The sequence below is a fragment of the Giraffa tippelskirchi genome, chromosome 5, assembly GCF_054371585.1.
Source record: "Giraffa tippelskirchi isolate mGirTip1 chromosome 5, T2T-mGirTip1v1.2.pri, whole genome shotgun sequence".
Lineage (NCBI taxonomy): Eukaryota > Metazoa > Chordata > Mammalia > Artiodactyla > Giraffidae > Giraffa > Giraffa tippelskirchi.
The window spans coordinates 121,294,815-121,583,172 of NC_137279.1; the positions used below are offsets into that span (position 1 = coordinate 121,294,815).

Genomic DNA, 288,358 nt, shown 5'->3' on the forward strand with positions numbered 1-288,358 from the left:
ACCAGGAAGTAATCTAAATATGGAACAGGTTAGGTGTAAGATAACAGAGAGTAATGAAAAGCATTCTGTTCTAAAGGCACTCGATTATTTTTAATACTATTAGCCAAACAAAAAAACATACCTGGAATTGATATGATCAAATTTACAAGGGGTAGAATTTTGCAATTCTCATTGTTTAGCTTTTACAACATATTCAGCAGATTCAAAGTCAATATTTACCTAGTACCCACTGGAAAGAAAATACATATAATGAGACAATGCTTATGAAATGCTACTGTTGACACAGCAAGTACGTGTGTATAAGGTTGTCTCATTAAATTTTATGAGACCCCAGCAGTGATTAGAGTTATATACAAATTACAGATCAAACCTACATCCCTAACTTATTACATTATATCAAAAAGAAAAACACACTTTAGGTGAAAAGAATATTTTATTGCAATACTTTAATACCGAAATCAACTATTATACTTATCCACCAACTCTTATTCACCATTCCTATCTCAGAAGATAGTCAAAGTGAGATTAATTGAATGAAGCATTCTCAGCAAATCTAGAACATTTTGTACTTCAATTAAAGTTAGGTCCGTTAATAAATTACATCTTATTCCACTGTTCTATAATATTTGTGAAATGATTAGTGCAATAATATCATTGAAGTATCATTTAAAAGGCAAATACCCTATAGATTTGGATTTGTCATCCCGATTCCTCGGCATTCAATAATGTAAGTGTCTTTAGAGGCATCTTCTTCATCTTCTGATTTCTTCACAGTAAATTCAGCCTGAAACCAGAATAGCACTTAGTATAAAACTAATATGAAGAGGACACAGGGGAGAGCCCGTAACTCCTGCTTAAACAGGTAGGAAGTTAATACCAAACTCATTTTACTGAAGAAGCTAGAGAAATTCAATAGACTACATATAAAATACTTTATTCCAGAAGCATGGTCCTTATTCAGAGGTATATGGATCTGTGGAGTTTTGCCAGAATATATGTATCCTGGATCCCATTTCTTACCCACTGAATCAGAACTCCTCAGAAGTGCAGCTTTAAGTAAATATCAATTTTTAAATCTTAATACCTACTTTCTAAATTTCTTCTAAAACATGGCACTGAAGCATTTAACCTTCTTTTATCTTGTCAAATATCAAATTACCCTTTAATTTCTCTCAAATTTTCTTGCCAATTTAATTCCCTAAATACAGTATTTAAAATATCTAGTTCAGAGGAGACAGGTGACAATTAACATCTTCCCTCATCATTACTGGGTTTGACACTGTACTTTTCACTTGTTAACTAATCCAAGTTTAGCTTTGAAACATCTGATCTCTATCACTGTATTGTGGAAACATGATTTTTTTTTTAAAGGAAATATATTCATTCTAAGAAAATTGAGTTAAAATCAAAATAACTGAGGAGGCTGACTGAATCTGTGACAGAGGGATTTGAAGTATGCCTAAAACCTTAGGATTCTCTGAAATACAATTTGAAAACCACTTCTCCAAGGTCCTGTTGAACTGCAATATTTAAAAATTATTCCAGTTTTAGAATTAGATGGCCGTGTGTGAACACTGAAATTTATTGTTGTATGAATAAACAATGAATCTGAATTATGAGCTAGATAGACTAGTTATATGTATATACATTTTTTTCAAATTACAAGCACTATATAAATATGGAAAAAGGGTAACAATTATGGAAATAATTTCTAGCCTACATATAAAGTTACAAAAATTTAGAGCTGGAAGGAGCCATAAGGGACACAGTCTCTGACTTTCCTGATGAATTACCTGCACTGAGACACAGAATGATGAAGCAGCTTGCCCCAGGTCACTGAGTTAAAACACAAAAATGCTGAACGAGAAACCAGAACAAAAAATTTCAGTTCATGGCACTTTCCACTGTGCGTTCAGTTCAAATAACATATGAGTGTCTACTATGTGCAAAGTATTGTAGAAAAAATGAATAGACCCTTGTCTCTACTATCAAGAAGATCACTGTCTACACGGGGAGACAGACTAATAGTAGTTACAAAATAAAGCATAAGTAGAATATAAAAAAATACAGTTAACTATCTTTTGAATCAAATATAATTTGCTTTTGCCTCCTATTGAGCCTTTTCCCACAATTTAATCAAAATCTACCTATCCTGTCTAATAACAAAAAAGGTACATAGTAAGAATCATACAAATAAAATGTGAGGAGTAGGGTAACAGTGGTTTTGTGCTTGGTACACCTCTGTTATGCTTCATTTCTTATTACTACTGTACATTATTTTTGTAACCTTTTAAAATGCTTAAGGTTTAGTCTGTGAGAGCTAAGTACTTCTTGTTATATGGAGTGAGCGACACTCCCTGCATGGAAATAAGTTTACTCTCTTTACCTACTTAGAACTAAAATCTAGAAGGAAAAATAAAAGCTCCTGTTATGAATGCCAATAAAAAAAAAATGCTTAACGTCAACAAGTTCCTTCATAAAATTCTGAGTTATAAATTTTATATTACTTTATAAAATTATATTATAAAGACTATAGCAAAATAGAAATATGCCACACATCACTGAAAAAAGGAATGAAACGATGCTGTATGGGTTAGCTGTTAAAGAATGGAGAAGGGAAACAATTTTAAGAGGAGGAAAATACCTAAATGTCAAGAGTGGTCTTGCTGGCAAAGGGGAGTTAGGGACAGGATTTTTCCTCTATTTTCTAAATTTTCTATAAAGAAGTTAGTTTCAGATGAAATACACATGTCATTTGTTTCAAGAATCCTGTTAAACAAGGTATGAATATGAGATTATTCACGTTAAATTCTTTTTCACTAAAAATTATACATCTAGGGAATTCCCTGGCAGTCCAGTGGTTAGGACTTGGCGCTTTCACTGCTAAAGCCCAGGCTAGATGCCTGGTCAGGGAACTAAGATTCTGCAAACCACACTGTATGGCCAAACTTGAAAATACATTAACATGTATATACATCCACTCTTCCGAAGTTGAAAGGACTGGTAAAATGTTAGAATTTCAGCAAATATTCTCTTCTACCAAAATAAAATCACAAGGAAATAAAATATATAAAATTTTTATGTAATAATTTAAGTTTAGCCAACTACAAATCCCTTGTGATTTGATCTTATAGTTCCCATTAAAATGCCTTCCCTTACTGTAAAGCAGTACCTACCACACATGAGCTTTGATGGATGCTCTTCCAGATTTGCTCAAAGCTCAGTCCTGCCCCTAAGAAACTATCTGGTCTTCAGCAATTAATTTAATCCCTCTGCCTCACATGACTCATAAGTAAAATGAGATTAATAATAAATAGCCACCCACAATGGTCATGCAGAGTAAGATGATTCAGCTTCACTGCTGAGTGAGTTCAGTATCTGCCACACAGGAAGGGTTCACTGAATGACAGCAATTACAATTACTACTGAAGTTTTCTGTTTATTAAAATTTGACTCCAAATTGGCCATAATAAAGATCAATCACTCTTTCTGATGGAATACCCACCTTTGCTAGTTGCTCAGCAAAATGTATAGCTGTTTGGGTGTGGAGTGTAACTGGTCCTGTTTTTATTCTGGAAATTCCACTGGCTAACGCCATAAAAATGATCAGCTATTAAAAAAAAAAAACACAAAAAGAAGGAAACTCTCACACATTTACTTATACTTGGAGTTAAAAGTCTACTGTTTTCCATACGAAAATAATACTAGATATCAAAATAGCTAAAAAATAATTTATTTTTTAATTGTAGGGTAACTGCTTTACAATAGTGTTGTTTTCTGCCATGCATCAACATGAATCAGCCATAGGTATACACATATCCTCTCTCCTGGACCTCCCTCCCACCGAATCCCACCCCTCTAGGTTGTCACACAGCACAAGGTTTGAGCTCCCTGAGTCACACAGTAAACTCCCCCTGGCTATTCATTTTACATATGGTAAAGTATGTTTCAATGCTCCTTTCCCAATTTGTCCCACCATCTCCTTCCCAACTGTGTCTGTAAATCTGTTCTCTGTGTCTGCGTCTCCACTACTGCTCTGCAAATGGGTTCATCAGTACCAGCCTTCTAGATTCCACATATATGCATTAATATACAATATTTGTTTTTCTCTTTCTGACTTACTTCACTCTATAACAGGCTCCAGGTTCATCCTCCTGATTAGAACCGACTCAAATGCATTCCTTTTCCTGGCTGAGTAATATTCGTGTGTGTGTGTGTGTGTGTGTGTGTGTGTGTGTGTCTGTGTGTGTGTGTGTCTGTGTGTGTGTGTCTGTGTGTGTGTATACACACCACACTTTCTTTATCCATTCATCTGTCGATGGACATCTAAGTTGCTTCCATGTCCTAGCTATTGTAAATAGTGCTGCCATGAACTCTGGGGTATATGTGTCTTTTTCAATTATGGTTTTCTCAGGGTATGTGCCCAGTAGTGGGACTGCTGGGTCATACATGGCTCTAAGTGATAAAGAGCCTGCCTGATAATGCAGGAGACATAAGAGACGTAGGTTCAATCCCTGCATCGAGGAGATCCCCTGGAAGAAGACACAGCAATCCATTCCAGTATCTTTGCCTGGACAATCCCACAGACAGAGGAGCCAGAGGCGGCTCCAGTCCATAGGGCCACACAGAGTTGGACATGAGTGAAGTGACTTAGCACACATGCACGTTACCACTTCAAGCTATAACTCTTTATTCCTAGTTTAAAAAAGAATTTCCATTTCTTTAGGTTTAAAAAAATCCTAAGATGATAGAAAACCTGTGGAATAGCACAAAAATGCTTAGTAAGTTTATAAACTTAATGTTTCAGCATACAGAGTTGAAAATTAATAAATTTTATCAGACCACCTGTCCCTGCAAGCTAGTATATATAAACTGACAAGTTTCTCTAAATGTTCTAAAATTACAACATTTTAACAGGTAAACAAATACACTAATACAGAATTACTAGACTGGAGAATAGTAAGAAGGAAGAGACTAGAAATACGAAGACTGTCTTAAAACTGGTCAAAAAACCTTGAAGAATACTTTTCTAAGCAGAGACATCTGATTGTGATTAAGGGGAAAAATTGGTAGAAAGGAAAATCTATCAAGACAGTGGACCATATAAAGACTGCATTTGGAAATATTCATTAGCATTTCTCAATGTGAGTAGACGTGTTAAGTTTGAGAGGTGTATGACATATCCAAGTGGAGATGCTGACAGGCATAAGGGATATAATGGATATGGAGTTAAGGAGAAAGGTCTGGGCAAATGATATAAATTTAGAAGCTATCAGCATACGGATGGTACTTGAGCCATGAGACTGGAAAAAATAACTGAGAGACTAAATACAGATAAACAAAAGAGGTATGAGCTTAAGCACAAGGGCTCTCCAAAATTTATAAGTTGAGAAGAGGCAAACAACAATAATAATAAACTAGCAAAGGGACTAGAATGTATGGCTAGCGATACAGAAAGATAACAGTATTTCAGAAACCAAGTGAAGAAAGTATTTAAGAACAAAGGAGTGCTCAGTGTGCCCAATCTATAGCCAGGTTGAGTAAGATGAAAACTGAAATTTGTGGTATATAAATTCCAGAATAATACTTTAAAAATGGACTGAATTAGAACATACTAATCAGTGTCTGAAAGTCAATGACTAAAATTTATATTCAATCTAACTGCCCAATATTCAAATCTAACAGGCTTGAAGGTTTTTATCCTGAAGTGTCATTACCTGGTCTTGCAGATACTCATCCACAGCACCACCATGTCTAAGATTTGCTAACAGCATTTCAGCAGCTTCAATCCCAACCTTGTCTGCATTAACACCTACAATAGGCACAATGTAAAAAAAAATTAATTAATTACTAAGAGGTAAAAAGTTTAACATATCCCAGTTAGCACTGGCATAACATCTTTTAGGCCTCTGAACTCACCCATTGCAACTTTTAGGATAAGATCTTCATGTACTGAATTTTCTGAGAGCTAAGCTTATGCAAATACTTTATTAAATGGACCAGTGGCAGGTGGCAGGGTGGGGAAACAAGCTTTGGCCCTGTTTAAGAAGTACTAATTATAAAATCAATTCACATGAGACCCTATAATACTCTATAATACTATGCCTTGATATCAAAATTTTAAATTCACAATTCATATATGTTACAATTAGTCTGCAGACAATTCTATTAGAATTAAAGGATTTTTTAAAAGTTCAGATAATTTTCACCTAGGGAAGAACAGATAAAGAGTCTCAGATTAAATATACAAAGTTTTATTCTGGTAAAGAATAAATCAAATCTGTTTAAGATTTGAAGAAGTATTACCTTATTTGCTTCTTAGCAGCACTGCACAGCTTGTAGGACCCTAGTTCCTTGACCAGGGATGGAACCCAGGCTCTGGAAGTTCTAACCACTGGATTGTCAGGGAATTCCCTGGTATTACCTTATTTTAAAAATAAGAATATTTATTCCATTGTTCTACTTCCTGCTTCTTTACATATATCACAAACATTTGGTACAATGCTAAATACAAAATAAATCCATCAAATGTAGTGGAATGTCAGATGATTCTTTTTATTTCCTTTAAACTAAAAGAACCCTGTGGGCTTCCCTGGTGGCTCAGTGGTAAAGGATCCACCTGCCAGTGCAGGAGACGTGGGTTCAAACCCTGGGCTGGGAAGATCCCCTGGAGAAGGAAATGGCAACCCACTCCAGTATTCTTTCCTGGGAAATCTCATGAACAGAGGCGCTTGGTGGGCTATATATAGTCCATGGGGTCACAAAAGAGTCTGACACAACTTAGCGACTAAGCAACAAGAACAAAATTAACCCTTAGCTGCAAATGAAAATGGCTTTTGAAAAATGAGAATGTGGTTCATTTTTATTTTATATTTGGAAATTCACCTAAGTATATACATGTCTTGATAAATGTCCCAGAAAATGGAAATCAAATTTTAACCATTTTTTCCCTTACAGAAGTCATTATAATAATGTAATACATTAAACTATCTTTATAACATTAACCAATCATTTACATGACTGAATGAAATGGTTTGGAATATGTATGAATCTTGACTTTTTGGTAAACTACTCTGCCTCTTCCATTTCTTCTTCTAGATGGAAATAGAGATGATAATACCTTAGTTGCAAAGTTGTTAAAATCAGAGATAATATTTATAAAGCTTCTAATTTCAAGACTAGTTCATAATAGGCTGTTAATAAGAATAGTTACTATTGATAACACACATGATACTATGTATGTACCATACTAAGTGACAGAAACTGGTTCCTTAGCTAAGGAGGTACCAAAAAAATAGAGGGTAAGTGCTAAGCTTATGGTATAAACTATATATCCAATGAGAGTTCAGAAAAGGAAATTATAAGTTCCAGAATAATTTGAGAATGTTTTGTGAAGCATGAAAGGACTTCATGGACTTGAGTCCTTGAAGAACAGCTAAAATTTCCACGGAGTACGAAAAGAAGAAGCAAGCAGCTCCTGGCTTTGTAGTATTAGAGAACAGTAGTTGCACTAAGGTTTCTCAAGGTTTCTCTGCCAAGTGGCCCACTATTTCTCAGAGCTATTCACATTCCTTCCTACCCAGCTGCCTTGACAGTGAATAATGGTATGGACCTACAACATTACCAGCTATTAGTAGCAGTCTATGGTAACTGAACAAAACAAAGTAAATATTAGAATTTTTTTTTATTAGTACTGTGTTCTAAATAAAAGAGCAAAATCCCAATTTCTTTGGAAAACCTAAGGTTTTTCTGACAAATACTCTTCTGGCATTTTAGAGGTTTCTTAAAATGGCCTCAATTTTGATGTCTTATAACAAATTAAAAAAATATTCAATGATTTGAGGTTTCTTCTAGCTTATTAAAAGCACAAAACTGAACAGAGAAAGCCAAAGGACTGATTACAGCATCAGGGACATGCTCTGAATTACTACATATACTGAAGGAGGAAAAGAAAGTGCTTACTATAAGCTAGTAGTATCCATACATAGAGGTATAATTCATCTTAGGAGATTGATTTGTCCCATAGTAAAGTACAGAACTAACTGAAAGATGAGTGGTCAACAAATCACACAGATATTCAACAATGTGAAAACATATATTCTGTCCATATTGTAATCATATAAATGTGGGAACAATTCTTGTATGTAGATAATGGTCTGATCTCATTTTTCAGTTAGGGAAGCAGTCACCAATGTAACATAATTCCAGACATAGGAACAACTTAGGTTTTCTTGCTCTCAATTTAGTGCTCTGTTATAATACACTGCCTCTATCTAAAACTGCTAAGATTTAAAAAAAAAAAAAAAACCCTCAAATCTCACCTTTGCATCAGGATTAAAGAATGTTATAGCTGGAAGGATTTCAGAGATTCTTCAGACTAATTCTCTCACTCAATAAATAAAGAAACTAAGATCAAAATAGTTTTAGTAACTGAGACAAGGACAAAAATATGATTCGTTACAACTTATTGCTTGTAATATATACGGTGGTGTGGACAACCAGCCAGTGTTGCTTCTGATTATAATGCTTAAACATTAGGATTCAGAGTCGAGTAATTTTCTAGTCAATTTAAATCAGGAGTAAAAAGAGTATCTGGATATTGGGAGCCCTGACATTCTCTTGAGACCCTTAATATACAGACTACCTACCAGGTGGCTCTGGAGAAGGAAATGGCAACCCATTCCAGTATTCTCACCTAGAGAATCCCATGGACAGAGGAGCCTAGCGGTCTACAGACCATGGGATCGCCAAGAGTCAGACACGACTTAGCGACTAAACCACCATCACCAGGTGGCTCAGGGGGTGAAGAATCCTTCTGCAGTACAGGAGATGCAGGTTCGATCCCTGGGTTGGGAATATCCTCTGGAGGGGGCATGGAAACCCACTCCAGTATTCTTGCCTAGAGAATCCCACAGACACAGGAGCCTAGCGGGTTACAGTGCACAGGGTCACAAAGAGTCAACATGACTGAAGCTACTGAGCAGACACACTACGAGAGAAGACCCCAAGGTACCTCTGCATTTGCTAGTTACATCCCCTTTGACTTGAGTGCTTGATTGGGAACAAGGGCAGGCACCAGGAGGAGTTAGGCAACTTCAGCAAGTAAGCAACTCTCAGCAAGTAAGCAACTCTATCTTCTAATCCCTCCCACCACTGTAAGTCTAAAAATAAGAACTGTGCGTTCTATATGCGTGTTGTCCAAAAACACCTCATGTGACAAAGTTTAAAAATGTTGATGAAATATTAGGAAAGAAAACTTTTCTGGGCTGGTAGTAGAGTTAATTCCAAGTATCACTGATAACAGAGCAACAATCCCTTTATGATATCAATGCAACGTACCTAAAACTATCATCTACACTGGCAAACTAACTCTACCTCCCATATTCACAAAGTTGTAAATGTTTCCAGGTACGCAAGCTAAAAATCAAGGTCATTACACTGTCTCCCTCACCTTCCACATCCAGCTGATCACCAGTCTATTCACCCTCCTAAATACCCTTATATCAGCACTCATCTCTCTAGCCTCAGTCATTGCATTCCTTGGTGTAGGCCCTCATCATTTCTGATCTGAACTGATATAACAGACTTGTCTTCCTGTCTCCGCTATGTTTTTCCTCTAATCTGCTACACAGCTACTTACTTTCCAAACACCTGGTCTTATATCCCTCCTTAAAATATTTGTTTTCAGGATGAAACCCAAACTCCTTTATAAGGCCTATAAAGCTCTTCAAAATCTTGACCTCTCTAATCTCATCTCTGTTCCTCCTTGACCCAGATCCTCTACTTATCACTTATGTCTGTAGTTGCCCAAACAACATCAGCACTTTCCTTTGTCCTCTTCTTTAGCTCTCCCCAGCCTTTTTTTTGGCCACTCCACATAGCATGAGCGACCTTAGCTCCCAACCAGGGATCGAACTCATAATTGAACTCATGGCTCCCGCAGTGGAAGCACTGAGTCTTATCCACTGGACCACCAGGGAAGTCCCAGCTCCCACTTTTCTATCCGGCTAACTTCTACTTCTCTACAGAACCCACTGGAGGATCACTGAACAGCACAAGATAGATTAGTCCCCAAAGAATTAGCTGTTCTTCTCCTGTGTTCCTAGGTGCCCTGGAGATAGAAAAATCACAGCACTGGTCTGTCTCTCTGCCAGACTAAGCCAGGCAGCAGAAACAGTGGTTCTCACTTCTGAATCCTTCATTTATAGTACCTAGCAGGTCTTGGTACTCAAGGATAATACAAACTGAACTCACACTTCACTCAGTGCCTGCCAAGCACAGCACAACTTCTGACAAATGGGCTCCTAGTCTGTTTTATATTTTGCATTATCTTTGCCCTCTTAAGACTGTTAAAGATACTGCATATAATACCTCACCATCCATGTTGATTCCTCACTGCACCTAACAAGTAATGAATATACACTACATATATAGTTTTGATCACTATTTCTCAAATTTTATTATACCTTAGAGAGCTTATTCAAACAGATTTCTGGGCCCCAAAGATTCTGGTTTCATACAGATGAGGTGGGCCCCAGAACTAGGATTTCTAGCAAACTCCCAGATGATGCTGATATGCTACCTGTTCACCAACCACACACTGAATGGCACAGTTTTAAACAATTCGTTTATGTCTGATCAACCAAATATGTTGATTTTACCTATTCTATTACACTGGTTAAATGTGACACCCAACTACTGTCTACATCTACCAACTGAGCAGGCTAAAATTACCTGAATTTGTGTATTCAGCAGTAATAATGTAGTTAAATGGCATGAGTGTAAGCATCTTTTAAAGATGCTATCAAGTAGGAAGAAAGCAATCAAATACCACACAAATAATGAGGAGTTCAACTATTAATAGAAGGAAATGGCAACCCACTCCAGTATTCCTGCCTGAGAAATCTGATGCACAGATGAGCCTGGTGGGCTACAGTCCATGAGGTTGCAAAGAGTCGGACACAACTGAGCGACAGAACACACACACACACATAATAGCAAAATTAACTTTAAATACTAACAGATGCATACATGCATCTCTTCTCCCAAATATGCCAAATACTATAGAAATTTCCCTTTCACAAAAACATTCAGTACTTTGCAATCAACACTGTAATAACTGATGCAAGGAAGAACCATCAGATGTTAAAACCACTGGAAGAAAGTTGTATTGATATAGAATAATCAGATAGTCTCAATGTATTATCCCAGAGTATTTATGAATTATAATACAAAGGGAAAGGGGGAAATTCCCTGGTGGTCCAGGGGTTAGGACTCCACGATTTCACTGTAGTGGCGAGACAATGAAAAGAGGGGAGGAAGAAAGGGAAAAACCTTTATAGCAGACAGACCTGGAGGACACCACCATAACAAGTGACCACAGTCGGCTTTACTGATAAAGGACAGACTGACATTAGGTGCACCTTGATGTGATTTAATGGCTCAGGGGTAAAGAAACTGTCCACAATGCAGGAGACCCAAGAGACATGAGTTTGATCCCTGGGTTGGGAAGATCCCCAAGAGAAAGAAATGGCAACTCACTCCAGTATTCTTGCCTGGAAAATTCCACGGACAGAGGAGTCCATGGGGTCACAAAGAGTCTGACATGACTGAGCACTCACTCATTCACTGATGTGATAGAATAGAATATACACAAAATCACCTGTGCAACAGTCTTACTAAAAATGTTTAACTTGAATAAATCTAATTATGAAATAATCAGACAAATTTACATAATGGAAACTCCTGTAAGAAAATGGCTTGGAGTTTTCAAAATGTAAATATCATGAAAGGGAAAAAAAAAAACTGCAAAGAAACTATCCTGTAGTTAAAAAAGAAACTAAACAGACATGATAACCAATGCTGTGTGTACTCAAAAACAAAACAAAACATCTCAAATTACGCTAAAGAATATTTTGGAGGCAACTGCTGCTGCTGCTAAGTCACTTCAGTCGTGTCCGACTCTGTGCGACCCCACAGACAGGCTCCCCCGTCCCTGGGATTCTCCAGGCAAGAACACTGGAGTGGGTTGTCAGTTCCCTCTCCAGTGCAGGAAAGTGAAAAGTGAAAGTGAAGTCGCTCAGTCGTGTCCAACTCCTAGCGACCCCATGGACTGCAGACTACCAGGCTCCTCCGTCCATGGGATTTTCCAGGCAAGAGTACTAGAGTGGGCTGCCATTGCCTTCTCCGTTGGAGGCAATCAGTTGCGTCTCAATATAACAGACAAATTCTTTAAGTATAAAAATGGTAATGTGGGATTTCCCTGGAGGTCCAGTGGTTAAGACTTTGCACTTCCAAGGCAGGGGGCATGGGTTGAACCCCTGATTCAGGAAACTGAGATTCCCACACGCAGCACAGCGTGGTCAAAAAAAAGTTGCATGTGATGATGCAGTATCATCATCACAGTGGATGAACACACTGCAGTATTCAGTGGGGAGACTGGGTACCTGCAACCTTTCACAGACATGGTTCAGAAACACACAACATCTAGCTAAATGTTCATAACCAGTGTATCTAGGAAAGCAGTGTATGGACATTCACTAATCATTCAACTTTGCTGCAAGATTGAAAAATTTCAAAGAATAAAGTTGGAGGAAAGACCTAAAATTTAACTGACTCTAAGACAGAGCCAGTTAACCATATCCAGAGTGCCTGAAAAACTATGGATGGAGGTTCAAGACATTGTACAGGAGGCAGGGATCAAGACCATCCCCAAGGAAAAGAAATGCAAAAAGGCAAAATGGTTGTCTAAGAAGGCCTTACAAATAGCTGTGAATAGAATAGAAGTGAAAGGCAAAGGAGAAAAGGAAAGATATACCCATTTGAATGCAGAGTTCCAAAGAATAGCAAGGAGAGATAAGAAAGCCTTCCTCAGAGATTAGTGCAAAGAAATAGAGGAAAACAATAGAATGGGAAAGACTAGAGATCACTTTAAGAGAATTAGATACCAAGGGAACATTTCATGCAAAGATGGGCACATTAAAGGACAGAAATGTTATGGCCCTAACAGAAGCAGAAGATATTAAGAAGAGGTGGCAAGAATACACAGAAGAACTGTACAAAAAAGATCTTCACGGCCTAGATAATCACGATGGTGTGATCACTCACCTAGAGCCAGTGGGCCTTAGGAAGCATCACTACGAACAAAGCTAGTGAGGTGATGGAATTCCAGTTGAGCTATTTCAACCCTGAAAGATGATGCTGTGAAAGTGCTGCACTCAGTATGCCAGCAAATTTGGGAAAACTCAGCAGCGGCCACAGGACTGGAAAAGGTCAGTTTTCATTCCAATCCCAAAGAAAGGGAATGCCAAAGAATGCTCAAACTACCACACAATTGCACTCATCTCACATGTTAATTAAAGTAATGCTCAAAATTCTCCAAGCCAGGCTTCAACAATATGTGAACCGTGAACTTTCAGATGTTCAAGCTGGATTAAGAAAAGGCAGAGGAACCAGACATCAAATTGCCAACATCCGCTGCATCATCAAAAAAACAAGAGAGCTCCAGAAAGACATCTACTTCTGCTTTATTGACTACGCCAAAGCCTTTGACTGTGTGGACAACGAACTGTGGAAAATTCTTCTCAAGAGATGGGAATACCAGACCACCTGACCTGCCTCTTGAGAAATCTGTAGGCAAGAGTTAGAACTGGACATGGAACAACACACTGCTTCAAAAGTGGGAAAGGAGTACATCAAGGCTGTATATTGTCACCCTGCTTATTTAACTTAAATGCAGAGTACATCATGAGAGACGCTGGGCTGGAGGAAGCACAAGCTGGAATCAAGATTGCCGGGAGAAATATCAATAACCTCAGATATGCAGTGACACAACCCTTATGGCAGAAAGCGAAGAAGAAATAAAGAGCCTCTTGATGAAAGTGAAAGAGGGGAATGAAAAAGTTGGCTTAAAACTCAACACTCAGAAAACTAAGGTCATGACATCCGGTCCCATCACTTCATGGCAAATAGATGAGGAAACAATGGAAACATGACAGACTTTATTTTTCTGGGCTCCAAAATCACTGCAGATGGTGACTGTAGCCATGAAATTAAAAGACGCTTGCTCCTTGGAAGAAAAATTATGACCAACCTAGACAGCATATTAAAAAGCAGAGACATTACTTTGCCAACAAAGGTCCATCTAGTCAAAGTTATGGTTTTTCCAATAGTCATGTATGGATGTGAGAGTTGGACTATAAAGAAAGCTGAGCATCGAAGAATTGATGCTTTTGAACTTGGTGTTGGAGAAGACTCCTGAGAGTCCCTTGGACTGCAAGGAGATCAAACCAGTCCATCCTAAAGGAAATCAGTCCTGAATATTCATTGGAAGGACTGATGCTGAAGCTGAAACTCCAATACTTTGGCCACCTGATGTGAAGAACTGACTCATTTGAATCGGTTCTACTGAGATGGATGAAACTGGAGCCCATTATACAGAGTGAAGTAAGCCAGAAAGAAAAACAACAATACAGTATACTAATGCATATACATGGAATTTGAAAGATGGCAACGATAACCCTATATGCGAGACAGAATAAGAGACACAGATGCATAGAACAATTTTATGGACTCTGAGGGAGGGGGTGAGGGTGGGACGTTCTGGGAGAGTGGCATTGAAACATGTATATTATCGTATGTGAAACAGAACACCATTCCATGTTCGATGCATGAGACAAGGGCTCAGGGCCGGGGCAATGGGATGACCCAGAGGGATGGGATGGGGAGGGAGGTGGGTGGGGGGTCCAGGAAGGGGAACACATGTAAACCCATGGCTGATTCATGTCAATGTATGGCAAAAACTATTACAATATTGTAAAGTAATTAGCCCCCAACTAAAATAAATAAATTTATTAAAATAAATAAATAAATAAAAATAAAAACTTAAAAAAAAAAAAAAGAAAAACAACAATACAGTATACTAATGCATATATATGGAATTTGAAAGATGGCAACGATAACCCTATATGCGAGACAGAATAAGAGACACAGATGCATAGAACAATTTTATGGACTCTGAGGGAGGGGGTGAGGGTGGGACGTTCTGGGAGAGTGGCATTGAAACATGTATATTATCATATGTGAAACAGAACACCATTCCATGTTCGATGCATGAGACAAGGGCTCAGGGCCGGGGCAATGGGATGACCCAGAGGGATGGGATGGGGAGGGAGGTGGGTGGGAGGTCCAGGAAGGGGAACACATGTAAACCCATGGCTGATTCATGTCAATGTATGGCAAAAACTATTACAATATTGTAAAGTAATTAGCCCCCAACTAAAATAAATAAATTTATAAAAAAAAAAGAAACATAAAAAAAAAAAAGAAAAGACCCTGATGCTGGGAAAGATTGAAGGCAGGAGAAGGGGATGACAGAGGATGAGATGGCTGGATGGCATCACCAACTCAATGTTCATGAGTTTGAGTAAACTCCGGGAGTTGTTGATGGACAGGGAGGCCAGGCGTGCTGCGGTCCATGGGGTCGCAAAGAGTCAGACACAACTGAGCGACTGAATGGAACTGAACTGAACCATATCCTTTTAAACTTGTCATCCATCATTCTATAATATTCTAATCCTGACAGATAATTAAGAATGATTAAAGAATTGTTGTACACTAGAACTGGGAACAGTGTACCCTTCATTTATCTGTACCTCGTTTACCAAGCGATGATCCAGCAAACAGACAGCCCGTGGATGTCTCAGCAATAATGCTGCATAGGGGAAAAAACAGTATTACTATCTATGCTATAAATATTCCAATGTTACATGCAAATACAACACAGGAGAACAATGACTGTTAAGTACATAGAATTAGATCTGGCTAGGATATTGCAAAAGTGACATTCTTCATACAGAGAGCAACATGATTAGCGTTCTCCATCTTCATCAGGGTATTAGTATCTTTCAGCACTTCTGACAAGAAGTCACACCAGATTCTGATTCACACACAGGTAAGGAATGGTTTTCCCAGAAATCATGTCATCAGCACTGAGTGAGACCATTGCAGAGGCATGCTACACTGATGATCTTAAATGGAAATGTCTTTCTACAGAGTTGTTTGGTTTTCTTTTATATCAATAGTTTTCAGGATAGTACTATATGCAGAAAATACATTTACTTTAAATTCCTTAATAGAAACTATGAAAAAGAGTTTAAAAGTTAAATATTCACAAAAGATAGTTTTATTCTTCAAAAATATTAAAGCACACTTAAATCAATAACTTCTAATGGGAAAATATACAATACTTCTTTTCTAAGTAGACTTTTGCTATATCTAATATTTACTTGTAAACTGAATTCACACTTGAGATACAGAAAAGCAACTGGAAATATTTTTCATAGGATAATCTTCAAAGGCTAACTTCTGATTAGCTTAAACATTTAAGCTCACTATATAAACTGAAAGGCTCTTATACTGTAGTAAAAAGTAAACCATCTTCAGAAAAAAATTCAGAATAAAATTATCATAATTCATCATACTATTGTTTTAGGTAGGAATGCTCTTAAAAAACATGCCTTAAAACTACAAATTTTAAAATGACAAACATTTAATTAAAATAGGATAACTATTTCAGGGTGCTCTCAACCAATATCCAGGAAAAAGTATCTTGTCTCACATTATTCCATTTCCATTGCCAAAAGCTTGGTCTTTAGGTTCCTGAACAGGCTGGATGTTAACATACAGATCCCTAATCTCCTTCCTGATGCATCTTACAGCTGCTGCCGCCATATCTTTTGCTACCTATTTTGGTAAGACAAAAAAATAGAATAAATTAATAATTATTTTGACAGTTGCTTTCAAGCCTTCAAAGACACAGAATTAATAATTTTTCAATGCATCATGTAAAAACTCAATTTTAAAGAGTAAAGTAAGCACAGAGTTTTAAGAAAAACTTTTAATGAAAAGATTTATTTAAAAATTCTCTCAATAATTTCAAAATTTAGATGATATAATACTTATCAAGACAAACACATACTTCTAAGATCATCTAGACAACTTTATTTTTTGATACCTTATTTTATTTTTAAAATTTTTATTGGAGTATAGTTGATTTGCAATGTTGTGTTACTTTTTACAGTAAAGTGAATCAGACAACTTACTTTAAATGGCAAAACACCAGCAACAAAAGCTCTTCCATATATCTTAGTCACACAGCCACGGTCAGTTAAATTTATGGGGCTCAGCTGTTTAACTGGCGACATTCGGACAATCACTTCGCCACCTCCCTTCGGGTAGTAGCCCCTGTGAAAAGTATGATAAATACATAAACTGACTGCGTGACAAAAAATAAAGCTCAATATTTACAATAAAATAACATGTGAGTAATACCAACTATATAATTCATGTTTTACATTTCTAGATAATGTTTTAGATTTGTGTTTTCCCATATGGTAGACTCAGAGTTTGTTGTTGTTGAGTTGCTAAGTCATGTCCAACTCTTTGTGACCCCATGGACTGTAGCCCACCAGGCTCCTTAGTATATGGGATTTCCCAGGCAAGAAAGACTCAAGTTCATGTGACTATTTAACCCATTATTGACCAGAGATATGTTAATCCATCTTTTGTTATCTGAACAGTATTGACCAGAGGCGTATCACTTCATTTTAGAGAGTGACACAATTAACATCACTGTGTGAAGCTGTTAAGAGCTTAAAATTGATGAAGGGTTCATTATACAACTTATGATGGTTGTTATCATTCACATTTTGCTCCATTAAGCTTTTGTTCCTACCCTATGTATATTATAAATGTAAAATTTTCGAAAATGACATATCACGAAATTTTGAGTGAAGAATTTTTTGGTAAATTTTACGCAGATACTTTCTCTGATTGTGCATGTGACATATACACTAGTGTCTCAGAAAAGGATAGTTCCTCAGAATATACTTCTGATTCAGACAATGTGAATATCAGACAAAAGCCAATAAATAATCTTAGTGATTCATTCTGATACAGAAAATGAAACTCATGGTGCTGGAGAATGCTCCTTTGCTTCTACAGAAGAGTGGATTGAAGACAACATTTCACAAAAACTAGAAGACTTAACAGGTGTGTCAGGTGTAACTACTGAATGTAACAGCCCACGAAATGTTAGTGAAATAACAAAATCAATTTTTGTCCAGCCAAAATAAAAATTGCCAGCCACAGGTGTTAGGTTTCTACAAAAAAACCCTGGTCAATAATGAGCTAAAATTATTTATTTATTTTCTTTGCCACACATCAAGGCTTGAGGGGATCTTAGTTCCTCATCCAGGACTGAACCTGTGCCCTCAGCAGTTAAAGTGCAGAGTCCTAACCACTGGACTGCCAGAAAATTCCCTGTTTAAATTTAATAAAATTTAAAACTCAGGTCTCCAGTCCAACTAGCCACATTTCAAGTGCTCAACAGTCATATGTAGCAAATGATGATCATCCTGGACAGACAGGGAACAATTCCCTCAGTGCAGAGAATTCTATTCAGGGACTTCTCTGGTGGCCCAATGGCTAAGACTCCGTGCTCTCAATGCAGGGGGCTGGGGTTCAGTCCTTGGACGGGGAACTAGATCCCACATGCCACACCTAAAAGATCTCGCATCCCACAACTAGGACCTGGGACAGCTAAATGAAGAAGAAAAAGGTTCTATTCAATTAGTGCTGTTTTAGAATAAAAGCTACTTAATGATAGCAGCTCGGTCTATTTTCTTCTTGCTATATTTCAGTGCCCTAAAACAATGTCTGGCACATTATAGGTGCTCAATCAATATATGATGAATATTTAGTAGCTGAACCATTAATAAAATTTTGACACATTATTTACTGTCTTTGTCCAGAAGATGCTAAGAACACACAGGTAAGAATGACAATACTCCTATCCACAAAGAACTCCCCATCTGGTAAGATGGGGCTTCATGTGTAACTAGAACACAGGACAGGCTGTAAAGAGGACTACAATAGAGGTGCAACTATGAATTCCAACTGAGGCACAATCACTGACAATTCACACGAGAAATGACAAGTTTCATTTTCAGGAGATACACAATTTCTATGTTTTAGAAGGGGAAGAAAAACATGAACAAAGTACATTTAGGGAATGGCAGCAATCATGTAGTTAGAAGACACGGTATGCTGAAAGGAGGGGAGGGGGAATATAGCTAGCAAGGTAAGCTGGAATAAGACTGAAAAACACTTAAATGCCACACCAAGAAATGTGGCCTTGTTATTCTGTGGCAGAAGGCAAGCCTTACAGAGAAATAACCTGAATGCCCAATGCGTCCCCTAGGAAAAGAATTCAGGTTGCCCTGCGGAAGAGAATCCTTTTGAGGATCCTGCAGTGCCCCACTCTAGTTGCCTGCCCACAGTGAGCATCCAGTCTGTGCTGGACATAGATAACTCCACACACGAAGGTGCCTCAGTGCAGCCATTCCCTCAAAAATATTCTGCCAAAAAACACACAGCAAACATAGTATGCAGCTGCTTTAAAGTACCCACACCCCTGCTGTTTATTGTTTTAAGCCACAAAATACTATTATTTCCTACAAAAAATGTATTAAGTGGATTACAGATAGACAGTTCTCCGGGATCTAACTTTTCCACTATTTTCAGCACAAGTAGTGGGTCAAAGGGTTAAGAAATAAGCACCTTACCTCATTTTAATGTCACAATTAAATGTGAAACCAAATTTTTCAACAATTGGCTTGAAAACCTGAAAAATCAGTTTATTGTTACCTTAAAAATCAGTATTTGCTGATTCAACAAGTATATTTAGTAAACAAATGTGCTCTGTACTGAGGTGATAATGAGGCACAGTAGATAAACAGTGATATAAAAATGTGTAGGCTAATTCCATTTTTTAAATAAAATAACTGACATGCAGCTAAAATTAAAAGGTTAACATTTAACTAATAAGGGCTGTGCAAGCCTATCTAATGAGGGAAAAAAAAAAACAGAACTCAGGATTCTTGATCCTTGCAGTTTTACTCCAGAAGCCATTTCCTAATCTTAATATAACATACCATAAGAAATCTGGGGTGCTGAAAAGCATTCCATTCTGTTCTCTCATTTTTTTTATACAGTTGAAATTTCACTGCATATACAATGTTTTATCCTTTTTCCCTCATTTAACATTATAAATAAAAGCATTTCCCAACATCATAAAATATTTCTCCTAAAAAACATCTGAATGATTACATGGCAATCTAGCATAATTTATCTAACCATTCTCTAAGTTTTCATTATTGTATAACTATATATAACAATAATTATAGTATATAGCACCCTGCTCTAATACCTTTAACATTATCTTTTGCTGCATTTTATAATATTTAATTAGGGTCATTTCCTTGAAGTGGAATTACTAGGTGAATAGAGATTAATTTTCATTATATATCCCATCAAACTGAATTTTAAAAGACTATAACATCTATTAAAATGGAAAAAAAAAATTAACCAAAAGCTGAGAATATCAAGTGCTGGGAAGGATGAAGAGCTAAAACTCCCTTACAGTGTTGGTGAAAATGCAAAACAATGCAGCCACCTTGGATGCCAAAACAATTTGGCAGTTTCTGATAAAGTCAGAGAAAAACAAAAACTGATGTCCAGACAAGAAATCTGTATGTGTTTACAGTGACTTTACTCTTAACTGCAAAAAACTGGAAATAGTCCAAATGTCCTTCAACTGATGCATAGATAAACAAACATCCATATAATAGAACACTACTTAGCTTTTACTGCTGATACAAGCATCATGGGTAACTCTCAGATGTATTTTTTAATTTATTTTATTGAAGTAGAGCTGATTTATAATGCTGTGTTAATTCCTATTATACAGCAGTGATTCAGTTATATGTATATATACTTATGCATTCTTTTTCATATTCTTTTCCACTATGGTGTATCACAGGATATTAAATATAGTTTCCCGTGGTATACAGTAAAATCTTGTTGTTTATCCATTCTACATGTAACAATTAGCACCTGCTAATCCCAAGCTCCCAATCCATCCCTCATCCACTCTCCTCCCCCTAAACAGATGCTATTATAACTGAAAAAAAAAAAGACTCAAAAGACTATATATACAGTATTATTACTTTATATGACGCTGAAAAAAGGCAGAACTATGAGACAACAGATCACTGATTGCCAGGGCCAGAGGGGGTGGGATTGACTAGAAAGAGGGATAAGGGAATTTTTTTACAGTAATTCTCTATCATGATTGTGGTGGCAGGTTCACAACCATACATCAGAAATCAAAGAACCTCACACTAAGAATGGTGAGTTCTAGTATAAATAACTACACCTTGATAAACCTAGGGGAAAACGATGATACCACCTTTCCCTCCCACAAGTTATATAAGCATGCCAATATTGAATTTTACTTTCTAAAAACTCATAATAAAAATATGGTAGTTATTTTTTAAATTTTATTTTATTGTGGTAAGAACATTTAATCTGAGATCTTACCCTCTCAACACATTTTTAAGAGTACAACATAATACTGTTGACAAAACTTACAATGTGGACAACAGACCTCTAAAGCGTATTCATCTTAACTGAAAATTTATCCATGTTGATTATTAACTCCCCAGTCTCCCTCTTCCACTAGTAACCATTCCATCCTTTGACTCCATAACTAACTTCTTTTGATATCTTATATAAGTGGAATCATGTCAGTACTGTCTTTATCTGACTGGCTCATTTCACAGAGCACAACATCCTCAAGGGTCCACTGTGCTGTCACATAATCTAGAATTTCTTTTTTAATGCTAAATAGTCATCCATTGTACATATATAACACATTTTTTTTTTAGTTCTAATAATATTTTATTTACAAGGACAAGTAGTGGGCCAGATAGACAGATAAATAGGGATAAAGCTATATACATGGATATATGAAAATAGTAAATGTATAGATAGAAAATCTGTTGAAGAAAATTTAAAGAAATAAACTATTAACAGTGGCTACTACCTTCTGAGACTATCTTACAGTGTGCATAAACTACTTCTTTAAATAAATTTTTCTAATATATTTTCTGTATACCTCATTTTTTATATTCTTTCATCCATCAATGGACATTTAAGTTGTTTCCACATCTTGACTTTTATGAATAGTGTTGCAATGAACACGGGAATGCTACTATCTCTTGGAGATCCTGATTTCAACTCTTTTGGATAATACCTAGTGGGATTGGTGGATTATATGGTAGTTTTCTTTTTAATTTTTTGAGCAACCTCCATGCTATTTTCCATGATGGCTGCACCACTTTGTATTCCCATCAACAGTGTGCAAAGGTTCCAATTTCTTCATATCCTCACCAATCCTATCAAACATAGCATTTAATTCTTATTTTGAGTTTTTCTTCCAAATCATAATCCCTGTATTCAGAAAATAACTTATATGATAAGTAATATATGGTATATACATTATAAATAATCTAACATACATGAGGTTTTTAAAGAATTCACTATGAGCACTGTTCTAAGATACAACACACAATCTGAAATAATTATCCTCTCCCACAATAGAACCACATCCCATTAAGAAATAAAGAGGTATGTACACAAAACCACTCAGGATGTATTTAAACAGAGAACAGAGTTTGAGAAGACTGTATGAGATCCTCTTAGTTGGTCAGTAGCAACAAAAGCTCTTACCATGGCTGTGTAATCAATCTGTGGTGCCATTTCAGCATTAGTCCCACCTTTCAAACGGAGTTCTGATGGACAAGCAGCAAAGAGAACACAGGGCATTGAGACCTGCATCAAGAGGCATACACTCCTAAGGAGAAGGCAGAACAGGCTTAGCTGTGTTTTCATTTTAAAGACTCAAGAAAGAGACATTACTACGTATCACCATAAGGTGAAACACAGACAACTGACATGCCCTCAACTTTAAAGTTAAAAAACACTCCCACTGACTGAATGATAACATCCTAAATCTTACAGAAAGCTTGGTATTTCACAATAGAAGGAACTGGCCTTAAATAATAAGCAAATCTGGGTTTGACTCCAATACTAAATACATTAGCTATATGACCTTTGTTGTTGTTCAGTCACAAAGACATGCCCGACTCTTTTGTGACTCCATGGACTATTAGCCCACCAGGTTCTTCTGTCCATGGGATTTCCCAGGCAAGACTACTGAACGGGTTGCCAGTTCCTTCTCCCAGGGATCTTTCCCTCCCAGGGACTGATCCTGCGTCTCCTGCACTGCAGGTGGATTCTTTACCACTGAGCCACTAGGGAAGCCCACTGTGTGATCGTAGGTTAAGTTCTAATACTTTTGTTTATATTACAAAGAAGTTAAAAAGAATTCAAAATAAAAGCATCTTTACAATGTTTTTATAAAAGCATTCTTAAAAGTAACACTTCGTGAAATTGCATTCAAAACTGTCAAGGTCTGCAAATATTCTAATGAGTGTACCTGAGTCTCCACCATGCACAAGGCATCATTCCATATGTTGAGATAGAGTTCCTACCACCATGGCATTTGTGATAAGACAGAGTAATATTTTACAAGGACCGATAGCCAAATATTTCACATCGAACAAAGTTTTCGGGAGATAATCCTTGCTACAACTCAAATCTGTCTGGTTCTTAAAAGTGAAGTGAAAGTCACTCCGTCATGTCTGACTCTTTGGACTGTAGCCCACCAGGCTCTTCTGTCCATGAAATTCTCCAGGCAAGAATATTGGAGTGGTTTGCCATTTCCTCCTCCAGGGGATCTTCCCGACCCAAGGATCGAACCTGGGTCTCCCACATAGTAGGCAGACTCCTTACCTACTGAGCCACCAGGGTAGCTACTGTTTGGTCCTTAGAGTCAAATAATGTGAGAAATCACAAGAAATAATTACAGAATATGTAGCATTTTATGAAATAAAATGGTCATATTTCCTAAAAAAGCTGTCACCTCCCTTCTCCAAAGTCAGGAGAAAACAATCCTATTAATACACAGACTGCATAGTTTGAAAGGAATGCCAACACAGTCTCTACATACCAAAAGATAGCCTTTATTTAACTGCTCTATGGGAAATGATGCATGGGTACTGAATTATACAGTCTCTGTCACTGATACTGTATTTTATTAATTTAGTAAATACTTAACACTGTGTAATGTTAGGCACTGTAAGAGAAACTGCATACAATATAATCCCTCTTCTTAGGAGTTAAGCCTAGGGGCAAGTGGAAAAGACTTAGAAACATTTAGTTTACCATAAACCATAGGTTTACAACTGCTGAACTTCTGTTTATACCCTCTGAGAAATCCAATACAGTTAAAAGTGTTTCTCTTCCACCCAGTAAAATCAGAGTCTAAGAAGAGTAAAGAAAACCTTAATTTTAAAAAAGTATGGAATTGTAAGGGATTCCCAGGTGGCTCAGTGGTAAGGAATCTGCCTGCCAATGCAGCAAACACAGGTTTAATCTCTAGGTAGGGAAGATCCTCTGGAGGAGGAAATGGCAAACCACTCCAGTATTCTTGCCTGGAGCATCCCATGGACAGAGGAGCCTGGTGGGCTACAGTTCACAGGTTTGCAAAGAGTTGGACACGACTGAGTGACTAAGCACACATACATAAGGAAATGCAAAGACAAAGGTAGACATTTGAGAAAACACAGTACTATAACCACAATTAGGGATGAAAATGCTATAATTCACTTAAGTAAGATGTGTTTTGTTGCTAGGAATACGCTTATTTTAGTATATTGAATGGAACTGGATTATCAACTTTAAACTCATTTCTCATACATTCTAGTGGATTAGAGGCCAGAAAGTCTAGATTCTAATTCAAGTTCTGACCCTGACTCTATGACCTCTGGGTCTTCGTTTTCTCATTCGCAAAGTAAAGAAAGGGTTGGAACACATGGTTTCTATCTTCTTTCCTACAGCTTCAAAATTCTATGCTTCTCTGTTAGTAACTATAATTTTCCGCTCTTTTGGAATGCCCAAAATAAGAAAGATACTGCAGTTCAGTTCAGTTACTCAGTCGTGTCCAAATGGTTGCAACCCCATGGACTGCAGCTCGCCAGGCCTCCCTGTCCATCACCAACTCTTGGAATTTACCCAAACTCATGTCCATTAAGTCGATGATGCCATCCAAGCATCTCATCCTCTGTCATCCCCTTCTCCTCCTGCCTTCAATCTTTCCCAGCATCAGGGTCTTTTCAAATGAGTCAGTTCTTCACATCAGGTGGGCAAACTATTGGAGTTTCAGCTTCAGCATCAATTCTTCCAATGAACACTCAGGACTGATCTCCTTTAGGATGGACTGGTTGGATTTCTTTGCAGTCCAAGGGACTCTCAAGAGTCTTGTCCAACACCACAGTTCAAAACCATCAATTCTTTGGTGCTCAGCTTTCTTTATAGTCCAACGCTCACATCCATACATGCTGCTGCTGCTGCTGCTAAGTCGCTTCAGTCATGTCCGACTCCGTGCGACCCCACAGACGGCAGCCCACCAGGCTCCACCATCCCTGGGATTCTCCAGGCAAGAACACTGGAGTGGGTTGCCATTTCCTTCTCCAGTGCATGAAAAGGAAAAGTGAAAGCGAAGTCGCTCAGTCGCGTCCGACTCTCCGCGACCCCATGGACTGTAGCCTACCAGGCTCCTCCGTCCATGGGATTCTCCAGGCAAGAGCACTGGAGTGGGGCGGCACTGCCCTCTCCCATCCATACATGACTACTGGAAAAATCACAGCTTTGATTAGATGGACCTTTGTTGGCAAAGTAATGTCTCTGCTTTTTAATATGCTGTCTAGGTTGGTCACAACCTTCCTGCCAAGGAGTAAGTGTCTTTTAATTTCATGGCTGCAGTCACCATCTGCAGTGATTTTGGAGCCCCCCAAAATAAAGATACTTCAAAATGCTTTAATCCCCTTAAGAAAGTTATCATTTGGCAAACTTCACCTGAGGCCTACAAGAGGCCTTTTTTAACATAAATCTATTCACATCATAACTGAAATTTCAACTGTCACTAAATAGTTCCTTAAGCTAAAAAAATAATAATCTATCGAAACAGTCATTTCTGAAACAAACTGGCATCATGTTTACAATACTATTCCTTATTTTATCAAATTTCCTAGTAAATGTATAAGATTTTGGTAAAAAGATGCTGCTTACAATAGCCATCAGCCAATAACACAGAAAACACAAAAACTGCTCTCCATGTTTTATCAATAAAAGGAGAGATTCTTGGAAAAGGATAAAGGCTCAACTTAATTGTTCAATATCTATTTTTCAATGAGGATAAAAAGATCATATACAAAAATTTCTATATATAGTTGCATAAGTCTCTATTAAAAGAGGACAAAAATACCTAGACTAAAAGTAAAATATGGTTCATAATTAACTGCAAGCCAAGAACTAAATAGACTACATCACAAAGACTACTTATCACTACAAAGCACGAAATGACAGCTACTTTCAGATATTCATTTTTTAAATAGTAAAAACTAAACAAACAAATATGCTATACTATACATGAAAGAAGATGTATAGATGAGGAAACAGTGACAGACTTTTTTCTTGGGCTCCAAAATCACTGTGGATGGTTGATGGCAGCCATAAAATTGAAAGTTGCTTGCTCCTTGGAAGAAAAGCTATGCCCAACCTATACAGCACATTAAAAGGCAGAGACATCCCTTTCCCAACAATGGTCTGTATAGTCAAAGCTATCATTTTTCTAGTAGTCATGTATGGACATGAGAGTTGGACTATAAGGAAAGCTGAGCGCCAAAGAATTGATACTTTTGACCTGTGGTGTTGGAGAAGACTCTTGAGAGTCCCTTTCGACTGCAAGGAGATCAAACCAGTCAATCCTAAAGGAAATCAGTCCTGAATATTCATTGGAAGGACTAATGCTGAAGCTGAAGCTCCAATATTTTGGCCACATGATGTGAAGAACTGACTCACTGGAAAAGCCCTGATGCTGGGAAAGATTGAAGGCAGGAGAAGGGGATGACAGAGGATGAGATGGTTGGATGGCATCACCAACTCGATGGACATGAGTTTGAGTAAACTCCAGGAGTTGGTGATGGACAGGGAAGCCTGGAGTGCTGCAGTCTACAGGGTTGCAAAGAGTCGGACACGACTGAGCGACTGAACTGATACATGAGAGAAAATTCTGGATAGGTACAGATAGCTACAATAAATAAGCAATTACGTATTTGAAACTTTACACAGGATCTCTAACTCTGAAATGTATTTTATGTCCATTTTAAAAGTGAGGAAACCAAGCTTCAAAGAGGTTAAGCAACTTGTCCAGGAAGTGGTAGTACCTATATCTGCATCCAGGTCTAATTTGAAAACCCACAGTTAAATGGAATGTAAGTGACACATACCCTGCTGTCTTGGTATCTGCTGTGTGGACTCCACCTTTGATCTTCTCTGGTGTAAACGTTATTTCTGTTGAGCCGATTTCTGCCCCCTCCAGCTGCCCATCACACAAATCTCGAATCATTTCCAGTCCAGATAAATGTTGAGGCCTTCAGGTCATAATACTGCATCAAAACGTGTGCATTCAGACTGCCTATATCCCCACACTTTATGACACATTTATAAAACTGCAATGGCAAGAAAACAGCAAGGTCTACCCACAGTAAGTGCCAGAGTTTCCTTCTGGCTTTTTAGGCACCTGGACTACATGCTGGTAGGTATCTTTTTAAGGGTTCCTTCCACACGTCACTGTAACTATAAACACATATGCTGATAATATTGTTGCAAATTAGAAGCATGCAAAAGAGGAAAACTAATAAAACCACCCAAGTGCCATCAGTCTCACTTGCACTTCACTGAGTAATCTATGTACCTGTTATGGGTTGAACTGTGTTCCTCTAAATTTCATATGCTGAAGTACCTCACAATGTGACTGTATTTAGAAATAGGGCCTTTAAAGAGCTGATTAAAAGAGGCAGTCAGAGTGAGCCCCAGCCCATTCTCACTGGTGTCCTTACAAAAAGAGAAGATTAAGATACACCAGGGGGGCATATGTATGGAGGCTTGAGCACGGGGAAGAGGCGGCAAGAGGCTGATTATACTCAAGTCAAGGAGAGAGGCCTGGAACAGAATCTTCCCTTATGTCCCTCAGAGAAGACCAACCCTACCAGCACCGTCATCTTGGACTTCCAGCCTCCAAAATTGCAAAAATCAATTTTCGGTTGTTTAGGCCACATAGTCTGTGGTATTTTGTTATTGCAGCCCTAGCAAACTAATAAAGTACCTAACACAGCCTTAATGAATTAATTTCCCTATTGATGAAACGGGTTACTGCAAACTACTGCCATGACAGAGAACTACTGTTCACACATATCAGTAATCGCCTTTTAATAATTTCAACATGGAGTCTGGATAAAAAACTAAGAGACAGTTGATCCATTAGAATGAAATATATACAAAGTACAAGTAGAAAGGAATCAGTCTGGCTTCACCATGACTTGAACTAGTGGTATGCCTAGCTTCCAGACGACAGATGAAATACGGTCAACTGTCAACATTTTCCCCTCTTCACAACCAATAATCCTGGTCCTATCCACAGCTTCACAGAGGTCGGAATGACGGCATCTCAGGCTCTCTATGAGACTAAAACGTGTGAACGCAGAAAAAGGCCCGGTTTAAAATAGTGGATTTTTTGTTTGGCCCCAGAGGCTGTTCTGCCCTGATCTACCTTGCCCGCTGGTACGAGCTTTCCGAGTACTTGTAATGACCGATGAGGTGGTAAACAGTTTAAAATATAACTCATCAGGAAACGAGACAACTTTAGCTAAACAGAGAAAACAGGGACCTATTTCTTTGAGGCTTTCAAAAGCACCCAAGCCCTGTTACCGAGGCCACAGCACCATCCCCGGGCCGCAGAGTCGTCAATCCTAGGGCGGGGATCTTGGCATCACCATCAGCTCCACGTCCTGCCCGCCTGCCCCCCAACAATGGCCTGTTCCCCGCCCCCCACCCTCCACTCTCAGGGCCTATCTCTTCCTCTCCCCTAGTCCCCGGCCCGGCGCACCACTCCCTCAACCCTCCAGCCCCTCGGCCTAGTCCCTCCTCTCCCCTAGTCCCTAGCCTGGCGCCAGCCCCTCACCCTCCAGTCCCACGGACTGTCCCTTCCTCTCCCCCAGTCCCCAGCCCAGCGCACCCACCCACCCTCTAGTCCCACGACCAGACTCCCCGGCGCCCCGACTTACCTGAGGCCCGGCGTGCTGCGGCCGGCTCGGATCTTCTGCACCCGCAAAGGGAGGCCCAGCAGACAGCTCAGGGCCGTAGATACCCTCAGGATCTGCCCTCCCTGGTGCCGAGAGAGGAGAGAGATTAGACTCGCAAGCTCTCCGCCGCAGCCCGTGCGGCAGCCGCACCCGCCAGGCCTCATGCTCGGCACTCACCCCTTCCATGATGCCGCCGTCCACCTCCACCCGCGGCCCCGCCATGGGGAGCGTGCTGGGGCCCTGCCCCCTGCGACGTAGCCTCGGCCCGAACGGGAGAAAGAGGATACGCGGACTCCTGCCCCACAGCTTCGGAGCCTGAGTCCTCGCTTCCCGCTCGGGGCCGCCGGGCTCCGCGGAAAAGCAGAGGACTCGCCGGCTCGGGGAACGCCCAACTCCGCAGACACGAAGCCGGACGCACAGCGCCCAGAAGCCGTGTTCTTCGGGCCCACAGCCAGTGCGCGTGCGCGCCGCGCGCCGCTTAAAGAGGCGGCGCCCAGAAAATTGCGACAAATCGGGAGCTCTCTCGCAGAAGGGGTGGTGGCCGGGGAGGTGCCCTGGAGCATCTTAGAAAATCTGTCCCTAGACAGATTTGCACCTTGAACACAGCAAAACGCGAAGATTACAGAAAGCTTCCCTTTCATCTCTAGTCGTATCCTCCAGTTGTCTCGCAGGCTTGTGCAAATATCTGTGTGTATCACTGTTTTCTCGGGGATCCTGCCGTACCAAAACTGGAAACTCTTAAAACTGAAGAGTAGGAAAGGTCTCTGCGGTGCACTGACCACCTTCTCTCTGGTTGGGTTTGCCTTCTCTGCAGCCTGGCCCTTGAAATGTGTTTCCCTGGCGCACTGATGACACCCATGAGCCTCTTGTTCTTCACCGGTGTTTTGTTTCTGTGTGCGCGCGTGTGTAGAATATTATCATCTTTTTTCTCCTGTGAGACACCAATTCTTTGGGGATGAGTGGAAAAGGACAGAATCAGAATCAGCGGTATAATTCTCAAAAAGCCAAAGTTAACGCCACTTTGTCGGAGAAAGAGTCCAAGCTCATGGCGGCAATGAACAGTGCAACTAACGTAATTCACCTCCGACTAGGACAGAGAGGACAACCAGCTTCTTGATTCCGCTTGTGGTTCAATTCCTACATTAATTGAGTACCAAAGCATGTGCAGGACTTCCCTGGTGGCTCAGACGGTAAAGCATCTGCCTACAGTGTGGGAGACCTGGGTTCAATCCCTGGGTCGGGAAGATCGCCCGGGGAAGGCAACGGCAATCCACTCCAGTACTCTTGCCTGGAAAATCCCAAGGACGGAGGAGCCTGGTAGGCTACAGTCCATGGGGTCGCAAAGAGTCAGACACAACTGAGCGACTTCACTCACTCTCACGTGCAAGCCTTTGTATGTAAGCAAAGGAGAGTAAGGTATTCTCTGTCCGAAGATATTGGAAGTATATAGGAGAGACTGAGAAGTAAGCAATTATGATGTCAATCTTCCTAATGATAAAAATATACTGTACTTATCTTACAGTTAATGAAGGAGCAGCAATTAGAATATGATAAATCATACAGATAAACAGCCAACATATATTGAGCACTTGGCAGCTGCATGCATGCACAAAAGGAGCAAGTGTCTTTTAATTTCATGGCTGCAGTCACCATCTGCAGTGATTTTGGACCCCCCCAAAATAAAGTCGCTTGGTCCTTGGAAGACAAGCTATGATCAACCTAGACAGCATATTAAAAAGCAGAGACATTACTTTTCCAACAAAGGTCCATCTAGTCAAAGCTATGGTTTTTCCAGTAGTCATGTATGGATGTGAGAGTTAGACCGTAAAGAAAGCTAAGCACCGAAGAATTGATGCTTTTGAACTGCGGTGTTGGACAAGACTCTTGAGAGTCCCTTGGACTGCAAGGAGGTCCAACCAGTCCATCCTAAAGGAAATAAGTCCGGAATATTCATTGGAAGGACTGATGCTGAAGCTGAAACTCCAGTACTTTGGCCACCTTATAGGAAGTATGGTTGGATGGCATCACCGACAGGATGGACATGAGTTTGAGCAAGCTCCTGGAGTTGGTGATGGACAGGGAAGCCTGGCGTGCTGCAGTCCATGGGGTTGCAAAGAGTCGGACACGAGTGAGCTACTGAACTGAACTGAAGAATAAAGTTTCTCACTGTTTCCATTGTTTCCCCATCTATTTGCCATGAAGTAATGGGACCAGATGCCATGATCTTAGTTTTCTGAATATTGGGTTTTAAGCCAACTTTTTCACTCTCCTCTTTCACTTTCATCAAGAGGCTCTTTAGTTTTATTAGGGGAAAAGCTAAAACAAAAAAATCAAAGTTCTTTGACTATCCCAGATTTTCTAATAAAGGTAATGATTTCGATTTATTGCTTAAAGTTGTGTGTAAGAACCATACTGAAAGGCACATAAGGCAAAACTGAAAGTGTAAGTTTGAGTAATATAGACAGTGAATTTGTGAAGTACTTGAGATTTTGTTTTACAGCCACTAATCTTCAGTGTTGAGATTTATGATTTTGTCTTTGTTGTGGTTTTTTCTCTGTAATGCTGTAAACATCTGTACAGATTTTCTTTCCCATGTAAGAGGAAGAAAAGACAAATATCACCCTGTACATTTCTAGAAACTGATTTCCTAGTTGCTGTGAAGAGGATTGACCATTAAAGCTCTGACCTTGTCTTTACTGTTTCCACTGAGCTCAATTTGACATTTCTAACAGAGGCAAATAATTCAAGGTAGTATGCCTGTGACATATATTGCATATGCTGGGCAGCTATATCTGACAAATTCCCTAAGAAGGAAAGATAATGTCGATGATGTTTATCTTCGATATAGTAACCTTGTTCATCTTCCATTCAAAAAAAAAAAAAAAAAGCCACTTTCGGTAACCAAGAACACAATGCCAGTAAGAAAAATGCCAGTTATTAGGAAGTATTCTAGTATAGACTTGATTCGACTAGCTTCCCCGGTAGCTCAGTCGGTAGACTCTGACTGCAGTGCAGGAGACCTGTGTTCTATCCTGGGTCGGGAAGATCCCCTGGAAAAGGAAATGGCAAACCACTCCAGTGTCCTTGGCTGGAGAATCCCATAGATAGAGGAGCCTGGTGGGCTGCAGTCCATGGGATCGCAAAGAGTCGGGCACGACTGAGCGACTAACACTTCCTTCTACAGAGCCTTGCATGTATAGAAATGTCCCGTTTTGTGTAATCAAGCGGTTACAATACGAGCTGAAGGAAGGTTTGTTTCTTTCCTACTTAACTCTTCCTATCTTAGTTCAACCTAAGTTTCTCCAGGTAGCGCCCTTCCTTTATGTTTCCTTAACACACTCTATCTCCCCCATTACTTAGGCTGAAGAGATGATCGTTGTTGGCGCAGAAGTACTTGCACAGCAGTGCCCCACCCAACTTTGTCCCTGGAATTAAATTTGGGACGACTCGCTCCCCACTTCGCTCCCCTCCCCCTCCGCAGGGCCCTCCACCAACCCCTGGGGGTTAGCTCAGCCCCGCCCCGCTCCCTGGTTGGCTGTCAGGTGGGGGCGCGCCTCCCCGCCCCCAGTCTGTCTCCGGCCGAGGCAACTCCTCCAACCTCTGAGCAGTTGTCATTTCCGGAGTAAGATGGCTGCAGCGCGTTTGCTGAGGTCCTGGAGCCGGACTGCGGGGCAGCTGGTAAGCAGGTTGGGCCAATCTGAGGTCGGGACGGAGTGGTTTATTTGGAGTTGCCTGGGAGAGATGATTTGGTTTTTCCTCTGAGTGCGTCGAGTACAGGGCTCGCGTGATGGAGAGGTGGAGGGATGTATGCAAAACGAAGGGCAGCGACGGTGGCGAGCTAACCTGTCTGGAAACCCACTCTTTCGATCTATACCAGGGCGCCCATCTATCGTGACTCGTTCTCCCTCCCGCTTCATCTGCACCCCAAAGCCCAGCTGGTCTTTCGCCCAATTGCTTTTTGTTAAGCACCGTCTGGGTACCGGGCATTGTGTTTGGCACTGGGGATACTGGAATATACTATATCCGTCAAACATTTATTGAGCACCACTTTGTTTCAGAACTGATTATACGACCCCTCTCCTCGAGGAATTTACAATCTAGAGGAAGAGACTGGGCAAGAAAAGCATAACACCATAGGTCCTTGCCTCCGAGCATCTGGGAGGCTCGTTTCCTTCTTTGGACTTAGACTTGTCTCCCACATTTGTACCAGTATCTTTCCAACCTTTTAAATCACCAGAGCTACGACCCACCAACATTTCCCCTTCATTTCTCCCCTTTCATACAGCCTTTTAGCACCAAACAGTTAACATCCCAGTAATCGTAGTGTTTCATCCTATTTGCATAGCGTTGTTTTGTGTTTTTTTTTTCTTCCTGGGTCCCCTGTTCCGGCGTTTGATCCCTGATCTTACAAAAACCTTTCAAAAGCCTGCTCTATACCAGGTACCAGGAATTGAGGATGGAAATATGTATAAGAAAGACACTGATCTCTGCCTTCTCAGAGTTTAATTACAGCTTTGTGGTGGGGCATAGGGGAGAGAGAGATAGGCATCAGACAAACAATTACGGCACTGCGTGAAAAGATGGCGCAAGTACATAGAACTACAGGAACACATAGAAGGGGTCTTGGGGGTCAACGAGTTTCCCAATGGATAGTGTATAATTTAAGATTTGTGACAACTAATTAGGAGATAAGGCTTCCCAGGTGGCACTGTGTTTAAAAAAATCCTCCTGCCAATGCAGGAGACATTGAAGGTTCGATCCCTGGGTGGTGAAGATCCCCTGGAGGAGGAAATGGCAACCCAGTGCAGTATTCTTGCCTGGAGAATCCCATGGACAGAGGACCCTGGCAGGCTCCAGTCCATGTCGTTGCAAAGGGCTGGATGTGACTGAGCATAGACACAAGAAGGAGATAACCAGGAGAAATAAGTTCTCTGCAGCACCTCACTAGATATTCTTTTGAAAGTTCTTCATCCTTGGCTTCTGTGACACCAGCTTCCCAGTATTCTTCCTACATCTCTGAACACTTCATCCCAATCTTCTCTGCTTTCCCTGATCAACTTTTAATCACTGGTGTTTCTCAGGATTGTGACTTTGGGCATCTGTGTACTTCTTGCACTTCCTGAGTTACCTCATCCACTTTGAATTTTAGTTGCCGTTTATATGCTGATGATTCCCCAGTCTTCCAGCCAGCTCTACTGCAGACCCATATATCTTACTGCCCTGGAAATCTCCAAATTTCATGTATTTTGGGTATTTTTCAGCTGTAGGTAATAAACCCAACCAGTAAATGGGAAATTGTATACAAAGCATCTGAAAGTTAGATGGCAGCTGGGATTGATTAAGTGGGTCATCATTATCAGGGCTCTACAACTTTGTATTCAGGGCAGGAAGGAGGAAGGGTTGGTAACAGCCAGATTTATTGGTTAGTGATGTAACTTGGCCACTGCTAGCCCAAGAAAGTTTGAAATGCTAGCCTTTAGCTGTTTGACAGTGATTGCTATAATTCCTCCAAGATACATCAGACTCTGGGCTCCAGAACTAAACCCTCAAACCTGTTTCTTCTAGTCTAAAAGTCTCTCAAAAATCTAGTCATTCTTCTACACCTTGTCTCCAGCTGCAGATATCCTGGACCTTCCTCAATTGGACTTTCTGCCTCTAATCTTGTACTTCTCCAACCTATTCTCCATAGCGTGGCCAGAGTCATTTTATAAAGTAGTACATAAATCTGAGAGTGTCATTTCCTTGCTTAAAACTGCTCTCAGCAAAATGTTCAGAATTCAAATGACTATGAAGCTATTTATGATCTGAATCTTTCCAATCTCTCCAGGCTTCATTCCTTACTAAAACCCACTCTTGAAACGTCACCCTTAGCTCACACTAAGCTATGCTAGAAGAATATTGAACAATTTCAGTTAATTAAGCATACTGTTCTCCCTTCCTATCTGTCGTCCAGACCTTTGCACATGTATTTTCTCTGTTTTAAAGACTCTTGCCTTATTTCCCTTTAGCCTTCTTTGCAACACATTTTACCCCTTGGCTGACTCCTACTAATCCCTTAGGTCTTACTTCACTTTCTCCAGGTAAGTGTTCTCCTTTGTGTTTTCTTAACACTACGTCTCCCATTATGATTCTGTTGTAATCACCAGTAGTCCTGTTTTTATCTTTCACAGTATGGGCTACACATTCCACAAGGGAAGGAATCACAGCAATTTTGTTCTCTGATCCTAAGTGCTTGGCACATAGTAGGTACTCAATGAACCTTTGTTGAACTGCTTAGTAAAAAAGTCTGTTTTTTTCTAGGTGTTATTAAAAAAATCATAAGCAGCAAGAGGTCTTATCACCTACAGTAAATTATTAAGAAAGCCTTATTATATTATGTTTATACTTTCCTATGGCATCATGCATTTGACTCTTGATTACTCACCCTGTCATCCTGAATTTATCTATTTTGTCTGTCTTCCTACAGTAAAGTGTAAACAATTTGAATTCAGAGACTATTCTATTTCTTATTTAGCTTTGAATTCATGAGTGCAGAATAATCCTGTCTTTACAGTGTGCCCAACAACTGCCTGATGAATTATTACTAATTTATTTCTTTATTATGGGAGTCTGCTAAATCCTCTTATCATTACTGTTTATTTTTTGGTGTGTTGTTTGTAGAAAAAAAGTCTTGCCTACTTGAAAATTTTTTTTCTCCTTCTCCCTTCCTTTTTATCCTTTTAGTCAGCAGCTTCACTAATGTGTTTTAGCCTTCTCTTAATAGACATCCAATAGCTAGTAATCATTTTGCATTTATGTTGCTTTCTTTGTTTTTCCACTCATCATCTCAGCCAAGAGCCTGTGATTTCATGACTCAAATACAGTAATAGTTTCTTAACTTCGTCCTTTCTCTTCAGGCATTGTTGTTAGTATTGTTTAGTCACTAAGACTCTTTTACTACCCCATGGACTGTAGCTCACCAGGCTCCTCTGTCCATGGGATTTCCCAGACAAGAATACTGGAGTGGGTTGCCATTTCCTTCTCCAGAGGATCTTTCCAGCCCAGGGATCAAACCCACATTTCCTGCACTGGCAGGTGGATTCTGTACCACTAAGCCAACAGAGAAGCCCCTCCAGGCTTTACTGTTATGATCTAATAAACACATATACACATACATACTCACGATAACCCATAATGTTTGAGTTCAAACTCCTTGACCTGACATTTCCAGTCATCAGCAATTTGGTCCTTGAGCTCCTTCCACTGCTCCCTTTGATAAATTTGATCAAGCCATATCATACAACTCAGCATTAAAAAATGGACACAATTGAATAAACATATTTCCAAAGAAGAAATGCAGGTGGTCAACAGGCACATGAAAAGACGCTTAACATCTCTAATCATCAGGGAAATGCCAAGTAAAACCACACCGGGATATCATCACCTCACACCTGTCAAAATGGCTGCCATCGAAAAGAACACAAAAAACAAATGTCGGCAAGGATGTGGAGAAAAGGGAACCCTCATACACTGTTGGTGCAAATGTAAATTGGTGCAGCCACTGTGAAAAACAGTAGGGAGGTTTGTCAAAAAACTAAAAATAGAAGTACCATATTACCCAGCAGGGCCACTCCTGGGTACATATCTGAAAAAACAAAACACTAATTTGAAAAGGTACATATACTGTAATGTTCATAGCAACATTGTTTATAATTTCTAAGATATGGAAGCAACCTAAGTGTCTGTCCACAGATGAATGGTTCAAGAAGATATGAGACACTACTCAGCTATAGAAAAGAAAGAAAATTTTGCCATTTGCAACAACATGGATGGACTTGAAAAGCATTATGCTAAGTGAAATAAGTCAGAGAAAAAAAGGTACTATATAATATTGCTTATGTGTAGAATCTAAAAAATATAATAAACTAGTGAATAGGACAAAAAAGAAGCAGAGTTGAAGATACAGAGAACAAGCAAGTGGTTTCCAGTGGGAGGGAGGGTAGTACAGGGTAGGGGTATGGAAGATGTAAGATGGGTTCAAGGATGTATTGTACAAAATGGAGAATATAGCCAAAACTTTGTAATAATTTTAAACAGATTGTAATATTTTAAAATTGTATAAAATTTTTAAAAAGCGTGATGTAGTTAATCAGGGATTTCCTGGGCAAGAATACTGGAGCGCATTGCCGTAACATTTCATATCATTGAAATGTTAACTTTCAAAAAAAATGTTGTACCTTTTACACACTTAGATTATATATATCAAATATATATATGATTTATCAAATGAAATACATTCAGCCCTACCTTGATTTTTTTCTGTAACATTGTATTATACTAAGATTTTATATAAAATAGTTAAATTTAACCTATGAATTACAATAAGAAAACCTTTGGGTACAATACTACGTGTTTTTCAGTGTCTTTAGATGCTAGCAGTCAATTTTAGCTTTTTTATGTTGGAGTATAGTTGATTAACAATGTTGTGTTAGTTTCAGGTATACAGCAAAGTGAATCAGTTATACATATACATGTATATATTTTTCAAATTCTTTTCCCATTTAGGTTGTTACATAATATTGAGCAGAGTCTTCTGTGCTATACCATAGGTCCTTGTTGGTTATTGACTTTAAATTTAGCAATGTGTACATGTCAATCCCAGACCCCATCTGTCCCTATCCCCACACCAACCCCTCACCCTGTAACCATAAGTTCATTTTCTAAGTCTGGGAATCTGTTTCTGTTCTGTAAATAGGTACATTTGTATCTTTTTTTGTTTTTTTTAGATTCTGCAGATAAGTGGTATCATACAATATTTGTCTTTCTCTGCCTGACGGACTTCACTCATTATGACAGTCTCTAGGTCCACCCATGTTGCTGCAAATGGCATTCTTTCATTCTTTTTAATGGCTGAGTAATATTCCATTACATATATGTACCACATCTTTATCCGTTCATCTGTTGATAGACATTTAGGTTGCTTCCATGTCTTGGCTGTTGTAAACAGTAGCAGTCACTTTTTATTTCAAGAAGTCTTTAATGACTCAAATATACTTACATTGATGTGTTTATATAGAATACACTGTTAAATTTTTTTTACTTTCATAGGGAATTTTAGTCAAGGATAATAAGCATATGGGCAAATCAGACTCTAAGGATATAATTTTACTAGACAAACAAGCAACAACATATTCTGTGTGCTAGGGTTTGAATTCCTTTGGTTTCTTGACCAGAAATAACTTATAAACTCATCACTGATGCCAAGTATTCTGATTTCAACCTAGATTATTTCATATTGTTTGCAGTGATAATGATTGTTCTACTTTTAGAATAAACTTGAAATTCAGTTTATATTTAGAGACAAGCCATTAGGAGCATTTCTAAAAGTTCTTTTTTTTTTTTTAAGTTCTTACTTTTTTGTTTTTTCATCTCTAGATTTGTGTCCGCTACTTTCAAACATGTGGTAATGTTCATGTTTTGAAGCCAAAATATGTGTGTTTCTTTGGTTATCCTCCATTCAAGTACAGTCATCCACATCAGTGGCTGAAAACAACTGCTGGTAAGTATGATCTCAAAATAGCCTATACAAAACAATGTTTTGTATATTTATTCAGTAATTGAAGACTTATCACAGTAAAAGAGTTGACCTTTGACTTTTAGTCTGGCCCTCTTTCCTCTCCACACATCTATCCAATTCTCATTTTCTTTTCTTTTTTTTTTTTTTGCGCTCCCACCTCCTATTCCCCTTTCACATCCTTTCCCTTAATACTGTGTCTCTATAATGCTGTGAATGTGTTCTCCGTGTTTAACATCTAAGGGCTCTCTTGGGTCCTCTGTTTTTTATCATATGACTTACCTAAATGCAACAGTCAGCACTGATATGACTTAAATTAAGTTGTTGATTTAGTGCACTGTGTCCTTCTAGTCACTGTATTCTTATTTTTGTTCTATGAGGCACTCAATCTGTCATGTTAAGATACAGTGATGAAAACAATGTAAGGTGCTCCTCAAGAGAAAGTTCTCTGGTTTCCACCACTTAATTACCTTTCTCCAACTTTTTCTACTCTTGCAAAGAACTTGAGACTTTAAGTATTAGATATGGCAAAAGGAAAAAAGAAAACAACATTTTTTTTCTACTGTTCTATTCAGGGTTCTATTTAGAACCCTGGTGACCCTAGACTTTGTTGCATCATTAAACTTTTGACAGATACTTGGTGCCTTAGTCTGTGCTGGTGATGAGGGGAAAAAAGGGATTTCAGCTGAATCTAACTCCTGAGATAAATTAGTCCTTCTATTCCTTGTGTATGTCATCTTCCACAACACCCGAAAATATGTAAACCATATCTTCACCATTAAGAAAAAGATTTCTATTTTTAAAAGTTAATCTCTTCTCTTCTCAGAGAAAATAAAGGCAATTCAAGCAGAAACTCTAACTTCCTGCTCTAATCTCTAAACACTTACAAGCTTTGGGTTTATTTCTTTATTTTTAATTTGATTTATTTTTAACCCCAAAACAGTTTGTATTGGGGATATAGCCAATTAACAATGTTGTGATAGTTTTGGGTGAACAGTGAAGGGACCCAGGCTTTGGATTCGTTGGTCTACCAGGTGCTAGCTGTGTGACCATAGGCAAGTTACTTAATTTGTCTGTTTAATCATCTGGAAAAAGAGTAATCATAGTATTAATACAACTTTGTATTGTTGTGAGAGTACAGCCATTCAACACAGATAACTGATTGATCACCTACTATGTGCCAAGGGCATTGCTGTACATACTTAGGATATACCCTCTTCCTATTATTCCCTAACTCAGTAAATAATTAAGCTAGAAACCTGGAGCCATCCTGATTCTTGTCTCACATCGAGTTGATTACCAAGATCTAGTAATATTACATCTTATGCATTTTTTAAACCTGTCTTCTCCTTTTCAGACAGCTTTGAAAATATATAAATATGTTAAATTCTATACTTCAATTTCTTATCTACAATAACCTCCTATTTTCTCTGCACCCCTCCCCAACCTTTTCTATCACACCCCTGCCAGAGATATTTTTCTCTGAAATTATAGATACAAAGTTACAGATATGAAATTGTAGATGGGACTCCCTTATCAGCTAATTATTGCTAAATAATAACCTTCCCCACAACTTAGTGGCTTATGGGAACAATGATTTATTGTTCCTTAGCACTCTGGGGGTTGGTTGGGTGTGTGGTTCCTCTGCTGGTTTCAGCTGGACTCACTAGTGTGACTGGATTCAGCTATAAGGTCTTCTGGGTTAGAAGGTCCAAGATGGTCTTATTCACATGTCTGACAATTGGTGCTGTGTTTTGGCTGGGGCATCTCTTTTTCCTCCTCCACTTAGCATCTCTCATCCTCCAGTAACCTAGAACAGCTTCCTTAAATGGGGATTTCAAGACACATTCCAAGAGGAAGAAGTGAGAGTCTGAGATCATAGGGAGGCTTGCAACTTCAGAACTCACACAACTTTATTTCTGCTGTATTCTATTGGTCAGAACAAGTCATGGGCCAGCATAGATTTAAGTAGTGGTAAAGTAAACTTCACCGTTTTGGGAAACAGCTTCAAAAGAATTTAAGACCATATTTATTTACCACTGATTCCTGATTACCTGGGCTTTCCTGATAGCTCAGTTGGTAAAGAATCCGCCTGCATTGCAGGAGACCCTGGTTTGATTCCTGGATTGGGAAGATCCTTTGGAGAAGGGATAGGCTACCCACTCCAGTATTCTTGGGCTTCACTTGTGACTCAGCTGGTAAAGAATCCGCCTGCAATGCAGGAGACCTGGGTTCGATCCCTGGGTTGGGAAGATCCCCTGGAGAAGGGAAAGGCTACCTACTCCAGTATTGTGGCCTGGAGAATTTCATGGACTATATAGTCCATGGGATCGCAAGAGTTGGACATGACTGAGCAACTTGCATTTTCACTTTCCTGATTACCTCTAGGATAAATTCCAAACACCTCACCTCATCATGGCACACAAAGTCTTGAGCCTGGGCTGATTTCTTGCCACATATCCTATCATCAGCTGTATAGAAGTGTTTGTCATTCCCTGACCGTGCTATGCGTTAGCATATTTCCTTGCCCTTGCACAAGCTGTTCCTTGCATAATATTGCTTTTTGTAGCGGTGCCATGGTATAATTACGTGTCATTTTTTGGTTACTTCAGTTAGTTTCCACTTCTTTATTGTAACTCCATGATAACTATTCCTGAGCAGAAATCTTTGTGTTCCTCTCTATTTCTTTAGGGGAAAAAATCCTGAAAGTAAAACTACTTATGGAATCAAAGATAGAGAGTATTTTTTTTTTAAGGTTTTTGATACTTAATGCCAAAACTATTTTTCAAAAGGGTTCCCATTTGTACTATGAGCAGCAGGCTGTGAGAGAGCACAACTTACTGAAGTGGAAAGAAAAGGCCTTTCTTATCAAAATATATTTTGTATTCCTTAAGTACTTATCTCATATTTCTTAAAGAAAAGTTTCCTATCTTGTGTTTTATAAGCAATTTTGTTTAATAATATTCTAATCATTGGAAAGGACCCTGATGCTGGGAAAGATTGAGGGCAGGACGAGAAGAGGACAACAGAGGACGAGATGGTTGGATGGCATCACCGACTCAATGGACATGAGTTTGAGCAAATTCCAGAAGATAGTGAAGGATAGGGAAGCCTGGCATGCTGCAGTCCATGGGGTCCCAAAGAGTTGGACATGACTGAGCAACTGAACGAAGAAAAAGAGAGAGGAGCATTCTTCAGTCACTTCAGAGCTATTTGTTAATTTAGAAAAGTGAGAGGATCCATACATACTTTCTGTTGAACAGAAGTAATGTCTGTCTTGGGAATAATTACCATAAAGTATCATTGGCATCTATGTGTTATAAAAAGGACTTCAAAAAGGAGTTTAAAAAAAAAATGGAAAGACAACATAGAAAACTAAAATTTAATAAGCTGGCAGAACATTATTTGGGCAGATGAAGAATTTTCCAAGTCTTCTAATATGGCTCTGCCTGATCTTTAGGCGCTGGGAGTGAAAAGAGTTATATGAAGATAAGAGACTTTAAGAGCAGGTCATTAATGTTTATTATAGTTTCATAACATAAAACAAGGAGATCCAGCTGAATCTCCCTTTGTACAATATCCAGTTCTATTTTCTGTTCATTGCTATTAGTGCAAAATCTCATTTGTTGGAAGGGCCTTCTCTACCCTTGTAAAACAACATTACATTTTGGAAATTGGAAAAGGATAGTTCTGTGGCAGTATCAACAGGTCTGTGTCACTGAGTAATGTATATAAATCTTTGATGGTTATGAATGATGGTTATGCTTTTAAACATTATAAAATGCTGTTTTGAATGAATGAAATAGAATAGTTTCTGCCTCTGCTTGAGAATATTTTCTAATTTTAGTTGTCAAAGCGTCTGTCTATTAGCAATATATTATGTATTTAATGATCATCGTTTCTTATTTGTTTTTGAAGCTCTCTGGGGACAGATTGTTCAGTTCAAACTCTCAGACATTGGAGAAGGGATTAGAGAAGTAACTGTTAAAGAATGGTAAGTTATTCTGAAATTTTTTTTAAGTAAGTATAAAAGTAATTTGAGTACAAATAAATAGGAATCTATTTAAATTGAAACACCTTTCTTTATAACATAAAATATAAATTTTTTAAGCTTTATGGTAAATCTAGTTTGTGTTGCCAGTATACTGGTGGCACAGTTCCTCATACATCAGGGCATTTTATTCAGTGTAATTTATTAAGGTGTGTTTTTTCCTTTAAAAAAATTTTTTTTCACTACCCACTCTTCACTTCAGCTAAAAAAAGGTAAATTAGTCTCTAAAAGATGCTACGTTGATATGACCATGTGTTTTGAAAAGCTGTTAATGAATGAACTTAGAGCTTCTTTCCAAATTGTTTTAAAATTGTTATGTAGCCTAAGCTGTGTTTATTAAAAATGATTTGAGCAAGAATGCAAGTACGTTTGACTCACCATTACCTGAGAGTTTGCCTATATTTTTAGAACAGGTTAAAATATTAAAACAAAAGACATGAATCAAAGAGTAAGGTTTCAAAGGTTTAAAAAAAAAGTGAAAAAGAAAGAGGCTTGAAACAAAAATTAAAAAGACCCTTACTTAGGTATCCTTCTACCCCTTTTCTTTCTTTCCCTTTCTGGAAAAACAGAAACACCTCTGAGTACTGAACTAATTTTCAAAGGTTTCAAGAACTAGCAGTTAAGGTGAGTCAATAGATCCTCTCCCACAATTTTATACTGTTAAAGATCCTTTTAAGAATCTCGTTTAGGGGACTTCTCTCGTGGTCCAGTGGCTAAGACTCTGAGCTCCCGATACAGGGGACCCAAGGTCAATCCCTGGTCAGGGAACAAGATCTCACATGCTGCAACTAAGACCTGGTGCAGCCAAATAAATAAATATTAAAAAAAAAAAAAAAAAAAAGAATCTCGTTTAGACACCTAAACATTCTTTCCTTGTAGTTTTCATTATAATTGCTCTGTAGGTTAGGAGAGAACCATAATCACATAAATGTTCCTTGCAGTTGTGTCTCTGTGGCATTGTGGGATCAAGGAAAGAGCAATGGACCTCAGGTCAGAAGAGACTGACTCTGAAATTAATTAGCGATGTTAGAGACAAAGACAAAGAACTCAAACTACAGTTCATAAAAGTATAGCAGATGTGTATTGAGGACATCAGTTTTTAAAATTGAATTCCAGAAATAATAGGTATCCCTTAAAATGTAATGAAGGCTGAGACAATAAAAGAAAATAACACTTTTAAAATACACTTTTCGTATTTCATCTAAGGAATGGATGAGGCAGAAAAACCAGATGTATTAATTAAACTTTTAGATTATAAATCTATGACTATTTCATTGTTTTTTTAAAAATTTATACTTCTTGAAGAAGCATCAAAGAACCTCTGAAGGCCGTTGTAGTCTCTTCTGAAACATCCTTCGGTGTATCATTTGGGACTCAATACTGGGCTCCATGGATACTCATCTAATTCAGTGTGGCATTTTTATTGTTTCAGATGATCTGTACGATGGTTCATGTAAAAGTGTCTTATGACTTTTTCTTTTAGGTATGTAAAAGAAGGAGATACAGTGTCTCAGTTTGATAGCATCTGTGAAGTTCAAAGTGATAAAGCTTCTGTTACTATCACTAGTCGTTATGACGGAGTCATTAAAAAACTGTATTATAATCTAGATGATACTGCCTATGTGGGAAAGCCATTAGTAGACATAGAAACGGAAGCTTTAAAAGGTACTGTATATATATGTATGTGTTCATCTATCTTGCCAAATCGATTATTGGTGTTCTTTGGTCATTGGGTACCAGTTGAAAGTGGTGTTTACTTTGAATAACTTACAGGATTTGATTTGAGGGTTTAGAACTGAGATAGGGAAAATAGAAAGGTGTTCTATGATACATGATTATCTTTTGACCAGTTACCATGTTAAAAACATGTATTTGTTGTTGTTCAGTAGCTAGGTTGTGTCCAACTCTTTGCAACCCCATGGACTGCAGCACGCCTGGCTTCCTTGTCTTTCACCATCTCCTGGAGTTTACTCAGATTCATGTCCGTTGAGTCAGTGATGCTATCTAACCATCTTATCCTCTGCCACCTCCTTCTCCTTTTGCCTTCAATCTTTCCCAGCATCAGGGTCTTTTCAAATGAGTTGGCTCTTTGCATCAGGTGGCCAAAGTATTGGGAGCTTCAGGTTCAGCATCAGTCCTTCCAATGAGTATTCAGAGTTGATTTCCTTTAGGATTGACTGGTTTGATCTCCTTGCAGTGCAGAGGACTCTCAAGAGTCTTCTCCAGCACTACAATTCAAAAGCATCAATTCTTTGGCACTCAGCCTTCTTTATGGTCCAACTCACATCCATACATGACTACTGGAAAAACCATTGCTTTGACTATCCAGACCTTTGTTGGCAAAGTGATGTCTCTGCTTTTTAAGGTTTGTCATAGTTTTCCTTCTAAGGAGAAAACATCAGTATTACTATATATAAAACCGTGTATAGTAATACTTTATTTATCTGGAAGCCTGCCTTCTGGAAACCTTATGTTCAAAGAAGCAACAAACTCTCTTGGGAATGAAAGATTCAAGCTTTGAACACTGGTCACTAATAAAAATTGGAACGTGCAAAGATTAAATCTCACATGATGGGATTGCTCTGTTTGCCACTGATATGAAAACCAAAAGACATTCTCATTGGTGGTGGTTATGAAAGCCAAATTTTTGAAGAGAAGTAGAAAAGAGGGACAACCAGAGTGGGAAGCAAAGAAACTAGCATTCAGAAGCAGCAGCAGCCATGGAACTTATAACCATTAAGTGTTCTGACAAAAAGGAATTCCTTATGAGAATGTTATAGGAAAATTAAAGCCTTGCGCTGTCCCTATGGTGGCAAATAGCTGAACCTCTACATCAGAAGTTCCTTTTGGCATTGGTGTGCTATACCAAGGTTACGTCATCTAGGAAGCTTTGATGTGGAGGAGGGGCAGGAGGGACCATAATTCTGTGATGCAAACCTAAGCCAGCAATCTCTCCGGAAGTGCTGAGATGAAGACCTTTCAGTATAGTGAAGTGGGGAAGTTTAGAAGGAGTCTGAACTACAGTGGTTGGATGACTCTTAGTCCTGCAGTCTTGTACAATAATATAACTAATATCATAAGCACACTTCACAGTTTATAAAATGTTTCACGCTTAATATTTTATTTATTCTTATTCATGAGGTAATCCAGTTTAACAAGTTCATTGTTGGGTGATTTGCCCATGGCAGTCACAAAGCCAAATTTTGAACTCAGATGTCCTGAGTTTTTGTCCAGTATATTTTCCACTATAACATGTTACCTCCAAAACTTCGTGAAGCTTTCTTATTACTTATTTGATTTCTGATTATTAATAGTGGTGACCATTTCAAGGTGGTTGCTATGTGTTCTTTTAACACGACCCTGTTAATTTTCAAAAACTTCTTTGTTTTTGGCGTCATCTTGTACTTTTCCTGCCTAGACCCGGAATCATCTCTTCCTTCAGGAGCTCTTGTTCTTTTAATGTGCAATGAATAAGAGACCATAATCTGGATACTAGGGGTGCTTCCTATTTTCTTGATTTCAGATTTCTATTGAAAGGCATGATTTAGGAATATTAAAAGTAAGAAAGACTTTATCTTTAAAAATCACCTGAAATAGGGGCTTCCCTGTTGTCTCAGCGGTAAAGAATCCACCTGCCAATCCAGAAGACACGGGTTCAATCCCTGATCTGGGAAGATCCCACATGCTGCGGAGCAACTAGCCTCATGCACCACAACTGTTGAGCCTGTGGTCAGCGACAAGAGAAGCCACTGCAATGAGAAACCCACACAGTGCAACTAGAGAGTAGCTTGCATAGCAGTGAAGACCCAACACAGCCAGAAATAAGCAAAAAATTTTTTGAAAAATTACCTGAAATAAGTACAGAATTATTTTGATGCATCAACAAGATAATAGATATAGTTGTTTTGGGGGTTTTTTTTTTTGTTTTTTTTTATCATTCAGTGATGAAAAGACCTTGAAAGGAAAGAATTATATTCTTGACATAAACTGAAACAAGCAAAGATGCTAAACATTACTGTGGATGTCAGTAAATTAGAATAACCAGTCAGGTGCTGTAGACCAGGTTAGGTATCTATCTCGGCCATCCACAAAAGCAGATTGTAGTAGTCTCTTGGTATTTGCAAAGGATTGGTTCAGGACACATACACACACAAACAGATACCAAAATCTGCAGATGCCCATCTTCCTTGTATGAAATGGTGTATTATTTGCATATAGCCTATATTTTAAGTCATCTCTAGATTATTTGTAATACCTAAAACAGTGTAAATACTATGTAAATAGTTGCTGGCATTCAGCAAATTCAGATTTGCTGTTTGGAACTGTCTGGAGTTTTTTTTCTATATATTTTCAATCAACAGTTGGTTGAATCCATGAATCCAGAGCCTGTGGATTCCCAGGGCTGACTGTGAATGAACAAGTGAGCAATTGGGATTTGAGGACAGTTTTATTGTTTGCTTAGAAAGCATCACTACGAACAAAGCTAGTGGAGGTGATGGAATTCCAGTTGAGCTATTTCAAATCCTCAAAGGTGATGCTGTGAAAGTGCTGCACTCGATATGCCAGCAAATCTGGAAAACTCAGCAGTGGCCACAGGACTGGAAGAGGTCAGTCTTCGTTCCAATCCCAAAGAAAGGCAATGCCAAAGAATGCTCAAACTACCGCACAATTGCACTCATCTCACATGCTAGTAAAGTAATGCTCAAAATTCTCCAAGCCAGGCTTCAGCAATACGTGAACCACGAACTTCCAGATGTTCAAGCTGGTTTTAGAAAAGGCAGAGGAACCAGAGATCAAATTGCCAATATCCGCTGGATCATCGAAAAAGCAAGAGAGTTCCAGAAAAACATCTATTTCTGCTTTATTGACTAGGCCAAAGCCTTTGACTGTGTGGATCACAATAAACTGTGGAAAATTCTGAAAGAGATGGGAATACCAGACCATCTGACCTGTCTCTTGAGAAACCTGTATGCAGGTCAGGAAGCAACAGTTAGAACTGGACATGGAACAACAGACTGGTTCCAAATAGGAAAAGGAGTACGTCAAGGCTGTATATTGTCACCCTGCTTATTTAACTTATATGCAGAGTACATCATGAGAAACGCTGGGCTGGAAGAAACACAAGCTGGAATCAAGATTGCCGGGAGAAATATCAATAACCTCAGATATGCGGATGACACCACCCTTATGGCAGAAAGTGAAGAAGAACTAAAGAGCCTCTTGATGAAGGTGAAGGAGGAGAGTGAAAAAGTTGGCTTAAAGCTCAACGTTCAGAAAACTAAGATCATGGCATCTGGTCCCATCACTCCATGGGAAATAGATGGGGAAACAGTGGAAACAGTGTCAGACTTTACTTTTTTGGGCTCCAGAATCACTGCTGATGGTGACTGCAGCCATGAAATTAAAAGATGCTTACTCCTTGGAAGGAAGGTTATGGCCAACCTAGATAGCATGTTTAAAAGCAGAGACATTACTTTGCCCACAAAAGTCCGTCTAGTCAAGACTATGGTTTTTCCAGTGGTCATGTATGGATGTGAGAGTTGGACGGTGAAGAAAGCTGAGCGCCGTAGAATTGATGCTTTTGAACTGTGGTGTTGGAGAAGACTCGTGAGAGTTTCTTGGACTGCAAGGAGATCCAATCAATCCATCCTAAAAGAGATCAATCCTGGGTGTTCATTGGAAGGTCTGATGTTGAAGCTGAAGCTCCAATACTTTGGCCACCTCATGCGAAGGGTTGACTCATTGGAAAAGACCCTAATGCTGGGTAGGATTGGGGGCGGGAGGAGAAGGGGACGACAGAGGATGAGATGGTTGGATGGCATCACCGACTCGATGAACATGGGTTTGGGTACACTCCGGGAGCTGGTGATGGACAGAGAGGCCTGGCGTGCTGCAATTCATGGGGTCGCAGAGAGTCGGACACGACTGAGCGACTGAGCGACTGAACTGAACTTATTGTTTGCTTTTATTTTTAAGTTTCTTTTGGTATCTCCAGTGAAATCCAACTTAGTAAGTCTTGATATAGCAAATGATAAAATCAAAAACTTTTTCAGGTGAGGGGTATGTTTTTTGTAAATAACTTTTTTGCAGAAATTAATTTCCTGTATGACATGGATGAATCTTGAAAAATTATTCTGAGTCAAACAAACCAGAAATAAAGAGAACATGCTATATGATTCTATGTACATTAATTTAGTTTTTAATTAGAGTATAATTGCTTTACAATGTTGTGATAATTTCTGCTGTACCATGAAGTAAATTAGCTATATGTGGACACATATCCCCTCCCTCCCATCCCTCCACCCCCATCCTTCCCCTTTAGGTCATCATCACAGATTACCAAGTTGAGTTCCTTGTGCTACACAGTAGCTTCGCAGTAGCTAGCTATTTTACACAAGGTAGTGTATATATATATCAATGATAGCTTCTCGATTCGTCTGTCCTCCTTCTTCCTCCTCTGTGTCCACAAGTCTGTTCTCTACATGTGCATCTAGATTCCTGCCCTGCAAACAGGTTCATCAGTACCATTTTTCTAGATTCCATATATATGCATGAACATATGGTATTTATTTTTCTCTTTCTGACTTCTTAATTCACTCTGTATGACAAACTCTGGGTTCATCCACATCACTATGAATTTACCCAAGTTTGATCCTTTTTATGACTGAATAATATTATCCCATTGTATATATGTACCATATCTTGTTTATCCATCCATCTGTTGATAGACATTTAGGCTGCTTCCATGTTCTGGCTATTGTAAATAGTGTTGCAATGAATGCTGGGAGATGTGTGTCTTTTTGAATTATGGTATATGCCCAGTAGTGGGATTTCTGGGTCATATGGTAGTTTTAATTTTAGTTAATAAGAAACTTCCATATTGTTCTCCATAGTGGTTATATCAATTTGCATTCCCACCAACAACGCAAGAGGGTTCTCTTTTCTCCACATCCTCTCCAGCATTTATTGTTTGTAGATATTTTTGATGATGGCCATTCTAACCGGTATGAGGTGATGTCTCATTGTAGTTTTGATTTGCATTTCTCTAATAACGAGTGATGTTGAGCATCTTTACATGTGTTTGTTGGCCATCTATATATCTTTGGAGAAATATCTGTTTAGGTCTTCTGCCCATTTCTTGATTGGGTTGTTTTTTTATATTGAGCTGCATGAGTTGCTTGTATATTTTGGAGATTAATAAAATTTTAGAAAATCCAGACTAATCTATAATGACAGCAAACCAATTAGTGGTTGCCTGCTGATAGAGTAGGGAGGTGGGGAAGGTTTGGAAAGGAAGAATTACTAAGGAATACAAGGAAACTTTGGGGGGTGATACATACATCCATTGTCTTGATTGCAGTGATGGTTATGGATATATATGTATTTCAACACTCAACAAATTTTATATTTTATGTATGTGCAATGTGTTATTTGTAAAAACTTAATGGGATTGGATAGATTGTGAGAGTAAAAATTATCTGGTAATTTTCCTCATAGAAAAATGATCATTGCTAACTATTTCATTTGCTATTCATAGTGCATTCTGAATAATTGTCTTGCATGCTAGTTTTATTTTGTGTGTGTACCTTTTTGCTTTTATATTTTTTATAATTTGTATTAAATCTTTTATTGTAAGAGATTAATACAATCTCTTGTATTCATAGTTGAATACAAGAAGCATATGAAGCATATGAAGCTTAATCCTATCGATGAAGCATAGGATGAAGCATATGAAGCATAATCCTATATATCAAATAAGCAAGCCTATAGAATAGTGGATTGTTTTTTAAGAAATTTATATATGCCTCTTTTTAAATTCTGGAAATGGGAAAGGTTTCTAAATCTTTTGTGTACCTTGTCTTAAATAAGAATTTATAGTAAGGTATTCCTTGGTGGTCCAGTGGCTAAGACTTCATGCTCCCAATGCAGGGGGCCCAAGTTTACTCCCTGTTTGGGGAACTAGATCCCACATGCCACAGCTAGAACCTAGCACAGCCCAAAAAAAAATTATAGTAATACTGAGTTTGTTTATATTATTCCCTGTTTTAGTGCCGAGAAGACCAGGTATACTATTAGTAAGAAAATTACCTAATTTGAAAAGTTTTTTAGGAGTATAAGATATATTTTGTACATTTTACAAGCAGAAAATAATTACATCTAGAGTGCAAGGGATCAAGAGTAGAAATCTTAGTAGTAGTATTGGACACGAAATCCTGTCTTAATGCTTGTTTAAATAATATTCTATGGTACTGTCTTTTGTAACATGGTGTTTCAACCTGCTTTTTAAGATTGGGGTATCATGATAATTTTGATCAGGAAAAATGTATTTGTGACCTCCAAGTCCTATTTATGAGTGCTTTGGGTGTAGACAGACCTCTTCTTAAAGAGACCTCACCAGACTCATTTATGCCAACTTGTATCTGTGACATTTAAAAAGCATATGCTCTTTACAATTACAAATTGACGATTTAGTTACTTAATATTATCAAGATTATATCAAAGCTGATTTATGCCTCAGTGTGCTGTCTACTATAAATTGAACTTATAGACTATTGCTGTGAGTTTTCCTTATAGCTAACTTGGCTTTCTCTAACCTCTATTTTAAAAGGTAAGATTACACCTCACTTCTCTAAACAACTAAAACTTTTTGAACCCAAACTTTTCAAAACAATTCATTTAATGGGACTCATTAGTTTTATTTATTTTTTAAAATCCTACATATTTTACTCTTTCTTAAAATGAGTATATTGAATATAACCTAAAATCATTTTTTTTTTTTTGGTTATGCAAAGCTATATGTCAATAAACATTCATTGTTCTGGGAAAAACAGAAAACACAATTCTGCATCTGATTTTTGGTTTTCAGCATACCTCTTAGCATTGTCATTGTGACAGGCCATTATAATCCTTCCTAACTTTCTGGGAACACAGGTAACCAAGTTTGTTAAAAAGTGTGTGCTAATAAAAGAAAATAGGATTCAATTGAGAATTTAAATGCCTTTTCTCTGAAGCAAGTGCATGGTTTTTGTGTTGAGGCTACTTGGCAGCTTAGGTGTTCTGTTCCTGCAGCTCTATATACAAGATTAAGTTGCCAGAATGCTTGACTGTCCAGCAGTTGGCAAGTTTCTGTACCTAATAAGCTTTAACTGAGGCTTCTTGCCACCATGCAGAAGAGAGAGGGGGACAGAAGATGTAGCAGAATACTTTATTAAAGTGGTACTGTTCTGCCATTTGGAGAAGGAAATGGCAACCCACTCCAGTACTCTTGCCTGAAAAATTCCATGGACTGAGGAGCCAGTCCATGGGGTCACAAAGAGTTGGACACAACTGAGCAAATTCACTTCACTTCTTCACTTCTGCCATTATATTGCATTCACCCTTTAACATGAACATCTATCATTGATTGAATGCTTTCTCTGTGCTTATGTGCTATATATATATATATATATATAAACTCATTAAATCATACAGATCATTATCCACAGTTGACACATGCACCATTGAGATACATGGAGGTTTAAGTTGCCCATGGCCACATGGCTGGTAATTGGTAGAGCTATGATTTGACCCCACCTCAGTTTAATTCTAAAACCCATGTTCTAAACCACTTTCTTACACTGAAAATTGTTTTCAGAGATGGAATATCAGTTCCATTCTGCACCTAGAACACTGGCACTAAATTTCTATCAACGTGTCTGTTCGTACGTTCTGCGGTAACAACAAAAGTTAGGTGTCGTATAGAGTTGATAGTATTAAAGATGTTTGCCAGGACAATACAGTGTTTTAGAGTGAAAGTAAAAGAGTAGGAGGAAAGGAGGCCTCTTAAGGGAGAGTAAACCATTTTTAGCAAAGATAAACAGGCTCTTCATGGAATATGTGGGAGGTATGATAGTTTGATCATGGTTGGATATCATCACTGACTCGATGGACATGAGCTTGTGTAAACTCCGGGAGTTGGTGATGGACAGGGAAGCCCGGCGTGCTGCAGTCCATGGGATCTCAAAGAGCAGGACACAACTGAGTGACTGACTGAGGATAGTTTGTGACAAAAGTTTGTCTGTCTGTGTTACGAATTTCTAATCTCTTCTGTGATAAGAGTCAATCCTCTCTAGAAGTCAGACTCTCTCCTGGGGAGGGAGCTTATGACAGTTAGAGTTCCTTTTGGATGTCTTCAGGTAAGTGACAGTTTAGAGTTAACCTCTCCTTGCGTTTGATGTTTTCCAATTGCATACAGCTCAAAATAATCAGTACATCAGAGTGGCATATTTTGGGGCAGTATGTCCTGAACTCCAACAGTCACATTTTCTACTACCCTTCATGTTCAGTACAAAGCTTTTGTTTGTTTCTTTTTTCTCTTCCTTACCCATATGGGGAACTTTGAGAGCTCCACTGGGCCAGTTCATAGATTAGTGAAGGGGGATGAATGAATGGAATGTATTTCCACAGCTGCAGCAGTGGAAATTTATTTGCTTAGAATTGAATGTGAAAGATAACTCAGTTGCCTGCTGATGTTCACAGGCTGTCTCTAATTTACTTATTCCCACAGAGATTCTGCTGTACTGCAGCACTGACTTTCTAGCATCCAACCTTGACGATTAAATGCTCTCAAAACCTTTTTTGGTTGCAACAATGCATGCTAATAGCCCAAGATTATTTTTCTTATATCACTACTCTAGAGTTAGAGAATAAAACTACCAAATTAGTATTAGCAGAGACAAGCTACCAAATTAGTATTAGCCATGAAAATAAAACCTTCCACAGGATTCTTCGTTGCATTCAAAGCAGAGAAAAAAATTTAAATGCTAAATTATCTTAGGAAAGCATTTAAGATTCTCACAGATTTTACATGATTCATGTAATTTACCTCACATTTGATTCTTAATTCATGCCATATATACATATGTATGTATATATACAAATGTATATATAGTGTACATATATACGAATATGTGAAATTTATTAAGAAAATGTTTACAGTACATGTGTTTTAAAATTTATGAAAGAAACTCATTTTTTAACTTGTAGCTGCTACATAATTTTAACAGAAGTGATGTAAATAGAAAATAATCATAATCATTAAACAGTACCTGGTACTAGTACACACCCTCAGGCACTCTAGTACCCTTGTTTGTTTTTCTATTTTGAAGTTGTGTTTTTCCATTCTGAAGTAGCTCATCTATCATGCTTTTTGACTATATACTTTAAATGGAATTTATTTATATATTATAAGACACTAAGCTCCAAAATCACTGCAGATGGTGACTGCAGCCATGAAATTAAAAGACGCTTGCTCTTTAGAAGAAAAGCTATGACAAACCTAGACAGTGTATTAAAAAGCAGAGATGTTGCTTTGCCAACAAAGGTCTGTCTAATCAAAGCCATGGTTTTTCCAGTAGTCATGTATGGATGTGAGAGATGGACCATAAGGAAGGCTGAGTGCTCAAGAATTGATGCTTTTGAACTGTGGTGTTGGAGAAGACCCTTGAGAGTCCCTTGGACTGCAAGGAGATCCAACCAGTCAATCCTAAAGGAAATCAATCCTGAATATTCATTGGAAGGACTGATGCTGAACCTGAAGCTCTAATACTTTGGCTACCTGATGTGAAGAACTGACTCATTAGGAAAGACCCTGATGCTGGGAAAGATTGAGGGCAAGAGAAGAAGGGGCATCACTGATTTGATGGACATGAGTTTGAGCAAACTCAGGGAGATAGTGAAGGACATGCTGGCATGCTGCAGTCCATGGGATTGCAAAGGGTTGGACAGAACTTAAGGACTGAACAACAAGCTTGTTTTAATATTTTCTACTAAACAGTAATATTTTACCTTGTTTCCAGATTCAGAAGAAGATGTTGTTGAAACCCCTGCTGTGTCCCATGATGAACACACACACCAAGAGATAAAAGGCCAGAAAACACTGGCGACTCCTGCAGTTCGTCGCCTTGCAATGGAAAACAATGTAAGTTTTCTTAATATTTAAGTGTGAGATCACATAGAAGGTCTACATGTGTATCTATGAAGAATTGCCCAGCTATTCCATAATGAGTTGGCTCAAGTTGGGATTAAAGGAAACGTGGCTCAAGTTACTAAAAGGTTAGTCCTTATGAGAAATGAGAAATGAGAAGAAAATTGTGAACTTATTATTCATATTAAGTGAGAAGTGTGAGTTTTTTATTTTTTCTGAGAGCCTAGTAACAGTCAGGGCTACTGATTATTAAACACTCGTAAATACTAGAGTCTTAGATCAGGTACCCCAGAAGCATAGCTTGAGACAGGGGTTTGGGAACATGTGATTGATTAATTGAAAGAGTGATCATCTTTACTAGAAAGAAAGGAAGCAGTGTAGGGAAGGGATGGGAAATGGTCCAGGCACGAATATGGTCTCAAGAATCTGCTGGATCCCAGGGAGATAGAAAACACCATAGTATTGACTTCAGTCATGGAGGCTGGTCTTTTGTGTTCCCTCTTACTTGCCAATCATTGATGCTTAATCTTCAAAGCAAGATGGCTCCTGGGCATTGTGCTAATAATTTATATGTCATCTTGTTTTTAATCTTCACAACTCTATGAAATAAGAGACTTTTATAAGACTTGGAGAGGTCAAATAACTGGTCCAAGGTCACACAGCTAACACAATAGTAGAACTGGGATTCCCAAGTGAATCTCCATGACTCTAAAACCAGTGGTCTCAATTATTGATACTGCCTCAACAATTGTTGCCTCCATCGTTTGAGCACTTCTGAGCCAGATGCCATACATACGTTACAGCTAATCCTCACAGTAACCCTGCAAGCTGGTTTGGATTATCCTCTTTCTGATGAGATGAGAAAGGGAAGAGAAGTTGATTGGGTTGCCTACAGTCAAATAAGTAGCTCAACTGGGGGTGTGAGCACAGATCTTTCTGCTTCCAAAGCCTAAGTTCTTTCCACTATGCCCCATAGTGCAGGGTTTTTGTCTCTTTTTGAGAGAAGTAGTTTAGTTACAGTGGGAAAAAATGTTTACATTTTGGGAATATGTAGTAAGAGTCATTAAAATGTTCATATCTCTTCAGGTAGTTATCCTACCACTGGGGAAGGTCATCTAGGATATATTCTTGTAAGTGTTTTGCCAGAAACTAGAAGGCACATATGTGGTCAAAAGCAGGGAAATGCTTAGGAAAATTATGTTCTGTACCTTTAATGAAAATTTATTAGCCATTAAATGTGTTCAAATATGAAGACGATTTGTTGAAATAGAGAAATAGAAATGGTATTATGGAATACTAGATTGTTAAGGTATTAGATGAAATAATGATCTTCTATATTGCTTTGAAAGCTATAAACATTTTACCATTTAAAAAAATTATATAGAAGGACTACCCATAGAAATGTATGATGTAGCTTTCCTGTGTCTTTCTAAAGATATATATATAATTAGGACATTTGTATAATTACTAGAAATTAAATAGCAGATTTATTATAAAACAACTCTTCCCCCGCCCCCCCCTTTTTTTTTGCAGTTTACATGTTAATGAATAGAGTTTAAAACCAGTGGCACTCAGAGTTTGTAATTACCTAAAAGTTATTTGTTTAAATTCTTAGAGTTTACTTGTTACAAACTAAATGTTTGATGTGATAAAGTCCTTTATTCTTTTGAAATCATTCTTAAGAAACACTAATATAAATAAAGCAGGACTTAATCTTGAGAGATTAATATACACTAAGCAGGAGGGTATCATCCAAGCTTATATGTCTTTTTATGCAGAATTCAATTTAGTGAAAATATTTTATCTCTATAACCAAACATAGGAAGTGATTAAATAAAGCCAGCTCATAAATGTTTCCAAAAAGTATCATGAGTGACCAGTAGCAAGTGGAATTACATCCTCTATTGTTTATTCTGTGGAATAAATACCTTAATAAAACTTAGGTGTTGATCCTTAAACTTGAGCTGAGGAAGTCACATTCTAAACATGCCTCAATAAAGTTCATTTCAATGTTTTGTACTGATCTTTCTAAAACGACCATCAAGAAAAAACTAATTGACAGAATTTTTTGTTTTAAATTAAACTTTTTATTTTATATTGGAGTATGGCCAATTAATGATGTTATGGTAGATATAGGTGGACAGCAAAGGGAGTCAGCCATACATATACATGTATTCATTCTCCCCCAAATTCCCTCCCATCTAGGCTTCCACATATCATTGAGCAGAGTTCTCTGAGCTATGTATTAGGTCTTTGTTGATTATCCATTTTAAATATAGCAGAGTGTAGCTGTTACAGAGAGCTTTTGTTGGATGATTATTTTAGCCATTGTGTGTATACTGGTAGCCAGGGTCAGAAACATTGGTCTGCATTTGTTACAGTGTTTAACTTTTCTTTAAATGCTCAGTTCTTATGTAGTCTTCAGGAAAAGGAAAAAAAAAAAATCCAATAAGAATTATGCAAGAAATTGAGAAATGGTTGTTTAAAAATATATTTTCAAAAGTAGCTGTATGCAATGTAGATATTACATTGTTACTACACGGTAAATGAACAGTATGTAGAAAAGTAACAAATGACCAGTGTAGCTGTAGTTTATAGTATTCTATTAAGATGATGAAAATGTTATAGTTTATAGTGTTCTGTTAGGATAAAGAAAACGTTATTTCCTTATAATAATTTATTGGGCAGAGATACTTTACCTTCAGTTCATTGAATTCCACTTAGAGACCATAATGATGGATTTATTTATTTTTTAGGTAGTTTTATTTTTAGCATTAAAAAGGTGTCCTGTGTTTTAGATTAAGCTGAGTGAAGTTATTGGCTCAGGAAAAGATGGCAGAATACTTAAAGAAGATATTCTCAACTATCTGGAAAAGCAAACAGGAGCTATACTACCTCCTTCACCAAAAGCTGAAATTATGCCACCTCTACCAAAACCAAAAGACAGAACTATTCCTATTCCAATATCAAAGCCTCCAGTGTTCACAGGCAAAGACAGAACCGAACCTGTGAAAGGTAATAATAACAGTAATGTAAAGGAATAGTGCCATTTATTTGGGGGGAAGTTGCTTCAACATTATGAAATTATAACTTTTCTAGGAAAAGCTTTAATATATACTGATAATTTTTGAGGAGTAATATGTTAGCAGGTTCCTTAGCCTATAAACTTGTCTACAGATAATTTCTCTGTTTTAAGACTTGCTCAGTTCAGTTCAGTCGCACAGTTGTATCTGACTCTTTGCAACCCCATGGACTGCTGCATGTGCCAGGCTTCCCGGTCCATCACCAACTCCTGGAGCTTGCTGAAACTCATGTCCATTGAATCAGTGATGCCATCCAACCATCTCATCCTCTGTCATCCCCTTCTCCTCCTGCCTTCAATCTTTCCCAGCATCAGTGTCTTTTCCAGTGAGTCAGTTCTTCGCATCAGGTGCCCAAAGTATTGCGCTTCAGTATCAGTCCTTCCAATGAATATTCAGGACTGATTTCCTTTAGGAAGGACTGGTTTGATCTCCTTGTAGTCCAAGGGACTCTCAAGAGTCTTCTCCGACACCACAGTTCAAAAGCATCAATTCTTCAGCGCTCAGCTTTCTTTATAGTCCAACTCTCACATCCACACATGACTACTGGAAAAACCATGGCTTTGACCTTTGTTGGCAAAGTAATGTCTCTGCTTTTTATTATGCTGTCTAGGTTGGTCTTAGCTTTTCTTTCAAAGAGCAAGCATCTTAATTTCATGGCTGCAGTCACCATCTGCTATGATTTAGGAGATAATTTTTCTGTTTGAAGACTTGTTCAGGATATTTTAAATATTTATTATTTTTTGTTAGATTTCAAAACAAGTACTTCTGATTTATGTACAAACTCTTAGGATGATTAACTTCCAGAAGTGACTTTGCAAGAAAGCCATTGTGTAAATACGTGGCCTGAATCCTTTTGCGTTTTTTATACACTACAGCTTGGAAAGCAGTTACGTATTATATTGGGCTTTCCAGGTGGTGCTATTGGTAGAGAATCTGACAGTGCAGGAGACATAAGAGACACAGGTTCAATCCCTGGGTAAGGAAGATCCCCTGGAGGAGGGAATGGCAATGCACTCCAGCATTCTTGCCTGGAGAATCCCGTGAACAGAGGAGCCTGGCAGTGTACAGTCCGTAGAGTTGCAAAGAGTCAGACATGACTGAAATGACTTAGCAACACTCACCTGTTATATATTACACTTGACACTGGTGTTGTGCTACAGTCCATGCTTCAGCATTGAAATCAGTGGCTTTCAAGCTATGTAATGTATGTAATGAAGATGGTAGGTCCAAGAGAAAGAGTTTAATTGAGAGTAAGTGACATTAGAGAACCTTCTATTATAGTTGTCGAAGGGATCAAGGGTTTTAAGAATAAAAACAAATGTGTGTGTGTGTTTTCTAGGCTTTCAGAAAGCAATGGTCAAGACCATGTCTGCAGCCCTGAAGATACCTCATTTTGGGTATTGTGATGAGGTTGACCTTACTGAACTGGTTAAGCTACGAGAAGAATTAAAACCCATTGCTTTTGCTCGTGGAATTAAACTTTCCTTTATGCCCTTCTTCTTAAAAGTAAGATTTCATTCATTTCAAGCAAGGCTTGAGTAAGACATCTAAATTATGTTTTGCACATATGCAGTGTGTTAACTATGGGTTTGAATAAAAATAATATTTCTCATGATATCACATAGTTAGAAAAATGTATAGATATACTCTCTTTGTTTCACAGAAGTTTATAGAATTGAAATTTTTTTGTGTCAGATTTTTATCTACTTATCTCTTTGAACTAGGTTGGCATTGTCCTGCCAGGTAGGTAAAGGCTTTAATTCAGAAAGGATCATGCCAACAAAGTCCTGATTTGAACAAAAGTGAGACTCAGGATTGATTTTACACTTTTCAATGAACATATGAGGCTTCTGGGAATCATTTCTAGGACCTTGGGACCAGTATAAAAAGAATAAGACCATCAGCTGAGCTTGCACAGCTCACTAACCTCTATTTAGGAAGCAGCTGCCTTCTGCCCAACTCTGTATGAAGCATGCTGTATATCTCTTTTAACTATCAGAATAATGCTAATGTGTAAATATTGCTATTCTCTCTTTCCGTTTAAGAAAACTGGCACTCAGAGAAGTTGACAAACTTTTCAAGGATTTATATCTAACAAGTGGAGAAGCTAAGTTTTCATTCTAGTCCACTTTTCTAAAAAAGTGTGTACTGTTGTCTCTAACTCCAGTGCGGCTTCCCACAAGCGCTTTGCACACTGCACCAAGACTGTTCCCCCATAAATCAAATTACTGTATTATTCCCTGGTTCTTTTAAGTGGTTCCTTTTCAGGATTGCCTTCAGGATAGTTTGTAAATGCCTTATTGTGGCATAATAGAATATTTCTATGAGCCTTTGCTGCCCACTTTTCATGTCTTCTCTCTCAGTCACCCCCACTGCTATAGTCAGATTAAGCTTTGTGTAGCTCCTGGAATATACAACTCTACCTGAAGTACTGCCTCCTCCCTTGATCAAATGCATGTACATTCTAAACACCAAATTTTGTTCCACTGTAGACTCCTACAAAAGCTGGTGGTTATCATCAGTTCAGTTCAGTCGCTCAGTTGTGTCCAACTCTTTGTGACCCCATGAATCGCAGCACACCAGGCCTCCCTGTCCATCACCAACTCCCGGAGTTTACCCAAACTCATGTCCATCAAGTCGGTGATGCCATCCAGCCATCTCATCCTCTGTCGTCCCCTTCTCCTCCTGCCCCCAATCCTTCCCAGCATCAGGGTCTTTTCCAATGAGTCAACTCTTCGCATGAGGTGGCCAAAGTATTGGAGTTTCAGCTTCAACATCAATGAACACCCAGGACTGATCTCCTTTAGGATGGATTGGTTGGATCTTCTTGCAGTCCAAGGGACTCTCAAGAGTCTTCTCCAACACCACAGTTCAAAAGCATCAATTCTTCGGCGCTCAGCTTTCTTCACAGTCCAACCCTCACATCCATGCATGACTACTGGAAAAACCATAGCCTTGACTAGACAGACCTTTGTGGGCAAAGTAATGTCTCTGCTTTTTAATATGCTGTCCAAGTTGGTCATTTCTTTCCTTCCAAGGAGTAAGCGTCTTTTAATTTCATGGCTGCAGTCACCATCTGCAGTGATTTTGGAGCCCAAAACGATAAAGTCTGACACTGTTTCCCCATCTATTTCCCACGAAGTGATGGGACCAGATGCCACGATCTTAGTTTTCTGGTGGTTATCATAGTCTGAGTTAAATAAGCCTTTTGTTTCTCTTTGCAACTTATCTCAGTATATTGAAAGTATTTATACTCAGTTGTCTCTTCACTGATGCTGAGTTTTATGAGACAGAAACTGTTTTCCTGTATCTCCATCTTTTTAACAACTGCCCTAATGAGGAAAGAAATGCTCTATAAACATGAGATGTAGTAGGTGCCAATAATGAGGGATCTAGACTATATTACAGCTCTGAGGGTCATCTGTAGAGGCACAGCAGTTGAAACTCGTGGATGAGATCACTCAAATTTTGTGCAAAGGAGAAGAAAAGAAGGCTCTGGGTTTTCCATCAGTGTTTAAGAGGTAGATAGAAGTTGAGTTGGCAGGGTGGTGGCAGAGGGTGAGTGGGGTCAGTGGTTTGATGATAGCAGAACCAAGAAGTCACTTAAAGGCCAAGTGTGTCTATTGCTGAATGACAAACCACCCCCAGATTTGATGGTTTGAAATAGTTAGCCATTCATTATTTCTCATGGGTCTACAGTCTATTTCTCTGTAGTCTACAGTCTACATATTTCTCATAAGCACAGCCAGTCTGCTGATCTTTGCAGAGCCCACTTATATGTCTACAGACAGCTGGTAGGTTGGCTAAGGGGCCAGCTGCTGTAGGATGACCTCAGTGAGCTTGACTCATTTCTCTTCCTATGTCTCTCCCATCTGCCCAGTATACCAGCCTACACATGGGCTCAGTACTGGCAGATGAAGAGAGGAAGCAGAATGTAAGCACTTTCTCCAAGCTGCGCTGCACCAAGTTTGTTTTTAATTCACTGACTGAAGTGAGTCACATAAGTTAGCTCAGAATGAGCTTGCAAGAGCACTGCCAAAGGATATGTATATGGAGGCGTGCAAGATTGGGGCTTTTGATTCAGCCTCCCACACCAAGAGAGAAGAAAAGGTCAACCAGAACTTACTAAATAAAGTATTGCTGAGGTTGAAGCTTGGTTGCTGTTAGTGGGGTTTGGGGAATGAAAGAAATTGAGGAAGAAGAGAACCTGAAAAAATATGTTAAGGCAGACAGGGCATAGGTACAAATGACGGTTAAAGTATTGTACAGGGGAAAGAATGACCTCATATCTGTGGACACATACCTTGTTTTTCCTTTTACAAAATTTGGATTATACTCAAAATACTGTTTGTAATGTATAAGCAAAGAAGAACTAAAGAGCCTCTTGATGAAAGTGAAAGAGGAGAGTGAAAGGTTGGTTTTAAACTCAACATTAAGAAAACTAAGATCATGGCATCTGGTCCCATCACTTCATGGCAAATAGATGGGGAAACAAAGGAAACAGTGAGAGACTTTATTTTGGGGGGCTCCAAAATCACTGCAGATGGTGACTGCAGCCATGAAATTAAAAGGCGCTTGCCCCTTGGAAGAAAAGCTATGACCAACCTAGACAGCATATTAAAAAGCAGAGACATTACTTTACCGATAAAGGTCTGTCTATTCAAAGCTATGGTTTTTCCAGTAGTCATGTATGGATGTGAGAGTTGGACTATAAAGAAAGCTGAGCACCGAAGAACTGATGCTTTTGAACTGTGGTGTCAGAGAAGACTCTTGAGAGTCCTTTGGACTGCAAGGAGATCCAAACAGTCATTCCTAAAGGAAATCAGTCCGGAATATTTATTGAAAGGACTGATGTTGAAGCTGAAACTCCAGTACTTTGGCCACCTGATGCAAAGAACCAACTCATTGGAAAAGACCCTGATGCTGGGAAAGATTGAAGGCAGGAGGAGAGGGGACGGCAGAGGATAAGATGGTTGGATGGCATCACTAATGTGATGGACATGAGTTTGAGCAAGCTTCGGGAGTTGGTGATGGACAGGGAAGCCTGGCATGCTGCAGTCCATGGGGCCACAAAGAGTTGGACATGACCGAGTGACTGAACTGACTGAAGTGAACGGATTTTTTTAAATAAAGAAGATTAAAGTTATAGTTATCAAATCAAATGCTTTATAAAACTCCTTAACTTTCCAGTTCAGAGATAGGATTTCTTTTTTTCTGTCAAGACCACCCACCCACAGACAAAAATACACAACACAGTGCATATAGCGGACCGTTAATTGGACAAGATGCAGGTGGTGGGGGAAGGCATTCTTTTTACCGTCAATCTTAAGCATTTTTATTTTTTTAGTTTTTAAACTGATTTCAAGGCATGACAACCAAATGCGATGTCTGACTTTGATTATATCCTGAATGGGCAGAGAAACAGCTATAGAGAACATTTTGGACACAGAGAAATCTGAATATGGACCAAAGAGAAAAAAGGAGAGAGATTAAAGCAGAGAAAGACAGAGTGGGAAGACAGAAGTGCCACCAATTTGGGGAGACGAGCTCTAAACTCAGTGATTGCATCAGCTGTGCCTTCTCTTGGCCAGGGACACCAGCTACAACACTAGCTTCTCAAATCCCTGTCACTTGTTCTTTCTATACAGGGAAATAATTAACTGCTTTTTCGGATTTTAATTCAAAATGTTTCTTTGAACTGCAGGTTTTCTTCTCATGGAAATCTTAACACTCTACATGTAAATGAGGAAAACATGAGAATTTAGACTTTTTTTTTTTTTTTTAGTGTTTTGGTCAATCTTCATAGTTATTTTGAAAATCTCCTTAGTGTGTACAAGCTACCTTGACTACTTTATCTTTTATTCTTAATTGATAAGGGTAACCTAGTTCCACATTTCTGGACGACAAGTTAGGAGTAATATGCCCGGTACATGTCGACTTGAGATTAAACTCAATTTACAGAAGAATTCTCTCCCTCCAACCTTTCACCTCTTCACGCTCCAAATCTCCTCTCCTTTCAGAGTTAAAAGTGTTAATGTTGCCTTTTCTCCCTGATAAACAGGCTGCTTCCTTGGGATTACTACAGTTTCCTATTCTTAATGCTTCTGTGGATGAAAACTGCCAGAACATAACATACAAGGTTGGCTATGTGTTGTGAAAATATTTTGTTTAAATAAAAGTGCAAATGTGCTTGTAGGTTAATAATTAACAACACTCTTCAGATATGCAGATTTCCATTTTTAACCCCTTTTGGTTTTCTGGTTAGAATATTGGAAATACACAGCTGTGAGGCAGTGGGTTACATTTTTCACACTACACACACTCCCCTCAAACAGAAGAGGGCTTGAGGTGGAATTCCTGCAGTTTTATAAAACAAGACCTATTTAAATGAGCAAATTAATGAAAGTTTAAATTCCATTGAGTGAACTCTTCTGTTTGGAGTGAAAGTTTATGAAGAGTGAGAACTCCTTTGAGGAAGCTGGCTCTTACTTATTATTCTTGTTAGAAATATACAACCAAGAAGTGAGCTTTATATTCTGGGGGGCGTTGAATCTAAAATCTTTCCATATGATTAATACAGTTTTCTCATTAAGTATATACTTGTTGCAAATAATTCAAACCAGAAAATATTGATATTTACCTTCAGTCCCGTGACCCTAAGATAACTGTTTATGCTGAGATATACGTCTGTCTAGGATTTTATTTTTGTACAGTTAAAAAATATATGGAATTCTATATATAGTATATATGTAATACTATAGTTTTTTAATTAAAATTTTCTTTTGGCTATTTTCTTTTCCATATAATATATTTTAGACACCATTGTATGTCAATAAATACAGCTTTATCATCTGTTTAGCCAGTGACTTACTGACAAACATTTTGATCATGTGCAGTTTCTCCATCTTAGAAATAATCTGACTCAACATCTCTGTGCATCTCTACATACTTCTGCATTTATCCCCTTAGCACACATTTTTGTAAATGTTGGTACCTAATGTTAAATGTTCTCCAGGAAGTCTATGCCAGCTTACACTTCCACTAACAATGTATGAAAATAATCTGTTGCCCTATTTTATCTTTTTCAAAAAAACCTTTTAAAATCATTTCTTTTAAGTCATCACTGGACTTCCCTGGTGGTCCAATGGATAAGAATCCACCTACCAATGCAGGGGACATGGGTTCAATCCCTGATTCCACATGCCATGGGGCAACTTAAGCCCGTGTATCACAGTTATCGAGCTCGCACTCCAGAACCTGCTAGCAACAACTACTGAAGCCCACGTGCCCTAGAGCCTGTACTCTGCAACAAGAGAAGCCACGACAATGAGAAACCCATTCACCACTACTAGAGAGTAGCTGCCATGCTCAGTGCAACTAGAGGAAGCCTGCATGTACCAGTGAAGACCTAACACAGCCAAAAATGAATAAATAAAAATAAATGAAAAGTTTGTAAAAATTACCATCAATCTAGTGAAAATAGGTTTTGATAGTTAAGTTCATAAGGCAGTGAGGGTTGAACCTTTCTTTTCTGTTAGCCTGTGAAAGGGCTACTATATAATTGTTTGTTTGTTTTTAGGCTTCTCATAACATTGGAATAGCGATGGATACAGAGCAGGGCTTGATTGTACCTAATGTGAAAAATGTTCAGATCCGCTCCATATTTGAGATCGCCACTGAATTGAACCGCCTCCAGAAATTGGGCTGTGCGGGTCAGCTCAGCACCAATGACCTTACAGGAGGAACGTTCACTCTTTCCAACATTGGATCAGTGAGTAATAGCAGTGTTCAAGTACATAAACCATAACTTAAGAATTGTGATCATATGCTCAGCTGAAGCGACTTAGCAGCAGCAGCAGCTCAATTAAAAATAGAAACTTTTATTTGCCATTTGTTCCTCAAAAGCTTAATTTCTCTACTCTTACTTTTTTTCTTTTTTTTTAGATTGGTGGTACCTATGCCAAACCAGTGATACTTCCACCTGAAGTGGCAATTGGGGCCCTGGGAACAATTAACGTATGTTTGTTAAATAGTTGACAAAAGAATTTAAGCAAATTGATAGAGTGAAAACAAAGAGTAACTATTTCTGAGGTTTTCCCCCTCACTTTGTAGGTTCAAGTATGGTGTTGGGCTTAATAAGCCAATTATTTCTTCATAAGAACTAGGCATACACTACTCTGTAGAGTAAACACTCATGATCTGGATCATTTCTGTATGGATCAACCATTGTGGATTATGCCAGGCACAAATGTGTGTGTTCATGAGTAATCACAAATGTAGCCAGTCTGAGACTATCAAAATATCTTAATTTCAGAATGCCAAAGAATAACAGTAAGCCAATCCAAATTATTACTTATCATGGTGAGACACCACTGAGAGCAATTTTCTCAAACTTTGCTCTATTCAAGAATCACTGGGAATGCCAGTTAAGAATCCAGATTTATTGGCCTTGGGGAAAGAGCCTCCAGAACTTTCATATTAAACAAGAACACGGGTGGTTCCAGCATGAGTGAACGAGGGCCCTGTTATAGGAGGCTGACTTAGAATAAGAATTGCAATGATTCTTAACCCTGGTTACACATTAGAATCATCTGGACAGCGTGAAAAAAATGCCCAAGCTCACCCTGTACCAACTGCACCAGAATTTGGGGGCCTCGGGCTTGGGCATCCCCATTAATTCAGGGTTGAGAACCACCAGAGTTAAAGAAATAAGCTCATAGATACCATTTCAGTACCTCCATTATTAAATGTCATTGTCACTACATTAACCTTGATTTTGATCTTCATGTCTTCAGAAGAACCTTTCTTCTCTGTATTTGTAATGCTTCCACATGGAGCGTCTCTTAGACTTGTTTTTCATGAGTTTATTACTTTCATGTCGACATCCAAAACATTCACAGAAACTTGCACTCAGCCTTTGATTTGCTTTCTACCCAGTGGTACTTTGGCTGCTAAGTTGCTCCCTCTTCTAGCTCTGTTTTCCCTCTGGCACACAGAGGAAATGGGGAGAAAAAAATAAGAACACATACATAACACTGTTCGTCCAAATCAGGAGTTTCTCTAAGGGATAACTTCAGTCACTCATTCTCCCTCCAACAAGAATTCAGCATTTGATTCTCACTAATTTCTGACCTTTTTCCATTTATAAACAAGCCATCATACCTATTTGACAAAGTTTTGTTTTCCCATCTCCTCTGAAAGTGATTTGTTTTCTTCTGAACTATACATATAGATATATTCTTGTGGTAAACTATAGATAACAAAGTTTACCATTTTAATCATTTTTAAGTATATGGTTGCAACAATAGTTACATTCACATTGTTTGCAGTCATCACCACTGTTCATCTGTAGAACTAAGTTTTATCGTCCCAAACTTAAATTCTGTATGCATATACTACATTTTGTTAATCTATTCATCTCTAGTGAATATTTGGGCTGTTTCCATTTTTTCAGCAATTGTAAATAATGCTGCTATGAACATTGATGTACAGTGATCTGTGTGAGATGTATCTTTTTCAGAATCATCTTACCCAAGGTTTTCTCAGGCTATGAAGTATATCTCTTAGAGGATAAATCTTCATAGCGACTTAATAGAGCTACTAATCTTTGTTGGGTAGGGACAAATAATATTTCATTTTTTTCTCCCTTTGTGTCATCTCTCCTTTGCTATTTTCTGTTTTCATTGTAAATTTTAAACTGTCACTAAATAGTCTTAAAAGTAGGAACCCTCCGCATTTCTCAGTTCTCAGTCCTTATCTTTCTTGACGTATTAGCTACACTTAAGTCGATCAATACCACCTCCTTGGAAAACCTTTTTCATTGTGACATGAAGAAAACCTTGCTAGTCTGTTTTCTCCCTGTCTAGTGCCTATTCTCTCTGAGTCTCCTTTGCCCATACCTCCTCATCTCCCAATTTCTAAACACCGGAGTACCTCTAGGCTCAGTTCTGGCCCTTTTCTTTGTCTGATCCAGTCTCGGTGGCTTTAAATACCATTCAGATGCTGATGGCTTCCAAGTTTAGATCTCCAGACCAGATCTCTCCTTTGAACGCCAAACTCATCTTTCCTGCTTCAAAGTCTAGTAAAGCATCTCCAGTTTCCTGCTTCTTCCCTTACCACCCATCCTCACACATGCTCCTCCCGAAGTCGCCCCCTTTCAGTGACTGACCCTTGTGCTCAGAAACTTCCAGTGGCTTCTCACCTCACTCCAAAGCAAAGGGAAAGTAGCTGCAGTGGCCTGCGTGGCCCTAGGCTGGTGCCACTCAGTGTGAGGGGGACGCATGTCAGGCCATGACTGTCATATCTGGGCTATGAAGAGATAATTACGGAAAGAGGGTAGGTAAAGAATCTGTGTGCAATGCAGGAGACCCGGGTTCAATTCCTGGGTCAGGAATATCCCCTGGAGAAGGAAATGGCAACCCACTCCAGTATTCTTGCCTGGAGAATCCCATGGACAGAAGAGCCTGGCAGGCTACCGTCCATGGGGTGGCAAGAGTCACATACGACTTGGCGACTAAACCACCACTAATTACAGAAAGAGGGTAGGGCGTAGAAATTTTCATTGCCAGCTTTCCCCTTTTTCCCCGAATAAAACACAGTAAGAAGTTTATTAGCTTAGGTAGAAAAGGTAGAATGGTTATAAATTAACTTGATTCATTTTTAGTAAATTGAGACGATAGGCATGAAATATATAAATGGACAGTATTTCTGCCCACGAGATTCTTCTATTTTTCCCAGGAATGTTAGAATTACACTGACAAATCACAGTGGAAAGATAGACTTATTTTTGGAGAATTCTTCCAAGGTGGGTCTTTCTTTTTTTGGCTGAGGTGTGCAGCATATGAGATCTTAGTTCCCTGACCAGGGATCAAACCTGCACTCCCTGAATTGGAAGCTCAGAGTCTTAACCACTAGACCACCAAGGAAGTCACCAGTGTGGGTCTTAAATACTCAGGTCCATCAAATGTGACAGGGGCATCTTTTTAGGTTTATTTCTATGGAGCATGCCAGTTTCAACAATAAGGTGTGGAGACTTACATTATCAAGAATAACAAGCTACTTACAAAAACAGATCACTTCTTTAACTGTGATTTGGGAATGGGGCAAATTTCCAGGGATTAGTCATCACCACAGCCAAGAATAGCTGACCACGAAAGAATGATCTCCAATTTTTTTCAGAAAGTTGTCTGCTCATTAGGTAATGTTAAAATGGGACAAAGATGGAAAGCTTTTAAACATTCCAGCTTTAATATTTAATTTTAAATATTCTATGAGGAATGCAGCCATCATAGAAGTCTGTATTAGCTGGTAGATAGCCTAGCATTTAAAAAAAAAAATCACTGTCTTTCGACAGAGTGGTTTTATGTCTAATGAACCTATCAATAAAAAGTGGGTCTTGTATTTTTTGTACCTTTATATTTGTTTTAGTAATTCATTTTAATATATATTTTTTAAAATACTTACAATGAATTAGGGTTTTTTAAAATCTGTTTTTAAAAAAATCAAAGACAGACTGGGAACCATCACTTTTGTCTTTACAACATGCCCCACTTTCAGCCTGCTCCCTCTGTGACCTCACCTCCCTTCTCTCACCTGGCCCCTCCACTGCAGCTGCCTTGCTGATTCTGCTGGTCCTCCAGTGCTCCAGCCGAGCTTCCCCTCTGTCTTTCCAGGTGTCCAGATGGCTAGCTTCCTCACTGCCTACAGTGAGGACACCTTCTTGGTGAAGCTTTCCCTGCCTGCCTGTCAAAAAAAAAAAAAAACGCAACTTCTCCCCTATTCCCACCTCCTGCCTACAATCTCGGTCTCTGTTCCAAAGTGCTTTACTTCTTTCCTTTGCACTTTTCACTATTTAACACTATATAATAAAATGGTCGCTCCAAGAGGGTGAGGATGTTATTTGTTTTATTCATTGCTTTATCCCCAGAGTCTAGAAAGGATCTGGTACATAGTAGGTACTCGATAAATAGCTGTTAAATAATTGAGAAATCTGAAATGAAATTTACTGTACATGTAGAAATTATACAGGGGACAGAGAATACCTTGGAGAAACTCTGAAAACTTGAAGCACGCACTCACAAAGATGGGAATGGTAGGAGTCAGCATTTTCAGGTTACCTGGGATGCCCACTTCTTCTCTGTTACAGGGAGGGAGATTTGCCTAATCTTTCAGCATTGCTGTTGCTAGAGCTTACTTTGTGCAAGTGAAGGCTGACTCTTTGTTCTTTTCCTTATTTGTAGGCCCTTCCCCGATTTAACGAGAAAGGGGAAGTCTGTAAGGCCCAGATAATGAACGTGAGCTGGTCAGCTGATCACAGAATTATTGATGGCGCTACAATGTCACGCTTCTCTAATTTGTGGAAATCCTACTTAGAAAACCCAGCTTATATGCTACTAGATCTGAAATGAAGATTGATCAGACATCCTTGAACTTTCTGAGCTTCCAAAGAAAGCGTAGAGCCCAGCTGTGCACGTTCCTCATTGCAGTTTGTATTGTAAATGACTTGTAATGTATGATTACGGTTCTGAGGCACAAAGTGAATCAACTATTCTGTTAGGCTTTCACTGAAAAGGAATAATGGTGTACTACTTCTCCCAGGGCTGTCACATTTTATAGGTCATAGTATGACTTCTTAATATGGTGCTGAGGTCTTTGTGTCCATGGATTGAAACTGGCAGGAACAACACAATGAATATTACTCAGAGACAGACAGCCATGTACAGTGTTTGCCCTATTTTTTCTCTCTCTCTCTTTTTTTAAATTTTATTTTAAACTGACTCTTAATGAAACTTAGAGAGTTTCATTATACTTAGTTGGGAAAAGGAATTTATATGCAAATATATTTTCTATTTCCCCACAACAATGCAAATTATTTTATAAAATAAGTGCAATTATATTTACCTTTTAAAATATCCAGGAGTCTGTTGTTCTGTAGCTATTATCATCTGTAAATGTCTTATTTGTATAAAGTAATGTCTTTTAAAAGTGAAAATTATAAGCTAATCTTAAAATGTCCAATTATAGTTTTGTAACCTATAAGGCCATTGAAAGTATTTGTTCAAAGTGGATAAACTTTTAGAATTTTGGTAATGTTTTAGTGTTTTATTGGGAGGAACTTCAACTTTACAACCTTGCTTCAGTGTGAGGAAGGTACTTGAAATGTAGCAGTCACTGACATTGTCTTACATTCCGAAATCCATTACCTTTTAATTTTATTTTTTTACTTTCTTGGTCTTCAGCTAAAAAGGATAGACTAAGAAATTAGAGTCTATTCTGCTCTCAATATCCTGAGAAGGAATTTGAATCAGGGGAGAGAGAAGACTAATGGGTAATTATGGACATTAAATAAAATAATAAATTTTGCACAGGAATAAAGGTATCCTCATGATTGTTTTTTTTAGAGGCCCACTTGAATCAGAAAGTCAGGTTCTTTCTGATATTGTCTAAGTGAATACTGTATGTTCAAGTGAAGTTTTGTGACAGAAAATGTTGTTTTAATGTCTTTTTGATTTTCTTCAAAATGGAAATAATGTATAAGTCAGAAAGTAATGGATCTAATGAATGTTATTCTTTTTAAAATTCAGATAATATGAAGAGTTGCAAAGAAAATAAAATCATTCATAATCCTACCACTATTAAGAGTTAGATCAAGGTATCTGTATCCATAGCTGTTCTTTTTATGAAAATGAGATTGTGCTGTATCTATTATTTTATAATTTGATTTTTAATGTAACATACTATCAGTCAATAAACAATTCCATATTATGATCCTTTTGAGTGGCTGCATAGTATTCTATTATTTACATTTGTTATACATGTAAATATTAAACATCTACTGTATACTAAGTGTGGTGCTAAGCAGTGGGTATACAATGCCTATCCTCATGGTTCCTGCCTTCATTGGGCTTACAGTCTAGGGGGGAGACAGATACTTAATGATCATAAAAATAAGGATATAATTAACCTCTAAGGAAAAGAAAACAGGGTGCTATGAGAGCATCTAGTAGAAGTTATTCATCTCATCTGGGAGGATCAGGAGAGGGTGTACCATAAGTTAACCCATTCTCTGTTGATGGCATTTACAGAACTTTAAGTGAAGAAAGGCATGATCAGTAAAAATTTCTCCTTCACTCAAGAAATGTGAAAACTAGGAGAACAGGAGTTTTGAAGTGAATATGTAATATGTGCTCAATCACTTCAGTTGTGTCTGACTCTTTGTGACCCCATGGACTGCCAGGCTCCTCTGTCATGGAATTCTCTGGGCAAGAATACTGGAGTGGGTAGCCATTCCCTTATCCAGGGGACCTTCTCAACCCAGACATCAAACCCGCGTCTCCTACACTGCAAGTGGATTCTTTACCACTGAGCCATCAGGGAAACCTGAGTATATAATATGTTCCCCTAACAGTCCAGCATCATTGGCTCAGAATAAATACTTGAGCTATCTGTTCTATCACAAATCCCTGCCATTACCACCTTCTCTCTTGTCTCATCCCTTGAGAATTTGGTAAAGGATTGGCTTCCCATTGTGTGTGCGAAGACAAGAGGATCCCCTGGAAGGGAGGAGGGGGCCAGGGGCACAGTCCTAGCAGCAGTGCTGATCCACGGAGCTCCACACATCATAGGGTGGGAGTCAGGTAGAACAGGGCCTTGGCCATTTTCCTAAAGGTTGAAATTTAAGGGGAGAAGTCAGGAGATTCAAGTTCTTCACTAGCATGACGGGAGGTTGAGAGATACAAAATGTCCATGGGGGAGAAGCCAAAGTTATTGGCCCCAAATTATTGTTGGGAGTGCCCAACAAGGAAATCAAGGTTCCATTCATTATGTAGCACATTCCACTGATTCTGAAAAAGAAGCACAATAGGGAAGGAAGTTTGAAGGACAGAAGCCCAAGTGGTATTAATTTTCATTTTAGAAATCAAAATGTACCAAATCCTGAAACATTCCAAGAAGTGGTTATGTAGGAAGAAGAGAACCCAAAGGCCTGTTTTGGCATTTCCTGTGGCTTCCAGTCAAAGCAGGTCCCAAAGATCACCTGATGGATTTCTTTGGTGATTTGTAAGTAAACTACAGTCTGAGAAATATGATGGTACTCGCTTAGCACTATCCTGCAGCACTAAAAGTATAAAACCTTTCCTTGAAGTCTTCACAATTCTTTAACATTCACCCTGTAATTGATTAATTACTTTGCACACATTGACTACTGAATATGTATTCAGTTCCAGGCCCTGGGATAGACATTATGGATAAAGATGGAGAAGACAGATGATGTTTCTCCCCTCACAGGGAGAGCTCTGGCTGGCAATTAATGTCTTCACCAGAAGTGTGTCTGTGCCAGTAACACGGAGAAGAGCAATGTTTCCAGAGTTGTGTTGTATTTTTGGTCAGTTCTTAGTGGTGGTTTTGTTCCTTCCCTATAAACTGTTTTCTCACGAAGATTGGATCATTGTGTCTCCTTAACACAGTAGCCATGCCTCATCAATTCTGCCTCACAAACCATACACATAATTGTAAGATAGAGACTCTATCCTTATGCCACACAGGCCACTCACGATCTTCAGAAGGTTATAGTTTGTGGTACTTCCCTGGTGGTCCAGTGGCTAAGACTCTGATCTCCCCACTGCAGGGGACCAGGGTTCAATCCCTGGTCAGGGAATTAGATCTCACAGGCCACAACGAATAATTTGCATTCCACAACTAAAGATCCTGTGCAACTAAGAACCAGTGCAGCCAAATAAATAATTTTTTTTTTAAAGGTTGCTTTTCATGAGGCAAGCAGCATAGGGGACACCTACACGACCCTAGACATTCATTTAGGAGCAATATATGAGGGTTGTACCATCTGAGCATTGTATTTTCAGAGCATATAAAATAGCTTCTGATTAAAGTACCATCAGTGAGTCATCTAGCCTCTATGCTCACCTCATAGTGATAGGGGAAAATTGAGTAAAACTTGAGACAATAATTATGATAGTGTCAGGCATCATTAATGCTTTACATATACTAATTAATTTCATCCCTCCAGCAATACTATGTGCGTGCTAAGTCGCTTCAATCATGTCTGACTCTTTGTGACCCTACAGACCTTAGCCCCAGGCTCCTCTGTCAATAGGATTCTCCAGGCAAGAATACTGGAGTGGGTTGCCCATGCCCTCCTCCAGGGGATCCTCCTGATCTAAGGATCAAACCCAAGTTTCCTGTGGCCCCTGCACTGCAGGAGGATTCTTTACCACTGAGCCACCAGGGAAGCATCAGGTAAGTACATCAGGTGATCTCCCCTGTTTAATGAGGAAACAGAGTTCTTGTACTTAGATGTGCGTGGATTGACATACTCTAAAAGTGTAAGAAGCTAATGAGTATATGCCACTTCATGTTCCGAATGCCGGGACTGTCCATGATTTTACGCTGTTTGAGCAATTGGTATTATTGGGCTAAAAGGAAGAAAGTTTGTCTTAGGGGGTCTTAGCAGTTTGGAATGCTGCCCAAAGGCCTTATGTGCTCCTGGCCCTGAAAGGAAGGGGTTTTGGGCATTAGGAATTCTCTGTAGCAATAGTTTATTAGAGGAGCCCGGCAGGGCTACAGCCCATGGGGTTGCAAAGAGCTGGGTATGACTGAGCAACTGAGCACACACACTTTGGCCCTTTGTGTTCTTAAGCCCCCATCACAATGAACTAGTCCCATCCCCTGAAAACAACATACAGTTTATTTTCCATGCCTTGGCTGGGCTTATTTCTCCACAAAAAGAAAATCCAGAACAAAAGTGACTACCTCTTTTAGACCTCCTCTGACTGTGCCTCCCTAGGTCTGAATCAATATCTCTTTTTCTCCTCTTTCTCCTCACAACTCCAACAGGACACATTCAGTGATGTAGCTGGATGAGTTCGTCTCTCTTCATTGCTGGCCTGTCAACCCTCTCAGTGGCTCAGTTGGTCTGGTACTCAGTATGTGCTGGTTGACTTAAAAAGAAATCTGTGTCCTGGATGAGATTATGTTTCTTTATGAAGTTCTAATGTAGCATAAAGATCGCCAATGACCCAGAAAAGTATAATGTGAAGCAACCATGACTACAAAGTGACTCTTGCATCTATGGAATGACTCTGAATGGCTTGCTACAAAGAAAAGTATCTAGAGGAACATGAATCTATTCAAATCTTATAATTGGTAAAGAGGCATTTGTTTTAAATTTTTGTGTTGTATGTCCATTTCATAGTTCATTGTAATTCCTCATTTAATCAGGAAGTTTAGTGCTTTCAAGCTCATTTTAAATTTTATAAAACTTGTATCAGCATTTTGCTATTTAAAATGCTTTTTTACAAATAATTCATGTATGCCACTATACCATGTGATTAAACAAAGCAATGATTTATCTAATGTCAAGCAGGAAATAACACAGCCAAGTTTCCCAACATTATTTATATGGGAAAACATTACCTATACTACAGATGGATTTACTAAGTCAAAAAGAAGAAACTACCTAGTTTGTTGACTTACTTATTTACTGATTTATGCCCTGCCACTTTCAGAAAAAATTTAAGAAAATAACTGTGTCCATAGTCATAATCACCACGTTTGAGAATGTTATGATTATCATTGTTGTATTGTCATTTATAGCTACCTTTATGTAACATTTTAAATTAAGCATCTTAATACATTATTTTATTTAATCCTCACAACAACCTTACATAATGTCATCCTTTCACTTTAATGATGAGGAAGCAAAGTCTCAGAAAGGATAACTTGCCCATGTCCCCACAGTAAGTGGCAGAGAGGGGAAACATAAGCAGACCTGTCTTCAAAATCAACCTCTTTTTTTCCCCCCAGTTTTATTGAGATGATGACTGGACTTACATACATCATGAAATGATTACCACAGAAAGTTTAGTGAGCATCTGTCATTTCATAAAGCAAAGTCAGACTCTTAAGTACTTCATCATACTTCTGCCCAACCCAGTATGATTAATGCTGTGGAGTATATATACTCTCCCATTTCCCTAGATTTGTATTTAAGCAAAGTCATTCCATTAAATTGGCTGTTTCCTGAGCTGCTCAGGACAAGGGAAAGTGGAAGAAAATCTTCTATGGGGCTCAATTATCCTAGAAAAAAAATTTCCTGTAATTTTACTTTAACATTGATGGTTTAGGGCAAATCTGACACCAGAATAGGCTTCTGTCTCCAGAGTGTGTGTTAGTCACTCAGCCATGTTTCCTGTTTAGGTAGAAAAAGGGAGGGAGGGAACCCATGTTGCTGAGTGTTTACCATGCACCAGGAACCATGCTCAACTCTGTGTCTCAGTCTTCATAACAGCACTTCACAGTAAGTATATCAGAAGGAGGTTTGGAGATACTTAAGAGGGACCCCAAAATGATGGCTTAAGCAACAAGAAAATTCTTCTAACGTTCTTAGCTGGAATGGTGTCTCTTCCCTATTAAGTCCTTATAGATCCAGACTTCTTCCAGTTTTCTGTTCTGCCATTCCTTGTCATGCTTGTCTTCAACTGTCCAGAACAGTCTTTCAGCAATCACATCTACATTCCATACAGCAGGATGGAGGAAAAAGAGAGAAGTTATCTCTTAGGGAAGATTCCTAGAAGCAGCTCTGGACACCACCCTTACATCCCACTGACTATTAACTTTTAGTCATAGGGCCACACCTAGCTGCAAGGGAGGCTTGGAAATAAGTGGCTTTACGCTTAGCTAAGTATTATGTTACTACAGGTAAAGGAAATGGATATTAGGGGACAATTGCCAGATTGTGCCACAGAAGATATTTTCTTCATTTCAGGTTAGAGAAAACTACAAAACGTAAACTGATGTCATATAGCCACTAAAGTGCAAGCTGGTGCTCAACCCAGGTAAGTCTGCTTGCTGCTGCATTATATTATCTCTTAAACAACACAAGTGCTCTGGCTTAGGTTAATCAAAACAGAGATTAACAGATGGGTTGAAACATTGTCAAATGAAATGCCCTTTCTCCTGACCTTTGCTCCACATTTAATTCTATTTTGATGAATCAGTGTCTTCCTTGTATCCAGAACTAGTTAACATTCCCTTGGTACATTAGTTAAGATTAATTTCCAGTTCTTCATGGTGAAGTTATTGGAGACTCAGAACTCTCTAAATTTTAAAAATTGTATTGTTGATAAATGTGGAATTTCAGTGTTGAATGTCCATAGAACCATTTCCTTTTCCTTCTGGGCGCACAGTTATATATTTACAGCTTAGCCTGCAGACAGATAGGGTCATGTGATTATTTCTTGCCATTAGAATATAGGTAGGGATGATGTAGACCACTTCCAGATGTGGCCCATTAAACCTCCCAAGAGCTCCTCCATATTCCCTTTCCTTCCTCTCTACAGCCCTGAAGCCTGCATGTTGGAAATAACAGACATACAAGGTGGAAAGCACCAATATTTCCAAATGACTAGGTGGAGCAAGGGCTTCCCTGGTAGCTCAGCTGGTAAAGAATCTGCCTGCAATGCAGGAGACCCCAGCTCAATTCCTGGGTCGGGAAGATCCCCTGGAGAAAAGATAGGCTACCTACTCCAGTATTCTTGAGCTTCCCTGGTAGCTCAGATGGTAAAATATCTGCCTGCAATGCAGGAGACCTGGGTTCGATCCTGGGGTTGCTAAGATCCCCTGAAGGAGGGCATGGCAAACCACTCCAAGATTCTTGCCTGGAGAATCCCCATGGACAGAGGAGCCTGATAGCCTACAGTCCATGGGGTCACAAAGAGTCGGACACAACTAAGCACAGAACAGGTAGAGAAACCCCCCACCACCCCATATTCTGGCACTAATTGGTTTACATGTTCAGTTCAGTCGCTCAGTCGTGTCCAACTCTTTGCAACCCCGTAGACTACACACCAGGCTTCACTGTCCTTCACCAGTTTGAGCAAGCTCAAACTCATGTCCATTGAGCCCTTGATGCCATCCATCCATCTCATCCTCTGTCGTCCCCTTCTCCTCCCACCTTCAATCTTTGCCAGCATCAGGGTCTTTTCTAATGAGTCAGTTCTTTGCATCAGGTGGCTAAAGTATTGGAGCTTCAGCTCCAACATCAGTCCTTCCAATGAATATTCTGGACTGATTTCCTTTAGGATGGACTGGTTGGATCTCTGCAGGTGAAAAGTAAACTTGTATTGTTTGAATACCCTTATTTTGAGACTAATCTCAAAATAATACTCTAACTCTAAGCTGTCCAATACAATACCCACCAGCCAAATATGACTATTTAAATTTAAGTTTTTATTATTATGGCTATTGTGCAATTGAGATGTGACTAGTGTAACTGAGAAGCTGATTTTAATTTTATTTAACTTTTAATAAATTTAAAGAGTCACCTGTGATTAGTGGCTACCATATTGGACAGTGTAGATACAGAATATGTCCACCATCATAGAAAATTCTGTTGGATAGGGCTGCTCTAATTAATAAAGTAAACATATTGAGAAAACTTATTTTTAAAATAAACTCCCCTCTTGACCAAAACAAAAACAAACAGAAAACCTCTCTACCTCTTTAATAGCTAATTTCCCTCTGTAAAAGAAGACTCAGAGAATTTCCTAGTGGTCCATATGGTTAGGACTGTGAACTCTCATTGCCAAGGGCCTGGGTTCAATCCCTGGTTGGGGAACTAAAATCCCAGAAAAAGTAGACTTGAAACACTTCTTTCTTGCATTGTTACTTCTACCTGCCATTGCAGGGACAAGCTTCCTGTCCAGCTCCTTCCTGCCTTTGCCTCACTAGAGTTCAATTAATTAGAATGAACCAGTGGTCTTGAACTCCTTGCAGTCTGATTTTCTTTCCCATTACTTGCCTGTAATCATGGTGTGCTTGGCAAGAGGTCCGGCCACATCTCTCTCTCCCGTGTCTACTAAATAGTTCTCTCCGGATCCACCTTTCTCCTAAGCTCATTTTCACTCTTGAGCAACTCAAGGTCACCACACGTTTTAGGGACATCTCACCAGACAGAGCAGGTCACCTCTGAACTATTTATGCTGAGCCTGGGATCAGTCATGTTACCGTTGTTGTCCCATCAAAATAACCGCAGGCTTTTTCATGTGACAGAAGGCATTCCCATGTAGGCAAATATTGAAGGTAACATGAATCTTTGTGCTCAAGCTCAGAATTAAAGAAAAATAAATTCGTTCGGAGGCAGTCCCAGTACTGAGCAGAAGGGCTCTAACCACGAGCTAATTTATATGCAAGTCAGAGTCCTGTGAGAGAACTCTCTGCCAGCTTGCTAAAACTAAGCAGAAGAATTTGGAGACAGTCCAGAGGAGAGCCACAGAAACAGCCAAAGCATGACAAGAATAATTGCAGTCCTGTTAGAAAGAGGCCATCTATATCAGGCTTTTACTGAGTACCATGTGGAATGTTACAAGGCAAAGCACGGGGGACAGCTGCTGTGGATCCTAACAAGAGACTGCAGAAGAAACGAGAACAGGTGGGAGATCAAGAATTAGGTTTGAGTTAGGGGAAAGTCAGGCAGTTAAAGATAGGCTTACCTTCATCTCAGCTGAGGAGGGGGCAGCCTCCCCCCACAGGTAGCACAGGGCTCCCGCCTACCCGCATTCCTGGGGAGCCATGTGACAGGGTTAAACTTGCAGTAAACTATGTAACTTGAAGTTTGCTGCAAGAAGCTTCTAAATATGTGGTGCCAAGTGAAAGTTGCTCAGTCATGTACAACTCTTTCTGACCCCATGGACTATACAGTCCATGGAATTCTCTAGGCCAGAATACTGGAGTAGTTAACTTTTCCCTTCTCCAGGGGATCCTCCCAACCCAGGGATCAAACTGCATTGCAGGCAGATTCTTTACCAGCTGAGCCACAAGGGAAGCCCAAAATATGTAGATAGTTCTAAAAACATAGTAAGAATGGAAAGTAAAAAACAAAAGTTATAAGCCAGTACAGAAGTGTAATTATCTGGAACAACCTAGCAATTTAATTTCCTTGAAAAATGCAACCAGAGTTCAGACTGCAGTAACCAAGGCAGGTTAACTAGGTTGATGGCAGGTATAATTAAGTAATTGGAAACTGCAGGCATGAATATAAATCTGAACATGACTGACAGTTTGAAACATAATAAATGTTCAGATGTGACAGAGAGGAGTCCACAGGCTAAGCCATCACACCAACAACTCTGCAAACCAAGGGCCTCATAAATTGCACCAGAACCTGGCCTTAGTCCTATTTTGTTTCTGGCATAAGATTAGAAGGGCCTTGTTAGTTCAAGTGTTCCGTGGACAGAGCAGGACCAACTGTCAGAGAGCTGGTGTAATGTTTTATAACCACCACTGTCACTGACTGCACTACTTTTTCAAATAAGTTTGTGGATATTAAAAATATTGATATATAAATGCAATGCTTTCCAATTTCAATAAAATGCTGTTATTTCCATAAGATGTTTCTTTTCAGTTTGTAATACTTTCTAAATACAACAAAAATTCTCATAGCTTCCATCTTTACGAGCTCTTAAATGTTCTGCATAGTATTTGTGGACATATGAAAAAATCATTTTCGTGGTTGCCCATTGAAAGGTATACCGTGTTTCAAAAGTTGAATCAATATCCTAGAAACAAAGTATTATGTAATTCATATAAAATTATCCAGTGAAAGTTTAACATTTCTATAGAAATAAGAAGTAGTACATAAAAATAAAAGCAGAAAGAGCATATCTTTTCAGTATTATGAGGTTAAAAATACCTTAACATATAGGAAACTAGTGTAATTTGGGCATCAATATTTGGCAGATATGGAAGGAGTATTGTTTTTTCATTTTTTTTTCCTTTGAAAAAAGACTATAATGGTTTTTATTCTGTGTTCATCTGATATTAGGTTTAAATTGCCCAAGGAAGTTGAATAATATTGATTATTACTGCTTAGGTTCTATATTTCATATGAGAATTATCTTTGCATAATAAAGATAGTTTAAGGAAAAGACCATGCAAACCACTTCATCCATAAGAGAAATTATGTTTTGTTCACTTGTATTTTGTTTGCTGAATAACATATTGGTTACGGAGACTCGCAGCATACTTTTCACAAATGAGGATTAAATCATTTCCATGACTTTCTAATTTTTGACCCATTCCCAGTTCAGTTCAGTGACTCAGTCACATCTGATACTTTGCAACCCCATGGACTGCAGCAAGCCAGGCCTCCCTGTCCATCACCAACTCCCAGAGTTTACTGAAACTCATGTCCATCGAGTCGGTGATGCCATCCAACCATCTCATCCCCTGTCATCCCCTTCTCCTCCTGCCTTCAGTCTTTTCCAGCATCAGGGTTTTTTCTGATGAGTCAATTCTTCACATTAGATGGCCAAAATATTGGAGTTTGAGCTTCAGCATCAGTCTTCCAATGACTATTCAGGACGGGTTTCCTTTAGGAAACTGGTTGGATCTCCTTGCAGTCCAAGGGACTCTCAAGAGTCTTCTCCAACACCACAGTTCAAAAGCATCAGTTCTTTGGTGCTCAGCTTTCTTTATAGTCCAACTCTCATATCCATACATGACTACTGGAAAAACCATAGCTTTGAATAGATGGATCTTTGCTGGCAAAGTAATGTCTCTGCTTTTTAATATGCTGTCTAGGTTGGTCATAGCTTTTCTTCCAGGGAGCAAGCGTCTTTTAATTTCACGGCTGCAGTTACCATCTGCAATGATTTTGGAGCCCCCCAAGATAAAGTCTCTCACTGTTTCCATAATAAATTATTTTCACGTAATATTTTCTTGTGTCTCCACTATTGATTGATTTAGGGAAATGATGTATGTGTGTTTGTATGTGTATATCTATAAAAAAATGACAGCCAGCACAACAATCCAAGGTCACAAGTACATTTTAAGTATGTGCATGTGTGCTCAGTCACTAAGTCATGTCTGACTCTTCACAACCCCATGGACTCAGCCCTTGAGGCTCCTCTATCCGTGCAATTCTCCAGGCAAGAATACTGGAGTGCGTTGCCATTTCCTCCTCCAGGGGGTCTTCCCAACCCAGGGACTGAACCATATCACCTGTGTCTCCTGGATTGGCAGGCCAGTTCTTTACAACTAAGCCACCTACATTTTAAGTACATTCCTGGTTAAATACATTAACTTTTTATTATAAAACACATATTTAATAATAGGAGAAAAAGGGAATAATTAACATTTATAATGAAATGCTTTTCCCAGCCATTTTAATAACTTCAGTATTAAAGATTGCAACTCTGTGGAGTTATGTGGCAGAAGTCATGTGAGACTGACCAGAATCTAGGAGCTCAAGCTCCAGAGGAGAGACGTTTGGTGCCTAATAAATTTCCTACCATCTCCTCAGGAAATAGCTCTGTTTTGTTAAACAAAGTGAAATGAGTTAGTAGGTAGTTATAACTTTCTAATATAATTATCAAAATGTGGAGAAGAAATGACTCCTTAATATTTGGCAAGTATGTGATCTGTTATCTAGGAGTTTGGATACACATATACACACACATTCACCCAGCCTTTTTTAACATGGAACATTTCCATATTAAAGAATACCAGTGTTGGACTTCCTTGGTGGTCCAGAAGTTAAGACTTCATGCTTCCAATGTAGGAGGCATGGGTCTGATCCTTGGGCAGGGAAGTTCAATATTCCATGTGGTGCAGCCAAAAAAAAAAAAAAAAGAAATCAGTATTCTTGAAAGTTCTAGAGCTGAACAAAAGCTTTAAAAGTATTCTTGTTTGTCTTTCAAATATTTGAAGTGCAATTATAGAGCCTTCAAATTCTATCTTTGTAAGACAGAATTCTTAGCATTGCAGAATTATTGATCTGATCAATGAGAGCAAGTCTGATATATTTATTTTTCTCAGTCCTCTAGAGTTATATTGTGCTTCTTCTTCGAAGCCCTAAATTCTGACAAATTGCTAATTTACTTATTAAAGTCATAAAAAGAGTGATATAGTCCAAAATCCCAAGATGATATACTTATTTTTTCCATTTTTCCCTGTGTTCCATTATTTTCTCTTGTTCTTATTTGAAAGAATGGGTCATGCATGAAGTAGATGCTTGTATGCTGGTGGCTCAGATGGTAGAGGACCTGCCTGCAGTGCAGGAGACCTGGTTCAATCTGTGGGTTGAAGATCCAGAGGAGGGCATGGCAACCCACTCCTTTATTCTTGCCTTGAGAATCCTGGCAGGCTGCAGTCCGTGGGATTGCAGAGAGTTGGACACGACTGAGCGACTAAGGACAGCATAGCACATGCTTGATATGACTACTGTAGTCTTGTCAGAATTTGTGGGAAGAAATTTGACTAATGACTGTTAACCCTTTTGTTTTATTACAACTTTTTAAAGGAAAACACTCTAGGTTTTATAAAATCAATTTAAGAAAAACAAGGTAATAACTATTTTAGTGTTTTATGTTTAAAAACATTGCAGTCTTTCTCTAAATTTCTACCTGTTTATTAACACAGGTTATGATGGCATAGAGTGAAAAATAATGGAACTATGTATCATAAACTATTCTCAGGCCTCCTGTTGCTTTTACGTTTGTTCCCCCATCTTCATTTTCACTGCCTCTCAATAGACAAATTAAGCAGTAATTAAAACATTGTTTTGATGTTATTGGTATCTACCTACAAATACAATTCTGTGTAACTTCCATAAACTTGTCTTTAAAAGGAAGTAGAATAGCCCAATGGTCAAAGTTTAGGGGCCAGATCCATTTGAGTTGGAATTTAGCTGAGCTGTTTTCCAGCTTTGTCTTTGACAAGTCCTTTACTCTCTTTAAATCTTGGTTTCTTTGTGCATACAACAGGGATGCCTACTCTGATGGCTAATATATGTTTTAACTTGGCTCAGCCAACGGATGCCCAGACACTTGTCAAACGTTATTCTGGGTATGTCTGTGAGGGTGTTTCCGATAATGTTAACATTTGAATCTGTAGACAGAGTAAAGCAGATTGTAATTCCTAGTGTGGTGGACCTCATCTAATCAGGTGAAGACCTGAATTGAACAAAATGTCTGTAACTGTTTCTTTCTTGTAACTAATATCATGAACATTTCCTCATATTATTAACTACCTTTCTACTTTCTGTTTTGTTATTTTGACTACTTTAGATACTTCATGTGAGTAGAATGATAGATGATATGTTCTTTTGTGACTTTGTTTTTTCATTTAGCATCATCTTCTCAAGTTTCATCCATGTTGTAGTATGTGATATTCTGTTGTAGGCATATACCACAATTTCTTCATCCAGTCATCTGTCAATGGATAGTTGAGTTGCTTCTACCTCTGGATATTATGAATAATGCTATGATGAACATGGGGTGTATGAATATCTCTTCATGATCTTGCTTTGAGTTCTTTTGGATGATGCTATATTTTTCAGTTCAGTTCAGTCACTCAGTCGTGTCCAACTCTTTGTGACCCCATGGACTGCAGCACGCCAGGCCTCCCTGTCCATCACCAACTCCCGGAGCCTACCCAAACTCATATCCATTGAGTCAGTGATGCCATCCAACCATCTCATCCTCTGTCGTCCCCTTCTCCTCCTGCCTTCAATCTTTCCCAGCATCAGGGTCTTTTCAAATGAGTCAACTTTTCGCATGAGGAGGCCAAAGTATTGGAGTTTCAGCTTCAACATCAGTCCTTCCAATGAACACACAGGCCTGATCTCCTTTAGGATGGACTGGTTGGATCTCCTTGCAGTCCAAGGGACTCTCAAGAGTCTTCTCCAACACCACAGTTCAAAAGCATCAGTTCTTTGGTGCTCAGCTTTCTTTATAGTCCAACTCTCACATCCATACATGTCTACTGGAAAAACCATAGCCTTGATTAGATGGACCTTTGTTGGCAAAGTAATGTCTCTGCTTTTTAATATGCTGTCTAGGTTGGTCATAACTTTCCTTCCAAGGAGCTATATTTTTAATGTGTTTTTATTCTCTCTCTCACCTGGCCATCCCACTTGGCCCTTTTCTAGATTTGTTTTCTTTTGCTAAACACAAGCATCACAGTTGAATGCAGTCAGGGCCATGGATCCTGATGAAATATATCCCTAAGGGACCTCAGAATGCAAACCTCGGTAACAAGCAGCTGGAAACACACAATGCGAGGAGAGGATAGACCAATGTGTTTAACATTAAAATGAGATACTAACTTGGTGTGAAGAGTGGAGCCATTTAGCTGTGTGCTGTGCTTAGCAGCTCAGTCATGTCCGACTCTTTGTGATCCCATGGACTGTAACCCACCAGGCTCCTCTGTCCATGGGGATTCTCCAGGCAAGAATCCTGGAGTGGGTTGCCATGCCCTCCTCCAGGGGATCTTCCCAACCCAAGGATCAAACTCAGGTCTCCCACATTGCAGGTGGATTCTTTACCATCTGAGCCACCAAGAATACCAGAGTGGGTAGCCTATCTCTTCTCCAGGGATCTTCCTAACCCAGGAATTGAACTGGGGTCTCCTGCCTTGCAGGCATATTCTTTACCAGCTGCTAGATAAGCTCATTTATCTCCCCTCCACTGTGAAGCTGTCTTCTTAATTTTATCTCAGTTTAGGGTTTCCCTGGTGGTCCACTGGCTAAGACTTCACCTTCCAATGCAGGGGGTGCAGCTTCAGTTCCTGGTTGAGAAGCTAAGATCCCACATGCTGTGCTGCCAAAACCCAAGCAATGTTATAACAAATTCAACCAAGGCTTAAAAAAAAATTGTTTTTTCTCAGTCTCAGAAGAAAATTCTTTTAAACTTAGACAATCTTCAGCACGGACATCCACACCCAGCTCTTCCCTTGGCTCCACTGTTGGAGGGTGGAAAAAAGAACAAACCCTCATTGAAGACTTATTATCTGCAGGCACTGTCCAAGCTCTTTCATATCTTAACTCACTTAATCCTCCTGAAAACCCATGAGCAGCTCTTATTTTTATCTACATTTTACCAATAAGGAGCTGAGGTACAGGGAGATTAAGTAACTTGTCTGAGCTACGTACAGTGGGAATTGGGATATTCAAGTGTATAAAAATATAGTAAACATACACAGGAAATTAAAAAAGTTTAAAAAATACACTTAACTCCAGAAAACACAGAAAATACCAAAGCAATGTAATCATACCTACCATTTAGTTCATCTATGAATAATATTTTCATAATAATAATGATCACTACTGATTTAACAAAAATTATAGTAGAACTAGGAGAGGACAGGAGAAGGGGAACTGTAGGGAAATGAGTGAGTGGTTTAAGACAACAGAATACTCATCTTTCATGGTACGAAGTCAATAGGTGATTCTGAAATTGGTAGATGAATAAATAGCAGAATAAGAATATTTTTGGAAATCTAACAAGACACAGTTACACTACTTGTGTCAGTTTTTCAGATGCAGATGACAGAATTCTCCCAAGCGGGTTTAAGGAAGGATGTTAGTTTACAAAACAACTCCTGGAACTACATTACGGAACTGGCCTGGTGAGGGAGCTGTTGAGCCTGTCCCCAGAACCAGCTTCATCTACTGTGGTCTGGAAACTTTTGCCACCCAAACTAACTCCTGGATATATTTTCTCTGCTGTACCCACACCAGCAAAAATGGACTCTGGTCACTCAGCCTGTGTCCTCACCTACTTTGCTTCTAAATCAAAGTAGATGATTAGCCAAATCTTAGTCACATCCCTAATCCAGTAGCAAGGGAGATTGGGATATTTTCCCTTAAGTCTATCTTGGTACAGTAGATTCACAATGTGGGGGCGCTTATCATATGGAGAGGGTGTTTGGAAGATATGGGCAGCCATGAATGACAGATAGTCACTAAACATGCCTTATCTCTTCTTTCTAATCCCTTGGTATGTGTGCTTGGTTGCTCAGTCCTGTCTGACTCTGCGACTCCATGGACTGTAGTCCACCAAGCTCCTCTGTCCATGGGATTCTCCAGGCAAGAATATGGAGTGGGTTGCTATGCCACCTCCAGGGGATCTTTCGAACCCAGGTTTCCTTCATTGCAGGCAGATTCTTTACAGTCTGAGCCACCAGGGGAGCCGGAGCAGTTAGCCTTTCCCTTCACCAGGGGATCTTCCCAACCAGGGATTGAACTGGGGTCTCCTGCATTGCGGGCCGATTCTTTACCAGCTGAGCTACCAGGGAAACCCTTTCTAATCCCTATTGTCCTCAAATAAGCAAAATTGTCTAATCTCCTCAAAAATAGCTTATAAATCTGTTCACTTTTTTCCCCACTCTCCCTGCCGTTTCTCTAGTGTAGGTCACTTTAACCACTTCTCAACTTGCCTCACTCCCTGCAGTGTTGCCTCTTAGATCTGCATTATGGAAAATAAGAGGCTAGATAAGAGAAGAGAGAAACTTTGAAATTTGTGGATTTTCTATAAATATGGTCAAATTAAAATTTAATTGTAGACAGTGCCAAACGCAGAAATAAATCTAAATTGTTTCCAAGGAGACAATTTAGTCTTCTTTTTAATGGAAACAAAACTCCTGCCTGAACTTCAGTGTTGACTTACAAATGTATTCAAGGCAGCTGTGTGTGGAATGGTGCCAGCTCTCTGGACAGGGAGATTATAGAGTTTAGGTTCTGTGATCTTGAGAAACCCCACAACTCTCTGAACTTATTCACTATAGAGGCATTAGAGAATTTCTATGGAATAATTGGGGCTTCCCAGGTGTTGCTAGCGATAAAGAATCTGCCAACCAATGCAGGAGACGCAGGAGATGCATGTTCAATCCCTGGGTCAAGAAGATCCTCTGGAGTAGGAAATGGTAACTCACTCAAGTATTTTTGTCTGGAAAATTCCATGGACAGAGGAGCCTGGTGGGCTACAGTCCATAGGCTCGCAAAGAGTCAGACATGACTGAAGTAACTTAGCATGTATGCATGCAACCTGCAGCACAGCATTTTGCAGGACACGAAATGCACTTACATATGTTATCAGTTGGTCCTTTGCACAGAAGCTCCATGTGATTTTTGCTATTCTCAGCTTTGTCCATGAACTAAAATTAGAACTAGGCTGACATTACATTTCACCCGGCTACAGTCTGACTGAGGATTTTTATCATTGGGAGTCACTGAAAACAGTTCTGCCTTCAGTCCACTCCCAGTTGATACACTAACTTTGGACATGTCAGCTCTTGTATGCACTGACCGCGGTACGTATTTTTCAAAAACACTTTTTTTCCTACTCTTGACTTATAAATAGATAGCTGTTGATGTTTTTACTGTGTCTATGTTTTCTGGAAGGTACAACTAAAGTGGAAATTGAATTTAAAAGTCTCTTTGGAGGTTCATACTCATTCATATAGTTGTCCTCCTCTGGAAGACTGACTTCCCTAGAAATCATGAAGTGTTTCTTCAGAGATTATATTTCTTTTGTTTTCTTTTGACTTTGGGAAGTTGACTCCTCAGTCATGTTATAGCCATGCTTACTTTACTGCCATGGTTTGTGTTTTTCTGTTGTAATAACCTAGGTAGAGAACACAATCCCATGTGGGAAGCAGAAATACATATATCACCACTGACTTGTTTTCCTCAAAGAGTCATTGGTTACTATTATAGGAATATTGATGGTTGATCAAAGTTTAACGGGAAATGGGGAAATGAATTGGCACATGAAGTTATACGTGTCTAGTAAAATACACATTTACATGTAGGTACTTGAGATTTTAATTCTTTATTATCTGATAAACGCATGCTTCAAATCTGCTTACATCTGAAACAATAAATCACTGGACAGTGATATTAATACCCAGAGGGTTGGATTAGCAGCATAAATATCCATAGTTTCTTGATGGGAGAAAGATCTTGCAAATCTGTTCCCATTTAAATGCTGCATTTATTGCTTAAAGTAAGGACCTCCTCCTAATAATTTCCTGCATATCAGCAATTATATATTCATCCTCAAATGTTAAACTTCTCCCTTTTTAAATACATTTTTCTTCCTCTCTGTCTCTGCCTTTCTGTCTGTCACACACAAATTACATAGTTTTAAAGAAATCAGTAATTTAGAGATTAATAGTGAAAAGCAATATTGTGTACCCCATTTTTATCACCCTAAAAGTAACCATTTTAACTATTTCAGTATTTAGTTTTCAGCGGTTACAATACTTTTTTTTTCTTTTTCAAAGGCAGTATGCTGTGTCTTCTCAGCTTTAGACATTATCTGTTGTTTCATTATGAAAGAAGATGCTTAAATTCACCTGCACTCTCATAGAGTTGTATCTCTTTTAATTTCTTTTTTGTTGCCTTATAGCTTCAATACTTAAATCTCTCTCATTCCATAAAGTATAGACTATATCTCTTATCTTCCTCACTCTCTATTTTCCCATATCCTTCTCCTACACCCTATTAAAAGGACTTTTATTTTTATATTTTGAAGATGTATTACATTCTGGTTTTTTAGCCATAAATAATCTTTGCTTTTTCGTAGGTTAATTTATTTCAAAAGTTGATTTTCATCACTCAGAAAAGAAACTTTGTACCCTTAGCAATCACTCCTATTTCCCCCTCTATAAAGCCCCATGGTTATCATTAATGTACATTCTTTCTTCATGGATTTGTCTATTCTGGGCATTTTGTATAAATGGGATAATACAATTTTTGGTGTTTTGTGTCTGACTTCTATCAGCATCATTTTACTCAAAGTTTCCCCATGATGCAGCAGTGCTTTGTTCCTTTTCATGCCAGAATAACATTCCATTGTATGGATATGTCACATTTTGTTCATTAATAGCCATTTGTTAGTTAATGGCCATTTGTTTCCACTTGTCAGCTACTTGTTTTCCACTTTGGGGCCATTGTGAATAATCAACATTCATGTACAAGTTTTTGTGTGAACATATATTTTAATTTCTCTTGGGTATAAACCTAGACTGACCTTTTTCTATTTTGTACCTTCCATTTTTTCTATTTTCATGCTTTAGGTATGCATTTGTAAATAATACACAGGGTTTTGTCTTTTATTTAGTTGGGCAATCTTTATTAGCCTGGAGCAGTTAATAATCTGCAAAACATAAATTATGATCATGATGAGATATCATTTTACACAGTCATATGGGGTGAAGATATACATCAATGGGGAAACAATTTCCAATGGAAACTGTTCCTATAATTAAGATAGAGGCCACTTGTTTTCCATTGGAAATTACTTACTACAACTATACAAGGAAAACAATTTGTCTCTATCTTATCAATTTGAACATAGTGATCTAACAATTCTAATTCTGGGTATCAATAGAAATAATACCTCATGAGCAGCAAGAAGATAAGAACAGGAATTTCAGAAACAGTTTTGCTCATTAGAGCAAAAATTTGGGATCTAAATATCCACATTAATTAGAATGGATAAATAAATTGTGTCATAGTCATACATTTTGGATATCATGCTTTATCAGTATATAACATGCTTTTCCTTCTTTATGGAGCTATATAATTCCTCATAATATGCATCTACTGTAATTTACTGGTAGAAAGTTATTGTTGTTTCCAACTTTTTGCTGTCATGAAAAACCCTACAGTGAATAATTTTGTAATGTGTCATTTTAAAATTGAAAATATTTGCAGTGTAAATTCCCACAAGTGTTGGTGTGACTTTTAAGTTTGATAGATATTACCAAAATTCTCTCCATAGAGACAATAACAATATGCGCTGTCACATTTAGTGTATGAGAGTACCTTTTTTCCTGTGCTGTTGCAAATTTTACTTCTCCTTTTCCAAACTGTATACCTTCCTATTTTATTCACGTTATTACTTTATTGCATTTCAATATAATGTTGAATAGAAGTGGTAATTGTGGACATCTTTTACTTCTTGAATTTTGAAGAAATAAATAAATTGTGAATCAAATTATTTCATTATTGCTAATTTGGTGAAAAATCAATACCACTATGTGAAAGGCAAAGAACATCTCATCAAATAGATCTACCGTGACTTACATAACCATTCCCCTATTATTGTTTGCCTCTCTTTTCCGAGATTCAGGTCACAATCCTCAATGTTAGATGAGTCCATTGGCAATTTATTTCCCACAAGGGCAAACAATCCCACTATATTACCACTTAACTGAATTCCAGCTTGTGTATATAGCATCTAAATTAAGTAGCTCTGTCAAGATGCCTGCTCATTTTGTATATCCATTACTACATATTTCCCTATAATTGGACATGTAAAAGTAGTTGTAGTTTTTCATTACTGTGAATTAATAGTAACAAAAGAAGTAGACTTGGCATCAGTTCCACCCTCTGTCACTTATTAGAGATAGGATGTAAACCACTTAGCCACCTTTTCTAGGGCTTGATTCTCTCCTCTTTATACAAAGACAATAAAAGTACCCATGTCATAACATTTTTATGAGCATTACTAAGTGAAATATGGCATGTAAAGTACATTAAATAGTCTTGGGAATATAGAATGTGTTCAATAAATATAAGCTATTCTGTTCATTATGGCACTCAATAAACATTCTGAAACACATTTCCCCCCACTCTGGTTCAATCAGGTCCTTTCTGAGATGGCATCTGTGATTCAGTTATTCAAAATTTAATGAAGTTGGTGACCCTGTGACAATGTGGAGAAATCATGTCAGAAAATGTGGTTAGTACTGGGGCTGTCAATGCTGTAAAGGAAGTTTGGGAAAAAAGAATAAAGAAACTCAATGAAGACCTGAAGCGAGAGAAGGAATTCCAACAAAAGTATGCTAAAACATGTTTATTATTTTGAATTAACAAAAATTCATAACATTTTCATTAGTAAAATAGTATTTATTAATTGCCTTATTATTGAATTTTATAGAGGTTTTTATTTACAGAAAACTCAAAATATAACTAAAGGAAGCACCTGACAATGAAGTGTGGCCATATGATGTGGGCCACAAAAAATACAAATGAAAATAGTAATTATCCTAGGAGTCTGTTCAACATTCATCAAAGTTCGATTAGTATCATTTAGTCTACTTTTCAGAGATTGTTCAACATTATATTCTCTAGGAACTAAAACAATATCTTGGATTAGAAAGTTCAGTCGACTCTCACCCAACTCAATAGATGTGAGTTCCAGCCAGGGCCACTGTGGATCACCTGAGTCCTCTATTTGGGTTATAGTTTGACTCTCATTTCCTCTGCCTTATTGATATCTACCTACTTTCCTCATTGGATATTTCCAAAGTATCACATTACTTTTACAAGGACAGCCCCTGTCCTCATAGATTCCATATAGCTCCCTACAGTTATCACTCATTAGATCTCTTTCTAAACATTGAATGGCAATGTTTAGTGTTTTGCAATATGTACAAATATCAAGCCATTATGTTGTACACTTAGACTTAATATAATGTTATATGTCAATTACATCTCATTTTAAAAAATGGACTTGTGTCAGCTAATAAAAAAAAACACGACTAAAAATGGCTTAAACAATAGGGAAGTCCTGAGTTTAGGCAATTCCAAAGCTTCCACGATTTTTTGGACTCTGCTTCTTCCACCTTCCACAGCTAATCTTGGTATGCCAGTTTGGTCCTCAGGTTAGCCTCTCTCAGTGTTGCAGGGTGACTGGTATACTTGCAGGCACTGCAGCCAGACATCGTTATGTTATCAGAAGAGTGGGAGCTATTATATTTATTTGTTTCTTATTTAAGAATGAAAATACCTTTCTGAGGTCCCCTAGCTAGCCTCTCCTTCACCTCTCATGGGCCAGAATCAGGTCATTTTTACACCCCTAATCAAGTAACCTTTTAGGGGAATGAGATTGTATGACTGGTTTAGACAAATTAAGACCTATACTTGGGTAACCTGGAGGGAGTGTAAAAACTTGGAAATAACTGGTATTCTCCCAGCAAAGAAGAGGACCGGCACAGCACTCCACTGCGTCATATTCAGGCTTTTTATCTTGTTGCTCAACTGGGCATGGTTTCCATTCCTTTAGGAACAGACTTTAGTTACTTCATGGCCCGAAATACATAGATAGACCAACTGCGGCTAACATACTTGATTCCAGCTAGCCGGAAGTTGCACACATTACTATTTCTGCTAACATCTCACTAGCCAAAGCTTCATATGACCCATTCCTAACTGCAAGGGAGGATGGCTAAATGAAGTCTTGTGCCCAGTTATATTTAGAGGATCTATTATGAGGAAGAAGAAGAGTAACATATTGGATAAACAATCTCTGTGACACAAGGGTGATGTTATTTTCTCCATTTTAAAGATGGAAAACCTGAAGGATAGGCCTAGGTAACTTGTCAAAGATCATACTGCTAATAAATGTGGAACTGGTATTCACTAGTATTCATACCTAAGCAATCTGACTCAGTAAGCATTATATTAACCTCAGGTCTTAAATTTCCCTAGATTGACCCTTTACATGTAAAACTACTCTTACAAAACCTATTATGTTTATATTATACAATTATGACAAACTTGAGTACTCTTTTTTAAAAATTTTACTGAAATATAGTTGATTTACAATGTTGTGTTAATTTCTGCTGTATAGCAAAGTGACTCAGTTATACCCACACACACACACACACACACATATATATATATATATCCTTTTTCATATTCTTTTCCATTATGGTTTATCACAGGCTACTGAATATAGTTCCTTGTTGTTTATCCATCCTATATATACTACTTTACATCTGCTAATCCCAAACTCCCAATCCTCCTCCCTCCAACACTCCCATCCTTGGCAACCATAAGACTGTTTTCTGTTAACTCAAGTACTCTTAATAAATTGTATTCAATTTTTTAAAAAACAGTGGTCAGAAATCATGAGTTATTTCTTTACTCCTGAATTTCACCTATTAATATTAAATATGTCTGGCTAAGAATCATTTAATTTCAGCAGCTTCAATTTTCCCTGCACAAAACAGGCAAGGGACAAAAAAAAAGGTAAAAATGTAATCTAATGCTCTTTTCTCAGCTAAAAGTGGCTAAAGATTTAACTAAAAACCCTTAAGTTTACCTTTTTTTTTTTTTTTCGGTTGCACCACGGGATCTTAAGTTCCCCCACCAGGAATCCAACCCATGCTTCCTGTAGTGGAAGCATGAAGTCTTAACCACTGCACCACCAGGGAAGTCCCCCAAAGCCTTATGTGTAAAGAGAAATTGTTCTGTCTTTTGATGCAAGGTTGCCTGGAAAAAAATTAAGTACTTGGGTAAGAGTTGATATAACGACATTTGAGAAAGGATTTTGAGTATAATAGAAGGGTTTTAGAGGAGGTAGAAAATTTCTATTCAAAACTTGAAAGAGCCTCAAGCTTAAAATAAGCAGTGTAGGAATTACAGACTATTAGAGCTAGAAGAAACACTAGATATTATTTAATCCAAACCCCATATATTATTGGCAAAGTCCTTGGAATTGAGATGTCTTGTCCATGGTCTCTGAATTAAGTGATACATTCTGGATTTAGATCACACAGAGCCAGAAAGAATAAGTGAATCATTAAAGAAATGGAAATAAACTTATCTGGTAATAGTTACCCTCACTATAACTCATTAAGGACAGAGGTTTTTGTATCCACAATGTCTAACATAATATTTGGCATATAATAGGTGCTTGATGGAGATCTTTAATTGAAGTTAAAATGTAGGGAGTAAGACACCTCATTGCTCAACATTATATTTAACTCTGGAATATGTGTATCTCAGTGAGCAGTAACTAATTAATAATCATTATGTCTACCGTTTGAATAGTTCTATTTTTATAAAACATAGTATAATTGAATAGATGGCATTATATATTTTGTCTCACTTAATCACATTTATTGGAAGCTTCCCTACTAGGGCTCAGTAGGTAGCTCAGGCTACCTACTCAGGTAGGTAAAGCATCTGCCTGCAATGCAGGAGACCTGGGTTCAGTCCCTGGGAATATCCCCTGGAGAAGGAAATGCAACCCACTCCAGTATCCTTGCCTGGAAAATTCCATGGACAGAAGATCCTGGTGGGCTATTGCCCATGGGGTCACAAAGAGTTGGGCATGAGTGAGTGACTGCTCAGTCTGGAAGGCCACACACAGTCATTGCCACAGTGCGATTGTTAGCAAATTAATTTTCAGAAAAGTAGAAGATGAAAATATGCAGGCTCCATAGAAATATTTTGCAAACCAAACATATAGAGATAGCAAATATTACACTTTTAGAGATATTTGGTTTTCTGTTCATTAAAATAAAACCCTCCCTGAAGATCAGTTAATATGTAAAATTGCTAAGAAAATATATTAACTCTCAGATGTCAACAGAATTTTGGTAAATAACTATTTGAATTGATTAAACCTATGTTCTTTGATGATTGCTTATATTTTGTTTATTCTGTATCATTCTAATAGGCTAAAAGTATAAAACTTCCAATTCTAAACTCATTCTTTATTTTTCATATGTGAAAAATTTCTAGTATAGCAATAGGTAACCTTCTGCAACCTTTTGTTAGTCATTTTTTATAGCTTGACATTATGTATTTTTGCTATGAACCAAAATTCAATAGGATGTATTCCAGAATTTTGTGCATTTTTATATCTGGAAAACTAAATCTGGATAAAATGGAATATAGTAATATACAATTTAACTATGAGGTTGAACTATATCATTTGCAAGCCTTTTAAAAACTTTTAAACTAGATATCTATAGATTAGATATTTAATAAATGCAAATCAAAACAAGAATGAGGTACCACTTCACACCCACTAGGATAGCTATGATCAAGAAGATGGATACTAACAACGGATGGCAAAGCTATGGAGCAACTAGAGCCCTCATACGGTGCTGGTGGGAAGGGAAAATGATGCAAGCAATTTGGACACAATTTGGTTTAAAAAAGTTAAGTGTAGATTTACAAAATGATCCAGCAATTCCACTCCTAGGAATATACACACTCAAGAGAAATGAAAACATAGATCTACCTGAAAATTTTACATGAATATTCACAGCAGCATTATTTATAATAGTTAAAAATGTCCATCAACTGATGAATGGGTCAACAAATTTGGTATATCCATGCAGTAGAATTTAAGGGACTAGATCTGATAGACAGAGTGCCTGATGAACTATGGACGGAGGTTCACGACACTGTACAGGAGACAGGGATCAAGACCATCCCCAAGAAAAAGAAATGCAAAAAAGCAAAATGCTGTCTGAGGAGGCCTTACAAATAGCTGTGAAAAGACCAGAAGAGAAAACAAAGGAGAAAAAGAAAGATATACCCATTTGAATGCAGAATTCCAAAGAATAGCAAGGAGAGGTAAGAAAGCCTTCCTCAGCAATCAATGCAAAGAAATAGAGAAAACCAATAGAATGGGAAAGACTAGAGATCTCTTCAAGAAAATCAGAGATACCAAGGGAACATTTCATGCAAAGATGGGCTCAATAAAGGATAGAAATGGTATGGACCTAACAGAAGCAGAAGATATTAAGAAGAGGTGGCAAGAATACACAGAACTGTACAAAAAAGATCTTCACGACCCATATAATCATGATGGTGTGATCGCTCACCTAGAGCCAGATATCCTGGAATGTGAGGTCAAGTGGGCCTTAGGAAGCATCACTATGAATAAAGCTAGTGGAGGTGATGGAATTCCAGTTGAGGTATTTCAAATCCTAAAAGATGATGCTGTGAAAGTGCTGCACTCAACATGCCAGCAAATTTGGAAAATTCAGCAGTGGCCACAGGACTGGAAAAGGTCAGTTTTCATTCCAATTCCAAAGAAAGGCAATGCCAAAGAATGCTCAAACTACCGCACAACTGAACTCATCTCACACGCTAGTAAAGTAATGCTCAAAATTCCCCAATCTAGGCTTCAGCAATATGTGAACCGTGAACTTCCAGATGTTCAAGCTGAATTTAGAAAAGGCAGAGGAACGAGAGATCATATTGCCAACATCTGTTTGATTATCGAAGAAGCAAGAGAGTTCCAGCAAAACATCTATTTCTGCTTTGTTGACTATGCCAAAGCCTTTGACTGTGTGGATCACAATGAATTGTGGAAATTTCTGAAAGAGATGGGAATACCAGACCACCTGATCTGCCTCTTGAGAAACCTGTATGCAGGTCAGGAAGCAACAGTTAGAACTGGACATGGAACAGCAAACTGGTTCCAAACTGGGAAAGGAGTACGTCAAGGCTGTATATTGTGACCCTGCTTCTTTAACTTATATGCAGAGTACATCATGAGAAACGCTGGGCTGGATGAAGTACAAGCTGGAATCAAGATTGCTGGGAGAAATATCAATCACCTCAGATATGCAGATGACACCACCCTTATGGCAGAAAGTGAAGAAGAACTAAAGAGCCTCTTGATGAAAGTGAAAGAGGAGAGTGAAAAAGTTGGCTTAAAGCTCAACATTCAGAAAACTAAGATCATGGCATCTGGTCCCATCACTTCATGGCAGATAGATAGGGAAACAATGGAAACAGTGACAGACTTTATTTTGGGGGGCTCCAGAATCACTGCAGATGGTGACTGCAGCCATGAAATTAAAAGACGCTTATTCCTTAGAAGGAAAGTTATGACCAACCTAGACAGCATATTAAAAAGCAGAGACATTACTTTGCCAACAAAGGTCCATCTAATCAAGGCTATGGTTTTTCCAGTAGTCATGTATGGATGTGAGAGTTGGACGGTGAAGAAAGCTGAGCACTGAAGAATTGATGCTCTTGAACTGTGGTGTTGGAGAAGACTCTTGGACTGCAAGGAGATCTAACCAGTCCATCCTAAAGGAGATCAGTCCTGAGTGTTCATTGGAAGGACTGATCCTGAAGCTGAAACTCTAGTACTTGGCCACCTGATGTGAAGAGCTGACTCATTTGAAAAGACCCTGATGCTGGGAAAGATTGAAGGCAGGAGGAGAAGGGGACGGCAGAGGAAGAGATGGTTGGATGGCATCAGTGACTCAATGGACATGAGTTTGGGTAGGCTCCAGGAGTTACTGACAGACGGGGGGCCTGGCGTGCTGTAGTCCTTGGGGTCACAAAGAGTTGGACACAACTGAGTGACTGAACTGAACTGAACTGATGGGGTAGAACATTATTCTTCTATAAAAAGGAAATAAGTACTGATACACGCATAAATTTTGGATAAAACCCTGCTACACAAAAGACCACATATTATAGAATACCTTTTATATGAAATATCTAGAATAGGCAAATACATAGGAGGTTATTGGCTGCCAGGGACTGAGGGAGAGAGGAATGGGGAGTGACTGCTCAGGTATGGGATTTCTTTCTTGAGTGCTGAAAATGTCTTGGATCCGATAGTGGTAACGTTTGCACAGCTCTGTAGATGTATCAGAAAACACCAAACTGTGTCAGATTTATATGGTATGTGAATTATATCGTAACAAATCTGTTATAAAAAATCTAAGGAGAGGTATAATACTTTTCAAAAACTTAAAAAGAGGGCATTTATCATATTAATCAAATTAAATATCTTACCAAATAATTCTTATCTGATTTCCAGATACTGTCAATCAAAAGTTTGTTTTTGATGGGTTACTTTTTCATACAAAAGTGAATGCTACCTATGTTAACACCTGTGACCTAAAATGATTTCCTGGTCTCCTAGGCTAGTGCGAATCTGGGAAGAACGAGTAAGCTTAACCAAGCTAAGAGAAAAGGTCACCAAGGAAGATGGAAGAGTCATTTTGAAGATAGAAAAAGAGGAATGGAAGGTAAGCTTTATAGAAGCAATATTTTTTATATTTTGCATTGTGTTGGAAAGTTGAGAGAATGATTCTTAGACTATGTGCTTAAGTCTGAAATAGTTAGGAATTCTGATTTTAATAGCGTATAATATGAAATGAATTTGGGCAACAGGAACTGAAAATGAACGTAACTTCCCAACTTTGTTGTGCAAAAATTCAACCAATGTGCTTTAATGCTGCCTAAATTTAAGTCATTTGTAATATTTTCTCCACTAATCCTTCTAATAAGCATTTTCTCATTTTCCATAAAGACTGGTTAACAAAAATCTTATTACTTTCCAAAGCTAATGCTCAGTTAATAGTTCACAAAATGGAAATGTATATTAAGTTTTCTTAGGTCCACAATTGGATTCATATTACCTTCTCTTTCTCTCCTTCCCTCCCTCTTTCTCTTTCACACACACGTACACATATACAAACATACACATATCTGTTTAATTATTGTATTTTAGGCCTAGTCTAATTTTAACAAGGGCCACCTTTATCCCTTAATTCAGTGTTTGTCTTCATACACATTGGTATATTTAGCTAAGTGGTTACCACCTTTATTTTGTCTTTTGGCTACTTTAGGCTGATAGAGAAAAGGCATAGAATTCAGAATAGGTGAAACTTTAAAACTCTTAATTTAAAAGAAAATCGTCTTTAAAACACTATCCTATTTTGAAACAGAAAGGAAAGGGACTTTCCTGGTGGTCCAGTGGTTAAGAATCCACATGCCAATGTAGGGGACATGGGTTCTATCCCTGGTCCTGGAAGATCCCATATGCCATGGGGCACCTGAGTCTGTGTGCTGCGACTGTTGAAGCCTGCCTGCTTAGAGCCTGTGCTTCTCAACAAGAGAGGCCACAGCAGCTAGAGACTAGCCCCCACTCACCGCAACTAGAGAAAGCCTGCACACAGCAATAAAGACCCAGAGCAGCCAAAAATAAACAAATAATTTTAAAAAAAGAAAGGGAAGTTTGAATTATTGATTAAAATGATCTTTTTTTTCTATAATTTCAATTAACCACCATATTCTCATTTTCAATAACATATGTACTCTCATTAAGCCTAATAAAGAATCTTTAGAACACAGCTCTATGTGTGAGCAATATTGACTAAAATACCTTAGTTTTGTTTATGTTATTCTGACTGGGGTTTGAAGGTTTAGCATCCCCCCCACCCCCTGCCCCCAGCAAAGTAAAGCTCTTAAAACTTAGAAGTAGCACAAAGCATTTGGAAATGTAACTCATTAAACAAAAAAAATATTCCTAATTTCTTTTACAAATCAAGTAATATCTCTACAATAACATTTCAGTGTGGCATGATACTTAAATAATTTAAGTAATATAGTAACCCTGTCATTTCTTTTACTTGAGTTTAGACTCTCCCTTCTTCTCTACTAAAACTGAACCAGCTACAGGAATGGCAACTTCATAGAATTGGCTTGCTGAAAATTCCTGAATTCATTGGAAGGTTCCAGAACCTTATTGTGTTAGATTTATCTCGAAACACAATTTCAGAGATACCTCAAGGAATTGGTAAGGAAGATTGCTTCTATTCCTGTGTTTTTTATTGAGAATTTTTTTTGATACATGGAATAAAGATTTCATCTTTATATAGTCCTACATCTTGAGAAAACTCTAAACATCTGAATTGAGGCTTCCAGGGGATCCAAGCTTCTGGGTTTACTGAGGTGATTCAAGATGAGACTTTAATGCAAGAAAAATCTCTTTGGAAATAATATTGTATTGATTCTGGAAACAATATTGTTAGTTCACTTATTCCTTCTACAAGGGAACTGATTGAAGACAAGAAGGAAAAACCAGATAAAATTCTTTAAATGAGGGGGAAAAAAATCCCCCACTGGAAAACTGGTCAGGATATAGTACAGATAAACCAGAACAAAAAATTTTTTTGCCTTTTTTTTACTGGTAAATCATCTGCTGCTCTTCTGAAGAAGGGGCAGGACACATACCAGGAAAAGGGAAGAGCCTAAATGTGAATTTCCCAATTTGAACCTGGAAAGTAAGTTATGCTGTAATACTTAATAACTAGAAACAGTATTTTATATCCCTCTGCTATTTATTGTATATTATTTTTCCACAGGACTGCTCACTAGACTTCAGGAACTGATTCTTAGTTACAACAGAATCAAAACTGTCCCCATGGAACTAAGCTACTGTGCCAGTTTGGAGAAACTCGAACTTGCTGTTAACAGAGACATAAGTGATCTTCCACAAGAGGTCAGAATGATGTAAATGCTTATGATTATATTTTCTATCTACTAGTGATTTACTTTTCCCCTGTACGATCACTAAAAATAACACTAATGAAAAAATGCTATAATTTCAGAAAATATTTAGAGAAAACCATTTATTATTATAAAGCATGTTTTTAATTAGAGAAAGACCTATTTAGCATAAAAGATATTTCTATTATTGGCACAGTACCGACATTATTTGTTGACTAGACTGTGATCTCCTTGAAGGCCAGAGTGAGAATCTTGTTTCTATTCCCAGAATTGAAGGCTCAGCTTAGTATGAAGTCATTACTTAATACTTACTGAATGAATGTCCTTATCATAAAGCACAGGCAGTGTGGTGATAGAAAAACTCTTTTTATCTGTTGGTTTTTCTAGGTGATCAGCTTTTGAGATACAGGTGAAGTGAAAAGACATGAATTCTTCAGATTAGGAAGTGTATTTGCTAGCTTCCCAAGCTCTACCAAGGAAAAGCAAGGCAATGGGCTTGTGAAGCCTTCAAACTTTTACTGATCTTGTTATTGGTAAAACTGATCATAGAGATACAGACTTTTGTATTATTTTTCAAGCATATTTAAGGCTCTTATGAATCAGAAAAGGAAATTTCCATGGTGCTTTGCCTAGAAAACAATGATTTTGCAGGATAAGGGTTATGTAAAAGAATAAAACTCAAAAGACTATTCCCCTTTCCCACTTTGTCTTGGTTATCATACTTGATTATGATGAAAATCATGATCACAGGGACAATTTCTTTTTATCTAAGAGAGGGCCAATAAATATTTCATTTCTAATTCCTAATTATTGTGATTTTGTTTTTAGCTTTGGTTCTGTCAGTAAAAAGTGAATTGGGGCGTGTCTAATAACCTTTCTTAACCTTTATGTCTTTACTTAAAGATAAAGGTTTTATAGGAACAAATACTGAACTGAGATCATAAGCCTGGAATTATTTCCAAGTGTGGCCTTTAAGTAGCTGTGTGGCCTTGAACATACCACTTTACATAACTTAGGTCTTAGTTTTCACATATGCAAAATTAAGATTTAGATTACAATGGTTTTAATATCTTTCTTCATTCTTCTAGAACCAAAGGATCTTAGTACCATTGAGAAATCCTGTTATAGGAGACATACCTCTAAGCCATTAAGATGCATACACTGTAACACATAAACATAATTATGCTAATGCAAAAATAATCTTTTTATATACAATTCTGAACCATCCGAAAAATTTAAAATCTGATGACAAGTTTTGAAAAAGTATTTTTTTCATCACTTGAATTCTAAAGCTGGAGAAATATCACCTACTAAATGGAAAACTGCCTTTTTGCATTACCCATAATCACTGTATCTCTGCATTTTTTGAAGTTTTAGTTAGAGTTGTGGAATGAATCTGAATGTGCCCTGAGACAGAAAGAAAACATAGAATTGCCTAGCTAAATGGAGAATCTTTTGTAAAACTTAACTAAATTCTTACATTCTGAAATTTTCACTACAGAAGAAAGAGAAATTTAGAAATTTTGTGACTTTAGGTCCATGGAAACTTGAGTGCACATCATAGCTCCATAATTTCTAGTCACATGGTCTCTCTAAACCATTTTGTCCGTAAAAGGGAAAAAAAGGTACTAGCTTTGTAAAGTTGATGACTAAACTAGAGCTGTATGCATCAACATGAATTCATATAAAGACTGACACTGAGAGAAAAAAGCAAGTTAAAGAAAGATAAGTATAGTATCATCTTTAAAACATATAAAAAGATAATTTTGTTTCTGAAAAAATACACATAATAGTAATATATAGAGAAAAACATAGAAATCATATATTTATGTATAGTAATAAAAACAATTGAAAATGCATGGGAGTAATAGATACCAAATTCAGGATAGAGTTATCTTTCAAGAGGAAGAAGGGAGATGTATATAGACGGCAGTGATATCCATATATTTGCTTTCTTAAGCTGAGCACACTGGTACTGTTAGTCTTAATCAACTTTTTATTGATGTTTTCATTTAAAAAATAGAATTTACCAAACAGTAAATTCTATGACTGAGATAACATGTGTAAAGCATCAGGCACAAAAAAGAGGATTTAACAAATATATCTATTATTCTGAACTTTGGGTTTTCCCAAGAAAATCTCGACTACTAGATAAAAGGAAAACATGTTTACTCACAGAAAGAAAAAAAAAAGCTTCTGCCAGGTGGGTTCTCTAAACCCTGGAGCTTGGTAATTTTGGAAGATATGTTTTCTTTGAATAGATGAACTTTCTATGAGAGCTTTTCATTTATCTGGAGGTTATTTAGCTTTATTGTTCTCTCAAATTTGCTATGGACTTCTACGACTAAATAAAGCCCAAGCATAATGTAAACACTCCTTGATGTGAAATATCTCCTTTACCAATGTGAGTGTTGTAGTAGGTTACATTGTGGACATTTTGAAAAACTTTGCCTTCCTCTTCAGCTCAGCAATTTGTTAAAGCTTACTCACCTTGATTTGAGTATGAACCTCTTTACTACAATCCCTCCTGCTGTGTTGAACATGCCTGCCCTTGAGTGGCTTGATATGGGAAGCAACAGACTTGAACAACTTCCTGAAACTATAGAAAGGTAAAATAACTTTTTTTTTTTTTATTTACTACCAAGAGACGTGTTGAAGCCATCTATGACAAATAAGAAACAACAAACAAAACAAAGGAGACCCCAGAGATAATCATTCACAATAGATCTGTTTAGTGCTACTTCGGATTCCATCTCTGGTCTGGGGAACTAAAATCCCACAAGCCATGTGGTACAGACAAAAAAAAAAGGAGGGGGCATGAGGTTTGGGACAGAAAAACGGACTTTCTGACATCAACAAATTGACAAGAATATGCCACAATAACAACATTGCTCACTGCTTGCTCTGTGCAGTTTAAAAACTGATTGAGGAAACTGAGGTAGAGATGTTAGTGAATTGCTGAAGATCACAGTAAGTGTGACAGCTACGATTTGAACCCAGGCACCCACACCGTCCAGTGGCTCAGCTGTAAAGAATCCGCTTGCAAAACAAGTGATGTGGGGTTTGATCTCTGGGTATGGAAGATCCCCTGGAGAAGGAAATGGCAACCGACCCCAGTATTCTTGCCTGGGCAGTCCCATGGACAGAGGACCCTGGTGGGCTATAGTCCTCTGGGGTCTCAAAAGCATCAGATATGACTTAGTGACTAAACAACACCTGCACCCTGGCCTGAGTCCACGCTGTTAAACAATATGCATACTTGCCTTGCTCTAAATGGGCATATTAATAATTTCTGAGTTTGCTTTTAAGATTCTAATTCAGATTAGATAACATTTTAGCAGTTCTTCTGCAAGAAATCCTATGAAATAGTGAAGAATTGTAGAATACCTTGATTTCATTTCTACTACTACCTGAGAGTTGTACTGTAGATGGAGATTAGCTCCCTGATCCAGTTTGCCTAAAATCAGGTAATGTAAAGTCAGTTAACTCAGGTAGACTGGTAAAACGAGATATTATATAGTATGACATTAAAATTCTTTTAAGTTAATAAGAACCAGGGTTTTCATATTATATGTGATTAATCACATAAACCTCTTTTAATTCTTCAGAATGCAAAATCTACATACATTATGGCTGCAACGGAATGAAATAACATGTTTGCCAGAAACAATCAGCAGTATGAAAAATCTGAGTACTCTTGTTCTCAGCAACAATAAACTGCAAGATATTCCAGTGTGTATGGAAGAGATGACCAATCTAAGGTAAACTGTAGACACAGAACTCACATGTTCCTTTCTGGCTGCAGAACAAAGTAATATGAAGAAATTGTTATGAATAGATTTGAGTTCTCATTCACATAAATAAATACATTTAAAAATCTCTTCCAACTTTGAAGTGCTATAATTTATAAATAGGATTCATATAGTACTGGCCTACATTACTCAAGAATCCTTGAAACTAAAACAGTAGTGGGATTTATCAGCTTTAAGAAATGCCCTGTGTCGGTGACATCTTCCTGAAAATCATCTTTATAACTGCTAACAAAATTTATCCATGATATATACACCAAAACCGTAAGAACAGTGATTATTTTCCTTCTAAATAACTACAAATGGACACAGGCAATGTTAGAGTAAATATAACTTTTTACTAAGTTAATTACTAACAGATCTTCCTCAGGTATCTTCCAAAACTTAACTTCCTGACAGTGAGTATAAGACATTATAATTCATAACAAATCCCACAACTTTCAACAGAATCATTCATTTATTTAGCGACTATTGAGCCCTGTACTCGGTGGTGAAGATACAATGAAAGATAAGACATACTTTTAAAAATATGCAGAAAATTTAAGTTCATAGCATTAATTGTACTTTTGAGGTGAATTGGGATTGCTCTTTCAAGTTAAATTATACCACATTAAACATATGCTATGGACTAATAATTGCTTTTAAAAGCTTGAAAAATAAGTTGTCTACAGCTAATATTTTTTTCTTCTAGGAAAGAAACTTAAAAGATTCTTGGGATATATCACATCTCACCAAGATGTTCAGTTATTGAAACCAGTTAAAAAAGAGTAATTTAGTATATTATCATTTGATCTTTCCCCAGGAAAATAAATGTATACTTCTATGGCACCTATAAAAATACTGTTTTTTGATGAACTGCTAGGTTTGTCAACTTCCGAGACAACCCACTGAAACTGGAAGTAACACTTCCTCCCAGTGAAAACATAGATGAGGAAGAGGAAAGGGAATTATTCGGCCTTCAGTTTATGCACATATATATACAGGAGTCACGGAGAGCAGGTATGAGATTTGCATATAACACAGGTTAAAAATTCTTTTTAGTAATGTGTGTGTATATATATATATATGTGAATTCCTTTATAGACTTTTCATTCCATCTCACCTTTTCTGTCAAATCCTAGTCTTAGTCAATACTGTTGAAGGAAAAAAAAAGTGAAATTCAAATGTGTTCACAATTCTGATAAAGCCTTGGAGAGAAAGGTTGTAAAAATATTAGAAGTCTTCCAAGTAGAGTCAGGAAATAAATTTCTTTAGTCAACAACTTGAAGTACTGACCAAGAGAATGAAAATGTAATTATTAAAGGTTCACTGCCTCATCCTATCAGTTACTCATTAAACACTACCTTCAGTTACTCATTAAACACTACCTTCCCTACTGTTTCCTCTTTTTCTGCAATAATCCACAAATAGAAAAAGAAAAACGACTAGGAAAAAGAAAAAACATTTTGCTACTGTGCCTAGGAGTGAAACGTTATCAAGAGAACATAGGTTTTAGCCAATAGTTAAAATGTGAGTTTTTGATGTGTAGATTTCGATCACTGCTAATTTAGAATTAAAACCTTTTTGTTGCTTTTTTTAACTACAGAAGGAATGACTTAACCCAAGGGGAAGAGGACAAAGGGCGTAATTACCTGTTAATAAAAAATAAGCAATAGGATAGTAATAGAAAACATCATTTTGTAACTCACTAAAATGTGAAGAATTTTTGAGTTAAAAGACAGAATTTAGTTACATCTTCAGTTATTTTAAGAGCAGGTATAATCTGAGCAAATGGTAAAGAGTATTTTCAGCTGGAAAAAATATTTTTACCAACATCCAAGGGAGGTCATTAGCTCTGTTGTAGCAAGGTTGCAGAAACAGTAACATGGAGGACAGATTGGAGGAAGATATGCAAAAAAACTGTAATAGTTTGGGGCCTAGGTTTGGATAGCAGAGTATAATTATATAAAAGACAGGGAGGAGACAGAGAATTGATGACTGAATGGAGATGAGAAAAAGGAGGAGTCCAGGATGAATCTGGTTTTGGCTGGAACAACTAGATGACTGGTGATGCTGAGATGGGGAAATGAAGTATAGAAGCTGGTTTGGTGGTAGAAGTGGAACATGAACTTCGGTTTCAACACAGTATATGTGATGTACCTGTGGGACATGCAGGAAGAGGTAGTTGTGTAGGTCAATCTAAAGTTTAAGGAGTTTACTGAACCTGCAAATTTTGCCGGTCAAGAAATATCTATTTACATCCCACATATTCACTGTCTCATGTTATCTTAAGGGAAATAAACAAGGTTGGGGAAAACAATAATCTCTACCTACAGCTGGCATGTTGATCTACAGCAAGTACTCTATGGCTTATCTTCCCATGGAGTACCTGGTATTACTGTTAGAAACATTCATTAAGCTAAATGGTCCACAGGACTTCATCACTATAATTCTTTTGTGCGTATGTGTTTTATGAAATATAACAGAGATAATGTCTGTTGTAGAATATCTTTTTATTTCCAGGCATAAATTGTTGAATGAAGTAAAAAAGACTGTATGACACAAATTAGCATTGCCTAACTCAGCAAAATTGGGGTTAATTATTACAATGTATTATTATTTTCCTTTATGGTCTCAATTTGCAGGCATGAGTAGCTAATTTAAAAAATAATACAAGTACTTTCTTTTAATATTTGACATAGAACTTACAACAAGAGAAAAAAGATTACAACTTAAACAGAGATAATAAAACCAAGTCTGTTATTAAAAATATTTTTATGAATTAGTACTATTAAAAAGTAGTATTTATTAAGTACTTACTCTGTACTTAGAACTGTTGTAAGCATTTTAATATGTTATCTCACTTAATGCTCATATGACAACCCTGTGAAGTATTATTATCCGCATCATCCCCATTTCAAGAGGGGAATTGAGGCACAAAGAGATCAAGTAGTAGGGATTTGAACCTAGGCAGTCTCATGAGTTATATAAGAATTAAGTAGTAAGGTCAGAAACTAAAAATGTGCTAGACTTCTAATTTATAATTAATGTACTCACAGACCTACAAATACTATTTAAGAATATCATTATAGTATCTCAATTAGTAATTCTGGATCTTTATCTTGGCAAATGTACGATGATTAAGACAATTTTTACAAATAAAGCAGAAACAAACCAAGGATGAGATGAGGAAAAGACTAACAGTCCTACCATATGTTTGGTTTAATGTTTACTTGTGCATAGAAACTGCTTATGAGCTGAGGCTCAAAAGTGAGGTTTTTGGTATCACTAATTTCCACTTTATTCCAAATTATCTTCCCAAACAGGAGAGAATACACTTGTAATTGTCCTTATATATGTAAAAATGACCCATTAAAAGATACTGATGCCTAATTAACTTCAGAAGTTATTTACAAATTTCAATTTAATTTGTGAATTAGGCTTATAAGTATCCTTTTGGAAGTTTTAACTAGATAATTATCCAATTAAAAAAATGAAGTGAAATAGTTCTTTTCCTTGAAAACACCTCTTTAGTTTTAGTGTCTGTCATGGATAAATTTTGATAATATACAAATACAGGTACGGCTCTTGAAATCTGAAGATAAATTCATTAATTGACTGAGAACATTTCTGTATCTATTTGCAATAGAAACAAATAATCACAATTAATTATTCTTTCCAGATCTGCCTGGACAAAAAATCCACACATAAGCCAAATTCTCAGATTGGTCCTTGATATAAACTGATAATTGATCATTACATCTTGAACTTGAAAAATAAAAAGTACTAAATAAAACCAAAGGAAAATAAGTTTCTAAAATTAATGCAAATAGAAAGTGAATGTACTAGTCACATGTTGGCATGTTATGTGTTTCAGGTAACCAAGTCAACTGCTCGACTACTTCCCCGAACTCCATAGATGCTGATGGATAGTATAATTCAAGATGCCCTGATGAAGAGGACTGCTTTGGGAATTTGGTGAATTCTCTAATGTTTGGATTTCTAAAGTAAAAAACAAAGCCATTACCTAAGCTCAGTGAGGCCACAACATTTTTAAAATTCATATTATCTGCTATTTAAATGATATTCCCATGAATATAAAACTACAATTAAAAAAAATTTTTTTTGGTGGAAGACAGATGTTCAAAATTTCTTTCCTATTAAGCACTTGTTTCTGGTGATGAAGAATGATTTGGTAAAGCAGTTAACAATACATTTTCCAAAGACACCAGAGGGTCTATATAGTACTGTAAAGCAGGACTGAAGCCTTTCTGCTGTAAATACTTGATTCGGCCTTGGTCAATCAGCAATTTACAAAGATGCCCTATTTTCTTCTTTTCTTCAACAGTAAGAAACCTAAATTGAATAAACACACATAACACATTATTAAAATTCTGTAAAACCTTATAAAAACTATTTTCGCTATTCCTATGTATTGACAAACTGCTAAATAACCCACAGTAAGTTCTCGGTGCTATGTTCCATGCTTCAAAGGTATGTTTTATTAATGTCATAATAAAAGTGTGTGTACTTTAACTTATTCTAAAATTAGACGGTAAAATATATTTTCATGAATGAATTTTTGGCAATATTCATCTAAAAATGAAGTATAGCAATAATAAAGTATTTCTGCCTTAGTGTTGTGCTCTTAAAAGTAGTCACTCACCCAGGCAAACTCTCAGGGCTGTCATCAGTGATTCTGTATCCTCCATCATCATGCTCTTCACTGCCATCATTCTGTTTATCTTTTCCTTTCGTGGAAATATTTGAAGCTTCCAAAGACGTTTTTCGCATCCCACAAGTCGCCCAACTACTCATTCGCTGGAAATAGTGGAAATCCACTGCTCCAAGGCCCAGAGCCCTGAAATACTCTTTGCCCACATAATGTCTCCAATCACACCTGTGGTGACAACAGAGTGCAATAACAATGCCAGCCACAGGGGTCCACTTCTCTGGGATATTTTTTTCATTTCCTTCCTTGGCCAAAGTGTTAATTTCTTTTTCTGTTTTATCATTCTTTATGCGTTTGGCTAAAGGTTCTTCATTCCTTTCCTCACAACTGGCAGCATAGGTTTCAACCAAACATCGTAATGCAAGATCTGCAAACACAATTATGTGGCCCCCCAAACCACATCATCTTTAAAAATAAGTAATTTTTACATTTATTAGGCAGTATGGTTTTTAAAAGCCCAACAACAAAAACCTATTTAGCTTTATACTTGCGCTAACATCAACTTTGTTCATATTTGCTCTTTTCTCATTATTGAATAATCTTCTCTAATGATTTCTTCTGCATAAAGTCAATTCCCCCCACCCCCCAAAAACTATGTGAAGCTTAAGATTTAAAATTTGCAAAACTTTTATAGTCCAACTACTCAAACTGGCTCTCATTTTTCTTACCCTTGTTGAGGAAATGACTTGCAAAGAAAAAATCTGTTTTTTTCTACATATATATATTCCAGGGAAGTTTTGAGCTTAAAGAACCCAAAGAAAGAAAGAAGAAAGGCATCAGCTAAGCATCTGCTGAAGCTGACGTTCAGGGTCAGTCTTGAAATGTAAGATGTTCACATAAAATAGTGAAGAGTTAAGAAGAGGGTCAGAATGTGGAAAGAAGGCCTCACTGGAGGCTCAAAGTTTAACCTGCCAGAGTTACACAACAAAGCTGAACCCTGTACTACTTGATTTCAAAGTCCATGTTCTGTCTACTTTATCATGCTACATCTGATGGATCCAAGTTTAAGACAACACATCTTAACATTTCTTTTTTTGTTTCCCCTAGAATTTTGATAATCAATCATCTTCTAGTGGGAGAGGTTTCCAAGTCCTTCCTAAGCAATTCTTCTAAAAAAATGAGTAGCTTCACGAAAAGAACCATAATAGCTTCTGTAAATGACTGATTTCCTTTTTGGATGAAATGTAACCCAAAGAACTTTAAGGTCCCTTCCCCCCTTTTTTAAGGTCGCTCAGTGTGTCCGACTCTTTGTGACCCCATGGACTATAGCCTATCAGGCTCCTCCATCCATGGGATTTTCCAGGCAAAAGTACTGGAATGGGTTGCCATGTCCATCTCCAGGGATCTTCCCGACCCAGGAATTGAACCTGGGTCTCCTGCATTGCAGACAGACGCTTTACCATCTGAGCCACTAGGGAAGCCCTTATGATACAGCATTTACACATAAAACTCTTAATTCATCCTGCAAAGTGGCCAAAATGAGCAACTAAATAGGAAAGCTCTAAAACTAGATATAATACAGGGCGAGTGCTACTACGAAGATTAATGAGTTACAAACCAGGGATTAAAACTACTGAAAAGAGATTCTTTCATGCTAAAACTTAATGTGTTCATCTCAACATTATTAGTATGTTTACATACCTGTTGCCACACCACACAGATGCTTTCCAATTCCTACCACAGGTAGTTTTTCTTTGCTTAGCAAAGGAATCTTGTCTGAAATGAAATAAGAACTAAGTTAGTTCTCTTGTGAGATAAGGCGTTAAGTGGGCTTCCAAAGAGAACTAACTAGAATCTTTGAATTTTAGGGCTGAAAGAGGCACAAACAAAAAAATTCTCACTTTATAGCTTAGAAATAAGGGGCTCAAAGATGTAGTGACTTGGTAAGTAACACAGATGACTACTGATATGGAGAGAATTAGTTACAAAGTTTTTTGTTTTCTTTTTCTTCCCACCTCATCCCCAGCAGGTCCTTTACTTCTAATTTAAAGTTTCTTGATTTTTTAGGCCAGTGCTATTCCATACTGACTCAGGACTTTACCCTGTTGAAGCCTTATTTTGCTAAACATTATTACCCATTGATAAAAGGACTCAAAAATTTCCCTACTAGGTTTATTTTGCATAACTAATATGTATGACAAATACATATGAATAATACAACCAACATTTTACGTTACACAACATTATATACTCAATATTATCATCAAACTAAAATATAGCTTTTATTGTATCTTGAATAAGATATAATCTTATATAAGAATAAGACATTATTTTAGCTTTTCACACTGTTCTGAATAAAATAGTCATAAGAGTAGTATAAAAGTTAAAAAAAAAAAAGACATCTACAAGGTAATGTAGCAAAATGCAGAACATCAGTTATGGCTTCCGTTCCCAACACCCCCATTCCCCCACCATCCAATTCATTTTCCTTTTTCTAAGTTTCTGAAATGAAAAGTATGTTTCCCCCTACAAATTCAGCTATAGCACCCAGCACAGTTATTTGTCCAATGGAGGTCCTTAGTAAATATTTCAAATTTTCTGTTGCTTGCTTTCAGATGGTATCACATGCTAGAAGAAATTGGTAACAAGTGGAACAGTTTGCCCATGTAAAGTGATTCAAGAAACTTATCTATCAGAGTGAAGAGAAAGGTTGTCTAAGCAAGCTCTTATGGAAATGGGGGCATCAGGAATTTTGGAAGAAGAGCTGAGACAGTTATCTTATGAATAACAGTGCACTGGCAGAAAGTCTATCTAAGAAGTAGTCAGATCCACATCTCATAGCCACTTGATGATTACCTCTTTACCAACTGGTGGAAAACTAGATAATTCTCTGAAGCAATTAAGACAGGTCACTGTACTGAAGGACGGTAAGAAGTGGAAAGTTGTGTGTGTGTGTTAGTCACTCAGTCATGTCTGACTCTGTGACCCCGTGGATTGCAGGTTGACAGGCTCATCTGTCCACAAATTCTCCAGGCAAGAATACTAGAGTGGGTTGCCATTCCCTTCTCCAGGGGATCTTCCCAACCCAGGGATCGAACCTGGGCCTCCCGCATTGCAGGCAGATTCTCTACTGTCAGAGCCATGAGGGAAGCCTGCAGTGGAAAGCAGATGTGTGGTAAAATAGCAGGATTAAGTGAGTATGCATATGGATGAAGCTCTTACTCCTCCCTGGGTCCCACAACATTAGTAACTAGACTCTCACCCTCTAGACAGGTGATCAAAAAGTGTTATTTGGGGAACCCGACCAACCCAAGAGGAAAGATCATGTTTTAGACAAGTTACTTCAAACTGGAGCTTGACGTCAACAATTCCACTTGAAGACTCAAGAGTTCGTAGTCCCCCGATCCTCACTATGAACAAACCATCAAAAAGCACAGATGTTTGAGCAGAGCTTCTAAGTTGAAAAAGAGACCAAAACAAATGGAAAAGAGCAACTGAGTGAAAATAGAATATAAAGGGAGAATATTTCTTAAAAAAAAAGTATTGTTAATATCCTCACAAAGTTATTGCAATTATGGAAAAAAAACAGTTAAAATAACAAAGATAAATTCAGAGAAAAAGACCTTAGAAATTAAAACTATGACAGAAGAAATTAAGTTGAAGAAATTTGCGAAAGTGTTAAAAAAAAAAGACAAAAGGTACAGAACAGAGAAGTCAAGTCAAGAAAAGTAGAGAACTATTCCAGGAGGTCTAATAACTAAATCATAAAAGTTCTCCCATTAAAGGAGAAAAGAAAAAATGAAGCAGAGAAAATTAAGGAAGAAAGAACGCAAAGAAATTACCCAGAAGGCAAGGAAATTTCCCAGAAAGCTGAGAATACGGGAATCTCTAAATCAGGATTTCTCACCCTTGGCATTATTAACTTTTGGCTCCAATAATTCATTGTTGTGGAGAACTGTACTGTACCTTATAGGATATTTAGCAGGGTTCTGGTCTGTATCCATCTAGCCAGCAACATATCTACTCTTATGGCAACAAAAAAGTATCTCAGACATTGTCAATTCTCCCTGAGGGCCAAAACTGTCTTTAGTTGAGAACCACTGCTATAAACAGAAGTGCACACTAAGTGCTTAACACAATAGATAAAAATATGACTACAACAAGACACATCACTGTGAAAATTTAAAACTCTGAGGACAAAGAAAAGAGCCTATAAATTTCTAGAAAGAAAACAGTAGTTGACATACAAGGGATCAGGACTCAGAACAGCACTTAACTTCTGAACAACAATACTAATGGAGTAATAGTTTCAAAGTTCTTAGAAATAGAAAGTGAAAGTCAAAGTCACTCAGTCCTGTCCAACTCTTTGTGAACCCATGGACTATACAGTCCATGGAATTCTCCAGGCCAGAATACTGGAGTAGGTAACCTTTCCCTTCTCCAGGGGATGTTCCCAACCCAGGGATCAAACCCAGGTTTCTTGCATTGCAGGCAGATTCTTTATCAGATGAGCCACAAGGGAAGCCCCAGAAATAGAAAAGACCCAGCCAAATCAAGTGTAAGGGTAAAGTTAAAGATATTTTCAGACAATGCAAGGTATCAAATATCTCTCTAATGCAAGTGTTTCTCAGGAAGCTACAGAGGAGGTCTTTGCCCAAGAAGAGTAAATCAATAGAGGAAGACATGGGATAAGATGTAGAGAAATAGGGAATTCCCTGGAGGTCCAGTGGTTAGGACTCTGCACTTTCACTGCTGAAGGTTTGATCCCTGGTTGGGGAACTAAGATCCCAAAAGCCGTCTATGATGGCCAAAAGAGAAAAAAAAATGTGGAAAAATAAATTTCAACCTACAAGAGTGAAGGGAATCCCCAGGATGAGAATGAAGAGTTTTAAGGTTGATAATTGTGCCCCAGGAACAGAAAAGAGCATGCCCAGTCTAGACTGGAACAGGTCTGAAGGATCCAGGAGAGAATTTTTCACGAAGATGGCAACTAACAGAATACTTGATAAATGTATTAAAACAATTTAAGATGATTAAAGTGCAATTTTTAAAGTTATACCTTTTTAAAAAAATTAAAGTATAGTCGATTTACAATGATGTGTTAATTTCTACTGTACAGCAAAGTGATCAGTTATATAAACATATATAAATATACTCTTCTTCATATTCTTTTCCAATATGGTTTGTTAGGGGACATTGAATATAGTTCCCTGTGCTATACATAGGACCTTAAATACATTTTTAAAAGACCAAGTAAAAAAAAATTATAAATTATCTACTAACTCAATGAACAAATATTATTTACTATATGGGCCAATTGTGGGTTGCATTACAGGGCTGAATTAAAATTAGCAGAAGAGACTGTTGGCATATGTGTGTATTATTTTCATTCTAAATAATATGAAAAATTAAAAAAGGTACAAAAAGGGCATTAAAAAGTATGATTCATGGGTATGTCTGTGTGTATGAAATAAGTTCCATAGAGATGGGTTATTTTCTTTGGTACAATTTAAAATTGTGGGAGTATCTTTCACAAATTAGTTAGGCAGAGAACTAGCTCATTTCCTTAATAGTTTTGGTAAAGTCACGCTAACAATGGGCAGAAGGCTAGTGTATAGCATGAACAAACTCAGTAATTAAACAGCACAAATAAGCAAGATAAGGGCATATTATTAAAATTTTTAAAATATTCTCTAGTATGACATTTCATGTCTAGCTGATACTGAAAAACAATTTCTTAAGAGTGTCAACCCTCATCCCATTTATATGTATCTAAATGTTAGATATAAAACTCTATATTAAAAATGGATTAATCTTTTGTTTTTCCTGAAGCACTGTTCTGCCTGATTGGATTTCTAAGCAGCCCTCAAGAGTTTGAAAGTTCTATGATTTACGGAAGAGCAACTGAAAGTTATGCAACTTACTCAAACACAAGTGTTGAATATCAATTTGAAGTCTTTCAAACACTGAATTTTTCTTTCTGTGTTTGCCATCTACCTGTACAAATAGAACATTATTATAACAATGGGTTTCATGTAAGGGAAAAAAAGCTTTATGAAAATAAAAAGATTTCTGTTTTCAAAAGTCAGAGCTAATAATTTTTCATTTTATCTTTTAGTATTTAACAAGTAGAATGGTTAATTGTATATTCTGTGACAGAAAATAACAAGTCCATGGGATTCTCCAGGCCAGAATACTGTAGTGGGTAGCCTTTCCCTTCTCCAAGGGATCTTCCCAACCTAGGGATCGAACCCAGGACTCCTGCGTTGCAGGTGGATTCTTTACCAACAGAGCCACCAGGGAAGCCCAAGAATACTGGAGTGGGTAGCCTATCCCTTCTCCAGCGGATCTTCCCAACCCAGAAACTGAACTGGGGTCTCCTGCATTGCAGGTGAATTCTTTACCAGCTGAGCTACCAGGGAAGCCCTCACATTTTTGCAAGCCTTGAACATTTTATAAATTATAATGTACACATTATTTCCTTTAATTCTAAAAATCCCCAATTCATTGATGAAGGCATTAATGTTCACAGATGTTAACTGACTTACCTAAGATTATCTGCCAGTTCCTTTATCTTTGTCAGGCCCTAATACACTATTTGTGGCTTGCTTCTCTTCTTACTCTCCCTGAAAGATCACAACCATTCTCATCTATCTCCATATATCTATGATTGATAAATCTACATTGTGGCCCAGACCGTTATGATGAGCACACACAAATCAAACAGAAAGTTCAACTTCAACAGCAAACTCATCCAAAACTGAACTCATTATTTCTCACTCTGAACTGTTCTTCCCCTTCATCCTGCCACATTCCCCATCTGAGGGAAGAACACCACTTAGTCACTGAAGGCACAAAAGGTCACCAGAAGTAACTCCTCCCTCTTACTTAATAAAGTCTCATGGCTCCCACTATCACTACATTCCTCACATTCTTTCCCTCCTCTCTGTCTTACTGCAACATCCTTAGCTCTGGCCCATTTCTTACCTGGATCATAGGATAGTATCTTATTATTAATCTCCCTAGTTTAAGTTTCACACTCTTCTGATATAGCTTTAATGGTACTGCTAGGATGAACTTTTAAAACACTATTTACTTCACCAATCCTTAAATACTCCTTAAGTCTCTTCTTTGCTGCCTCCTCCTCCTCAGGAAACCTAGACTGAGGCTGGTGTTCTATCTTCTGGTAGAACTCTTACATCATCTGGTACTTATCACTTAGCGTACTAAACCAATATACCTATAAAACTGTCCCATTAGATGTAAGCTTCTTGAAGACAAGAATTAAATCTTGTTTCCATTGTATCCCCAGCATGTAACAGGATAAAGTCAAACTCCTTCCACAGCATAAAATATGACCTCTTCCAGAGTCTCTCCCACCTCTCCCATCTCACTGTTGAACTCTACTTCACACCATGTACTTCCATCACACAGAAATGTTTCTGTGTTTCCCTGTCCTTTCAGGCATTTGGTTACACTGTTCTTGCTTCCTAGAATGCTTCTCAAACCCTGTATCTAGCAAATAATCACTTTTCAAGACACACCTCAAACATCACTTTTTCTATGTAGCCATCTATCATCCCTTCCCTGTAGTAAAACTTGTCACTCCCTCCTTTGAACCCACCCTGTATTCTGTGCAGCATACTTTTTTTTTCATATTTTAACACTTTTTAAAAAATAATCATTTATCTATTTGTCTCTTTAATCCCATGGACAGAGAAGCCTAGTAGGCTACAGTCCATGGGGTCGCAAAGAGTCGGACACGACTGGGCGACTTCACTTCACTTCACTTCTAAATATAAGCGGGCTTCTCTTCTGGCTCAGCTGGTAAAGAATCTGCCTGCAATGCAGGAGACCTGGGTTTGATTCCTGGGTTGGAAAGATCCCCTGGAGAAGGGAAAGGCTACTCACTCCAGTATTCTGGCTTAGAGAATTCCATGGACTGTATAGTCCATGGGGTCGCAAAGAGTCAGACACGACTGAGCGACTTTCACTTTCACTCTAAACGTAAGTAATAGAACACAGGGACTCTTGTCTTATTTGACTTTATCTACTGAATATCTGTCATGGTTCTAGTGGTATGCTCAATAAATGTTTACTGAACAAACAGTAAGTTTCAGAGGTAGGTAAGGACTCAAGGCTTTTAACTCCTAGTTTTTAACTCCTAGCTTGAGCTTGGCTCTTTCCACGTATATTCTTGTCTTTGTTATTATTTTAAGAACTCAGATCAATGAACTATCAAAATTTATATTAAAAAACTTACCTTTAGTTTAAGTCACCAATATAATTAGAATAAAAAACTACAATCAAATAAACACAAAAAACTCATTTTCTTTTAGAGGCTTTTTTTTTTTAAGTGCAAACAAAATCTGGCTACAAATATACCACAATGGTTTCACTTACCTTGAATCTTGTGGTCACCTTTTCTACTAGGATGAAGTGAACTTTTTCAGCATCTTTTAAGGCAATATCAACCCAATGAGATAATTTTCCCTTTCCTGCTCCAAATTCAACAAAGCATCTTCTTGGACCAAGTAACTTTAAATTTTCAATGTTACCTAAAATAGAAGCCTGCAAACTTCACGAGATTATTTTATAAACTAGAGCAAAAACATTTGGCTCAAATGGAAAAACAGCAAGACAATTTCTGTATAGGGCACCATGTTCACAATGATAATTTTTGTTTGGCTTTAAAGTTTTTCTCCTGCTTTTAAATACTTAATATGCAGTACTCAGAACCCTATCCATGCCAAGGACTTTCTATATATGTTTGGACAACATTGTTTGAAACAGAGATTCTGTACTGTGAAAGATAATCAAAACAAAATTTCATTAATACTATATTTAGAAAAAACAGAATGTTAGCTTCTGACAAATGAGCAAAAAGACCATTTTTAGTAGTTACTATGGCTTAAACATACCTGCTGTTTCAGATGTTTGGTTGCAGAATCACCATTTTTAGGGTCAGTAAGGGCATCATGCAATGCTGGATGGGACATAATTTGATCTTTAAGTGTGCAGTTCAAACCTGTGCCAAAAAAAAGCACACAAGCCTAAACAACCAAGTGTGAAACTGTGGGGTTCTAAGCAATGGTAGTAATATCTCTTAAACCACAGAGGAATTTCCCTTCTCTAGGGGATCTTCCCAATCCAGGGATCAAACCTGGGTCTCCTGCATTGCAGGCAGACTCTTGATCATCTGAGCCACCAGGGAAGTTCAACTCATATACCACCTGATTATTCTAATAAAATTTAACTTGCAAATTTAGGCAGACTTACCTTCACTTGCTTTTCTCAATTTCTTAATTAAGTTTTCCAGTTGCTCTTCAGAGAGAGACGAAATTGGAACCTATATACAAAAATGGGATGTGAGCTGGTGTGGGAACTGATAACATTGATTCTATAAGAAAATACATTCTACGTCAAAATAGTTAATTTATTTCAAAAATTGGAACAAAAATTGTAAGCTAATTTGCAGTGTGGAGATGCTCATGAACACCTCATAAAATTAAAAGGTCAAGTACTTACTAATTGATCCAGTATTTCCGTTTCATCTTTTAAGCCTGCGTTAATATCTTGAATAAAGAAGTCCTTAACAAAAACAAAATGATAACAAAAGTTATTAATGTGAAGAGTTCACAAAAATTAAGGTGAAAAACTGATTCATCCCTTCTAATACTCTGCACCTGCCACCTTCTCTTTCTTCCATTCATTTATTCATGAAAAAATTATTCATAAATAATTACTGAATGACTAGTCTGGTCCTTAACTTGCTTTAGCTGCTGAGGATTCACCAGAGTGAACAGAACAGACAAAAACCTCTGTGTTCCTGGATCTTACAGTCTAGTGAGGTGGCTATCTGAATAAACATTTATAGTCTGAAGAAATTCATTAGTAATTTCTATTAACATTTTTACCTATCTCTAGCATAGACTGAGGATGTTAGTTTTGCTAATTGTTAAAGCAAAAACAAAGGCCCAACTACAAATGGCTGTTTATCAGATAGGTAGCATGACCACAAACAGATATGAAAAAATATTACAATGGTTTAGTGTGATTTCTTCCATTTTAAAATACTAATTAAAACAGAATATAGAAATGTCCTGTGATACTATGTTGTGTAAATTAACATAGTGAGATATTTCTAGCCCATTTTCAGAGACAGAAAGATTCTAAGTAAGGATCTAGTTCAATATGTTCAATAATGAAAATGTTCTATATCTGCCCTAGCCAACATGGTAGCTACAGCCTTGAAATATGGCTAGTGTGACAGAGGAACTGGACTTTCATTTTGCTTAATTTTAATTAACTCAAATTTAAATAGTTACACATGGCTAGTGGCTACATATTAGACCATGTAGATATAAATGAATGAAATAGTGTAATTTTTTACAAATTCTCTTTTGAAAGTGAAAACAACTCCTGAGACATTATGCACAGTAATGGGCTTTAGTTATACAAATGGCAGAAAAGTAATGTGTGGATTGTGGGTTGCTACTTTTACTTATATGGGTAATAGAAACTAGTGATTAAGTGGAACAGGTTAGAAAGTGTGTATTATAACGTTTTGTTGTATGACTGACAAAACTATAACAGAAAATTATTAATAGCTACAACTATTAGTAAAGCAAAACCTGGGTTTCATGTTATACATAGTGTACTAGACAAAAACTGTTCTGCATTTCTTTTCTCTATCTTGTCATCCCACTGCTTTTCTCCCTTTCCTTTTCACTGTGTCCCCAGCATGCAATGAAATCTGTGCAATAGTATTCCATTTTTTTTTTTGGCCCAGTGCCACTCAGCCTGTGGGATCTAAGTTCCCCAACCAGGGACTGAACTTGGTTCTTCGGCAGTGAAATCATGGAGTCCCAATCACTGGATCACCAGGAAATTCACAGGGGTATTCCAGTTTTAATAAATTCACTTTTTCTCTCAAACTGTTCCCAGAACACATATTCAACCTGCTTGCTTTAAATAAAGCCTAACAGTTAGGTAAGGAAGAGAACCTCCATGCCTGTGAAAGTGAAAATGTTAGTTGCTCAGGTGTGCCCGACTCTTTGCAACCCCATGGAATGTAGCCCGCCAGGCTCTGTCCATGGAATTCTCCAGGAGAGAATGCTGGAGTGGGTAGCCATTCCCTTCTTCAGGTGGTCTTCCCAATCCAGGGACTGGATCCGGGTTCCCTTGTGGCTCAGATGGTAAAGAATCTGCCTGTAATGCAGGAGACCCAGGTTCAATCCCTGGGTTGGGAAGATCCCCTGGAGAAGGAAATGGAAACTCACTCAAGTAGGCTTGCCTGGAGAATTCCATGGACAGAGGAGCCTGATGGCTAAATGTAGTCCATGGGGTTGCAAAGAGTCAGACACTACTGAGTGACTAACACTAACACTCCTGTATTGCAGGCAGGTTCTAAAGAACCTGTCTGAGCCACCAAGGAAGCCAGATAATCTCCATGCATACTTGAAAGTAAAGGCAACATTCTTTTTACTAAGAGGCTAACTAGGATAGTCATCACTTTTCTACTACACATCTTAATGTAAAAATTTTTTCTTTTTAAATTTATGCCATCTGGCCTACTGGTTCTCAATTAGGAGGCATTTGGAAATGTATCGGGATAATTTGTTGTCAAAATGACAGTGGTGCTGTGACCTCCCTGGTAGTCTAGTGGTTGAGAATCTGTCTGCCAATGCAGGAGACAGATTTGATTCCTGATCCAGGAAGATTATTATCCAGGTGCAGTTATGCGCCATAACTACTGGACCTGTGCTCTAGAGCCTAGGAGCAGCAACTACTGAGCCTATGTGCCACAACTACTGAAGCCTGCGCACCCTAAAGCCCATGCTCTGCAACAAGAGAAGCCACCGCAATGAGAAGATGGCATACTGCAACTGGAGAGTAGACCCTACTCTCCACAATTAGAAAAACCTCTACACAGCAACGAAGACCCAGCATAGCCAAAAAAAAATAAATAAATGAATAGAATTATATATTTAAAAAACGGACTTAGTTCAAGTAAGTCTTTCTTGATCCCTTAGATTTAATTTTAATGCAAGTATGTGCTCTTATCACATGTACACTTACTTCTTTCATTGAACTTAAAAGTTCACTGAAGACTGGGATCATATTTTATTGAAATAAACTTGTATGATAATGTGCTAAGTTGCTTCAGTTGTGTCTGACTCTTTTTTACCCTATGGACTGGGGCCACCAGGCTCCTCTGTCCACGGGATTCTCCAGGCAAGAATGCTGGAGTGGGCTGCCATGCCCTCTTCCAGGGTATCTTCCCGACACAGGGAATGAACCTGTGTCTCTTATGTCTCCTGCACTGGCAGGTGGTTTCTTTACCACTAGCGCTGGCACTAAGTAAGTACTTTTGAATAGATAAACTGTGGAATTACTCTCTGAATACTCTTTTTGTTGCAAAAACATCTGTTACCTGAATTAGGATTCTAAGTGGATTCACAGTCTAATGTCCTATATACACTCAGGTGTATTTACCGTATTTCAGTCTCCTGAAGCAAGAGCTTTGTTAAAAGCTCATATTTGTTTGTAATCTACTAAGTATATATAAATATTACATAGCACCTATTTCACAATTCGATTTTACTGACCAAACACTTACAGGTTTCGGCTTCTCTCTTGAGTTACACTTTTTCAAATGCTTTGCTAGTTGATCTTCATATACTGTGCTAAATTTAAAGAGAAAATTATTTAAAATAAGACTGTGATAATCACTGTTTCTAGCACAGAAAACCCTTCTCCGACCCATACTTACTGTTTTGGATCTAAAGGACACAGAATTCTTTTCCGAGCATTTTCTTCCTAAAAACAACAACCAAAAAAGAACATATTTATTCTAACAATATATCAAGTTTATTGCTTACAGATACTAGATACAACTTCAGTATAATCATAAGCTTATGCTATCCCAAAACAAGATTAAGGAAACCTTAAAGGCACATTAACAAAACACTCCCAAAATCAGATCGAGTTTAAAACACAAATCTCTAGTGTAATGAGATATCACCTCATACCTGTCAGAATGGCTATCATTAAAAAGAACATAAATAACAAATACTGACAGTCATGTGGAAAAAAGGGAATCCTCATTCACTGTTGGTAGGAATGTAAATTGGTACAGTCACTGTGGAAAACAGTAAGGAGGGTTCTCAAAAAACGAAAAACACAACTACTATATGACCCAGCAATTCCACTTCTGGGTACATATCCATAAAAAACACTAATTCAAAAAGATATGTGTAAACCCAATGTTCACAGTAGCATTATTTATAATTGCCAAGATATAGAAGCAATGTAAGTATCCATCAACAGATGAATGGATTAAGATGATGTGGTACACACACACACACACACACACATACACACACACACACACCCTATGGAATACTATTCAGCCTTTAAAAAGACTGGAATTCTGCCATTTGCAACAAAATGGATAGACTTGGAGGATATGGTCAGAGAAATAAGTCAGACAGGGAAAGACAAATACTGTATGATATCACTTATATGTGGACTCTAAAAAAACAATGCTCCTAGTGAAAATAAGAAAAAAAAGCAACAGACTCACAAATATATAGAACACACTAGTGGTTACCAGTGAAGAGAGGAAAGGGGAGAGGAGCATTATGGGGGCAGAGGATTAAGAGGTACAAACTATTATGTATAAAATAAACTACAGAGATATATTGTACAACACATGGGATATAGCCAATATTTTATAGCCACTGTAAATGGAGTATAACCTTTAAAATTGTGAATCACTGTATTGTACATTTGTACCCTGGTGGCTCAGACAGTAAAAGTGTCTGGCTACATTGTGGGACACCCAGGTTCGATCCTTGTGTCAGGAAGTTCCTCTGGAGAAGGAAATGGCAACCCACTCCAGTACTCTTGCCTGGAAAATCCCATAGACAGAGGGTCCTGGTAGGTTACAGTCCATGGGGTTGCAAAGAGTCAGACACAACTGAGCGACTAAACTTTCACTTTCACATCATCTATACTTCAATTAAAAAAAAACCTCTCATGTAGCTGGTTTATGTATATATGAGCAAATACTGCTTTGGATAACATCAGTCTATAGCTTCAAACAGGTTATACAGAAAGCCTACATATGTAATTTTGAATCTATGACAGCACTGACTATATATACACTATTATTCTAGGGACCACTAAGGAAAAAAATGCTGCCAGTTTAAATAATGATATATTGTTGATATTAAGAAATATTCTGATTTTAGAGGTGTTAAAATGTGGAGGGGGGGGAGTGTATCTCAGACACAACAAAAGACAGATCTTCCTCAACTTATGATGAAATTACATCCTGATAAACCCATTGTAAGTTGACATATTCTCAGTCAAAAATGCATTTAATACACCTAACCTACCAAGCATTATAGTATAACCTAGTCTATCTCAAATGTGATCAGAACACTTAACAAAAGTCTACAGTTGGGCAAAATCATCTAAAAGCCTATTTCATAATAAAGTGGTGAATATCTTATGTATTTCACTGTACTGAAAGTGAAAAACAGATGGTTGTGTGGGTACAGAATGACAGCATATTAGTTGTTTACCCTTGTGATAGTGTGGCTGACTTGGAGCCCTAACTCCCTGACACTGCCCAGTACTGCATTATCACTAGCCCCAGAAAAGATGAAAAATTCAAAATTCAAAGTATGCTCTTTACTGAATGCCCACTGCTTTTGCAGTATCATAAAGCCAAAGAATCATAAGTTGAACCACAGTCAGTTGGGGACGTCTATATGGTCTTTTGACCACTTAGTATGTGATCATACTCTACTGGCTTTGCAGCTTTTGGTACAGAATAACATCCTATTCGTTTCTAAGTTACACTGATTTAACTACAAGTACTCAGAAAAAATAAAGGAGTTAATAGTGTTGGCAAGTCCATATAGTGTAACAGTTAAAACCAAAGGTCAGTCAGTCTGTTTAGATTCCTAATTTTTCTATCAGTTTCTAACTATCAGCTCCTAACTCTATGATCTGAAGTCTTACTGCCTCATCTGAAAGATAAGAAAAATGTTATCTTACTTCTCAAGGGTTGTAAAAATTGAGCTAATAGGTTTCAAAAGAAATGTTAGCACAGTGCTGTTCCTACAGTAAATGCTGTGTTCATTACTAGTATTAACAATTTCTTTTTCAGTTTATTTCAGTTCTGTTCTGCCTCCCAGTGTATCCACAAAACTATGTTCACTGAATTTCATGAACAAGTTAAGAGACTTTTCAGTATCTTGAAGATATAGCACCTATTCTTCCCTCTTTGCTGGCTTTAAAGCCTAAACTCCATGAAGGAGAAGATTCTATGTTAACTTCCCAAAGTCTAATGATAAGTAGGGGAAGAAAGTACTTTTAGAATTTGTTATTTGTTAGAAACAAGGCTTCTCAACCTTGGCACCACTGATATTTGGGGCTGGATAAATTCTTTTTTGTGGGGGCTGTCCTGCCCACTGTAGGATGTTTAGCAGCATCTCTGGCCTCTAGCCACTAGATGCAAAAAACAGTCTTCAGCTGTGATGACCAAAATGTCTTCAAACATTGTCTGGGGAGGTTAAATCATCCCTATATTAGAAACACTGGGTAAAAATAAGTACAAGTTGTCTCAGCCATATATGACATTTAAGAAAAAAGAGATGGAAACAATATACTCAATCATAACAAAAATTAAAGATTCAGTGAAAGTGTTAGTTGCTCAGTGTGTCCTACTCTTTGCAACCTCATAGGCTGTGTAACCCACCAAGCTCCTCTGTCCATGGAATTTTTCAGGCAAGAATACTGGAGTGGGTGGCCATGCCTTTCTCCAAGGGAACTTTCCAACCCATGGATTGAACCTGGGTCTCCCCAGGTTGCATTGCAGGCAAACTCGTTACTGTCTCAGCCACCGGGCAAGCCCAGGATACCCCAAATTGAAAACCAAACCATAGTCATTGAAAGTGTTTCCACTTGGTGCTTTTCCGTCTTTTTTCAAGAGATTAATAACATGATGTCATTCCTCTCCAGGAATATGGATCACCCTGTAAGGATCTAGTCATACTCTACTACTGTTTCCATCTGCTGTCATCTTCTGGACGTCAGGTTAAGGTGAAATACCAGGCCTTATAACAGGGAGAACAAAATCCTCCTGCAATCATAAAATCCATTTTTCAATCAGGGGATGTTTGCTGGTCCTCTCAAAATACAACAGAAAGTGTACTTCAAAGAGTTCCTGTAAGTCACAGGTCACAGTCACAGGTCAAAATAGAAATAAGCTTGTTTCAGTACACTTCATTCCAGGCAAGTATCAGTTAAATCAAAATATGAATTAGAGCTATAGCTATGAGGGATCAGTAGCAGATGAACAGGTTCTACGGTGGTATCTGTACTGGATATGGCCTAGGAGGATAAACCATCTAACAAACAAAAATTATGTAAATAATACTGGATATTCAGAAGGCATGAAATCAAATGCTTTTCTCTATGGTTTAATCTTCCTAAAACCTATGAAACATGCTTTTTTTTCTATAAGCATTATGCTAATCTTGTTTTTTTAAATGCCCTGTCATATATACCCTAAAAAAATACATTGAAAAATATATGAAGTAAAAAGAAAAATATATGCTGCTTGACAATACAAAATCATATGTACAATCGACCAAAACTGTACACTTTCTGTTCTCAATTTTAAAAGAATTCATTCTTACGTGTTTTTTAAATCTTTCCTTCCCCTTTTCAGCAAAGTAGTTACTAGTTGCTTTCAAAAGACTGTATGTCTAAATAAAAAATTTTTAGAAGTTTCTCTCAACCGCACTCACAAGACGTGATTATCGTTCACAAAACAATGAAAACACAATTAGTGAAACCTTGGATTCTTTCTTTGATCACTCTTCTTTCTAAACCACCATTTCCCATCAGGAAAGCGGAAAGTGAGCCGAGCGCAAGAAGCGGTAGTCTGCAGTAAAACTAAAATCTAGCATTACCATGAGTTGGCATCAAGATAAACGGGTCACTGCTGGCGGTTTACTTAACAAAAGAAAACACTGCACTTGACTACGGCTCATCATCTCTCCCTAGGGAGGTCAGTACTGCGTTTATCGCAGGAAAAGCTGCAAAATCCAGGGGACTGAAGCAGAAATCTGTCAGAGGGGAGGTGCCGGACCAGGAAACTTATTTCCGACCCTCGAGAGGGTAAGGCGATACCAGACCTCCGAGGCTCCAGCGTGTTCACCACAGAACCTTTTTCCTGCTGCCACCACCATCCTGCAGAACCGCTTCTTCTTTTCCACAAAATAACCGCATCGCCCCTCTTCCGGAAAGGCAGTTCCATGCGGCGTTAGCGCAGAGGCCGCCATAATTCAGAGCTCACTCCGGGTGGCAAGCATTGATCGGCTGAAAAGACGAAAAGTTCTCAGGTTCACTCCGGTCCCCTTCCCGTAACAAATATGGCTGCCTCAGGTCCCGCCACGCAGGATGATGCGATGCTCGGAACTTTACCAACACAGCTTCGTAAAACCGGAAGAAGTTGATGGTGGCCGGCGAGGTCCAAACCTCCTTCGTATTCCCTCTGTTTCTCTTTCCCCGCCTCCTCCGCGGAAGCAGAGCGGCAAACTCAAACTTCACAGGACCCGGAAGTCTCTCACGCTAATACCGCGGGCCGGGTCTGTTGTGTTGTATTTTTCCGCACACCGGCCAGGCAGCGGTTCAGCATGAGCCAGATTTTGTTCCAGCAACTCGTCCCGTTGCAGGTGAAATGCAGAGATTGCGAGGAGAGGTGAGGTTCGTTTTACCCCGTGCCCGTGGGTGGCGGTTGGGGTCGGGCCAAGGGGAAAGATGGCGGCTCCGGCCAGTGCGCAGCGGCCTGCGGCAGGGTGTCCAGCCGGAGTTTCCGGAGAGAGACCTAGCTGGGACCTGGCTTTCTCTCACAAAGTAAGTTCTCCGTCGCTGAGAAGGGAAGTGTGTGAGGAATGGGACGCTGACCTGCATCAAATTAATTTAAAGAAAAACTTATCTCTGAACGTTATCGTGGACATTATAGCCCTTTGCTCTTTGACAGATAAGAACTCTGGCTCAGAAAATTAATTTACTCCAGGGCTTACGAGTTCAACGCAGGGCGGGCACTAGAACTCAGGCCTTGGTTCCCAGCCATTTTCCCACTCTTTTTTGAGTTATATTGGAAGTAAACTAAGCTTCGATTTAATCAACTATATGGTATGTTGCTGCTTTTTCACATTTGTTACTAGAAATAAGATAAATTACGTTTAATAGACTAAAGACGATTGGGGAAAACCGTGGATTCATTTACCCATTAAACAAATATTGCATATTTGCAAAACACCTGCTGGGCACTGGGGATGCAATGGTCAGGAAAAAGTCCTTGCGTTCGTGGAGCTCACATTCTAGTGGGGTAGGAAATAGTCTCACAGATAAATGCAAAATTACAACTTGGACAAATGAAGTGGTGCTGTTGAGGCTTAAGTAGAGAGATCTTGGCGAGACGTCAGGAGACTTCAATTTTGTCTCAGTTCCACCCGAGTGGCAGCTGTCTTATTTGTAAAACTGATTTTTCTCATTTGTAAACTGATATAACATGCCTACCTACGTGGTTGTTTGTTAGGAGGATCAGGTGTGGAAATGTGACTAAAAATGAAGATACTGATATATTGAGCTACCAATAACGTGAAACTGGTGTATAGTTCAGAATTAGGTTCAAAATCAATTGGCAGGCCAGGCAAGGAGATGGTACCAAGACCAGCAGCTGTTAAGTGGAGATCTATAGGTTAGTTGGTGGTTCTTTTGTGCTGCCCAGTATGGGAGCAACTATAGTTGACGTTTGAAGTGGATCTAAAGTGAACTAAGGTACATAAGAGTCAAATGCACACTAGAATGAAGACTTACTATGAGAAAAAAAGGAATGTAAAACATTTCAATTTTTATATTGATTATGTGTTAAGATGACAATATTTTGATATGTAGTGTTAATTAAATATATAACAAATTTATCTGTTTCTTTTATGTTTTTTAATGTGACTTCTAGAAAATTAAAAATTACATATGTGCCTTATACTTGTGGCTCCATTGTATCTCTATTGGATAGCCCTGTTCTAGAATGATATAGAAAGAAAAGGGGGGGGGGATAATTTCTCATTCCAGTATTGAAGCTCCTTAGCCCATTGCCTTTTTTTGTAAACAAAGTTTTATTAAATTCAGCCATTCTCATTTGTTGCTTTTGTGGTGTAGGGGGAGAAATGAATAAATGTGACAGAGACCTTATGGCTGGCAAAGCCGAAAATATACCATCTGACCCTTTGCAGATAAAGTTTGCCAGCCTCTTATGGGAAAAATAGTCCAGACTCTAGTTAAATAGTCAAGGCCAGTTCAGCTCAACAAATATTTATGAAAGCCTGCTGTGTACCAGACACTGTCCTAGGTGCTGAGAATATAAAGCTCTTCTTACCACCTTCCTCCAATGACAGCAACAGCAACAAAACTATTTTCTTTCTAGCCTTCAAGGAACTTACTTTAATAGTGGAAACAAAAAGTTCTTCCATTTAGAGGTAGTATAGCACAGGTTAGGAGTTCAGGCTCTGATAAACAACAAGGTCCTACCTGTATAGCACAGGGGACTATATTTAATATCCTGTGATAAACCATAATGGAAAAAAAATGTGCAAAAGAAAATGTATGTATGACTGAGTCACTTTGCTGTACAGTAGAAGTTAATACAACATTGTAAATCAACTGTACTTCAATTTTAAAAAAAGGATTTATAATCCCTCTGTTTTGTACATTAAAAAGAAATAGGCTATGGAGCCACACTGTTTAGATTCCACTTTACCAGTTACTGCTTGATTTTGTACAGTTTTTCTTACTTTTCTGTGCCTCATCCTTATAATTGATAAAAATAAAGTACCTGCTTTGTGGGATTATTATGAGCATTAAATAATACATATAAAGTACTTAGAACAGTGCCTGGAACTTAAGAGTGTTCACTAACCATTAGCTATTATTGAAGAGTGATTAATGCATGAAATAATGTAAGGGAACTAAAGTCATAGAGAAAAAGGAACTTCAGTTGAAGACAGTGGTAGTGCTCAGAGAACTATGTCTGGAGAAAAGTGGTACAAAATTTTGAAGCCCATGGTTTGACACCAACCTGCTTTTTCATTTTTTTTCCCCTAAGCTCCTCTTGCCAATATAGCAGTCATGCAGGGCTATGTGTTATCCTCTGAGTGTACCTGATACTCTCTTAATACTTTACCTTTACTCCAGCTCTTCTTTCTACCTCAGATGCTTTTTCTTTCACGACTTCTATGTCTATCTTAAATTCTTTCTTTATAGGGACGTTTTCAAAGTTGCCGAAGTTGAAATTAATTGTCCTTATTTGTTTATTAGATAGCATGGTATAAGTGAAAGATTTGAGTTCTGATTTGGGCTCTGCAGTGTGACCTTACCCAAATTTGCAACTCTATGCATCTCAGGTTCTTTCTTTGAATGACAGGGATAATATTTACTTAACAAGATTGTTGTTAAATAAGTTGATATAAGCAGGATGCCTGGCAGTGTATGTATTAAAGCCTTAGAATACCATCAGAAGCAAATCTAGGGTAAAGTCATTTAATATGATCTCAATATGAGGTCATGAACCATGTTTATTTCTGTTTGTATCCCTGGCACCCAGCATAGTACCTGGCTTAGAGCAGCTTTTGTTTGAATTGAGAGTTTAAGGTCAGAACTATTAGTTGGCAGAGGTGGCTAGAATCCAGTTCTGCTAATGCCAAATCTAACTGACAGGGAAGATGTTATGCAGATTTATGATATTTATTTTGAGAAACAGCATTTTTAAAATTGTTTTTTAAACTTGTTTTATACTGTTCCTATGATGTTAACCATTACAGTGGAGAAAAGATTTCTGATTTCAGATCCTGTGAAAGCTCACATTTTCCTGCAAGTTATTGCTCTGGAGGTTTTTGAACTGAATGTGGGGAATAGTTTTAATTTATGAGATTCTCCTCCTCCTTTTCCTCCCATCATCTAATGCATATAGGCTTTTGGAATGTGTATGTCATTCAGTCATATCCTACTTTTTTGTGACCCCATGAACTGTAGCCTGACAGGCTCCTCTGTCCATGGAATTCTGTAGGCAAGAATACTGGAGTGGGTTGCCATTTCCTACTCCAGGGGATCTTCCTGCATCTCTTGCATTGCAGGTGGATTCTTGACCACCGAGCTACCTGAGAAACCCACACATTTTAAAAAGTGTAAAGTTATCAACCACAGTGTCATATCACTATGGCAGTATGTACTAGGAAAAACTTCAAAAGATGAAAACCAGACATAATGACATTGTAGAGCTGAAAGGCCCTCACAAACCTAACTCGGTTCACTTTTCTTATAAGTTAGGAAATTGAAAGTTGTCGTGTTCCTCTCCGCCCCCCCATCTGCCCACCACTGCCTAAGAATACGTAAATGAAATTGGAGTAGGAGTTTAATATTTTCACATATATTGCTTTAGATACTAGAAAAATAGAAATGAAACATTCTCTTATTTAAAGATAATTCTTCCTATCTTTGTGCTGTTTACTGGTACTGTTTATTCTTTTTTAGATATGAATATACAAATTATGGTAATCTCATCATGTGAACTAAATTTAACATCCAGTCATATGTTCAATAAGAAATTTAACTAAAATGACATGCACTGAACCAATGTAAACTGCAAGGCAGAGCATAAAAAACTAAACTATTGAATCTAGCCTGAGTCAACTATTACCCGGTTTTTCTATCAACACTCAGTTGTTATGTCTGTACTTCTGTGATAGAATGTGAAAAAAGTTTAAAGCACATCAGGAAAAGACTATTATTATTTAATTCTAGCAGAATAGTTTGAGAACCACTTGTGCAGAGATTTTTTTTCACCATTACCCCTTTATTTCCTGAGGTTTTTTTTTTTACATTTTTGCTCAGTTTGATTAATGTTTATGAACACCTTTATTTGTATGCCTCTGTTTGATACTGGATTTTCTAAGATGCAATATAGAACATGCAAAAAGCTGTATTTTTTCTTTTTTTCCTTTTAGGGTTTAGAGTTACTCTAGGATTAGATAGATAATTAACTTGTTGATAGTACTTCTGTGAATATATTGTATGGAGAGTCCGTTAAGCAGTGTAGTTTGTGGATCTGAAAAATTTTTGTCTGTGTGTATACATAAGGGAAGTGAATATGTTGCAGACATATTCAGAGTATTCTAATTTTCAAATGATATCTCTCAAATTAATTTGGTCATTTCAGTTGTTTATTTTTTATTTTTTTTCAGTTCATATTTTTATGTGAAAAATTGTTGTAAACCTGATGGTTTGCTTTTCAGTAGATACTATTTGAAAATCAGTCCAGTGAGGTTGTATACCAAGCTAGTAATAGGCATTCCACTTCATTTATCTCATTTAATCCTCACAACAACCTCTTTTTACAGAAGAGAAAAAATTTAGCCTCAGGTTAAAAACCTGATTACTTGTGGAAAAACAGGACCTTAAATTTCAAATCCATCATGTTTTCCAAACATGTATTCATAAGTTAGGGACAACCTGTGGAGGATCTTGTGGCTTAAAATGGAAAATGTTAGCTATACAAATGGTAGTGATAATTTATTGCATGTGAATATTTCTGATAGTTGGGCATATCTTTTCATACAGGAGAGTGAGTATTAGACTGAGCATTGAACTGCAATCAGTTTCTAACCCAGTTCACAGAAAGGTTGGTATTATACATTTTGAAATAAATATTTTTCTTTTTCTGAAATATGATAATTTTGTACATTATAGTTTTCATTCTTTAAGAATGTGAGATCTTTTGTTAATATCATCTTGCTTTTTAATTTTGGGCCATTTTATAACTTGCAGATTTGGAGTGGTAAAATCTTAAGACAACAACTGAGAGATATCATACCATATATTTCTAAAGCCTGCAAGAATTGGAGATTGGGAAAACAGTCTCCTTAGGTTTTCCCCGTTGAAGATTTTTTGGCTGCATCACATAACTTGAGGGATCTTAGTTACCAGATCAGGGATCAAACCCATATCCCATCTGTGGAAGCTTGGAGTCCTAACTGCTTGGGAATTACCTCATTGCACTTTTTAAAGTTACCCATATATATATAGCTATCCTGTAGAATTGGCATTTCATATAAATGTGAGTATAGAATGAATTGAAACACTGCAGGGAGATATTCTTGAATCTTTTTGCCTTTTGACAATAGTTGTTAAGAGCATCACTCTTATCTGATTTAAAAGTGTGAATCATTAACAGAGATGTGATTATAGAAAGGAGGCTGAAGAAATACATCTGTTTTCTCTGTGTTATAGTTTTCTCTTAACATATTCAAGGATCTAATAGTATTAGTAACAGCTTCAGTTTTTTTTGTAGCGTCTTGGGTGGGTTTAAAAAATATTTAAATAAAGCTGCTTTAAGAACAGGGCCTTCTGAGACAGAGCAAATACCTAGATTGCTAATTTTCCAGGGTGAGAAAGTGAGAGTGAAAGTTACTCAGTCGTGTCCGACTCTTTGAGTCCCCATAGACTGACCCCATGGATTATTACAGTCCATGGAATTCTCCAGGCCAGAATACTGGAGTGGGTAGCCTTTCCCTTTTCCAGAGGATCTTCCCAACCCAGGGATTGAACCCAGGTCTCCTGCATTGCAGGTGGATTCTTTACCAGTTGAGCCACAAATTTTCCGGGAAAGAGATTATATAATCTTATATTTATTCCTTATGCCTGCTGTACCTCTTTATTTTCTAGTTCTACTCATAAGTGGTTTAGATTTTTCTAGGACCTTAGCGGTTCCTCAGTAGCCACAAGTAGATTTTATTTCAAGGCAGGAACTTATTCTTAACCTGAGTGCTTATGCTTTATTAGTGCTCTGACATCTTGCTAGTCCTATTTTCCTTCTGCCAGTGTTTTCTGAAGTACAGTACTTTTCTGTCAGCTTTAGATGCTGTGATGATCTGCCATATAGTAAATTTAACTACCTGAAAAGTGGTCTTTGTGAAAGGTATTCACTTCATTTGAAACTTGAAAACAGATGGGGGTTCCACATCAGTGGCCACCTGGAGTGGTAGAGAATAGGCTTTTAGGAAGAAACCCTGGCAACCTGTCACCTGATACCCCTGTCCTCTGCCTGAGAAACAAATGCTCCTTTCTTATCTAGGGTAAATGACTGTCATTTCTGCTGATGTATTTGCCATTTTGGAAATACCAGACAATTAACTTGAGGGAAACTGAAAATATACTTGAATGTGACATCAGTGGTAAAGAATATTTTTGTCATATTATCTTAGTGGAGCAAGAGGTAGGTCTGAACTTTCCTAAGCCTCTGATAGAATGATATTCTTCAACTTTCAGCTCCTAGCATTTAATTAACTTTTATAGACCCCATCCCTTCTCACCTTGCACCCCATGTGGCTCTCAAGGAGCAGAGTATCCACCCCTGTTTAAGATGCTAAAATCTCCAGAGGCATTAAAAACCTAGCAGCACCAGAAAACAGAGCCATCTGAACTATAACAGAGATACATTGATGCTATTATGATTTCACTTCCATGGAGGAAGAAATTACTCTGAAAGCCAGATCTACTGAAAACATTAAAAATAACAATCTTTCTTTTAGGATTTAGTTATCCGTCTGACTGATGATGCAGATCCATTTTTTCTGTATAACCTTGTTATTTCAGAGGAAGATTTTCAGAGGTAACTAAATTTATTTTCCTGATCTTATATTTAATCTCGGAATAAGTAAGTTTTTAACTTTTGTGTATGTATCAGTGCTATTCCTTTGAAACACCTACCCATTAGGAACAATTAAGTATTTGGGGATCACTGGACTATTTATACTGTAATTTTTCAGGCTGTTTTTGAAAATACATATTTCATAGATTATTAGCATTCTGTTTAAAACAGCTCAGAAATTTGGAGCTTTATCTAGATTTATTGACCTTTTCCCTCCCATTGAATAAGCTCTATAAAAATCAAAGTTTTCTAGCTTAGTTCTTGACTATGATGGGTGTTCAGTAAATAAAAAAATAATCTTTCAGGATGTTGTTTATAATTACATACAGTAATTAAAATTCTAAAAAAAAATTTCTTTTCTTGTCTTCTGTAATAGTTTAAAATTCCAGCAAGGTCTTCTGGTAGACTTCTTAGCTTTCCCACAAAAATTCATAGATCTTCTTCAGCAGTGTACTCAAGAATATGCTAAAGAAATTCCAAGGTAAGTCTCAGGAGAGCACTATTATCATTAAACTTCTCTCAAGACAGACTCTTCTTTATAAGACAAGTTGATGGCAAAATAGTCTATGTATTTTGAGTGTCCGTGTCTCTTTTCAAAGCTGTGCTAAGAGCTTCATAAATCTCAAATTTATAAAATCAGAAATATTTACCCTGTAATTTTCATATCTTGACAAAGCCATTAAAGTTACCTGAAATATTTAATAGCATCAAGTATGTGTTTTTTCCTGAGGTTATATTCTATTTATAGTTATTATAAAATATTGGCCATATTCCCTGTGTTGTACAATATATCCTAGTTGCTTATTTATTTTATACATAGCAGTTTGTACCTGTTAATCCTCAATCCCTGAATTGCCTCCTCCTTCCCTCTGCCTGCTGGTAAGCACTAGTTCTCTAGCTCTGTTTCTTTTTGTTATATTTACTAGTTTGTTGTATTTTTTAGATTTCTCATATAAGCGATATGCAGTATTTGTCTTTGCTGACTTATTTCACTTTAACATAATACCCTCTAGGTCTATCCATGTTGTTGTAAATGGCAAAATTTCATTCTTTTTTTAATAGCTGAGTAGTATTCTGCTGTGTATGTATATATATATATATATACATATATATATATATGCACGCACACACATATCAAGAATATGTGTATACCACATCTTCTTGATTCATTCATCTGTTGATGGACACTTGGGTTGCCTTCATATCTTCAGTTCAGTTCAGTCGCTCAGTTGTTTCTGACTCTTGGCAACCCCATGGACTGCAGCACGCCAGGCCTCCCTGTCCATCACCAACTCCTGGAGTTTACCTAAACTCGTGTCCATTGAGTCAGTGATGCCATCCAACCATCTCATCCTCTGTTGTCCCCTTCTCCTCCCGCCTTCAATCTTTCCCAGCATCAGGGTCTTTTCCAATGAGTCAGTTCTTCGCATTAGATGGCCAAAGTATTGGAATTTCAGCTTCAGCATCTGTCCTTCCAGTGAATATTCAGGACTGATTTCCTTTAGGATGGACTGATTGGATCTCCTTGCTGTCCAAGGGGCTCTCAGGAGTCTTCTTCAACACCACAGTTCAAAAGCATCAATTCTTCATCGCTCAGCTTTCTTTATAGTCCAACTCTCACATCCGTAAATGACTACTGGAAAAACCATAGCTTTGACTAGACGGACCTTTGTTGGCAAAGTGTCTCTGCTTTTTAATTTGCTGTCTAGGTTGGTCATAACTTTTCTTTCAAGGAGCAAGTGTCTTTTAATTTCATGGCTGCAGTCACCATCTGCAGTGATTTTGGAGCCCCCCAAAATAAAGTCTGTCATTGTTTCCATTGTTTCCCTGTCTATTTGCCATGAAGTGATGGGACTGGATGCCATGATCTTAGTTTTATGATTGTTGAGTTTTAAGCCAAGCTTCATAATACTGCTATGAATATTGGGGTTTATGTATCTTTTTGAATTAGTGTTTTTATTTCAAATATGAACCCAGGAATGGAATTGCTAGGTCATATGACAGTTCTATTTTTAGTTTTTTGAGAAACCTCCCTACTGTTTTCACAGTCCAACGGTGTTGGAAAGTTCCCTTTTCTCCACATGCTTGTCAACATTCGATATTTGTTTTCTTTTTGATGATAGCCATTCTGACAGATGTAATATCTCATTGTGGTTTTGATTTGCATTTCCCTGATGATTAGCCATGTTGAGTGTCTTTTCATGTACCTGTTGGCTATCAGTATGTCTTTGAAAAATGTCTTTTCAGGTCTTCTGCCCATTGAGTTGTGTAAGCTGTTTGTACAGTTTGGATATTAAACCCTTATTGGTCATATCATTTGCAAGTATCTTCTCCTATTCAGTAGATTGTCTCTTTGTTTTGTTGGTGTTTTCCTTTGCTGTGCAAAAGCTTTTTAAGTCTAATTAGGTCCCATTTGTTTATTTTTGCTTTTATTTACTTCTGTTTTAGGAGACAAATTAAAAAAAAAAATTGCTACAATTTATGTTAGAGAGTGTTCCACCTATGTTCTCTTCTAGGAGTTTTATGATTTCTGGTGTTAACCTTTTGGTCTTCAATCCATTGTGAGTTTATTTTTTTAAAAGCTCTATTTATTTATATTTGGCTGTGCTGGGTCTTTGTTGCTGCACTTTCTCTAGTTGTGGTGTGTGAGCTTCTCATGGAGGTGGCTTCTTTTGTTGAGCATGGGCTCTAAGGCACAGTCTTCAGTAGTTGTAGCATGTGAGCTCTAGAGCGCAGAATCAGTAGTTGTGGTGCAGGGCCTTAGTTGCCCACAGCATGTGCAGTCTTCCCAGAGCAGAGATTGAACCCATGTCCCCTGCATTGGCAGGCAGATTCTTAACCATTGGTGTGTGTGTGTTAGTCGCTCAGTCATGTCTGACTTTTTGTGACCCCACGTACTGTAGCCCGCCAGGCTTCTCTGTCCATGGTATTCTCCAGGCAAGAATACTGGAGTGGATTGCCATTCCCTCCTCCAGAGGAACTTCCCAACCCAGGGATTGAACCCTGGTCTCCTGCATCACAGGCAAATTCTTTACCGTTTGAGCTACAGGGACCACTGGGGAAATCCGAGTCTTATTTTTGTGTAGGATATTAGAGAATGTTCTATATTGTTCTTTTACATGAGGCTGTCCAGTTTTCCAGCATGACTTACTGAAGAGACTGTCTTTCCCTGCTGTGTATTCTTGCCTTCTCTGTGGTGGGTTAGTTAATTGTAAGTGTGTGGGTTTATTTTTGGGCTTGGTTCTGTTCCATTGATCTATGCGTCTGTTTTTGTGCCAGTCTGCCAAACCAGACTGTTTTGACTTCATAGCTTTTAGTAAGGTCTGAAGATAGGAAGCATGATTCGTCTAAGTAGTCTGTTCTTCTTTCTCAAGATTGTTTTGCCTATTTGAGGTCTTTTGTGTTTCCATGCTTCTGCTGGTGCTAAGGCGCTTCAGTCGTGTCCGACCCTGTGCGACCCCATAGACGGCAGCCCACCAGGCTCCTCTGTCCCTGGGATTCTCCAGGCAGGAACACTGGATTGGGTTGCCATTTCCTTCTCCAATGCATGCATGCATGCTAAGTCGCTTCAGTCCTGTCTGACTCTCTGTGACCCCATAGAGGCAGCCCACCAGGCTCCTCTGTCCACAGGATTCTCTAGGCAAGAATACTGGAGTGGGTTGCCGTTGCCTTCTCCATACAAATTTAAAATTTTTTTGGTCTAGTTTTGTGAAAAATGCCCTTGGAGAATGGATGGGGGTTGCACTGAATCTGTCAGTTGCCTTGGGTAGCATGGTCATTTTAACAATATTAATTCTTTCAATCCGTTTCACTATTTACACTAATTAATCCATGGTGTATCTTTCCATCTCTATTGTCTTTGATTTCTTTCATCAGTGTCTTGTGTTACAGTTTGCTAATTACAGGTCTACCTTGTTCTTTTGGTAGGTTTATTCCTAGAAATTTTATTCTTTTTGGTGCAGTTGTAAGTGGAATTGTTTCCATAGTTTCTCTTTTTGATAGTTTGTTGTTTGTGTTCACGTGTATGTTTTTCTGATGAATTCGGACAAAGGGAAGAAATAAAATTTTGGGTACAAGTGTATCCATATTTGTTTAGTGCTAACATCTGATCCTTTCTTTGTAAAGCTCTCCAACCTTTTATCTATAAGTTTCATCAGTTGGTGATTCTTGTTTCAATGAATTATTTCATTAGTAAGTACAAAATGATGCTTTTCCTATTCCATCTTTCTTTCTATACTTATTAGGTATAATTCTTCTATGAAAAATAACTTCATCAGTAAGAGCTATTTGATTACTCTGAAAATTCATACAGAAAGGGATAAATGCTCAGTTCTTATTTTTAAATTGTCAGTTTTCAGAGTAAGGATTGTTACTCTAGTTAGTTTTGTGGTTTCAATTTGATTTGTTTTTGTTTTTAGCCTTTTGCTTTCTCTCCTTTTCTGTTTCTCATTATGAACTCATGGACATTTATATATTCACTGTTTTCAATCAGTAGATAAGTATCCATTTTGCTATTTACACTAATCCATTTTTACTGTTGGGAGTCTTTTCATGTTGGCCCCTATGATTCCAGCATGCTCCCTTTTCTGATCCTTTCAATCATTCATAATCCACTGGGGCTCATGATTCAATGGGAGGGTTGTCACTGTCTCATAAATGTGTTATGTGACACTTTCTCTTCAAAGGTTTTTGCTGCAGTTAGTTTCTACAGAAGCTATTTTGGATAACTCACCTGCTTTTTTAAATGTGGTAGAGACAAATCCTTTTAAGCATCTGACACACCTCTCACTAAAACTTTTACCTGGAAATGATGTGGAAATAAAGAAATTTCTAGCAGACTGTTTGAAATGTAGCAAGGTAAGATTTAAATTTAAATTATTTTTTAAAAATAAGCTCCAAAGCTCTCTGGTAATCCACTGAAAAGCTATATTGCTACTAGATTTTATTTTCTGAATAAAGTCTTAGGTATCCAGGAAATTCTTATAACACACACTGACTTTATTTTATTGTTTTAGGCATGGTACTAGAAGATAGAACACACCAGGAATTCAGAAACTTAGGTCCCAGGGTTTTTACTAATCTTCTGTGACGTTGAGCAGGTCACTTAAACTCGTGGTGTCTTGGTTTCATTAGCTCGTGGATATGTACGGAAATATTTACCCTCTGAGCTATCTTAAATGAGATAAAATATATGAAAGTATCTTGAAGATTACAAAGTGCTGTATAACTATATAAAATATATGCTCAAGGAAACAACTTTGGGATGCCTCTTAAGAGTTTTCAGAAAGTCAAGTACTATGAATCAGTGCATGTCTGGATTTAAGGTCAGGCAAATCCAGGGGTCTTGCCAGTGCAGATTCTAACTCTGAAGGTCTGAGGTGGAGCCTGAGATTCTCTCTTTCTAACAAACCCCCAGGCTGGTGCTGATGCTATATACTTCATTGCATTTTGTGTAGCACAGCTACAGATGATTCAATTGCAAGCTGCATAATTTTATTATTTTTATAAATAGGAAGAAAAATTATCATTAACGCAATCACTGGATGATGTTACCAGGCAACTGAATTTCACACAAAAGGTAATTCAAGTTTCATTTTTTCTTTGTAAGTCATCCAAACATGGGCTCTGAGTTGTTTCTTAAATCAAGTCTAGGCTTTTGTATATTTTTATTTTCAAAGCATGCCTCTGTTGAATTCATCCTCCTTTTTGTCACCCTTCCCCTACTGGTTAATTGTCTTAATCTGTGCTTTTTCTTCTTCTGTCTAAACATTTCTGTTATCCCCAATATATGACACATTCTGTCCAAGTCTTCATTAAATAATGTATGGTATTTGTCACATAGTAGCTCTGCTCCTCTTTTTTTCACCTATTTCCTCTTGTCTGAATGGCATTTCAGTTCCTGTCTTCTAAATCTTTCCTTCCTTCTGTTTAGAATTAATTCTTCTGATAGATTAACCATCATTTCAATAATAACTTCTTGAAATTGAGGATAAGAGTATCTGATAAGCTGCATGGCTTCAGGTAGAAAATTTTCCTGCACCATATGGCCCATCTTGGGAACCTGTGTTACTGGTTTTTAGGTGTATAAGTAAACTACAGTTGACCTTTGAACAACGCAGGGGTTAGGGACATCTGCCCTTTGCACAGTTGAAAATCCTTGTATAAGTCTGTAGTCAGTCCTCCATACCTGTGCCTCCAAATCCTCAGATTCAGCCAACCATGGATTGTGTAGTACTGTAGTACATATTTATTGAAAAAATACTGAGTATAAATGTATCTATACATTTCAAACCTGTGTGTTGTTTAAGGGTCATCTGTACTACTTATGACTGACTTGCTCTACCCTGGGTTGCTTTATTTCTTAATGCCAGAGGAGAGGATTGAGTGGTGAAGAGCCAGATTTAACTAAAAGGTTAGTGATAGTTACACTGTGAGCCATGTTAACTCTAAAATTGCTTTTATTCTAATCTTAATTTCTCTAAATACAAAGAAATCTGTGTAAGAAAAGACTTTGAATGTAAAAAAAGATGTGATTTCATTTTCTTCTATATCTTTTGCAAATATTATCATGTTCCAATCTAATAACATATTCAAGATTTTAATATTTTGTGCTAAACTCTACTATAGACATTATCAGAAAAGATCCAAGAATTAGATAAGTTACGGAATGAATGGGAGTCGCACACAACAACATTGTCAAATAAACATTCTCAGGAACTGACGAATGAGAAGGAAAAAGCTTTGCAGGTATGAATATTAAAAAATGGAAAAATATTTTGTTATTGTCGTTAGTCATTTTGTTAATAATTTTCAAACAGTACAAAAGTATGTATAAATTGTCTCTCCTTAAAAATCTTAACTACCCAGAGGTAACTTCTAAACATTCTAATGTTTGTTTTCCCAGATTTTTCTCTCTATATATAAATAATATATAATTTATAAAGTTGTTTATATTTATAAATTTAGAAATATGTAAATTGGGAGATATGTACAGACATACCTGAGTTTTGGTTTTGTTCCAAGCTAATGGGGTTCCCACCACTTCATGGCAAATAGAAGGGGAAAAAGTGGAAACAGTGTCAGATATCATTTTCTTGGGCTCCAAAATAACTGTAGATGGTAACTGCAGCCATGAAATTAAAAGACACTTGCTCCTTGAAAGAAAAGCTGTGACAAACCTAGACAGTGTATTAAAAAGCAGAGACATCACTTTGCAGACAAAGGTCCGTATAGTCAAAAGTGAAAGTGAAAGTTACCCAGTCATGTCCAGCTCTTTGCGACCCCATGGACTATATATAATACAGTCCATGAAATTCTCCAGGCCAGAATACTGGAGTGGGTAGCCGTTCCCTTTTCCAAGGGATCTTCCCAACCTGGGGTTCGAACACAGGTCTCCCATGTTGCAGGCAGATTCTTTACCAGCTGAGCCAAGATGGAAGCCCAAGAATACTGGAGTGGGGTAGCCTATCCCTTCTCCAGGGGATCTTCCTGACCCAGGAATTGAACCGGGGTCTCCTGCATTGCAGGCAGATTCTTTACCAGGGAAGCCCATGTATGTGAGAGTTTAGCCATAAAGAAGGCTAAGCACCGAAGAATTTTCGCTTTTGAACTGTGGTGCTGGAGAGGACTCTTGAGAGTCCCTTGGACAGCAGGGAGATCAAACTAGTCAATCCTAAAGGAAATGAACAATGAATATTCATTGGAAAGACTGGTGCTGAAGCTCCAATACTTTGGCCATCTGAAGTGAAGAGCCAACTCATTGGAAAAGACCCTGAACCTGGGAAAGATTGAGGGCAGGAGGAGGAGGGGGCAGCAGAGGATGAGATGGTTGGATGCCATCACTGACTCAATGGAGATAAGTTTGAGCAAACTCAGGGAGATAGTGAAGGACAGGAAAACCTGGCTTGCTGCAGTTTATGGGGTCGCAGGTTCAAGTCGACTTAGCTACTGAACAGCAACAATGAGGTCTGCTGGATACAGTGATGGTAATTTTTTTTCTCCTCACAGTATCATAGATACCATTTTTTATCAGTTTGGAAATGGCTCAGTAATACTCATTATTTGGATATAAGAGAAAATTATTTAAGTACTACCTAACTGGTGGAGATTGAAATGCTTTAAATTTTGGTTATTCCAAATAGTAATGCAGTGAACATTTTTATTCCTAGAAGTGAGATTACAATACATCCATATAAAATATTAATGGCTATTGCAAATTTGCCACCCAAAAAGGTTGTACCAAATAGAACCCCAAAGATAGTGTATGACCATACTTCCACATATTCCTGATGCTGTCAGCCTTCTCAGTATCTGCTACCTCATAGGTGTTGTAGTAGTGTTAGTTTTAATTTATATTTCCTAGATTTCTTTAGTGAAGATAAGTATCTTTTAATATGACTTTATCCCCTTGTATTTCTTTTGTGGATTATATTTTATATCTTTTGCTTTTTCTGTGTGACTTTTTTTACTGCTTTGTAGTGTGGATTTATTTTATACCTTTTATATCATTAATTTCTTTAATGGTAAATTGTTATTTAATATTAAATTTTATTTTTATTTTTATGCACTTTACTAAATGTTTGCTTTTAAGGGTACAACTTGATAACAGTTTATGTGTACTTTTCACCCAAATTAACATTCAGAAAATTGTGTCACCCCTCTTGGGTCCCTTGTGTGCCTTCCCAATCCATTTTACTCTCACAGAAGGCTTATCATTTTGGTTATCATTGATTAGTTTTGCCTGTTCTTTAACTTTAGGTAAATGGGCACATGCTGTATGTCCTAATTTGTGTGTGGCTTACTTTACTCAGTAACATAGTGTCTCTGAGATTCAGTTATGTTCTTGTGTTGTTTCCTTTTGTTGTTGTGTAGGACTCTATTCTAAGAATATGCCATAATTTATCTATTTTCCTCTTGGTAGACATTTGAATTGTTTCTGACATCCTGCTATTATTAATTAAACTGTTACGAACTTTCTTGTAGTGTCTTTGTGAACACATTACTCATTTTACTTGGGAATATACAATATTTAGGACTAGAATGGCTAGGTTCTCGTGTAGGCGTATGTTTAGCTTTAGTAGAAACTCACAGTTTTCCAAAGTGGATATTCAGGTCACACTCCCATTCAGTGGGTGTATAGTGGCACCTCATAATACTGAACATTTTTTTGTATGTATATTGACCTCTTGGATATTTTCTTGTGAAGTGCCTACTCATGTCTTTAGCCCATTTTTAAAAAAATTTATTTATTAATTTTTGGCTGTGCTGGGTTATCATTGCTCTGTGCTGGCTTTCTTTAGCTGCGGCGAGCGGGGGCTACTCTAGTTGCAGTGCCAGTCTTCTCACTGTGGTTGGTGGCATCTCTTGTTGCGGGGCATGGGCTCTAGGGTGTGCGGGCTCTAGGGTTGGAGCCTGTGGGCTCTGGAGTGGAGACTCAATAGTTGTGGTTCATGTGCTTAGTTGCCCTGTGGCATGTGCAGTCTTCCAATACTAGTGATCGTACCCGTGTCCTCTGCATTGGCAGGTGGATTCTTAACCACTGGACCACCAGGGAAGTACTTTAGCCCATTTTGAATTGGGCAGTTAATGGTTTTGTTATTGATTTGTATGAGTTCTTTGTATATTCCGAACATGAATCCTTTGTCAGATATATGCATTGTGAATATTTTTTGTCTGTGGCTTGCCTTTTCATTTCTGGTGTAAAGTAAGGATATTATGTGCTTAGTTGCTCAGTCATGTCTGATTCTTTGTGACCCTGTGGACTGTAGCCCACCAGGCTCCTCTGTCCATGGGGATTCTCCAGGAAAGAATACTGGAATGGGTTGCCATGCCCTCCTTCAGGCTCCACTTGAGATATATAGCAGTCAAATCAAGACATTATTTGAGATTAGTCAGCATTATACCACGGGGAGACAGCTGACATATTCAAAATATTCAAATCAAGTGTTGAAAATCATTTGCATCAGCTTGGTTATGTTAATCACTTTGTTTGCTTTAAGTGAAAAAAAACCTTTTTGACCATATTTCCACATGCAATTCCCTACTTAAGCATAATGAGAAAGTTCTTTTTAAAGCCAGTTGTGACAGGTAGTGGAAAGTGGGTACTGAATGGAAGAGATCTTCAGTTAAGTTCAGTCGCTCAGTTGTGTCCGACTCTTTGCAACACCATGAATCGCAGCATGCCAGTCCTCCCTGTCCATCAGAAACTCCGGGAGTCTACCCAAACCCATGTCCGTTGAGTCGGTGATGCCATCCAGCCATCTCATCCTCTGTCGTCCCCTTCTCCTCCTGCCCCCAATCCTTCCCAGCATTAGGGTCTTTTCCAATGAGTCAACTCTTTGCATGAGGTGGCCAAAGTGTTGGAGTTTCAGCTTCAACATCACTTCTTCCAACGAACACCCAGGACTGATCTCCTTCAGGATGGATTGGTTGGATCTTCTTGCAATCCAAGGGACTCTCAAGAGTCTTCTCCAACACCACAGTTCAAAAGCATCAATTCTTCGGCGCTCAGCTTTCTTCACATTCCAACTCTCCCATCCATACATGACTACTGGAAAAACCATAGCCTTGACTAGACGGACCTTTGTTGGCAAAGTGATGTCTCTGCTTTTAAATATGCTATCTAGGTTGGTCATAACCTTCCTTCCAAGGAGTAAGCGTCTTTTAATTTCATGGCTGCAATCACCATCAGCAGTGATTTTGGAGCCCCTTGAAAGAAAAGCTGTGACAAAATAAAAAAAAATAAAGTCTGACACTGTTTCCACTGTTTCCCCATCTATTTCCCATGAAGTGATGGGACCAGATGCCATGATCTTAGTTTTCTGAACGTTGAGCTTTAAGCCAACTTTTTCACTCTCCTCTTTCACTTTCATCAAGAGGCTCTTTAGTTCTTCTTCATTTTCTGCCATAAGGGTGGTGTCATCTGCATATCTGAGGTTATTGGTATTTCTCCCAGCAATCTTGATTCCAGCTTGTGTTTCTTCCAGCCCAGCGTTTCTCATGATGTACTCTGTATATAAGTTAAATAAACAGGGTGACAATATACAGCCTTGACGTACTCCTTTTCCTATTTGGAACCAGTCTGTCGTTCCATGTCCAGTTCTAACTGTTGCTTCCTGACCTGCATACAGGTTTCTCAAGAGACAGATCAGATGGTCTGGTATTCCCATTTCTCTAAGAATTTTCCACAGTTTATTGTGATCCACACAATCAAAGGCTTTGGCATAGTCAATAAAGCAGAAGTAGATGTTTTTCTGGAACTCTCTTGCTTTTTTGATGATCCATTGGATGTTAGCAATTTGATCTCTGGTTCCTCTGCCTTTTCTAAAACCAGCTTGAACATCTGGAAGTTCACGGTTCACGTATTGCTGAAGCCTGGCTTGGAGAATTTTGAGCATTACTTTACTAGAGTGTGAGATGAGTGCAAGTGTGTGGTAGTTTGAGCATTCTTTGGCATTGCCTTTCTTTGGGATTGGAATGAAAACTGACCTTTTCCAGTCCTGTGGCCACTGCTGAGTTTTCCAGATTTGCTGGCATATCGAGTGCAGCACTTTCACAGCATCATCTTTGAGAATTTGAAATAGCTCAACTGGAATTCCATCACCTCCACTAGCTTTGTTCGTACTGATGCTTTCTAAGGCCCACTTGACTTCACATTCCAGGATGTCTGGCTCTAGGTGAGTGATCACACCATCATGATTATCTGGGTCTTGAAGATCTTTTTTGTACAGTTCTTCTGTGTATTCTTGCCACCTCTTCTTAATATCTTCTGCTTCTGTTAGGTCCATACCATTTCTGTCCTTTATCAAGACCATCTTTGCATGAAATGTTCCCTTGGTATCTGTAATTTTCTTGAAGAGATCTCTAGTCTTTCCTATTCTGTTGTTTTCCTCTATTTCTTTGCATTGATCGCTGAGGAAGGCTTTCTTATCTCTCCTTGCTATTCTTTGAAACTCTGCATTCAGATGGGAATATCTTTCCTTTTCTCCTTTGCTCTTCGCTTCTCTTCTTTCACAGCTATTTGTAAGGCCTCCTCAGACAGCCATTTTTCTTTTTCGCATTTCTTTTCCATGGGGATGGTCTTGATCCCTGTCTCCTGTACAATGTCACGAACCTCTGTCCATAGTTCATCAGGCACTCTGTCTGTCAGATCTAGTCCCTTAAATCTATTTGTCAATTCCACTGTATACTCATAAGGGATTTGATTTAGGTCCTACCTGAATGATCTAGTGGTTTTCCCTACTTTTCTTCAATTTAAGTCTGAATTTGGCCATGAGGAGTTCATGATCTGAGCCACAGTGTGCTCCCGGTCTTGTTTTTGCTGACTGTATAGAGCTTCTCCATCTTTGGCTGCAAAGAATATAATCATTCTGATTTTGGTGTTGACCATCTCATGATGTCCATGTAGAGATTCTTCTCTTGTGTTGTTGGAAGAGCGTGTTTGCTATTACCAGCGCATTCTCTTTTCAAAACTCTATTGACCTTTGCCCTGCTTCATTCTGTACTCCAAGGCCAAATTTGCCTGTTACGCCAGGTGTTTCCTGACTTCCTACTTTTGCATTCCAGTCCCCTGTAATGAAAAGGGCATCTTTTTTGGACGTTAGTTCTAATAGATCTTGTAGGTCTTTATAGAACCGTTCAAGTTCAGCTTCTTCAGCGTTACTGGTTGGGGCATAGACTTGGAATACCGTGATATTGAATGGTTTGAAACAAACCACCACCAACCACACTGAAGGCTGATCTTCATCCAAAGAAGGTGATGTTGTGAATATGATGGAAATGGAAGGGAGTTATCTGTCATGAGCTCCTTTCCGGAAACCACACTTGTTGGATTAATTCCACCAAGTACTGTTCTCAGTTAGACCAGCTGAAAGCAGCACTCAACAAAACTGTCCAGAATCAGTCAATGGAAAACGCATAATCTACCATCAGGATACCACAAGACTGCATGTTTCTTTGATGACCAGGCAAAAACTTGCAGTTTGGCTAGAAAGTTCTGACTCATTTGCAGTATTCACCAGGCCTTGTAACTTCAGATTTCCGTTTATTTTGGTCTTTATTTACTTTTAATTGGAGGATAATTGCTTTAAAGTGTTGCATTAGTTTCTACCAAACATCAACATGGTATTTTGGTCTTTATAAAATTATCTTAATGGAAGAAATTTTCCATTCCCTGGGAGATTGTAAAAGATACTTTGATCAGTTCTTTACTCAGAAAGATAAAAGGTTTTGGGAAGGTGAAATTATGAAGTTGCCTGAAAAATGGCAGAAGGTAGTGCAACACAACGGTGAATACATTGTTCTGTAACATTCTTGGTGAAAATGAAAAATGTGTCTTTTAATGTTACTTAAAAATCAAAGGAACTTTTTGGCCAACCTAGTAGTTTTGAAGTTGATTCTCTTAGATTTTTCAAATAGATAAAAAATGATAATTTGTTTCTTCTGAAGGTTTGTCTTTTTCCCTTCTACAGAAAGTGATAATGGTGGAATCCTTATCTTGATCTAGTCTTTTTAAAAAATTTTTATTTTATATTGGAGTATAGTTGATTTAATGTTACTGTTAGTTTCAGGTGTATAGCAAGGTGATTTCAGTTATGAAAAAAATGAAACCGTTCGTTGCTTAGTCACGTCCATCTCTTTGCGACCCCGTGGACTGTAGCCCACCGTGCTCCTCTGTCCATGGGTTTCCCAGGCAAGAATACTGGAGTGGGTTGCCATTCCCTTCTCCAGGGAATCCTCCCAACCCAGGGATCGAACCCTGGTCTCCTGTGTTGCAGGCAGATTCTTTACCATCTGAGCCACTAAGGGTTTCAGTTAGGCATTTATGTATATCCATTCTTTTTCAGAGTCTCTTCCCATATATGTTATTATAGAACATCAAGTACAAGTCTCTGAGCTATATAGTAGGTTCTTGTTTATTATCTGTTTATATGTAATAGTGTGTATCTGTTAATCCCAAACTCCTAATTTATTTCTCCTCCACCTTTCCTCCTTGGTAAGCATAAGTTTGTTTTCAAAGTCTCTTCTGTTTCTGTTTTGTAAGTTCATTTGTGTCATTTTTTTAGATTCTACATGTAAGTGATATATGATATTTATCTTTGCCTTATTTCATTTTGTATGATAATTTCTAGATTCATCCATATTGCTGCAAATGGCATTCATTCTTTTTAATGGTTAACTAAGATTCCGTTGTATATGTGTACCACATCTATATCCATTTCTCTGTGATGGACATTGAGGTTGCTTCCATGTCCTGGCTATTGTAAATAGTGTTACAGGGAATATTGGGGTACATGTATCTTTTCAAATTATGGTTTTCGCTGGATATATATCCAGGAGTGGGATTGCTGAGTCATATAGTAGTTCTCTATTTTTAGTTTTTTAAAAAAGCTCATACTGTTCTCCATAGTAGTTATACCAGTTTACATTCTTAGCAACAGTGTTCCCTTTTGTCCATATTCTCTCCAGCATTTATTGTGTGTAGACTTTTTGATGATGGCCATTCTTACTGGTGTGGTTGATACCTTATTATAGTTTTGATTAGCATTTCTCTAATAATTAGCAATGTTGAACATCTTTTCATGTGTTTTTTGGCCATCTGTTTGTCTTCTTTGAAGAAATGTCTACTTAGATCTTCTGTCATTTTTTTTATTTTTATTTTTTAATACGTTGAGCTGTATAAACTGTTTGTGTCATGTGGAGATAAATTCCTTAACAGTGCTTCATTTGCAAATATTTTCTCTCACATGGGTTGTTTTTTTCATTTTGTTTATGGTTTTCTTTGCTATGCAAAATGTATAACTGTTTAGTTTTTCCCAGCTCCACATTAAAGAGACTGTCTTTTTTTCTCTATTTGTATATTCTTGCCTATTTTGTTGTAGTTTAATTGACCATAGGTGCATGGGTATATTTTTGGGCTTTCTAAAAAATCTTGTTCCATTGATACATATTTCTGTTTTTGTGCCAGTACCATATGGTTTTGAAGACTGTAGCTTTTCTGTATAGTCTGAAGTCAGGAAGCCTAATTCCTCCAGCTCCATTTTTCTTTTTCAGGATTGCTTTGGCTACTCAGGGTCTTTTGTGTTTCCATACAAACTAAAAAAATTTTTGTTCTAGTTCTGTGAAAGATGCTATTGGTAATTTTATAGGTATTGTATTGAAAGTGTAGATTGCCTTGGCTAGTCATTTTTGACAGTATTGATTCTTCCAGTCCAAGAACATGGTATATCTTTTCATCTGTTTGTGTCATCTTTGATTCTTTCATCAGTATCTTATAGTTTTCAGAGTACAGATCTTTTTCCTCCTTATGTAGAATAATTATTTTTCTTGATAAGATAGCAAGTGAGATTGTTTTTTTATTTCTCTTTCTGATCTTTCATTGTTACTGTATAGAAATGCAAGAGATTTCTGTACATTAACTTTGGTAATTAATGTTTTTTTGGTAAATAACTAAAATATCTTTCCATTATATGTGATATTTACTCTGTGTTTGAGAAAATTTTCTTCTGTCTGGCATCCAAAGAATGCTAGCTAGGTCAGATGAAGTGACTTTTGAAGATTTAACCAAATAATCATATCATTTTTTTTGCTTTTATAATATATTAATGATAATGATAGATTTCTAAAAGTGGAACCATCTTTGAATTCATTGAATAATGTGTATTCAGAGATTTTTAATATCCTGTTGAATCAATTTGCTAATATTTAATTTAGAACATTTGTGTATATATTCATAGGTGAGATTTGTTTGAGATTATTCTTTTCCTTAGTCTGCTAATTACAGTGATAGGTTTTGTACTGTAGTATTAGAATTATGCTAGTGTCATGAAAGGTATGAAAACATTTTCTAGTTTTCTTTATGCTTTGAAACAGTCAGATAATGAAGAATTGTCTGTTCCTTGAAGGCCTGGTAGAATTAGCCTTTTACCATTTGGGTATGATGCCTTCCTAAGGCATTTTTCTTTAGATTCTTTCCCGTTTCCTTCATGATTTTTTATTCTTTTCTTTTTTGTTTTGTTTCTTTGTGTGTATTTTTGGGGACTTTGGTGGGTTTTTGTTGTATGTGCAGGTCTCTACTTGCAGCACGTGGGCTCTAGAGCGTGTAGGCTCGGTAGTTTGGACATGAGGGATCATAGTTCTCCAACCAGGCATTGAACTCGAGCTTGCTGCTTTGGGAGCTTGAAGTCTTATCCAAGCTGGATCACCAGGGAAGTCCCTATTTGTCCTTTTGGATTTTCTGTTTTTCCTTGAGTTATGTTAGTTTATATTTCATTAAAAAGCCATGTGTTTCATGTTTGTGTTTCATTAGTAAAATATCTTATAAGCATTCTTACAATTTTTAAAATCTCCATACCATTTCTCCTGTGTTCTTATTTGTCTTTTTTTAAGTGAGAGTTAATAGTTTGTTTTCTTAAGTATTTTTGAAGAACCAGCTCTTTGTTTCATTAATTAGTTCTGCACTGTCTCTACACTCCCATCTGATTTCATTAATTTCTATTGTTTACTAAATATTTTTTGGCTCAATTTTCAAACAGGTTAGGTTCTGAAAGTCTCATCATTAAGTATATTTGTGTATAACATGAAAACAACTGAAGGATTTGTTTGCATTCCTTACTGCATTTTTCTAAAAGGATTGTGACTCAGTCCTTTGAGACTTTAAAACCAAGCAAGCTGCTCCTCTCTTTCTGCTGATAGATACTCTATAGGGCAGTGATCTTAAGACTTTAGTGTGCATCAGAATCATCTGAAGCAAACAGAGCAGAAAATGTAAATGTTGTAATTCTATCCATTACACTTGTTTTTTTTTTAAAAAACAAGTTCCGAAATTCTGATCATCACGAGGATAAAGCCAGTTCTTTATTTTTGCAGCCTTTGGCCTCTTGTTGCCTTCAGTATGTTTGATTACCCTCTTAGACAGTTACAGTTAGCATCGTAAACCAGTTTGTTCATTGTTGCTTTTTTCCCTTGGTTGCTCCTTCAGTGTTTTCTTCCAAGATTGCATTTTCAGTTTTATATGGACTCTTTCCTATTTTATTTCTTGTGCTGCTTTCTTCTCTCCATTTCATATTTCCAAAAATGAGGAAATTCCTAAAATAGTCATGGAAAATATCCTAAGTATTTTATGAGAGACACTCACTCCCCTGCTTTTGTGTTAGGAATTTTTGAATGGATACAACTTTTCTGGAATGTGGTTTTGTAATTAGTACCAAGCTTTATATTTGTTTACTTATTTTCATATTTAATTGATCATAAGGAAATAATCTGAATTTGGATGTATGCTTATGTAGAAAAATTTTAACCATGGTTTTATTTGTAATTGTGAAACATTGGAAACTCAGTATCCATAGTAGAGCAGGGGTTAATTGCATTATGGTATAGCCGTGGATTGGGATACTGTGTGGATATTGAAAGTATTTTACAAAGAGTTTTTATCGATGTGAGGAAGTGCAAGTGCTCAAGGATTAAAAAGCATAATTGTGTGAAGTGCTTGGTCTCAATTTGTTAAATTTAACTATGTGTTGTGTGTATTTGTGTGATGTCAGTTTTAAGTATATAAATAGCTGGAAAGGAATATTCCTAAATATTTATAATGACTCCCTGGATGGAGGTTTTTGGTTATTTGTGATTCTTTCTTTATGCCTTTAAAAGAATGTATAGCTTTCATAATCAGAGAAATATTTTTATTTTTAAAATGTATTTAGATTTTTTAGTGTTCATCAACAGAAATTATTTAAATTTTTTTTATTGAAAGTCTTCAAATTCTATTGTGCTTTAAAATTTTCAAACGTTTCACACACACAATTTTATATAATCCCATAATAATCCTGTTTTTAATCCTTTAATGCTATGTAGCCCCTAGACTTTCCCTCTCCCCAGACTGATAGCCACTGGTTTGTTCTGTTTGTGAGTCTGCTTCTTTTTTGTGTTATTCGCTAGTTTGTTGTAGTTTTTTAGATTACATGTATAAGTGATATCATACAGTATTTGTCTTACTGTAACTTATTTCACTTAACATAATGCCCTCTAAGTCTCATGACAGAAATTATTAAGATAGATTTTTGGTATGATACAAACAGGTAAACAAAGATTTCAGAGTTACAACCATGTTCAAAGTTTATTGTTGTTAGTGAAATTTAACAACTCAACGTAAGACTGAGCAGTACCTTGTCAATTTTACTGTAAGTTTAGATTTTTTAAAAATTAGAAAACATTTATACTAGTTGTAAAAAACGGAAACAGAATAATGTGGTTTAAAGCAAATACTGAAAGTTCCTGCTCATTATGTACCTGCTCATTTTTTCTTTTCATAGGGGTAGTTTGACACTATACATAGTGTTTTGCAATTTTCTTTTTTCCCCCCTTAACACATATCATTCTTCCCTTAAATTGAAGGCCATTACTTCTAAACAGGTGGGTTTAGGAGAAGAAGAAATTATGAACAAGATCATAGTGGTAAATTTGCCTTTGTTTTGTTCACCTTTCTTTTTCGTAAAATCCATAATTGAAAATAGAATCTCTTAAAAGCAGCGAAATCTTATAAAGAAGAATAATTAAGATGTTTTTTTACTCAAATCTTCTCATATTTGTATTTTTTTCTTTGAATTTTGGTGCTGTATTTTATTATATAATAGGCCCAGCTTCAATACCAACAGCAACATGAACAACAGAAAAAAGATTTAGAAATCCTTCATCAGCGGAACATCCAGCAGCTCCAGAACAGGTTGTCTGAGTTAGAAACGGCTAATAAAGACCTCACTGAAAGGAAATATAAAGGAGACTCCACCATCAGAGAACTTAAAGCAAAGCTGTCTGGTGTTGAAGAGGTATCAAATGTTGGAGTTGATTCCCCTCCCTGCCCCAATTTATTTATTTATTTATTTTTTAAATAAATTTATTTATTTTAGTTGGGGGCTAATTACTTTACAATATTGTAGTGGTTTTTGCCATACATTGACATGAATCAGCCATGGGTTTACATGTATTCCTCATCCTGAACCCCCCTCCCACCTCCCTCCCCATCCCATCCCTCTGGGTCATCCCATTGCCCCAGCCCTGAGCATTTGTCTCATGCATCGAACCTGGAATGGTGTTCTTTTTCACATATGATAATATACATGTTTCAATGCTATTCTCTCAGAACGTCCCACCCTCACCTTCTCCCTCAGAGTCCATAAGACTGTTCTATGCATCTGTGTCTCTTATTCTGTCTCGCATATAGGGTTGTCGTTACCATCTTTCAAATTCCATATATATGCATTAGTATACTGTATTGGTGTTTTTCTTTCTGGCTTACTTCACTCTGTATAATGGGCTCCAGTTTCATCCATCTCAATAGAACTGATTCAAATGTATTCTTTTTAATGGCTGAGTAATATTCCATTGTGTATATGTACCACAGCTTCCTTATCCATTCGTCTGCTGATGGACATCTAGGTTGCTTCCATGTCCTGGCTATTATAAACAGTGCTGCGATGAACATTGGGGTACATGCGTCTCTTTCAATTCTGGTTTCCTCGGTGTGTATGCCCAGCAGTGGGATTGCTGGGTCATATGGCAGTTCTATTTCCAGTTTTTTAAGGAATCTCCACACTGTTCTCCATAGTGGCTGTACTAGTTTGCATTCCCACTAACAGTGTAAGAGGGTTCCCTTTTCTCCACACCCTCTCCAGCATTTATTGCTTGTAGACTTTTGGATATCAGCCATTCTGACTGGCGTGAAATGGTACCTCATTGTGGTTTTGATTTGCATTTCTCTAATAGTGAGTGATGTTGAACATCTTTTCATGTGTTTGTTAGACATCTGTATGTCTTCTTTGGAGAAATGTCTGTTTAGTTCTTTGGCCCATTTTTTGATTGGGTCGTTTATTTTTCTGGCATTCAGCTGCAGGAGTTGCTTATTTATTTTTGAGATTAATTGTTTGTCTGTTGCTTCATTTGCTATTATTTTCTCCCATTCTGAAGGCTGTCTTTTCACCTTGCTTATAGTTTCCTTTGTTGTGCAAAAGCTTTTAATTTTAATTAGGTCCCATTTGTTTATTTTTGCTTTTATTTCCAATATTCTGGGAGGTGGGTCATGGAGGATCCTGCTGTGATTTATGTTGGAGAGTGTTTTGCCTATGTTTTCCTCTAGGAGTTTTATAGTTTCTGGTCTTATGTTTAGATCTTTAATCCATTTTGAGTTTATTTTTGTGTATGGTGTTAGAAAGTGTTGTAGTTTCATTCTTTTACAAGTGGTTGACCAGTTTTCCCAGCACCACTTGTTAAAGAGATTGTCTTTTCTCCATTGTGTATTCTTGCCTCCTTTGTCAAAGATAAGGTGTCCATTGTGTATTCTTGCCTCCTTTGTCAAAGATAAGGTGTCCATAGGTGTGTGGATTTATCTCTGGGCTTTCTATTTTGTTCCATGATCTATATTTCTATCTTTGTGCCAGTACCATACTGTCTTGATGACTGTGGCTTTGTAGTAGAGCCTGAAGTCAGGCAGGTTGATTCCTCCAGTTCCATTCTTCTTTCTCAAGATTGCTTTGCCTGCCCCAATTTAAAAGCAAGGTTTAATTTGGTAACTTGACTTGAATTTGGTTACTTTATTACTTCTATGGGTAGTATTCTTCTGGATGCTTTGCAAGGATCTCTTTTAGTCTTTGGATAATCAGCTCAGAGAATACCCCAAAATAATTGAGAAACCAAAATCTAATAAAATGGGCTGATTCAGAACAGAGCTAAAGTAAACTTGGATATTTTTAGTTAGGGTCTTCAGCAGCTCTTTGGCATAGCCCTCAGATTTGTCAGTGTACTTTTAATATCAGCCCAGTGTTGTGGCTCAGGGTATTGACAGGCTGATTCTTTCAGTCTCCTCAACATGGCAAACAACTGTATGAAGTTAAGTGTCTAGTAATAATAATAATAAAAGTAACGATAGTAACTAATGGTTACTGAGCAGTATTTTAAGTGCTTTTCCTATATTAACTAATTCTTATACCAGTTATTTTAAAGAAGGCATTATTACCTCATTTAAAGATGATGAAACTAAGGCACTGAGAGCTTAAGTAATTTACCCAAGTAAGCCTGGCCATTGAAATTCTCTATTATTGGCCTGTCTCTAGTACTGTCTTGTTCTTTCAGGCAATAGAGACACTTTAAAAATACTGCTATAGTAGTATGTTTGTTGATACTTTGGCAGTGATGATAAACTCCTTCCTAATGATAAATATTATACGTTATTGTCATATGAGTTATTAGAAAACTTACGTAGATTTTGTTAAACCTATCATGTTCAAATAAACAGCTCACATAAAGCTCAAATAAAGCTCAAAACAGCTCAGATAAAGAGCTCACAAGACCTCCAATTCTGAATAAAGCCTGGCTGATGTTATGTTCAGATCCTTACTGCATTCTGCCCTATTAGATGCTTCAGTCCTTCTCACTACCCTCTTCACCTTTCACACCAGTTGGTGAAACATTTCACCCTGCACATTGGATGAGTACTTCATTATAATACTATGTGGTGTCTTCTGTTTTAGCCCTGACACTGGCCAGTGTATAAACTGTGCTTTGCTATGTTGATTTTCATGTGTGTATATGTATGTGTATGATCAGTCACTCATTCGTGTCCAACTCTTTGTGACTGCATGGACTAAATAGCCTCCTTTGTCCCTAGGATTTCCCAGGCGAGAATATTGGAGTGCGGTGCCATATAATGTAATCAAAATACTTCTTGCAAGGTTTGCATAGGACTTGGAAATTTTGAGTCCTGAAAACTTTTTTTAAACTTCGGTATTGTTACCTAATTATGTTAAATTATACCTTTTAGAGATTAGTACCCTAAAATTAATTGTTATTACCATTTATTAAGTATTTGGACTTCCCTGATGGTTCAGACAGTAAAGAATTTGCCTGTAATGCAGACCTGGGTTCCATCCCTGGGTCAGGAAGGACCCCTGGAGAAGGGAATGGCAACCTGCTCTAGTATTCTTGCTTGGAGAATCTCATGGACAGAGGAGTCTGGCAGGCTACAGTCATGGGGCCACAGAGAGTCAGAGATGACTGAGCATCTCACACATATAACAGAGTTTATATAAGGGTTTTTGCAAAGATGAAATAATTTATGGTATTGTTGCTCTTTTACAAATGAGAGAACTGAAATTTAGTGAGGTTAAGTAATACTCGAAGTGACACAGAAGAGCCAGGATTTATATGCAGTATAAATCCTGGGATAGTGGACTTCCCAGGTGGCTGTAGTGGTAAAGAATCTGCATGCCAATGCAGGAGACATAAGAGACGGCGGGTTTGAGCCCTGGGTCGGGAAGATCCCCTGGAGGAGGGTATGGCAACCCATTCCAGTATTCTTGCCTGGAGACTCCCATGGACAGAGGAGTCTGGCTGGCTAAAGTCCATAGGGTCGCAGAGAGTCAGACATGACTGAAGCAAGTTAGCATGCACTCATGCATTAATTGATAGCAGAGTCTGTGCTTCTAAAACCACTAGGGTATATACTATAAAATTATTCTATATAGTTATTGTTAAAATTGAAAACTAGAAATACTATTACATACTGTACTTTAGTGTACTGGCAACATTTGGACTGATACTAGATGATTGAGATGTTATTTAGTATGTATGTGTGTGCTCAGTCATGTCTGACTCTGCAACCCCCATGGACTGTAGTCCACGAGGCTCCTCTGTCGATGGGAATTCCCAGGCAAGAATACTGGAGTGGATTGCCATTTCCTACTCCGGAGGATCTTCCCGACCCAGGGATCGAACCTGTATCTCTTGGTATCTCCTGCATTGGAAGGCAGATCTATTTACACAATTATTTTTAATATTTTTTCATGTTTTCATTATGGTTTGTTATAGGATAGTTCTCTGTACTCTGCAGTAGGACCTTGTTATTTATTTTATATAGTGGTTTGTATCTACTGATCTCAAACTCATTTATATCCCCCTTCTTCCCCTTTGGTAGCTATAAGTTTGTTTTCTATATGAGTCTGTTTCTGTTTTGTAAATATGTTCAGTTTTATCATATTTTTGATTCCACATCTAAGTGATATTATATAGTATTTGTTTTTCTGACTTATTGTTAATTAACAACACCTCATGATTTCTTGGCTACCCTGAGAAAAAGTTGAAGAGCTCAGGTCATACCTCACACGAATGAAATCAAAATCTCTTGGGCAGGATACCAGGCATCAGTAGTTGTTAAAGCTTTCCAGGTGATCTCATTATGCAGACTAGATTGAGGATCACTGCTTTGGTGGTAGAACAATAGGAGTTTCTTTTTATTTATGTATTGTATATATTTTGAAATTCTGTTACACTGAGCATTTATTACCTAAGTGATTTTTTTGAATTTGTAAATTTTAAGACAGCAGAAAATTCTTGTTACTAGGATTTAAAAGTTGCAGTAATTCATAAGGATTGTTTAATTTTCCCTTATTGTGATTGAATTAGATATTAGTGTATTTTACAGTTATGTTTCAAATCTGAGTTACATATGCCTTTAGAGACACCGTCGTTTCTTTAAAAGAGCATTAGTACTGGAACTTTAAAATTATGAAAGACTTTTTTTCCATTATCAGACCAGCCAACTTTCCTTTTTCATAATGCAACTTTTTTTTCCCCTCCTCAGGAGCTCCAGCGGGCTAAGCAAGAAGTCCTCTCTTTGAGAAGAGAGAATTCTACACTTGATGCTGAATGCCATGAAAAAGAAAAGCATATTAATCAGCTACAAACAAAAGTGGCTGTTTTAGACCAGGAAATCAAGGATAAGGACCAGCTGGTTTTAAGAACAAAAGAAGCATTTGATACAATCCAGGAACAAAAGGTCTATTTTAAAATTTTCTAAACAAATTGATGATCACATACATATATGATTCTTTTCCTAAATAAACACAGACTTCCTAATTATTTACATTTTTTAAAATATATATCAGGTGGCTCTGGAAGAAAATGGTGAGAAAAATCAGGTACAACTAGGAAAACTTGAAGCTACAATAAAATCATTATCAGCTGAACTTCTTAAGGTTTGTTTTTTTAAAACAATAGAATATTGATATTTCATTGGATTATGTAGAGATGTTTCATTGGATTATGTAGAGACATTCATATGAAACTCTTCTACAGGCAAATGAAATTATCAAAAAATTGCAAGGGGATCTGAAGACTTTAATGGGTAAGTTGAAATTGAAGAATACAGTAACTATTCAGCAAGAGAAACTATTGGCTGAAAAGGAAGAAAAATTACAAAAGGAACAAAAAGAATTACAAGATGTTGGACAATCTCTCCGAATTAAAGAACAAGAGGTAGTTAATATTTTATGTTTAGTGTGTGTTGACTATTTGCAAAGCTTAATGTATTTCCTCATGTATTTTAAACATTTCTACTTTGTTACATTAGAGAAAATTTTGGCTTTTTATCCCAAGAAAACATGACTATAATTAACAAAACTTAGTAAACTATTTCAGTTTGAAAAGTTAGTTATTATGACTCAAATATGTTGAGTGTTCATATATATATGTGTGTATATATATATATATAATTATGTGCACATATATTTTATTACACAGCTGAGCTAATTCCCTTCAAATTTAATAGTAATTATTTAATGAATAGTAGCATATCTCTTCAGTTTTAATTTTAGCCTTTATTATACTTACTATAAGGATTAATGTATTTTAGGTTTGCAAATTACAAGAACAATTAGAAGCTACAGTGCAAAAACTTGAAGAAAGCAAACAACTTCTAAAAAATAATGAAAAGTGTAAGTATTTTACCTTTTCATTTAAATGAGGTTTTTAGTTTTATTCTTAACTTGCAGTTTGTACTGAATTCGTAAGTCTAGTTAAATCAAGATATTGCTGTATACATATAATCTGCTTTAAATATACCATCTTAATGTCTTTGCTGTAGTAAATTAAAATCAACTATCCTGTAAAACAGTTACCATAATTATTAAAAAAAACCCTATCACATGTGCCAGTAACCCAAAACTAAATGTTGAAAATATAGACTGTAATTTACTATTTAAATTCTTTGCTACTACTTGCTATAATTGCTGTGTTTACCTGCTGATAATAATACAAATATTTAAAACAAAAATATGAGATTAAGTCTTTTACATTTTTCTCAGTTTGTAATACTGATTTTGAGAAATAAGAGTTTGAATTTAAATAAACTGGAAGATAGTCTAGCAATGAAATCAAAGAAATTTCAAAGCGATTCTTGACTTGCAGAAATATGTGCTTCTGATAGACAGTAAAAGGATAAAGAGTGCTTTGTGGCAGTTGTAAAATGAAAATATTTAGTGACAAATATTTAGATGCACTTATGTTGTTCTCCTATAACATAACATAGTTTTAAAAACGTAAAATCTAAAAAATTAATATTTAAAATGCTTAAAATTATTAGAAAAATTGAAGTGTTAAGTTTCTTTTTGTTCTTTTATTTAAGTAATCACGTGGTTAAATAAAGAATTAAATGAAAATCAGCTAGTGAGAAAGCAAGATGTATTGGGACCTTCTACCACTCCATCTGTACATTCCAGTAGCAACATCATCAGAACTGGAATTTCTCCTACCTCTAATATGGTAAGATTTAAATTAAGATATTGTGAATGGTCTTGGTAAATTTCCTAAAACAAAAATATTCTCAGATCGTTAGGTGCTGGTACCTAATATGACTAGAGTCCTATTACAATTTTTAGCACTGAAGTAGTTCTACATTTGGAAGAGGGACATAAAGGTACACTTATTCTTAACAAAGAAGCTCTATTTTAAGGGTACACGACTTTGTGACATTTTAATGGATACAGAAATCACTCAGTATTGACTGAAGTAAGGCCAAATGTGCTGAAAACTGTTAACAAACATGGATAGTATTTAGGAGGCCTCAGTAAGGGAGAACAGGATATGGGCTCAGCTTTGGCACTATACTGGAGGAGCCTAATCTGAATTCTATTGGGAAAAAAAAAGAGAGAAAGACCCTATTACCAAGCTTGTCAGCTCTAGATTCTGGAAGAAACTATTTACAACCATTAAGCTTTTTAGCTTTGAGTACTTGGCTCTGGCTTGGTACTATCAGCTAGGCCTAGGCCTGGCTAGGAACTGGCCTTGCGCTCACAGCTAGGTTTTGAGGCTCTCCTGTTGAACATAATCAAATTCACAGAATATCAACATCAGGTAAGGCCATTCTCTGACTGTGATGGATCAAGACAAAAACAAAACCACCTCACAGTCATGTTTGAACACAGACAAAAATACGACATTGCCAAACCATAAAAATGGGCAAGTATCCTCCGATCCAGCTAAAGTGAGTGACTTCTGCTCATTACCAGTGATAACTTTGGTCTTGGGCATTCATCCTACTTTACTGGATAAAATCTATTCATATACCTAGTCATACAGTTATCCCCATTTCTTGATAGCATCCAGTCCATAGTACAGCCCCACATTCTTAAAACTATTCCTTGATTCACCTAACACATGACAAAGTCCAATAAATACTCCCTTTTAACACTGTCTTGCAGAGACACATCTCTTACTAGGTTCCATGTGGTCTTCAGTTTTCCTTGTTGCAAAGAGTATGTACACCTATAGCTGTATTTCTGGTCCAAGTCTTTGACTGGAGGGCATTGGCAGAGGATTTAAAGTGCAAATCCATAGTAGAATTTTTAATCTACCCTCGTAAATGAGATAGTACTTGATGTTTAAAGAAGGGTAAGAATTTCTGCTAACTTGGGAAAAAGTGCAGAGTCAGTGGTACTTATATTTTTAAGTGGTACTTACTGGTACTGAATTAAAAACGTGAAAAAACTTGACAGGCTTAATCTTACCAACTGATGATAAATAGCTGTGTGAAAGGTATTACTCGATTATTTTAATTTTATCCCTTATTGGCTTTTTGGTCTAGGACTACCCCCAAACTCCCTTTTCAGGAATCCAAGGCCTAGAGGGAACCAAGATGGTTCAGAGGTCTTTGTTTTACTTCAGTTTAAAGTCAGGTCCAGTGGGTTTTTGTTTTTTGTTTTTTTTTTGGTCTAAGCTTACACACCCACTCTGAAAAGCCCTCTGGGCCAAAGATATTCCAGTTTCATGATATATAATGAAGCAGAGTGTGGTGTCACGATAGACAAGATTGGCATCTGAGAGAGTGCTCTTAGTTATTATGACAGATGCTAATGCCTCCTGCATCGCCAAATACTATTTAGAACAAATTTATCATCCTCAACCTTTTTTATGCTTTTGTTTTTAGGTTGAGGGTAGACTGACTTACCCAACTTGTGGGATTGGTTATCCTGTCTCTTCTGCATTTGCATTCCAGAATACCTTTTCTCATCCTATATCTGCCAAAAATACCAGCCACCCAGTTTCAGGACCAAAGGTAGGCAAAATAACTAACACCTTTTTTAAAAAAGAAAATAGCAATTTATTTACCTTATTTAAAACATCTATTTTTTGATCAGTTGCTAAGTGTTAGGTGATGTATTAGATGAATATAATTCTGAATAAATTTATGAATATCTATTGTGTTACGCTTACAGGAAATATTAAATGCACTATATGATTTTTTTGAGTCACTATAATTTATAATAACCTAGATATCAGTATGTTTAAACTTTTTTTATTCCTCTTTATCTCTCCATTTTTTATTCATTCTTCTACCTGTATCTCCTACAACTCTCAAACTTAGCTAGGATTACCGGTTTCGTGCTGCTGGTATATTAGCAGTAGTGATATTTTTGGATTCCATTGTTAGGATTTAAGAGTCTGATTGGCAGGGTTATAAAAATTATAAAATGTAGTTCTGGCAACATTATCTCGAATAGCATATACTTAGCAATCTCTCCAAACCTTGATTTATTTGCTTTTTTCTGCCCGCTTGAGTTTTTCATCATCATCATTATTACTAATATCTTAGATTTATACATTGTTTTCACATATATTATAATTGTTTTCACAGTAATTTTCCACCCAGACGAGCCACTGATTCTGTTTTCATTTTTGAGAAGCCTATTTTATGAAAGGTAGAATTGAGGACTTTGAAACTGCTATTATAAACTCTTTATCAAATTAGTTTGGGGCTGCCCTAAAAATAAGTTGGCTATGTTGTTTAGGCATATACTTCTTTTTTTACAATAGTCTTATTAATTATTATTTGGAACTATTGAGAATTCTCAGTGAATTGAGAAGTAAGCCTGAGTTTTTATGTTTAGAATATTATTATGTAAAAAGTATTTAGATGCATTTAATTGGCTTTTCTGTATTGCTTATTGAAAATTAGATTCATGTAATCAAATGAATACTGTTGTTTTTTCATAAATATCAGTATGCTCAAGTGTGCTTACATATTGGTGTCAGTTTTTTCTTGAGGATTATAATTAAATTCAAAATTGCTTTTAAACAGCTTTGCAAATATATATAATGTTCAAAATGAAGATGAGAACTACTGCAGATAATTGTTTAGTTGGTAGGACTAAATATAACTTATAAAATAATAAGGTTACCTTTCTTATAGCTCTTCTGGAATCAGAGGAATTATGATAACAATCCTGTTCTTAAATATCAAAGCCAGACTTCTAGTGTTTCCTATATTATTGGCCTCTGTATTCTTTTGGTATGCATCCCTCACGAAAGCAACCAAACAGCCCTAATACTAACAGAACACTTTGAACTTGAATCTCTAATACATGAATATTTGTTTGTGAATTGAATGCATATACTGCTCAATTATAATGGTTAAAATGTGGAATCAGATTTTGGAGTTTAAGTCCTGCCTCTTATCAGTATGAAGTTGGGCAAGCCAGTAACAAACAAACAAAAATATCCAGTTGTCCAGCTTCAGTTTCTCCATTTGTAAAGTGGAGCAATAATTTTATCTTACTGAATTACTGTGAACATTGAGTTGATGCATTTGCTTAGAATTGTGCCTCGGATGCATTTACAGTAGCTTTTACTCAAGAGATAGTTCAGCCCTCTTACAAAAGCTCCCCACTGAATGTCCTAAATGATCACCAAGACTGTCCACTTTGTCTTCATGATTGTGAATCTTGGAAGCTGTTCAGCTAAAAACTCCCGTTTTTATTTGCACAGCATTGTGGAGTTTTACTCTATCATGTATCTGTGCTGTGCATATGTGCTCAGTTATATTCAACTCCTTGTGACCCCATGGACTGTAGCCCACTAGGCTCCTCTGTCTGTAGAATTTTCCACACAAGAATCCTGGAGTGAGTTGCCATTTACTCCTCCAGGGGATCTTCCTGACCCAGGGATTGAACCCGAATCTCTTCTATTTCCCGCATTGGCAGGCGGATTCTTTACCACTGAACCACATGGGAAGCCCCATGCATGTGCCTGCTGCTGCTGCTGCTGCTAAGTCGCCTCAGTCGTGTCCGACTCTGTGTGACCCCATAGACGGCAGCCCATCAGGCTCCGCCATCCCTGGGATTCTCCAGGCAAGAATACTGGAGTGGGTTGCCATTTCCTTCTCCAATGCATGTGCCTGGTACTCAGAAAAACTCAAGGGGATTCATGTGTTGATTTCTGGGGCTTGTTCTCTTTATACCTCACTTTTCATCGGAATTCTGCCTTGCAGCTTCCAGGTACCTCATCCTCCCTAAACTGATTATCTTCTCCATTTAGCAGTTACCTTCTTTGTCTGTACTGTAGTCAGTCAGGAAGTGCCTCTAATTAGAAAGCTGGGTCAGTTGTATGGATCACAGCTTCTCTCAGAGATCACAGTCCTGCACTACCTGTTGGTTAGTTTTGGGGACTGTTCTTTCTGTTTATTTTGTCCAGTTTTCTAATTATTTATCATTGGTGTCTGGAAACTATTATGTATTAATAGGTTAGGCTCTTTTAAAATTTTCTTCCCTCTTGCATATTTTCTACAAGGACTATGCGAATCAGCTTACTTCACTTTTTAAAAGTCCTGTACTTGTATTTTTTGTATCTTGTTAAATGTGTAGATTAATATAGGGAGAACTGTTATCTTTAGAATGTTAAGCCTTGATAGCTGAGGACAGAAGCATATACCTTTCTGATTTATAATTTTTTCCTATTAAGATAGTATCTATATTTTATTATGATTTTTTAACAAAAAATAGGCATTTCTTATCTCCTTATGCCTTTTTTTTGGATTCAAGTCATCATAACTTTTTTATTAGTATGGTGACTTATGTTTATGGATTTCCATAACATAAAGCCCATATGTATATTCTTGGTATGAAACCCCCTCAGTCATAGTCATTATTATTTTAAATAAGCTACTACATCCCATATGCTTGATATTTTATTTTGAACTTTTGTGTAGATTTTTGGATTGTTTTTGACTATTTCAAAATTTAGATTCCTAGCACTCATTTAGAATTCTTCAATATGATAGAATTTAAATCCTTGAAAGGGAATTCTCAGAATGCATGTGGTAAATAAATGCGTCATTGTGGTTCTTAGTTACTTTTAACATTAAAGCAGTATATAATGTATTATACTTAATTGCTTAAATGTATAATGTTCATGTTTTCATTTCAAAGTAATATTAAAATAATTTGTGCTATTACTCTTGCTTATATGGTAGGAACTTTTTGGCAAGGAGAAATAGGATTTTAAAATTAAATCTTCTCAATAAAATGTGCTTGTGTTATAAAATATAAGTTGAACTTCTGTGGTCTAGATTTATCAGAGAGAAGATTTAGCCACGTATCTCTATATAGAACTGTCTCTGCTACTGCTGTTTAGAACTATCTCAGTTCTCACTAATCAGTTATATGATGTTTTCCCTCTTCACAGGTTCAGTTTAACTTGCAGTTTACAAAACCAAGTACATCACTAGGAGATGTTCAGTCAGGAACAACTGTTAGTATGCCCTGCTCAACTGACAAGGAAAAGTAAGTTCTTGACATAAAATTTAATGTTTGTAATTCTTAAAGTCATCTTAAGGAGTTTTTAACAGTGTTTGAAAGCTGTGATGACCACTTATTTATGTGATGTTTTAAGTTGCTGAGCAGTGGGATTAAGTTAAGTCACTTTCATCTGTAAGAAAGTGGTTTCTCATATTTTTTAAAACTATAGTTTTAAAGACATATAGTAAAATTTAATTTTTTAAAAGGGATTTCCCTACATAACTGAAGAATACTCTTTCAGATATTCTTGGGCAATTAGATATCTTTATGTCGTCAGAGTTGGCGGTTTTGTTTTTCTTTTCCTATGTGGCTATGTCTGCCTTTGGAAGCTCTTTGTTTTTACAAGTAATTGCTTCCAGTGTACTCTGAGAATTAAAATTCTGTGGTAAATAAGAGTGAAAAGGATTGTAAGGTTGCTCCCTAGCCAAGCTAACATAAATAAGCTTTAATGCCAATTTTGCCTACTCAGAGATTCCTTGCCTATTTTTTAGTTCTTAAGCAAGTTTTGCATAGTGAAGTTTGTTGAATCAGTGAGTTGTGGCTAAAGTAAACAATTTATAGTTGCAAATTTGTCTGATTAGTATTTGTAATACTGTTTTCTTACCATTATGTTTATTTACTTAAAATTTAATTGCTTTAAGGTTTGTCTGCTGGTACTTATTATCATGAGCCATCACCATCCCCCAGTATGTTGCAAACTAAATTATTGACATGGCTCCAAAAGGCTTCTTATTCCAGGTCTCTGGCCTTTATTCATTGGCTCCTCTAAAATTAGCACCAAGATGAGTATTATAATAGTTAATGTTTGTGAGCCTCCATTTTTTAAAAAGGTGAGAATTCTTTCAGGTCCTGAAATGCTCATGTTTGCTATATTGAAGCTCATACTTGTTAAAGTGGCAGAACACCTGGAATTAATAGAACACCATGATGTTTATGTTTAACTTTATCATATACACCAAGAACAATTTTACTTACAGAAAAAATGATATTTGTGGTACAAAATCAACATAATCATGTGTCTATAAAATTAGGACTGCTGTGCTGTTTTGAGTTGTTTAGAATTTGTTTATTTGTAGTCTGCTAGTAATAAGTGGCAAAGGTTAAAGAAAAAAATTAAAATTGAAAAAACTATTCACCCATTTTTTCCTAAAAATTGAGAAAAGAAAATCATTTAAAGATAAAATGTCATTGCTTTACAAGATCTTTTAACTTCTTACAAGTGTTCTATTAAAGAAACTGTTAACAGTGGACAGATTTAAAAGGAAGGAATATAGTGGTTCCCTATTCCCTACATAGGAATATAGGGAAAGTACAACTACAGAATACCCCCTCCTTTGTTTTTTTCAAGATTTCATGTTTTTATTCATCTGACCAGAATTCATTAGTGTAGAGAGTATTAATAGTTAATAATGACCACTTTGAAGCACTACAAAATTTTGAGGGGCTTTTGGTCAAAGGAAAATCTTAATTTTTTTACCGAGAAGATGTATACTTTGGCTTATGGGATAAATTATTTGCTTAAAAATCCACTGAAAAGCATGATTTGGTTTGAACAAAGCTATAAATGTTAGTTACATTGTCATATACATTTATATGTATATAAACATTCAGACCTTACTGTAGAGAAAATAAGACTTTGTTAAATTAAGTTCATAATTACTGTTTTCCTTTCAAGTGGTGAAAATTTAGGACTGGAATCCAAATATCTGAAGAAAAGGGAAGATAGCATTCCTTTGCGTGGACTCAGCCAAAATCTATTTAATAATCCAGGTGAGAAAACATTTCTGAAGTAGTGTGGATTGTATACTGTGGTTTAATTAAATGTATTATATAAGGACTAGCATAAATACAAATAATTTTTTTTGTCCTCATTTGCAGACCATCAAAAAGATGGCACTTTAGGAGCATTACAGACATCTTCAAAACCCAAAGTGCTCCCTTCTACATCGTCAGCTTATTTTCCTGGGCAGCTACCAAACAGCTAATACTAGTGTCATTTTTTTTTGACATTTTAGAAACTGACATGGCTTAAAAATATGGTAATAGCATATAGCTCAAATTCTGAACAAGCAGGTTTCAGAGTTTACTTGAACTACTGCTGTATTAGATTGGATCCTTTACTGCTGTCACTTATGCAGTTTAGAGGAGCAAATCTGTACTTGGAAATTGGTGAAGATTCTGAACAAATGCACTTTTTAGTTTGGAATGTGGTGTTTTATATAATAGTATGAATTTTATTAAACTAATCCTTAGAAATTCTCAGAAGTTCCAAGGAAAGAATTGATCCTTGTAAGGGACAGCCTGATCATTTAGTATCTTGGTTCATTAAAACCTGCTCAGATGTATTAATATTTTAATGAAGCCAAAGAATGCTATCAGTTCATTCTATCATTTTCATTAGTACAATAAAATTTTAAATTTGCCACCTTAGAATTATGAGGGAATATGAATATCTGTTGAGATGTATTATTGATGATATTTAAAAGGAAAAATCCTGAAATTACCTTAAATGAATGAAATTCTTCATAGCAAGTAAATATTTTCCTTGAACCCTTTAAATTATCTTTTAAGTCTGTAATTTTAATAAATTATACAAAAAATTTTGGACAGTCTAATTACATGACCAGATTAGGTACAAAGTGCTTTAGTCATTTGAGCCAGTTAATAGGATTTTAATGCTTCCTGGAAGCCTGTAGTCATCCAGTTGTTCTCTTTCATTTGAAGTTTTGTTATTCATTTAAATCTGTATTAGTGGAATATTGTTTTAAAAATTAGTACTTACACAAAATATTTACTATGAGAGCATCATGAATATTAATTTTTATAATATCAAAATAGGTTTATTTTCATGTTTGCTTAGTAAAGTAGGCAAAATGAATAATTTTAGAAGTAACAGCTTTCTTTTCTTTCCTATAATTAAAAGTTTCAAGTAAGAATTTGTTCCTTGGAAAAAATGAGGTGATTTATAAAAAGCTTACCCACAATCACAGGGCTCCATTTTGTTTTCTTGACAGCCATCCGATAGAGTAGCATTCTCTTAAGAAACCTCTAAACCATTTTTTGTTTATAGATTGTTAATGCTCTTGTGATACTTTTAAAAAATATTTTCAAGGATGTTATTACACAGATGAGGAAAAGAGACATTTCAGGATATTGACAACCCACCAATGTTATCAACCTCCACAGTAAAATAGAGAATCTTTGCGAATTCTTTCGTGAAGCCACGATATTTAGTCTTTTCACACTTTGAAACTCTGCTGGGAACTGCAAACTGTCTTAAAATAGGGATCTATTGTAAAAAAGCTTAGTAACCATTATTAGATAGTTTTTATACATTTTTTTTTTTTTTGTCATTTTGTCATTAGTAAGAATACTCAGTTACAATAACTAGAAAACACTAATCTGGAAAGCACCTTCTCGGCAATATTGGACTCTTGCTTGTAAATACTGTGTAATATAAAACGTTGTGGCGGGTTTGGATAGGATATATGACATAAGGTTACAATAGCTAGGATAGAGATCATTTTGATGTCAACTTGCTAAAGACTTTTTGGTATTAAATACAGACTTCTGAGTGTGCTAATTATTTTCTCTACCTCTTAAACTTTTATTTGAAATTGTTCTGCTGTGTACAGTTGTACAAGTGTTAATAATCAATATTGCATTTAATGTATTTCTGTAAACTGAGCTTTGTTTTAATAAAGTATTAATATTTTGGGAATATGACATGTTTACATGTGTATAAAAACAGAAATAGGACTGACTTATAACATCTGTGCTTAGAAAATTATTTCCAGTTAATTTATGGGCTAAGTTTTCATTTCTTTGCTTACTGTAAAAGTACAGTAACAAAACCAAAACAGGCCTTATAAGGGAATCACAGATCAAGACTTTCTTTAAAAAAAAAATCATTAAAATATTTAATTTTATTAACAGAATATTTACATTTCTTTTAAGACCTTATTTAACCATAGTGAATGTTCCAAGTTTAAAAAGCATTAAGCAATAACCACACACAAGATGAAAACAGTGTAAACTATACAGTACTTTATGTACAATTTTTACAAAGTAACACTTTTTTAAATAATATAACTGGACACAAAAATATACACTATAGAGAAATTCACATCAGTAATTGTATAAAGCTCTCTTCTAGGGTCCTGAAAATTTAGGACAAACATTAGCTCTGTAAATAAAGTGTTACTGTGACAGTCCTGAAAGGCCACTATATATATTTATCTACATATAGATATCACATTGACATTTTCAAGGCTACCAGCTTTACTATATAATTTTTAGATTATGTATTCAAGTGTTGAGGTTCTTATGATTATGCAAACATTAAAAGATAGTGGTATAAGTAGCTGGGAAACAAATTCGAGCCAGCATTTAGATTTACAGGCTCCAAACACCCCAATTTAAGTTCTAAATGGCTGATCTTTTCTCATTTCAAAAACAGTAGTGAATAATGTTTAAAATAAAATTACTAAAAACAAGCTTGAAACATGATTCAGATTTAATATAGTTTTCTTAAGAATTTTGTTTTTTAAATGCAAACATTTACCATTTCTTTACTTTAGTGCATCTGCATTAAGGCTTTGAATTATTTGACCCAAGATTTTACAATATTAAAATCTGACTCAGGATTTTACAATGTTAAAATGAACAGGTCCACACTAGACTACCTACTCTGTCTCACTGTTGAGTCAGCATAAATAGTTAAAGCTCAACACCTGAAGGAAATGGTAGCAGAGACGTTGCTAGTATCTAAAGAAGTTACATATATAGTTTTTAATTTTAATTAAAGGATGTATAATAAAACAAACAGCTTAGTGGCAAGAAACTGGTGCTAATAAACGACCTCTTTTCAAAAGAAATTAACATCTTTGGAAAACTGTCCAGTTCTTTCTTTCTTCAGTTCCCACGCAGTTCATGCAGATACATTTCTTAAGACAATCTTATTAAAGTACATTGTAGATGGAAATGGAATGTACATCCAGAACTACAGGTGAAAACTAAGACCTGGGTACTGATAGAAAAGTCTTCCTGATTTCGGTTGTCACACGTTTGTGTCCTGGAGTAAAGGTTCTTTGGCCTCTCCTGGCGCTTGTGTACTGTGAGGATGGCTGTGACTGCCACAGTGCTTTCTCCAACTGCTGGACCGTAAGCTTAAATTGGTATGTTCTGGAATAAACAAGGCAACAAGCAGAGCCAGCAGTACTGAACAGGCTCCAAAGAGGAAGGGGGGGCCAGGGATGATGGAATTCTGAGGAAGAAAAAGATAATTAAGACTTTTACACAGACTTCTCTGCTTATAAGAAATTGCTTATCTTTTGGAATAACTGATGGCTGTGAATTATAAGCCAATGACTTTCTTCATTAAAGCCACAGTTAGGAAAAAAAAAAGTTTTCCTTTTCAAAGGGAAAAGAAACACTATCATATTCTCAATATAAAATTCTGTGGGATAACAGCTGACCCAAGAAACAGCCCCAATTTTTTTTAAAACACATGCAAAAATATATTGTCACTTAGAGCATAAAATATGAACACATTCTATGAACTTTCACTTTATTGTTAGTTTAAGAAGAAAACAGGGAGATCTCAAAAGTGAAATCAAGTAATACATAATATTAACTGCAGCAGGAGAATGACTGACCATTTTCTTTAAAAGGTGATTATATTCTCTAGTGACTGAAAGTGAGAAAAACACAAATAATGCTGTTACTATGAGAAGACTCAAACAGACTCCCAAATTACATTCATCCTTAGCAAAAACTTGCACTGCCAGTTTTACCTGTGTAGAGCCCACAAACATTTTTTTTTTATTTAAAAGCAGTCTTAGCTGGTTAGAAGATGAATGTAGAACTCTTGCTAAATACAAAGAAACTAGTGAGTTGTTTGTATTGGTTAAAATGATAATGTGTTTCACGGTTAATATTTTCAGTTTTAAGGAGGGGACTCTAGTGAACAAAGATGTTTACCAGCACCTAACTGACCTCTGTAGAAAGGCAGATCTGATCAGGGCACTAACATTCCAGAAGCCTTACATGAAAGACAAACAGTATACACAAATGGCCATTAACCTATGCCACTAGGTACCGTAAGACAAACTAGAAATTAATATATATTTTAAAAAAAAGTTATCCACGGAAGAAAGGAATACACAGCCAGTTTTATAAAGAAATGTGTGTATAGAAGGATATGGTCCCTTGGGCTTTGGTTTTAAGTGTTTTTATTCAATCTAAGAATCTCAAAAGCTTTTATAAAATGACCAAAAAACATCATCTTTCAGTCCAGCCAAATGAATGGACTTTTTATAATTACCTGTTCAAAGTGGTGCTGTGGGCTTGTGTTTGTTCCCAAGTCTGTTCCTGTCATTGGCAGTTCTTTAAGTTCCACATGGAATATGTAGAAAATAAATCCATAAAGAGCTGGTCCCAGACCATTGCATAATCCTCGAATTCCTGTTATCATTCCTTGAACGACACCTGAATTGTTTAAACAAATTAGTGTACCACTTAGTTTTTCCTACTGTATAACTAAGACCTGAAATTCTAAAGCCAAAGCTTTTATCAGACACTGGCAACTTACTGCAGTGGTTTGATATAAACAAGCTTTTCAAAGAATTATTCCTCATCTATTAGAATTTTAAGAATTAAAGAGTTCTTGCCACAAAAATATTAGACAATAAAAATAAGTTCTTTATGTTCTTTAGATAACAAACATACAATATTAATGAAAAGGCATGGATAAGGAGATGGCAACCCACTCCAGTATTCTTGCCTGGAGAATCCCATGGACGGAGGAGCCTTGCAGGCTATATAGTCCATGCGGTTACAACGAGTGACACGACAGAGCGATTTCACTTCACGTTATCAGTGTATCCCTGAGATATCTAACACGTCACAGCAAATGTGTAATAACTAGATGGTTAGTGAATATAAGCTGGTCAACCTTCATCACTAAATTTTTTAGCAAAAGAACAGATAGGGCCACATATTCACATTGAGAGACAAGGATATCCACCCTAAGGATAATATCCTAGAATCTACTTTTCCTCTTTACAGTGAAAGCAACTTACTATTTTTTAATTTTATTGGACTATAGTTGATTTACAGTGTTAGTTTCAGTTGTACAGCAAAGTGAGTCAGTTATACATATACATATATCCACTCTTTTTTTGGACTGTTTTCCCATATAGACCACTAGAGTACTTAGTACAATAAATTTAAAATTCTCTACTCTGAAGATATGCATATGCTTCAGTACTTAGGAAAGAGTACAGAGGATTAGAATATCCTGTATTTTTAAGTAATTATCATTGGTTCCTATCAACCCACCTTGTTGATCAGCGTCAGCAGTTCGTGAAACCAGTGCACTGACAGCTGGAAAGGTAATGCTAGACATGGCTGCCACTGCCCCAGCAGCCCACATCATCCTGCAATCAAAAGCAGCAAAACAAAAATAGTATGTTGTTATTCTCCATTGTACCTGTATATAAATATGTAAATACATGTTTAAAATCAAGTAACTCTTTTGAGAAACAGCTGTGGTACAGGAGAAAGGAGAACTAGCTCTTCTTTCCTCTGTGACTCTGGGCAAGTCACTTAAAAGTCTAACCCTGTTTACTCTTCTAGAAAGCAGAAATACAGTCGCTTATTCACAAGAATGCTGTGGGTATCAATGTAGAATTGGGATATCACATATCACATCTGACCTGTAAAGTGTGTTGGGTATTATTTCTGCAGGACTGGGGGTGGGTGGGGAATGTTGGAATCATGTATAATACACATAATGAAACATTAAATGTTTCCAAATGTTTGCTTGTAACTTATGGCAAGGTTCCCAGAGATTTGTGATTCAGTGTGGAAAAAAAAAGCACTAATTTGATCTAAATGTGCTTCTGGCTTGATGTTTAAAAAAGAACTGTTTTCACTAAGTTGTGAGCATCTCTTTTACAAGCTAGACTGAAAACTACAGTGTCCATCAGAACACACTCTTGGGTGCTTCCTCATATCCACGCCCAAACAGATGATGTGTTCAGTTGAATGAAACACTACTGCAAACACTATGGAGTTCAGTCCTGTAGTATCTGAGCACAGAAGTGTACATGGGCAGCCTGACATTAGCAGCACCACTACCATCACCTCCCTGCAGGAAACCAAATAGGCAAGAAAAGCCGAGAGCCTTCCAAGCATGAAGCCAGAACCAAAACAACTGGATTTCTGGTTTGCCATCTGTAATGATCAAAAAAGTGGTATTACTCCACTTTTTCTTTCCTAACCTTGCTGCTCTGGGATTACATGTTATTTCCTAACAAACTAAATTGGATTAAATGCTCATTGGGGACCGAAAAACTCAATAATTTCATTTAAAAAAACCCAAAAAAGGTGAAAAACAAGAACAAGGCAAACACCAAAATTAAGAAAATTAAAAGATTTGTACATACCAAGGTTCTGAACCAAAGCCATACCATGCCAGTTGTAATATTTGAAATCCCAGACCCAATAAAATGGTGTTCTTATTTCCAATTGACCTCATAAGTAAACTCAAGACTATGGTCTGGAAAATAAGAAAAATCAAAATGGTTTATTAGAACAGAATAAGCTTTTTAACATTGAAAAGAAAAAAAAAAAGATATATGGTAACTTATTTCAATATCTAATATAAAAGGGCTATTACCACATTTTGGTTTTAGATTTGCAGACTATTTCTACATTTTGGTTTTTCAGCAACAATTACCCTGAATAGACCTGAAATAATTATTCCAGGTCAAATGAGCAGATGAAAGGTTCCTCTGCTGACAGATCCAGATTCAGGGGAAAAGTCAGAAAACTGAAAATAGAAAGATGAACTTTGTGTTCAGTACATTTCTACTGAGGACCATTTAAAAATCAGAAATTGTAAATAGTAGGAATGAAAGGTTCTAACTCAGTTTGGAGATTTCCTGTTATGTAATAGCTTAAAAATTTTTTTACAGGTCCAAATTAATCCAAAATGCTTATTCTCCTGACTAAAGAAAACTGGAACAGTATAGTTACTTATATATCCTTCACTAAATTAACCTATTGCTGAAACCATGATGCTTTTATGAACAGTAAATCAGTTTAACAAGTATGACTTGGGAGTAGTGTAGGATAATAAATAAGAACATAGCTTTGGGAAAAACAGCCTTAATCATCATCCTGCCTCTAACCATGTGACCCTGGGCAAGTCACTTCACTCTGAAACTCAGTCTTCTCTCTTACAAGATCACGAAAATAGTATCCACTTCAAAACTTTGTCTTACGAGTTAGATGAAATGATAAACTTAGCATCGTGCCCAGCACATTTAATAAATAATATTATACATTGGGTTTTCTTGCTTTTCTTTCAAAGAAAAATTCAGCAATGATTTAGGTACCTTAGTGTTAAATACAGCCCTTTAGATAGCTGGTAAGTCCACAGAGGAAGAAGTGAAAATAATTCAGGAAATCACTACTTGATGACTGGCTGATGCACTCAACTCAAAATTATCAAGTATAAATTTAAAATTCATTAAATTGAGACAATCATTTAAGAGTTTAATCAGATTCAAATAAGCCAGTGGGTAGTAAATGAAAATTCTTTTCATGATTCTTAAACAATTTCTCTGAGATTTTCCCTTAAATCAACTGAACATAAAATTGAATTCCACAAAGCATGAAACCTTGCTGGATTACATTCTTCAAAAACCACAGCCACAAAAGGGAACTCACCCAGAGTAAGCAGTTAGAAAAGAAAAACTTCCTTTGTGTATGGTACTCTAACTGAGACACTGATTTTCTCCCAAGGGCAAGGATTTTTTTCTCTGTATCCCCAGCACCTAGTATAAGTTCTTAAAAAGTATTTTAGAAAGCATGCACAATTTTAAATGTCACAATATTCTTAATAATATAAAGGAAGAAATTTCTCATTTAGTATCTAGACTGAGCTAGGCGGGAAAGAAAATTAGTATCCCTTAATTCAATATAATTCTCATTTTCAAGAGAACCAAAAGAACCAAGTCCCAAAAGTTAAAATGACTAATGACTTAACCAAGATGACACAGTTAACAGTTAACTGACATCAACTTGTCACTCAGTCAACAAATACTTGCCCAGTTCCTACTATATGCAATGGCTATTTTAGGTCTGAGGGCACCGACTTGGGAACAGTGAATAGATCAAAGTACTGTTCAGAAAATACTTGGTTAGTCAAAATACTTGTTCAGGTTTTTCCATAAGATGGAAAAACCCATACGGATTTTTTGGCCAACCCACTAGATCACCTCCAAGTAGAGAGAAAATAGTCAAATATGAGGCTGTAGCTGTTATGAAGAAAATAAGGTAGTGTGATAGAGGCGCTGCTCGAGCCAGGGTGTGCAGGAAAGGCCTTTCTGAGGTGACAGCTAAATGAAGAGAAGGGGGTAGTTATATGAGTACCCAGGGAAAAGAGCACTCCAATTCAAGTGTACATGGAGAAAAGAGGAAAATGAGGTTTTGTCAAGAGCCTAGATGTTATTCTGATTGTGACAGAAAGAGAATACTAAACAAGAAAGACTCAAATTTCAACTTTACAAAAACCCCTCTGTCAAGTGGCAAATAAACAGTAGGGAGACAGGTATGGAAACAGACCAAATGGAGGCTACTGTCATGGTTTAGACAAGGTTCCTAGTAATGGAGATGGTGAGAAATACTGCGATTCAAAATAGGTTTGGGGGAGACAGGTTCAAGATGGTGGAGTAGAAGGACATGCCCTCACCCAGTTCTTAAGAGAGCACTGGAATCACAAATAACTGCTGAACAATGATTGACAGGAAGACACTGGAACCCACCAATAAAGATACCCCACATCTAAAGACAAAGGAGAAGCCACAATGAGATGTTAAGAGGGATGCAATCATGATGAAATAAAATTCTGTAACTGTTGGGTGGGTGACTCAAAAACTGGAGAGCAATTATACTACCGAAGTTCTCCCACTGGGGTGAAGGTTCTGAGCCACACATCAACCTTCCCAACCTGGCTCTCCAGCAACAGAAGGAGGAATCCCCAGAGAAACTGACTTTGAAGGCCAGCAGGATTTGATTGCAGGACTTCCACAGGACTGGGGAAAACACCACTCCTGGAGGGCACACATAGGGTCTTGTGCACACCAGGACCTAGGGGAAAGGAGCAGTAACCCCATAGGAGACTGAACCAGACCTACCTGCCTGTGTTAGAGGGTCTCTTGCAGAGGTGGTGGTAAGGGGCAGTGGTGGTGGCTGTGGCTCACCACAGGGACAAGGAGCAGCAGTTCTTGAAAGTACTCAATGGTGTAAGTCTAAAGAGGCCATCATGAGCCCCACCAAACAGTCTGTAAGCTCCAGTGCTGGCTCACCTCACGCCAGCCAACAGAAGCCCCACCCATTAGCAGACAAAGTTTTGCTGAGCAAGACCCAGCTATACCCACCATCAATCCCTCCCATCAGGAAGCTTGCACAAGCCTCTTGCATCATCCACCAGAGGGCAGACAGCAGAAGCAAGAAGAGCTACAATCCTGCAGCCTGCAGAATGAAAACCACAATCACAAAAAGTTAGGTGAAATGAAAAGGAAGACAGTTATGTCCTAGATAAAGGGACAAGATAAAACCCTAGAAACACAACTAAATGAAGTGGAGGCAGGCAACCTTCCTGAAAAAGAATTCAGAATAATGATAGTGAAGATGATCCAGGATCTTAGAAAAAGAATGGAGGGAAGGATCGAAAAGATGCAAGAAATGTTTAACAAAGACCTAGAAGAACTAAAGAACAGACAGAGATAAACAATACAATAACTGAAATGAAAAATACATGAGAAGGCATCCATAGCAGAATAACTAAGGCAGAAGAACGGATGAGTGACCTGGAAGACAGAATGATGGAAATCACTCCTGACAAACAGAGTAAAGAAAAAAATGAAAAGACATGAAGAGAGCCTAAGAGACCTCCGGGACAACATTAAATGCACCAACATTTGCATTATATGGGTCCCAGAAGAAGAAGAGAGCAAAAGGACCCAAGAAAATACTGGAAGAGATAACAGCTGAAGAATTCCCTAACACGGGAAAGGAAACAGTCAACCCAGTCCAGGAAGTGCAGAGACCCGGGCAGGGAAACCCGAGGAGGGACACACTGAGACACATGGTAATCAAAGTGACAAAAATTAAAGACAAAGAAAAGAATATTAACAGCAACAAGGCAAAAACTACAAATAACATACAAGGGAACTCCTATAAGGTTTTCAGCTGATTTGTCAGCAGAAATTCTGCAAGCCAAAAGGGAATGGCATGGTATATTTAAAATGATGAAAGGGAAGAACCCACAATCAAGAATACTCTGTCCAGTGAGGCTCTCATTCAGATTTGACAGAGAAATCAAAAGTTAAACAGACAAGTAAAAGCTAACAGAATTCAGCACCACCGGACCAGCTTTGCAACAAATACTAAAGAAACTCCTCTAGGTGAGAAGGAAACAAGCAACTTAAAACAACCTTGTACATATACAAACTGCTATACTGAAATCTCAGGGGAACAACCAACCCAAAAACTACAATAGGTAAACACACAAAAGAGAAAAAGCAACCAAACCCAACATTAAAGATGGTCATCAAACCACAAAAGAAGAGAATGAAAGAGAAGGGAAGAAAAAAGACCTACAAAAACAAACTGAAAACAATTAAGAAAATAGCAATAGGAATACAATACTTATCCTTAAATGTATAAGGATATTAACATCAATACCTAACCTTAAATGTAAACAAATGGATTAAATGCACTACCAAAAGACATACAGTGGCTGAATGGATACAAAAACAAGACACATATATATGATGTCTACAAGAAATCCACCTCAGATGGCCAAGAGGCCATGAAAAGATGTTCAACATCATGAATTACTAGAGAAATGCAAATCAAAACTACAATGAGGTATCACCCTACACCAGTCAAAATGGCTATCATCAAAAAAAATCTACAAACAATAAATGCTGGAGAGGGTGTGGGAAGAAAGGAAACCTCCTACACTATTGATGAGAATGTCAATTGGTACAGCCATTACAGAGAACAGTATGGAGGTTCCTCAAAATAAAAACAGCTACCATATGACCCTGCAATCTCACTCCTGGGCATATATCTGCAGAAAAACATGCTCTGAAAGGATACATGTAGTCGAACTCACTGTAACACCATTTACAATAGTCAAGACGTGGACACAACCTAAAAAGTCCATCGACAGGTGAATGAATAAAGATGATGTGGTACATATATATAACGGAGTATTACTCTGCCATTATAAAGAATGAAATAATGTCACTTGCAGCCACATGGATGGACCGGGAGATTATCATACTCAGTGAAGTAAGTCAGAGAAAGAGAAATATCATATGATATTGCTGATATGAAGAATCTAAAAAGAAATTATACAAGTGAACTTTACTGTATAGCACAGGGAACTCTGTGAAATGCTGTGTGGCAACCTGGATGAGAAAGGAGTTTGGGGGAGAATGGATACATGTATATGTAAGGCTGAATCACTTTGCTGTGCACCTGAAACTATCACTACATTGTTAAACAGCTATACTCCAATATAAAATTGAAAGTTTAAAAACAAAAACAAAACAAACACACAAAAACAAACAAAAATACTCAAAATATGTTTTGGAGAGAGAGGTGAAAGGAGATGCCATCTGATGGGTTGGATGTAGGAGAAGGACAAAGAAAGGAATCAAGAATGGTGCCAAGGTTCCTGGCTTCAACAACTGGGAGAGTGGTGATGGCACTGAATGAGATGAGCAGCGTGGGTGGAGGGAAGCCAGGTTGCAGTCATGGCCATATCAGGTTTGAGATGTCCAGCAGATGTGTCTGACAGCACTCGGTATAAATTTGGATGTCATCAGAACACAGGGGACCAGATGACAGCACCAAGGAAGAGAAATGTGTAGAACTAACTGTATTCATGCACTCATGTAAATATTTAGTGCAAATGTAATGAAGTCATGCCTACTGGTGCCATGGAAGTGATGGGGCCTATGGCAAACTGTTAAGGAGCATTTAACAGGAGGCTTCCTGTGTGCTGTTTTTTTATCTGTCATGATTCCTTTGTTCCTTATTAATCCTTGAATATTCAAGGATTATGAGGAGCTGGCAAGCCGCTCCCAGGAATAAGGAATGCATGCATTTCCTTCGTTGGCTTTTCCATATGGTGAAAAGTAACTATTTATGACCCTCTTCCTTTCTGATATGGAAAGTGATTATTTACAACCCTCTCTCTTTGAGCCTTATGTTTCCTTGGTAATTTGTAAGATTTTTGATCCTTATCTTTGCTACCTTGTAAGACAGTATATAAACCAACACTGTTGAATAAAACACCCTTGTTCTATCAGAACTCAGGTCCCCGTGTCTTTCTTCATCTTTCTCTCTCTCTCTCCCCTTCAGGCTAGTTCCCTGGAGCACAGAGGCTCGTTGAGCTCACTTTCTTGTCCGGGCTTTCAAGACTTCCTTGAGAAGGCACCCTGTGCCTACGTGAGCAAAGCAAACCTCGTCTCAGAGGTTTTATTGGCTTTCTGCGTAAACCAGAGAATATCAGCCTCTTTCGTTCTTTCTTTTTTACTCTCTTATCGTCGACTCGGTACCACCAGGTTCTGATCCATTAAAGGACCCCAACAGCAAACCAGAGAGTAAAGGCCCCAAAGGGGACGGCAACCATGTGGCTTCCACTGGAAGCCTGTACCACGGCATTAGATCTCATAATTTTGTGTGAGAAGCTACATTTCTATATTTACTATGGAAAAAAAAGTGACCTCTAATTTAGCACCCGTGGGGCTGCAGGTGCAGTTTAGGGTGCTAGAGTGACAAAAACAAATTATGATAAAATTGTGACCTCACATCTTCTAAGAGCTCTACTAGAGTTCATGATCTACTGAGGCAAAAATAATCAGAAATAGGTAAAATTCATAATACAGTGCATTTTGTACCATGATAGAGATATAGGCAAGTTAATATGAGAACTCAGAGAAGCAGTAAGCACAGCAGGAACAAAGGCACAAGGGCAAGCAAGAAAGTAAACAAAGGGAGGCACCAACGGGGAGCTGCAAGCAGCTCTGTGCTCTGGAGAGACACAAAGACACTAGTTTTTCACTGCCTTGAGAGGTCAACAGGGGAGAAGTCATTCTCAATTGTATACCTGCCAGAAATGAAAACATAACATAATGCTTCTACCTTTAGGGCTATAAACTATACTTGATATTTTAATTCATATAATGACAAACTATAATTATTAATATTTACATGCAGGCTACATATTCCTATTCACCTGTTTTTGAAATTTAACTAATTTTCTTACTTTCAGAAATGTGATTTTACATCTCAAAAACTACATCCCTACGTAGGCCCCCAAAGCTGACTGGTCTATTAAGTACTGCATGCTTTGTGGACCATGCTTCTGTATACAGTATCTGTTGTGCTATCAACGCCAGCAGGGCCGAGGTTTGTTCCTTCCCAGATTCATAGCCCTCATGAACCAGCTATTGCAGGACTCTTTCTAAGGCAAACCCAACCATGCTACTTCCTGGGTTCACATGTCTGCCTGCCCTGATTCTGAGCTCTTCTTAGGGTTGTTTTCCATTTTGTATCCTTTGTACCTGATGCCATCTACTGAGCAAAGGGAAAATTTCCTCTAAAGTACCTTCAATTACTCATTCAAGCAGTCCACAGTGTGCCCAAATTTAAGTATGACAATTAAGTATGAAACAGAACTTATGACCGTACAGCTACTAACCTCTTAAGTGTCATTATAGGAACTGTTAGCCTGTTCTCTTTAAGATCTAAATCAAATAAAATAGCAAATCTAATCACAGCAATATATGAAAAAGATAAGCCATAACTATCAGGCTAGATTTATCTCAGTCAAGGTCACTTATTTGATAACTCATCAAGCTTTAGTCTTAGTACACTTTCCTTCATGTTCAGAAAGGTGTTTTTTTTTTTTTTAAGCTATTTGTATATACTGGCAATACTGCATTTTCCTCCAAAGATAAAGAACACATTTCTGATATCAAGGAATGAACATTTAAATGCAATGTTTTTCCAGATCAAGGATTCTTAGGATAAAACTGAGGTTAAAAATAGGACTAATAATTAGTGCCACATGTATGCATGTGTGAGGTCATGGGGGAAGTATATTACAGAATTTAAAGTTTTTAACTAAACCTACCAGAAATTCATAAATGATGAAATCTGCAGAAGCAATCCTACCTAGGAGACGGTGAACCATCCAAGAATACTATCAATACTATCTTACCATTTTAAGAGTACAGTAAGACAAAGCTGCAACCCAGGAGACTAGATTTCAGGTGGGAAAGTGTGTTAGGGTAGACCACGTGTGTGTGTGTGTGTGTGTGCGCGCGCGCACGCGCGCGCTCACAGAGTCTTTTCCACCTTGGGGAAAGTATGGAACAAGAGATAATATGAAGGTCAGGATGAAATATCTCCTAAGGAAATCCAGATTCTTGTGTTGATTAATATCTTATTCTTCAAACAACTACTGGTTCTCAACTGGGTTTCCACGATAAAAATACCTTCATGTCACTTCTCTGCTCCAAACGCTCGCATGGCTTCCTATCTTCTTGTCAAGTCATATGGAGACCTGGAAGACCCCACACAAATCTGGTCCCTCTCTACCTCCTGGATTTAATTTCCTGACACCCTCCCTTGTTCACTCCACCAGAGCCATCCTGTCCCCTAGCTGTTTCTTACACATCTAGGAATGGTCTCTCAGAGGTGTAGTTCTGTGCTGGTGTTTCGGGATTCTCCTCCTCCAGGTATTCTAGTGGATTGTTCCTCACTCCTTTGGGTCTCGGCTCAAATGTCACTTGTATCAGCAAAGCCCTCCCACTCTCCCAGATAAAATAACACCCTGACCCTAGCCACTTGCTTCATTCCTTTTACCCTTTTTCTCTAGTTTTCATTACACCAGATATGTTTACACTGACACATTTATTCATCCTCTTATCCCACAAGAATGCTAACTTTACAACAGCAGGGATTTAGTTAAGTTCACTGCTATATCACAAGAGCCTGACTCATGACAGGTATTCAATAAACATTTACTGAATGAATCATTCAACAGTAGAACAAGACTAACATAAAATTTCTGATTTTATGTAGGTGACTATATTCTAGTGTAAATTAATAAACTTTCTTGTTTACACATCATATGTTGATATGTGTCAATCAATACTATCTATACCAACAGAATTGTTATCTCTGAGCCTTCAAACATCTCTCCCTCTAATGAGAAAGAAACTCACCTGTGCAATAATAGAAAGAATGCCAAGGACTGCTATAAATGCTGCAACACTTTCTGGTGAAAATTTCATTATCTAGAGGGTTTCCAAAAAAGTAACATTAATAAACAGAAAAGCACAACACATACCATACTAACATAACTACCTGTATATTAACATTAAATAGGCCAAGAAAAGAAAATGCAATTCATTCATAATCAAAGAACTCCTCAGAGGAAGAATCTGGCATTCACTGAGAACCAAAATTATAACAAAGTAAGATGCTGAAAGTAACAGCTACTTAACTCAAACTAAGTAAATTTAAATCCTGATCACTTAATTTTGATTTCCTAAATTGGAGACTGCTATCAAGCATTTAAAATCTATTTTACAAATAAATATCGCACCACTTTGTAATTTTCATGCATATTGATAAAGGCTTAATCTCTGCCAAGTAAGATTAGTGTCAAGGAGAAAAAAACTAATGCTCTCATTCTGGCTAGCTGCTTTATTAGTATATGCTCTAAATCACAAACAGACTGTCTGGGGCAGGTGAATGAATTAAAGCATTCCGTCACCTCTGTAAGGAACCCATAAACTCAAACCACACACATTGACAGGAAGATTATCTCTTTTTGCCTAAGCGAAAAGTCTTAATAGAAATGCGTCGGTCACACTAACTAGGAAGTTAATTCTAGTGAACCATTATTTCTAAAATGATAGTCATTTTAAAAAGTCTCTATTCTTATAGCTCTCTCAAGATTAAATTTTTTTATTAAGGCACTAAACAATGAAAGAAAAGCCCAGTTCAGTAGAAAAGAATTTTACCTGTCTGAGGTATAAAAAAAAGCTGGAATATTGGCCTGCCTCCGGTAAGTAGGAGAGAAACACGGTAATGCAGATGAGCAGCACGATGGAGTCTTGGCCCACCTTTTTTAAGGACTAGAACAAGAAAAAAACCCGTATAAGGTTTTGTATCAAAACACTGAACTATTATTAAGAACATGCAGAGATATCTTCTGGCAGTGTACATAGAGACACCTAGTTGTCATTTTTTCCCCCAGTTTATTCTCATCCTCCCCAAAACTATTCTGAAGTTTCCAAAGTAGTTTTAAAAATCCATCACGATGTTTTCCCCAAAGAAACAGCTGCAACAAAATATTAATGCTGCATTGAATCACACATTTGTGTTTTTGCCAAAGTGTATAAAGTTACCGCAAAGGGGTCAGCCTGTTCCCAGGAAATGGGTGCTCCCCATGACGCAGGCCGCATCTTCTCAGGTAATGACTCTGGCACGGCAACCAGGATAAAACAAATATCTAGCAAAGCTATCGCTGTTGCCAGGACCACCACCAAGCTGTCCCCGTACACTCGCCCAAGATAAGCGCCAATTGCAGGGCTGGTTACCAAACTTGCAGCGAATGTTGCCGAAACCTGCAGTAAATCGAGATCAGCAGAAAGAGATCAGTAAGGATAGCCTGGCTCCACTCCTTCCACACCAGGGAGACTGACTGACGTCAGTCCTACTGCTCCCTTTCCTCCTCCCTGTGCTGGTTTTCTTACACATTCTTCTTTTGCAGGAGGAGAAAAGAATTAGATTCTTAACTAAAAATATGTAATAACCTCTAAGATAGTGGCTTCAAACATTCTTTTAAGCCTTGGAGCCCTCTGTTTAAATAAATCCTGCTGACAAAGTGTAAGTAAAAATATATTTAAAGATAAACAAAAATTGTTTTAGTTGAAGAAGGGCTGGGGGCCTGGATGACCGTCCAAATGCCCCCCTTACTCCAGCTGCCAGGCATGCCGGTCCCCAGGGTGCCTCCACGTCCCATGGTGCTCTGTGGAAAGAGTCTAAAATGACTCTATGGAAATTCAATGCCACTGGGACTTCTCCTCCAATACTAAAATTAAAATTAGATGAATTTTTACTTTGTCACATATTTAAAGCTGGCTGAAATACAGCTGAAAGACTTTAAAGTTTATCTCTTCAGCAGTAACAGTGTTAAGCCACAACACAAAACTGAGCTTGATCATCAGTAGGTGGTAGGGTTAGGAAGAACAAGAGCTTTGATCCTTGACACTGAGCACGTTTCTAACCATGTCTCTCTCAAATTCTGAGGAAGTCCATACACGTCTGGTGAAGATGCAGATTAAAGTAGAGAAGACAAAGGTGGAGAAAAACTGCTAATCCCACACATATCTGGCCTACTGGACAAAGTGTTCTGCAAACCAACAGTAGATGTGACAGCATATAACACCTGACAGAGACCACACTCTTCAGAGGGTAGTCAGAAATTAATGTTGGAGGTCCACGAACTCCTGCTCACTACTCTGTGCTTTATTGTTTCTGTGCTCTTTCTGACTTTTGCATGGAGCATTTAACCTGCACAGGAGTGCTTATTTATAGCTGCTTATTATTTCTTTAATATTTATTATTTATTTATTTGGCTTGCACTGGTCTTAGCTGCAGCACGTGGGATCTTTAGTTGCAGCATGCAAACTTAGTTGTGGCATACAGGATCTAGTTTCCTCACCAGGGAACCAATCTGGGCCCTTTGCATTGGAAGTGTAAGGTTTTGGGCACTGGACCACCTGGGGAAGTTCCTATAGCTGTTTATTAATAATACACATTCAGGATAAGCAATTCAATTGTCAGTGGTCAACTATCTGACAAATACATAAAATTCTAATAACTATCAACACCTAGCTATCAACCCAAATATTCATCAACGGAGAAGGCAATGGCACCCCACTCCAGTACTCTTGCCTGGAAAATCCCATGGACGGAGGAGCCTGGTAGGCTACAGTCCATAGGGTCGCTAAGAGTCGGACACGACTGAGCGACTTCACTTTCACTTTTCCCTTTCATGCACTGGAGAAGGAAATGGCAACCCACTCCAGTGTTCTTGCCTGGAGAATCCCAGGGACGGGGGAGCCTGGTGGGCAGCCGTCTATGGGGTTGCACAGTCGGACACGACTAAAGCGACTTAGCAGCAGCAGCAGCAGCAGTAAATGGCTAAACAAAATGTGGTATGTCCCACACACAGTGGAATACTACACGGCAATAAAAAGGAACTACTGATATATGTATCAGCATAGATAAACCTCCTAAGATTATGCTCAGTGTAAACTAAACACACAAGACTACATTTTACATTATTTCTTTATATGAAATTTCTATTGAAAGCAAAACTACAGATACAGAAAGTAGATTGGTGACTGCCTGAGGTCAGGGGTGAAGTGGAGATGGATGCCAGATGTGCCCAAGGGAACTTTTTGGGTTGATAGAAACGTTTTAAAACTGGATTCTGGTAGTTTGTTTCAGTAACTCTAGAAATTAATTATAGTGGGCTGTGGTCTCAGAGGGACCTGGCTATAAGCAGAGCTCCAGCACTGAGCTGGGAAAGTGGCAATGGTTCTCACTGTGCAAGTCAATGAGGTATCTGGGAATATTCTCAGGATCACAGTGCAAAGGCAGAGTGAAAAGGTCTAATCAGACTGTAGGTTATTTCACATCACTTCCCTTCTCCTTAGTGCTCCCCACCTGGTGGCCATTTGTTTCTGACCAAACAGAAAGAGGGCCACAAAGATCACCTTAACCTCTTTTATCTGCATCCATATTACTTTGAGAAGACTGAAGTTGTCATTTACTAGCTGTGCCTTTAAAACATAAAGCTTCCAGGCTGAAAATTAATTTCAAGGATTTAGCTAAGACAAAATAAATTACTTTATAAAAAGCAACAACAAAAACAGCAACAACCTGGACTATGGCTACAAAACTGTTTTATCTATCCACATAAAATGGATAATTTTATAGTACGTATGTGTGCATGCTCAGTCACATCTGCCTCTTTGTGACCCCATGGACTGTAGCCACTAGGCTCCTTTGTCCATGGGATTTTCTAGGCAAGGATACTGGAGTGGGTTGCCATTTCATCCTCCAGGGGATCTTCCCAACCTAGGGACTGAACTGGCATCACTTCTGTCTCCTGTATTGAGCAGGCAGATTCTTTACCATCTGTGGCACCTGGAAAGCTGCTTAAAAACATCCTGGCTATCATCAACCTCTTATCATTTATGTTCTGGAGTTTACAACTGATTAGTTTTTTTGTAAGTTTCTTACTGTATTTCCCTCAAAATCTTCTTAATTCCATGATTTTTTTAATATTCTTCTTGACCTCTGAATCAAAGATAAACAGTCTCTCATAAAAGTAAGATTCAGCCTGATGCGATATTCCGTCCTTATTTAACAGAAGCTGCTTGTCGCATATCTGCTGAAACTCATCACTGTCCCATCTCTGGCTATCTAATCATGATCTGTTAACTTGATCTGACAGACAACAGACTATACTGCCACTAAGTATTTAGTTTACCAAAACAGTGTTTAGTGTTTGGCAAACTACCACCTGTAGGCTAAATCCATCTATAAATGGTTCTTTCACATTAAAAGTGATGTAAACCCATGCCCACAAGCAAAAACAAAAGAATATGAGAGACAAACTTGCAAGGAGTAGTAAATAGGCTAGAGAGAGCCAATGCAAGGTAAAATGAATCCAGACAACAATATTGTACTACAATTATGTAGTATGATAAATATACAACAGCAATTATATTACAATATATAAATGTATCAAAGTAACACTTTGTGTACTTCAAAGTTAAATAATGTTATGTCAGATTTATTCAATAAAAATTAATTTAAAAAAAAGTTGAATATGAGAGAGACACTATATGTGGCCCACAAAGCCAAAGAAAAGGCTTGGGATCCCAGAGATGGATATTAACCTATTATCTTTTAGATGAGCTGTTAAAATATTAGTAATTTTTAATCTTATTACATATTAAATAGTTCCTTTAGTAGTCTATTAAAAAGAACTTCTATAAGGTAAAAATATTTCACTATAGTTTCAAATCTGACATGTCTGACAAATATTTACTGAATGAAAATTGCAGAACTTACATGGCTTTTGTACTGAAAAAATTTTTTAATGTAATCTAATGGATGATTTTTAGAAAACATATTTATGCAAAAATAATCCTGTAATGCAAAGGCTGTACTCCTTGTACGAAGAGACAATATGGGGTGTTTTTCAGCAGATAAAGGTATTAGACTAAACATACATACCAGGCCATACGCCATACTTCTTTCATGTTCTTGGGTTATATCTGCTACATATGCAAATACCACGGAGAAAGTCACTGCAAAAACCCCAGAAACAGATATAACAGCAAAGTACCACCTAGGATTAAAAGACAATTGACAAGAAAAGGTTAGAACAATTACCATTACCTTGATCTACCTTCATTTCTATAAGTGAACTAATGTAAGAACAGCTAATTTCAGTCAACAGCTAGTAGACAATTCATAGATTAATTATTCTATAAATCATAAGCTCCAGATATTACAAAAACACTGGGCTAGAAGTGGGCCTTCAATAGCAGCTCAGCTACTGTGCAGGAATATTTAAAATCAGACAATGTTTTCAGGTCAATTTTTTACCCAACTGTTGGGTAAGTGACTTTGTTGTTTTATTACGTGGCTTTGTTGTTGTTTCTACTAAAAATAGCAATAAACTAGAGTCTATTGAAATTCATCTTATTTCCCATCACAGTTACACAAAAAACAAAATTGAGTAAATAAAACTGAGGAGGCAAGTTAGTTCCTCAGTTTCTATTACCTTGAACTTATATATAAAAAACTAGATGTTTTTCCCTAAGTTGTATTCTTCAAATGTTGCCAAACCAAAGAATTCAGTTTCCATATAGAAGAAACCTGTATGGCAGTGTCCAATATAGATACTATAAAATGAACAAAAGCCATTTTAAAAAGCAAACTACATTTTGCTATTCATGATTCAAACATACTTTGCTGAAAATAAGAAGTTTCTGTTGTAATGATGACATTCAGTTTTTAAAATCAAGTATAATTACATTTCACTTTCAAAATATCATGCCACCAGGACTTTACTGCTTACTAGATTTTTTTCTAACATGCTGCTTTTCACAGCAAATAATTTGTTCATGCCCTAGATTTGTTTAGTAAGATTCCATTTACATGATTAGCATTCGTCAGGGGTTTGGCCTCTAGGGTAATATCTCACCTATGAGAAAGGAAGATCCTGCCCCATAAATACCCCTGGCCTTTCTAGATACACCATGGAAATACAGCCCATCTATGATGTAGAAGGAACTAACATTAACAGTCAAGTGGCAAAGAACCTTAGTCAAAAATTAATACAGTTACTACAACTAAACTGGGCTCTATTATCTTGGGGAAATCATTCTCTTTGTGAATTTTCCCTCCCTTCTTCCCCAGTGAAAGACTTTTGATTCTAATCATGGTGGCCAAGAGCCCAGTCTCTCTTAACTAGGATGTGCCTGAAATCTGACCAAAAAGATGCAGAGGTTGGGTGAAAATTCTAAAGTTTCCCTAAAAGAAGGTGATGTGTTCTTCTTAAGCCACTCCTTCCACCTTGTTGCCTGAAGGTGACAACAAGCTGGAACCAACATAAGCAACCATCCTGGACAGCAAGGTGACAGCAGAGGATGGCAGAGCATGAAGACAAAAAAAGTCTGGTTTCCAGGACCTGCCATATCAGCTCTGAACTGCTCAACTCCAGACTTCTTTCACATGGAGAGAGAAATTAGCAATGAGTTTCCCTGATTTTAAGAAACTATTATTTGGGACTTAACTGATGTATAACTAGATCTCTTCCTAATTAATACAGATAATGATGATAAACTTTTGTTTTTAAACATTCTACTTAAGAAAATTAAAAGTTAGCAACTCTATCCAATCCCTAAAATATTGTTTTGAAATTTGGGCTATGAAAGCAGGTTAGCTAGTAGTCTACATGCTTTCTACAGTGGCAACAAGTTCAAAATATTTTATTACCTACTACTATATTTTTAATTAGCTATATTACTCAGCTACTGTATTTTATCTGTATCAAAGAATAAATGTATCAGAAAAATATATTTAAAACCTACATAGATAAGACGGAAAAAAGTGAAAGAAATGAAGGCATATTCAGAAAATAATTAACAGTTAATATTTAATTGCTATAATCTGAATGTGTACATACCATGGGCTGATTTTCATTAAAGGAATTGGGGCACACGTGAAAAATACTGTTAGCAGCAAGAAGGATTTTCGGCCCCAAACATCAGAAAGAGCACCAATAAGAGGGGCACTGAGGAATGACAACAAACCCTAAAAAAAAGTTAAATGAAGAAAATACATATACTATGTATATTGATGAGCCAAAAATAAATCATTTTAAAGAAGAATTTTAAACAAATCTATTTCTAAAATATGTACATCACCAAATTTTAGATAAGAAGCGTATTTGCGTATTTCTTGTCTGTACATAACTGAAAATTCCCAAGACTGTCCAGAATCATCTGCAGGGCTTTGGTAGCACATTAAATACGAAACGTTCTAATGAATTTTTGACTACAACTCTACACTAGCAATTCTAGAAGGAATATTACATGCTTATTTTCTGTTTATAAACCTGGTGATCACAGGGAATCAACAGTAAAGAAAATGTAGAATAATCAATACTTTACCATATCAATATATTTCATATTTGTGTATTTTTAAAATAGGTCTTTTCCCTTCAATATATATTCTTGTTGCTAGTTTTACAAAAGTGTTAAGATCTCCATAATGAAAACGCCAACACATAAAACAAAGGGGACATCTGTTATGATGTGGCTTATCATTATTATACATAGTTGGCTATATCTGAGCCAAATCGATTTAAAACTCAGTTCCTTTAAAAAGTGTTAAGAAATTCCCTGAGGTATATACTCCAATTGTAAAAATTAACACTTTAGCAGATTGATCTAATAGCATAACGGACTGGCAGAACTACATATATATGTGTATGTGTGCATGTTTGTGTATATGCATATACATATGTATATATACAGGACTGATCTTACCTTTACTCCTTGAATTAGACCATTCATCAGAAATGTATGTTTAGGGAAGGTTTCATGTAATACCTGAAAAATAAAAACAAAATAAAAAGCTCATGCTACATTTTAGTCCTAGTAAAAGTTAAACTGCCCCTTCATAATACCATCGAATTTTATTTCATATAATTTTTAGGTTTGTATGACACTACACATATGAGTAAATACTAATAATACTAAACATTTACATGGCATTTACTATATCACAAGGCATTAAATTGCACATTGTATCACATTATCTCCTTTAATTCTTCATAAGAGCCCTGTTGGAAAACTGATACATACAGAGGTTAAATATCTTATCCAAGATCTCAGTCAATAAGTGGCAAAACTGAAAGGCAGGCAGGAAGTCAAGCTTGAAGGTCCATGCTTTATTCACTATGCTATTCCACTTCCTACATATGACTGACTGACTTACAACTCCCTTTACCGATAGGTGTATTATCTAAGATAGAAGACTAGGAGAATCAACAGAGAAATTTTAATTGCCAAAAGCGGACCTAGAGATAAAACTGGGCTTCCCAGGTGGCTCAGAAGGTAAATAATCTGCCTGTAATGCAGGAGACCTGGGTTCAATCCCTGGGTTGGGAAGATCCCCTGGAGAAGGAAATGGCAACCCACTCCAGTATTCTTGCCTAGACAATGTCTCATGGACAAGAGGAGCCTGGTGGGCTACAGTCCATGGGATCACAAAGAGTCAGACATGACTGAGCAACAAGCACACAAAAATGAAATTAAGAAATATTTATTACTCAAAATCACTAACATGGGAAAAATCACGTTTATGATATTCATATATTTTGTGATTCTCACCGAGGGTGATTTTGATCCCCAAAGGACATCTGGCAATGTCAGAGACATTTCTGTCACAACCTGAGGGATGGGTGAGGGTGGGAGTGGAGAGGGAGAGGAAAGGTGTTACCAGCATCTATTAGGTAGAGGTTAGGAAACCTGCTAAACATCCTACAATACACAAGTCAGCTCCCCTTGTCCCACCCTCCACGACAAAGAATCATCTGGCCCGAAATCTTAATAGCTGAGAAACCCTATTATTTGTTATTTATAGTAAAGACTCATGGATCTAAATAAGGTGTCTGCAAACTTTTTCTGTGAAGGACCAGAGAGTAAACATTTTCAGTTTATTCTAACTCTGCAGGCCACACAGCCTCTGTCATAAAGGCTCAACTCAATAAAAGCAGCCACAGACTATATGTAAATGAATAGGCATAGTTGTGTTCCAATCAAACTTTATTTACAAAAAAACAGGCTAACAGTATTTGCTCTGGCCATAGCTTCCCCAAACCTTTCATAACTCGAATCTGCTTTTCTTCCAGTTACTACTAACGACCAATTCTTTTTAGGGACAAGAATGGGTTTGGTATTAAAAAGACTGAAGGACAGAATGAATACCTACAAGAAATTTTATAATATGCTAAATCTTATTGATAACAATTCACTTTGCCAAGCTATCTTTCATTCTAATCAATCTGGTCTCTTTACTGTTTTTAGAATATTCCTGTGCTTTCCAATATTCATACTTTTATACATGATATCCTGTCCATCTTAAATGTTTGTTCCTTTGTCGTTGTTGTTCAGTCACTAAGTCATGTCCGACTCTTTGGAACCCCATGAATTACAGCACGCCAGATTTCTCTGTCTATCACTATCTCCCTGAGTTTGCTCAAACTCATGTCCATTGAGTCAGTGATACCACCCAACCATCTCATCTTCTGTCACCCTTTTCTCTTGTCCTCAATTTTTCCCAGCATCAGGGTCTTTTCCAATGAGTTTTCCTCCAAATCTTCCACACTGCTACCAAACTTTCCTATCCAAAACAATCTATTTCTCCTTTAGGACCATATAATAGGCAACTACAACACTCTCACATACAGCTTTGTAAGGGGTTTCACAGGTGGCACTAGAGGTAAAGAACCCATCTGCCACTGCAGAAGATACAGGAGACAAGGGTTGGATCCCTGGGTCAGGAAGACCCCCTGGAGAAGGAAATGGCCACCTACTCCAGTATTCTTGCCTGGAGAATCCCATGGACAGATGAGCCTAGTGGGCTACAGTCCACGGGGTAGCAAAGAGCTGGACACGACTGATGAACTAACATTTCTGTGTTAGCTCGTTCTTATACTTTTTCTCTCTTAAGGTATTTAATAAATATTTCTTTTCAATTATATTTCACTTATTAAGGGCAGACAGGCACTATATCTACTATATATGCCTTGCATCTAATATATTTTTATCTCTATTGGTGCCTCATAGATAGTGCTTTATATAGTAACCGTTCACTAAACATTCATAATTAACAGGTTAAAAATTCTGCCTTCAAAATGACTTAATATAATTATGCAAAGTGACTTAACCAATTTAAAAAACAGAAACTATCTCTCAGCAAAGAATACTATGACATTTATACAGAAGAGACGCAGGAGGTCTGGAGTCCAGGGTCTTGCTCCTTAACACGGATTGTGCATCTAGCAGTTTGAAACATCAAATATTTCTAGAACCATCAATCCACTGAAAAAGTGAAGCCACTTCTTAGCATTATAGATCCTACTGTCATTAATTCTTTTTACCTAAATATATATTATTTAGTCAACCAACAATCACTATTTGAACACCATTATGAACCAACCATACAGTCATAACCTCTCAAAGTGTTAAAGATTAGTTCTTAAAAGTATTTGTCAGTATAAAATTCTCCTATGTAATTAACATACATCCCCTTGGTGGAGACTTCACCATTCTCTCCTGCAGAGGCTCTCCACATAGAACACAGCTTTTGTTCTTTGACTGTATTCTGTGTTCTTTGACTGTATTCTAGAACAATGCTCTATAAGCTTTATGAGCTTCAAACTCAAAGATAACTGCAAACACATGAAATTTTTTTAAAAATTCTTTTAACTTCACCTTAGTTTTTAAAACAAAGGCTATTATAAATCCAAGACCAAATATTTATTATAATTAATACATCTTAAGCTTATTTGTTAAATGAATTAGTTCAAAGAGTATCTTTGAAAATTGAAATACTTAAGCTCTGTAATTTTTGAGAGTTGTGTATGGGAAGAGAAATGAACATAAAATACACATAAACTCACTTATAGCTTCACTCTCATCTTTCCTTTTTAGACGTACATTAAGAGCTGTTTCAGCAGGCACCATTTATGATCAGTTTCAAAACTCATGAGGCAGAAGTAAAATGTTTAAAGGTTAACAGATTTTTGGAAAAAAGAACAAAGTGCTACAGGTTGGTGGCTTCTACCCCAGAACTCACTTCTCTCCACACCCCAACACCGGGGAGTGTAGGAGTCCAGAACAGAGAAAAGAGGACTGCTAATAAAGTCAACAGCAAAAAATTGCAAAGAAAGTCTCAAAATGAGCAAAATCTTTTTTAAAAGCCCATACTGAATTACTATATTAGTTCTTAATTAGTGATGTATACTAGATATATGAGAATCACTTCTAAAAAATACACATGCCTGAGCCTACCCCTGGGTCATGAGTAGCAAGCCCAGGAGATGGTGAAGGACAGGGAAGTCTGGCATGCTGCAGTCCATGGGGTCTTGACTGAACAACAACAACAACATTGTAAAAGTTGAAATCTTTACCTCCCATTGGCCAATCTGTCTCCCTGGGGCTGGTACGGCATAACCTGAAGCTAAAATCGCCTAACTGAAGGCTGCCTGGAGGGATAAATAGGACTTTAGGAGAATTTTCCTGTCCTGACATGCTTATATATTGCTTAAGGGTTACAACAGGCACATATTATGTAACTAATTATTAAAAAAGTAACATATAGGTCATTCCCTGGTAGTCTATTGGTTGGAACTCTACCTATGCCATTGCAGGGAGCAGAGGTTCAATCCCTGGTGGGGGAATCAGGATCCCCCAAGCTGCATGGCACAGCAAAAAAAAAAAGTAACATACATTGATATAATATATAGAGGTTTGTGTATATATAGATTTCTCACGTACAATTTCTTCAGTGATATTTCAAATATTCTTGCAGTTCCAAGGCCCAAAGGCCAAAACACCAGGAAGGATTCAATACCTGGAGTTTAACAATCTCTGCTAATTTATATACATCTAATCTCTACAACTCAATCTCTGGTTTGCCTAAATCTCTTTAGCCAAGGTTTTCCCCATCAAACAACTAAAAAACAAAGAGCATAAAAACTGCAATTTAAAAAATGTGTCTACATTAAATATGAGAGAAGAATTAGAAAGATAAAACTCCGAACTTAACATTCAATATTTGAAACTTATTTTTTCTCAGAGAATGCTTGATTTAAAAAAATTAAGTAAAAAACTGAAAAAGGTAAAGAATTATGACCATGATAATATGGACAACTGTCCCATGTAACCACAATTCATCATGTCACCATCTTATAAAATTCAAGTACCAAAAACAAATGAGAATTAAGAGTAACTACTATAATAATGATGGTGGGGGGGAGAAGTCTTTCGATGAAATAACTGGTACCAATGTTAGAGCAATAATTCTGAGAAGTATATTTATGCGGCAAAAGAAAAATAATTCATTAGTCTCAGAATAGCACTTTTCATTTCCCTGACCAGAATTCAGAAAAGTGAAAGAAAGAGAAAGCAACAGAAAAATCAAAATCAAAGGTACTTTCCATGTTTTAATTAATAAAAATAGTTAAGAATATACTAAGCACAAAGTTTTCCCATAGCTATGAAAAAATGAGTAAGTTATTTATATTACATAACTGGACTTCTTCCTTGTTCTTAAAGAAGACAATCTCTTTCTAATTAGAAATGATATCAAAATTAGACAAAAAGTTGAGATATTGAAAAAATATAAACCAGAAATGAATTTAAAAAACAGCTACACAAATTATGGGATCATCACAAAAAAACTTTTTTTCGATGGCTTGCATAGTTTAGCCAGTATTTAAATCTCTCTACTTAGCTAGTAGTTGGGCTGCCAACCTCAACTACCTAAAACATGGGTGTGAACCACTTACTGCCAGTGTTCTCCAAGACTGAGAACTGGGACAAACAAGCTGCTTAACTCTTCTAATACTAATTTCCTCATTTGTATTACTGAAACTAAGCAGGACAGTGTTCAGGCTCCTGGACCTGGGGAGCCTTTCTGTTCAGTCTTCATGACCTTTCCTGAGTTCCAAAGGGCAAATTCAAACAGATCCAGGAAGGGAAGGGATGTACAGTTAAGGGACCAAAAGCCAGAAGACAATAGCACAGCCTCGGGGCAGGGTTCTGGTTCCAAATCAGGAATAATAATATCTTTAAGCTATTTTATAGACACACAAACTAATATCTTTAAGCTCTTTTATAGATTTGAAGTGAAGTGAAGTCACTCAGTCATGTTGACTCTTTGTGAGGCATGGACTGTAGCCTACCAGGTTCCTCCGTCCATGGGATTTTCCAGGCAAGAATACTTGAGTGGGTTGCCATTTACTTCTCCAGGAGATCTTCCCTACCCAGGGATTGAACCCGGTCTCTCACAATGTAGACAGATGCTTTACTGTCTGAGCCACCAGGGAAGTCATTTTATAGATTTAAAACCCAACAAATGGAAGATGTCAGCATTCTCCATAGCTTAGACCACCTGAGGCCAGACAAAAGGAACCCGATAAGCTCATCAACAAATTTACCTGGTTTGAGATTAAAGGAGTATAGGTCCTAATCTTATCAGCAACCCCACCTTTGAGCTATTGCTGCCAAACTCTTCATCAAATCCTCCTTGGCTGGGATTACATAGCTTTTGAGGCCAGAAGCCCACTGTGTCCCTCTCTGCCTGGCAAAGCAATACACCTTTCTTTGCTAATTCACTAAAAACCTTCTCCCTGAGACTTGATTTGGCAGGGGTGTAAGACGGCTGAGCTTTTCACAACAATATGAGGCTAATTCCTCACTGATAAAGTAGTTTTAATGATTCAGGTCAGTTCAGTCATCAGTTAAGTCCGACTCTTTGCGACCTCATGAACCGCAGCATGCCAGGCTTCCCCGTCCATCACAAACTCCCGGAGCTTGCTCAAACTCACGTCCATCGAGTCGATGATGCCACACAACCATCTCATCCTCTGTTGTCCCCTTCTTCTCCTGCCTTCAATCTTTCCCAGAATCAGGGTCTTTTCCAATGGGTCAGTTCTTCGCATCAGATGCCCAAAGTATTGGAGCTTCAGCTTTAGCATCAGTCCTAATGAATATACAAGACTGATTTCCTTTAGGATTGACTGCTCTGATCTCCTTGCAGTCCAAGGGACTCTGTCCAACACCACAGTTCAAAAGCATCAAATCTTCAGTGCTCAGCTTTCTTTATGGTCCAACTCTCACATCCGTACATGCCTACTGGAAAAACCAGAGCTTTGACTAGATGGACCTTTGTTGACAAAGTAATACGTCTCTGCTTTTTAATATGCTGTCTAGACTAGTCACAGCTTTTCTTCCAAGGAGCAAGTGTCTTTTAAGTTCATGGCTGCAGTCACCATCTGCAGTGATTTTGGAGCCCAAGAGAATAAAGTCTGTCACTGTTTCCATTGTTTCCCTATCTATTTGCCATGAAGTGATGGGACCGGATGCCATGATCTTAGCCTTTTCAACGTTGAGTTTCAAGCCAGCTTTTTCACTCTCCTCCTTCACTTTCATCAAGAGGATCTTTCGTTCCTCTTCCCTTTCTGCCTTAAGGGTGGTATCATCTGCATATCTGAGGTTATTGATATTTCTCCCGGCAATCTTGATTCCAGCTTGTGCTTCATCCAGTTCGGCATTCTGCATGATGTACTCTGCATATAAGTTAAATGAGTAGGTTGACAATATACAGCCTTGATGGACTCCTTTCCCAATCTGGAACCAGTCTGCTGTTCCATGTCCGGTTCTAACTGTTGTTTCTTGACCTGCATACAGACTTCTCAGGAGGCAGGTAAGGTGGTCTGGTACTCCCATCTCTTTAAGAATTTTCCAGTTTGTTGTGATCCACACAGTCAAAGGCTTTGGTATAGTCAATAAAGCAGAAGTAGATGTTTTCCTGGAACTCTCTTGTTTTTTTGATGATCCAATGGGTGTTGGCAATTTGATTTCCGGTTTCTCTGCCTTTTCTAAATCCAGCTTGAACATCTGGAAGTTCTCGGTTGACGTTCTTTTGAAGCCTCGCTTGGAGAATTTTGAGCATTATTTTGCTAGCGTGTGAGATGAGTGCAATTGTACAGGAGTTTGAACATTCTTTGGCATTGCCTTTCTTTAGGATTAGAATGAAAACTGACCTTTTCCAGTCCTGTGACCATTGCTGAGTTTTCCAAATTTGCTGGCATATTGAATGCAGCACTTTCACAGCATCATCTTATTTGTAATAAATCAGTTGGAATTCCATCACCTTCACTAGCTTTTGTTCGTAGTGCTGCTTCCTAAGGCCCACTTGACTTCGCACTCCAGGATGTCTGGCTTTAGGTGAGTGATCACACCATCATGGTTATCTGGGTCATAAAGATCTTTTTTGTATAGTTCTTCTGTGTATTCTTGCCACCTCTTCTTACTATCTTCTGCTTCTGTTAGGTCCATACTGTTTCTGTCCTTTATTGTTCCCATCTCTGCATGAAATTTCTTCCCTTGGTATCTCTAATTTTCTTGAAGAAATCTCTAGTCTTTCCCATTCTATTGTTTTCCTCTATTTCTTTGCATTGATCACTGATGAAGGCTTTATCTTTATCTCTCCTTGCTATTCTTTGGAACTGAGCACTAAGATGGGTATATCTTTCCTTTTCTCCTTTGCCTTTCACTTCTCTTCTTTTCACAGCTATTTGTAAGGCCTCCTTAGACAACCATTTTGCCTTTTTGCATTTCTTTTTCTTGGGGATGGTCTTGATCACTGCCTCCTGTACAATGTCACAAACCTCCATCCATAGTTTTTGAGGCAGTCTGCCTATCAGATCTAATCCCTTGAATCTATTTCTCATTTACACTGTATAATCATAAGGGATTTAATTTTGGTCATACCTGAATGATCTAGTGGTTTTCCCTATTTTCTTCAATTTAACTCTGAATTTTGCAATAAGGAGTTCATGATCTGAGCTACAGGCAGCTCCTGGTCTTGTTTTTGCTGACTGTATAGAGCTTCTCCATCTTCAGCTGCAAAGAAATCCTTTAAGGATTAACAATAATAATAATGTATTTATAGTGCCTAGGACAGTGCCTGGACTCATCATAATATAAATATATACAAACTGTTTGCTATTACAAAGCTCAAGTCCTTTAAACTGTAAGACTAAACATGGGCCAGAGAGATTGATACATTAAATTGGTAGATTATACATAAACACACTGAAACATTAGAAAACTAATATAGTACAGTGGGTGAGAATCTAATTGCCAGTGCAGGGGACATGGGTTCGATCTGTAGCCTGGGAAGATTCCACAGGCTGCAGAGCAACCAATCCTGTGTACCACAACTGCAATCTCATGCTCTAGAGCCCTCGAACCGCAACTACTTAAGTCTATATATCTAGAGCCTGTGCTCTGCAACAAGAGAAGCCACCAAAATGGGAAGCCCATGCACCACAACCAAGAGCAGCCCCTGCTCGCCACAACCAGAGAAAGCCAGCGCATAGCGACAAAGACCCAGTGCAAGCAAATAAAAAAATAAACATTTAAAAATTGTGAGAAAACAGTTATTATATAGCACCCCAGTAGCACTTGACATCAGTTTATTACAATATAATGTACTTACAGATGTCATAATGAACCTGCATCATATGATAAAGCTTCAAATCAGTGCTCATGGATTATGACAGCAGGAAATGTGTAAATTATTTGAAAAATTCCCATCAGAAATTATTAAATTAAAAAAAAAGTCAGATATTTAAATGTCACATATCAATTATTTTGAAAATTCATTTATGTAAAATCGATGGCCCATTACAGGTAAATGAGTTGTTTGCTTTTTAAAAAAGAAAGGATTTCAAAACATAATCAAATCAGCATTCTTAAAATTATATGTCAGGGAACTGTCATTCATTCAGGGAACTGTCATAACTTGCAAAGCATGGTTTATTACAAAAGGAATTGTATTTATTGAGATTTCATTTTCTTTTGAAACTTGTTTTAGCAGTATTTGTAAATATGCCTTGTATATTCAAAATAACTGTTAGACATCAGTGTTTTATGTAGATACAGTAATGATTATGTAACCATTTAATAAATATGTCAAGAAATATGGAACATAAATTTTCTCAGACTAGTTTAAACTATCTATATATGATCATTCAATTTATAATAAACTTTTTATAAAAGTCTTTTTGGATATCAACAAACAAGCTCATGAAAATATAAGAAAGTATCTCTTTAAAGTATCTTAAAAATCTGTTCTTCTGGGATTTGGCAAGCTGTGATTACACTTTTCAAGATGTTACAGAGTTCTACTGTAACTACGTCTTCCTTCATTCCATTCCTCTCGTCTATACTGATAGGAGAAAACTAGCTATTACCTAAGATGTTTGATCTTACAGAGAGGTCTTTTCTAAGATTCTAAACCTGGGAATATTTGAGCAAAATCAGCTTAGGGCTATAGAAAGAATGACCTCCCTAGATGGTTACCTCTAGATACTTGGCCTAAACTAAAAGAAACTTACATTTGGAAAATGCAACTAGAGAAATGAATCTCAAAATGATAATGCTGAGTGATTCAGGGCTAGACATCATTTTTCATAAGCCTGTATAAGAATCCTTTCCACTCTACCCAGAGTGGGGACTGAGCCTCCGCTTAGATTTGTCCAGTATTCATCAGAAGAATTACACCCACCTAAGCCCTGCCAAAAAGTAAGGGAGAAGTGAAAGCTGGAAAAGACAACTAAAGCAGTAAAATACAGTACACTAAAGGGCTGACGACATTGGTGGGAGAATTAACCTCGGAAAGATAAAAGAGCCATTCCTCACCCACCAAATTGAAGAAAAAAGATTTTCAAGTCAGTGAAAAATAAGTTAAAAGATTACTTACCACCAAGGTGGGTGCTGTCAATAATCCCCAAGCAAAAAACTCCAAAAAGATGACGATAACTGCATGATAAACACTAGGAGAACCTATTCCTTGAGGCTACAAAAACAAGAGTTTTAAAAGTTAATAGTGTACTCCAGAATTACCAACAGTAATGACAACAGTCAACAAATATCTATGGAGAACATACATGCAATAAGTACTCTGCCAAACATCTGGACGCTCACTGTCCCTGTCCTCAAGATGATGGAGGCAGACAAAGAAACAAATAAATACATTATATAAACACCATGTGCAATGGGAACAGGAAGTCCAGGGTGGGGATGGGAATGTCAGAACGCCAGGAGGAAGGCTGAAAGGATGGAAAGGAGGTAGGTGAGGAGTAGGAGAGGGCAGGAAGACAGCAGAAGTCAAGGAAGCTTCTTGTGCAATGGTGGTAATGCGTGAGAGCAGGAGACATCACAGGACTCGACCATTCAGTACACCCAGAGAACGGGCTGCGTGCTCAGAGTACTGAGAGACGAGCTAGAGGTACACAGGGCTAACTTCCAGGCTAAGGAGTCTGCTCAGTTCTGAAGGCAATTTACATAACTAAAAGATGTTAAGTAAGGCTCGTGATCAGATGAAAGTTTTAAGAAAATATCATCCAGGCAAAGGTATAACAGATAGATTAAAAAGGGGCAAACCTAAGGAAAGTTATGAGACTACTGCACTGATTCCAAAACATAAATGAATCATGTTGCAAGAATCATAACATGGTTCAAAAGCAGAAAAGTTCTGAGCAGTATGTGAGAAATCTGGGGTTTGATACACACAAGACAATACAAAATCAACTTTACATTTCAGTTCAGCTCAGTTGCTCAGTCATGTCCAATTCTTCGACCCCATGAAGTGCAGCACGCCAGGCTTCCCTGTCCATCACAAACTCCTAGAGCTTGCTCAAACTCATGTCCATCGAGTCAGTGATGTCACACAACCTTCTCATCCTCTGTCGTCCCCTTCTCCTGCCTTCAATCTTTCCCAGAATCAGGGAGGGTCATTTCCAATGGGTCAGTTCTTCGCATCAGATGCCCAAAGTATTGGAGCTTCAGCTTTAGCATCAGTCCTAATGAATATACAAGACTGATTTCCTTTAGGATTGACTGCTCTGATCTCCTTGCAGTCCAAGGGACTCTGTCCAACACCACAGTTCAAAAGCATCAAATCTTCAGTGCTCAGCTTTCTTTATGGTCCAACTCTCACATCCGTACATGCCTACTGGAAAAACCAGAGCTTTGACTAGATGGACCTTTGTTGACAAAGTAATACGTCTCTGCTTTTTAATATGCTGTCTAGACTAGTCACAGCTTTTCTTCCAAGGAGCAAGTGTCTTTTAAGTTCATGGCTGCAGTCACCATCTGCAGTGATTTTGGAGCCCAAGAGAATAAAGTCTGTCACTGTTTCCATTGTTTCCCTATCTATTTGCCATGAAGTGATGGGACCGGATGCCATGATCTTAGCCTTTTCAACGTTGAGTTTCAAGCCAGCTTTTTCACTCTCCTCCTTCACTTTCATCAAGAGGATCTTTCGTTCCTCTTCCCTTTCTGCCTTAAGGGTGGTATCATCTGCATATCTGAGGTTATTGATATTTCTCCCGGCAATCTTGATTCCAGCTTGTGCTTCATCCAGTTCGGCATTCTGCATGATGTACTCTGCATATAAGTTAAACGAGTAGGTTGACAATGTACAGCCTTGATGGACTTCTTTCCCAATCTGGAACCAGTCCGCTGTTCCATGTCCGGTTCTAACTGTTGTTTCTTGACCTGCATACAGACTTCTCAGGAGGCAGGTAAGGTGGTCTGGTACTCCCATCTCTTTAAGAACTTTCCACAGTTTGTTGTGATCCACATAGTCAAAGGCTTTGGTGTAGTCAATAAAGCAGAAGTAGATGTTTTCCTGGAACTCTCTTGCTTTTTCGATGATCCAATGGGTGTTGGCAATTTGATTTCCGGTTTCTCTGCCTTTTTTAATCCAGCTTGAACATCTGGAAGTTCTCGGTTCACATCCTTTTGAAGCCTCGCTTGGAGAATTTTGAGCATTATTTTGTAGCGTGTGAGATGAGTGCAATTGTACAGGAGTTTGAACATTCTTTGGCATTGCCTTTCTTTAGGATTAGAATGAAAACTGACCTTTTCCAGTCCTGTGACCATTGCTGAGTTTTCCAAATATGCTGGCATATTGAATGCAGCACTTTCACAGCATCATCTTTAAGATTTGAAATAAATCAGTTGGAATTCCATCACCTCCACTAGCTTTGTTTGTAGTGCTGCTTCCTAAGGCCCACTTGACTTCGCACTCCAGGATGTCTGGCTCTAGGTGAGTGATCACACCATCATGGTTATCTCGATCATAAAGATCTTTTTTGTACAGTTCTTCTGTGTATTCTTGCCACGTCTTCTTACTATCTTCTGCTTCTGTTAGGTCTATACAGTTTTTGCCCTTTATTGTGTCCATCTTTGCATGAAATGTTGCCTTGGTATCTCTAATTTTCTTGAAGAAATCTCTAGTCTTTCCCATTCTATTGTTTTCCTCTATTTCTTTGTACTGATCACTGATGAAGGCTTTCTTCTCTCTCCTTGTTATTCTTTGGAGCTCTGCATTCAGATGGGTATATCTTTCCTTTTCTCCTTTGCCTTTTGCTTCTGCTAGCAGTATCTTACACTGCTGCTTAGAGGTATCTTAAGGATTACTTCAGGGCTTCCCTGGTGGCTCAGTGGTAAAGAATCTGCCTGTCAATGCAGGAGAAAACAGTTTGATCCCTGATCTTGGAGGATCCCACATGCTGTGAAGCAGCTAAGCCCATGTGCCTCAAATACTGAGTGTGTGCTCTGGAGCCTAGGAGTCACAGCTGCTGAAGCCTGCAGGCCCTAAAGCCTGTGCTTCACAACAAGAAAAGCTACTTCAATGAGAAACCTGTCAACTGCAACTAGAGAGTAGGCCCTGCTCACAGCAACTAGAGTAAAGCTTGCACAGCAACTAAGACTCAGCACAGCCAAAAATAAAGAAATAAATTATATTTAAAAAATTACTTCAGTTGTTGGATTTTGTATTTCTAAAGGCAATATTAAACTGACAGAAAAGCAAACGATCTGTAACATTAACTCGGTCTCCACTGACAAGTTTGTGTAACAGAAAAACAAGTTTAATCAATACATATAACAATATCATACTTAAGTTTTAAAAATATATTTGTTACAGGAAACACTGACTGACACCAGCCACCCTGGCCAGGCAAGATAGCAGTCACTTACATAAGTTGTCTTAACAAAGAGGTCCTGGTAAGGAATGCAAACTAACAAGCTATCACCAATCAAAAGAATTTGCAAAAAGTCAAAAGAAGAGAGGAGACACCAGCCCTTGTATCCTACCAACCTGCAAGTCCCTCTCACTAGAATCCACCTTGGCTGAGCAATGCATGCACCACCAGCAAGGACCTGAGTCAGAATGACTGGCCAGAGATGACCTGAAAACAAAGCCCATCACCATAACAACCCAAGACTAAGAGCCAGGTGGCAAAACAATTTTCTTGGGTTCTCAGACCCTGCTGGTCTCTGCCTAGGCACCCCTTCCCAATAAAGTCTCTTGCTTTGTTACCATGTGTGTCTCCTCAGACAATTCGTTTCCAGTGTTAGACAAGAACATACACTCTTGGACCCTGGAAGGGGTCCCTCTTCCTGTAACATATTCAACATACTCAGTCTTATGTGCAAAATAGTAACACTGTTTGGATTTCTCTGTACACTAAAAATGGTGCTACATCATTTTAAAAAAGTAGATGTCTCTCCCAACCTGCAGAATTTAGGTACCTGGAAACTCTCTTAGTAGAACATGCGGCTGAGGAATTAGATTCAACAGAGGTGGGGTGGGAGTTGGGAGACATAAGAGTTGAAGGACCATGACGAGGAATGAGTTTGTACAAGACTCATTCAACAAACACAGAGTACCAACGGTGCTAGAAGTAAAACACACTCCCTGATCTCAAGGAGTTCAGTCTAGAGAGGAAGAAATCTCATTATAATCATCTGCTTATACAAGACTGCAATAAAAGAGATATTAATTCATACAAGTTAGGAACCAAGAAAAGGTTATTGCAAGACAATGAAGTAGTGTGGACAATTACATTAGAGAAAAAAAAACCAGATGAAGTAAACAACAGCCATGGCGGTTAAAGGTAAAGGGAAGACAGAAGAGATGGCTCTACCCTTTGTTAAGGAGTTTCTTATCTTCTCTCTAGAGATACAGGAAAACCACTTAAGAGTTCTAAGCAAGAGAATTGTGCGATGAGACCTGCATTTTTCAATACATCATGGTGATTTTCTAAAGGATGTAACTGAACAGCAAACTGCATACAGAAGCAAGCTATTTGAATCAGTTCACACAAGAGATGACTAAGGCATGAAATAGGGGTGTGGCATGGACGCTGGAGGGGAGGAAATGGATATGAGAATTCAGGATTTGAAACTGAAAGAATTTCACAAATGTGGGAGGGAGAGTCAAGACGACTTTCCAGTTTTTTAGTCTGGTTGTCTACTAGTGGAGGCTGGTAGCTTCCTAGCTTGTCTTCCCCTAGAATGCTCAAAATTACTTCAGATTCTATATAAGACATAGCCCTTGTACTTAAAACATTTCTATTGTCCTTTGAGGGCTGATTGAAACAATTAGTCATTAGCAAATATGATGTTTGAAACCACCAGAGTGGGTGATATAAAGTGTGAAAAGACAGGTGGACTAGCTTAGTCAAGAATCACCAAGTACAGGGGTTAGGGGCATCGGGCCTCATACAGTCAGAAATCCATGTATAAATTTACAGCCAGCCCTCTGTATCTAAGCTCTCCCATCTGCAGATTCAACCAACTGCAGACCATGTAGTATGTATTTATTGAAAAAAAAATCCATATATAATTGGGCCCATGCAGTTCAAACCCACATTCATGGGTCTACTACTGTATTGGGCAGAGGAAAAGGAACTCATGAAAATAAAGAAGGAGCCATCAGAGAAACATCAGGAGAATCAAGAGAATACAGTGTCACAAGTGACAAAGGAGCAGTTTTAGGAAGGAAAGAATAATGCCCAGTACCAAACAGAGCAAGTATAGTAAGACAAGGTTAGGAAAAAAGTCCGTAGGATTTCATAAGCTCAAAACTAGTTTTGTTCATCATCACATATATTCAATACCTATTAGAATAGGCCCTTCTCAGGGCCTTTAACACACTAATGCATATTATGAATCTTCAGAAAGCTACAGTATGCACTGTTTTCCAAATTTGACCATGAAATCCTTCTGTCATATAAGAGATGGTATCTCAAGAACACCTGAGTTTCTTAGAAAACTGTCTGGGAAATGCTAAGAAAAAGTAAGATGATAATTACATGACAATGTGTATAAATATACACATAGAGCCAAAAGCCTAGAAGAAAATAAGTGTGTTAAAAGTGGCTGCTTCAGTGAAGAATACTTAATCACTTAAGGACAGTGCTGGGAAAACTTATGAGAGAAATAAGACAGAGGTAGTGGGGATGGAGCAAATTGTATAGGTACAAAAAATATTTAAGAGATAATATAAGGCCTCAGTTTGCAGATGACTAGATGTAGCAGAGGAGGGTAGAGAATATTGAAGATGAAAAGATTTCAGTTTCTGCCTGGTCAGTTGGACAGTGAGGAAAGGGTAAAGAATAAAAGATCAATTCCTTTTAGGCATACCAATTTGAGAAAAACATGGACAGCATTAGCTGAATTTAAAGGAAACAAAGTAAGATGCGAGAAACAGCAAAAGATTAATATCTTAACTAGGTAAAGCATTCATGAAAACCAATACAAAAGCACTTAAGACCCTATAAAAATATAAAGAATAAACAATTTATAAAACAGCACATAAAATTCTATCATGGAAATAACCATTCAGAAAAAGTTTCACCATAAAGATGTTCACAGCAGCATCACTTACAGTAGGAATATATAAATCTAAATGTTCAATCTAATTACACATCCTATAATCAAATCATGGTATATAAATCATAGAATAATATGCAGCCAAAAACTGTTTATGGATAATCTATAATGACATGTAAACGTGTTTATGACAATGTTAAATTAAAAAAAATCAAAGCAGGATATAAAATTGTGTATGTAGAATAATTTCAACTATGAAAAACAAAACAAAAACCTCAACGTTAATAGTGTTTATATTAGGTAGTGATTTTAAGTGACATGAAATTATTTATTATATTGTTCTGAGTTTTCTAAATCTTTTTAATAGGCATGATTGTACTTTAAATAAGAGGAAAATGTTTTATTTATCTAAGAGAAAAACTACTGTGTAAAACTAGAATGGAAAAAGATAGGTAGTTGCATATGCTTGGCCCTCCGAAGCCATTCTCTCATATGTCCCCAGAGGTGGGAGAGAAAAGTGTATGTGGGTGTATGTGTAAGATGGTATGGAAAAAACTGTAGAAACTTCTTGGTTAATCCAATATTTTAAAGCAGGGTGGGGGGAGAGATAGTTCCCTGCCCCAAGGGACTGGTAATTTTGAGAGTTGTTATTATATACATATCTATCTATCCTGTTTTAAATAAATTCAAAAGTAATATAAGATCTTAATAAAATTGACGAATTTTTAAAATATTTTACTAGTCTGGAATTACAGAAAGTTTGAGGTAGGACTTTTGACATAAGGCTGGTAGGTTTAATGGAATAGCAATCCATAATCAAATTCCAGGACAATTTGGAAAGAATACAAGGGTCATGGCCTGAGGAGAAAGACCAGGGGAAGAGGGTTAACAGACAGGTTAGGGGGCAAATATCTGACCAGTGTTTACAGCATCAAGAGTACAAGGTTCAGCACAATGAGATCATATCAACAGATGATATTTAAGGATTATTGAAAGAATTAAAGAGGTACAATGTGAAAAATTCTGAAGGAGACAAATTTGAACATAAACTAACACATACCCAACCCCCCAAATGCCAAGATATTCCACCTAAAAACATAATAATTACTGTATCAAAAGTCCATTCAGCTGAGTAACTTCTTTCTTATGGAGGCATGAGACATGGTTCCATGGCAGTCACCTCTAACTTCAACTCAGAAGTCAGCGGACAAACCCCTTTAACCCTGAATCCACTCTCCAATTTAATTCCCATTTCCCAAAGCATACTTTCCATTGGTAATGTATTTTGTTTCATCACCTAGGCTTTTGGCTAAGCCTTTAAAAAATCTACTTATTCTTCTATCCTTTAACACTTGATAACTTTTACAGTTGGATTTCGCTCTGTAAAGTATCTGTTTCATTTTATTTAACCTAAACTTTACCTTTCTCATGCTCATGCTCTCTGAGGCAGGCCCTATGCTTTATTCTTCTACAATCTAGAGCATGCAATACATGTACAGCACAAAAGTGCTTAGTAAGTGTCTGTAGAAATGAAATGAATTACTCTGTAAGTCTCCTCTACCTATTACTTTAGGCATTCAGTATATGGTTACTGTATTTAAACATTGTTAAAAGGGCAATATATCCATTAATTAAATTTGCAACTTCTCCCCATCCTCTATCCTCTGATGGGGCTTCCAGGTGGCAGAGTGGTAAAGAATCCGCTTGCCAATGCAGGAGATGCCAGAGACGTGGGTTGGATCCCTGGGATGAGAAGATCCCCTGAAGGAGGGCATGGCCACCCACTCCAGTATTCTTGCCTGAAGAATCCCATGAACAGAGGAGCCTGGAGTACAGCCCATGGGGTCACACAGAGTCGGACATGACTGAGTGACTGAGCGGGCACACACACACATCCTCTGATACCCACTGCTCACTACTGTATCATCTCTCACATGGGTTTACTGTACATACACCTGAGATTAAAATAATAAAAATCACTGAAGACTTATAATGATTGACATTCACAGTCTTATTTACCCTTCCTAACCTTTCCAGTTACATATTACTACCTCCATTTTAGAGTCCAATATAGCAAGTAAGAGATGGAGCAGTCAATCCAGGCAACTGCAGAGCCCAAGTCTGGAGCTACACTGGTTTCAGTGGTTACACTGCATATATTATTATCACAGACTGTTACTCACTTAGAAGTAGGGATCCAATCTTAACCATTTTAGTATCTCTCTGCATAGCCCAATGTCTAAGATGGAAAGGGTATTTCATGCTTATGGATTAGATAACCCTTATCAAGAGAGTCATTAAGCTATCAGATGACTTAAGTAAGTCACTTTACCTCTCTTAGCAATTAGGTGTAAACTATTAATTTCCTACCTAAATCCTCATCTAATTCTCAAATTCCAAGTCTATAATTGCCGAATAAATATGAGTTTATGAATCCAGCAGTTGTTATGGAGAATATTGACTGTAATAACTTATGTTACATTCCTATCAATGAATCAGGGACTTATACAGGTTTTTGGCCAGGAGAAAGAAGTAAATCCACTAGTAACTGGGCATTATAATCCTACTTGTTAAATGGATGTTACCATGTGAGAAAAGCATAAGAATAAGTGAAACTGAGGCTTTTTTTTCAAAACAACGGCCTAGACTTTTTAAAAAAAAAAATTGATATTTTTTAAGCTTAAAGGAGAAGGCAATGGCACCCTACTCCAGTACTCTTGCCTAAAAATCCCATGGACGGAGGAGCTTGGTAGGCTAGTCCATGGGGTCGCTAAGAGTCGGACACGACTGTGTGACTTCACTTTCACTTTTCCCTTTCATGCACTGGAGAAGGCAATGGCAACCCACTCCAGTGTTCTTGCCTGGAGAATCCCGGGGACGGCGGAGCCTGGTGGGCTGCCGTCTATGGGGTCGCACAGAGTCGGACACGACTGAAGCGACTTAGCAGCAGCAGCAAGCTTAAAAACCAAACAAAAAGCTATTCTAGACAGAAGATACATGGCAACTAAACATAATAATCCTACATCCAAAAAAAGACTATAAAGTAGTTATTAGGATTACTGGGGAAATGTGACTATGGACTATATACTACCCAAGAGTATTTTATCAATGTTAAATTTCTGAACGTGGTGATTATATTGTAGTTATGTAGTTCAGTTCAGTTGCTCAGTCGTGTCCAACTCTTTGTGACCCCATGGACTACAGCACGCCAGGCCTCCCTGTCCATCACCAACTCCCGGAGTTTACTCAACTCACGTCCATTGAGTCGGTGATGCCATCCAACCATCTCATTCTCTGTCATCCCCTTCTCCTCCCACCTTCAATCTTTGCCATCATCAGGGTCTTTTCAAATGAGTCAGTTCTTTGCATCAGGTGGGCAAAGTATTGGGGTTTCAGCTTCAGTATCAGTCTTTCCAATTAATATTCAGGACTGGTTTCCTTTAGGATGGCCTGGTTGGATCTCCTTGTGGTCCACGGGACTCTCAAGAGTCTTCTCCAACACCACAGTTCAAAGGCATCAATTCTTCGGCGCTCAGCTTTCTTTATAGTCCAACTCTCATGTCCATACATGACTACTGGAAAAAAATCCTTATTCTTAGGTGATACTTTTAGGGATAAAGTATCATGATGTCTACCACTAATTCAAATGGTTCAGAAAAAAAAAAAAATGAAAAAAACATGCATAGAGAAAGGAAAAACAAATGCAGCAAAATGTGAACAACTGTTGAACCATAAATCTCTGGGATAGCCAAATAAATATTCATTATGTTATTTTTGCAACTTTTCTGTAGTTTTGAAAATTCTCAAAATAAAAGTTGGAAAAATATAAAAAAATGACAAAAACCAAAATAAAGGATGAAGAAGAATAATTTTGAACTTAAAATTTAATACTGAGAAGCTACTAATCTAGAATGAGGAAGATGGGAATTTCCTGGAGAACCAATAGTTACAATACCGTGCTTCCACTGCAGAGGGCATGGGTGTGATCCCTGGTTGGGGAACTAAGATCCTGCATGCCTTGCAGTGTGGCCAAAACAACAAACAAACAAACAAACAATAATGAGGATAAAACAAATCTTCAGAAAGAAATGCTGAATTTTCACTGGACAAAACATAACTAAGTTGACTAAAATAATTTAATGTAAAAGTCTTGTGTGTACACATACACACAAAAATGCTTCATCACAGACATCCAGGACCTGGAACTTTTCATGCAAGAATACTAAAAAAAAAAAAATCCCTAAAGAGAATACTGTAACTGTAAAGCTGCTCTCATAGGATCCTGAAACATTATGGAATAACTGGAGTAAATAAGACTTCACTGCCATGGACGGAGGAGCCTGGTAGGCTGCAGTCCATAGGGTCGCTAAGAGTCGGACACGACTGAGCGGCTTCACTTTCACTTTTCACTTTCATGCATTGGAGAAGGAAATGGCAACCCACTCCAGTGTTCTTGCCTGGAAAATCCCATGGACAGAGGAGCCTGGTGGGCTGCCATCTGTGGGGTTGCACAGAGTTGGACACGACTGAAGCGACTTAGCAGCAGCAGCGGCTAGTATTTGGTATCATGTAGTGTGTGTTTTCTTATTTTCTGTGACTTTAATCAGGCAAGGTAAGTTTCACATTTGTCACAAAAAGAAAACTGATCCTTAATTTCCTCAAAGTATGAATTGTTATAAACATGTAAAGATACTATCATACTAATTAAAGGCCTTCTCAGGTGGTGCTAGTGGTAAAGAACCCTTCTGCCAATGCAGGAGACAGAAAAGACGTGGGTTTGATCGATCCCTAGGTCAAGAAGATTCCCTGGAGGAGGGCCTGGCAACCCACTCCAGTTTTCTTGCCTGGAGAATCCCATGGACAGAGAAGCCTGGCAGGCTACAGTTTATAGGGTTGCAAAGAGTCAGACACGACTGAAGTGACTTGGCAAGCATGCATACTAATTAAGTCACTTTGGCTTAATCTGCAGTGAGACTTTAAAATTACTTACTGACATGTTACAGATCAATTTTAAAGAGCTATTCAATATTTGTATATTATCAGAGAAGTGAAGAAGTATGGGTTAGACTGCTCCTAAATAGAATGAAATACACTTATAAATATTGAACAAGAGTATAGTCAGATCAAGTTTTACTCTTAAAAAAATTTAAAAAGATCTACAGCTTAAGATTGTTATTGCTATATGATTTTTATTTTTTTGGCCACACCACATGGCACATGGATCTTAGTTCCCCAATTAGGGATCCAATCCACAGCCTTTGTATTGGAAGCACAGAATCTTAACAACTGGACCACCAGAGGAAGTCCCATGATTGTACTGTTTTGAGATAAATTTTGAAAAGATAAGTAACATGACAATCTATTGCAGCACTCTCTAGTGTTAAGAGGAAAATATGTGGCTGGCTGTTAAATCAAGTTAAATCATCACTACATTAAATGCTTATTCTCATGAACACCAAATGGGTTACACAGTTGAAGTAACTACAAACTAAGCTCACTAAAAAGGTAAAATAAAATTAAAAATTAAAAAAACCAAACAAAACACAAAACCATTAACACAAAAATCCAACTGTCACCAATGTCTAGGATAGCGCCGAAGCTCAAGAATGGTCCTAATGTGATCTCCGATTACTCAATTTATATAGCTAAGTGATGAAATATCGATCACCTCTTGCTAAAAAGACTCCCTAAGAAGTATTTCCTGTTGTAGAATTCATAACTGTATTTATACACTATTGAGAAAATAGAGCTATTATTAAGAATAAGCTACTGCGATCTGGCATTGAAAGAGACGAACCCATTTTGGGGATCCTGATATATGTACCCTGGCTGAAATGGTCAACTGTTACTTTAACTGACACTTCCAATTCAAAATAATGCTAACAGACAATTTGAGCTTTTAAATAACTGAAAATTTAAATCATATATACTTGTCAGAGTGATTTTTGAGAAAAGCTATTCTTTTTCCTAAACTTCAACACTTCAACTATAAGTGAATTTCCACAGATGATGTGAAGCAAGTTTTCAAACTATAGTAAGACAAACTGGAAATATAAACAGAGAAAACTGCTTACTCATTTACCCCCAAACATGCTACCCTAAAGCAAGTGTTGACTAACAGAGGTAGACAGGTAAATCATTCATGGTTCTGCCTGCCACAAGCTTGCCATGGACATGTGTACATCCTGATGTTTCTAGGCAAAGGCTAGTAATACCAAAGAACAGGTGCTTTTTGAAAGGCACCATGCCCCTCTTCCTGGCTTGCTTGCACTCTAGGAACCAGTGGCTGCTCTCTGGGGGTTCAGAGAGCTATTCTGCAACTCCTTCAGTCACCCTAGCAGGTGAAGAGTGCAAAGGATCAGAGCTTAGGGCCAGACTTCTGAAATGGTTTTTGACTCCCTATTTATTGTGATTAAAATCAGAGAAATCAGGAATAAAAATCTGGTACTCTGCATCTCTGGGCATATTTGAAATGTCAATTCTACTTTTGTCAGGTACTTCTAATAAATCAATTCACATGTGCTTTGCTTTCTATCTGATCTTTAAAGTCACTTTACCAATTCACTTGTGAAAAAAATCTACATTTTTTCACTTTATCAGAGATGTAGTCTCTGTATTCACAAAACAATAAAAATCAGAATAAAAAACAAGCAAACTTCAAAAATCATAAGGAAAATTCTATCTTTAATAATACAAATAACTCATGTAAATAACTCTGAGGCTCTTAGTCTCTACCAAGAGCACTTATAAACAATCTGGAGGCTCAGTGGTAAAAAGAATCCACCTGCCAATGCAAGAGACACAGGTTCCATCCCTGGGAAATCCCACGGACAGAGGAGCCTGGGGCGGGGGGGGAGGGGTGTACAGTCCATGGGGTTGCAAAGAGTCTGACACAACTTAGTGACTAAACTAACAACAAAACATAGTAATGATTTAACAACAAAACCAGAAGCATTCTAAAATGTCAGAATGCAGTTTTAATTTAGCTCTCCTCAATGGTCTGCAATGAATAAGAGATGTAGCAAAATGTTACATACATTAAAACATAACTAAACACAGTAATCCTATGTGTGCCTGCTCAATCGCTTCAGTAGCGTCCGACTCTTTCGACCTCATGTAGCCCACCAGGCTCCTCTTGTCCATGGCATTCTCCAGCAAGAATACTGGAGTGGGTTGCCATGCCCTCCTCTGAGGGATCTTCCCGACCCAGGAATCGACATCTCCTGCATAGTAGGCAGATTCCTTGTCCACTGAACCACCTGGGAAGCCCAATTCTACGTGTAAATGCTTCCAAAAGCAAATTCACCAATAATGTAAGTTACTTTCATCAGTAAAACTGTATACACCAGATGACCGAAAGTTAAAAGTCACTGTCATAGCCGACTCTTTGCGACCCCATGGACTGTAGCCCCCTCAGGCGCCTCTGTCCGTGGCGATTCTCCAGGTAAAGATACTGGAGGGGGTTGCCATGCCCTCCTCCAGGGGATCTTCCCAATCCAGGATCAAACCCAGGTCTCCCGCATTGCTGGCAGATTCTTTACCAACTGTGCCACCAGGGAAGCCCAGTAAATATTTATTTAATTTAACCCATGAAACTATTCTTTAGTTACTTATGTTGTTTTCATACAAAACAACTGTTCTTAAACTTTCCGGAAGTATGAAACCTTTATGGAATTTCCCTAGAGAGATGTACAAAGAAAATTTTACAAATAACTTCAGGGTGAACAAACCCAAGTTAAGAGCTCCTGATATAGAATCACACCCCCCTCATATAATGTACCTTAATTGCATACTACACAAATAGACAACATATTAGTCAGTCTTACCTAGACTTCAGAGCCAACTGAAATACAATTTCAAGAAAAGAAAAACATTTAGTAACTTATGATTAACCTGGCTGGTTTAGAAAGGTTCACTTCTTCAACTGTTAAAAACTACAACAAATATGTGCTGAGTTTTTGATAAATCATTAACAACTCATTACTAATTTTGCTTTACGAACATTACAACTGGCTGATCAAGCTTAAAAAGATGCCATTTGCAGGGGACAGGGCAAAATAATCTTAACATTGTTGAACACTAGGAAGAAAATGGAAGGGGACCAGGTCAGTACCATCGGCCAGGGATGTGAAACACTGTTCAGAGCCTGTCATGTATGACCATACAGCCTCAGACACCAGGTGTTCATAACAGTAATCTGATCAATTTTAAGTAGAGAAGTAATACAAATGTGATTTTAAAACAATTTTTATGACTATAATAATTATATGTATTTTCACTTATGGCTAGAGTAGATTAAAATACAAACTGTAAAAAAATTACCCTGGCACTTCAAGAAACAGAAATATCCCCTGATTATATATAGGAATAAATAAAATTACACTAAAAAATGACCTTTAGAATGTGCTACTCAACTCATTTTTAAAAATCACTCTAAATGTGTTTTTATCACTTTAAATTCACACAGTAGGCCCTGTGGGATTAAAAGACGCATAAACAAAGTCCCTATTCTAAAGAGGTGTCCAGTGCTCTGAGAATGCAAAGTGCAGCATAAGGGTACAAAAATGATGAATGATAATACCCCCATGCGCACATCCCTCAAAAGAAGCGTTCATTTATTCTCTATGCCCTCTTAAAAACCTACTGCTGGCGTAAAAATTGTGTTTTGTGTCCAAAAGCAAACTATAAATTCACAACTTTAATAAATACCAAGATTAAAAAAACCAAAAGCTGTTCCAAATCTCACAAGATTTAATTGCTATAAAGTGAGTTAAAAAAAACTTGAGAGGTAACAAAACAGAACTTTACAAGGAAGGAGGTGTGCTTCCTGAACACAGCTTCTTTATCTTTTAGAAAGAATATTAATCTTAAATATTAATTGCTTTTACAAAATACAATTATTTGCTGCTTCTATTTTATTGATTGTATGAACAAATTAAAACATTAAGTCCTTATGACTGGTAAAGGCACCAGTGTTTTTTCAAGCCATCTCTCTCCCCACAATGAAGTTCTAACCAAGTTCGCCGTGACAATTCATAACTGATTTAATCAAATGTTTTTAATGTTTAATTAAAACATGAGCTCTGAGGACTTGAATTTCAAAGGTTTTCACTAAATGTCAAAGCTACGACATCTATAGATTTGACAGTTACTAAAGGTATACAGACTTCCCTCGTGGCTCAGAGGGTAAAGCGTCTGCCTACAATGCGGGAGACCCAGGTTCGATCCCTGAATCAGGAAGATCCCTTAGAGTGACAACCCACTCCAGTACTCTTGCCTGGAAAATCCCATGGACGGAGGAGCCTGGTAGGCTATAACCCATAAGGTCACAAAGAGTCGGAGACGACTCAGCGACTTCACTTTCACTTTCAAAGGTGAAATTGCTACATATGTCCCAAGCTTTCTGAATTTTAGCATACTGACTGGGCCATATTCTGAAATGTCCAAACCAAGTTGTCACTGATTTCAAATTAACTTAGCAAATCCTCAGTGGTGGCCTAATTTACACATTCAGCACTGTGCTAGCAATGGAGGGCTCCAAACAAACATGGAATAAAAGGAACCATTCCTGCACATTTCTCGAAAAAGTGAAATGACTTTCACTTTTGTATTCTACTAAAGAACTTGATATCAAAGAATGCAGCAAAGACCAGAGAGGAGCAACGAAGAATTTTCAGCATTAAAAAAAAAAAAAAAAAAAGGTGAGTTATTTTCAATTAAAAGGCCTACCTCCCCTGCCGGTTAACCACAGCACAATGCCTAAAGTTGATTCTGATGACACTATTTCTAAAAAGCAAAAAAAATTTTCTCGTCCTCAATCTGTCTTCCTAATTAATGTCTTCTAACCCTCAGGCCATGACCAACTCTATCGAGTATTCTTGTTCTAAAATACACCAGGTGATTTTAAAACAATAGGGTGGTGACTCTTTGAAAACTACAGACTGAAGTCTAGGCCCCGGGTGTCCTCCGTCACAGTCCCGACGGCGGGCGGCGAGGAGCAGAGCCCACCTTAGGACACTGTTTACCGCACTGGACGCAGCCGCGAGCAGGAGCACTGACCCCAAACGGCGTGGAGAAAGGGGGCGAGCGCACTACGGGGCCCCAGCGGGGTCGCCGCGCCAGATGCCACCCCGGGAGCAGCATACGGGAGGGCAGGGGACGCTGCCGGCCGCTTCCAGAGCCCGGCCACCGCCTCGCGGGGCCTGGACGGCGCTGACGATGCTGCGGAGGCGAGGGGCGCGGCGGACGGCGGAGCCCGGCGTCGATTCCTGCCCGCGGCGGCGGCGCGCGTGGGCTCGAGGTCGCAGGGCCTCCAGCAGTGGCTGGAGGGCAGGGCGGCAGGTGCGGGAGAGGCGGGAGCCTTCTCCATCCGGGAGGATGTGCCCCAGAGGCCGCAGGCCGGGGCGAGAGAGGAAAGAGCCGGGAGTCCGAGACACCGGCCCCGCGGGAGGGGTAGGGGCAGTCAGGGACGACTGCAGGCGGCCGCGTCGGGAGCAGAAAGAGATTCGGCCCGACACTCCCCGGCTCGGTACCCCAGCTCACCGTGCCTCCGTCCTTAATGATGATCTTTTTGGCCAGCATGATACTGCGGTTCGCGGCCCTTTTCTTCTTCTTCCCCTGGGTCATTTTACCATCCTCGATTCCTGGCGCTGCTGCAGCCACTCCCGGGGCGGCCTGCCCCAGCGGCGAGTGCCGTCCCGGTACTACTGCCCGGCCGAGCCGCTCGGGGCACCCGCCGCCATCTTGAGGGCCCGGCCTGCCTCCGGCGGCGCGTCACATCGTGCGATCGGCCGACGAGTGCGCCCCGCCCCGCCCACGTGACGCGCCCCGCCCGCTCCGCCGCCGGGTGGTCGGCGCTGGGAGGGAAGCCGGGAGGAAAGCGGGCGGCGTGCGGAAGGGGCCACCTGCGGGCGGGCTGCCTGTGAAGGAAGCCCTATGCCCTTCACTCGTTCAGTCCTCACCGCAGCCCTGGGCGCTGGGGGCCGTGATGGAGCCCTTAACTGAGGGAGAATTCTAAGTTTCTGAACTTACATGCTCGAGGAAATACAGCTGATACACAGTTATACTGGAATTTCAACCAGGCCTCCTCAGCTATGAGGGCTAACTCCCGCTGTGTTCTGACCAACACTGGAACCGAAGGAGGCGTTGAAATAGTTTTCCATAAATCGTGGGTAACTGGAAGAGTGGCGATAAAATGAGTTTTCATTTGGGTGGCACAGGCGGCGGCTGAGGGATGCCAGGAGCTCTACTGAAGCAAGCCTGTTTCCAACAGCACCCTGGCCCCAGAAGGGACTTTTTCTTTATTCCCTGCCAGTAAAAACTGATAGAACCTAGGAAGGAGAAGGGGACGACAGAGAATGAGATGGTTGGATGGCATCACCGACTCAATGGACATGAGTTTGGGTAAACTCCGGGAGTTGGTGATGGACAGGGAAGCCTGGCGTGCTGCAGTCCATGGGGTCGCAAAGAGTCGGGCACGACTGAGCGACTGAACTGAACTGAGGGCACCCTTTGTAGCCCACTACTTGTTTTACCCAGTTTAAAAATCAATTTAATGGGGAAATTGCGGAAAAGGACAGCTGTCACAAGTGGACTGTGGACTTCAGATTAAAGTATCGCAATGTTAAATTTGATTGTGATGACTGTACTGTGTTACATAAAAGAATATCCTTTTCCTTAAGAAATATACACCGAAGTCTTAAGGAGTCAAGGAATGTGATGCATGCTATGCTGTGTGTGTGTGTGCGTGCTAAGTCGCTTTAGTCGTGTCTGGCTCTTTGAGACACTATGGACTGTAGTCCCCCAGGCTCCTCTGTCCATAGGATTCTCCAGGTAAGAATACTGAGGTGGGCTGTCATGTCTCCAGGGAATCTTCTGGATCCATTGATTGATCCTGGGTCTCTCATGTCTTCTGCACTGGCAGGCAGGTTCTTTACCACTAGTGCCACCTGGGAAGCCCGGTGATGCATGCTAGGTACTCTTAAATAGTTAGGAACTAACATGTATGTATATGTAAGGAGGTATGCGTAGGCGTTTCCTTTACCATTGACTGGCTTGACCTCCTTGCAGTCCAAGGGAATCTCAAGAGTCTTCTCCAACACAACAGTTTCAAAAGCATCAATTCTTCCGTGCTCAACTTTATGGTCCAATTCTCACATCCATACATGACTACTAGAAAAACCATAGCTTTGACTAGACGGACCTTTGTCGGCAAAGTAAGTCATAAAAGACTATGCATCTTCCTGCTAGCTCTCTCTTTTTCATTCACTCAGAACCCAAGTTTAGTGGAAACCAGCTGCCGTGTCCTGAGGACACTTAAGCAGCCTGTAGGCTCATCCTGTTGTCCAGGAACTGAGGCCCCCTATCAACAGATACTTGAGTGAGTCAGTCATCTTGGAGCCAGTCCTCCAGTCCTGATCAAGGCTTTGGCTGGCAGCAACTCCTGCCAGTCAGTCCTAAAAGAAATCAACCCTAAATATCCATTAGAAGGACTGATGCTGAAGCTGCAGCTGCAATACCTTAGCCACTTGATGCGAAGAGCCGACTCATTGGAAAAGACCCTGATGATGGGAAAGATTGAGGACATGAGGAGAATGGGTGGCAAAGATGAGATGGCTGGATGGCATCACTGACTCAATGGACATGAGTTTGAGCAAACTCCAGGAGACTGTGAAGGACAGGGAAGCCTGGCATGCTGCAGTCCATGGGGTCACAAAGAGTCAGACATGACTGAGTGACAGAACAATAAGAATCCCTGCCAACATCCTGACTGTGACTTCAGGAAACCCTGAGCTAGGACCACCCAGCTTAGCCACTCCCAGTTTCCTGACTCTCAGAAACTGTAAGATAAAAAAGTACTTGCTTAAAAAAAAAAACAAACGTACTTGCTTTAAGCCACTAAACCTTGGGTAATTTGGTACAGAGCTTTGGTACACCGCTATAGATAGGGTAAAGGGAATGTGTGTTCTTGGTACTATTATTGCAACTTTTCTGTAAGCTTAAAATTATTTTAAAATGTTAAAAAGTAAATTTGATTGAATTTTCCTTTCTATTTCAATAACTGACTAGAAATGGAAAACAAATCAATTTCCATGGAAGGGAGAAGAAAGACATTTTAGCCTGATACTTCAAGTTATGTGTTCCTACAATAAGTAAACTCAACATTTGTTTTAAAATGTTCTCTTGTGGAAATTGACTTGAAACTTTAGAGAAAGTAAGATGAGATAGATTTCATAATTTAAATACCCAGGAGCTTGTTTTGAATGAATGAAAAAGCCTGGTAAGACCATGTTTTGTGTGGTTACTCTTTATTAAAATCATCCTTCATCCAGCTGTACCAGTTTTATCATCCTAAGAACTGATTCAGTCAATCAAAAAATGTTTGAGTACCTCTGTTTGTCACTGTTTTACTAGACACTGAAGATACATTGATGAATGACATAGTATCTGCATAGAGCTTAATTATACTGGGGGACAGACTATAAAACAAACACAAAAGGAAGTTAATTGCAAATTGTAGTAAATGCTGTTGTAAAAAAAAAAAAAGGTAATAAGAAAAATTTAACACACACTGAATGTCCAGAATGTCCCAGGCATTGTGCTAGAAGAGCTGTAATAGTAAACATGAGAGATGAGTCTTGTACTAACAGACTTATTGTGAATATATAATTCTTGTGGCTTTATATGTGATTTGGGTCATGAAGATTCAGACTTTACATTGAAGGTTGACATGTCAGTTGGGGTTCTCTGGTGATAGTAAACAGAAACTAGCATTAGCTAACATAAGCAAAAAGGAATGATTTGAAAGGATTTTAAAGTTCCCAAAATTAATGAGAAAGTCAAGAATCAGACTTGAAAACAGGCAAAAACCTATGTTTGGAAAGTTCCTTAGAACCTTTCATGAGAGAAATCCCTGGTACAGAACAGCAAGTGGCTGCAGCTAAATATTCCTAAAGAAACAAGATTGTGTTACAGAATCCAACCCCCTAAATGTGCCCTTTATTAAAGAAACTGCATTTTGCCATGTGAACAGAAGAGGGCCTCCTTAACTATGAAACAGTCACCTCACGTCTGTATAACTACCTGTTCTTGCTGACTTAAGAAAATCCTCTGAGTCATCCCAGTGCACCAGCCCCGAGCACCCTGTTTCATGCATAGAACCTGGACTGGCAATTCATTTCTCATATGATAATATACGTGTTTCAATGCCATTCTCCCTATTCATCGCACCCTCGCCCTCTCCCACAAAGTCCAAAAGACTGTTCTATACATCTGTGTCTCTTATGCTGTCTCGCATATAGGGTTATCGTTACCATCTTTCTAAATTCCATATATATGCATTAGTGTACTGTATTGGTGTTTTTCTTTCTGGCTTACTTCACTCTGTATAATAGGCTCCAGTTTCATCCACCTCCTTAGAACGGATTCAAATGTATTCTTTTTAATGGCTGAGTAGTATTCCATTGTGTATATGTACCACAGCTTTCTTATTCATTCGTCTGTATGGCAAAACCACTACAATATTGTAAAGTAATTAGCCTGCAATTAAAATAAATAAATTAAAAAAAAACTGCTTTAAACATAAAAAAAAAGAAAATCCTACCTGTTTCATCAAGAACGGAAAAAGGTGACAAAGCTCCACCCCATAAAAGTCTACTCTTTAAAAAAAAAAACAGAAAATGACAACTTTTCAGTTAATAGAAAATACTACCCTCTAGAAAATATGAAAGAGAGGAAAGCTATGTATATCACTCCAATATGCATTAAATATCATTAAATAGAGACTCTTTCACATTGCAGATGTGAAAGAACTGAGTTAAAAATTCAATAGGAAGATGAGACTGGAGCAAACTCAGGCAATATACTGAAAAAATAAAATCATCCAAAATGTGAAACCTAAATTACAGGGTTTCTAAAAACATCAAAGTAAGAAACATGGAGCAGAGGAATAAAATCAGCTATGAGGAAAAATAGATAAAATAAGGATCAGAAAAATGACATGGAAAAAAGTTACCTGGGCCTTCAGGAAAACAACAACAACAAACAAAAGCATTTTTTCCAAAGGGGAAAAAAAATCAAGTGGTGCCAGACTTCTTGACAATAACACCAAGCAACACAACAATGGAGCAACATTTAAAAAAAACTCAAGGAAACATAGTGTGAGCCAAAGATTTCATAGTATGTCAAGCTGTACTTGACAAGTGTCTAGCTGCTAGAAAGTTTAAACATGCTAGAACTTGAGGAATATTGTACTTACAAGCCCTCCTTAAGTACTTAACTAGAAAAGCTTCATCCAGTTTTGAAGAGTTGATTGGGGAGCCTTCGGCTAAAGTATTGAGTATTAAATATACTTAAATATATTTATAAAGTATATTGGTATACTAAAATATATTAAATTTTACAACAAATACACGAACTAGGATGAGAAAATAGTGTGTAAATGTTTTATGTTCTAAAAATTTCAAATAGAAATAAGGCAACTAAATAAATATTGGAAGATGGGAGAAAGGAGTAGAAAAAGTTTGTTGGTTGTCACAAAGGCAATTAGATGGGAGCCAAAGTATATCATTTAAAACGTCAAAGGGTCTGACCTGGTGGTCTGCTGGTTAAGTCTCCACCTTCCATTGCAGGGGGCTCGAGTTCCATCCCTGGTTGGGGAACTAAGATCTCACATGTTCTGTGGTGTGGCCAAAAAAATAAATACATAGGATGGCAAACAATAGTACAAGCTTGGAAAAGCAAAAAGGGGTCTTTTACAGTATTACATAAAATGTTATCAGTATAAATGTAAACCATTAGAATATAAAAATCTTTTATGTTCTAAAGATAAAAAGAAATTTTAAATCAAGGAACACTCCACATAGTGAAAGAAACACAATAAATACAGCAATATGTACACTCATTTATTTTTTAAAAAGAAACATAGGCATGACAGCCAGGTTACTCTAGGTGTACTTTTTACATAGTTTAACTTTGAGCCATGTAAATGCTTCACATTCAAAAACCATAAAAATTTTAAATAAATACAAAATTGAATACAAACAAAAACAAATGAAATTAGTTATATCACATTGACTCTACACATGGACATCACCAGATGGTCAACACCGAAATGAGATTGATTATATTCTTTGCAGCCAAATATGGAGAAGCTCTATACAGTCAGCAAAAACAAGACCGGGAGCAGACTGTGGCTCAGATCATGAACTCCTTATTGCCAAATTCAGACTGAAACTGAAGAAAGTAGGGAAAACCACTAGACCATTCAGGTATGACCTAAATCAGATCCCTTATGATTATACAGTGGAAGTGACAAATAGATTTAAGGGACTAGATCTGATAGAGTGCCTGATGAACTATGGACAGAGGTTCATGACATTGTACAGGCAACAGGGATCAAGACCATCCCCATGGAAAATAAATGCAAAAAAGCAAAATGGCTGTCTGAGGAGGCCTTACAAATAGCTGGGAAAAGAAGAGAAGCGAAAAGCAAAGGAGAAAAGGAAAGATATTCCCATCTGAATGCAGAGTTCCAAAGAAGAGCAAGGAGAGATAAGAAAGCCTTCCTCAGTGATCAATGCAAAGAAATAGAGGAAAACAACAGAATAGGAAAGACTAGAGATCTCTTCAAGAAAATTAGAGATACCAAGGGAACATTTCATGCAAAGATGGGCTCAATAAAGAACAGAAATGGTATGTACCTAACAGAAGCAGAAGATATTAAGAAGAGGTGGCAAGAATACACAGAAGAACTGTACAAAAAAGATCTTCAAGACCCAGATAATCATGATGGTGTGATCACTCACCTAGAGCCAGACATCCTGGAATGTGAAGTCAATTGGGCCTTAGAAAGCATCACTAAGAACAAAGCTAGTGGAGGTGATGGAATTCCAGTTGAGCTATTTCAAATCCTCAAAGATGATGCTGTGAAAGTGCTACACTCAACATGCCAGCAAATCTGGAAAACTCAGCAGTGGCCACAGGACTGGAAAAGGTCAGTTTTCATTCCAACCCCAAAGAAAGGCAATGCCAAAGAATGCTCAAACTACCGCACAACTGCACTCATCTCACACGCTAGTAAAGTAATGCTCAAAATTCTCCAAGCCAGGCTTCAGCAATACGTGAACCATGAACTTCCAGATGTTCAAGCTGGTTTTAGAAAAGGCAGAGGAACCAGAGATCAAATTGCCAACATCCAATGGATCATCGAAAAAACAAGCGAGTTCCAGAAAAATATCTATTTCTGCTTTATTGACTATGCCAAAGCCTTTGACTGTGTGGATCACAATAAACTGTGGAAAATTCTGATAGAGATGGGAATACCAGACCACCTGATCTGTCTCTTGAGAAACCTGTATGCAGGTCAGGAAGCAACAGTTAGAACTGGACATGGAACAACACACTGGTTCCAAATAAGAAAAGGAGTATGTCAAGGCTGTATATTGTCACCCTGCTTATTTAACTTATATGCAGAGTACATCATGAGAAATGCTGGGCTGGAAGAAACACAAGCTGGAATCAAGATTGCTGGGAGAAATATCAATAACCTCAGATATGCAGATGACACCACCCTTATGGCAGAAAGCAAAGAAGAACTAAAAAGCCTCTTGATGAAAGTGAAAGAGGAGAGTGAAAAAGTTGGCTTAAAGCTCAACGTTCAGAAAACTAAGATCATGGCATCTGGTCCCATCACTTCATGGGAAATAGATGGGGAAACAGTGGAAACAGTGTCAGACTTTATTTTTTTGGGCTCCAGAATCACTGCTGATGGTGATTGCAGCCATGAAATTAAAAGACGCTTAATCCTTGGAAGGAAGGTTATGACCCACCTAGACAGCATATTTAAAAGCAGAGACATTACTTTGCCAACAAAAGTCCGTCTAGTCAAGGCGATGGTTTTTCCAGTAGTCATGTATGGATGTGAGAGTTGGACGGTGAAGAAAGCTGAGCATGGAAGGATTGATGCTTTTGAACTGTGGTGTTGGAGAAGACTCTTGAGAGTCCCTTGGACTGCAAGAAGATCCAACCAGTCCATCCTCAAGGAGATCAGTCCTGGGTGTTCATTGGAAGCACTGATGTTGAAGCTGAAACTCCAATACTTTGGCCACTTCATGCGAAGAGTTGACTCATTGGAAAAGACCCTAATGTGGGAAGGATTGGGGGCAGGAAGAGAAAGGGACGACAGATGAGATGGTTGGGTGGCATCACCGACTCGATGGACATGAGTTTGGGTAGACTTCAGGAGTTGGTAATGGACAGAGAGGCATGGCGTGCTGTGATTCATGGGGTGGCAAAAAGTCGGACACGACTGAGCGACTGAACTGAACTGAACTGATGTAGAGAAAAGAGTAATTTCCATTAACTTTTGAACACTGTACTCTTGACTACACTTTCTTAGTCGGCTGTTATTCTAAGGACAGAGAATTGCAGAGATCTTAAATTTTATTCTGTATGTTTACCATTAGTAATACTGCTATTGTAGTGCTGAAACATAAGCTATAAGTAAAACATATAAGCAATTATGGGGCTTCCCTGGTAGCTCAGCTGGTAAAAAATCTGTCTGCAATGCAGCGGACCCCGGTTCAATTCCTGGTGAAGGGAATGGCCACCCACTTCAGTATTTTTGCCTGGAGATTCCCATGGACAGAGGAACCTGGATGTCTACAGTCCATGGGGTTACAAAGAGTCGGACACAACTGAGTAACTATTAGCACAGCATACAGCACAAGCAAATACATTTTTACTCAAAACCAATATTTTCACTGCAAGAAAAAAGAGAGGAAAACATAAAATAATAAAAAAGCCTATAATGCTTAATTTTAATTGCAAACATCAATTTGAATTTATGAATTCTTAAAAATGTTATTTCCTAGCTATGCCCACTGAAATATGGCCCAGAAGCAAATGGGAGTTAAAATTTCATTTCCCCCGAAAAGGAATAGATAGGGCTTCTTGAAGAAATAGCTAATATTCCCCAGGTTTGGAACCTAACGAGTAGGAGGCACATCTGGGACATGTTGTTATACCTGAAGAAAGGAAGAATTCAAAGACTAATGCGGTCATGTCTAAAAGATACAGAAGCTAGTTTGCAGTGACTTACACTGGCTACTGGCTCACAATAGGAACATCAAAAAGAACTATGATGTAACTGACTATAATAGATTGAAGAACAAAAACATTGATTCTTGAAAAGAGAGAGAAAGAGAGGACTTTGGGAAAAAGGAAGGTGGGAAAATAGTCTTTTTAAAATAGAGAACAAACTAATAAATGTAAAAGAAAATTAGAGAAATAAAAATTTTAAACCACCAGTTTGCACCTCAATGTGATAAACAATTCAATTAAGGATCATCAGTTGATGCTAGAGACATTAAATAAAAGGCTGTTAGAAAAAAGAACATTCTCATGACAAAATATTACCCTAAAGAACACTACTACTAAAGGGAGAAAAATGACCTTTACAATGGAAAGATCTGTCAAGTCATAATCTTGACTGAACAATTATAATCAATAATGAGACAATTTAGAATTACGTGTCTTCTGATATGATACAATACAAAACCTATAAGATAATCCATGAAATACTCTTTCGAAAAACATTTGACCTGAATTTAATCAAACCTATAGACTTCTAGTTCAAAGGAAATGCAAATAAAGAAAACAAAATCAAGTATATAGACAGATCAAGGGTAGATGCCAAGTAACTTAGATTCTTCAAAAAGTCACAACAGGGAAAAAAAAGCCATCAGGGTACGAGGAAGTCTCTTCCAGGCTAAAAGAGACAATCAAATAGAAAGTATGAACCTTGATTTAATAGATCACAACAAGAAAAACCCTATAAAAGTTCATTTTTGAGGCAATTGGAAATATCTGATTATGAATATAGATGGTACAATCAATTTAAAATTTTCTTAAGTGTGACAATGGGATTGAATTTAATTAGAAAAAATGTCCTTATTTTAGTAGTAAAGTGTCCTGATAAAGCTAGCATGCAAAATGTTAATAATTGTTGAGTTCAGGTGGAAGGCAAATGGGTATACCATTATTTCAACTTTTATATACTTAAACTTTTTTTTTTAAATGAGAAGCTGATGAAAATTTAAATAGAAAAAAAAAGGTCTTTAACAATGCTTACTTTGTGAGTGCCTAAAGATAACCCAGGGCTTCCCTGGTGGCTCAGATGGTAAAGAATTTGCCTGCAATGCAGGAGACCCAGGTTCAAAACCTAGTGGAAGTGATGGAATTCCAGCTGAGCTATTTAAAATCCTAAAAGATGATGCTGTGAAAGTGCTGCACTTAATATGTCAGCAAATTTGGAAACCAGCAGTGGCCACAGGACTGGAAAAGGTAAGTTTTCATGCCAATCCCAAAGAAGCACAATGCCAAAGAATGCTCAACTACCATACATTTGCGCTCATTTCACATGCTAAAAGGTTATACTCAAAATCCTTCAAGCTAGGCTTCAGCAGTATGTGAAGTGAGAACTTCCAGATGTACAAGTTAGCTTTAGAAAAGGCAGAGAAACGAGATATCAAATTGCCAACATCCACAGAATCAGATAAAGCAAGGAAATTCCACAAAAACTTCTGCTTCACTGACTACATGAAAGCCTTTGACTGTGGATCACAACAACTTGTGGAAAATTCCTAAAGACATGGGAATACCAGACCACTTATCTGCCTCCTGTGAAACCTGTATGTTAGTTAAGAAGCAACAGTTAGAACCTTATGTGGAACAACAGACTGGTTCAAAATTGGGAAAGGAGTAAGACAAGGCTGTATATTGTCACTCTACTTATTTAACTTACATGCAGAGTTCAGTTCAGTCGCTCAGTCGCGACCAACTCTTTGCGACCCCATGAACCGCAGCCTGGTGTGCTGCGATTCATGGGATCGCAGAGTCGGACACGACTGAGCAACTGAACTGAACTGAACTGAACTGCAGCACGCCAGGCCTCTCTGTCCATCACCAACTCCCGGAGTCCACCCAAACCCACGTCCATCGAGTCGATGATGCCATCCAGCCATCTCATCCTCTGTCGTCCCCTTCTCCTCCTGCCCTCAATCCTTCCCAGCATCAGGGTCTTTTCCAATGAGTCAGCACTTCACATCAGGTGGCCAAAGTATTGGAGTTTCACCCCCAGCATCAGTCCTTCCAATGAACACCCAGGACTGATCTCCTTTAGAATGGACTGGTTGGATCTCCTTGCAGTCCAAGGGACTCGCACGAGTCTTCTCCAACACCACAGTTCAAAAGCATCAATTCTTTGATGCTCAGCTTTCTTTATAGTCCAACTCTCACATCCATACATGACACTGGAAAAACCATAGCCTTGACTAGACGGACCTTTGTTGGCAAAGGAATGTCTCTGCTTTTCAATATGCTGTCTAGGCTGGTCATAACTTTCCTTCCAAAGAGTAAGCATCTTTTAATTTCATGGCTGCAATCACCATCAGCAGTGATTTTGGAGCCCCAAAAAATAAAGTCAGCCATTGTTTCCACTTTTTTCCCATCTATTTGCCATGAAGTGATGGGACCGGATGCCATGATCTTAGTTTTCTAAATGTTGAGCTTTAGGCCAAATTTTTCACTCTCCTCTTTCTCTTTCATCAAGAGGCTCCTTAGTTCTTCTTCACTTTCTGCCATAAGGGTGGTGTCATCTGCATATCTGAGGTTATTGATATTTCTCCCGGCAATCTTGATTCCAGGTTGTGTTTCTTCCAACCCAGCGTTTCTCATGATGTACTCTGCATATAAGTGAAAAAAGCAGGGTGACAATATACAGCCTTGACGTACTCCTTTTCCTATTCGGAACCAGTCTGTTGTTCCATATCCAGTTCTAACTGTTGCTTCCTGACCTGCATACAGATTTCTCAAGAGGCAGGTCAGAATTTTCCAGTTTATTGTGATCCACACAGTCAAAGGCTTTGGCATAGTCAATAAAGCAGAAATAGATGTTTTTCTGGAACTCTCTTGCTTTTTTGATGATCCGATGGATGTTGGCAATTTGATCTCTGATTCCTCTGCCTTTTCTAAAACCAGCTTGAATATCTGGAAGTTCACAGTTCACATATTGCTGAAGCTTGGCTTGGGGAATTTTGAGCATCACTTTACTAGCATGTGAGATGACTGCAATTGTGCAGCAGTTTGTGCATTCTTTGGCATTTCCTTTCTTAGGGATTGGAATGAAAACTGACCTTTTCCAGTCCTGTGGCCACTGCTGAGTTTTCCTGATTTGCTGGCATATTGAGTGCAGCACTTTCACAGCATCATCTTTCAGGATTTGAAATAGCTCAAGTGGAATTCCATCACCTCCACTAGCTTTCTTTGTAGTGATGCTCCTGTTTGACCACTTCTAATTTGCCCTGATTCATGGACCTAACATTCCAGGTTCCTACGCAATATTGCTCTTTACAGCATTGAATCTTGCTTCTATCACCAGTCCCATTCACAACTGGGTGTTGTTTTTGCTTTGGCTCCATCCCTTCATTCTTTCTGGAGTTATTTCTCCACTGATCTCCAGTAGCATATTGGGCACCTACTGACCAGCGGAGTTCATCTTTCAGTGTCCTGTCTTTTTGCTTTTTCATACTGTTCATGGGGTTCTCGAGGCAAGAATACTGAAGTGGTTTGCCATTCCCTTCTCCAGTGGACCACATTCTGTCAGATCTCTGCACCATGACCCATTCGTCTTGGGTGGCCCCATACGGCATGGCTTAGTTTCATTGAGTTAGACAAGGCTGTGGTCCATTTGATCAGATTGGCTAGTTGTCCATGACTGTAGTTTCAGCCTGTCTGCCCCCTGATCCCCTCTCTCAGTGCCTACCGTCTTACCTGGGTTTCTCTTACTCTGGACGCGGGGTCTCTCTTCACGGCTGCTCCAGCAAAGCGGCGCAGCTGCCGCCCCTGACCTCGGGCACGGGGTAGCCCCTCTCGGCCCCGCCCCAACCTCGGGCACGGGGTAGCTCCTCTAGGTGGCTGCCCCTGATCTCGGGCGCGGGGTAGCCATCGCTGCTGCCAGAGTACATCATGTGAAATGCTGTGCTGGATAAATCACAAGCTGGAATCAAGATTGACCAGAGAAACAGCAACAACCTCAGATATGCAGTTGATACCACTCTAATGACAGAAAGTGAAGAGAAACTAAAGAGCCTCTTGATGAAAGTGAAAGAGGAGAGTGAAAAAGCTGGCTTAAAACTCAATATTCAAAAAACTAAGATCACGGCATCCGGTCCCATCACTTCATGGCAAAAAAAAGGTGAAAAAGTGGAAGCAGTGACAGATTTTATTTTCCTGGGCTCCAAAAGCATTGCGGCTGGTGATGCAGCCATGAAATTAAAAGATGCTTGCTCTTTTGAAGAAAAGCTATGACAAACCTAGACAGCATATTTAAAAGCAGAGACATCACTTTTCTGACAAAAGCCCATATAGTCAAAGCTATGGTTTTTCCAGTAGTCATGTATGGATGTGAGAGTTGGACCATAAAGAAGGCTGAGTGCTGATGAATTGATGCTTTTGAACTGTGGTGCTGTAGAAGACTGCTGAGAGTCCCTTGGACAGAAAGGAGATCAAACTAGTCAATGACTGAAGCTGAAACTCCAATACTTTGGCCATCTGATGTGAAGAGCCAACTCATTGGGAAAGACCTTGATGCTGGGAAAAGTGAAGTTGCTCAGTCATGTCTAACTCTTTGTGACCCAATGCTGGGAAAGACTGAAGGCAAAAGGAGAAGAGAGCGGCAGAGGATGAGATGGTTAGATAGCATCAGCATCACTGACTCAATGGACATGAATTTGAGCAAACTCCAGGAGATGGTGAAGGACAGGGAAGCCTGGTGTGCTGTAGTCCACCGGGTTGCAGAGTTGGACGTGACTTAGTAGCGACTGATGAACAACAAAAAGGTAAAGGATACAAACTAATGAAAATTTGGGGCATTGTATACACACACACACACACACACACAGTTGTTGTTTAGTCGGTAAGTTATGTCCGACTCTTTTGCGACCCCATGGACTGCAGTCTACCAGGCTCTCTGTCCACGGGATTCTTCAGGCAAATATACTGGAGTGGGTTGCCATTTCTCTCTCCAGGGGATTTTCCCACCCCAGGGATTGCACCTGCTTCTCCAGCATTGGCAGGTGGATTCTTAGGGAAGCCTATAATATATATCTATATATATATATGTATATATATATACACACACACACATATGTATATATAAAACATCCAAAGTAAGCTTCAGATTTTAAAATTTTAGAATTCATACCACTGGGACTGGTCGAATGAGGCACCTAAAAATTGTATACTGCAGATTCAAGCATGGATTCCGTGAAGGAACAACACCTAAACCCAAGCAAGCGGCTGTTGCAGCATCCAGTTCATCTTAAGGATTTCAACGATAAGTCGCGCAATAAATGTTCTGGCTTTAAAAAAATAAATAAATAAAATAAAATAAGGATGAAAGTGTGTATCTCAGGTAAACTATTTTCAAAGGAATATCATTTCTGTTTAAAGAAGTTATTTTAACATACCAGAGACCCTAAATAAGTAAACATAAATAAATGCATAAATGAAAAAACCTGGTTAGATCTAATGGAGGTTTGATACTTAACACCAATAAAGGATGACTGGAAATGTGGAGCTATCAGTTAACAGTGAAGGTCTATTATGAGCCATCCTAGCAATTGATACCAATTTTATTCTATGAACTCCTCCTCAGAGTAGTGATGGCTAATGGTAATTTAAAATTAGCTCAGGAACCACTCTTCTAGTTGCTAGATGGAATGCTGTTCAATTCATGAATTGCCAAAAAAGCCAATTAGATCTTCAAAATAAATACATAAATAAAATTAGCTCAAAATTGTACATAAATATACATCATAGGTTAAATTAAAAAAATTTTAAATGTCTTTTAATTATCCCAACATCGAATAAAATTGTCATTAAATATCAGAACTGAAAAATAAGTAATACAAGTGCTACTTAGTACTGTACCTGATTGTTTTTCTACCCTTCAGTTGTATGTTCAGAAGCATCAGACAAAATTTCTGAAATTAAAAATGACAATGTGTAAAAGTCTTTATGGGCTTCGCAGCTGGAGCTAGTGGTAAAGAACCCACCTACCACTGCAGGAGACATAAGAGACACAGGTTTGATTGCTAGGTTGGGAGGAACCCTTGGAGGAGGGCATGGCAACCCACTCCAGTATTCTTGCCTGGAGAATCTCACAGACAGAGGAGCCTGGTAGGCTACAGTCCACAGGGTTGCACGAGTCGGACATGACTGAAGCGACTTAGCATGCAGCATGCACAAGTCTCTATAAACAATTGTCATTGCTTGTGTCATTCTCATCAATTCAGAAAAATGTAGATTAGTGACGAATAGTAAGGAATTTGGTCTTACCCCAAAAAAGTTCTGGTCTACATCCTCAGGAGGTCCCAGTAGAAGTGTCTTTGTTATTCATGTTGGGCTCCTCAAATTACACGAGCTAATTTATGCTAGCATGAGACCCTGGTGTCTGAGGTCTGCTAGTTCTCCAGGGAGAATCAGGGCTGGACAGTGAGTTCAACTATGTGATCAAAGAATCAACCAAGCATGTCAAATAATAAAACTTTGGTAAAAATATGAAAACCAAAGCATGGGTGAATTTTCCCAGTTGGCAGTACTCTGTATGGATTATCATAGATTTTTGTTTGGAGTATATATACAACATTGTCCAAGGCTTCATAGAGTGGACCATTGGAAAGGATGACTGGAACTTAGACCCCTCCTTATCTCTGTCCAATGTGTCTCTTCCTTTATCTGGTTCTAATTTGTATCCTTTCTCTGGAATAACTATGACTGTGAGTATACTAGCTTTCAGTGAGTTCTGTCTTTCCAGTGAATTATTGAACCTAGGTGAATTTGGGAAACCTCTGAATTTATAGTCACCAAGATGCTCTACAATAGCAGAATTTCAAATCTTTGGGATTTGAGGACAGTTTACTTCCTCTGATATTTTCTCTTCTAGAATATGTAGGTAATCAATCCTGCTTTGAAAAAAAATTCTCTTTTTAAGAACAGTAAGAAAGACATTCGGAGAAGGCAATGGCACCCCACTCCAGTACTCTTGCCTGGAAAATCCCATGGACGGAGGAGCCTGGTAGGCTACAGTCCATGGGGTCGCTGAGAGTCGGACACGACTGAGCGACTTCACTTTCACTTTTCCCTTTCATGCACTGGAGGAGGACATGGCAACCCACTCCAGTATTCTTGCCTGGAGAATCCTAGGGACGGCGGAGCCTGGTGGGCTGCCGTCTATGGGATCGCACAGAGTCGGACATGACTGAAGCGACTTAGCAGCAGCAGCAGCAGCAAGAAAGACATTATGATTACTAATATTGGTCACTATCTGAATCTGCTGAATAGTGGTGGTATCTATAAGATTTAGATTATGAAGCTTATTTGCATAGCACAGGATTCAAGAATTTTGATATACTTTCAACAGAAGTATTCCAATACAAAAAAAAAATATAAAGATTTTCAGTTGGTGCTTCTCATGTAGCTAGGACTCCACACTTCCACTGCAGGGGGCATAGGTTTGATCCCTGGTTGGGGAACTAAGATCCTGCAAGCCATGCAACACAGCCAAAAAAATAAATTATGAAGAAAATATATACCAATTACTGTAATGTCTTAACTTTGACGCTACCAAAAGAGATAATTTGTTTAAAGCAAAAAGTTTTAGACTGTTACAATCATACAGGTAGAGAAATTCTAACTAAATAAGATCCAGTCTTTCACACTAGAGCATAGTAAAAATAAAAAGGAAGATCACATATATGATAAAAGTAACCAGAGAGGTAGCAAAGGGCTCAGGGAGTCATTTTTGATATATGGAAAGACTAATTCATGGTTAAGTCAGACACAGGTGAAGAGGAAAACAAGGAAACATAGGAAGAAATTTACGTAGTTATGAAAATAATCTATTTTCAGAAATCTAGAAAATAGAAAGTAACTGGATACCAAAAAATGACAAAGAGAAATTTATCAATTAAAAAGCCATTTAAACAAAGACCAATTTATACATTCCTTTGAATTATGTCCATAAAAAATTTAAATATACAAATCACAACCCCAAACCCAAAAGAATCTTTCTAAACAAATGAAATACATATAACGACAAATTCGGAATCCAAATCATTTAAAAATATTCTAAAAATCACAGTAAATTATATCTTATAATAAGAAATAAAAAAATCAAAATGAGAGTTATATACAACTGTTAAAGTTTCAAAAGTTCAATGATGGAGCAATGGTACCATAATTTCTTTAAATAAGTTCTATTTACTAATATTTGTACAATATACTTATTTCAATATTCTGTTAGATAATGAATTTAAATAGCAAATGTTGAAACAATGAAAACATTGAATTATAGTTATTCTTAAAACATCCTAATTTTGCCTATGTGTCCAAAATTGTGAATTACAGTAATATCCTCAAGAAAAGCCAGGTATTTGGTAAAGCAAGGCACACAGGACCAGATTTTGATAAAGGTGCTTTTTCTTTGGTCCTATAAGTACTTTACATATGCTACATATCTGGGAGATTCTTAAGATGACTTTCAATATAGCATAAATAACTTCTACAAACTTTTTATCATGTAGAGCGTATGTTCACGTCATTAAATATTATAATAACAAATGTGTAAATAAAATGAGTGATGCTAAACCCTGTTTTTAAATACAAAACTCAGATGAGTGACTATACAGTGACATGTTAAAATTTAATAATCTGATATGTAGGAAAAGGTTATCAATTCTTAGGAATAGCCTTATTACACTAGGTCTACTAAGCACAAAGTCAATTAGTTTCCACTCAGATTCTGTCTCCTTGGAATCCAGTTTAAATATCAAACCACCTTTCCTTCTATGAAACTGTGACATTCAATATAAATTGATGTAAACATTCAAGTTTTGCATGTCTAAACTACATTTTCCACTGTAAAAGTAGTCTATGACTTCTCTAAAAATCACTTATTAAAGAATTGGTAATATTATTGTATTGATTACATCTATATGTTGCATTTCAAGCTTTTCTTCCAAAATACCATAGTTTTAAAGTTTTGTAGAACTATCAACTGGCACTCTTCTCCCATGGGTTAGCATGTTTTTTTTAAAATGAACAAAGTTGTTGAGAGATAAATGTAAACTTTAAAAAGTATAAGAATTTAAATAATCAAGGAATCATCATTATAGAAGGTTGACATAATAAGGCTTCTGGAGGTCATCAAAACACACACCACACACTGAAGAAAATGGCATTATGTGTACATATGACGTGCTCTAGGACAGGGGTCCACTGTTTCAAATATGGTTATTTCTTCATGAATCAAAAACTATAGACTATACAATCAATTCTCTATTCTAACCTACTAGAAAAGCAAAATACAAATTATGCTTGTCTAATAAAAGTTTGCTTTGAGAATATACTTTAGACTATTTTGCCCATTCTCCAAACTCTTGACTACATTTTATAAACTTTGGAGAGATTCTTGAAAATTGTGTTATTTTTGGACACCTGAAAGTATATTACTACTATAACTAACATGTCTGATGTCCAATATTTTGCTTGTATCATTTTTTGAAAATTGGGAGAGACTAAACTTGAATTCACAATTAATGATGAATGCATACCAGATTAATACATAAGTACTCAACACTTCAGTGTAACCTGAACATAAATCTTTATATTTAGTCTTGAATTCTCTGCATTACAGGATTTAGATTTCTCTTAGCATTAAGTAGTAAATGTAAGTCTGAATGTTGTTATAGTCTAAAAACACCATTCTCAAATTGTAGTAAAGTTATTTAATAAATACTCTAAAAAGTAGTCACTGAAAAATTTAAGTCAGAGTTCCAGAAAGTTTGCCTGGTGCCAATTTGGAATTACCAGAAAATTAATGTAAAAATACTTTGTAATTTTAAGCATTTTTAAAAACTCTGTATGGAATATATTAGGCCTGTGTATTGTTGAGACTAGGTTTGCCTCAGCAAAGTAACACAGCCAGTCCTACTTAGCTGAGACTAGCCAACAGATTGTAACATAGTATTTTCAGCCAAATTTTAACAAAATCCATTAGAATTATATAAAAATATTTATTTTTACAGTTTTTATACAATTAGAACAGGAGACTTTTAAAAATACATAATGCATGAAGAAAAAAAGTACAATACTTCTATACACAATAGGTAATTTTGTCTCTAGTCAATAATAAATTAAACCCCTATTTCAATTTTAGAAAGTAATTGTGCCCACCAATTCATTTGATCATTTCTGCTATATTTTCTCTCCCTGAACCATAACTATTGTAATTTGCAATCTCAACTCCAGTGCTAATCAAATGGAAAAGAAATGGAAAATAAACCACTACTGTAAAGCAAAGTTGTGGCTCTTTCTTGGCAGCTTTTGTAGGGTCACAGAAAGGGAGTTCAGAATTTGGCTGCCTCTCTCAGATATTTGATCAGAATATTCCTAGGAATGGTGGGTTTATGAGAGGCCTAGAAAGTTCTTCTGAACACTTTGAATTTATAGTTATAGCGTCATTTAAAATATATCATGGCAATCTGGAATGTCTAAGTCATTCTGGTCTCAATTTATTAATGTCTATACTATTATATATTTGGTTGTTTTGTCATCAGTTATAGATCAACGAATAAAATCGTCATCTAAAAACGCTCTAGTTGTGTCGAGTAGATACTTTGAGAGTTTAAAATTCTCCAAATGGAGACATTAGACAATTATTATTTTAAATTATTAAATGAGTATTTAACCCCTTTAAATTACATTTTAAAACTTTAATGGAAATCAACACAGAGAGAAATTTATTTTAAAGTGATATTAAGGATTTATCCAATTTACAGAAAAGAAATACAATTAAGAGATAAAGGACAAAACTCCATTAGTGTAAAAGTCACTGGCTATTATCTAGCACAGGAACAGATGGATTGCATTCAGCAGTTTCAAAGCACTAAAAAGATCTTAAAGTTTAGATGGAGAAACAGATGTGTATATTTCTTTATATTAAATTTAAATATGAATTTTATTCTCTGACAAATCAGACCCAGAAAGTTACTTTATCAACTTTTATGCACTGGAACATTTGCAACATATAGCAATCCTTTGTTTAGTAATCTGTATAAATATAAAAATCTGAGATATGTGAAAATGTTTTTCAAATCATACTATTTCTTCACAGCTTTATAGATAATTATAATGTTCAAACTTTGAATATCTATGTTATTTGATATATCTGTACAGAAAGAATAAGATAAAAAACATTTAATAAAATTAAATATATATAATTTGCAAAATTGATGTCTGACACTTGCTGTGTGCTGTTTCAAAGAGTGCATAGGATATTTCTGCAGCAATCAAAAACATAATATCTTTTTAAAAACTCAGATTTTAAGTTTCCTCTAATTATTATTCTAATCCCTGGAAATACTTTCAAGTTTTGATTTTCAGATGCAATAGGCATTTTGTTACATACATGTATATTTTATCCTTAAACTTTTATATTTTCAAACCATTTGAACATTATGATCAGATTCACCATGATGATCTTCTCTTAGAATCTGTAGAAGTCCTCTGTGCAGCATTAATGTTGAGATTCCCAGTGCACCATTGTGAAAAACCAGATAAATTACCACTATGCTTTAGTGGGATTTCCTGCAGGTTTGGGATCATAACCATATAGGAAAGTAGCTGTTATTACAAGGATGGCTCCAAGGAAAAAGACACTAAATAGATGAAGAAAAAATGAAAAAGAGAAAATCAGATTAAAAACAACACAAATTATATTTCTTTACTATAAAATACAAATATAATTTGGGAAAAAATGTTCCAGTAACATGGCTAACAAACACTAAGTGCTTACTAAGTTCCGGATATTCAGCTAGGTGTTTTACATGCATTGTTTCATTTAGTTCTCAAAACAACCTTATGAAGAAGGACTAGCATTGCTCTCATTTGTTTATATATGAAGAACCAGGTTTAGAGAATTTAAATAATTGTCTTAAAGTCCCACAGCTTGAAGCAGAAAATGGGATTCAAACTTGGGTATGTCTGACTCTAGAGCCAAACCTGCACTTCCATCCACTGCGCTATACTGTAGTCTCCCAAAACAGTATGTATAAAATATTGTGTTTCATCTTTTTTTAAAACCATTTTTAAAAACTGCAGTTAATTTAATTATAAATTTTGTTAGTTTTGGGTATACTGCAAAGTTATTCAGTTAGACATGTATGTGTATATAAAGTATTTCATTTTAGTATGCCTTTTGCATATAATACATTGAAGACTACCAGATTTCAATTTTTTAACAAAATTTGAAAATATACAGGGAAACTGTACTCTTTTCAAACCAAAGTAAAGTTCAGTTTAAAATCAAAGGCAGTAACACATAAAACTCAGGACTAATTTTTATAGTAGTAGTGTTAGTTGCTCATTCATGTCTGATCATTTGCAACCCCACAGACTGAAGCCCGCCAGGCTCCTCTGTCCATGGTATTCTCCAGGCAAGAATACTGGAGTGGACTGCCATTCCCTTCTCCAGAGGATCTTCCCAAATCAGGGATTGAACCCGGGTCTCCTGCATTGCAAGCAGATTCTTTACCGTCTGAGCTACAGCAAAGATCAGTTTTTATAGGATGCTTTAAAAAAGGAAATTAGATTGGAGCTGAAGACCTTAAGTGCTTGCTTTTTGCCTGTTGACCAGATAACTAGAACTATCTGCATTATCTATGCAGCATGGGGTTTTTATTATTTTTACCTAAAGACGTCTCTTTTTGGTAATGACAAACGTGTTTTTTAAAATAAAAAAAGCCTGTTTTTTCTCAATAAAAAAAAAAAAAGGAAATTAGATTAAGTTCAAGAAGACTTGGTTTCTTCTTTATCTATCCATATATATATAATATACCTTACTATAAACTAGAAATGAATAGAAACTAGTACTGGAATTTAAACTGAATATAAACTAGAATATCAATCTTAACTTTTAACGTGCATATGCCTTGAAGTGCTGTTACAGGCATATGAATTAGTCTTGTTTTTAAAGTTTTTATTAACAGTTATGATTTTAAAGGCCCTTCATAATATAGTCCTTCCAGTCTTATCTCCCACACTCCACCCAACCCCAGCTATAATTCTGCCACTCCATTTAGGGAACATAAGATGCCTTTCAGGACACTGTCTTTGTAGATGTTATTCCTCTGCCTGCAATGTCTCTCCCAAGAAAACTGCTTATTGATAACAACTCAGGTCTAAAGTCTCTAAGACTAACTCTCCTAAGCAAAGTTACTTTATGGTAACATTTTATCACACTATAGTAAATAATATGATATTTACATTCTGCTCCTCTGTTCAACCATGTGTTCCTCATTCATCATCATATTCCTAAGAACCTAGCATATATAGGGAGCTTAGTCACTACCTATTATGATACGTCTAGCATTGACTTGCTGGAGATGGGTAACTTTTCAAAAGCCTTGAATACAGGTATACGTATACAATTGAGAGAACATAAAACTTCCTATAATGTATCCTGAAGAAAATTACTACCACAGGAATATTTGGTTAACTACTTAGACTCCGACTGAACACTTTCTTGGTCAATCATAACAAGCTTTTCCTAGCTTTCCAGAAACCTGGACTTGTATAAAATCACATGCTCAGTTGGAAAGTTGTCTGATCCAAGTTTCTAGGAATCCATTCTATGATATCTCTAACAGGATCTACTAGAATATCTATTACTATCAGGAAACCCCTGCTTTCCCAATCCAGCTATTTTTAGATGGTTCTGAGAGGAAAAAATTTTAAGGAAGAAGCTACTAGAATTTAATACTTAAAGGATTTGCACCCCTCTTTCTAATGGGTTGTGTATATACTTCCATTGCTGCATTGATCATAGTTATAATTTATTCTCATGTCTGTTTCTCTGATCACTGTGACCTCCTTGAAGATAGAAAATCATATCTTAATCATGCATTCCTATTTCTCTAGGATCTTCTAGTACATTGGCAGACACATAGTGGAAACAATAAATTTTTGATAAAAGAATAAGCACGTCTAAATACAAGGATGGTAACACCAACAAGCAAAATAATGAGCACCTAAAAACAGGAAAGGGAATACTGGTGATATGATATCAGTAGAGATGTCCAGCAGCCAGTTGGAAACAGGAATCTAGAGTTAAGGTGAAGTTGGGATTCATCTTCATAGAGAGGACAAGTAAGACATGACAGCAGATAAGATGGACAAGAAAGTGAGTGAGAACTGACAGGTTACCAAAGGAACAATCAGAAAGGTAGGTACAGGGGTCAAGGGTACTACTGAGAAACCAAAAAAGTGTTTCAGTAGGTGAAATGGGGATAACAAAGGAAAATATACTATTACATTCAGAATACAGATCTTTGCATTTATTGGATAATGGACGTTTTCCACAAAAGTAAAAATACATAAAGATGGAGGGCTTAGCTATCTATTTTAGGAAAAATAACCTGTCACCTCCATCTAACATGGTGTCCTATGCATATCCTCGAAACATTCATTCATTCAATAATAACAGTATCATTGTCTTTTCTCCTTTTATCTTCATCCCAACATACCCCACATGCTCCTTCAGAAAGATGGATTTACACATTCAAGTATGTACCTTACTAAAAAAACTCCTACTCTTTTGTTCCTCTGCTTGTTTACTTGTTCATTTACTTATTTTATTCCCTGCATGATTCAAAGATTTAAAGTTATCACCTTGGCCTTACATGAGGTTTTGTTTTTTTTTAAGGTATGCCTTTTTAAGTTACCCTTAAAATCTACAAGTACTAAACATTCTCAAATAATATTAAAGCATGTAATTTCCCCCATTTAATAGGTAGGAAATTTAATGTTATATTTAGTCACTAAGTCGTGTCTGACTCTTTTGAGACCCTGTGGACTGTAGCCGGCCAGGGTCCTCTATCTAAGGGATTTCCCAGGCAAGAATACTGGAGAGAGCTGCCATTTCCTTCTCCAGGGGATCTTCCGACCCAGGGATCGAACCCATGTCTCCTACACTGCAGGCAGATTCTTTACTGCTGAGCTACCTGGGAAGCCCTTAGGTAGTTCAGGTAGGGAATAAAGCATCATTAAGATAGAGGTGCTAATTATTAGTCTCACTAGTAAGTAATTCATTCCCATACCAAGCTAAAAACAGTAACACTTTTAAATTCATGCCTCAGAAAAATTACAGATTTCAACACGCATGTCCCAGTCGTACTGTTCAAGTTTCTAGAGAAGAACCAAATGATAAATGTTCAATATAGAAATATAACAAGCATATTACATTTTTCGACTACCAAATTCCACCCATAATCCTATCTTACTCTCACTAACACAAACGAATTTTACTAACTCTTAAAATTTTAAGATCTTAAACATTCATTCAACAAACAGAGTATCTATTATATGCCAACTTCTGGCCTTGCTTACTTATCAGATGGTGATAAGACTTGGGCAGACAGAAGGAAAGAATGTTGAAAGAGGGGTTGCTCTTTTTTTAGAGAGAGCTCTTGATAAAGGGATATTGGAGCTAAGATTTGAAGACATGAGGGAGTATGCCATGTGAATATGCAGGGGATGAGTATTCCAAGAAGAATAAAGGGCAAATCAAAGCCCATAGCAAAAAAGTTAAAAGAAAAAAAAAAAAAGGTAAACAAGAGGTAAGTAATGTCAGATGAGGATAGAAAGATAGCTAAAAGCCAAAGCAAATAGGCCATTGTTGGTGACAACTTTTGAGTGACATGGGAAGCAATCAGAAGGTTCCTGAGTACACTAATTTACATTGAAAAGAATCATTCTGGTTACCGAATGGGGAAAATTCAGAGACACAGGTGAAGATAAGAAGCAAGGAGGCAAGTCAGGAGACTATTTCCTTAATCTAGACGATAAATGAGGGTGACTTGGATCATGGTGATAGAATTAGAGGTTGTGAAAAACGGTCAGATTCTGGCGATATTAAAAGGAAGAGTTAATAGGATTTGTCTCTGCGTTAGAATGACAAGTGAGAGGACAGTAAAAAGTAGCTGATGACCTTATTTCACTGAGAAAATAAAAAATTTTCATACATTTTAACTTTCTCTTATAAAACTATCTATGTCCATATTTATAGACTGCCTTCAAAGAAGGATAAATTGTGTTCCTAAGTTAAAAGGATTTTGGCCTAAGCAACTGAAAGAATGAAGGTATGTAAAACAAATTGAGAACCCTGACAGAGATGGGGAATGAGTTACCTAGTAGACACTGAAGAGAAAATAGACAAATAGACAATTACATATATAAAGGCCTGGAATTCAAATTTAAATTTGAGGTTTTTAGCCTATAAACAGTATTTAAAGTCATGAGAATAAAGATCACCAAGGAAATGAGTGCAGATATAAGCCCAAAGACGAATGAAGACAGTATTCCAAAGTTCAGAAAATGAGAAGATGAAGAGGGAGTGAAATTACAGGAAACTAAGCATGGTATCCTAGGATCCATTAAGATATAATCTCATTACCTTGGGATTACAAGTTAATAATTGTAAATAAAATAGAACTTTATGGTACACTTGATTCCTCCTCACTCTGTCTTCTCTCTTGGTATCCATGACCCTACACAGTCCTGGGTCTCCTGCTTCACCCATCATTCCTTTTGCAATTCTCTAGACTATTTTTCTCCATAAAGAACTTTCTCACGAGCCACCTTTTCAAAGGTGACTCAAATTATCTTGTAAACAAATTATTTTCTTCAAGAATGTCACCTCCTTTCCTGGCTTATGCTATATAAATTCTTAAAATCACTTTATATGATTTAATAATTTTTTAAAACATGACTTTTAACTTTGGGGGAAAGACCCTCATTCAGATCTACTGGGGAAATTCTGGCCAGCCAAACTGTATAAAAAACTGTCCAGTGTTAGACTTTCTTTCATGCATTTAGTTTGAAACCCTTTCAAAAAGATAGTTAAATAAATCTTACTATATTTCTTTAAAAGCTGTAACAGAACAAAATTTTTCAGATCAGATCATATGAAGGACTCATTTCTCTAAATAAGATATAAAGAAATAGAAAAGAATACACTACCTGGTTGGTACAAAATCTTGTAGCCAAAAATAAGATATCAATGTTGATAATATTATGGACAAAGAGGTTGCAAATCCTTTCAAAATGTTATCCGCATACTTAATAACAGCAGCTATTACAAGGCCTCCCAGTGCCTGCAGAAGTTTTAAAAGATTATTTTTAAAAATAGACACATATAAAACTGCTTTTCAAAATACTTTTTTGTCCTATAATCTAATCCCATTAAATAAGTGATTTTTATTAAACATTTCATAACATATGAGCATCTACGTTTTGTTCAATAGACTATTTCAAAAGGTATCGGATAAAATAACTACCAGCAGAATCTACAGTTTGTTATAATGGAGTTTGACCATATTATGAATAAAATATCTATCCTCATCCAATTTAGTAATTAAACATCACTTCAGACAAATGTGGGAAGACTGAATACTCTGATTAGTGAAGTATTTTTATTTTTGATTAAAAATAAAATGTAACTTGATATTTTACTAGCCTTTTAATTGCCTAACTTGGCTTTCTTCCTCTAGTTTCTTCCCATTCTAATCTACCTTTCAAATTGCTGTCAGAGTACTCTTCCTAAAGCACTTTAATCATTCTCTTTAAGAGTGTAGAAAGAACTTTCTGCCAAATCCCTCTCAAATTCCAAATTGTGGCTACTTAAATAATGGTTTTACCATATCTCATAGTTTTGTTTTCTACCAAACCCTGGAGAAGGGAATGGCAACCCACTCCAGTATTCTTGCCTGGAGAATTCCATGGACAGAGGAGTCTAGTGGGCTACAGTCCATGGGGTCACAAAAAGTCAGACACAACTAAGTGACTTTCACTTCACTTCACCAAACTCTACGTATCAACTCCCAAATCTGAGTTACCCACTTTCATTGCACCTCTTCAAATGGTAATAGCTTTAAGGGAGAAAGTCACACATTATGCCAATGAGCTCTCTATAAATTGATGTTCGAGTCCTATCAGTTCTTGGCAGTGCTCTCATTGTTCTATTTTCTCCCTCATACCAACTGTACCAAACCTTTTAAATTCTTCTCAAGTCTGTAGTCCCTTCTTAAGGAAAGAGGGCTTTCCTCCTCAACAGGATAAAAGCCATCATAAACTCTTTCTCAAATTTTCTCTGAATTTTCACTTATTCCTGTCTCCTTTTCTCTTATCTTCAAAATAAAAGTATCCTTCCTGCTTTCAAAACAGTTATCCTTTGCTACCTTCTCACCTATCTTCCCCCTAAGAGACTTTCAGCTTCAAGCATCTCTAGAGAAAGGCTTTGTGAAGACAGAGACTTGTATCTTCATTTTTGTTTCCTCCAGAGTACTTAATAAGTATTTTTTGAAGATGAAATTACTCAGCCCTTGAATAATTTCAAGTTATAAACTGAGGTTATTTGATAGGAATACTCCAATATGTAACCAATATTAAACTATAAACTGTTACAGATTTAAATATCGAGATCTGCTTCTTGAGCCTGAATGAACTGACTTTAGACTTCCTGTGAAATGATTAGAACTGTAGAAAAATTAAAGTTATATTTGTCCTCAGCTTCAACTCTTTTATTCTTACTCTTGCATTTTCATTATGTTAAATTTAAATATCATAAAGTTCACATTATGGTATTTAGATCAGTCCTATTTTAACTTCACTGAATAAACTAGATATAATGAGAGTACTAACAGGAGAAGCCCTTTTCCTCCTATCAGTACATCATAGCTATTTTGATTTTCTATGTTAAAATAAAATTTAATTGCATGAACACAAGAATTTAAATGCTTTACCTGAAGAACAACAACTATCCAGGTCAGTCGGTTATATCCCTGAAAAAACCCATTCTTTGACACCAGTTCTCCATCATAAACATATACACCCATTAATCCAAATATACTCCCAAAAAAACCTTGGAAAAAAAAAAAGTAAAGTCTATGTTATATGTCCTTTGGTTTGTCAGGAGAGATATTTTTCCATTAACATTACAAATAATTTTAAACTTAACTTTTCCTTTTTGATAAAATTTGATTAAAAGTTTTTTAGTTGTATAATTATATAAACTTAGAGAAAATATACTCAGTACCATATTATGACTAAGAAAAAGACCTGGGAATGTAAAACAGAACAGAGAGCACCAGCATTGGAGTGCTAAAAAAACAGAATGTATACATTACAGGACTGTGTGGATATCCCATTCAAATGCTTGTAAAATGTGCACTTTTGTATATTTAATTGTATCTTCCTATTGCTAGATCTATATTTTCATATATTCACATTCATATACGCAGATATAATAACTCAGGTATGTGGTATGGCATTTTTCTTTATTTAGAAATTTTGGATGTATGATAAGTAATATCCAAAAAATTAGAAAAGAAACAGTCAGCCACCCACAGGCAACATCAGAATGTTGTTACCGAAGTCTCACCGTTAGGGAAAAGTCAGCTCAGTGAGAGCAGGAAATGTGTCTTGTTCACTGCTGAATCCCTTACTTCTACCACAGAGCTTATGGTAGACTTATGCCTTATGACTACTGGAACTAAGATTTCCTGGAGCAATCCTAAACTATGAATAAAGAAATGGTTATACTGCAGGAGTCAACTCTTTATGGGGAGGTTTCTGGTAACATATGGAAAGAGTGCAGGGTAAAGAAATCTTCTAAATAAAGTCACAACTAATCAAAGTATTCCACAATGAAAAAGGAACCAAAAGGGATGTGAAATGTTCTTTCTAAAATTTTATTTGCAGCAACTAGCAACTTTTATAAAAGGTTTATTTAATTAAAGATACACAGAAATATTTAAATATAATAATATAATCACTTTAAAAGTAATGTTAGAAAACATTTAAAACTTACCAAGTTGAATGTTTCTTATCCACACTGATTGTTTGGTTTCTTTTAAGATTTTCTCAAAGTAAACCCCAGCAAAGCCACTTGAAAAACATGCTGTGAGAACTGCCATGAGGCCTACAAATTGTGAGCCAGCTGAAAGTTCCTTAGAATTAAGCTCTTGAGAATCTGAGGGCCACTGAACAAAAAGAAACAAAACAAGTTTAATTCCTATAATATTTTACAAAATACATGTTTAGAGCCTACTCTTAGGCCTTAAGGTAAAAGTGCAACCATTTCCATTCCTGGGGATTGCAGAGGAGAGCTTTTGAAAAAACCTTAGAATCATTTTTTTTCCCATAGTGATATTGCCTTTACAATCTATAATTTCAAAAATACCCTAAAAAAAGAGCTGCTGTTGCTGCAGTTTAGTCGCTAAGTTGTGTCCGACTCTTTGAGACCCCATGGACTGCAGCCCGCCAAGGCTGCTCTGTCCATGGGATTTTCCAGGCAAGAAGACTGGAATGAGTTGCCATTTCCTTCTCCATAAAAAAGTGAAAGAGAATGAATAAATGCACAGATACACAAAATAGCCTCTATAAGCAGATCAGTTGTAGAAATTCAGAGTGTGAAGTGTTGTTGGAGCAGAAAAAATAAGTCCAGAGTGGTTGCTGTATTATGGAAGGTCCATATCAAGCTAATCATTCTGAGCTTTATTCTGTAGATCAGTGTTCCTAAAACTTCACTTGTTTCTCTATCCTTCTCATGGTTTTTGCCTACCTGACTACTAGTTAGTTGATTTTTAAAAATACCTCACTTTTAAAAATTGAATACCAACTACTTTACCTTAAGCAGGACCTATGAAAATATGGGTTTGATATGCCAATTATATTTCCATAATACTCATTTAAATAAAGAACTATTAGAAATATTTATTGAAAATATACAATACATACCACACTCTAAGGAAAGTGATTGGGGGGAGAGGGAAGGAGGACTTTGGATGGCCAGAAATAGACATGATTAGATTTATTTTAGATAGCCCACAGTGGTGAAAAAGTGGAGGCTGAATTTTGGGTGATGGTAAAAAACAAAACCAAACCATCAATTAGGAGGCAAAAGATTACTTGAGAAACAAAGAAGTCATGAAATGGGGAAATGTTAGTAGAGACAGACAAGGACAGAATCAAGAAGTATTAGAAAACAGTCACAAAGTCTTAGTGATTGGATGCATAGGCTGAAGAAAGACTCTAGGACAACTCTCAGGCTAGGTAAATAATGACTGGAAAAAAATAGAAATAAAGAACAGCCTTGGTGGGGGAAAGGTAAAGTTTAGTTTTGGATACACTTGGTTTATAAGGCCTACTGAAGTGAAAAGTGAACCTGTTAGTCACTCAGTCGTGTCCAACTCTTTGTGACACCATGGGCTGTAGCCTGCCAGGCTCCTCTGTCCATGGAATTCTCCAGGCAAGAGTACTGGAGTGGGTAGCCAGTCCCTTCTCCAGGGAATCTTCCTGACCCAGGGATCCAACCCAGGTCTCCTGCATTTCAGGTGGATTCTTTACCATCTGAGCCACCAGGGAAGCCCACAACCAACCAAAGATGTCCAATGGGCTTTTAGATATACAAATCTGAAACTAGAGGTGATAACCAGAGTTGATGACATAGATCAAGAAACTATCAGCATATGTATTAATAAAAACATCCAGAAAGAATGAAATCTAAAAATAAGGACATAATTTGAGAAATAATAAGCCTATCAACAACCCCAATATCTAATGTGTATATGAGGGAAGAGGATCCCAGGAAGGAAACCACTAAGGAATCATTAGAAAGATGTGAAAAGAACCAAGAAGGAGTGGTATCAGGGAAGCTGACAGACAATAGGAAGGGAGTGACTGATCTCAAATGTCCTCATACTAAGTAAAAATCAGCTTTGTTTTACAAAGTGTCTTATTTCCCTAGACTATTCACTTCTTTGCTTCAGATTATTTGATTTTATTTCTTTGTATCATTTATAGTTCCAATGTGGTATCCTCCTCATGCGGAAGCCCTCAAAAACAGTTGTGAGAATAAGCATTAATTTGCATCAACAAATAACAACCATACTCTCCAAAATGAGATTTTGAAACTGTGATAAAAATGAAAGTTATACTTATCTTGAATAGTTACCTGTACAAAAGCAACTCCTGTCATCAAAATTACTAGGGAGAGCCACTGGTACACACCTAATTTTTTACTAAGCATTGACACAGAAAATAGTGCAGTTGTAAGAATTTTCAACTGATATGTGACCTGAAAAAGAAAACAGCTAATATTATTGTTTGTTTGTTTCTTAGAAAGACTACTAGAAATGTATTTTAGGTACCTGATAAGTAGCTGCATCAAGATTTGACAGTGCCACATAGAGCAAATTATTCTGAAGAGTATATATCCCTGATGGAATAGCAAGTTTAAGCGTTTCCATAGGTTTATTAAGAATTTCATCATGTAGTATTCGATTCAGTGCTCTTAGACTACATTCTAGGAAAAAACACGAAATGGACAAAATCAGTAATTAAGTAACTCTGAATCCGTTCCATATTCTCTCTCAAATCCTTGGTTTTTTCACCTGTAAAAAATGTAAATTCAGCTACCTATTAATACTTTGAGGTCTAAGATTTACAGACATACCTCAGAGAAACTGCAGGTTCAGTTCTAGACCACAGCCATAAAATGAGTATCACAATAAAGTAAGTCAAAGAACATTTTTGGCTTCTCAATGCAAATAAAAGTTATGTGCACACTGTATGAGAATCTGTTAACTGTGCAATAAGATTATGTCTAAGAAAATGTACATACCTTAATTAAAAAATACTTTATTGCTAAAAAATGCTCATTATCATTTGACAATGCTAAGTTGCCACAAATCTTTAATTTGTAAAAAACACAATATCTGCAATAAAATAAGGTATATCTATACCTTTAATGATGCTAATATTTCAAATGTTAAATCTTAGAAGACAGTGTATTAAGAAGTGCCTTATCTTTATAATAATATGTATCTTTCACTGGGAAATAAATCAAATTGATATGCACACATATATGATAATAAAAATCTCATAGTATTAATTTGTCAACCAAGTATTCTTACTTTATCATAGCAACATTATAATACCTTGTATTTTATAATGTATTCTATCATCAGTCATTCATGCCAATTAATAATTATGAAGACTTTAATCATAAAATGGTATCGGTTAGGAAGTGGGTTTGGCTCAAACAACAGAAAACTCAACCAACACTGGCTCAAACCCATTGGGATTTGTCTCACATTATCATGAGTCCAGGTCCAAAGCTGCTACAGCGGCTCAGTAATGACATCAGGAACCTAAGTTCTCTCTCTCTATATATAAAATTTCATGCTTTTCATCTATCGTCTACGTAATTTTTGCAACAGGTTACCAAATGACTGAGCACTTCTGGTTCTTCCTTTTGGCAACCAAAAAAAGAGAGGAGGGAACAGTGGTCTAGCAGGCATCTTCTTCCCTCTCACTGATCAGGACTATGTGTTGTATAACTACCCCATGCTGCAAGGGAGCTGGAAAACCAACCTTTTTCTTTTATATTCTCCACCAAACAGTGGACTCTGAGCTAGCCAATCCACAGTATCAATCACAGAAAAAGTCCAAAGAACTTTAAGAGATACATAATCTCTCAAAGAAAGGAGAAAGTCTAAGGAACCTTACCACTCTACCAACAATGACACTTTATAGATGACTGTCTCTCTCAACATAAAATCTGAAAACTTTGATTATGAAAACTGTTTTAAAATGAAAATAACTTTAAAAAATGCTGCTAGATATTCATCCTTTCCTGACTCTAAAATAGTCAAAAAATTATGTAAGTAGTTAAAAATTACCAAGACTTTTTCTTAGTTTTAGCAGAAAAAAATCTAAAATATTAGCTCATTCTTAAAATTAAATTTTTAAATAATTAATGTTATCACATTTTTCTTATTAGCAGTCTGAGGGTAGTGAAATTGAGTCTTGCGGCTTTAATTTGATTTTTCTCATTGCTAGAGAGGTAGAACATCTTTTTAAACATTTATTATTTTCTGAATACAAATGCAATCTCTTTTCGTTTCTCCCAGATCGATATACTCCAGCTACAATGGCCAACATGACAGTTTCAAAAGTATACAAAATTTACAAACAACCCAATTCAAAAATGGGCAACAGACTTAAGCAGACATTTCTCTAAAGATACACAAATGGCCAATAAGCAAATGAAAAGGTGCTCAACATTATTAGTCATCAGGGAAATGCAAATCAAAACAATGGGATACTACTTCACACCTACTAGAATGGCTGTAATTTTTTAAAAATGGAAAATAATAAGTGCTAGTGAGGATATGGAGAAATTGGAATTCTTATACATTGCTGGTAGGGATCTAAAATGGTGCAGTTGTTGTGGAAAAGTCTCACTGTTCTTCAAAATGTTAAACAGAATTACCATATGACTCAGCCATTCTATCCTGAAGTATATATTCAAAAGAAATGAAAGCAGAGACTTGTGTGTCTAATGCAGGATTATTCATTGTCTATCAAAGCATTATTTACAATAGCCAACAGGTGGAACAACTCAAGCGTCCATCAATACAAGAATGGATAAAATGTTACACAGATCTTTTTTCAATTACAATGGGTTATATCCCAATAAACCCATTATAAGCTGAAAATATCTTAAGACAAACATGCATTTAATACACTTAACCTACCAAACATCATAGCTTAGCCTAGACTACCTTAAATGTGCTTGGAACACCTAAACATTACCCTAATAATGGGCAAAATCATCTAACACAAAGCCTATTTCATAATAAAGTGTTGAATATCTCATGTAACTTATTGAATACTGTACTGAAAGGAAACACAGACTGGTTGTATGGGTATGAATGGTTGTATGTGCACTGGTTGTTTATCCTTGAGATTGTGTGTCTGACTGGGAGCTGCAGCTTGCTGTGGCTGCCCAGCACCCTGAGAGTATCGTATCACTAGCCCAGAACAAGATCAAAATTCAAAGTATGGTTTCTGCTTAATGCATATCACTTTAATGCCATCATAGGAAATGACAACCCACTCCAGTATTCTTGCCTGGAAAATCCCATGGACAGAGGAGCCTGGTGGGCTAGAGTTCATGGAGTTGTAAAGAGTCAGACATCAGTGAGTGACGGAGCACAGCACAAAGTCAAAAAAATCATTAAGTCGAACCATCATTAAGTTGGGGACCTCCAGTGTATACACACACACACACATATACATACAACGGAATACTATTTAGTCATAAAAAGAAATAAATTCTAAGACATGTTATAATATAAACCTTGAAAACATTAAACTGAAATAAACCAAACATAAAAGAACATTGTATGATTCTACTTAGATGAAATATCTAGAATAGGCCAATTTATAGACACAGAAAGTAGATTAGAGATTTCTAGGCACTTAGAGTAAAGGAGAATGGGGAGTTATTGTTTAATGATTAGTTTCTGTTTGGGGTGCTGAATGGTTTAGAAAGTGCTGGTGGCTGCACAACATCATTAATGTAATTAATACACTGAATTATATACTTAGAAATTATTAAAGTTGCAAATTTTATATGTGTATATATACATATCAAGCTACATAAAATTACAACTTCAAAGAATTAGTAATATATCAAAAAAACTCCATTGAATTGTACATTTTAAAATCAGTGAATTGTATGGTGACTGAATTATATCTCAAGAAAATTTTTATTTTTTGGCTACACCATGCAGCCTATGGGATTTTAGTTCCCTGGCCAGGGATTAAACCTGAGCCCTTGGTAGAGAGTTCCCACAATAAAGATATTAAAATATATGTGTGTATATATACATATAAAATTAGTCATGACTGGACTAATCATGCAGCAAATAAAATAAACAAGCCTAGAGTTTAGTAAAAAATTATGACTCCTCTAAATTATTCTTATTCTCAAAATTATTGTAAATGCAAGAAACTATGCTTCATATTTATAGCATTAATCAGGACATGAAATCACAATATATATTAGAATAAGATACCTTTATTACTAGACTAAAACTATCTTAATAAAATGAAAATTGAAATGTTCTTAAATAATGCAATAGTGTTCCAATGTGTAGTCACCTATATATATATCATATACATATACGTACCTATATATATGTGTGTGTGTGTGTACTGTGTGTGCTAAGTCACTTCAGTCGTGTCCAACTTTTTGTGACCCCATGTACCGTAGCCCGCCAGGCTCCTCTGTCCATGGGATTCTCTAGACTAGAATACTGGAGTGGGTTGCCATTTTCTACTCCAGGGGATCTTCCCGACCCAAGGATCGAACCCGAGTGTCTTGTAGGTCCTGCACTGCAGGTGGATTCTTTACTGCTGAGCCAATAGGGAAGTCTTATATATATGTGTATGTGTGTGTGTGTGTGTCTATGTATGTATGTGTGTGTGTGTGTGTGTGTGTGTATATATATATATATATACACATGAATAACTCCAAAACAATTAAATAAACTTCAATGACTTAAAAAGACACAAAAAACCCTAGATACCTACTGCTATCTTTGTAGACTAATAAAATGCAGGCCATTATCTTCAAAAGTTCAGCAACAACCACAGCTGTAGATGATAGATAACGAGGCCCCTCTTCTTTTAATGTCCTAGAATAACGCATCGTTAGAACCAAACTGGTAGTCTGAAAGACCAAAATTCCTAAAGAAAGGTATTTTAGGTTGGCTGACATTGTTTTATCTTCATTTGCCTGAAAAACAAAATATACAGGGCAAATAAAGTTAGAAAACATAGAAATTAGAAACATTAAAAACCAATAAGAGATGTCTCATTCCAAAGAAGATAAAGTCTTCCACCCTATTTTTCCTGCTAGTTACAACTATAAACTTTGGACCAAAGACAAAGCAACTACAAGGAGACTCTGAAAAGGTGAAAAAATAAGACAAACTGGCTAGAGACTGCAGATCTTGAGTGATGTAGCAGTGAATTCCCTGGAGATTTTTGCCACTCATGTATCTCACCCTGGGTGCTATAGCAGTTAACAACCTGGAACTACCAACAGGTATAGGTCAATAACAAAAAAGCCATAAGAAAAAACCCACCATTTCCAACCAAGGACTGGGAAGACAGCAGTCCTACAGGATGCAACCCTCCCAATTGAGTGCTGTGTAATCTGTGGGCACAGCCTTGCTGACCATCCCTAACTTGCACAAATGACAACAGAGGTGGGTGGCCCTCCCATCCCTCACCAGGCACTGTAGCCAAACAGATTATGGGGGCAGAGCTCTGCCAACCACTCCTGCCCTATACAAGGTGACTGTCATTGAAGATGCAGCACCATTCCTCTCTCTCCAGTGGCTGTCTATTTAAGTAGGAACCAAGGTCTCATAACACTCTAAATGCCCAGGATACAATCCAAAATGAGTGTACTCATCATACTAAAAGAGAAAAAAATCTCAACTAGGATGAATAGGACAATCAACAGGCAACAACACATAGTACAGATGTTGGAATTATCAGTCAAGAATTTTAAAGAGGTCACTACAAAAATGCACCACCAACAAGCAATTATAAACATTCTTGAAATAATTTTATACCTACATCATTGAAAAAAATAGTACAGAAGTTCTCATGTACACTTCACCCAGCGTCCCCCCAAAATAAAAGTAGCAAAGCTCCAATATTTTTCCTAAAGTAATTTAATATTACCTCTAAGAGACTCACTATAAATACGACATACAAATATGTTAAAAAGTAAAAGGACTGGAAAAAGATAAGCCATGATAAAAATAGCTATGAGAAAGTTGGAGGAGTTAGATTAGCATCAGGCAAAACAGATTACCTAAGAATTATTTTTAGAATTAAAGGATACTTCATAATGATAAAAGAGTCAACACATCAGGAAGACACAATAAATGTACAAGTGCTAACACAGCTTTAAATACATAAAGCTGACAGAACTAAAAGGAAGAACAGGTAAATCTACAGTCAGAATGTGGGATTTTAACCCAACTTTCTCAGTAATTCATAGAATACATACACACACAAAACCCAGTAAGAATACAGAAGATCTGAATAACACCATCAATCACTAAAACTCTGTAGACTTGGAGATGATCCACTAAGATCCTCCTTTAAGGAAGGACTTAATGTAGTGTGCATGGTCAGTCAACTGCCTCTCCACCATAAGTCACATCGTTGCTTCAAATTCATCTGAAGATTCAATCTCAAAAAAAAAAAAAAAAAATCCCTGAAGGTTTTTTTTGGTAGAAATTGACAAACTGATTCGAAAATTTATAAGAAAATACAAATGACCTGGACAACCAAAACAATTTTGAAAAGGAAAAATAAAGTGGAAGGGGTTAAACTACTGAAATTCCAGACTTACTATAAAGCTCTAGAAATAAACACTGGTATTAACGTAAGGACAGAAGAATAGATCAATGGAACAAAATGAATTCCAGAACAAGATCCATACATATTTGGTCAAATAATTTTGACAAAGGTACCAAAAAGAAAGCACAGTCTTTCTAACAAATAATTCTGAAACAATGAGCTATCTGTAATTTTTTAAATGAACCACTATTTATCTGCCTCGTGCCAAATGTTAACTAGAAACAGAGCTGTTATAAAAGCTAAAACTATAAATATTCAAGGTGAAAACATAGAAGAAAATCATATCCACATTTCTTACAAAATGCACAAACCATAAAAGAGAAACATGGAAAAATTGGACATCATCAAAGTTTAAATCTGCTCTTCCAAAGATACTGTAAAAATTATGAAAGGCAAACCACATCATGGAGGAAAATATTCTCACTACAAAAATCTGACCATGGCCTTGTATCTAGAATGTACATAGAACTCTTATAACATAATGAGTAGAAAAAAATTACCCAAATGAAAATGGACAAAAGACTTGATAAACATTTCACTAACAAAAGATAAAATGGCTAATATGCCCATGAAAAAATGTTGAATATCACAGTCATTAGAGAAATACAAATTAAAGCCACAATGAGATAACATTACACACCTACGAGAATGGATGAAGTCTTAAAAACTGATGCTACCAAGCGTTGAAGAGGGTTTAAAGTGAAAAAACTCTCAATTTTGCTAATGGGACTGTAAAGTGGCACAACCACTTTATCATCCATCTATCTCATTCTTATAAATCTGCGTGAGCAAAAGATTCCTAAAGTGAAATAAAACTGCAGCATTTTAGAGGTGGAAAATGTTTTAGAAATCATCCAGAACAATCTACTCATCTTACAATAAAGTGAACAGAGAAGTTAGATGACTTCTTCAAGGTCTTATAACTACTAATTGGAAATAGCAATTATAAAGCCAAACATCAGGTTCTCTAGATCCTATTACATGCTACTGTAAAATTTCAAAAGACTTCCTGGTGGCCTTTTACCTCTGCATAAAAGGAGAATAAATTGCCAGCAATCTACATTTGGCAAAGGTATTTGATTTTCCTAGAAAATGTTACAAAATTATTTCAAATCTGTTCAAGAAAGTCTTTTGTTTATTCTGTACAACTAAAACTCAGCAGTGGCCACAGGACTGGAAAAGGTCAGTTTTCATTCCAATCCCAAAGAAAGGCAATGCCAAAGAATGCTCAAACTATCACACAGTTGCACTCATCTCACACGCTAGCAAAGTAATGCTCAAAATTCTCCCAGACAGGCTTCAGCAATACATAAACAGTGAACTTCCAGATGTTCAAGCTGGTTTTAGAAGGCAGAGGAACCAGAGATCAATTGCCAACATCCAATGGATCATTGAAAAAGCAAGAGAGTTCCAGAAAAACATCTATTTTTGCTATATTGACTATGCCAAAGCCTTTGACTATGTGGATCACAATAAACTGTGGAAAACTCTGAAAGAGATGGGAATACCAGACCACCTGACCTGCATCTTGAGAAACCTGTATGCAGGCCAGGAAGCAACAGTTAGAACTGGACTTGGAACAATAGACTGGTTCCAAATAGGGAAAGGAGTACGTCAAGACTGTATATTGTCACCCTGCTTATTTAACTTACATGCAGAGTACATCATGAGAAACGCTGGGATGGATGAAGCACAAGCTGGAATCAAGATTGCCGGGAGAAATATCAATAACCTCAGATATGCAGATGACACCACCCTTATGGCAGAAAGTGAAGAACTAAAGAGCCTCTTGATGAAAGTGAAGGAGGAGAGCAAAAAAGTTGGCTTAAAGCTCAACATTCAGAAAACTAAGATCATGGCATCCAGTCCCATCACTTCATGGGAAATAGATGGGGAAACAGTGGAAGCAGGTGGTGATTGCAGCCATGAAAATGAAAGACACTTACTCCATGGAAGGAAAGTATGACTAACGTAGATAGCATATTCAAAAGCAGAGACATTACTTTGCCAACAAAGGTCCATCTAGTCAAGGCTATGGTTTTTCCAGTGGTCATGTATGGATGTGAGAGTTGGATTATAATGAAAGTCGAGTGCCAAAGAATTGATGCTTTTGTACTGTGGTGTTGGAGAAGACTTTTGAGAGTCCCTTGGACTGCAAGGAGATCCAACCAGTCCATCCTAAAGGAGATCAGTCCTGAGTGTTCATTGGAAGGACTGATGTTGAAGCTGAAAGTCCAATATTTTGGCCACCTGATGAGAAGAGCTGACTCATTTGATAAGACCCTGATACTGGGAAAGATTGAGGGCAGGAGGAGAAGGGGACGACAGAGGATGAGATGGTTGGATGGCATCACCAACTCAACGGACATGGGTTTGGGTGGACTTAGGGAGTTAGTGATGGACAGGGAGGCCTGGCGTGCTGTGGTCCATGGGTTCACAAAGAGTTGGACATGACTGAGCAACTGAACTGAACTGAAGACCATAATGTACATATTATAACAGCAATAATCTGATTTCTTTTCAAATGAAAATGTAAAGGTCAGATGCTAAGCCAGGATACATTACTTCTACAATTTGGCTTTTCCGCTTCCAAGTATATACAACATCAATATAAACATTCACTGTGACAATACAGTTCTTAATATTCTTAGTCTCTCACAATGTTATATTTTGTTTTTCTAAGTCTGTGAGAGAATAGAAAAAAATATACACTGGTTTCTGCCCCTGGCTCCTGAAACCTTGGTAGTTCCCTAAGTGATAAGGGCACTAGCAGCATCTTTTATTCTAATATTTGGTCTTTGACACCAGTTCCTGAAACAGTGCTCCTGAAATCCTTGTAATTTTCTGGGGGATAGACTTGTCTTTTGTTCTAATAAGGCAAATTTGGGTGGGCTTCTGGATGACTCCTGAATGAGAGCTGCTCAGCAGAAAAAAAAAAGCCATGATTAGAAGCTTGGAATTTTCAGCCCCATCTCTGAGCTCCCCTACTCCCCCATTGTCTTAAGAAGGCAGAAGGGCTGAATATGGAGTTAATGATCGATTACATGATGAAGCCTCCATAAAATCCCAACAGTATAGCGTGCGGAGGGCCTCCAGGTTGGTGAACACATCAGTACAGGGAAGGTGAAGCACCCCATGGGTACAGAAGTTCCTGTGCTGGGAACCCTCCCAGACCCTGCCCTAATCTTCATCTGATTGTTCATCTGTACCCTTTATCATATCCTTTAATAAACTGGTGAACATAAATGTTTCCCTGAGTTCTATGAGCCACCCTAGCAATTTAATCAAGCCTGAGAGACTGATTTGCAGCCAAGTCCAAGTCAGTTGGTAACTGGGGACCCAGGTTGTGATCAGCATATGAAGTAGGGTGGGCACAGTCCTGTGAGACTGAGCCCTTAACAGATGGGATCCGACAGCATCTCTAGATAGGCAGTATCAGAACTGCAGAAGGATATCCAGCTGGTGTTGCAGAGAATTTGCCTTGGTGTGGGGAAAAACCCCACACAGATTTGATGACCAGAAGTGTCAGAAGTGAAATATTCTGTATGAGGAGTAGAGGAAACATGCAGGAGGAAAGCAGGGTGTTGTTTTTCTAATATGAAGTCAAGAAGTAAAATATATGCAAACACATGATTATTTGCACTAGAGCACCTGTAAAGAATTACAGTTGAATTTACAATTCTGCCTAAAGAAAAAAAAACTCAAAATGAAAAAAATCAAATATTTCTTTTTTCCTATTTCTCTTTTTTCCAGTTTTACTGAGATATGATATCTAGTACTATGTCAGTTTAAGCAGTACAGCATGACTTTCATGTATTATTAAATGATTATCAAATAAATTAACATCAATCACTCTTTGCAACCCCATGGACTGCAGCACACCAGGCTCCCCTGTTCTTCATTATCTCCCAGAGTTTGCTCAAACTCATGTCCATTGAGTCGGTGATGCCATCCAATCATCTCATCCTCTGTCAAGAAGTGTATTTCTAAGACATACAAACACTTAGTTTGATTTTAGAGTATAATATAGGTAGAAGTAAGTACTTTCATTTAATACAACCCCTATATGCAAAGCAAATATATAAAAACAAATAGATGAAAACAAAGATTATGTTCCACCTCTATAAGACTGTTTCTTCATTTCAGAATCTACAGTATTTTTCCATTATAACTGAAAACAAACTTCTAACATTTTCATGTTTAACATTTAATTTCAGTCTCTGCTTCAATTTTTTCTCTTATTGCCTAATTCCCCTTCTTTTATCCTTTCAGGTGATACCAATCGTCTAGTTTCCAGATTATTCTTTGTTTCATAAAAATTTCCTATCTAAGAAACTTACGTATCAATAATCAGTAAGAAACTGTTCTTTCCCAAATGTAGCCATATTCAGTTTATTGTCAAAACCCTCATGTACCAGTCAACATATTACTACCCATGTTCCTTTAAAGACCCCAATTACTAAGCTCCCTGAACCCATCTAGAGTTCAGTGAGGCTCTGGGATTTAAAGCAGTATTAGAAAGGTCAGGATACTTGGATGCTCCACTTTCACCTTAAAGCTAAGACATGAAAAATGTATTATTCCTGCTCAATAAACACCACTATTTCATTCTGATGACTTTCTTTGGTTCGGTTTGCTATGGTTTTTCTAAAAAAGCATTTATTATTGTATTTACTTTAAAAAGTAGTTACTGTTAGTGAGAAAAATGTAGAAACAAAAATTATATTGAACCCCATGCTGCTGCTGCTGCTGCTAAGTCACTTCAGTCGCGTCCGACTCTGTGCGACCCCACAGACGGCAGCCCACCAGGCTCCGCCGTCCCTGGGATTCTCCAGGCAAGAGTACTGGAGTGGGTTGTCATTTCCTTCTCCAATGCATGAAAGTGAAAAGTGAAAGTGAAGTCGCTCAGTCGTGTCCTACTCTTAGTGACCGCATGGACTGAAGCCTACCAGGCTCCTCCGTCCATGCAATTTTCCAGGCAAGAGTACTGGAGTAATGGAGTAATGGAGTACTGCCATTGCCTTCTCCGATTGAACCCAATCCCACTACTCAAAGACAGATGAAGATATTTTGATATAGATTCTGTCAATTTTTCTTAAGTTTTTGGGAAATCTCTAAACCTGAGGACAGTAGCAGCAAAGATAAAAGTACCTAGACCATTTCATATTCCCACTGAAAGGACTTCAACAACTTTTGGAGATTCTTAGTTACATAGGAAATAAAGTCTTGTAATCAAAAAGTTCTAAATTCTCCTAAAAAACAGTAGATCTTTCTTGAGGGAAAAGAATGGATTTTAAAAATACAATAAAATACCGAGAATGTAACAAATATCCAAAATTCCACCAGCTGGAACTAACAAGTATCAATCTTGTCACACTTGCTTATCTTTCCTTTTTTAAAGGAATAAAACATTATAGTTAAAGTCAAAATTCTCTCTAAGCCACAACTCTAAGTCTTATTCCTTCACTGTGCCCCTATTATTGTGTGTTTGGAGTATGTATATAAATGCACTTTTAAAATTTTATATACCTACACAGAAATATGTGTAAGCCTAAATATTTTAATATATATACATGGCATCAAACTTTTAACATAAAACATTTCAATATTTTATATTATTTAATATTAATATAATTATACCTATATAGAACACATAACATAATATACAGAATATTAATATAATTATATTAAATATATTTGTTTTATATTTAATATACATACCTATACAAACATGGTATGCATTATTGTCTTCAGCATTGTTTTGCCTTCTATGTTGACATACAGACCTAGTCCATTGCTTTTAATAACTCTATAACGTTCCATCAAATAAGCGGCCCTTCTATTTACCCATTCTCCTACTGATGAACATTTAAGATCCTTTTTTTCTCCTTTTAAATATTTAAATTTAAAATTTTTCTTAACATTTTTCAACAAGTAGTTCCTAAATATATAAGCTAATTTGTTTCAAGCCATTTTTCTAAAATTTAATATTTTATATGACTTCTCAGGTCTCTTCTAGTTCTAACATACACAATTTTATTGAAGTAATTTCAATTTCTTCATCCAGAAGTATTATCTCAATATTTAAATTGTAAACTCTGTGGACTTCCCTGGTGGCACAATAGATAACAATCTGCCTGCCAATGCAGGGACACAGGTTTAATCCCTGGTCTGGGAAGATTCCACATGCTGTGGAGCAACTAAGTAGTTGTGCAACAACTTCTGAGGCCACATGCTGAACTACTGAAGCCCACACAGCCCGTGCTCTGCAACAAGAAAAGCCACTGCAACGAGAAGCCCAAGCACTTCAAAGAAGAATAGACTCTGCTGCTGCTGCTGCTGCTGCCACTTCAGTCGTGTCCGACTCTGTGCGACCCCATAGACGGCAGCCCACCAGGCGCCGCCGTCCCTGGGATTCTCCAGGCAAGAACACTGGAGTGGGTTGCCTGTTTCCTTCTCCAATGCATGAAAGTGAAAAGTGAAAGTGAAGTCGCTCAGTCGTGTCCGACTCTTAGCGACCCCATGGACTGCAGCCCACCAGGCTCCTCCATCCATAGACTCTGCTCTCTGCAATTAAAGAAAGACTGTACAAAAGCAACAAAGACCCAGTGCAGAAAAAAAAAATTACATTGCATACTGTGAGTATACATATAGCAATACATAAGATATATTATCATTAACTATTATAAAGTTATTAGTGTATAATAATAATGTATAACTGTAATCCTGGTGTGTGTATACTATAATCATACTAATTTGATATAGTCACTCTGCAAGTCCTTCTAAAAATCCTTTTCACAGGAATATTTCAGGATTTGCTTAGTCACTAGAAAAGATCTTGTATTTGCTTTCTAATCACTATTTTTCTTCTGAATTGCCAGAGAAGTTTGATATTTACAAAATTGAGTTTGATTATTTTTAAATCCCTTCTCATTTCTTGTAAGAAAAATGTACGACAAAAACTTCATTCACCTAATAACCTCCATTCATTTGGATTTGATGAGAGTTTGTATGATGACTTGGTTAGAATTGTGTGTAAAAAATATTAGTGAACTTATTAAGAGTTCAAAAACTTCTCAGTAATTAATAATCTTCAGGGGAAAAAAAAGGTTTTTCAAAAATACTAGAAGGTATAATTTAAGTATATTTGATACGCTAATTACATATCCCTTATTTTCATTAAAGTAACTCCCTAAGATCCTTGCCTTTATAATGCTTTGTCAACCAATTCTGAGTTACTTAAAGGCTTTAAACATTAAAAAAAATATACATTATATCAAGTATATTTATCATTAATGCACACTACTATTCCTTTAACCCTTATGTTAATCAGGGTTAGTGAGAAATTAGTTGTTTGTTTATACCATTATTATTGCACTAGATAGGCATTAACCAAAGTCTGAAACATTCAACTCTATAGTCATGTTTCTCTTCAAATTGAATCTTTTGCCTTTTACTAAAGATTCTTGTTGGGGGGGATAAGCACAAGTGTTACTTCAACTGTCTGAGGCCTTGTAAGATAAACAAGACTGGAAAAAAAAGAATGGGAAAAAAAGAAAAGAAAAACACTATATACTAAAAATTTCTATTTATTTTTTACTTGTAGATAAATCTGAAAATCAGCCTGGCTACAAAGTTATTTCCAATAACTTATATGTATAATCTTTAGATCTGTGTATGAAGCCCATTATTCCACTGAGACAATATCTGTATTTTGCTGTTATGTCTCCAGCCACTAAAAGTCCTGCAAAACTAAATGTTTAATTAATGTTTTTAAATTGTAGTACAATTTATGTGGATTTTTAAAGACTATTAAGTAACCTAAGGAATTCTGGAAATTAATTTTCCTTCCATTATAAAAACAAAAGGCTAAATTTCTAACTTAAGATTTCTTAGTGAGCTATTTTTACATTTTCTAAACACTAGTTCTGAAATACACTTCCTAAGTATTATATAATCTATCACACATTATTGATGCATAATAGAGAACATATGAAAACACACATTATAAAGTGGTATGCAAATATAAATTCAGCGTAGTCAGAAACAGCTATTAGTATAAAAACAAACCTTCCAAGTTTTTTCTAAGTAAATGAACAGAAAAAGCAAATACATACAGAAATGCTGACTTTAGCTGCAATTTTTTGTCCATTATCTTCCATGATGCCAAAACTTTAAAACTGCAACCAATAACTGTATGCTAAATAATGATGAATAAAATTCATCACAACTGGCATTTATATGTCTTCTTTCCAAACTATCTCAGTAGAGATAATATTCCCCCCAAAGTAGCAACTTCAAGTTGTACTTGAAGTTCATAATACTCCTGTGGAAAATCCAAAAGTCTTTTTTGTTTCTACAGTAGAAATAATAACCTCCACTAAACTAGTGAGCTTAAGTTCACTCTTGTGTGCTTAAGAAAAGCAAAATCCTGTTCAGTAACACTTACCAACTGACTCTACATTCTGTGGTTCCTATTACATTCTAAGTTAAACAACTTTTCATTGTTTCTCCTCCCTTTTCGTCTTCAAGGTGCCAGGTTTCTGTTTACATAAGACAATATCACCTGTATGTAACTTAGAGTACTGTCAATTTTTAACTTTTTTTTTTTTTTACAGACTGCAGATTTTTCACTTCTACATTCAGATAAAATCAATGGTACTCAAATATTTCTTCAGCTTCACAAATATAAAACCTCTTTGCATTCTAGTTTTTAGATTAAAAATTGTCCAGTATTATCGTACTCTTTACACATGTTAATGATTGGGGAAACAATGATCTAAAAAATACAGCTCTAAGATTCCCTTCTACTGTGAGGTAGGTGCCACGCAAAAAGGTACTCCTTTCTCACTCATCCATTTCCCTATCCCTTTGCTATTCTGTTCTACCACTTTCTGCTGTAGTCACATCCTGCCATTTACAGCTAAAGGCTGAAGTTAAAAGGCATTCTACAAAGAACAGAGACTAGTGTACAATCCAGGTAGGGTCTGTAGGGTGGCAAAGTAACTCTTCAACATGCAGATTATTTCAAGCTGAAAACAGTGAAAGCCCTAAGGACTCAGCAAGACACTTTGACCTTTCCCCTAACTGACCAAAAAAAAAAGGAATTTAGAGGGCCGGTTCTCAGAATATCACCAGAGATATCTGCAAGGAATATGGGCTATGTGTGGTAGAGGAAAATTCTGGCAGAGCCTAGAGATCACAGTCCACTCTGTGTCCCACTGTCACTGCATGGCCCAGCAAATATTTATTTGCAAACTTTTGCTTTTCCATCTTCATGTCAATTGCTTTTCTCCTCTTTGAAGAAAACAAACCACTACCTCCAACATCCTCTTTTGTCTTTAGCTGCAGAGGGTATTTAAGATAAGGGTTTCAGCCATTTTGACAAGTTACTCAGTTTTCCTGGGTCTCTCTATGTACACATGTTATTAAACTTCTGTGTGATTTTTCTTCTCTCAATCTATCTCATGTCAATTCAATTCTGAGACCAGTCAGAAGAACCTAGAAAAATTAGAGAAAAATTCCTCCTCCATGACAGGTCCACAGGCACTAACCATTAGGATAGTTTCAAGACTCAGGAGATTGGAGTCAGAAGTAGAAAACAAAGGTATCACACAATTCACCATCCGTGTTTAAAGACATACATACCATGGTCAGGCACTATGATAAGCACTGGATATACAATGATGAACAAAACAAATACAATCTTTTTCTTCGGAGGGCTTATCCTCTAGCTTGGAAAACACAGATTATTCAAACAATTTAAGAAATAGTATAAGGATGCAAGGGCTTCCCAGGTGGCTCAGTGGCAAAGAATCTGCCTGCCAATGCAGGAGATGGGGGTTTGATCCCTGGGTCAAGAGAAGGAAATGGCAACCCACTCCAGTATTCTTGCCTGGGAAATCCCATGGACAGAGGAGCCTGGCAGGCTCTAGTCCATAGGGTTGCAAAAGAGTCAGACATGACTTAGAGACTAAATAAGAATAATATAAGGGTGTAAACTGCTATGACACAGTGTTTGATAGGAAAGTATCACAGGGAAATTATAGTCCTTGTATTATTACTGTAGACAGTAATGGTTAAGCTGAAACACATTTCCCCAAATCCCCTTCTCTATATGGTGCTGGGTCAGAATCAACTAAACACAAAACCTGCACAAGATTTGGAAGGCAGAGTGAAGCAAGAGCCATTACTCCAGAAGATTCTCAGAGTTAAATGTGATGAAACAGAACCAAAGGTGCTAGGTTTCATTCATCCTCTCTTCCTTGCTCTAAGTCAACTCTTTCCAACTGCTGACCCTACTGAGCAACAGCTCCTAATCCCTAGAACCTGTAAATGTTACCTTATTTGGAAAAGGGAATTTTGCAGATGAAATGAAGTTAAAGATCTTGAGATGGGAAAATTATTCTGAATTAGCTAGTTCAGTTCAGTCGCTCAGTCGTGTCCGACTCTTTGCGACCCCATGAATTGCAGCACGCCAGGCCTCCCTGTCCATCACCAACTCCCAGAGTCTACCCAAAACCATGTCCATCGAGTCAGTGATGCCATCCAACCATCTCATCCTCTGTCGTCCCCTTCTCCTCCCGCCCCCAATCCTACCCAGCATTAGGGTCTTTTCCAATGAGTCAACTCTTCACATGAGGTGGCCAAAGTATTGGAGTTTCAGCTTCAACATCAGACCTTCCAATGAACACCCAGGATTGATCTCTTTTAGGATGGATTGATTGGATCTCCTTGCAGTCCAAGGGACTCTCAAGAGTCTTCTCCAACACCACAGTTCAAAAGCATCAATTCTTCGACGCTCAGCTTTCTTCACAGTCCAACTCTCACATCCATACATGACCACTGGAAAAACCATAGCCTTGACTAGACGGACTTTTGTTGGCAAAGTAATGTCTCTGCTTTTAAATATGCTATCTAGGTTGGCCATAACCTTCCTTCCAAGGAGTAAGTGTCTTTTAATTTCATGGCTGCAGTCACCATCAGCAGTGATTCTGGAGCCCAAAAAAATAAAGTCTGACACTGTTTCCACTCTTTCCCCATCTATTTCCCATGAAGTGATGGGACCAGATGCCATGATCTTAGTTTTCTGAACGTTGAGCTTTAAGCCAACTTTTTCACTCTTCTCTTTCACCTTCATCAAGAGGCTCTTTAGTTCTTCTTCCCTTTCTGCCATAAGGGTGGTGTCATCCGCATATCTGAGGTTATTGATATTTCTCCCGGCAATCTTGATTCTAGCTTGTGTTTCTTCCAGCCCAGCGTTTCTCATGATGTACTCTGCATATAAGTTAAATAAGCAGGGTGACAATATACAGCCAATTAGCTAAGTAAATCCTAAATGCTAACACAAGTGTCCTCATAAAAGACAAAAGAGGAAAATACAAATACTTAAAAGAAGGCTTTTCCTATGGCTCAGGAGGTAAAGAATCCACCTGCAGTCAGGAAAACTAAGGCACAGGTTTGATCCCTGGGCTAGGAAGATACCCTGGAAGAGGAAATGGCAACTCACTCTGGTATTCTTGCCTAAAAACACCCTGGAGGGCTACAGTCCAAAGGGTTGCAAAGAGTCAGACATGACTGAACATGCATGCACGAAAGAGAAGACGGCACTGTAAAGATGGAGGAAAAAGAGATTTGAAGATGCTGGCCTTGAGCATCTGGAGTGATGTTCCAGACTGGAGTGATGTTGCCACAAACCAAGGAATGTTGGCACCCACCAGAAGCTGGAAGAAAAAATGGAGTGGATTATCCCCTAAAGCCTCTGGAGGGAACATAGTCCCTCTGACACTTTGATATTAGCCCAATGATACTGATTTTGGATTTCTCGCCTACAGAACTGTGGGAGAATACATTACTCTTATTTTAAGCTGTCGAACATGTGGTAATTTGTTACAGCAGCCCCAGGAAACGAAACCAAGCATCTGAGTCTATAATGAAAAAATGTAATTTTTCTCCAGTCCATGTGTTGTCAGGAAGAATGCATTTACTATGTGCTGGAAGAAGACTGGTTAAAATTAAGCTTTCAGTACTCAAAAGAGTATACATTAATAAGTTATCAGGAAAACTGGATTATACTGAAAAGTGCATAGAACAGTTCCTGGCACATAGTATATGCTCAATAAATATGTTTTAAAAAAAAATAACTGCCAAAATCAGTAACAAATCAAGGATACCAAAAATTGAGATATTAGTCTAGTGATCATCCATCATGGAAAATCTGAAGCCTATCCACTTGGTTGAAAAACTAAATGATTAATAATAACACTTCTACAGGGAAAGTAAAGACTTGACAAACATTACAAAGTAATTCTACTACAGCTAATTTTATAAAGCATCAATTTCTTTGCTATTTTAAAGAACATAAACGCAAAAGAAAGTACAGATTACACGTTTATTAGTCTCTGTTTTTATAACCTGAAATATTAATAGTAGATAATCAGAGATAAAGGTATAAGGTGGAAAATAATTTTCCAATTTTAAGTTTTTTGTTGATATTCAATTACCCTCAAATTGACTCCTTTAACATGATTTACTCAATTTCAGGTATACTATATGTGTCAAAACATACCATCTGAAATATATCTATATATATGCAGAAAGTCAAACATAATCCTATAAAATAGCTTTGATTTTCAAGCACTAACATTAATAATCGAGTTCTAGTATTTCCTAACATTTTAAAAATGTGTAAGTATTAAACTGTACTAGGGTAATTAAGAATAATGTCTAGCTCTTTATTTAATTCAGCCTGAGGATAAATCTCTAAGATAAGGGGCCTTAAAATATTTTTCTTTGCAGCCTTCACAAATGGTAAAAGTTTTAGAAAAATATGTTTGTCAGTGAAAATAATTTAACTGAAACCTCACGAGAGGTTACTGATAGTTTATGGCCTGACAAACTGTCAGAGATTTTAAAACTTTTAAAACTCCTAAGCTGTTAATTTGTGCTTGGGTAATTAATGAAAGATTACCACACTCCCATAAGGACAAAATTCCAATATTAAAATTCAAATCCATTTTAAATCTGACAATGCAACCACTCCCAAGTAAACCTATAATAGTCTTAGAAGTTTCTATTCACTACGGGTGTATTAACTATATAGGATAAAACAGATTTTATTTGTTTTATGCTTGTTTTGTTTCCAAAACATAAAAATTTTTTATTAAAGTACTGTATAGTTGATTTACAATGTTGTATTAGTTTCTGGTATATATAGCAAAGTGATTCATGCATAATTGTTTTTCATTATAGGTCATTATAAGATATTGAATATAGGTGCCTGTGCTATACAGTTGGATCTTGTTTATCTATTTTATACATACTAGTTTCTATCTGCTAATCTCAAACTCCTAATTTACCCCTCCTCCTGTCTTTCCCCTTTGGTAACCATAAGTTTGTTTCCTATGTCTGTGAGTTTCTGTTTCTATTTCTGAATACATTATGAATCTATCTCATGCCCTGCTTCATTTCTGATGGGGACAGCCTTCAGGTTTTCACAGCTCTAAATCTACCGACCATATAGCAGATGTCTTAATAAAATGTGGATCTAATCACACACCTTTCCTATTGGTAAAGTTTAACTGAAATACAGGGCCTGTCACATATTAGTCATTTACTCTATGTTGGATTTATAAAAGAACAAATAAATTCTGTAACATGTAAATTTTCAGAAGGGAAAAATGATCCTGTGAATTAAGTCTCTCTGTATATACATAAAAAACAAATGAAACTGGTTTTCATTAAATATTTTCTAACAGTTGCAACTTCACAAGAGAAGTTAAATTAATGAAATAATTATTTATTGAGCACCTACAACCAATCAGACATTGAGCTAGGTGCTTTATAGACATCATCTCACTTAAACCTCATTTAATCTGTAAAGGAGAGAACACTCATTTTACAGATTAAAAACTGAAGTTTTGAGATATTAAGTCTATAACTTCCTTTGCATAATATGCCAGAATTCAGATATGAAGCATGATTTCTCTCAGTCAAAGCTACAATTTATGGCCCATGAATTTTTGCAAGGAGTCTATTGCATGGTCTTTGCAAATAATGCCTAAGTGTTGAAACATGTCTAAGTTTTAGAGGGTCAGTCAGCATAACATATTAGAGTATGCCTCCAGACCCAATTGTATAACTTCACATTCTGTCTCCACATAACCATAACCAGGGCAAAATACTTAACCTCTGTCCCTCCTTTCTCTTACTGATATAATGGGAATAAACAACAGTATGTACTTCATAGGATGGGTTTAAAGGATATAAATCACAAAAAGGTGGTTATAATTCTACATTGCCTCATTTGAGTATGCACTGAATAAGACTTACTCATGTTACAAAATGCCACTAGTAACATTTAAAATTGGCTTTTTATAGCACATATGAATTTAGAAAAACCTTATCTAGCTTTTACAGAAAAACTAGGCAGAGTAGGTATAAAGTCATGCGTGGACATTTCCTTACTGGAATAATTTTCTTTCTTAGCATTTATCTGACATGATCTAAAATTCCAGCTTCATTTTAACTCTGTTTTCTACTATATTACCTGACTTATCATAGCTTTTCAATTAAAGTGTTTATCTCTAGGCAGCAACTGATTCTTTGGTTTCATTTGGGATGGTATCTCCGACATGGATGATAAACCAGTAAGAGTTTTGGGTAGGCAATCTGGATTGAGCAGCTGAGTTACACTTTAGCTTATAAAATAAATACTCATATTTATATACCAAACACTCTCAAATTTATATAGCAGAAGACATCAAAAAATCAATCATTAAAATACATACAAAAAACCATATATAACCACAGCACTACACTCCTTCATTAAAGGAAACAATTAAGTTTAATATACTTAGGATATACCTGTTTTTCAGAGGGGTGAAATCTAATGTTAAGCTACCAATGCATATTGATCTGAACTTTAATAAATTCATACACACATTATTAACTGCTAGTTTGATGATATTCAAGCTACTTCAGTAATCCAGACAGGTCTACAATTTATTCTTAAGTTTTTTATAATTTCACACACACACACAAATCCACAGCAGATTGTTATCAAATAGAAAGTTCCTTCTCTAATAAAGGGAAATAAACTCAAAAGTTATACTTCATAGCTACTGAAGGATGATTAGGCTTTAAGGGAGAGAATATTTCAGTTGATTCTAATTATTTGTCCAGTCATTCACCCAATATACTTTCTACTGAGTTTGAAACAAATTATATTCATTTCAAATATAACTGAGGCAGCCCAGACAGTGTATGTAGGACACAGGGTTTGATCTGTCTCACCCTGAATATTCTCATTTAAAAGGTGATGATGGGAAAAAAAATATGTCATTCCCAAAATATGCTACTTCAACGTATTATTTTGAGTTGTAGGTATTAAAATGCAGGAAGCCTTCTCTAAACTTCCCTTATCTGCTTAAACATAAATCCTCTAAAACGAAGTCGACTGTCATAAATCCACTCCCCAAAGGAGCTTCATCAACCAAGGAAGACTGACTATTAATCACAGGAGAGGAGACTAAGAGAGGAAGGTAAATTCTCATGTTGTCCTTTACAAATTCAGATTAGCAGGAGAGAATATTTGTAAAAATTCATTCTCTGAATTGCAACTTTGTTTATAAAATGGTTTTGGTGTATTCATTGTTTTTTATTTACTTTTGGCTATGCTGGGTCTTTGTTGCTTCATGGGCTTTTCTCTGGTTGCAGTGAGCAGGGGCTACTCTCTAGTTGTGGTGCAAGGGTTTCTCATTGCAGTAGCTTCCTTATTGCGGACCACAGGTTCTAGGGCACACGGGCTCAGTAGTTGCAGTTTCTGGGCTGTAGAGCATAGGTTCAGTAGCTGTGGCCCATGGGTTTAGCTGCTCTGCGGCATGTGTGATCCTCCAGGTCCAGGGACCAAACAATCTCCTGCATTGTTGTTGTTGCTGTTCAGTTGCTAAGTCATCTGACTCTTTATGACCCCATGGACTGCAGCATGCCAGGCTTCCCTGTCCTTCACCATCTCCCAGAGTTTGCTCAAATTCATGTCCACGAAGTCAGTGATGCCATCCAACCTTCTCTTCCTCTGATGCCCTCTTCTCCTTCTTATCTCAGTCTTTCCCTTTATCAGGGTCTTTTACAATGAGTCAGCTCTTCGCATCAGGTAGCCAAAGTACTGGAGCTTCAGCTTCAGCATCAGTCCTTCCAATGAATATTTAGGATCAGCAGGTTTGATCTCCTTGCTGTCCAAGGGACTCTCAAGAGTCTTCTCCAGCACCACAACTCAAAAGCATCAACTTTTTGGCACTCAGACTTCTTTATGGCCCAACTCTCACAACCACACATGACTACTGGAAAAAACATAGCTTTGACTATACAGACCTCTGATAGCAAAGTGATGTCTCTGCTTTGTAACATGCTGTCTAGGTTGGTCATAGCTTTTCTTCCAAGGAGCAAGCATCTTCTCATTTCATGACTACAGTCACTGTCCACAGTGATTTTGGAGCCCAAGAAAATAAAATCTGTCACCGCTTCTACTTTTTCACCTTCTATTTGCTATGAAGTGATGGGACTGGGTCCCATGATCTTAGTTTTTTGAATGTTGAATTTTAAGCCAGCTTTTTCACTCTCCTCTTACTTTCAACAGAGGCTCTTTAGTTCCTCTTTACTTTCTGCCATTAGGGTGGTATCATCTGCATATCTGAGGCTGTTGATACTTCTCCCTGCAATCTTGATTCTAGCTTGTTATTCATTCAGCCTGGCATTTTGCATGATGTATTCTGCAGATAAGTTAAATAAGCAGGGAGACAATATACAGCCTTGACATACTCAGATAAGTTAAATAAGCAGGGAGACAATATACAGCCTTGACATACTCCTTTCCCAATTTTGAACCAGTCCATTGTCCCATATCTGGTTCTAACTGTTGCTTCTTGACCTGCATACAGGTTTCTCAGGAGACAGGTAAGGTGATCTGGTATTCCAATCTCTTTAAGAATTTTCCATAGTTTGTTGTGTTCCACACAGCCATAAGCTTTAGCAAAGTCAATAAAGACGTTTCCCTGGAATTTGCTTCCATCTTCCATAATCCAAAGGATGTTGGCAACTTGATTTCTGGTTCCTCTGTCTTTTCTAAATCCAGCTGGTCACCTGGAAGTTCTCGGTTCATGTACTCCTAAAGCCTAGTTCACAAACTGCTGAAGCCTAGCTTGAAGGATTTTGAGCATTACCTTGCTAGCATGTGAAATGAGTGCAACTGTGTGGTAGTCTGAACATAGGCTGGCATTGCCCTTCTTAGGAATTGGAATGAAAACTGACCTTTTCCAGTCCTGTGGCCAATGCTGAGTTTTCCAAATTTGCTGACAGGCAGATTCTTTACCAATGAGCCACCAGGGAAGCCCACTCATTGGTTTGATTCTGGCCTTCCCAAGGATAGCTATTGCTTTCCAGTTTGTCTCATTTTGTGTCCTGAAAAACTGGGGTTGGTTTTCTGCCTGCTCAGGCATGCAGGTTATGATCCTTGAGTATGCAAGCAACTCAGCTGTAAGGGTGGGGGCCAAAAAAATATGGCCAGACGGTAATGTGGGTTACATCTCATCTGCAGCTAGTGTCCTACTGACAACTGCCAGCTTGGGGTGGGGGTGGGATGTTATCATCTTAAAATTTTGTGTATTACAGAAATAATCAAATTTCCTTGTCCACTGCATTAGAATGAACTCTCACTAGATCCTTAACTATGACCATTTTTAAGTCTTCTGTCATTTACAAATAGTTACTGTTTTACCCTTATGCTTTCCTGAAGTTTGTCCAAAACATTTGTCTTCAAAAAGATTCAAGAAAATGACACTGATAAGTACTCTACAACACAGATTTGTAATAATTTTAAGATCATACCATTGAACTAGGCAATAAATTCCAGAACTCTAATGGAAAAAATTAATGGATTCATGAAACTACTAACTTTAGATCAAGCAAAACAGGAATAATTACATGGAACTGAGAAAATGATGAGAATGATTTTTAATTTTATGACTTTTTGTTAAAAACATTGCTAGCTCTTTAACATTTTAACAGATTGAAGGAAATCTTTTTTCTTAAACTTTCTATAACTTAAAGCAATTTGGTAAATTATATCTTTGTAAACAGAACTGAAACATTTATGTTTCTCCCTACTTGATTCTTCAAGAAATCAGAAATTAATAGTGAGTATTCTTAATTTCATGACAATATAGTTACTTGCATATGTTCAATAAGAATCTGTTTTCCTTGTAATAGGGTACAATTGGAAACACTGGCTATACTGCCAAAGTTTTGACTGAGATGTCATATTTGAGGATAATATCAACTTTAAGGAATTAAGGTGGACTTTGTGGCTCAGCTGGTAAAGAATCTGCCTGCAATGTGGGAGACATGGGTTCAATACCTGGGTTAGGAAGATCATCTGGAGAAAATCACCTGGTGATCTCCACTCCAGTATTCTGGCCTGGAGAATTCCATGGACTATATAGTCCATCGGGTCGCAAAGAGTCGGACACGACTGCGACTTTCACTTTATAAGGCCAATGAAGCCCCTTCCAGAAAAACTAAAACACATACAAACATACACAAAATCCCTGGTATCTTGCTTTCATAGTTCCCAGCCATATCAGGTGAGTAAGGAAGGTCATTTTCTGGTGGGTCCAAGAGCTTAAGGATTTCTTAGGGACCTCAAGGAGAAAGGAGAGAGAAATTCACTCAAATCTAAGTATTACAGGAGAAATCTGATGGTCAGTCCTTGGCTTGGCTTTCTGGGCTTGAGATACTTTCAAACGTCTTTGAGATTCCTTCTGAAAAGCTAGAGCAAAGCAGATTTTAAAAGAGTCTTTATGGTCAATTACTATTCTTACTGCATTTACATTAATAATCAGGCCAAGTTTAATGAGACTAGACTTATTTTGCAAACAAATTAGTCTTACTGTGACTATCTTTGGTAGAAGTAGAGAGGACTATAGAGAGAACATTTATGTTTCAGTAGCACACTTTTGTGGATATCAAATTCTACTGTAGTCCACTGTCTTTGAGGTTTTGTAATCTACTTGTACACTGGATTGGATCCCTGAATTCTTCTAGTTTCCTCCAATATCTAGTTATGACTCTCTAAACTAACATTTTCAACTTTCTCTACCCTGACTTGGAATCACAAAAACTGAACACTGTCCTTTTCCCAAAGCCCTGCAAGCTGAAGCTAGACAACTTGGATAATTTACTATTTCTTCCAGTTTTACTGAGTTATAATTGACATACAGCACCACATAATTTTATGTTGTACAGCATAATGATTTGACTTACATACATCGTGAAATGATTACCACAGTAAATATAGTGAATATCCATCTTCTCATGTAAATTAAATAGCAAATATATATTTATGTTTTTTGCCTTATGATAAGAATGTTTACGATTTACTCTCAACAACTTTGATATATAACGTACAGCAGTAATACTCACATTTATCACATTGTACATTATATCCCTAGTACTCATTCATCTTATAACTGAAAGTTTTTGCCTTTTGACTACCTTCTTCCAATTCTACCCTAGCTTCCACCCTGCCACCCTCTGGTAACCTCAAATCTGATGTCTTTTTCTGAGTTTGTTTTTGAAGTACAATTGACATACAACACTATGCTAGTTTCTGGTATGCAACATAGTGACCTGCTGTCTCTATACGTTTCTAAAGTAACCACCATGATAAGTATAGTCACCATCTGTCACCTAAGATTTACATATATCTTGACTATATTCCCCACACTGTACATTGCCTACTTGTGACCATTTGTTACTGAAAGTTTGTACCTTTTAATCTCTTCCACCTATTTCTCCCCTCCCTCCATCCCTGTATCCTCAGGTAACCACCTGCTTATTCTCTATGATTCTATTTCTGTTTAGAATGATCACTCTTGTGTTATAATATAGTCTTATTTCAGCTTTTTATTAATCTTATATTTGAAAATGCTTTTCTGTTCTATGTTTTAGTACTTTATTTGATCCTAGTAATAAATCTTTGAGGTAGTATGGCTAACTTTCTCAAAAAACAATAGCAAAATGCTAATTTAACAAATACTATAAAATACTTATTATAAAGTACACCATACAAGAGAAGAAGAATGTTTTGGACTGAAGACAGACTTTAGAGAGCTTTATAAGAAGGAAGTAGCAACTTCTAGTTGGAAAAGAAGTCCTGGGAATACTGTACAGCATGGTAACTATAGTTAATAATATCGTATTGTATATTTGATAGTTGCAAAGAGAGTAAAGTTAAAATCTTAAAAGCTATCATTACAAGAAAAATTTTGTATATCTACATGTGGTGATGAATGTTAACTAGATTTGTGGTGATAATTTTGCAGTACATACAAATATCAAATCATTATGATGTACACTGGAAACTAATACAGAGTATATGTCAATTACATTTCAATTAAAAAAAAATTAAAGGAGGTGGCATTAAAGAATACCTTTTGCAAAAATAGACAGAATGATTTCTACAAAGATGGAAAAGAAGGCCTTCCTTGTAGGAAGAAAGGATGGAAGCAAAGACCAAGGCACGTAGGCATAGAACATGTTCAAAAATTAACTTCAAAGTAACTATTATGACTGAGCTAAAAAACAGAACTCATGGGATAAAATAATTTTTTAAAAAAGAATGAAAGGGACATGTTGATCTGATTGAAGTCGAGGTCAGCTACACATTTTTGAAGAGTTTTGGTTGGTAACCTAAATAATTTTAAATTTAATCCAGATTCAAAGGAAAGTCACTTGAGTATGTCTGAGGAAAGAGAAACCAAGGAATACATAAGACCTCTGGTTTTAAAAAGCAGTTTCAAGGGGAGTTACTGGAAGGAAGACAGACTGAGGGCAGCAAATCCAGCCATTGCCACAGAGCAAGTAAGAAGAGGAAAGAGAAGTCACGTTTAGCATAGAAATGAAAAAGAGAACAAGCAAACTGAGATGCTGAAAAAGTAGAATCAATACTTGGGAGGAAAGTTAGGACCAGGAATGTAAATTTAGAAGTCATGCCTTTAAAAGAAACAATCTGAGTTTACCAGCAAAAATGAGTAAGTGCGCCAAGTGAGAAAGTACCAAATTTCACCTTTAGCTACCAGAGTTGAATGCTGATCGAAAACAAAAAACTGCGGTTCCATTTTCAAATATTGCAGGTAACAGAACATAATAAAAGATTCAGCCTTCTACCATAAAGTAATGAAACGTGTTTTACCAAGCAAGGCCCAGTACTACATTTACTACCCTTTAATTCATTTGAACCAGCGTCCCCCGTAGTTTAGTTGCTTTAAGTTAATTAAAATCTTCCCTTCCTAAACACTCAGAACCCAACAAACACACCTTTCCTGATAGGAATCCCACCTGGCCTCAGACAGCCTTTGCCTGCGTGCTAGCCTTACCAAGGACAACCCTTCCATTTCTTGAAGTCCCTGAGGCTTCTTCAGCGCAGGGTCCCGATCTCCTGGCTCGGCATCAGCCACAGGGCCGTACACCGAGCGGGAGCTCCAGGGCAGTTTGCAGATGGAATGACCGCCAGCCTGGCCCTCCGGCCCCTCGGTTCCGCACGCCCCAGACTCTAAAGCACACACTGCCGTTTTCATTTGGTTGACACACCCCTTTCCTGGGGCCCTTCCTTTTCCCTCCTACACCCAGCACATTCCTCACGTCGTCCCTCGTACTTACAACGTGTCACTTCATCCACTCCCACCCTGTACTCAGCTAGTACTTAAGGTATTCCACACCGTCCCCTTCACTCAGACAGACTTCGTATCAGCCCCGAGCCCGCTGCATCCTCCCGGCGCTGCCCCGGCCAAAGCTGCGGCCACCGGCCTGCCCGTGCCCGCCGCCACCCAGGAGCGCACCAGGCTCACCTTCCGCGCAGCTCGGCCGGCTGCGCGTACTGGGGGCGGCGTCTCAGCTCGGCCCGGCGCCCCAGGCTGCGGCGCCCGCCTGGTCCCCCGCGAACCGTGAAGCGCAGCACCACTCGCTACCGCCGCCGCCGCTGCCGCCGGCCCGGTGCGGCCCAGGCGTTTCCGGGTTCCCGCGGTCCCGTCTGCCAAACGCTCCGGCTGCCGCCTCGGCCCGGGTGAACGCCGTTCCCGGCTCGGCTCTGCTGGTCCCACCTTGGCACTTGCCAACTCCATCCCCAAGACGAGGACTTCAGAGGCTCCGCGGGAGACCCCCGGTGCCGGCTTCACTGTCGTGTCCTCTCCTGGGGCAGTGCCTCCTGCTAGTTGTTTCCTAAAGGGACGTAGCGGACGGAGTGACTCCCGCGGCGTGCCTCTGCCGGACTGCCTGGTGGCGAAAGGCGCCAGGGTGTGAGACTGCGAAAGTAAAGTCAAAGTCCTTTGGGGGCAAAGGACCCTGAGGAGTGGGGAGGCGGATCCAGGAAGCAAACAAACTGGGTTCTAGAAATGTCAGTGACAGTCAAAACTAACGAGATTCGCTCTGGTGCAGGCTGCCACTCATTTTTTCTGGAAGGCTTGTTCGGTTGGAAATAACCGCTTCTCCCACCCTGGTTTAGACCCTGACGCTGAACGGAGCCCAGAGGAGCGCCACCAAATTAGTAGGGTAGGATTATCCCTTTCCTCTTAACACCACGCCGCTATCAATTAAGCCCGTGTCTCTTTATATTGCAAATGATTAAAACTACGTCCGAGAAAGACAAACGGAGAAAGAGAGCAGAAAAACAAAATTAAATAACTGTATTAGAGTAGAATGACTGGCTTTAAAATTTTGGCTCAGATGGAAACGAATCTGCCTGTAACGCAGGAGACCCAGGTTGGATCCCTGAGTTGGGACGATCCCATGGAGAAGGAAATGGCAATATTCTTGCCTGGGAAATCCAATGGACAGAGATGCCTGGAGGGCCAACAATGCATGGAGCTCGCAAAGAGTCAGACACGACTTGAGCGACTAATACTCATGATCTTGAGAAATTCCTTGGATGGTGGAATATATCTTAGATTTTAATGTTTGTTCTAAATACTTTGGAAGTAAAATGTGCCTGATGCATAATAATAATAGCTAGGCACTAGTCTAAGATTAAGATACAGAGAGAATATATAATGAATCTTTTCCTCCTTTTGTAAGAGGGAAAAGATTTAAAATATTTTAGAAATACTTCAGCAGGAAAAATATACCTTAGGACATAAATACAGGTTTGTTTGTTTTTTTTAAGAGAAAAAGACTTTTTAGTCTGTTCAAAAAGTTTTAAAATGAAAAGGAGGGAAGTGGTGGCAATTATTCACTAGGAAACAGTAACATGGTACTTTGGCATCTTGGAAGAGGACCAAAGCTCTAAACAGACAAAAACAACAATGAAAATAGAGGGTTAAATATATTTATGACACCCAGAACTGATGTAAAGATATAGGTTGCCAAACTTATGACCAAAAGAAAGTAATGCTTTCTTTGACCTCTCCTAGCTTTACAATTTGTGCTTTGATACTAATGTAGCGGAAACTAGTTGAGGCACCCCATTATGTTAGCCCTTATTCTCTCTACCCATTCAACCTACACAGCACATGGTTGCACCTCAGTCCTATCTGACTGACTCTTTGTGACATCATGGACTATAGCGCCATGGACTGTAGCTTCCTAGGCTCTTCTGTCCATTGAATTTCCCAGGCAAGAATACTGGAGTGGGTTGCCATTTCCTCCTCCAGGGCATCAAACCTGACCTGAGCCTCTGGAGTCTCCTGTATTGGCTGGTAGATTCTTTACATTAGTGCCACCTGGGAAGCCCAACATACAGATGTTTATAAAGTTTTCCCTCTCTTTCTTGCTTAATAGCACTGTGAAAATGATTGCCCTCTAGCTAAGGCTGTTCAGTTCAGTTCAGTCGCTCAGTCGTGTCCAATTCTTTGTGATCCCATGATTGCACGCCAGGCCTCCCTGTCCATCACCAACACCCTAAGTCCACCCAAACCCATGTCTATTGAGTCAGCGATGCCATCCAGCCATCTCATCCTCTGTCATCCCCTTCTCCTCCTGCCTTCAATCTTTCCCAGCATCAGGGTGTTTTCAAATGAGTCAGCTCTTCGCATCAGGTGGCCAAAGTATTGGAGTTCCAGCTTCAACATCAGTCCTTCCAATGAACACCCAGGACTGATCTCCTTTAGGATGGACTGGGTGGATCTCCTTACAGTCCAAGGGACTCTTAAGAGTCTTCTCCAACACCACAGTTCAAAAGCATCAATTCTTCGGCACTCAGCTTTCTTTATAGTCCAACTCTCACATCCATACATGACCGCTGGAAAAACCATAGCCTTGACTAGACGGATGTTTGTTGGCAAAGTAATTTCTCTGCTTTTTAATATGCTATCTAGGTTGGTCATAACTTTCCTTCCAAGGAGTAAACGTCTTTTCAATGGGTACAGTCACCATCTGCAGTGATTTTGGAGCCCAGAAAAATAAAGTCAGCCACTGTTTCCCCATCTATCCGCCATGAAGTGATGGGACCAGATGCCATGATCTTGTTTTCTGAATGTTGAGCCAACTTTTTCACTCTCCTCTTTCACTTTCATCAAGAGGCTCTTTAGTTCTTCTTCTTCACTTTCTGCCATAAAGGTGGTGTCATCTGCATATCTGAGGTTATTGATATTTCTCCCGGCAATCTTGATTCCAGCTTGTGCTTTCTCGAGCCCAGCGTTTCTCATGATGTACTCAGCATATAAGTTAAATAAGCAGGGTGACAATATACAGCCTTGACGTACTCCTTTTCCTATCTGGAACCAGTCTGTCTTTCCATGTCCAGTTCTAGCTGTTGCTTCCTGACCTGCATACAGGTTTCTCAAGAGACAGATCAGGTGGTCTGGTATTCCCAGTCTCTTTCAGAATTTTCCACAGTTTATTGTGATCCACACAGTCAAAGGCTTTGGCATAGTCAATGAAGCAGAAATCGCTGTTTTTCTGGTACTCTCTTGCTTTTTCGATGATCCATCGGATGTTGGCAATTTGATCTCTCGTTCCTCTGCCTTTTCTAAAACCAGCTTGAACATCTGGAAGTTCACGGTTCACGTATTGCTGAAGCATGCATTGGAGAATTTTAAGCATTACTTTACTAGTGTGTGAGATGAGTGCAATTGTGCGGTCGTTTGAACATTCTTTGGCATTGCCTTTCTTTGGGATTGGAATGAAAACTGACCTTTTCCAGTCCTGTGGCCACTGCTGAGTTTTCCAAATTTGCTGGCATATTGAGTTCAGCACTTTCACAGCGTCATCTTTTAGGATTTGAAATAGCTCAACTGGAACTCCATCACCTCCACTAGCTTTGTTTGTAGTGATGCTTCCTAAGGCCCACTTGACTTCACATTCCAGGATGTCTGGCTCTAGGTGAGTGATCACGCCATTGTGATTGTCTGGGTTGTGAAGAACTTTTTTGTACAATTCTTCTGTGTATTCTTGCCACCTTTTCTTAATATCTTCTGCTTCTGTTAGGTTCCTACCATTTCTGTCCTTTATTGAGCCCATCTTTGCATGAAATGTTCCCTTGGTATCTCTCATTTTCTTGAAGAGATCTCTAGTCTTTCCCATTCTGTTGTTTTCCTCTATTTCTTTGCATTGATCACTGAGGAAGGCTTTCTTATCTCTTCTTGCTATTCTTTGGAACTCTGCATTCAAATGGGAATAGCTTTCCTTTTCTCCTTTGCTTTTTGCTTCCCATCTTTTCACAGCTATTTGTAAGGCCTCCTCAGACAGCCATTGTGCTTTTTTGCATTTCTTTTTCTTGGGTATGGTCTTGATTCCTGTCTCCTGTACAATGTCACGAACCTCCATCCATAGTTCATCAGGTATTCTGTCTATCAGATCTAGTCCTTTAAATCTATTTCTCACTTCTACTGTATAGTCAAAAGGGATTTGATTTAGGTCATATCTGAATGGTCTAGTGGTTTTCTCCACTTTCTACAATTTCAATCTGAATTTGGCAAAAAGGAATTCATGATCTGAGCCACAGTCAGCTCCTGGTCTTGTTTTTGCTGACTATATAGAGCTTCTCCATCTTTGGCTGCAAAGAATATAATCAATCTGATTTTGATGTTGACCATCTGGTGATGTCCATGTGTAGAGTCTTCTCTTGTGTTGTTGGAACAGGGTGTTTGCAATGACGAGTGCATTCTCTTGGCAGAACTCTATTAGCCTTTGCCCTGCTTCATTCTGTACTCCAAGGCCAAATTTGCCTGTTATTCCAGGTGTTTCTTGACTTCCTACTTTTGCATTCCAGTCCCCTATGATTAAAAGGACATCTTTTTGGGGTGTTATTTCTAGAAGGTCTTGTAGGTCTTCATAGAACTGTTCAACCTCAGCTTCTTCGGCATTACTGGTCAGGGCATAGACTTGAATTACCGTGATATTGAATGGTTTGCCTTGAAAACGAACAGAGATCATTCTGTCTTTTTTTGAGATTGCATCCAAATACTGCATTTCGGACTCTTTTGTTGACTATGATGGCTACTCCATTTCTTCTAAGGGATTCCTGCCCACAGTAGTAGATATAATGGTCATCTGAGTTAAATTCACCCATTCCAGTCCATCTTAGTTCACTGATTCCTAGAATGTCGATGTTCACTCTTGCCATCTCCTGTTTGACCACTTCCAATTTGCCCTGATTCATGGACCTAGCATTCCAGGTTCCTATGCAATATTGCTCTTTACAGCATCAAATCTTGCTTCTATCACCAGTCGCATTCACAACTGGGTGTTGTTTTTGCTTTGGCTCCATCCCTTCATTCTTTCTGTAGTTATTTCTCCACTGATCTCCAGTGGCATAGTGGTCACCTACTGACCTGGGGAGTTCATCTTTCAGTGTCCCATCTTTTTGCCTTTTCATACTGTTCATGGGGTTCTTGAGGCAAGAATACTGAAGTGGTTTACCATTCCCTTCTCCAGTGGACCACATTCTGTCAGACCTCTCCACCATGACCCGTCCACCTAATGTTTACCCCTCCAAGAGGACACTCCCTATCACTGCTTTCCATTGGGAACATTCTTCATTCCAGAAAGGATGTCATGGCTGACTACTAGAACCTGTTCTTGAATCACCTAATGCCAGCCCTAACATCTCAATATTCCCAGGAGGAGGAGAAGAATGCAAGAACACATCAGCCCTGATCTTCATCTTCAGCCCCATTTACCACCCGAAAACTGTAAGACCTCTTCCAGCTTTCCAAGGAAGAAGAGCAGTCTTGAGAGCCCCACTGCTCCTGGCAAAGTAATAAAGCTGCTCCTTTCTCCAAAGCACTGTCTCCGTATTTTTACTTGGTGTTGGTGAGCAATAACACTGAACTGCTTCAGTTTTCCTGTATATACCACTCATAGCACCTATTCCGGAGAAGGCAGTGGCAACCCACTCCAGTACTCTTGTCTGGAAAATCCCATGGACGGAGGAGCCTGGGAGGCTGCAGTCCATGGGGTCGCTGAGAGTCGGACATGACTGAGCGACTTCACTTTCACTTTTCGCTTTCATGGAGAAGGAAATGGCAACCCACTCCAGTATTTTTGCCTGGAGAATCCCAGGGACGGAGGAGCCTGGTGGGCTGCCGTCTATGGGGTCACACAGAGTTGGACACGACTGAAGCGACTTAGCAGCAGCAGCAGCACCTATTCCCATTCCTCATGCTCTTAATTGAATGTTGAATATGTTCCCACTGCTCCTGCTTACATTTTTTATAGCTAGCTCCACTCATTTTTCAGCTCTCTGTTCAGGTATTCTCATAAACTTGAAGCTTTTTCTTGCCTCCTTCCTTCCAGGGGTCTGAACTCCTCTGTGGTTCCTGAACATCTTGAAGCATCTTGTACATCTCTAAATAATTTTACTTCACTGTATTGTGATCTGATCTCTATTTCTCCTTTCTGCCCAACACTCTCCTTGAGGTCAGTGCTATCCTATTTATCTCTAGATCTCCAGCACTTGGCACAGTGCTTAGCCCATAGTAGAAATTCAACACATATTTCCTGAAAGGAACTGAACTGGTTGGTAATGATGGTGAAGACAAGCCAGACTGTATAAAAGCTCACCAGGGAAGAATGGCCAGCACAGCCTAAACTGCAAGTCTAGGCATCCAACACAAAGAATTCAAGTCAGCACCTAAGGTCTGAAGCTCTTTTAATAATAATAACCCAATAAGGATTGTACCTTTGAGTAGTTTTCTGTATCAATCTCATTTAACCCTCACAATGGCCCTATAAAGTAGGCATTAATACCTGTATTTTACTGAAGGAGAACATGAGACTTAGATTAAGTAACTTACTGAAGCTCCCATATCTACTGAAAAGTAAACTGAGATTCAAATCCTAATTTGTCTGCCTTTAAGTCCATGCATTAAAACACTACCTTTAGCTGTAGTAGAACAGAAAAGGAATGAACATCGTATAGAAAAAAGGTGTCTGTCAGCAAAAGTAGCAATAGAGGTAGGAGTATCAGTGAAAAACAGAGATGGCCACGAAGAAAGAGAGAAAAACAGCAACCTGGGGATACTGGGACAGAGGACCAGCTTTGGGTTTTCTATGATAACATATCTGAAAGGCAAATTTTTGACAACTTAAAAGACAGACAAATGAGAATAACGTATTAGTCCAAGGGCAGCCAGAGTGAAACAGGGCTATGTTTCTCACTGGTGCTTGATTAGGGTTGCCAGATAAAATACACATCTAGTTAAACTTGAATTCCAAATAAACAGTGAATAATTGTTTAGTATTAATATATGCAATACATGGGGCTTCCCAAGTGGCTCAGTGGTAAAGAATCAGCTTGCCAATGCAGGAAACACAGGAGATCTGGATTCAATCTTTGGGTTGGGAAGATCCCCTGAAGGAAGAAATGACAACCCAATCCAGTATTCTTGCCTGGAAAAATTCCATGGACAGAGAAGCCTGGCGGGCTGCAGTCCATGGGGTTGAAGAGTCTGGACATGACTGAACGAATGAGGATGCAGTCAATATGTGGTGTATACTGTGGAAAGGGAATGTTGCCTGCCATTCCAGAAACAGAGTATTGCCCATCATTCTGGTTCTACAGGATCAAGCCACCAGCCAATGAAGTGTACCCCACCCCCATGCACCCCAAGGGGAATTCAGGGTGGAGAAAGATAGGAAGTAGTCAATCTATGCTTCTAGATACTGGCCCTAAATAGTTGAGCTGTATATCTAAGGAATAATTTCAATGCATCAGTCCATACAGAGAAAAGCACTAACATCTTTTGATATCTGTTTTTTGTGATTAGTGCTAAGCTCTTGATGTTAGACTGCATGCTTTGTTTTGTTTTCAGCAGAAACCTCCTATATGTCTTGGCTTCTCCCTTAATTCTTTGAAGCAGTTCCCCAGAGCTATCTGAGTGTATGTTTCCCAAGCTACAGACCTCAATAAGATCTCCAAATAAAACTTAACTTGCAACTTTTTGGTTGTGTGTTTTTCTTCATTTGACAGTACTTAAGCTAAAGAAAATTTGTTTTATCAGAAATTCAAATTTAACGTGGTATCCTATATTTTTATTTTCTAAATCTGGCAACCTTATTGAAAGCATGAATATTATAATATTGCACAATAACTGCAGTTTCCAAGGGTGCCCCAGAGAAATTAAGACCAAATTAAATTATACCTGGTGCAGATGACACTGGAAGCCTTAGGCACACAAAGTGACATTCTCCTCATCAGTATCTTCAGGCAGAGTCAAGGCTGGTACTTTATGAACTTTAATGGCTTAAGACTCCATAGGAAAAAAAAGACAGGAAAGAAAGTGAGCAGGGACTATGGAGATTTATATATTTAAAGATTTTTTTTAAAAAAATTCTTTCTAAAACGGTTAAAATACAAAAAATTTCCTGGGGATTAAACCTCAGGTTTCCAGGTGTCACTTATACTTTGTTCCTATACTATTATAGTTCTTAAAACTATGGAATTGAAGGTGAAGCTCATGAACAGGAAAAACCAGTCTTTCCTTGCTTCTCAAGCTACTGACGGAGAAGGCACTGGCAACCCACTTCAGTACTCTTGCCTGGAAAATCCCATGGACGGAGAAGCCAGGTAGGCTGCAGTCCCTGGGGTCACTAAGAGTCGGACACGAGTGAGGACTGAGCGACTTCACTTTCACCTTTCACTTTCATGCATTGGAGGAGGAAATGGCAACCCACTCCAGTGTTCTTGCTTGGAGAATCCCAGGGACGGGGGAGCCTGGTGGGCTGCCGTCTATGGGGTCGCACAGAGTTGGACACGACTGACGTGACTTAGCAGCAGCAGCAAGCTACTGAATCTGGCATATTCTTGTTAGTTCTTTAGGGCAAAGCACCTGCATAGAAAGAAGAGCCAAAGTTTATTTACTTGACCATCATTTACCTCTAAGAGAAATTGAATGAGATTACTTCCATATCATCAGTAACTCAGTAGTCATGTGCCTCTTTTGCTTTGTGATAGATCTGTAGAGTTTAACACTATAGAACAGCTATTTGACAGGTTTGAAAGGAAATTACTTTTTATTTCCAGGTTCTACTTGGCTTTTCCTGTTATAACAGACTTACTTTTGAGGGGGATTAGGAGGTTGTTTGGGCTTCCCAGGTGGTGCTAGTAGAAAAGAACCCACTTGCCAATGCAGGAGACATGAGAGATGTGGGTTCGATCCCTGGGTCGGGAAGATCTCCTGATGGAGGGCATGGAAACCCCACTCCAGCATCCTTGCCTGGAGAATCCCATGGACAGAGGAACCTGGTGGGCTGCAGTCCATTGGGTTGCAAAGAGTGGGACATGACCAAAGTGACTTAGCAGCAACAGCAGCAGCAGTAGGAGGTTGTTTAACAGAAGTGATGCCATTTGCTCTATCTGTGTGTTCATAAACTAGGGAAATGACCCTGGATGATTGCTGCCCCATGGAGTTTGTTGATTCTGGTCAAAGAATCAGTCACCACTTGATATTCTTTTAAGTCTCTGATTAGTAGATGAACTTGGTGGTCTGGATACTAAGGAATTGGTTTTATCTCCGAGTCAGGGGATTCCCTTTTATTTGGCATAGTTACCTGACAAAATCACCACAAATCCTCTTGTGGAGACCTAGGAAAAAGGTATATAGATGAACTTGTGCTGTTAAAGCCGATCAGGGGCCCCTTAAGTCTGAGAATAGATGAGGGGTTGCAATTTAGTGAAGTTTGTCATCTATACAGTCCCAGAGTTCATTTGATTATACAGTTTACATGTAGTTGGATTATGCTGTTCAGAATACTTCCTGTTCTCTACCATCCGGACACATGGTAGCTTGTAGTTTCTGACTCTTGTGGCTGAATGGGACCACATGACTAGTTCTAACTGTTTCAGCTCAGTTCATTTCAGTTCAGTTGCTCAGTTGTGTCCAACTCTTTGCAACCCCATGGACTGCAGCACATCAGGCCTCCCTGTCCATCACCAACTCCTGGAGTTTATTCAAACTCAAGTTCATTGAGTTGGCGATGCCATCCAACCATCTCATCTTCTGTCATCCCCTTATCCTCCCACCTTCAAACTTTCCCAGCATTAGGGTCTTTTCAAATGAGTCAGCTCTCCTTATCAGCTGGACAAAGTATTGGGGCTTCAGCATCAGTCCTTCCAATGAATATTCAGGACTGATTTCCTTTAGGATGGATTGATTGGATCTCCTTGCTGTCCAAGGGACTCTCAAGAGTCTTCTCCAACACCACAGTTCAAAAGCATCAATTCTTCGGCGCTCAGCTTTCTTTATAGTCCAACTCTCACATCCATACATGACAACTGGAAAAACCATAGCCTTGATTAGATGGACCTTTGTTGGCAAAGTAATGTCTCTGCTTTATATGCTGTCTAGATTGGTCATAACTTTCCTTCCAAGAGTAAGTGTCTTTAAATTTCATGGCTGCAGTCACCATCTGCAGTGATTTTGGAGCCCCCCCAAAATAAGGTCTGTCACTGTTTCCACTGTTTCCCCATCTATTTGCCATGAAGTGTTGGGACCAGATGCCATGATCTCAGTTTTCTGAATGTTGAGTTTTAAGTCAACTTTTTCACTCACCTCTTTCAATTTCATCAAGAGGCTCTTTAGCTCTTCTTCACTTTCTGCCATAAGAATGGTGTCATCTGCATATTTGAGGTTATTGATATTTCTCCTGGCAATCTTGATTCCAGCTTGTGTTTCATCCAGCTCAGCGTTTCTCATGATGTACTCTGCATACAAGTTAAATAAGCAGGGTGACAATATATAGCCTTGACGTACTCCTTTTCCTATTTGGAACCAGTCTGTTGTTCCATGTCCAGTTCTAACTGTTGCTTCCTGACCTGCATACAGATTTCTCAGGAGGCAAGTCAGGTGGTCTGGTATTCCCATTTCTTTCAGAATTTTCCACAGTTTATTGTGATCCACACAGTCAAAGGCTTTGGCATAGTCAGTGAAGCAGAAATCGATGTTTTTCTGGAATTCTCTTGCTTTTTCAATGATCCATTGGATGTTGGCAATTTGATCTCTGGTTCCTTTGCCTTTTCTAAAACTAGCTTAAACATCTGGAAGTTCATGGTTCATGTGTTGTTGAAGCCTGGCTTGGAGAATTTTGAGCATTACTTTGCTAGCGTGTGAGATGAGTGCAGTTGTGCAGAAGTTTCTAACTGTAGGGAAGGTTCTAACTGTAGGGAAACAAAATTAACCACCCCCAAACTTTTCTTTGGTATGTGGATTATTTCGAGTTGACAACAATCACGGCCCAAAAGACTCAGGAAGAAACTTTGACTTACCCACTATCAGCCTAAAGGAATGTAGATAAGAGGCCTATTTCAGGAAAGGAGCCATCTCCAAAGATACCTGTATGAACTAGATGTGTAGACAAGGAGGAACGTAGCAAAGTTTGTTTGTTAAAATTCCTCTCTGTGTCCCATTGTCTCTGAATGTTCCAGCAACAATTGCTTACCAAACATTTGCTTCTCCATCTTCCTGGCAATTGCTTTCCTCCTGTTTGAAGCCCCAAACTACTAGTCCTAAGACCCTCTTTTGTTTTTAGATGAAGATGATATTTAATGTGAGAATTTCAGCCATTTTGGTGAGTTACTTAGTTTTCCTGGGTCTCTCCCATGTATGCTGCTGCTGCTGCTAAGTCATTTCAGTCGTGTCCGACTCTGTGTGACCCCATAGATGGCAGCTCACCATCTCGTCCCTGGGATTCTCCAGGCAAGAATATTGGAATGGGTTGCCATTTCCTTCTCCAATGCATGAAAGTGAAAAGTGAAAGTCAAGTCACTCAGTCGTGTCTGACCCTTAGCCACCCCATGGACTGCAGTCCACCAGGCTCCTCCATCCATGGGATTTTCTAGGTAACAGTACTGGAGTGGGTTGCCATTGCCTTCTCTGCTCCCATGTATACATGTTATTAAATTTTGTTTGATTTTCTTCTTTTAATCTGTCTCATGTCAATTTTAATTCTTAGACCAGAGAGAAGAACTGAAGGAGTAGAGGAAAATTTCTCCCTTCCTGACATGGCCAATCAGTTGTAAGCAGATAAGCAGATAATGTGTGTCATAATCACATAAGGGCCATAGTGTTGAACTGCTGTTTTGTGATCATCTGAAACTCTCTGTTTTGAGTCTGGTAATGTTCATGATCATGACTAGGTAGACTCATGAGCCTACCTAGAGTGAGGAGCGCTAAAGTGAAGTCTTCAGCAACCAGCAATAGACATTTCATATGAAAAAGTAATAAATCTTTGTTATTATATATCATTAAAATTTTTACTACACTTGGCATATATTGATTCAGAAATGGGGTGTGTTTTAATAAAAATCTTTCTTTTGTAGAATTGGCTTCAGTTCAGTTCAGTTGCTCAGTCTGTCCGACTCTGTGACCCCATGGACTGCAACACGCCAGGCCTCCCTGTCCATCACTAACTCCTGGAGTTTACTCAAACTCATGTGCATTGAGTTGGTGATGCCATCCAACCATCTCATCCTCTTTTGTCCCCTTCTCCTCCTGCCATCAATCTTTCCCAGCATCAGGGTCTTTTCATGTAAGCTGATTTATAAGCTAAAAGAATGATTATGTTATGCACTGGAATATTTGATACAATGTCATCTGCAATAAGCCAAAAGGTAAATAATAAGCCTAATATACTTGTAGCTCTGGGAGAAGAAGCTAGAAAACAAATGTTAATTGTATATGTTGGTTAGTGTTGGCTACATTTAACAATATGCTTCATGAAAGAGAAGCACTCCAAAAATAATTGACTTTTTTATAAGCACAAATGGAAAGCAATGAAGAGAACAGGGAAGTCCAAGAACTTTTCGAGTTGAGAGTGGTAGATGCTTTTCACCTCAGTTGGTAACTTACAAAATTGCATACGCTTTTTGTCCCCAATTGGTAAACTATAAAACTGGGTAGATTTTTTAAAACAACAAAGAAAGGCTATTAGAACTAGGTAATTAGGCAAGGATCAAGTCAAGCCTGTCTTTGTTGTGTGTGTGTGTGCCTGCTTAGTTGGTCAGTCATGTCCAGCTCTTTGTGACTCCATGGACTGTAGCCCACCAGGCTCTTCTGTCCATGGAATTTTCCAGGCAAGAATACTGGAATGGGTTGCCATGCCCTCCTCCAGGGAATCTTCCTGACCCAGGGATCAAACCATTGTCGCCTGTGGGTCCTGCATTACAGGTAGATTCTTCACTGCTGAGCCACCTGGGAAGCAACACAGCCTACCTAACACAAAACTTGTGAAAGTACATTTCAATAGGTCAAACCCACATAGCAAAATTTCTTGAATTATTATTAAAAGTATAGGTTCCAGCTCTAGTTAAATCGCATAAGCATACTCTATTCTATTTCCCCCAAGACTATAACAAAAATCCTGAACAGAATACGTAAAGAAACTGGGGACTCTGAAAAGTAAATAACACTAGACAAATTAGGGAGGAAA

General features: G+C 37.7%; 7 protein-coding genes across 43 annotated transcripts; 3 read left to right on the plus strand and 4 right to left on the minus strand.

Moving 5' to 3' along the window:
• Positions 1 to 414: 414 nt before the first annotated feature.
• RTCA (RNA 3'-terminal phosphate cyclase) lies at positions 415 to 29,624 on the minus strand. 6 transcript variants are annotated; one of them, XM_081493204.1, is made up of 12 exons: positions 29,346 to 29,624; positions 29,151 to 29,251; positions 28,072 to 28,110; positions 27,315 to 27,458; positions 22,633 to 22,756; positions 19,626 to 19,684; positions 17,103 to 17,244; positions 16,619 to 16,743; positions 15,654 to 15,712; positions 5,718 to 5,812; positions 3,506 to 3,610; positions 415 to 784 (listed from the first exon to the last, which is right to left on the minus strand). In XM_081493204.1, the coding sequence occupies exons 1-12, from the start codon at positions 29,388 to 29,390 to the stop codon at positions 683 to 685; spliced, it is 1,140 nt and encodes a 379-aa protein (XP_081349330.1). In that variant the 5' UTR covers positions 29,391 to 29,624; the 3' UTR covers positions 415 to 682. The 6 variants fall into 6 exon arrangements, with proteins under 6 accessions (XP_081349330.1, XP_081349329.1, XP_081349331.1 ...); XM_081493203.1 differs by lacking the exon at positions 28,072 to 28,110; XM_081493205.1 differs by lacking the exon at positions 28,072 to 28,110 and having other exon boundaries at positions 27,315 to 27,473.
• A 3,163-nt stretch (positions 29,625 to 32,787) lies between these two features.
• On the plus strand, positions 32,788 to 71,587 carry DBT (dihydrolipoamide branched chain transacylase E2). 5 transcript variants are annotated; one of them, XM_081493209.1, is made up of 11 exons: positions 32,788 to 32,846; positions 38,583 to 38,706; positions 42,640 to 42,715; positions 44,256 to 44,437; positions 54,610 to 54,731; positions 57,536 to 57,752; positions 59,160 to 59,326; positions 63,882 to 63,959; positions 65,400 to 65,591; positions 65,765 to 65,836; positions 70,060 to 71,587. In XM_081493209.1, exons 1-11 carry the CDS (start codon positions 32,796 to 32,798, stop codon positions 70,225 to 70,227), a joined length of 1,449 nt encoding a protein of 482 aa, XP_081349335.1. In that variant the 5' UTR covers positions 32,788 to 32,795; the 3' UTR covers positions 70,228 to 71,587. The 5 variants fall into 5 exon arrangements, with proteins under 5 accessions (XP_081349335.1, XP_081349336.1, XP_081349338.1 ...); XM_081493210.1 differs by having other exon boundaries at positions 54,616 to 54,731; XM_081493211.1 differs by lacking the exon at positions 32,788 to 32,846 and adding an exon at positions 36,898 to 37,025.
• Positions 71,588 to 87,822: 16,235 nt separating this feature from the next.
• On the plus strand, positions 87,823 to 115,242 carry LRRC39 (leucine rich repeat containing 39). 6 transcript variants are annotated; one of them, XR_014054677.1, is made up of 10 exons: positions 87,823 to 87,925; positions 91,271 to 91,463; positions 98,323 to 98,428; positions 99,825 to 99,981; positions 100,550 to 100,686; positions 103,158 to 103,303; positions 104,303 to 104,455; positions 105,306 to 105,502; positions 108,360 to 108,460; positions 114,987 to 115,242. XR_014054677.1 is itself a non-coding variant. In XM_081493238.1 (10 exons), exons 2-9 carry the CDS (start codon positions 91,351 to 91,353, stop codon positions 108,413 to 108,415), a joined length of 1,005 nt encoding a protein of 334 aa, XP_081349364.1. In that variant the 5' UTR covers positions 87,823 to 87,925; positions 91,271 to 91,350; the 3' UTR covers positions 108,416 to 108,460; positions 114,987 to 115,242. The 6 variants fall into 6 exon arrangements, 4 of the variants coding, with proteins under 4 accessions (XP_081349364.1, XP_081349366.1, XP_081349362.1 ...); XM_081493238.1 differs by having other exon boundaries at positions 105,366 to 105,502; XM_081493240.1 differs by having other exon boundaries at positions 91,271 to 91,365; positions 105,366 to 105,502.
• Positions 106,979 to 126,612, minus strand: TRMT13 (tRNA methyltransferase 13). Of its 10 annotated transcripts, none has more exons than XR_014054675.1 (11): positions 126,374 to 126,612; positions 121,930 to 121,976; positions 121,777 to 121,843; positions 118,683 to 118,745; positions 118,434 to 118,503; positions 118,076 to 118,182; positions 117,558 to 117,725; positions 115,079 to 115,151; positions 110,856 to 110,930; positions 109,149 to 109,382; positions 106,979 to 108,838 (listed from the first exon to the last, which is right to left on the minus strand). XR_014054675.1 is itself a non-coding variant. In XM_081493229.1 (11 exons), the coding sequence occupies exons 1-11, from the start codon at positions 126,465 to 126,467 to the stop codon at positions 108,643 to 108,645; spliced, it is 1,362 nt and encodes a 453-aa protein (XP_081349355.1). In that variant the 5' UTR covers positions 126,468 to 126,612; the 3' UTR covers positions 106,979 to 108,642. The 10 variants fall into 10 exon arrangements, 9 of the variants coding, with proteins under 9 accessions (XP_081349355.1, XP_081349354.1, XP_081349353.1 ...); XM_081493229.1 differs by having other exon boundaries at positions 109,149 to 109,581; positions 126,405 to 126,612; XM_081493228.1 differs by having other exon boundaries at positions 109,149 to 109,581; positions 118,076 to 118,140.
• A 153-nt stretch (positions 126,613 to 126,765) lies between these two features.
• On the plus strand, positions 126,766 to 168,561 carry SASS6 (SAS-6 centriolar assembly protein). Of its 6 annotated transcripts, none has more exons than XM_081493215.1 (17): positions 126,766 to 127,094; positions 131,859 to 131,919; positions 133,829 to 133,908; positions 134,324 to 134,428; positions 138,633 to 138,804; positions 139,460 to 139,525; positions 140,575 to 140,694; positions 152,577 to 152,768; positions 157,574 to 157,768; positions 157,878 to 157,967; positions 158,068 to 158,247; positions 158,624 to 158,705; positions 159,395 to 159,531; positions 161,195 to 161,323; positions 164,728 to 164,825; positions 166,516 to 166,610; positions 166,719 to 168,561. In XM_081493215.1, exons 1-17 carry the CDS (start codon positions 126,919 to 126,921, stop codon positions 166,823 to 166,825), a joined length of 2,085 nt encoding a protein of 694 aa, XP_081349341.1. In that variant the 5' UTR covers positions 126,766 to 126,918; the 3' UTR covers positions 166,826 to 168,561. The 6 variants fall into 6 exon arrangements, with proteins under 6 accessions (XP_081349341.1, XP_081349343.1, XP_081349342.1 ...); XM_081493217.1 differs by having other exon boundaries at positions 126,766 to 126,944; XM_081493216.1 differs by having other exon boundaries at positions 126,766 to 126,939.
• Positions 168,562 to 168,731: 170 nt separating this feature from the next.
• On the minus strand, positions 168,732 to 216,796 carry SLC71A1 (solute carrier family 71 member 1). 5 transcript variants are annotated; one of them, XM_081493222.1, is made up of 12 exons: positions 216,575 to 216,796; positions 200,106 to 200,201; positions 190,091 to 190,153; positions 189,226 to 189,353; positions 187,266 to 187,380; positions 183,356 to 183,574; positions 182,969 to 183,082; positions 182,165 to 182,236; positions 173,291 to 173,403; positions 172,182 to 172,279; positions 171,166 to 171,329; positions 168,732 to 170,106 (listed from the first exon to the last, which is right to left on the minus strand). In XM_081493222.1, exons 1-12 carry the CDS (start codon positions 216,656 to 216,658, stop codon positions 169,900 to 169,902), a joined length of 1,473 nt encoding a protein of 490 aa, XP_081349348.1. In that variant the 5' UTR covers positions 216,659 to 216,796; the 3' UTR covers positions 168,732 to 169,899. The 5 variants fall into 5 exon arrangements, with proteins under 5 accessions (XP_081349348.1, XP_081349347.1, XP_081349350.1 ...); XM_081493221.1 differs by having other exon boundaries at positions 216,041 to 216,796; XM_081493224.1 differs by lacking the exon at positions 216,575 to 216,796 and adding an exon at positions 216,092 to 216,320.
• Positions 216,797 to 233,032: 16,236 nt separating this feature from the next.
• On the minus strand, positions 233,033 to 275,500 carry SLC35A3 (solute carrier family 35 member A3). 5 transcript variants are annotated; one of them, XM_081493244.1, is made up of 8 exons: positions 275,347 to 275,500; positions 251,594 to 251,697; positions 247,360 to 247,514; positions 247,164 to 247,286; positions 245,019 to 245,190; positions 243,952 to 244,070; positions 242,171 to 242,304; positions 233,033 to 236,811 (listed from the first exon to the last, which is right to left on the minus strand). In XM_081493244.1, the coding sequence occupies exons 2-8, from the start codon at positions 251,625 to 251,627 to the stop codon at positions 236,721 to 236,723; spliced, it is 828 nt and encodes a 275-aa protein (XP_081349370.1). In that variant the 5' UTR covers positions 251,628 to 251,697; positions 275,347 to 275,500; the 3' UTR covers positions 233,033 to 236,720. The 5 variants fall into 5 exon arrangements, with proteins under 5 accessions (XP_081349370.1, XP_081349367.1, XP_081349371.1 ...); XM_081493241.1 differs by having other exon boundaries at positions 251,594 to 251,798; XM_081493245.1 differs by lacking the exon at positions 275,347 to 275,500 and adding an exon at positions 275,159 to 275,338.
• Between the last annotated feature and the right edge of the window lie 12,858 nt (positions 275,501 to 288,358).

Bases quoted from the DNA above. Each gene is read 5' to 3' on its own strand.
- RTCA (XM_081493204.1), bottom strand. From the start codon at position 29,390: ATGGCGGGGCCGCGGGTGGAGGTGGACGGCGGCATCATGGAAGGG. The intron at 16,744-17,102 runs GTAAGTTGTCTG...TTACCAAAATAG, and splicing joins CTGGTGTTTTGCCATTTAAA to GTAGCAAAAGATATGGCGGC. The intron at 15,713-16,618 runs GTGAGACAAGAT...TCCCCTATGCAG, and splicing joins GGCAATGGAAATGGAATAAT to CATTATTGCTGAGACATCCA.
- DBT (XM_081493209.1), top strand. From the start codon at position 32,796: ATGGCTGCAGCGCGTTTGCTGAGGTCCTGGAGCCGGACTGCGGGGCAG. The intron at 38,707-42,639 runs GTAAGTATGATC...TTGTTTTTGAAG, and splicing joins GTGGCTGAAAACAACTGCTG to CTCTCTGGGGACAGATTGTT. The intron at 42,716-44,255 runs GTAAGTTATTCT...TTTTTCTTTTAG, and splicing joins GAAGTAACTGTTAAAGAATG to GTATGTAAAAGAAGGAGATA.
- LRRC39 (XM_081493238.1), top strand. From the start codon at position 91,351: ATGTCAGAAAATGTGGTTAGTACTGGGGCTGTCAATGCTGTAAAGGAA. The intron at 91,464-98,322 runs GTATGCTAAAAC...CTGGTCTCCTAG, and splicing joins GAGAAGGAATTCCAACAAAA to GCTAGTGCGAATCTGGGAAG. The intron at 104,456-105,365 runs GTAAACTGTAGA...ATGAACTGCTAG, and splicing joins GAAGAGATGACCAATCTAAG to GTTTGTCAACTTCCGAGACA.
- TRMT13 (XM_081493227.1), bottom strand. From the start codon at position 126,520: ATGGCGGCCTCTGCGCTAACGCCGCATGGAACTGCCTTTCCGGAAGAG. The intron at 118,746-121,776 runs GTAAGTGTTTGG...GTTTTTGTTAAG, and splicing joins CAAGAGAGAAGCCGAAACCT to GACTTCTTTATTCAAGATAT. The intron at 108,839-109,148 runs GTGAGTGACTAC...TATTCAATTTAG, and splicing joins AGCCCTGAGAGTTTGCCTGG to GTTTCTTACTGTTGAAGAAA.
- SASS6 (XM_081493215.1), top strand. From the start codon at position 126,919: ATGCAGAGATTGCGAGGAGAGGTGAGGTTCGTTTTACCCCGTGCCCGT. The intron at 134,429-138,632 runs GTAAGTCTCAGG...TTCTCTTCAAAG, and splicing joins TATGCTAAAGAAATTCCAAG to GTTTTTGCTGCAGTTAGTTT. The intron at 158,706-159,394 runs GTAAGTATTTTA...CTTTTATTTAAG, and splicing joins TCTAAAAAATAATGAAAAGT to TAATCACGTGGTTAAATAAA.
- SLC71A1 (XM_081493221.1), bottom strand. From the start codon at position 216,658: ATGACCCAGGGGAAGAAGAAGAAAAGGGCCGCGAACCGCAGTATCATG. The intron at 182,237-182,968 runs GTAAAATTCTTT...GAAACCCTCTAG, and splicing joins TTTTTTTATACCTCAGACAG to ATAATGAAATTTTCACCAGA. The intron at 170,107-171,165 runs GTAATTATAAAA...TTTCTTCCTCAG, and splicing joins CACAGCACCACTTTGAACAG to AATTCCATCATCCCTGGCCC.
- SLC35A3 (XM_081493242.1), bottom strand. From the start codon at position 261,606: ATGGAAGATAATGGACAAAAAATTGCAGCTAAAGTCAGCATTTCT. The intron at 247,515-251,593 runs GTAGGTATCTAG...GTTTTTTCCTAG, and splicing joins ATTAGTCTACAAAGATAGCA to AATGTAGTCTAAGAGCACTG. The intron at 236,812-242,170 runs GTAGTGTATTCT...TCATCTATTTAG, and splicing joins CAAGATTTTGTACCAACCAG to TGTCTTTTTCCTTGGAGCCA.